Source organism: Pezoporus occidentalis, unplaced genomic scaffold (genome assembly GCF_034315485.1).
Source record: "Pezoporus occidentalis ecotype Australia unplaced genomic scaffold, CSIRO_AGI_Poc_V1 ctg196, whole genome shotgun sequence".
Taxonomy (NCBI): Eukaryota; Metazoa; Chordata; class Aves; order Psittaciformes; family Psittacidae; genus Pezoporus; species Pezoporus occidentalis.
The window spans coordinates 2355938-2644295 of NW_026913811.1; the positions used below are offsets into that span (position 1 = coordinate 2355938).

The 288358-nt window shown below is 38.3% G+C and overlaps 3 protein-coding genes across 4 annotated transcripts; all 3 read left to right on the top strand.

The window, feature by feature from the left end:
* The first annotated feature begins 22531 nt into the window (after nt 1-22531).
* Nucleotides 22532-175318, top strand: ADAMTS19 (ADAM metallopeptidase with thrombospondin type 1 motif 19). Of its 2 annotated transcripts, none has more exons than XM_062617455.1 (23): nt 22532-22747; nt 23666-24273; nt 54432-54597; nt 62174-62346; nt 63259-63342; nt 64912-65069; nt 76869-76912; nt 101658-101763; nt 111580-111720; nt 112900-113050; nt 118839-118940; nt 121773-121903; nt 123314-123483; nt 126573-126700; nt 128933-129053; nt 132415-132495; nt 138513-138670; nt 139473-139626; nt 142496-142631; nt 144776-144980; nt 146870-147022; nt 170758-170935; nt 174074-175318. In XM_062617455.1, exons 1-23 carry the CDS (start codon nt 22663-22665, stop codon nt 174223-174225), a joined length of 3585 nt encoding a protein of 1194 aa, XP_062473439.1. In that variant the 5' UTR covers nt 22532-22662; the 3' UTR covers nt 174226-175318. The 2 variants fall into 2 exon arrangements, with proteins under 2 accessions (XP_062473439.1, XP_062473440.1); XM_062617456.1 differs by having other exon boundaries at nt 121776-121903.
* Nucleotides 175319-181536: 6218 nt separating this feature from the next.
* On the top strand, nt 181537-191851 carry MINAR2 (membrane integral NOTCH2 associated receptor 2). Its single transcript, XM_062617411.1, has 3 exons — nt 181537-181701; nt 190296-190541; nt 191353-191851. The coding sequence occupies exons 1-3, from the start codon at nt 181537-181539 to the stop codon at nt 191530-191532; spliced, it is 591 nt and encodes a 196-aa protein (XP_062473395.1). The 3' UTR covers nt 191533-191851.
* Nucleotides 191852-213097: 21246 nt separating this feature from the next.
* Nucleotides 213098-216265, top strand: CHSY3 (chondroitin sulfate synthase 3). The gene is made up of 2 exons (XM_062617412.1): nt 213098-214247; nt 215949-216265. Exons 1-2 carry the CDS (start codon nt 213545-213547, stop codon nt 216263-216265), a joined length of 1020 nt encoding a protein of 339 aa, XP_062473396.1. The 5' UTR covers nt 213098-213544.
* Nucleotides 216266-288358: the final 72093 nt, after the last annotated feature.

Sequence of the window (288358 nt, forward strand, 5' to 3'; positions counted from 1 at the left end):
AAGGAGGATGTCAGTGGACTAGCAGCTGCAGAGCATAATTACTGTTAGACTCAATCTCAAATGAGGTCATAATAATAAACATCATAAACATTGTAAAGTGCATTTGATGTTCTCTTTTAACATCTGTAGTTTGCTTAGTATTTGTGGAAGCCATCACTTAAGGAACAGAAAATTATAAATATTTTTGCTAATAAAAAGTGCTCTAGGTTTTCTGTTTCCATCTTTTCCTTTCTCTACTCCTATACTCTTTTACTATTTTTGAAGTAATCTTCTATTCCGATCCTTTTTGCTAAGGCCCAGTTTCTTGCTAAGAAAATCTTACAGAGGGAATAAGAGACCACAATACAAGGCAGACACTGTTTTGCAGTAGAATTTCTAAGATTCTGGCATAATTATTTCTCTGCAGCAAATGTATGTTTTCCATCAGACTTTGCTCTACCATGTGGCTTAATCTTCTTGATATTTTGCCCAACATATTATGAGCTCAAGCTACTATTTCTTTCCTTTGTACAAGCCAGTAATATAAATGCTAGAGTGAATGGTATAAACCCCAATGGAAAACACATATCTATTTCATTGGGGTTATTAGTTGCCAATGGGAATAAACAGATTTTTGTCTTTGAAGAGATCATTGGCTTCTAAGAAAAAAATAGCAATACAAAAACCCTTTCTAACCTTGTAAATCTATTGGGACCCAAACCCAAAATTTCATTTAGTATTTTTGGGAGCGTCTGCTGACCTTGGCTTGGACAAAATCTGTGAGCTATACTTTAGCCCACACAGCTTTAGATTCTCACAGTTAACTTTGAAGATATCCATTACTGCTTGTGCCCAAACTGAAAAAGGGTGTTGGTTTAGAAAACAACTGCCTGAACCTCCATGATGAACTCCTCTATTAGATCATCTCTACTGCTTTCACTACTATTTGAATACTTACCTTTTTCCTCAAGTTTGGCCAAGACAGTATGTTTCTTGGACAGTGTAATGCACCTATCAATCTTAGCCTCAAACAGAAGTGCAGTGTGTGCAGGAAGTGCAAATCCCCACCTACCTGTCTTGCTCCCTGTTTCTATTAAAAAAGAAACCCAAACGCCTGTTATTCTTAATTGATCTGAATTTCTATCAACAGATTATTCAAGAAAATACCAGTCCCTCTGCAGATTTCTTGTAGGCCCCCTTTAGGTACTGGAATACTGCTGTAAGGTCTCCCTGAAGCCTTCTCTTCTCCAGGCTGAACAACCCAAACTCTCAGCCTCTCTTCATAGGAGAGGTGCTCCAGCCCTTTAATCATCTTCATGGCCCTACTCTAGACTTGATCTAACAGGTCCACACCCCTCTTGTGCTGGGGTCCCCAGAGCTGACTGTAGTACTCCAAGTAGGGTCTCACTCTCTCCACAGCAGAGTAAAGGAGGAGAATCACCTCCCTTGACCTACTGGTCACACTCCTCTTGATGCAGCCCAACATATGGTTAGCTTTATGGGCTGCAAGGGACACTGCTGTCTCATGTTGAAATTTTCATCAGCCAACACCTCCAAGTCCTTCTCCTCAGGACTGTTCCCAATTTTTCCTCAGGACTGCTCCCAGTTCGTTCTCCACCCAGCCAAAACCAGTATGGTCTGTCCATAATTTCTGTCACACTTGCAGCATTTATTACAAATATTTTCCTTTAAAGACATTGGTGTCGAAGTGTAAACAAAGACAAGTACTGCTGTTTTCGGTATGGAAACCCAGTTTGTGATGGTTTGCAGTGTAAAAAAAAATAATATATAGAAGTAGCAGATGCCTCAGCATTTCTCTGTTGCATTCTGAGGCTTCAGCCCTGCAGGCAGACATCATGGGCAATTCCTGTTGATGTCTGAAATAACTTTTATATAATCCATAGATGAATTGCTTAAAAATAAGCCTAGTCAACTTCTATAGTATGGTAAGAAATTCTCACCTTCTTTGTGGAGTAAAGAGTTCATTTCTTGAGCCCTATACATTTTCACAGCATTTATGTTAGTTTGACAACACGATCCAACAGAAGGTTGTAGACTTTGTATGTATTGTGTACGTTTTCTTATTATTGCACTATGGCGCCTTTTTTGCACAAGATAGAAATAATGCACCTCAGTTGTACTCTTACAACAAAGTTAACATTTGGACACATTAATGTCCAACTTGGTCTCTTTCTCCTGCTTATTAGGCTAACTGCATAAAGACTCATCAAACACAGGCTGTGTTAGAATCTCTGCCGCTTTTTGAGCTGCTGTTGCTACTTCTTTTCCTGCTGGGCTTCTCCAGCAATTCTAATGGCAAGCCCAAACTGCTAAGCCCAAAAGAGTCTATTAATTCTGGGTCCCCACCACACACACTGCGACACATTTAATGGTAGGGTGTTGGATTCACTGGATGTAGAGATCTTCAGTTTATTATAAGATTATAGTCTCAGGTACGGTTTTTTTTTAACACTAATATTCACTTTAATATTTTGACACAGACACCACTTGTTAACCACTGGTGCATTGCAAGTACACTAAATTCACTACCACAATGGTATAATTTACTTACACGATTAACCATGAGATATCCTCAGCCTTTCTGAATTATCATCAAATATTTATAGCATTTTGCTGTTAATTTATGGTGCCATTTTTAGAACCACTTACAATTGGTTGTATGGCATATACCATAGTTGAAATCCTCGCCAAAGGAAATCATGAACTTCCCTTGCTCCAATAGGCTACTAAATGCACTAATTTTAGATTTTTTCAATTTTCTATTTAAACCGACAATAATATTTTATTTTAAATTAAAGGTTTAAATAATTTCATTTAGCTGTATTCAAGTAGAAGTATTTTACTTCTACCTGAGTTGATCAAGTGTGAAGGAACTTATTGCCCTGGGCAAGGATAGTATCCTTATGAACATCAAATCCTCAGAACAACTTCAAAAATTCATCGTATCTGTAAGTAGAAAAGAAAGGAATAATTAAGTTTGTTAAGATCCCTACATATTTAGTGTGTCTTTCTTGGATCTCTATTTTGGAAATAGCAACAGTGCAGTTTGTAGAATCCATATTCTACATAAACTCTGACTAGAAATCCCCCTGAAAAATTATGATTGAGGATTGTCTGGACCTTTTTCTGATCCAGACTGGCTATAAATAGCTCTGAAGATCTGTTTTGCTGCTTATTAAGTCATTGTTAAACTGATGTGCTCACAGCTGTGGGTGCAATGCAGCCTAATAATACTTTTCAAGATTTAGCATAGCAATGTTTTACAGTATCACAGGAGATAACTAGAGTGTCAATGACAAAGACACTGATAAAGTCTGCATTTTATGCCACAACCATTCAAGAAAAAAGTACATGAGCTTTCTTTTCCATGACATCTGTAACATCTCAGTCAATGACTAGTTCCAAGTAATTGTCTACTCTTGGGGTTGGTTGAGTGTTTCATGATGAGGAAATTTTGTTATACTTGGATAAACTCACTAAAAATCAGACTTTGCTTTTGGCTTGCAAAGCAAAAGGCTGGCTTCAGAAAGGACAAATATTTTTTTGGCTTGAGTTTTGGTCAACAGTGTCTCTTGGTGCAACTTTAGGAACACTGGGGAAGTTTCAAACTGATGAATAAGCCAAACACTCAAGTTGCTTTTGATCAATGAAATTCCTGGGAGAAAGCAAGATACCAGTTCATTTGTAATTGAAATAGGTGAAAACTTGCTTTACTTCTCATTTCTTTCTGCAGTGACAAGCTCTCTAATTACTAATGTGCTATCAAACTTTCCTTCCATGACAGAACATACAGCCAGAAGAAAAAAAATAAATGAGTCTAAATCCTCATTTTTAAAGTGTTTTATGATTTGTGGCACAATACTGCCCTGATCTTTAATGTTTGCCACCTCACAATAAATGAGAATGAAGAGTGTAAAATCAAGCCATTGATGCTAACTGAACAAAACGGGTTTATGGGCTAAGAACAATCTTGTGGGTCTTCTCCTCCTGTTTTTGAGACAATTCGGGATTGTGTGATTAAAATAATAGTGGTTTTATCTATTACTTACCTTTATATTGTAATTTACTAGGTACAACTACCAGTAGTCATCTTCTCTTTTGTTCAGGGCATGTACACAGGTAAATTCACAGGGAAGGAAAATAAGCAGAATTAGCCTTGTGAAATTTCATCAGAAGAGCTAATGGCATATCCTACCCTATTTTAGGAGGGATTACAGCACTGTTAGCAAGAGTTTCTCTGAAAGCAAACTTCTGCAATATTCAGCTTTCACTTCATTTCTGGATGTAATATAAAGTTTGGGTTTGTATTTTGGTTTTGTGTTTAAACTTCTATCTCCTTAATTTCATTGGTTCTTATGTGACTCAGAGCTGCTCTCAGAACAGGGTTACCACAGCAGGTGAGAATGTCTTCAGTAGTTAAGCTAAAGTAACGTGTTTATTCATGAGAAACTGGATACAAAGTCTTTTTGAATGAAGGGTTTTTCATACTTAAAAACTCCTATATGGGATTATTATAGTCTTTTGTGGAGATGCTAATCAGTATATATGAAATCCTTAAGAAATTTCCAATTTTCACAACAGAAACTCCAGTTTGACTATGCTAAATTATAATCATTACTAGGATAATTCTGGCAGAACTGACAAAAGACATCTGATATATTTCTTGCCCTTTAATCCCTGATGTGCCTCTTGTTTGTTACAAATTATCTAAGACCTGTCTTTGTTGTGTCTATAGTGAGAGCAAAGGGCCTAGCCCATTGACAAAATTTTCAGGTATAATAGAATCTAATACTTTGGGATCCTCCCGTCCTTTCAGTATGGGATTAGACAGGGCTGCTGTATGCAGTCCTACTGCTGCATGAGTGGGTTTACCACTAAATATATTTCCCAGTGTATGTCTTCATTTTCATATGTATCCCCTTTTGGATGAAATCCTGTTATTCCAGTGCATTTTACTTGACTTTACTTGACATCTTCTAGCACTAGGTCTGGTTGCCTCAGTCATTACTATACTTTATCTTTCTATAATGACTCCATGTCACTCTTCTTCCTTACAGCCTTCTGTTTCTATTTCTCACTTGATATACTGCTAAGTTTTCCTCCCCGGGAACCTCAAGTCATCCTTATTAGTTTTAATGATTGAACATACTCATCAGCTGAGCAGTAGGGACCCAGATACTGTGTTCATGTTGCAGGTGTACCCTCATGCAGTATGGACACTCCTTTTACTGACAGGCTTGTGGGCTTGGCCATATGCCTCGACAGCATTTCCAGATTCCTGGGTGAAACACAGAGCAGGACTTTCTGGTAACCTCCCAGGGGCTGCATTTTAAGCCTATGACCTAGGTGTTCTTTGGTACCACTATCATGTCACGAATGCATGGATCCTCTCAACCTTGCAAATTTCCCTGAACACTCAACGATAAAGATACTATTTCTTCCTCATGACTGGATAGTAGGATGTTTTCCTTGTGCGTGTGTGTGTGTGTGTGTGTATCTGTCTGGTCCAGATGCCTTTCACAACCACTTACTAAAACCTACTGAAAGTATTATATTTGGGGGTGTGCCCAGAGGAAAATATTCATGATTTTAGTGCATTTTAAATTGTTCCTGGTATCCTTGTTTTTGTTGAACATCATCTAAGGCAAGCCTGAAATATATGCCCAGAACAAAACTAGACATTAAGTTCACTCTAACTTTCATGGAGCAAATTCAAAAACTTGTTATGACTGAAGGGACAAAATAGCAATTCACACAAGTATCTTTCTGTGCAATTAGTCTATACCTCTAAATTGCTCCTGGCACCCCACAGCTAGAATCCTCAGTTTGTACTCAGAAAAATATAAACTTCAGATGCTTCTTCTCAAACTGTGAACAAACACATTCTGTTCACTGCTGATTCTATATTGTTGTTGATTAAATAAAAACTGAATTTTTCTAACTAGTTTACCTAAAGTTGAAAAATGTCAGCATTTATCATCACCATACAAAAAGCAAAACGACTGCATAAAGCAAAAAAACTTTGGTATGAGAAATTGAGATAATAAATCTCCACGGTAAAATAACTTCATTTCTAAGAAACCATTTGAAACAATTGTTTTTTTTTTTAAAAAAAAAACTAAAACAAAACCAACAGCAATAAAAACCAAACAAAAAACCCTAAAATTAAAAAAACTAGCAAACAAACAAAAAAACCACCACAAACAAACAAACCCAAAGCCCAAACTCACATTTCTCCTACATAAATTGGCTTTGAAAAGACATCAGCAAGTGCCAGAATTTGAATACACATTAACATATAAAAGTGGCTGGTCTTGGATCAGCTATCCTAGTGACTTGCCATTGTAAAACTGAGAACTAAGATTTTAGTTTAAAAGACAACTGTGGTGAAATACAATGAAATATTAGCTCCCAGGTGGGAACAGTGAACAGAAAGAATGATACTCTCATGGGAAGGGATAAAGATCTTCCAGAACAATTGGTTACTGAGATAAAATATATAGTCTGTTTGACTGTATTTGACCCACTGCAAATAAATAAATAAGCAAACAGGTAAATAAATACATAAATAAATGGCTCAGAGACCACTGCATACCCTGGCAGTCTTACTAGTTGTCTAAGTATTTAGAAGTATGGAACTGTGATGCTGGCATAAAAATAATCCTGTTCATAGTCTCGATCTCAGCCTTTTTGTTTATTTTGTTTAGTAAAATAATTTTGTTTCTTTCCTTTAGTATTATTTCCCTAATTTTTGTCCCCTGTATTGCCTAAACTCTTGGATAGTGAAAATCAATGCTTGGTCCCACAGCTGTTGAAGCTAATGAAAAATTCTATCATCTGCATGACTATATTGAACCAGAACAATATTTACAGCTAGAGGGCTAGCAACAGTTTTCCATAGTGTTCATTGTGCTCACTTCCTCACCCTTACATTAGTTTAATGTTTGTGTGTTTTTTGCTTTAAATAATCCTTTAAAATTCCTCTAGACTTGATAGCTTCCTTAAATTCAGTCTTGCATTCTCCCTGACAGAACACATATTCGTTGTTTTTTCTTGACAGCTTTTTTAAGGATACCCTTTGGCTATTTTGTTTTTATGCTTAAGGTTATGCATACCCTCTCTGATATATTTAAGAAGCTCCCATGTTGAGCTGAGTGACTCTAACGACTGATTTTTTTCAATGTTATACTGTGTGGGGCTTTTCGCTCTGTCTTTAGTTCTATCCTTAGCAGAAAGATTTTGGGTTTTTTTTGTGTGTTATTTCTTTCTCCAGACTGTTCTTGTCTGTAGTGTGGACAGTAAGAGATAGTAATTGTGGTGTCACTGTGTTACCATTCAGTGCTATGATCCTATTCAACGAATTCAGACATACCTCTACCACAAAAAAAAAAAAAAAAGTGAATCCTCTCTGTCACATGCTCCAGCATTTTAGTTTTGCATACAATTGTAAGCTTGTATTTGCTTTCAGATTTTCACAAAGACCATGGACAATTTCTGTTTGCCATTGAATACATGCCCACATTGTATCCATGTGTGTTGTAGGGAGAAAGTGTATTTCTATCCATCATAAAGGCTACCAAAAAGCTTAAAGAATAGTACTATCACATTCCATATTAAATCCTTCCCTTAATCACTCTGGTGCTGGACACTGCAATGGACAGCAGGATGGTTGTTCTGACTAGCTTCAAAGGAGTGCAAAGGAGAAAGGGTGAAATGGCTCAGAAGCTTTACTAAGCCACGGCTGAGACACACAACTGCTCCTTATAGCAGGAGGGGAACACTTAGAACACAGAGTAAAACTTAAATGCCTAAGAGAACAAAAGGATGATGATGATGAGGAGAAGTTTTATAACTACCCTTACAGAGCCTGAGAACCTCACCTCTCCAGTAAATTTCTCACTTTTCCCCAGAGGGTGGCTGATGAAAATATAACTGCAGTGTGTCAGCACATTTATTCTGTGTTGTTCTTGATTGCATAACCCAGAGGTTGGGAAAACCAGAGTAAGACTTGCCAGTGGAATTCACTTTGGGTTCCTTTCACATGAGCATCATGTAGCATTTCCAAAAAAGGTAATGCTAGTAGTAACCATGGTGGTTTTGGAGGCAGACATTTGGTGAGATCATTTTATTTGCTTTTAGTTAGATTAGATTAGATTAGATTAGATTAGATTATGTGAGATCATTATGGAAACAGGTGATTTTGTAGTAAATTTTGTGCTCTCTGGGGAACTATTATACTCTTATTGTTTTATTTAAAAATTGTAGTCTACAGTCTCAAGTTTTTAGAAGTTCTTTCTGTTTGTTTGCTGGCTATTACATTGAGAGAGAGGTTTACTAGAAAGATCATACCCACCATTTCCATGAGCAATTGAAATTCAAGGCCATTAGGAAGAAGCAGGATTTATAGCTATCACACGTCAATAAAGCACCCATGTGGACAGGCATAGCTCTTTGGTTTATGATTAGAGAATCTGCTAAGGAGAACAACAAATCACCACAATGTTTCCTAATGCTGAACCTGAAAGATATGAGAAATTATAGGGAGGCAGAGAACACACTATCAAATATACATTGAGGAAGTTTCTATACAGTTTTTTTTCAGCTAATACCTGGAATGTACCTCACTCAGAGGTACCAGAAATCCCTGGTTATCATTATTAATTTCACTCTAAAAGCAAAATAGGGGAAATCAGAGAGTGCTAAATTTCTCTTCCCCTCTCTTTTTACTGGTCTTTCAAATATAGCAAAATCTATCATAATTCTGTGTGTCTTTGTTTTTGCATAACATTTATTCTAGAAGAAATGGTATATTGTCCTGGAATACAATGTACCAATACTGACTTATATCATTTAGCCATTTTAGAATGCATTGCCTATGAAATAACAAAAGTATGTTACATAGTTAGCTCTTATGCTTACAAAAGATTTAAAGTCATCAGAGTTTTCTTGTCTGGGATGAGGACCAAAGTCTATGTCAACAAATTTCCATAAGGGTTTCTGGATGCCTTCTTGTAATTCCTAAATAGTTTTGCTTTCTAAAAGCCAAGGAAACAAAATATTTTTAAGCACTTTTGCTTCAGATGTGCTGTTAATGAAGAAAAGAATGAAGAGACACTGAAAAGAAATGGAATTTTGGTGAAAGAGCCTTCTGTTGAACAGAATAGTTCATCTAGTCCAACAGCAGAAGAAAGTAAATGAAAACGTGACCTGAATCTGCAGCTGAAAAAAAGGGTAGAAGTTAAGCCCAATAGAAATGCTTCTGTCAGATTTCTGGCATAGTTTTGGCCTTATATTATATGTCTAAAATACTGTAGGTATGTTCTCAAAATAATAATAATAATACAACTGTAGTAGACATTACAGCAGTTCTTGAAGAAGCAATAGAAGTTTAATAGAAACCATCTGTTAAGATGCTTGGACTCAAGAGGCCATTGTTTTCACTGGTTATTTTGATCTTTTCTGTGATATTTTTAAAAATAAAAATCTTTGCAAAGATACCCTATTTAAATAATATCTACATTAGAATGTCTGTCTTTTTGTATTCTGGGGGCGGGGGGGGAACTCAATCACACTTTTATTTATAACTGCTTATATGATCTCTTATTCATGGCAATAAACTATGGAAAAAGCTGGAACCATTTGCTACCTTGTATTTAATGAAGTCTTACACTAAGCTTTCTTGTAAGCATAGCATAGGGAGTTGAAGCATGTCACTGGGATCTTGTAATGGTCAACTTTTCTTCCATGATTTTTGACACTGAGCTCAGTAAGATGTATCTGGGAGGGGAATACAGCCAAGGGTCTGTAATGAGATAAACTCTGTCTCTGCAATGATTAGTAAATAAGAAGTTTTCATTAAAGCAAAAGAAATAATAAAGTAACTCTTTTCCCTCACCACACACTTTGTAACTTTGTATGTTCCTTCCCTCAGAGGCCATCCCTGTGCACAGCACTGCAGAGTGATGCACTGTCCTCTGGAAAAGACCTTAACTAGTAGGTTTCAGTTCTGCTAGCAACAGAACTAAATTGGCTAAAACACTAGGACTGCTAAAATCTTGGAACCTTTTCTTGCTCCACATAGGTTTTGCATTGTGACCATTTTACACAAGGGATCTTTGTGCTGCCTTGATGACTAGCAATGCCAGGGCATGTTAATCCAAAGCAGACACTTAGAGGTCTTGGCAGCACAGCTGTATTGAGGGTGCAAATTGAACAGTGGGTAAGAAAGTAGACTTACCTACCTAGGGACGAGCAGATGAAGTGAACTGAGATAATCTGATTGTAATTAATGAACCTAATCAAGAAAAGGAGCTGGATTCTTAACTTAAAAGCACACGAGTAGAAACTGTAACTTTTTCAGAACTCATAATGCTTTTTCTGGTTGTACCCTAAAACCAATGGATGTTTTGTTTAATGCAAAGTCAGGCTTTACACTGCATCTTTACACTGTTCTTGCAAAACAGCATTTAGGCTTGAAAATAAGAAAAAAAATATTTATTCCTTATCATATAATATTATCCATACTCTGGTGTCTGTAACAGAACCATCATTTAAGTTACTGATGTTAAAAGCAGACTCAAATTTGATAACAAAAATAATGTTCAAAGCAGGAAAAATGTTTTACAGATCATCAGTAACCCAGATGTTGTGCTTGGGATGACATACAATACATATATGCCATTTCAAGTTCACATGAATCATAATTCCGTGTAGTTATGCATCGTAACAGGGTTCAACTGTTACTGATTCTGGTTGCCACTGAATCAGTAAACTGAAAAGAGATTAAAGTCCTTTTTATCAATAGTACTGCAGCTTGAGCCTCCAGAGAGGGTACCCAAACAAATAAATCCCTGGGCAACTATACCCGTACAATCTAAGTTCCCCGCACCTCATGACATAGTTCAGAGCAATAGTAATATTCAGGTCAAGGGTCTTCTTGCTATTTTATTGGTTTGAGTCATTTGCTCTTTCATAACTAAGTGGTTGTTAACTCGCCATCTTCTTATACAATATCACATTCTCTTAGATCAGTTTTGGCTGGTTTTTTTTAGTCAGCTATCTGGCATATTGTAATATGGTTGTTATTGTTCATACCCACACTCTATAGGCTTTGCCTATTCTAGCTATTAATGTTTAAGCTGCTACCGCCTTAGCTACCTGCTAACTAACTAGTTGTACTTCCGCAAATTCTTGTGAAGTTCGAGTGAATCTGTAGCTGCAGAGCTCCCTCTAGCAGAGTTCAGTTACTCTTAGTAATTTTATCCAGTGTGTCCTCTGAAGTGGTTCTACAACCACTTTTCTCTTTGTTTTCTTAAAATAAATGGCTTAATCTAGATGCTTTTTCAGAAGTCAAAGTTACATATTCTGGGAATCAAACTTATTTAAAATGAATTCTATGAAATGCAGAAATATTATTTTCATAATAATATTCATAATAACCTAAGAGACAAAAAACAAAACAAAACAACAAACAAAACCCCCCAAAAAACTTCTTTTGAAAAGATGTGAAAAGACACTTGGAAAAATCTTTGACATTTTTATTCACATGTACCCTTTTGTGAGTATGTAAAACATGTTTCAAAAAGATGACAACAAAACAAAATCTTCTGTTGAAGGTATAAGAAGAAATCAAACATAAATTAAAAGGGCAATAAAAGATATCATGACCACTTTCGATGAATGTCACCCTGTGGGTTTGAGAAACAATCAGTTTCATTAATATATGACTGTTTCCACTGAAGTATTAGTACACACAACTTATATTTGGTCAGTAAAACAGAAAGTGTGTTTTTTTTCAAGATCAAGCCCTAACAGCCTTAGAACTTTTAATATCTCCTGCTGATCTACTATGGTTGGCCTATTTATTTCTCTAAAACAAATCAGTGATTGTTTATTGTTTATTAAACTACTGATGGATACTAGGGGAACAAATGATGTAAGCTACTGACAGATGCCAGTGATTTTAAATTAATCATTTGAAACATGGAAGTGAGATTAGTTTTATCTGGAAGGGTGTTTCTCTTCTAACAGAGAATTTGCTAGAAAAGAGCGTGCAGAAGTTGGACATAATGTCTTAAATGCTTTAAAATAGTATGCTTTTTGTGAAACTCTGTAGGTTATTAAAGCAGGACCAAAACTTCAGCAGGCTTCATGCTGAGAGCTGGTATGTCAAAGAGCCACTGCAGAAACTTTACAGTATTCATAAACATTAAAGGGAAAAGGATGTTTTGGTTTGGGTTGTTGTTTTTTTTTCTAGTTGTCTTCTCATCGTTCATCGGTTTTGCTTGTATGAATCACACTTCTTTACAAAAGAGACACTTGATTTTGTGTACTGGTAAGAATTTAAGAATGGAAGAAATGCAAGTAGGGAAAAATTACGATGTGTTAATACGGGCAAGATGACACTTCACTGCCAGCCACATCTGAACCGCACATTTGTGCTGGTTCAATAAATGCAGCTGATCTCTTGTGTACAAAGGACTGAATAGTTTACTGTAGTATGTTTTGCAGTGCAAAGGGGTGAAAGATTTTGCCCTCTTAAGCGTGTTTTATTGAATGAGCAGTGGTCCTTCTCACTAGCTTTTTCACAGGCCAGCAGAGAGCAGGAACAACTTATTAATTTGGTGCATTTTCACTAGCAAGACAGCCATTTCATAAGTCAGGAGGGACAGTTAGAGGAAAAGTTTGCTTATTTGGTCAATTTTCACATAATTTTCCTGCAATCAAACAATATCCCTGTTTGCTTTTGCTATGCCTTCATCCTTTTTTTCTCTAGAAGTCATACTAAAGGACAATATAAACTATATGGACATCCTACAATGTAAAAACAGGTATGTTTCTTAAACGAGTTTAACCTTCATGACCTCAGGTCAAAAAGGAATCAAAATTGATGTACCTTTATATAAACATAAAGTGGAAAACATGTAATATCAATTATGCTTTTAGAGACTGTGAAATATTAGTGATAGTTACCATGGTACATATTTACATTCTTCACCAGCACTAAGCTAAGCCTGAATGTAGTTTCTGGTTTTAGGTTTCTTCTGAGTAATCAAATGGCTGAAAACTGACTTTAAGATTTTGGTCAAATGGTAAGAGTCCTACCTGTGTAAGAGGCCATTCATGCTGGAACACCTGGCTGCAAAGAAGGAATCTATTTAATCAGGCAAGGCACCCCACTCTTTCTTTTCATCTGCAATAACTTGAATTTGTTAACTTGCAGGTTGTGTTATAGAGCCTTCGTCTCCCTACACCCACCCAGGATTCTTCATTGCTTTGCAAAAATTCTTTCTTTGGCTCCTCTTAAGCATTTGAGAAACTTTTCCAGAAGAGATGCAATTACATCCAAAGATCAAAGGAAGTCTTTCTCCTAATGTCTGCAGACTGATGCATGAGGGGATAAGTAATGTACAAAGAAATCCTTCTGCGTTATGAAGGAAATCGGATGTGCTGATTTGGCACCAATCTGCAGATATCAAACACAGGTTTACTGTGGCAAAAAAAAACCAACTTTCTGTGATCTGTATTCTGCAAATACTTAACCTTTCTTAGGAAACTGCAAAGTATAAAAGTATATTTAATGTTTTAAAAAAAGGCACAGGCCAGATATGCATAATACTTACATTCAAAATATGATATTTTCCCTTTAAAGTCATCTTCTTACAAACATCTTAGTTTGTACAATAGGTTAAGCCAGTTTCAAGTGAAATTTCATTCACTCTTGCACAAAGGTCACTTATTCTGATCTCAGACACGAAGGAAAGTCCAAAACATGCTCTTACTGAGAGAAATGGTAAAGCTTCAAGAAGAACCTGTTTTGAGTTAACTCCATTTACAGAAACACATAGGCCAGTTTGAGAGTTCAGGGGAGAGCAACAGTGCCCATCAGAAGACAGGAAAAACATGAATCTAAAACATGACCAGTACGAAAACACTGTAAAAATGTGTTGAACCTAGAGCAAAAAGACTTTAAAAAGCAGTGATAAATGTTTAATAGGCTTCTGCTGAAAAGAGAAAAGAAAACCAATTTTATTCCTATCTATAGCTAGCAAAGTAACAGATTAAAAGTTGAACAAAAAAAATAATTAGATCAGACCTAAGGAAAAATAACCTTTCTAACAGTTATGAGAATTTAATGCTAGAGTTGGTATCAACTAGAGAACAGAGATTTTTCATCCCTGCAGTTTTAAATCTCCCAATAGATCCAAATCAATAATTTTAAGACAGGACACTGGCATTACAACTGTTTCTTGAGCAGGAAGGTGGCTGAACGGCCTGCCCAACCATATTTTGCAGAATTACATTATGTGGAGAAGTGAGCAAGAGGTAAAGTTTCTGCTATGATTACCCTCTCTCTCCCTACTACGATGATGAGTAGGTATGTAATTGGGAGTATTTAAGGTCAGCTTCCTTAGGAGAGAAAAAGGGAAACACATCTAAGCTTTTCTTTGAGCATCTTCCCACATTTGTACACTTCCTTGAAAGTGTGAGCTACTGGAAAACAAGCTCAATATAGTCAGAATTGACTGTATTGGTTACAATATTGGAGGTGTGTTCAAAAGCTGTGGCTGGTAGGAAGACTTATAGAAAGAAAACAGTGAGAAAACACTATAGAAACCAGGTCTCTCCAAGGCAGAAGTATGATTGCTATATGGCTGAGATTCTTTTCACTTCATAGATGCAATCCTTACAAAAAGTCTTCCACAGAGGAAGAGCTGAACATCCTCCTGGAGAGACATCCCTCATGAAGAGAAAGTGGGACTCTAAATTTTGGGATTTCACTGAAAGAATGTGCAACTGGATAGCTTAAAAATTTGTGGATGATATGCAACTGAGAATCAAAATCAAGGCCTAAATCAGAACTGATCACGATGAGCAACAGCAAAACGAACACCACAATCATATGGGAGTACTTTTTGTAGTTAGATGTCATCTCTGAAAAACTACCACATTGACACTGGCCCTGTTAAGTCAGCCACTTGTACTGATATGCCTCTAGAGCTTGGTCCTCTCCTTCACATTAAAACTAAGTAAAAGACGGGAAGGGAAAACTGCAGATAATCTTACTTGTTTAGGAAATGATTGAATATACAAGAACTTGGATTAACATTATCTTCTTTACACAACACAAATATAAAAATAACCGGGTCTGGTATCTAGGACACCAGCCTGGGAAGTGGTAGATCATAGAATCATAAAATCACAGAATCACAGATATGACTTTAAATTCAGATTTTACTACTTTTTCCTTTTGTAGTTTTCAACAGACCACTGGATTCTGTCTAGGTCCTTTGCTTCACCAAAAATTAAGATTAAAAATATACTTTTGTAACTTTCAGTCGTGTGAGTAGATTAAATACTGAAAACTGTAAAAGGTGATGATAGTAGGACCTTTAATAGGGTTAGGTACCATATGACTGGATTTGCAATAAGCCATTACTTTGATGTCTTATAGAAAATATTTCTATTGATAGGAAAATTCCCCTATGCACTAATATCAGAACGACTGCTAGCCTTTCTTCACAGGATATCAAATCCTTCTGTTTTTTACTTTTTATTTTACCAATATGCTTATGCTACCTGCCCCAGGTGTCATATACTTTGAATATTCAGACTGGCCATGAAATAGCTTTGACTATTAGCAGCATACAGCACTTTTAATCTTCAGGGTGATCTGCAAACAGGAACTAATGTCTCCTTTACAGCAGAGATCTTTGAGCTCTCTGTTGACTGACACTTCCAGGCTTTGGCTAGGAACATGATCACCATTGTGTGTCTTGTGAATTTATTTCTACTGCCTGATCTCACTTAAGTACACCGACCTTTGTGCTTTTATTCTTATCTGCCTCAGAGTAATGGGTGTGTGAGAGAGGCAGAGATTAAGAACTGAGGAGCAAAACTGAGAACATCTCATGTGACAGGAGTTCGCTGGGGTTTTTCTTCCCCACCTTAATTCAAGCAAAACAGTACTTACAGAGTAGCCTGGAACCCTTCAGCTGCGGGTCTTTGGCTTTTTGCCTGTTTAACAGAGGTCTTACACAACCTGTGGTTTATGTGCTGTCACCTTGATTTCTCTGCATTTTAGCTGGTCTCCTGGTGCCACTGTTTGCCATTGGCCTACCTTCAAAGTGAGTGCCTGTGGACAGTACTCATCTGGTATGCAACATACTGTATGCTTTGACAACTCATGTGGTCTTAATGGGTTTCCCAGTTACAGAGGCTAAAAGAGCAAGGCAGCCTGTTCTGCAGGTTACTATGCAGCAGGTCTTATGAATAAATCCTTTAGATAGGAAAAAGTAAATCATTCCTGCGATGTCTGTTTTTTTATCTGGTAGATATAATAAAGTCTTTCTCTTCTGCAGCAGGGGAAAGTGCAAATAGGATATCCGCAATGTCATTTAAATGAATAATGACTTGGGGGCTAGTTAACTTCATTTCTATAAGACTTCATGATATCTTCAGTGCTTGCAGCTAGGAGCCATGTTGAACAAGGATGTCTAGAAATCAGAGTTCTCTTTGTGTTATCTTTGCTCAGCTATCCTGTTGCCCTCTTTAAATTTATATGGAAAGAAATATGTGTATTTTAGAAAGCATAGTTATTTATAGGCCTCACCTTACAAAACAGGAAGGAAACAAAACCTGCTGCAAGGACCACTTCCTTTGATTTACTTACAGCTTTTGAAGTGGTATCTTATTATTTCCATTTCACCCCTAGTTTTTTCCTTGACTTTGTTATCTTGATCAGCTTTCAATCACCTCTACACTGGCTTATCCTGATTCTGGATTAATTGTCCTGCCTTGTCTTCTTTTTCTGCTTGTGAGTTAATAGTATAATACATATAGTGTTATATAATAAGAATAGTGATGCATCTATGCTGATAAACTGAAGATGATATAGGAATTTAACTGCCAGAACCTCTAAAAGTAATTACATTTTTAAAATCTTTCTTGGAGCCGTATTTCATGTTATACAACATTTATCTGCCTTGCTTTTTTTATTTCTCACTTACTTATCATTCCCATTCCTGTAGTCTTCATTTTTATCTTCAAGTTTATTTTGTTTTCAATATACTGATTTCTTGACCAAAACAAAAAAAAAAACAACCCCCAAAACAACAACATCACCCCTCACCCCCCAAAAAACCCAGCAGGTTTTGGGAGCTTTTTTTCTGAAGCTAAAATGGTGTAAATACATTCTGAAGATAATACCAATTAGCCATTTAAACTGTGTATGCATGTAATGGAAAGTTATTTTTAACTCATTGTATGATTCTTGACATAAGTGCTCCACTTCTCTGCACAAAATCAGAATAAATTCTGAAACAGTCTGGCTGCCTAGCAGGGTTGGGGGAACTATAGCTTATGGAATCTTTCAAACTTACTAGTTTACACATACAAGATATTTACTCAGCATTCACTAATAATCTAATTAGTTGTCAATTATTCTGGTTTGATAATAAATGCCATAGTTTTATACCTAGTCCCAGATGTCTGCAGCTCCTACCAAACACCTTCCTTTCTTGTACAGCTTGTATTTCTGCTTTCTGTCCCCAGTGAATTTTCATGTGGGGACATGCCAGTACGGAGAGGATGAAGCAGCCTAGTCAAGCTGCCTACATTAGAAGAGGTTAGAACTTTTTAAAAATAAAATGCTACAGTCACAAATGGATAGTTTTTCACCAGAAACCAGAACTCTAATTTTCCACCATTTCTGATGATACAACATTTCTCTGATTTCTAACCTTCTCTTACAGTTTGGCAGAGGAGTCAGTATCTTCATTTCAGAAAGAGACTTCCCTCCACTACGAGTATTCATGTCCATGAAGCTATTTTAAGGATATTTTCCATTACTGCTTTTTTTTCAGAATATCACTTGGTGAAATAATTCACAGGGTGAAAAAACTCACAAATGTGACCTTGAATAAATTTAACTGAATTAACTAAACTCAACAGGATCATAAGAATTGGTGGTGTAGCATAATAGCACATTGCTGCTATGAGTTTACATTTGGACTTTTAAAGGTTTTGCATTTATACCAGTGGAGGTATTAAGCTCACAGTAGTTTAATGCACGTCTTACTCCATAGGTCATCTGATTGGACTACTGAGTTTAGATGCAACTCTGAGATTTGGTCTGAAGAACTGCTGAAGAGAAATTGTTTGAAGTGGTCTTAAATACATACATTTTAAATAAACCCTTAATTTTGAGCATGTAAATAACAGTATAGAATTACAGACTAAACATTCAGACTCCTGTGAGCTAATAGGCAGTGGAAATTCACTTTTCAGTTCAAGGGACAGGGAACACAACATTTTCTGAAGTGGAAAAAATCTTATTTCATTCATGCTTAAATGGGAAAAAAAATGTATCAGTTCATGTGTAGCTTGCAGAAAAAAAAAATTAGTTCAATATGCTTTTAAACAAGTTTATTTATACTGAGATAACATTTGCAAAGCACCCTAGAAACAGGAAGATGTGAATTTCTGTTTCTAATCTCAATGGTCATATGATACATGGCCTTAAGGTAGTAAGAGCCATTCAAAACAGAATAGATTTTTTCCATCCATCTAGCATATTTTGTTAAGTTGTAAAAAATTTGAAATGAATGTACTCAAAGATTTAAAAAAAAAATCAATGATATCATCAGTCTCATATATATAAAGTATATGCATAAATAATTAACTATTTCCTTGCGAGAAGGATTAAAGGTTTGGGTTTTTTTTTGTAACAATCACTTCAGGCTATCTTGTATATATTGTAAAGCTGAGCTAATTTTAAATCATTTCTGTATGTAAAAAACTTGATAGCTTTTACAGTTAGATGATTAAGTAAAGAGAAGAAATAAACCAAGGAAAAGTCCTGACTGGGGACTGTGGCACCTGTATTACTAGAACCTGACATTTTGAATTCAACAGTATGATTTATTCATACTTATCTTAATCCCCAGAATTAAATCACTGAAACAGATTTCCTATAAGTTGGTGTGAAAAGTCTGCCCTTGCTCATGTAATGAAAAACAGTAACTGCAGCACTGATTTACCATAGTGGTGAAAGGTGTACAGGCTAAAGAACAATATCCACATTTTCAAAAGATGGCCTGAGAAGTCAGTCACCATTGATGAGGGCACTATCAGGAATGATTCTGGCACACTGAAGAAATAAGAAGTCAGTGGGTGGTGGGGCCTAAGGCAGCCCTTGCCCTGCCAGCCCCCTAAGGGACCAATGGCACAATTCTGTAAATTTAACATCAGGGAGGACTAAACAGAGAGGAAATTGCCAAATGTCTATTATTTCAACAAAATTAGGCTGCTTTATCTCAGTCAGGAAGGCCTGACAAGGACACATTCTCTACCTTATTTTCTTTAATATTTTTCTCATGTCAGTAAGATGATCTGGATTATTGTTATGCTTTACAAATCAACACATTCTTTACTTAATGCATTTGTGATTCTGCACAAGTCCCTCAGAATCCCAAGAGGCTTAGACCTTTCAGGTAGGAAGTGCAGTTTTAAAAAATTACTGGAATAAACTAACAGCTTCTTTTCATTTTGCTTGACATTGAGTTTGAAAATATTTCTTCCAATTTTACAAAGGCATTGTTAATACTAGCCCTCGTGCAATATGTTCTGTAAAATAAAAACTATTTTGCAAAGCATTTTGGTGGCTTTGTGATTAAGAAAGTCTTTTGTGCAGTACATGTGGATACAATATTATTCTCTCTGCAAAATAACTGCAGTATGAAAGCATTGTTTTGTTCTTTTAATTCTTATTCTTTTAGACATAAGACTTCTCTGCACTAGTTTCACAGTGACGACAGTTAGCATGTGGTGGTCTACAATACCGTCTACCAGTATTAACCTATGACCAGACTCTTTGTTAAGATTAATGAATACCAGTAGGGGCTCTATTTTATAGTGTACTTTCCCCAGAGTTAAACATACAGAAGTTCCCCATATATTTTTACTTTAACTATTGAAATGATAAAAAGAAAACATAAAATGAGCTACAGAAATTTGTTGCAGCTCCACACTGACTTTAGCTTACCTTGTATTCGTACATGGAGACTTACTTGAAATGTTCCTCCTTTTCTGGCTGGTGATAAAGTCAAACATATTAAAGTCTTTCTCGATTGGCTTCTTAGAGTCTCTTTACCTCCCACAGCTTGTGTTGAAAAGGCCAAATTCTGCTCACCTTACCAACAAGAGCAGCTCTTTTGTCTTTATAGTAAGAATATACATGTGGGTAAGAGAAGCAGAATTGGGTGGAAAGGGACTAACTCAACTTCAGCAGACTGAAAACAGTTACAGCAATTCAGTTTTAAAATAAGCAAACACGCATGCCATGCCTTTTCCCCTTCACAGCCCTGCAGGGCTGTTCCCACTGGCTGTTCATTTATATCTTTTGGGATGCAATTACATGCACTGTAAGTAAAGATTTTCTCTGTGTATTTTTGTGACTTGTCTCTATATTCTGATTTGGTTTAAAAAAAAATACAGTTGGAATTTGTATTCAGTATTGGCACAGGAGCTTATAAACCACATTTTACAGCATTTTCTAATCAGCTGTAAGAACAGTTTTGGCTGTGGAAAGGCTGCAGTATTGGGCCTATTAACTAATTCCACTGTAAAGTAGTATGTGTTATTTACTTGCGAAACAAAACTTCATTTTAAATGCATTTTTAAGGTAATCTAATTATTGGGAAAATATTAGTTTGCAGGCTCTGAAACCCCTGATACATGGATAGACTCCACAACTCATTAAAGTTGTAAAGTAGGTATGCTTTTTATTCAGCGCTGAGACGCACAGGGATAATTCCTCAAAGTCATGCGTACCTCAGTGTTGTTTCCCTCTACATTTATTCTCTAAAGTTATATATATTCATAAGGTTGCACAATACGCCTATACATATTCATGTCCTATCCCCGCTTCGTATTATAATGAGTTAGAAGGTCCTTTGTGCCTGGGCAGTTCCCCCTCTGGTCATGGGCAGGGCTCTCAAGATGAAGTAAATGAGTCTTCCTCTTCTTGAACTTTTCACCTTTCAGTCTTCACGTATGGCCTTAGGGTTTGGTCAGTGTCCCAGCCATAAGCCATCTGCATCTCCCCCTTCAGGTGTCTGCTTTTCCTTATTAATATCTGTTTATCAGTAGAATCAGTCTGCTTTTCCTTGTCAATAGAACCAGGTGTCTGCTTTTCCTTACCAATGGATAGTGCCTTTGTTCTGCTTAGTAGGCATGATAGGTACAGACAATACTTTTGTTTAAGCAAGCGAATTCCTTAACCCCCACCCCCCCCCGTACAACCCCCCTGTACAACCCCCCTGTACATTGGTTAACCCTGTATCACCCCCTTCCTACATTGGTACATGTAAGTCTGTCATCTTGTTTTTACCGAGCCCCTCTTATTTTGCTTAGTGCAAGTTTGGTCAGATGCCAAAAAAGCAAAAAAAAAAAAAAAAAAAAAAAAGCAAAAAAAAAAAAAGACCATTGCATGAATTTTTTTTTTTCCCTATAAAACCAAACAAGTAATCAAAAATACTGTTTGGAGGCAGCTGAAAATATGTACCCATGTAGCATAGGTTTCAAGCAGCTATTGAATGCAACAGACAGCAAACTCCAGCTGCCTTTGGCTTTTGTGGAGTCTAAACGTGCTTTTTATTTAGAGCCCTAACGTGATTTTTGTTTGTTTGTTTATTTTGCTTTTCATTTTATACAACTAACTTTTGGAAGGCATTCCTGCAGCGTTGTAGCTTACTCCTAACGGCACAGATGGCTTTCCTCTCCACCATGCATTGCTCTGCTTTACCCTAAGGCAGCATTGTCACCTTTGACACCACCAACAGCAGGTAAAGCAGCAGAAGTGACAAATTAGGCTTGTGAAGGGCGGGGTTTACTTGTTGCTTCTGCAGTTTATGCTAGCGTTAGACGTGCATTTAAAGCTTCTGCTCGACTCCTCATTTACTTGTTCCTCTGCTGACAGGGGTCGGGGTGGAAAGTAATGGTTTTCCATGCAGAGCAGCGTAACGGGGGCAAGAGAAGTTTAGAATCAGATTACACAAAACCAGGCAGACACGGGCAGCCTCTGCTGCTCCTTGACTCTGAGGCGCAGGCTTTGCAGAGGGCGCGGAGCCTTGCCTGCTGCCAGGAGGCCCGCCGCGGTGTGAAGCACGCAAGCTGGCCGCGTGGCGCTGCCCACATCAGCGGGCCGTGGAGCCACCCGGCACTTAACGCGGCGGGGCGACCGGGTCGGAGGCAGAGGAGGTGGGCCGCGCCGGGTGCCCGTCCGGGTGGGGCGGGGCGGGGCCGGCCGGGCCCGGGCCCGGCGCGTCCCGCCCCGTGGGGGCGAGTGGCGGGCGGGGGCAGCGCGGTCGCCGCCGCCGCCGCCGGGGCGCAGCTGCCCGCCCGCCGCCGGGCTCCTGCCTGTTTGCGCCCGTCCGAGCCCGCACACATCGGCAGCCAGACGCACTCGGCCCCGCCGTGCGCTGCACGTCCAGCGCAGCCGGTGCTTCCCGCCCGCCCGCCCCGCCGGGAAGCGCGCTTCGCGGTCGCCTGCAGTTTCTCGGCGGGCGCCCAGGTGGCTGTGCCCCGCGGCGCTCCCCGCCCGGCTCGGCTCTGCACAGCCGCCCCTGTCCCGCCTGCCCGTGTCTCGCGGGCTCGGAGCTGATGGGGGCGGGCGGGAGGATGCGCCTGAGCCGCGTCTGCTGCTTTTTTTATCAGCTGTGCGTGCTGTCCAGCGGGCTTGCTGCAGGTGAGTGCGCGCCTTTCGCGGGACGGGGCGACCTCCGTGCCCCGCTGGCGGCCAGTGGCCAGTACCTGCCTTAACAGCGGCGCCCGGCCCCTGCAGCCGATGGGCGATCAGATAATGAGCTGAGGGCGCGTTGCAATGCCCTGATCATACGCAGACCTGACACCTCTGCAAGGGCTGTGCCTAGCGTGAGTGGGATGAACGTGTAAATGAAACTGTCGTCTCAGGCTGGTGGAAGCTGTTTGTGTTTAGAAACGTAATACTGATATGCTGGGATTCTACGTAAATTGTAATATGGTTTGTGTGATATGCTGTCCTTACAAGTTAGTGATTTGAATTTAGTTTGATTATAGTGATAATCATGCGGCATGCACAGCTGACACTTGTACATGCACTCGCAAACGTGTGGCCATGGGGGTGTGTGTGTTAGGCAGCACTTTTGAAATCATTGTGGCTCTTGCAAAACTTGCTGAGAGCATGGTTGACATTTTCAAATTTTTTATTAAGGTTTTCCCTGCTAAATTAACAACTTATTTTAGCTGCATGAAAAAGTTGCCACTTCGTCTGAATGAGGAAAGGTTTGTGCAAATCTAATTGCATGGAGGTGGTGGTCATGGAGAATGCCTGCAGCTACTGTTACAACTTCTGCCCAGCTTGAGCTACAGCTCTCTCACAGTTTAGCAGAATCATGGTGTGTCCCAGACCCTTGCACAGGCACTGGGACTTCCAGTGTCTGGCCCATCTACCATGTGTAAGGACAGGATGACAGGAGCAAATGGAGTCCACTATGGGCTTGATGGGATGCTTGGTGGGCTGGGAGCCAGGAGGCGAGTGACATGGGAGATACAGGGTAGGTTTCTGGCAGGCTCTGGGTGCTGCTGGGCGCACCACTCATTAAAGCATCTTCTTGCCTTCCCACAGGTCTCCATGCTTCAGAAGAAACTGAGGAGTGGGAGATTGTCTTCCCCGCGCTGTGGAGCAGGGGCCAGCAGGAGCCGGCGGGTGGCAGCGGTGGTGGTGGGGGCTGCAGCGCCAACCCCTGTGGGAACCGCAGCAGCACCCTCAGCATCCCTGTCACGCCTAGCCCGGTGGCCGGCAGCTCCCGGGAGGTGCGTTCACTCTCCTCCTCGGTGGACGGGCAGGCACAGGCTGTGGGGGAGGCAGCAGAGGAAGAGGACACTGAAGATGAGTATGAGTCTCAGGAGTTTTACCACTGGTCCCCTGTGCCCCAGGGGTCTGGTGCTGCCTCTCAGTTGCCACCACCGCCATCCCCGCCACCATCCACTCCAGCAGAGGACGGAGATGAGGTGCTGCTGAGGATCCCGGCTTTTGCTCGGGAGCTCTACCTGCTGCTCAAGAGGGACAGCCGCTTCCTGGCCTCTGGCTTCGCTGTGGAGGAGCGGCTTGGCAGTGAGGGCAAAAGCCCATCTGGTGCTGCACAGTTGCCACCTGAGAGAGCTTGTTACTACAGTGGTGCTGTCCTCCGCTACCCAGGCTCCTTTGCTTCCTTCAGTACCTGTGGTGGATTGGTAAGATAACCTTGCATACGGGGTAGCACCAAGGTCTATCTGAGTGTCCACTTCATCTGCTGCTTTTCACTCCCATGCCTCTCCTGAGGTCTTCCTTCTTTCATATCCTCTTGGGTCCTACCTCGGTATTTACCCTTATTTTAACCATTTTGTCATTCATACTTTTATTACCTCACTTGCAGTTTTTCTCAGATCCTACTTCTGCCTTGGTCCAGTGAACTTTATGTGCTTTGTCCCATTTCTGGGCGTGTTTTTGTCTCTCAGTCCCACACCTTCCTTTTTTGGATATCTTTTTTATTCCTATGCCATTCTTTCTTCAACTTTTCTAATCTCTCTCTCTGATTTTATCTTGGTCTTCAGTCTGTGCATGTGGTTGGTTACCTCCATGCTCACTCTCCTTCCTTTTCCCTGGATCATCATCTCTCTTTCAGTCCATCTGTAATCTGTGGTTTTCTTCATTCCCACCCTGTATTTTAAAGTTATCTTTCTCATCTGTGTTATCTTCCTTATCTTTTACATCTCAGGTTTCACACTGTTTGTTCCTTCTTCAACTAATATTTTAGGATTGCTTTCTCATCTTTACTCCACTTCTTTCATTCCTCTGGTCCTTTTGGCCTTTTTCCTCCATCTCACAACTTCCCACATATAGTACGAGTAGTTACTTGGATTTGGGACTCCATACCCTTCTTTCCTTTCAGTTCCTCCATAGAAGTACACAGTGAGTATGTTCCCAGCAGAAATGTTAAAACAGACCTTTTGACTGGTTGTTACTTTCATGGCATACCTCCCCTACTTAAAACATATTTCGCCTGTTATAATTTCTGTTGGGTCAGTGATGATTTTTACAAGATAAAGACCTGAACTGGGGACGCTGACAACAGCAATGGTGATAGAGTGAGCTGCAATGCCAGGGCATTGGAAGTGGATAGAAAGAGTAGAAAGCAGCTGGGATGATGTAGAAAGCTGGCAAGATTTAAAATAAAACCAATTATTACTACTATTATTCTCACTTTGGGCCTTTATATAGCATCATAAATGTGCATGCCTGCAGCACTTAACAGAATATAGAATATAAAGGGTATGGTAGTGGCACTAGGGATAGTTACCATCGTCACGACCCTTGGGTTTTTGGGTGGCTAGATGAGTGTAAATCAGCCCAATCACATGATGGATATTTCCTTGTATTTCTTTCCGAATTTGAACATCTAACTTGTTCTATTGTTGATTCATGGAGATATGCATGCCTGGATTTATTTGCGTGGTCATGAAGTGAAACCAGGTAGAGTGTGGAAATTTTGACCGGCTGTTCATTTGCCTGTTTGGACTTACTCAAGAGTCAAAACCCAAACTGAAAGTGGTGGAGAGGGAACATACGTGGATTGACACCAAATAAAATATTTGCCTGCACTCCTGCAAAGCGAAACCGCCAAGTTTCACACAACTCCAAGTGGTTGGCATCTAATAATTGACATTTTGTCAGATTTTCCAAAGCATGGTGGCAGAATTAATTGTGGAGAAAAGTCAGCTGAAGGTGGTTTGAAAGCAATCAAGTGAAGGATTTTTATGTTCAAAAAAGCTTTTGACTCCTGTACTTGTTCTTGTTAGAATTTTACTTCTTTCTACATTTTGTATGGGTAAAATTAGGTTAGAGGATATCTTTGCAAAGGAATTGGAAGAGATCATTATCAGAAATGTCTGCTCAAAAATGATACATGTCATTGCATATTGGTAATTGCTTTAACTTGATTTTAAATTAAAATTCACTGTTTAAACAGGCCCCAGTTTCCTAGTACCCCCATTTGTAATTTATGCTTCAGTCAGACTTTTGCTGAGGGCACCAGCTTCCTCAGAGCCTGCTAGCTGTCTAAGCATGCATGGGCCCAGATCATGTGCCCCATTCAGAAAAGGGGAACATGATCTATAGTTGAAATATAAACTATTTTATCTATCTCAAATAAAACTGGGAACTGTTTTTGATGTTGACTGGTGGTGTCATGATTCTCAGCTGCATAGTCTTGTTTGCAGTGAAATAGTTAAGTAGCTGTTTTTCCTGAGAGCCTTACTGCGTAAGTCACATAGTAAAAAAAATTGCACAGTGCTGTTATGTCAGAGTTGTCATAACAAATCTTAAGTTGTTTGTCATTCTTTATTCAGTCATTGCTTGGGCTCCATTACATATGTAAGTTTCTCTATTTCCAAGTCTTGAAAAAACATCATACATACGTTGCATATTCCACCCTGTTTTGTTTCCTCTAGGCCTTGTTCTGTAAAAACAGCCAAGCAACATTTCAAAAAAAAACCTACATTTTTTCTTTTAAGATGTAAAAATACATTGAAACTTGAACTTACAAGTATTTAATTGTAGTTACATCAATTACAATGTATTTTTTAATGTTAAAGAAACTTTGGACAAAAATACGGTATGAATGTCTTTGATATACTGTCATTTCAAAGCCTTGCTGATTTGGGTTAGGATTACTAGGTTGCAAGCACTTCATAAAGCTAAACAAATCGGTTGTAAGTCCCTTACTGCGCAGTTTAGGTTCCACTCAGCAATTTTTCTTTTGAGTGTGAAACAGCATCTCAGTTAAAAACAAAGCTTCCACCGTTCCACTCCTTAAATAGTAATCTTTTAGTGAATCTCTTTATTCACCAAGGCAAGTAACTGTAGTCTGATAGGCAATAGTGATTTTGCCACAGAGGAGGAAGTGTAAAGGCCAGTAGAAAAGGTTTGGCTGTCATGTGCAGGGAAGGGTATACATGGCAGTACAGATATGTTGCTGATACCACAGGGCTAGTTTTGTGAAAAGATCTTTAATCTTTGATAAAATGAAAAAATGGCCTAACATGAAATTGTTTTGCCATCCACGTTAGGATGCTCGTGTCCCGACTTCTCAAGGCCAGTGATGTTCAGGAAATTGCAAAAATGTCTGTGTAGAACTGCTCCTTCTATAGGCAGAAAGACAGAAGAATATTATTACAGATGTTAGGCACTTTATCCCCTTAAAATGGGATTTAGATGCTTTTTGAATAGTTCACTGGTTGCAGCTGGCTCAACCAGCACAATATTAAAGCTTCCCTGTATTTCTTATTTCACAGTTCTTGAGAGCTTCAGTAGGGTGTTTTTTTTCTTGAGCTGTTCATTAAAAGCCAGTATGGAGGGGTGATAATAATGGGGTTCATAACATACCATGTTATGAAGATACCGTATTAATCAAGTGTAAAATGAGAGCTGTAGTCCCAGATAAGTACTAACCAAATTCTGACTGCCAGGATTGGCTTTGTTTGGCAACCTATCTTGACAAATGAAGGAAACGTAACTGAGTGGGTATTTTCTACTCAAACTAAAGACTGGGGATATGCATGGCCTGTCTAGAAGCTCCATCACCATGACCTTGGCATAATCTCAAAGCTCACATCATCAACGATGATGGCCCTATCCAAATCCCTGGTAAAACACTTGCGGACTCTTACATCCTTTTGCAGCTCACTGGGATTCTGCGCTGCTTTTGTGGGAAGACTAATGAGAGGTTTCCCAGTATTCTCCGTCTGTATGCTTACTGCCTGCTGCTTGTTCATCATTATCAAAATGCCAGGATGTAAGCAGTCGTGCTGATGCCAGTGAGACTGTTATTCTGAAAATGAAGAATTGCAAAGCTGGAGCATTAGTTATGAAATACTTGCTGCTTGCTTATCTTTTGCCATAATATTTGAAGTAAGGAAAAAAAAAGTTAAATGTTGTTGAACAGTTTTCTTTGTAACTGGTAATATATTTAACTTACAACTGGTAGTTCTTTCAGAGCATGCTCTAGGAGAAACTTACTGTGGACTTAGAATGAAGAAATCTGGTTCTTTATCAATGATCTGGTCTGCTACTAGCATGGAAGTTGAAGCAGTCTCACTGTGTTTCCCCAAAGAGAGCTCTAACAAAGGCAAATGTGTGCTTTATAGCCTATTCCTTTAATTTCAGAAAAAGAGGCCTTCAGTGTTGCTTTTTCTCAGCACTGAATTGCTTAGGTAGTGATCTATGGCTGTGTGGTGACAGGCAAGGCTTTTCCCAGTGTTTCTTTTTAACTAAATTGGTCAGCAATACATAAGGAATGACTAGGTAGAGAAAGGATTTGAATGTCTTCTTATACCTAAACCAATGGGTTATGCTTAAACTGTTAGGAAGTTCAAACAAGAGCAAATGTATACACAGAGGATGGACAGGAGAATGCAGCTTCATACAGCTATGCTGTTTCTTGAAGCACTTAGTAGGCTGTCTAACAGAACGTGTGGAGATCTAGGTAAACAAACAACATTGACAGCTGGGGTAATTTACTGGAGAGAAGCTTTGAAATGCGTCTGACTGGTTCTGTATTTTCACTGGATCTTAAGAATGTGAAATGGTCAATAGCATACTTATAGTTCTGTAAGTCCTTAGAGTCAGTGTCAGTAGTTTTTGCAATTAAAATTAATGTGCATTTTCCCAGTGATTTGGGTCCGAACTCTTCTCCAACCCAATATAGGGAAGAGCTCTCTCTAGAGAAATATATGGTGATTTTGGTAGGCCTCATTAAGAAGCAGGTATTTAAAAATCTGATCAATACTTTATAGACAAGCAGTCACAGATTTACTCCAGCTGTTATACATATATCTAAAGAGCACCATCCAAATTCCTGTAGCCAGCATCAACAAAAGAATGGATGTCAGTGATTTCTGTCATGCAGAGATGCGCCAAGTATCATGGGGCATTTTAAGAAATAGTTCTGATGGTAACCTCCTACTTTTTGTAAAACCATCAGGAGGTTTTAGAAAAAAAACTGTGTGTCTTCTTTGGCTAATGGAATGCTCCTATGATACTTCAGTAAGATTTGAAAAAAGCCCTTGAAGCAACTTTACAGGAAATGTATGATTTTTATTTTTTTTTATTTCTGACACAAACTGTGTTTTGAAGATTAGTGCAGTTGGCTGATAGTAAGGAAATTACAGATGATGGATTCAAAGTATTGTAGATTTTGTTTTTTTAGGGTATTGTAAATTCACGGGACCCTCAAATTCGGACACATAACAGGGCTCTTACAAAACTGGAGTTTCTTATTTTGTACGTATATATCAAGGACAGTCTGACTTTACATGTTGTCTCAGAACAAGCAGGATGAAATTGTAAAAGAGCAATAGTAATGAAATAAAAAAAGCCCCAACTTTCTGTAGTCCTGAAATTCTGCACACAGTCACTTTTGAGGATAGGACTGACATCTTTCCTCCTAGAAAAGGATTTTAACCACAGTTTTTCAAGATTTTTATGTGGGAAAACTCCCAAGGTATGTAGTTACACTACCTAATGATTCTTGCAATGAGAGTAGTGTCTGACATGGAGAATGTACATGAATTTTTTGGCAGCTTGGACAGTGTTGGAGAGCTGTATTGAATTAAGTTTTGGTTGACAGTTTGGTTGTGGAGTTTCTTTTGGTGGCACTGCAGTATTTAACCTGCTGCAACTCCTTTTCTGGCGTAGGGTTGCAGTGACTGGGAATGCATTGGGTGCAAATAATGAACCTGATATTTGCTTTGCAATGCACATACAATGTAAAACATCCCAGCTTTTGTGGGGTTCTTCGAGCAAGTGGTCAGGAGCAGCTCATGGGCTTCACAAATTGCTCTGGGAAGCTGTGCTGTTACAGGTTGTGAGCTCCTGGTGTAAGGCTGTGAGACTTAATAGGGTTCTTGCTTCTGTTGAGCTGGAGTACAACTACCACGTGACACATCCTGGACCATAGAGTACCAACATGCAAACCTGAAATGGGTTAAATACCAAGCCAATTGTCAACTAGATATAATGTCTCTGCCTCCCTACTTCCGAGATGCTGCAGTTACACATTGGTATTGAGTAACTTCCAAACCAGATGCTTTTCCAAAAGAAATTGGAGACAATTACAGCTTCTTTTGTTCTGAGGGTAAGCATTAGAATACAGAACTTGCTAACAATTTTTCATAAGGGGGGGGGGGGGGGAAGGGAAAGATTGCAAGCAGTATTTATGGTCCATTTGATACATACAGGTTAAAGTTTGAAATTACAGAAGGAGGATTATGAAATTACATAGGATGATACTTAAAGACTTAAAGCAAAGAACACCCTCCTTCTATACACCCAACTTCCTGGAATTCTCAAATGAAAGAGAGGAAAAATTCAAGCAGTAAAATATATGTTTCGATCCTGTCTCTTTAAAAAATAGGGCTAACACAAGACAGAAGGATTTGGGAAATCACAGGTGCTTTTTTCAGAGGCTTTTTCAGTTACCTGTTTAGAATGCTAAACTCTATTTCTTACTGCAGAGTCTGCCTACTGTTGTATTGTGAATTTGTTAAATGAATGAAACTTTGTGAGAGGAGTAGCATGAAGTGTGTGAATGAGTGTACTCTGCGAGTATCCCTTACTGAGAGCTCTCAGATTCACTAAGATTTGCTTTGTTGACCTTATGTCTTACTTGTGTTTTAGCCATCTTTAAACGGGCAGTATAAAATAGCTGGGCTAGGTAGGACATGGGTGGAAATGTTATTCCTTCTGGATTTACGTGCCAGTGGAAAGTGGGAAAGAGGAGGGCAACGAGGCTTCTAGGGAGTCTAGTCTGCAACAGAACAAACCAAGTTGTTTACTTCTGTGTGCTTAGGCACTACACACCTGCCTCCAACATAGTCTTACCTGCTTTTTTGTTAATCTCTCTGTAGTACTAAAATCTCATCATTAACATCAAGAGAGTGACTATGGCCAGCTGGAATAAACAGCATGTATGTGCAAGCAAAGCACTACTAACAAACATTGCTTTATCCTCCCTGAGCAGCAAGTTAATTACAAACAGACTACTGAATATGGCGGTTTGTTTTTTTGTGGTTTTTTTTTTGTGTGTGTGGTTTTTTTTTGCCTTGGTTTTTGTTTTTGTTTTTTTCATAAAGAAAAGGAATATGGAGATGGTGTTCTTTTAAATGTTTGATTAGTGTCACCAAGAATCATAAACCAAGGAAGATAAAGGACTGAAACCTTTGTGTTTCTATTTTCCTTCTTGAGCCCTGATGCTGCAGTGTGTTGCTATTCATCTTTGCCTTTCTGGATGAAACACTGGTTGGATTTTTGTTTTGTGTATCTGAGAACTCTTGCTAATTAATAAGAAGGAAAAGTGTTTTAAACATAGGAACAATAGCGTTAAAGTAAAGCTAAAATGTTTAGAAAATCAATTTAGATTTAGTCCGAGACTACTTCTGAGCTATAATGATCTCTGCTTCCTTTAATATTAAACACTGTGGCATGGTATGTGAGATGTTGGGCCAACATGCCTCAGACCATGTGGTAATGATTCCTTTCTTCTTCTAAGAGCTATCCTGTAATCATGTAATCACTCCATCCTGAGACAGGTTTGATTTGTGTTTCCAGTCTTGCTTATAATAGCCTGCTGTTCTCCTAAAGTGCTTAGTTTCAGTACAAATACTTCCTTTGCAATGTATTTCCAAGCCATAATTAGAGTTGAGAAATATGCTGTCGCAGAGTAGCTTTATTTTAGAAAACTGAGACTCTTGTGAATCACTTTAGATTGCTACCCCTTGTAATTATTAAGTATAAAATTATTAAGTATAAAATTGCAAAAAGTTGTTTTGCAAGAAACAGAAATGAAATAGTAAATCTCACTTTTTCACCCAGAAAAAACAGGTAAGTTCATTGAGTACAGTTTTTGCATTAATTAAATTAGTGAAGTTTTGACCCCTGATTTGAATGTAACTGTTTTAGAAAGAAAGGACAGAGCACAGGGACTCTCCCAGCTATATTTGTTGTGGCTAGTGAAATAGTGCAATTAGCATTTTTCCAAGTCTTGTATCCCTCACCATTCTTATATCATTATATGTGCTGATAGTTTCTTCTATAGCAGATGAACCAGAATTTTTAAAAGAAACATACTCCGTGTCTTGCAACCCTTGTGATTTTATTTAAAAGCACTGTTATTTCTCTTTATTTTTCAAACTATTTATTGAACGTTAAAGAATGGGGGTTCATTTTGGTAGTTAATGCAGATTGTGATAGGGAGAAAAATAAGATCCATGATTTCCAAGATGTAATACCATAAGAGCAGGGAATCTGGGAAATAGGGAAAAACAAGGCATCAGGTGTGAGAGTCATTGGGGGGTTGATGGTAGGTGAGGATATTCAAGGAGGAGTCTCTGAAAATAGATGGTCTCATAGAGTTAGCGTGCAAATGATGCACACCTCTCTTTGCTACGTGATAAAGAGATCTACCAGGATGTAAAGAGATGAGTCAAAGCCATTTGGATTTTTAGGAGAATGAGATGTTTGCAGAAATTCTGTAGAGCATTTGCCTTTCCTTCATTTACTCAGTGTCTTTGCTGTTGACTTTAGGGACATGACATGAGGGTTGATTGGTTGCTCCTTGTTAAGCAGAAGCAGCGATGTAATAGAAATAGTGTGAAATATGCTGAACATATATGCATGTGCATGTTATATTGCATATCCACATGGTAGTTGGCCAAACTTTTATAAAACCATAGACCAAAATATCTATATTAGATTCAAAATCAGTTGTACATCTGTTTTACATTAGCAGTTCAGTTAACCCTTCATTGTTAACCTGTCATTGCCTGAACAATATGGTCTTCTTGTTTATTTCTATTGCTTTTAATAATGGCATAAATAAGTAAAGGAAATGAATGAATAAAATTTCTAGTGTTAGTTGTGGAGCAATATATTTAGAATGATAAATTGGTATCATAACAGTTGCTAATAAACATGCATCTGCACATAAGTGAATAGAAGTAAAAATTTTTGGAAACCTGTGCTGTGTATGTTTTTCTTGGGTCTGCTGGTACTTCAGTCAGAATTACTTTCTGAAGGAGTTTTACCTCCAAAAATGTAGAAATTTGCCCAAAACTTACTTGTGATTTAGTTCCTGTGTGATTATCCTCCAGCAATTGTATATGCTTGTTTTATGATCTTAGCTGTGCTACCTTAAGTTCTTATTAGATGTCAGAAGTTTAACTGGGTCAGATCAGGTCAAGCTTATTTAGATAGCAGTATGTTAAGGAAAAACAGATATTTCTGCACATGATTCAGTTAATGGAGAAAACTTTTTATGATTCAGTACAGAGTAAATATCCTGTTATGTCCTTCTGGGCTTAAGGGGAATGCTGGCTGTCAGAAGTGCCCAATTAATGGCTACAGCCACTGTAGTAATACTATCTTTTATACAAAATGTTAAAGTATGATTCAGATGTGCTTAAAATTCTTGGCACTCTTTTTGTCAGTGGGAGCATTGATGAGCCTGGCAACTGGATTATAACTTTGAAAACTCAGGCGTAAGTCTGCTTCAAGGTTTCTGGTGTGAAGTGTTTCATGTTCCTTCTGGATATGGGAGACAGAAAAAAAAAAGGGCAAAACCAAGACAGAACAACGGATAAAAAAAGCTGAATGCCTTTTATGCTGGGATATAGGAGTGGGTGAAGGGTGAGTTTTTATTGCTGGTACGTGCAGTGAACGTGTAGCCAGGTTTGTAACCATATTCTTGGGACTTAATTGTGGTCTTGCTTAATTTGCTTTCTAAAAATACTCTCGTAAAACTGTCTGGATCCATGCTTCTGTTGTAAACTTTGGATTAAACTCTTCTAATTTAGGCAATTTTTAAATTCGTCTGAATTTACAAGCTTGGTGCAAGTTACGGAATGGAAGTGGCTTAGGTGATTTTATGCCTGGATAGCAGATCCCTGATCTCTTTTGTCTCTCTGGAACATAAATGGTCATTAAGTAACATATGAAGACGATGAGCAAGTTGGTGCTGTTCAGACTGGAGAAGAAAAGGCTGAATGGAGACCTCATAGCAGCCTTCCAGTATCTGAAGGAGGCTAGAGAATGCCGGAGACTCTTCATCAGGGACTCTAGCAATAGGACAAAGGGTAATGGGCTTAAACTAAAACAGGGGAAGTTCAGGTTATATGTAAGGAGGAAGTTTTTTACTGCGAGTGTAGTGAGATACTGGAACAGGTTGCCTAAAGAGCTGGTAAATTGCAGTGTTTAAAGCCAGGTTAGACAGAGCCTTGGGTGACATGGTTTAATGTGAGGTGTCCCTGCCCATGGCGGGGGGGGGTTGGAACTAGGTGATCTTAAGGTCCTTTCCAACCCAAATCATTCATATGATTCAACGATTCTATGATAAGAGGGGAGTGAGGGAGTTGAAACTAGAAGAGAGTTTATAGAATAAAATGGATGCAGTCAGTTGTACTATGTTTCCTTTTTTTTTTTTTTTTTGTTTGATCACCTGTTTCTCCTGTAGTAACCTATCTAAGGAAGCACAATAAAAAAGATTTATGTCCCTTTAGTTTGTTATTGTTGTTGTTTTCTTCTAATACTAAATCATTTGCATTGGAAATGGCAGAAAATAATTCTTTCTTATTTCATTTTGCTTGTTTCATGTGGACAAATTTGCTTAAAAGTGACAAGTCAGACTGATGCTACTTGGCTCAAGATAGTGCTACCAAATCACCATTCTGCTCACCATTTGTATTCTTACACACATAAAATCAAACTCTCTACTTTTATTTCTATTTATTTATTTCTCTTGAAGCCACCATTTCTGGATTGATGTAATTCTACATAGAGATACAAAAAACTTAATTATAAATTTATTTTATAAGTGGACTAATTCAATTTTTTAAATTATAGTTCTGTGTCCATAAATATAATTTGTTTTGCTTTCCTGAATTATGTTTTCCACAGTTAGTAGTTCTGGCAAGGCGCAGATTTTTACAAAACTGAGTTTCATGGAGTGTTGCCTTGAATTAAATGGTCTTTAAATGCAGTTCAGCTTCTCTCTCTGAAGAAAACCAAAATAATGGAGTTGTGGATAGGTATTTCTATGTGGATTAGCAGAGATTAGATTTTTCTATGGACAATCATGGGCGGGTTTTGGAGCTGTGCCGCATCTCTCTGTGGCTACTATGAGAGCACGAGTCTGAGCAATGGTAGCTCATTCGTATGCACTTATCTGAGTGTTTTACGTGGATGAAACAATTTAAACTTGGATCGTTTGTATTGGTCTTTTTGGTATAGCCTAGGTGTTTTGTCTAATGTAGGTTACATAGATAGTGGCTGATTATTTCCATTTAAATTTCCTTCATGTTGCTCAGTGTAGAAGGCCTTGTGCTCATCCTTTGTGTACTATTGCATTTTTGCTGCATAAAGTAGAATTTCAGATTCTGATGGGATTAAATCCAGGCTTGCAGTGAAGCAGTGAGGTTAATACAGTTTCATTAGCTAAAGGTACAGCAGATTCATTCATATTCCAAGAGTGGTTTTTAGTCTTACCACAAGAAATGTTGAGGTTACTCATTTTACATCAAAATGATCTAAAGAAACACATGTTTACAAGCCCTGAATCTTTAATTGCAAGGATTTTTTCCTTAGGTGATCTGTTTCCATAGATGTTTCTCTTTCTAGGACTAGTCATTTTTAGCAAAGGGGCTTTCTTATGCAGTATTAATAATTACAGGAACTTTGTTGAATACTAAGTGATCTAGAATGTCACTAAAACAGTTCATTGTCTAGTATTTTTAGCTTAAGTTTTATGGAAGAAAGTTTTTTAAACCCTGTCTTACTTTAGAGGAGCTGTTGTATTTATTTTGGAAAGGGGATATGGTTGAGGTTGTGGATTGTTTTGGGTTTTTTAGTAGTAAATCGGTGGTGTTCCATCTAATAAAGCATGTAATTGAGCAAAACCAAGTGATTGTTAACATTGTGCATCACTCAGTTATCACATGGTAGACGTAATTTACAGGTTATGTGGCTGCTTTAAAAATGGATTTTTCTGCCAGTTCAGCTTTGAATTGTTCAAATAAAGGGTTTTATCATGCTTGTTCAAGTATAATTGTATCTTGGTTTTCAGTTTGATTGTGCTTTATTTTATTGGTCTGTATTAGTCATCTGTGGTTGGTTGAAGATACTGCTTCAGCATACTTTATGAAGCAAAGTAAAATAAAGGGTTTTCAGAACGTTTCATAACAGGCAACAGTCACGAAACATTTTTATTCATTAGCCAGTTGGTGCATGCACCAAAAATGGAGTTTAGGTCATGCAGCCACATACAATCTCTGTTTAATGTATGATTAGCCAAGCAAAATGAAGATCTTTGTCTGTGGGACTCAAGTGTTTGCTATCTTCGAATTTTTTCCTTTGGTTTAGCAGCCTTGGTAGTTGTTTAATGTTGATTAATTCTTTTTGTAATGGTAGTTACTTCCTTTAGTTCATTTGGACGGTGTGCTTGAATCACAGTCAGCTCTGATCATTGTGGTTTTGGTGAACCAAACTGCAAGCATGGCTCTTGTCAGTTGCTGTACTGTTGCTGTGCCTTCCAGCTTCTTGAAACATAGGCCTACAGACAAATAAACCAGTTCTGTAGCCCACATAAGGACGGATCAAAATACAAAACCTGAAGGCCAAAATACTGGGAGACCACTAAACAACTTCTTTTAAAAGTAAAGGTTCTTGGTTGTAGTTGACCATTTAGAGTTGCATGTACAGAAAGTTTGTGCGTTTTCTTACTAGAATAATAAATTCCATTTTAATTAGATTTATTTCTGATTAATAGTATCTTTCATACAAGTGAAGAGGAATAAGCTAGGTGGCCAGTTCATCACTTTGGCACAGATGTTACTTTCTAGTTTACTTCTCGGTACTAGCCAGAGCTCCATTTATTAATTATTATTTTTTAAATAAATCAATTTTGTAACATCAGTATATAGGCAGTATATTTTTCTGTACACCAAAAAATCAGAACCTTAGTTATACAACATAACTTTATTATCACAGCACCACCACTGACCTGAACTGATATAAAATCAGATCTGGATCTCCTTAGGGTTTAGACAGAGAGAGTAGAATACCATATCTTGCTTTATTGAGCTTATATAGACCAAAGCAGATTGAGAGTTCATCAATTGTCTTCCCTTTTCACATTCTAAAATTGAGAAAGTCTCTTCTGATCTTAACTATAATGTGGTTACCTTTTTAATGTAGTATGAGGGCTTTATGGTAGCTGGCTTAAACACAATGGTTTTGAAAGTGTCATAGGATGGTCTTCAGTGTTGTGATTCTAAAAAATAGTAAGTACTTGATGTTAGGTAAGGTTTCTGAGCAACAGATACCGATTTTATTAGTTCCACTTATGTAGCTGGAATAAATGGACAACCTTTAAGGCTTTCTAGCCCTTCCACAGAGCCTCTGTTTCTTCTGTAATAGAAACAAAACTACTTGAAATATAAGGATAATTCCAGAATATAACTAGTTTTACTAATCAGTTCAACCTTCTAAGAGGAAGAGTAGGAACTACTGAGTGAAGGAAGAAATGATCAGAGACCAATAATTTATTGCATGGTGAGTTGGCAAAATAGGTGATGGTTATTGTTCTGACATAGTCATCGTTGCCATAAAATCTGTGTTGTTTTAGGCACCTAAGGTTGAAAATACCGTATTTGTTTTCTTAAGGGCTGCAGAGTGTGCCTTGTGAGCAGTTACAGACATTCTGCACATTTAATAGCTGCACATCTGATGGAAGTCTGGCTTGCCAATAGCTGTCTCTATTCTTAGTGGTATTAGTCAATCCTTGAATAGTCATTTGGAGCAAATGCATACAATACTATTCTATAATTTAAGTTAGTTTGAAAACTGAGTTTTTTCAGTGTGTCTTCAACCCAGTGTGTCTTAAAAATATGTTTTAAGTCATATGGCTGTCACATATATAATGTAAAATTTGACTTTCCATTTCAACAATGGCTTGCAGTACTTGGATCAGAAATGCTAATTTGATTTAAAAAATTTTATAAAATCACCTCTTCTAAGAGCTCTTAAACTTCCAGAGTGCTGCATAAGGAAAAGAAACAAAATGCCTGTGGCAAGTCTACATTTCTTAGTTTGTAGTTTCCAAGTATAAATCTTTAGTTGTTAATAATTTTGAATTTATGATTTCTAAGATATATTTATGGAATACTTTTCTTGAGTGAACATAAAACAGTGTATGTCAAAGAAAATGGAATTTTATGTACTGCAGACTCACCAAATCATGCCTATATCTCATAGTGGCTGTTGCCTTTTCCCCATTTTCTTTAAAGGATGTAGAACCTAAACACTTGGTAGATTAACAGATGTGTAGTTTTGGAGAATGTGTATTCAGAACCTGGGTAACTGCAATTTAGTAAGAAAATACATTTATTTACATAGTAATTTTAGCTGGTAACGGGAAAAAAAGGAGGCATTTAAAGCATGCTTCTGTCAGACATTTTTCATGTATGTATGTTTGCATGCAATTGCTTGTTTTGTAGATGTTGCAAATAAAAACTAGGCTTTAAATTGTGGTTTATGTCAACATTTTAAAATATAGCTACTAGTTTTGAATATCTCAGGTTATTAGTATTCAGCATATAAATACACACTCCCGAAACTGAATGCTAGTTAAGAATACATGAGCTTAAGTATCTTGGCCAAATTTATATTGCAGCTCGGCGACAAAACAAGATTAGAATGCAAAACTTAAAAAAAAAAACAAAGAAAAAGTCAATAATAGAGTTGGCATAGAATTTAGAGATCAGGACAGTATCAACTCAGTAAATCACAACCAAGTACATGTCCCCTCTGTGAGAGGTGATGATATTGATGTAGGCAGCAGCATAGATCAGCTGTTATTACCAGAAAAAAAAAAAATCCAGCAGAGCAGAGTTGCAGGGATCATTCATTCTAAATTGAGGAAGTACTGAATGAGCTGTGTTTTTTCTTTTAGAAATTTTTGTATACACAGAAATATTCCATTATTCTTGCAGGATTGCAGCACCATTGAGTTTTCTAATACCTTGGAAAAAGATATTTGAGTAAATTTTCTTTCTTTCTGAATGTATCTTACACTTCAGTAGGATTATGTAAATGTTCATTATGCTTTTTCTCTTTATTTACAATCATTCCTTGATTGTATTCCGTGGTCCACCTGTTGCCCACAGGGACCAGCAGGTCCATTTTAGATCTGCTTTCCATCCATCATCCATCCATCCATCCATCCATCCATCCATCCATCCATCCATCCATCCGGGCTGGACTTGGCAGTCATCCTTGCTGAATTTCATGAGGTTACTGCTGATAACTATTCATAAATATATATTTATACATATATTTTATATGTGTATGTGGGGTGGCACTAACATGAAGCCACATGAACGATTGGTCTTTCTGAGACCCACATTTCCATTGTTCTGTGACTTCAGTAAAGATGATGGGGCTCTTCTTGGCTCATAGATAATGTTCTTTGTCCTGTCATGACTCTTCAAACACACGCACACTTCTAAATTATCTGATGATTTAAATTATTTGAGGGTTACTAGTATCTATCATAAATCATTAGGTGATGGAATGATCTTCATGTGACACATTGGGTGTAAGTTATCTGCAGTTCTGCATAGTTGGTTTAGTTGACATCTATTTTTTAGAAAAACAGACTATACAACAGGAATGTTACATTTAACTTTAGAAGTTATTTATAACATTTCTGTTTGAAGTATTTGAACACAGCATTCAGAATTGCCTTATGGTAGTAGTTTTCAATGAATTAGAAGTACTTCAGTTGCCTCATACCAGAAAAGATTAGACTTGTCTCTGTGGAGATGAAGATCAGCATACACACATCTAGTTCCTTGGACACTCTGTGTAGGGTAGTGATTGTTCCAGAAGGAGTCATCTTAAGAACTATAGGGTTTCGCTCCACACCAGTGTCTTATTTACCTCCTTTTAACATTTAATATTTTGAAATTTGAGTTATGGTGTATTAGTGATTTTGCAGTTTTTTACTTATGTTTAAATTATGGGGTGCCTTGTCGGTGCAAGACTTAGAAGGGTTTGGGATGAGTTCTGGGTTTTAAAGTATTGAGCCTTTTCCAATGTTTTGACACAACTAATTTGACTAAAGCAAACTATAATTAAACTATACTTCTGGGTAACTGCTGCCAAAAAGAGAGTGTAGAGTGGAGTCCATTTTCAGTGTGCTGTTGAAGCAATAAATCTGTGAAAAGAATAACTTACATTTAATTTCAGTAAATTTTTTCTTGAAGTTTGTTTTTTGTTAGCAAAGGAGACTCTGTGAAAGCGTACGGATGGTGCAATGAACCTGCTGACATGTTACTTAGAAAAAACAATTTTCACCACTGTATTTGGCTCATAACATGTTGCATGCCTTACAATACAGAAAAGTAAGTAGCATCAAAGGCAGCAGAGAAAACTACTTAGATCTAGAAAATTTAGACAAAAAGAGATATTTTTGTAAAAACACAATGTCAGATATAATGATGACCTTAAAATAATGAATTGGAAATAACAAATGGTAGGAATCCTGTTTATCCCTAATGGTGTGATTATGTGTTTGATAGTTGTTCTGTGCTATCTCACTTCTGAAAGACTTTATTTTCCATGAGAGCTGGACACCTTTCAATGGAAGATACACCTTTGGTGTAACTGTGTATGATCTGAATTCCCACTCTCACAAATTTAGCTGGCAGAGTGAGAGACAGGTTCCAGTAAATTTTGCCTGTTTTTCAGTGTGACTTTTGGTCATATTAATATGGAGAAAAGGCAATGTTTTACATGATAGCATATTCATTTTGATGATTCTGTATATTTCAGGAAAAAACTCTCTTTCACTGGAAAGCTCCTGAACAGTTCTAGTCATGAAGAAGCTAGCTTGAATGCTTTATGAGGGCAGGAGGGGAGAGCAGAAACCTGTGGAACTGACTATTTTAGTGATAGATTCAGAGCTGGGAGGCACAGGGGAATTAAACAGACCAAAGGCTGGTGTAAGTGGCTTTTAGTGTGACTTACTGCTTCTATACTACATTTACAGATTTGCTTTAGAAACTGGTGATTTAGCTGACTGTGACAGGAGGAGGAAAAGATTGTGTATTTGCTGATCACAGCATCATTATGAGCCATCAGGCATGATGTAGGTGTGAAAGATGCATCTTACTGGTGAAAGACATTTAGTGGGGATACAAACTTGTCAGTTCTCATTTGACAAAGTTGCAGTGGAATGGTAGATGAAATATAGCTGGTAGTTCTGTTTGCTGGTATTTGGAGAGAGGAAATCAGTTGTGTCTGAAAGAATAATTACAGTAGTAAAGCCTGTTTCATCAAGCAACAGCTAAAGGCTGGTGTGTTTATCATCACACAGCAGAAACTAGGATACAATGTGATTACCTCTTACAAAAGCACTTGAGTGAATATTAAGGAGCCTGGAAAGCTGTCCAAGGAGGAAAACAACATAGAACCAGGATCAGCTGGATCTAAAGTACTAGCCATAAATAAGGTTAGAAAATTGGAAAGATTACCAACTATTAGAAAAGTCTGAAAATAATTTCAAATACATTTCAATTATTTGAATATATCAAATATTCATCATCAGATATATATATAATAATTGCAAATCAAAAAATAGAGCCGTTATATTGAAACTAATTAACAGTAACAGCAAGGAAATACTTTAAAAAGAAATCTAGGCTGATAAGGGATCTGTGTTACGAGGGTAAGAGTAAGAAAGCCTGTATTTATGAAGTCTTGAATGCATGGGGTGCTAGCCTTGATCTGTGGATCTAACATGTCTAAAATACAGAGGCAATATACATTGCCTGTTCTAGACTTTCTTGTTCTTTGTTAATTTATCACTCCTATAGGATTTAAGCAGTAAGAAGTGAGGCATTATAATGAGAATGAAATAATGCATGCTACACATCACATAAAGAGAAAATTTCATTAGATTTCGCAAGTTGCGTTTAGCTGAATCTGTTTTTAATATTCAAGTGAACCTTGTAAGCAAGCCTACAATTTCACGAGTGATGTATAATTATCTTTCTTTGATATCCTGTCTAGAGTAAAAAGATCAAATGTCTTCTTATGACTTCAAGACAGTAATAAAAAACCTGAAAATCCATTGTGCCATTCTTCACTAGAGGAATCAGCCCCTTGTCCTCTCGGCTGGTGCTTCTTTCAAGACAGTGTCATTTGTTTATGAAAAATATGCATGTCCTGTATTAATGCCAAGTGCTCTGATAAGCACTGGAGAAGTCCGAATGATTCACTTGGCAGCAGGTGGTCTTTTCTGCCAGAGTTTCTCTCTTTCACAGAATACACAGCTTTTTTGTGTATTGGGATGTGTTTTCCTTTGCGAAGTTTGGGGGTGGGGAAGGAGGATTGGTTCTTTAAGCCACAGCTTAATCAGGCAAAACCTGGGCAAGAGCTTCTTGGATGGGGGAAAGGAAAAGGAGCTTGAATATGTAATTTCAGCATTTGAAAATTGGTTTATCAGTTCTACTGGATTTTTTTGGAGATCAAAGCATAAGTGTACAGTAATTTAAAATGCGCTGACTTTTCTGGAACTCATGGCAGAAGCTGAAAAAGCGGACTCCATGAGTGATATGACAGTATTGTTGCAATAATCTATAGCCAGTTGATATTTGTATTAAGATGAACAGAGGAATTAGCATGTGAAGAGCTAGTCACTTGAACCTGACGACCAGTATGTTAGATTGCACAGAAAGTTGTGCAACGCACTTGAAGGAACTTGTGTCAGATTTGTGAGTTTCACTGCTAATGGCAGTGATGGAATGTTTCTGATTTTAGAACACCACTATGAGCTTAGGAAGCACATTTTGTGCTTTTGTCTAAATAAAGATACTTAAATGAGAGAGATTAGAATTGATAAATTTAATGTATTCTGCATTTTCGTTTTGTCTGTATTGAATGCTTGTTTACTAGTGAGTGGCATGGTGAGTGTTACTGAGTCTTTATCTTGAAGGTGTGACTGCTGATCGTTATAAGCTGTGAACTTCATAGCCAATGATGCAAATTATAATGAAGCATTTTTGTTTAGCTTGCAATAAAATCTAAGTCCGTCACCAAGAATAAAAGAGAACTGAGACATTTCTGCAGATGGCTTTTGCATATATTAAAAATACATCTCAAATGTGAATGTTAGCCATGTAATTTAGAATCAGTCTGAGTGCTTTGGGTTAGAAACGACCTGAAAGATCATCCTGTTCCAATGCCTCTGCCCTGGGCAGGGACATCTTCCACTAGATGAGGTTGCTCAAAGCCCATCCAACCAGGCCTTGAACACTGCCAGGGATGGGGCAGACACAGCTGCTCTGGAGAACCGGTTCCAGTGTCTCCAGAGTGAAGACCTGTTCCAGTATAACCCTTATAGTGAAGAATTTTTTTCCTAGTATCTAATCTAGATCTCCCCTCTGTCAGTTTAAAGCCATTCTGTTTTGATCTGTCACTACATGCCCTTTTAGAAAGTCCATCTCCAGATTTCTTGTAGACCCCTTTAGGTATTGGAATACTGCTGTAAGGTTTCCCTAGAGCCTTCTCTTCTCCAGGCTGAACAAGCCCAACTCTGTCAGCCACCTTCATAAGAGAAGTGCTCCAGACCTCTGATCATCTTCATGGCCTCCTCTAGACTCGATCTAACAGGTTCACACCCCTGTTGTGCTGGGGGCCCCAGAGCTGACTGTAGTACTCCAAGTAGGGTCTCACTCTCACCAGAGCAGAGGGGCAGGATCACCTCCCTCAACCTGCTGGTCACGCTTCTCTTGATGCAGGCCAACATCTTGGCTTTTGGGGCTGTAAGTGTGCACTGCCAGCTCATGTAGACCTTTTCATCAGCCAATACCTCCAGGTTCTTCTTAGGGCTGAGGAGTATTTATACTCTGTAAATGGCCAATGTGCAAATAAGCCTATGCATATCTTAGAAATGCAGACTACAGTTTAGAGTTACACATTCTAATCTTAGAGGTTTACCTCCTAATCTCAGGTTTTTTATCAAAGAAAAAGAAACATGAGCTTCTTGTTCACAGATTGGCACTATTTGGGATAATTTGTGTGAGTAGTTTTTTGCAGAGCTGTGGGATTCTTGCAGTGAATGGAGCCTGTCACCAACTTCCTAGTTTAAGCTCAAATACCTTTTGTTAGCTTAGCCCTATTTCATCAAAATGGGGTTGGAAGAACCCATGTCTTTGCACAAGATAGGTTGTATTGTCTCTCAGAACTGAGTAACTAAAATTCAGAACCTGAAACTGTCATGAGAATCTTGTTGACAGTGAGTTTGGACCATGACTATGAAACTGAATGCTGCTGGTGAGAACTTATCACCAAGTAAATTTGCTGCTTCTCCACCACTCTTCAATAAGTAGAAAACTGAATGTATAGAACCCTGTGCAGGCCAGATAAAAGATTTTCTTTTTTAGGTCTGGCAGGAAGAGTTTTCTCTACAATGAAATGCATTTTTGGTTTTACTTGAAAAAAGAACATTCTAAACAAAGGTTTTTTAAAAAAGTTAGTGTAGCATTCATGTTGCAGAGCTAAAAAAATAGAATGTCAGTTTGAGCAAAAGCTAATATTGCTGTTGGAACTTTATTTTGGCAATGCTGCAGTATTTGCTATCCTGGATTATTTTTTTCTTAAATTATTACTTAACTGCACATATAATTATATATACATTCTTTCTAATGGTTCTGATTTAACTTTGAGTTGGGACTTTATAGTTCAGAAAGAACAGGTGAAGTAGGATTACAGATTTCCAGAGAATTTTTATGAAAAAAGAAGAGGGGTTGAGGAATTAATCCTACCTGTACCTTATTTCAGTTCACCATATATAATGTGATATGTCTTAAAAATGCAGATAAAGGTTTGACTTGATGTTGTTAAAGGTCGTTAAAGGTCTTTTCCAACCTATTTGATTCTATGATTCTGTGATTCCATGAAAATGGTATTATTGAATGTTTCCTGATAATATTCAGAGTGTACAGTGATCCTAAATTGATTTTAAAATCAAGTGATAGTTCATGTGTTTCCACTTGGTTTTCATAAATATGAAATGTTTTATGTATAGGACCATTAATAAATATTCTTAAAGTATTAAAAAAAAATTATAAAGTTGCTACAAAATTGCTAACATGTTGCCATCTTAGAGAACGTCTGATAAAACTGCAAGTGATGTAATTTACATCCTCCAGACTAAAGTGTGCCTTGAATATCAGTTTTCTTATAATGGCAGTTGAAGCATTAGGAAATTCTACCTTACACAGAGGCAAGGTGCCAGCAAGTAGCTGAATGGCAGTGTCTTATGTAAAGGATTGATTTCTTGTGCTTTACATCACCTTCAAGTAATATGGGCAGTCCCGTTGGCTGTAAGGGGAGAGGCAGACTTTGACAGCGGAGGCAGGCAAGAATGAGTATTGCTGGTAAGAGTGGAGGAGGTTTTAGGGATGGAGGTTTTATTTTGAATAGGTCTGGCTGTGGTGCACAGTCATAAGGAAAGTGTGTAGAGTGGGATGCAAGAACTGAGACTCCTCCGGGAGCGGTGAAGGGGAGAGCCCTGGTGGGGGCCGGGGGTGGCCCTCGATTGTTGTCAGCCGGGCACCACTCACTGGGAGTGAGTGAACAAGTTGCCTGAGATCAGATGAGATCGGGGGTTTTCAGGGTGGTGTGGCCGTAGGCCCGAGCCTGACCCTGCTTAGCTTCCGAGATCAGACCAGACCTCGGAAGCTAAGCAGGGTCAGGCTCGGTTAGTACTTGTGGGAGAGCGATGGTGTATTGAAAATGTGGGATCTGAGCATGATGTGAATGGTATGGAATAAGGGGTGGATAATGTCTTGGGTTCAGCAGTAGCAGTCATGTTTCTAACAATGTTGGTGAAACCGATGTTTTCGGTTGCTGCTAAGTGATGTTTACCCTGACCAAGGACTTTGTGAGGCTCATGCTCTGCCAGGGAGGAGGGGAAGCTGTGAGGAAGCAGAGATGGGGCGCCTGACCCAGGCTAGCCAAGGAGGTATTCCATACCACAGCACATCATGCCCGGGGTGAGGGGTAACTGGGAGTTACCGGGAAGGACACGGGCTTCCGGGTGGGACTCGTTTCTTGGCCGGTGGTATCGTATTCTCTTCCCTTGTTATTTTCCCTTATCATTGTTGTCGTTGGTGGTAGCGGTGGTGATTTGTGTTGTACATTGGTTGCTGGACTGTTCTTGTCTCAACCCATGGGAGTTGCACTCTTTCGATCCTCCTCCCTGTTCCTCTGGGAGCGGGGAAGGGGAGAGCCCCAGTTTGGGGGGGGAGGGGGGGGCCACCAACACTGTTCCCAGGCTGGAAGTCAAAACACAGCACTGCACCAGCTAACACAAAGGAGAAACATGACTGCTACTGCTGAACCCAGGACATTATGTCATACCTCTAAAGTGATATTAAGGAGGCTTTAAACCTTTTATGGATTGTAAGATTACTAGCAAATATTTGATGACACTGAATAATTTCTAAAGCTACAAATCTATTGGCTTCTTCAAGTTCTGGTCTGCCAAAGGACAGCACTGCACTTAACGCTGTCTCTCAGCACCTACAATGCTGGAATCACAAGAACAGTTTTTATGTTATTCATTATAAAGTGGAAAAAAGAAGGATGCTTTTAAAAATAAATGTCAAAGAAAATGGAACCTGTAAGTTATGGATAGTTAAATAACCCCTTGTCTACCCTTCAGAATGTTAGGATCTTAATAGATCCTTTTCCGTATGTTTCTTATCATAATTCATATTAATAATCCTGATGTATTTGCGAGATCTCATTTCCCGAGTTTGGAAAAAGAAAGCTAATTAGTTTTAGTTTTGTATCTTCTCAGTCTTTTTCATCATGTAGAAATTCAACCTTTTCTGCATGGCAGATAACTCTTTAATAGTACTTTTTTTGACCTGTAATCTCGTAAACAAGCAAATGAGAAGGGGAGAAGTTATTCTGTTTATTTCCACTGCAGTTAAAGTTCATGTAAACTGTAAAGCTACTGATACCAGTTCCCTACTGGGGTTTACTGTAGACCGTAAGCATAGAAACTACATTTGCTCTGTCTTATGTTGTGTCTTGTCATCTTTTACACGCCATCAGTGAGAGGATACTGTGCAGGTTAGACCTTTGTTCTGACCCTGTCCAGTTGTGCATATATACTTAACATAGATGTGGTTGCATTCTTAATATTGTCAATCAGCAGTTTTAGAAGTGGTAGAAGTGGTCAGCAAGCCTGGCAAACCAGAATGAGGACAACTTTACTAGATGAAAAATTGATTTGAAAAGCAGGATATCAAGATTTGAAAAGCGATACTGAAACAATGATGCAGTTTACACATTTTTGTTGAAAGATTGCCCTGTAAAAAAAACCTCTTGAGAAATGAAAATATAGCAGAGGAGGTTTCTAAACAAAAGTCACAAACGTTAGAATTTATTTTAGGTGCTTGCATTCAGTAAAGCTAACATGAAATAACCAGTAACATCTTGAGGTAGATCTCAAACATGTATTACAAAATAATTTGTTGCACTCATAGCCTTATTAAAATATTTTTATTGTGGAGGTAGTCAATAATTGATTGTGGTCACTTCTCAAATAGACTACTTTGTTTAGATATCATCCTGCATTGTGAAGACAGTTTAAAAATCATAGCAAATATTAGAATATGGGCAATTTAAGCAGCACTTGTACCAAACACAGCAGTGATTTCTAATAATGTGTTTATAGAGGGCTAGTTAGGCCGACAAAAGAAAATATTTCTGGCTTGGAAACATGACATTTGGAATCTGGAGGAAATGCCAAACGTCTTCGGGTTTGGTTGGCTGTGAATTAATGGGCAAACGGAAGTTTGAGGGGTGACAAACACAGACCTTCTGTGTGGACTTGATGCCTGTAGTTTCTTTATCATTCGGTCTTCTTTACGTCATTTGGTCTTCTTTACTTCATTTTCTTGTCAACAAATTAGATTAATTTGGATTTGTGCCCTTTCCATGGTCACCTTACACTTCACTCTCCATTGTTACCTTGAGAGATTCTTGCTCAGTTGACTACGTTTATGTGAATAATAGTACCTGTTAAAATGCATCAGAATATGCAAACCCATCTCAGTTTTGCATGCTTCACTATTCTACTTCATTCTAGCATTCATCTAACAAAAACGAAATCCCTCTGCATGTGCAGCATCAGTTTTGATAAAAGTAATCTTCATCTTAAACATCATGAGAGCAGCATCCTGTAAAGAATAACTTTCCTAAAGATTCAGGGTATTTTGTATCTTAAACCATACTGAAAGCAGAGGAGTTTGGAAGAGTTTAAAAGCCGTGGAAAAATTGTTTCTACAGGTCTTAAATTTTGGGGCCAGTACCTGAACACATGCTTTTAACTCAGTAGTCTCTGCATAATGGTCTGTTTCTCCTCCGTCTGGGCTATACGGTATGGCCTGTACATACGGCACTGTGCATATCTGTATTTACGTAGAGTGCAGACCTACACAAAAGAAAGAAAAAAAAAAGAAAAAGAAAAATCACGGGAAGTACTGGATTGAATGCTATGTAGGCAGCTGAAAACCAGTCAACAGACATAATACTGACTCTCTTCCCACCATGACTTCTAACTATGCAACAGAGTGGAGTGAGCAGCTAGATAGGGAAAACCTCTAGAAGTACAATGTGTATGCTGTGCGAAGACCTAAATTGCAGTTAATTGAAGACAAAAGTTGCTGGTACGTATGTGCAGTTTCTTCAGCTTTCAGCAAGGAAGGTGCTTGCAGATGGAAAGCTGTCGTGTGTTTGAGTAATGTGAGCATGTGAACTTCTTACCCTGCTGCTTATGCAATTTGAAAAGTTGTTTGAGCTTTATTATAAAATTAGTAAGAGCTAGAGACTTTTTTTGTTGAGTTTAAGCGGAAGGTAGGTTCTGATGGCATTGTTAGAGTCATGATACTAAATTTAATCTGGGCTTTTAAAATCATGGAGGCAAATCTTCTTTAAAGTGGAATACCAATATTCAAATTAAAGATTTTACCTCTTTAGTCAAGAATAAATCTTCAGTTCTGGCACATTTTGCAAATAGTAAAGAGTCTGACATTACCCAAATGCGTTTCAAAACTAGTAAGTGTTGAAGTAGTAAACAAGAACTGCCTTTTGCACTGTACATTGAAGTGAACCTTTCATTTTTATACTGCAGATGACATTAATATTTTTGTGCTGATGGCTATAATAGGCTTATTAAGCTGTACGTACATTTTCTACATCTGATGATTTTTTTCTATGACAGTATTATTACTAGCTTACGGCGGTATGGTGGGAACCTGAAGAAGTAGTTCCGTACAGTCATTCCTAGCACACTGTGTGCATCTGCTTCAGATGAGACACAGCGGAGAGTACACTGCAGGGAAAATTTTACTGTGATCATGGCAACTCTATGTCCATTTATTACTAAAACCTAGTTTAAGGTGACTGTTAAATGCATGAGGAGGTAAAAGAGTAGTGAGAAAACAGGGAAGATGTAACACAGTGGTAGTTTACTTCAGATGAGAATTAGCAAATTTTAAATCTACCACTTGTTCAGAGGAACACACCGTTATTAGATAACACCTGTGTCTATGCAAACATGCAGCTGGTAGAAATAACCTGCAAGAAGGTCACAGGTATGAAACTCTGTACAGATTGCCTCCGTGGGATGGCACCTTGGACTGCCCTGTGCCAGGCACAGCTGATTCCACTGGGCTCCAGCAGACCTGCTGCACGGCACAGCTGAGCCACTCAGCCAAGATGGCAATGCCTCTGGAAGAAAGAAAAGGTAAAATGCTGTCCAGCAGTGTGAGGAGTGAGGAAATAAAATGAGAATAACATCCCTGCAGACACCAAGGCCAGAGGAAGAGTTGGTGCCCAGGCACTGGAGCGTATATCCTCACTGCAGGTTCCCCAGGGGTCCTCCCTATGGAGAGCCCCAGGCCAGAACAAGGAGGACCCTGCAGGCCATGGAAAGCCTACTCTGGAGTCAATTTATCCTGAAGGACTGCAGCCCATGGAAAGGAAGAAGTGGAAAGTGTGAGGAAGCAGCAGAAAAACTGTTGTGTGCTGACTCTGTCCCCCATTCCCCACCCACTCTGTGCTGCCCGGGGTGCAGGGCAAAGGTGTTGTTTTCATTTGGTTTTGTTTCTCACTATCCAAATATATTTTAATTGGTAAGAAATTAATTTTCTGCAAGTGAAGTTTTATTTGCCCATGATGGCAGTAACTGTCTGTCCCTATCTCCCTGTCCCTATCTCAATCCATGAGGTTTTCTTTTTAATCCTATTTTCTCTGCCTGCCCTATTGGGGAATAGGAATAGGAGAGCGGCAGGGTGCATGCTGGCCAAGGTCAACCCACCACAATAGTGAATTGTTTAGTAAATGAATTATTTTGCTTTGACATGTCAAGACACAGAATTAGAAACTACTGCATGAATGACTAATGAGAAATCGTAGACCACTGAGACTCATCCTTTGGAGCTGGCAAACTGTTTAAAAAAAGTAAAAAAAGCTTTAATATTCTGACATTTCTTAGAAGTCTGTGTATATAATCTGCATTTATTACTGCTTTTCAGTGAATACCTGTGATGAAAACCACATACTGGCAAAATGCTATTTTATTAGGCTATTACATGCCACTGTCTTGTGGCATGTAAGATCTCCTTTTTGACACAGTATTATCTGTGCCCCATATTTTCATAGGAAAACATACGCATTTTTCTTCCATTCCCTTGATGCCTCATTTGTATAAATACTGCAAGAAATAGTATTACGTTAAAAATCTGCATTGTTTTAACTTTGAATGGTAACAAGCTGCCACTCTGAATTGGTATGCAAGGAAAAGTATATAAGAGTTGAAAGAAACCTTTGCCAATCTCGACATTTCCTGGCTTATACCCAGTATCTGGTAAATATATGCATAGGTGGTCTTCACAAATTTGGTTCACTTTTATGTTTGTATAGCTTCTCATGGTAATATAACTTTATTAGAAACAGTAGACTTCAGGTTGTAGAATACATGACAGAATGTCAAATATATATGCTCCAAATAGGAAAAAAGAAATTGCTGTCCTTTTAGGTATGAAATACTGGGCAGAAAAGATTAACATGAGCATTCTAACATAGATGTTAGAAATGAGGTGGCATAACAGTTTATCCTATGATGTCTTCTATCAGATGCAATTGCCCAGAATATTGAAATATTTGTCATTCTTCATCTTTCATCTATGATATTTCTAATTGGATGTAAGCAAAAAGGTCCAGCTTTTGTATTTCAGAATTCTGATATGCTTTCTTTTCGTGATTATTGGCATATTTCAGGTGTGAACAATTTTTATTTTAGACAAGACAAAGGTTAATTTTCATTCAGGCCTGGCATTTCCACATGGCTTTTGTTTAAGAAAGTGAGTATGTTATGGAAAGCTTTCCTTTGTTAGGGAAAGTGTCTGTTCTTAGTCCTATGTAATGCTTTATCATGATCATTTGATGAAGTCTGCCTTGTACCTAAGTACTGCATAAAATAAATAAAGTGCAAAACAAATATCCAGTCATCCTGACTTAGGGGATCTGAGGAATTTTTTGTCAAATGAGGTTGTCCTGGGCTTTGAACTGTGCTGAGACGTATGCTTGCAACATTTAAGTTTTGTTTTATTTCAGGTAAGAAACTGAAAATGCAAGGATACATGAATGCAGGGGGGGAAATGGTTTATTGTGTTACCTCTGCATGAGATCTGTCCATCATCCTGGTAGCTTTTGCAATTGCAGCTGTGAGCAGTGTTAGTTTTTCAGATGAAACTACTGGGAGATGGATCAGTTCTTCAGACCACACAGTTCTAACCCAGATGCATTTTTTTTTTTTTTTTTTAAATTTTGATTTGCATTTTCATGACATGGAGGTTTTGCCATTTGAACTTTCTGAAGCCTGTGTTTTTCCCTTGCATCTAATATCTGAAAACGTGTTGAAACTGTGGTGGTTTTAATGCATGGCTTTGTCTTTCTCTGCTTTCTGTGTTTAGTTTTATGGTAGAAGATCTTCACTTCTAATGATTATGAAAAAATAAGGGCATGGTTGACAAGAATACAGCTTCATCTTCCCTTTTCTACCACAAAATTGTCCAAGGGATTGAGAAATAGTCACTTTTTTTTTTTCAAAGTAGCCCAAATGATTGTAGAGTTTATTTAATTGCCTAGATTTGCTTTAAAGTTAACTGCTTGAATATATATTACTATGTTCAGTTTTATTCAGTAGACTTTTTATCTGTTCAATTCTTCTGAGTCAAGAGACTGGCAATAATTTTCAGAGCTCCCTACCACTGGATTAACCTTCAGTTTGTACCAGGAGATGAAAGAAAACAGGGTGTCAGCGGTCTGAGCACAGCTTCTCTGTGTATCTAGTTGTCAATCTGAAGAACAGCATCTTAAAGCCCTGGTTTCGTTTTGCAGCAAAGAGAATGAAAGCAAAAGAAAGATGACAACTGTGCAATGATTTATCTTTGTTCAAGTGGACTAAGATCTTGTTTTTTCTAGGTGGACAGGGGGAAACTGCAGCACCTGCAGCAGGTGGTGGACAGCTATTCATGTTCTATATCCAGAGTTTATCAGCATCTTTCAGCCAAATAATGATTCAAATTAAAAATCTGAGTGAATTCAGTGCTATACGTAAAACTTGAGTGAAGAATTCTTTATGCATTTTATTAGTGTTTGAGAGCTATGTTTTACACTAAAATTTCATTCATCATCACTTAGTTTATACTAGAAAAGTTAATTGTTATTTAAAAGTAACAGTATTCAAGATACAGAAGTGGTATCTGGTAGGTTTATGGAAAGTACTTAGCAATTCAAAGTAGCTAATATTCTAAATGTATAATATTTAAAGTTTATGGTGAAGATAAACTGGCCTAAAAAGTAAGTGCAAGAAGGAAACAGAATAGCCAGAAAAACCCAAATACACTTATGTTTCTGTACAATATTAAGAGTGGCCGTTGAACCTGTTCAGTGTTCTATAGCTAGTGTAGCTGATTGATTGAAAAAATCAATTCATGTATTTACATTTATATAAATGTGCTTGTGCGGAGAGATAGTTTTGTTTTTTTTTTTATTTTAAAGTTATGCTGTCTTATGTGTGAAAGAGACTGTATTTTGTACCAGCTATAGAACTTAATACAATTTTCTTGCTTTGATCAGAATTTAATTTTGGTGATTTATTGATATATCAGGTGGGATAGGCAATGTGATAATGGCATCTACATAATGCCGGAAGAAACAAAATTCTTTTTTATTTCTCTCCATTCATACTATATTATAACATGTAGAAGAGCTCTTTGCTTCTCGTAGCCACATGTACAACGTTGTTTGCTTTTCATAGCAAAAGCGTTTAACAGGTTTTTAAGTTTAGGGAATGAGAAAATTAGCCATCAGTCTTGCTGATGAATTTTCTAGGAGTTAAAAAAAAAACAACCTACAAGACCTTGCTGTCCTTAGCTTTACTCTTGATAGGAACTACTGTCTGTTGGCAGCTTAACGATTTGAGCTGAGTTAGATTTTTATGGTATTTATATGAATATGTTTCATAGTTGTTTTTTTAACTTTGGCCACACTTTTCTAATATTGGATATACATCTGGTGTGTTAGCTTTTTATGTATTTTTGTATGTATAAATATGTTGGGATCGGGGAGAAGCTATCCAACTAGATGGCTGTATTAGGATGCTTTTCTGTTTTAGCTGCTGGCAAGCCAGGAGGGATTGCTGTCTTTTTTTTAATTCCTTTTTTTTTTTTTTTTTTTAATTGAAGAAGTGTAAAGGGAGTGTCAAAAGGTGTCTTTTCGAGCTTCGTATTTGTTCAGGATGTATTCATATGCCCTAGATTATTCCTGTTATTTCATTAAATATAGTTATCTAAAAATATGACACTACACTGAGTAATAAACCTAATGTATAAACTTCTCTATACATGCTGTACATATTTAAATGACCCCATGGGTCCCCCAGAGCAAACTTTTAACATTCCATATCTTTTACTGTGCGTCTGCTATGGGCATGTAGCCACCCACCCACCCAAATTAGTTGAAATAAATGAAATTTATTCCGGTTCACTTCAGTAGAACAGCTTGTAAAATATAAAGGTAGTCACCTTGCTGGTTAAGGTTACTAAAACAAAGGGTTTTCTTAAATAGAGTTTTGTGGGTATTTTTCTACTGCAAGACTGTGCACAATTTCATAACTTCTTTAATTCTTATGTGTTCCTTTTGTTTTCCTTTGCAGATGGGATTTATACAGATTAATGAGGACTTCATATTTATTGAGCCACTGAATCGCACTTTGGCTGTGACAGGTCATGCACACAGGGTGTACAGGCGAAAAAGATCTGTAGAGGAGAAACTGACTGAAAAGCCAGCTTCTCAGAATCAGTACTGTGGTGTTGTTACAGGTAATATACAAATCTTGCTGAAAAATCTAATGTAGCAGACGTATTTTTAAGATATGTAGAGAGTAGTTGAAAACACCCCCAGCAAAAGCATATCTGATTATTCATGTACCCGTAACTTATGATGGGCTTTGAGGTGACATGCTGTTTCACTCATCGGAAGAGAGTGTATATATATTCATATATATTTCAAAAATATATATAAATAGGTATTCATATATATGAATATATATTTATATATATTTTTGAAAGTAAAGGGTGACTATATATTCATATATATGTATATTTGAAAGTAGAACTCTTCAGGTCTTTTTTTGCTTTGACTTAATAATTACAACCTATTTCTTGTCCTTCTGTGTTTTCCTAGTTACTTAATTACTTACTATGTGCAGTGATTTTATTTGCTTTTCCATTTTAAGCGGTTGCATAGTTTTGGTTAGTAGTAAGTCTTGAACTCCCAAATGGGTCTGACACTGATATGAAATGATTTTTGTGTTCTTGCTCTGATTGACACTTACATTAGGATCGTTTCATACAGATGTATCTTCCTCAATGGCAGGTAGAAGAAGTTGTTGAAGTAGAAGGATTTCAACAAAATTTTTGTACATAAGGATGTCTTCATAGTTTTCAGTGGAGAGGGGAAAAATGGCTTGTGAAAGATGACATTCTGTTATTTCTGCTTCACTGGCAGCTGCTCTTCTTCAAAGGATAGAAGACATCTAAATCTTTTGAACTCAGCATGAGCTGAGGGTGTTTTAATGTTGTTGTGAGAAATTATTTTTTGTCCCAGGAAATAAAGCATAATGAATGTATATTTATAGGCATTTTTACCATGTCTCCTTAACACAGTAAAAGTGAGATACTGACGAAGTGGAAATAGCAAAGCTGTTTTCTACTTTGCTAGTAGAAATAGCGCAGCTAGCCTGATTGGGCTAGGGAGCTGGAGCATGTGACATTTGGGGTGAGGCAGAAGGAACTGGGTTATTCAAACTGATAAAGAACGGCAAAGGAAGGATGCAGGTGCAGTCTTCTGGTACCTAAGGGGCTTCAGAGAGAAGATGAAGCCATGCTTTCCTTAGAGATATGGTAAGACAGAATGAAAGAAAGTTGTAAGTTATATTCAAGGAAATTTCAGTTGGGCATAAGGAAAAAATAATCTCAGCAAGCACATTTTGCACTGGAGAAGCTGTAAAGTCAGCCTCCTCAGACTTTAGAAAATGTAGATGGAAATAGCTCTTAAGAGAGTTGATCTTACTTTGATGCTTGCCCTGACTAGAGCATGAGGTTGGCCTAGCTGACCACCAGACATCCCATCTAAGATAAACTTTTCTGTGGCTGTGTGGTTCTTCCTGAACATTTCTACTGCTCTGTCCATTTTATGTGGTTACAGAAAAATGTGTCAATTTTTTTTTCCATTATTGCTTTTATAATTAGGCATCCATCCATGGGTTGAAATCAAAGATGAAGCAGCAAAGCAAGGCTCTTTGTTTAGTTATAAAGATGAACTAAGTAAATGGCGTGTAACTTTGTCCAGCAGGCTGTATATTTCTCTTCTAGGTATTGTGTTTCATTACCACATCTTATCTAAAAGAAAAGTTTTCTTTATTAGCAAAAGTTGTTCACATAAACAGTACTGGTTATTCTTCCCCATTAGTAATAAGTAAGTTAGAGATACATGCCCACGCGTTTGGGAGTGAGAAGAGAAAATAAGAAGTATGCATGATGTTTGCACTGAGAAAGGGGAGAGAGGCATCTGATAAATAGCAACAATAGTATGAAATATGATAATGAGTAAAAATGCAGACTCTTCTCAAGGACATTATTTTTCCGTCGTGTTCATTGCCAGTCATCCTTTCACTTTCTCTTATGCTCTAAAATGGGAAAGCTATCTTACTCTTATGCTCAAGGCTCTGATTTGGTGCAAATAGTCTGTCAACAGAGATTCAAATATTTGCTTGAAATAGGTTTCATTATCTCTATTACAACCCTGAAAATTTGAAATAACACAAGCTGTGCATAACTGATTAGCATCTGCTGGCATAACCATGTTGCCAGGGGGGTTAATTGGCAATTTCTAACTGATGCTGTTGCTGTAGTAAGACCAGTCCCTCACCCTGCTGCTACAGGTTATTTTACTAAGAGGAGCTGCAGTAAGTTACATACGTAAAAAGTCTGTGTAGGAACATTTGCTGGTATGACATGCAGTTAAGTAAATATCACCTAAATATTCACAGTACAGGCACAACCTTAAAGCAACAAAAATAAACCTTTCAGAAATATTTCAAGTCAAATCCTAAATTAAGTAGCTCAGTGAAGCAACAATAAAACATGCGATTATATCGGCTCTGATGCTCTCAGGTAATGCACTTTGATAGTTGTAGCTGTATGACACAGAGGAACTATTTGTCTTGGCAGTAGGGCACGTTCTTACCAGTATGGACCTATCTTACAAGAGGATCTCTTGCTTCTATGGTACTCATGTCAGAATAGGTTCTCTGAGACAGGTTTTTAGGCTGCTGGTTTAGGGCCAGATTGATCTGAAAGACTGGCTACCTATCAAGCAGTTGTGTATTGCCAGTGACGAAATGTAATTATTAGAAGGGATGAATATCAGTGCTGGAGGTGTTGAAGGATCTCTGCTGGAAATAATAGCTTTTCATGAGATCTAGAAAAGGCAATCAAAAAAGGTATTGTTGTCTGTTACTGTTGTGGGCTGGATTGAAAGATGTTACACAGCCAAACATGTTTCCAGAGAATTAAGAACTTGTTTTTGTGAATGGGGTGGAGCTTTCTTATTAATTAGGGGTAGAAGAGAATCATACCAACAGAAGCAAATGCTTTTCAGATTTGTATGACTGTGCTTGTATATCCTTTTGTTGAATGTGTGAGTTATTTACATACGCAAGCCAGATGAACATATACAGATCTCACGCTTCACACCCTTCTTTAGCACATGGTCTTTGAAACCTTTAAAAGCAACCAGTTCACAAGTGTGTTATAGAGAAAATGTGAGAGAAGCAGTTGTAATTAGAGCAAAGGGCCGCATTGGAAAGCCAGGCTCTTTTCCTTCTACCTAATCTGAAGCACTTGCTCAAGGGTGAAGTTCTTTGTACAGTAAACCTAACTAATTGTAAAAGAATGGGGCACACACTGGGGGCAGGGAGAAATCTTCTCATATGGTCATTCCTTTTCACAAAGGCTAGCGAGCAAGAGCTGTTATCCAGGGTACAGTAGGTTTGAGTTTTGAATCACTTTTGTATCTGGGACACTGGAAGCCTCCTGTTTTACTTCTCAGTTCTGGCAATAAATGGTATACTGTTCTGAGTCATGAGTACATTGTGCTGCTTTTCTTAGAGTGATGCTGGTTTTCAGGAAAAAGCCTGCTAGTTTCACCTGATCAAAAGCAAAAGTTTGACTTTATGGAATGTAAACTGGGCAGTCAGCTGGGAGAGCTGTGTTGGCTCTTGCTCGACAGCCTGTTTCCATGTGATAATAATGAAATAAAATGCATAAACAATATTGGTCATAGGTCTGCATCTATGAGATTTCACTGGATGGAGACTGGTGCTATTTGAGGTATTGGTTCCCATTCCTTGGGCAAGAAAGAAGTTACCACTCTGCTTTAAGACATTCAAATACCTATCCAAACTATAGTGAACGTATAGCTTGTGGCTTCCTGAGCTCCTGAATATTCCTTACCTAGCCAGAATACTGCAATTTCTGTTTGGCTAGGGTACCCATTTTCGTTTTTTCTGAGAGAAGAAAGCCTGGAGAGTAATGGTGGTCACTCTGTTGTGTGAGCCTCCTGTGGACCTATTCAGGAAATGCTTTTGTGCCTAAGGACTTAAGTGTCCAGGAGTCCTGTAGTCAGAGCTCGTTCTGTGTTGTCTTGGATACTTTATGCAACCTGTGGTTATAGTAGCTGGATTTTCAGCTGTTTTAGTTTCAAGGGAGAGGAGGGGAGAGGGAGAGGAATTTTTATTGTTTTGTTAACACTTCTTGTTTTTTTCTCTTTTTTACCAATTGCCTACTGAATGTCAAATGCACTTGCTGCAGTATTTCTAGCCTTCTTGCTGGAGTACTGGGGTATTTATAGCTTTCTTTTCAATCAACTGTGTTACAGTAAGAAATTAATATGGAATCTCCATATTTTCTATAGTTGCACAAAACATGGAAGTCTTACTGCATAGAGCCCTCCTGTAACATTTATTGCTTTTATTTTGCCAGTGTAATTGCAGTTTTTAGACAAATTTATGTTTTTTTATTCTCAAGAGGCAGGGTTGGGTTCTTTTTTTTTCCAGTTAATCTGACTTGTTAGCACATGCTTTATTGATGTTGGTAGGATTTTTTGCAGGAGGTATTACCTCTTACATACTGTACCTTCAGTAATGAGCAATTTGTTGTAATGTTTACTTATGAGTATGTAAAAAACCAAGTGTTTTTGTTAAAGCCTATTTTGCATGTTATCTGGCAGTAATCGTGGCAGTTTTTTGATTAGTGCTGAACCAAAATTACTAATTCCATTAATTAAGGCTCATAGAGATGAGCTAAAATTTTCAGATAAATGAGATCTCACATGATGGGGATTTCTGCCAGCAATTTGGAAAGGGTTGGCTGGCCAAGAACAGATTGTCCTTTGGTTTGTTAACCCAGCAGATATCTGATGCAAATGATGGGCACTGCCCCTTGCAGCCATGTTGTCTGTAGAGCTGTGCAGTCTTCTTATCCACTACAATCCCAAAAGACAGAGGTTTCAACAGTTTATGGGACTGCTGTGATCTTAGTGTTTAGCACAGTGGTGTATTTTATTGTGGGCTGCTTATTCTCAATTATGAATAAAAATGCAGCACTAGCTAAAACTTTCGGAGGGGTGTGTTAGCAGAATTCTCTGAACAGCCATGCTAATATTAAAGTTTTCACCCATTAGCTGCTACTTTTTACAAATAAGTGAACAATTATCAAACTGTATTGCTGGAAACTGCACTGGAATCAATTGCTGCTCGCAGAAGGAAGGCAGATTGACCAGATGGCTCATGAGAAATCTTTTTTAACACAAATGAGTTTACAGTTTGAACTTATATCTGTAGGCTACTCTTGGAACATTAGATGCTTCTATGGTAAGTCATAGTTGTGTAGCTTATAGGGTGTGTTTTTTTGGCACAAATCCTGACACTGAAGTTGTTTTAAAAATCATCCTCAAAAGTGTGACAACAATACATGTAATGTTTTATATACTAGGTTGTAGATCCACAGCTAGCAAACACAAACAAAGCTACAGGCTAGCTGCTGTACATTTAAGGCTAAGCAAGTATCTGAAGGATCAAAATGAGAAAGGTTAAAATTAATTTTAGGTAGCTTATGAATTTCTAAGTTGTTTCTAATTCTATGCAATCAAGCAGCAATTGTTTATTTCTGGAGAATATATGCTTTTTTGTCTTTTAGAAAATTTGTTTGCTTAGCAGTGTTAGCATGTCTTACGTTATCACCAGTTGTACAGGAATTGGTAAGCCCTTCTAAAGTATAACAGGCTGAACTCAACCACTTACATATGTAATCTTCAAGAAATGACTGAAGAAGATAAATGAGGTTTTTTTTTTAATTTATTTATATTAAATCTATATTAGGCATAATTTAATGTAAATATATTAAATTATGGATATTTTTTCCACTGGTATCTTATATTTTAGAAGTAATTCGTGAGTTCAGTGTCTTTAAGGTACATTTTTAGCACTTTCCTGAAGAGTAACTTATTTTTTGGAGAGTAGTCATGTGTTATAAAATGAGCTGCAGGAACTTTCCTATTAGAGATGAGACTGATTAATTACAAAAGATTTCCTCAAAATTTCTGAATATTTGATTGTTTCCAGAGCATGTGTTTATAATTGTCATCTCAAGCATCACATTTTGTTGTAAATAGAGAGCCCAATATTCCATTGTGGAAGCTGGAAAAAATTTCACTCCATCTCAGTGTCTTCAGTGAGATCAGTCCCAGAAGTTTTATATCCTCTCAAGGGCATCTAACAGAATTTAGTTATTACAACAGGGAGTTTCATTTTATATTTTGTTTTAAATTAAATTATTTTAAATATCATTGCTAACTGCTGTATGCATATCTGACCACTTTCTGGCTTTACTGCTTCTGTATATATTTTTTTTTTCTTTTTCCGTATGTACTGTAGCAGCAATGGGGCTTTTGTTGTGTTTTTTGATGGGAAAGTTAAAATTAACATGAACGGTAACCTCTAGGTTACCATAAATGTAATGTATTTTCAATATGGACCTTTCTTTGAGAAGCCTGTTTTCAGGGTTTTGTTTTGGTGTTTTACTTTAGCTGCTTATAATGACAGCAGCACTGACTTTGAAGTCACTTTTTTGTTTCCAACAAACCTGTACCCTACGTACATTTCTCTGTCATTCATCTAAAATATTCTTTCCTCTTTCCAAATCACTAAAATGTCTTTTCTTCGTATTGAATTTGTGGCAGATCTATATTTGTTGCTTTTTATGCTGACACAGTTACATCAAGATGTTTTCTCTGTAATTTATGTACATGTGTCGTGGTTTAAACCCAGTCAGGCAACTCATTCACTCACTCCCCCCCTTCTTTCCCTCCCCCTACTCCCGGAGGGACAGAGGGGAGAATCGAAAAGAATGCAAATCCAATGGGTTGAGATAAGACCAGTTTAGTAACTAAGGTATAACACAAATCACTACTGCTACCACCAATAATAATAATGATAAAGGAAATAACAAGGGAAGAGAATACAACACCTCACCACCAGCCAACCGGTAACTCGCCCCCCCCCCAGCCTGACCAAGCACCGACCCATACCTCCTCCAACCCTGCAGACACCCAGCCCTTCCAGCTAACTCCCAGTTACATCCTGGGCATGACGTGCTGTGGTATGGAATACCTCTTTGGTCAGTTTGGGTCAGGTGTCCTGTCTCTGCCTCCTCCCGGCTTCCCCTCCTCCCTGGCAGAGCATGAGGCTCACAAAGTCCTTGGCCAAACCAAAACATCCTTGTTATCAGCTCTGTTCCCAGGCCAAAAGTCAAAACACAGCACTGCACCAGCTACCAAGAAGGAGAAAAATGACTGCTACTGCTGAACCCCGGACAACATGGGCAGATACCAGTTCTGCATTCTCAGTGAGACTATTTTTCTGTCAACTCTAACATGGTTTTACAAACCAAACTAGGCAGAATGTATGCTTTTATAAAAGTGTTAGGTGAAAGGATGCAATGAATCTGAGTTTATTTGAGCAGCTGGATAAGACTCCTGATTTCTTGGTGTGAGCTATAATTTATATGTAGTACATGCCTTCAGTCTGAGCTTCAGAATTGCCGTGCTAAATAAGTATGTATTAGAGTAATATAATAGCTGTTAACTATATTATAATTAATCTAGTTAATTATATATTAGCGTAATATATAATTAACAAATAAATAATATAGAGTAATAAATGATAGCTATTGCATTGCACATAATCAGTTATACCATAATCACAGATAGCAAATCCTAGGTGTACTATATGGGTGGTTTGAAGGATGAGTTTTTCAAGGTTTTTTTATGTTACAGATAAAAGAAAATCCAAGAATCAAAAAGTATCAGAAAATGGAAGAGGAAAACGATACTCTTACAAGTTACCTCAGGAGTACAATATAGAAACCATTGTGGTGGCAGATCCAGCTATGGTTTCGTATCATGGAACAGATGCTGCCAGAAGATTTATTCTAACCATCTTAAACATGGTAGGAAATTTAAAATCGATTTTGGTGCTTTGCCAGCCACACATGCATGATTTAATTGCTCCTTTTAATTATCCTGACTCAGCACCTGTAAGGGACATTCAGTACATGACCATTATCAAACTGTAAAGACTTACTCTGTATGTTTTGCAGCATAGAACCATGGTGCTGCAGACTTACATCTTTGGTCTTACAACTTCAGGGTAGCCAGAAAGTGAGAGCTGAACAACATGATTTTTTGTTAGAAGCTCATTATGTTGTTGGGAAGGTTGGGGCATTGGGTGGTTTCTGATGATCTGTGCTTGTTATGAAGATACATTGTTGAGAAATTATTGAGATTGTTGTTGAGAAAGTTTGTGTGATCATTAGTGGCTGAAAATAACAAGGGGTAATGCACTCGCACAATTATATCCCCTCCCATTTGTGTCTGGAGCTGTAGTGTGCTCATTTGGTGCATAAAACAGTGAAAATTAGCATCTGCATTGTACAAGGAAAGATTCTTCTAAGGACAGAGCATAAACAGTACAATAAATACAGACTTTAACTATTCTGAATGGTAGTTATTGCCATGTCCTGGCTCAGACCATTCGGGACACAATCCTGGATTTAACTGAATAGAAATTTTCATGTGAATAGTGTTATATGCATGTGTAAATATTTTGCGATACAGCCTACAATTCATAAAGTGGTCATGGCCATTGAGGGGAAAAGGTTTATTTTGTGCTCCCAGAATGAATGCTGCCTAAACTGTTTTCCCTTCAAAAGACTAACACAATACATTAGCTTAACATTCTGCTCAAATTATGGAGAATTAAAGCAGTTGCAGTAAAATACCAGGTTCTGTTGTTTTTAGTCTACAGTGTGTTGTGTGCAATACAAGCACAACATATTTTTATTTACTGTTTTTTATCTTAGGTTTTTAACCTTTTCCAGCACAAGAGTCTTGGACTACAAGTAAATCTTCGGGTGACTAAGCTTGTCCTCCTTCATGAGACTCCGGTAAGTATATATTACCTTTCTCTTAGCCTGTAGAGGGTAATGCTAATTACTTTGTTGCATCACAAAGGCTTTCAGTAGTGAGTGACTGGTGGTTGACAAATTTTCTCAGCTTTTGAGCATTATTGTGCTGGTTTCAGCTGGAAAAGAGGATTTTCTTGCTAGTAACTGGTACAGTGCTGTGTTTTGCCTTTAGTATGAGAACAATGCTGATAACATACCAGTGTTTTAGTTGCTTCTCAGTAGCACTTACTCTGATCAAGGACTTTTCAGTCTCTTATGCTGTGCCAGTGAGGAGGGACACAAGAAACTGGGAGAGGGCAGAGACAGGACACCTGACCCAAACTAGCCAAAGGGGTATTCCATACCACAGCACCTCATGCCCAGTATATAAACTGGGGGGAGTTACCTGGAAGGCCCAGATCATTGCATAGAGATGGGATGGGTATTGGTCAGTGGATGGTGAGCAGTTGTATTGTGCAGCAATTGTGTCTGGGTTTGTTTTTTTTTCTTAACTCTTTAACTGTTGTTTTTAACTCTGTTTAACTCTTTGTTGTTAAACAGTATTTTTGTTATTTCCATTATTATTGGTAGTATTATTACTTATTTTAATTATTAAACTGTTCTTATCTTAACCTATGGGGTTTACCCTTTTTTTTCTAATTATTCTCCCAATTCCATGAGGGCTGGGGGGGAGTGGGCAAGCAGCTGCATGGTACTTAGTTGCCAGCTGGGGTTAAACTATGACAACTATTAGTTATTTACACTGCTGGGCAGCCCCAATAAAGATTAAGCTTCTCCTAATTAATGTGCTGCACATATTGATATTTTTCTGTGATTGCAGTTGCAAGTCAGTCAAGCAAATTTTCTGTGTGGAAATCAGCTAGTTCTTAATAAAGTCTGGTTATGCCCTGCTTTTTAGTGTATCTCTCTTAAACCTAGTGAACAGTAGGAGGAGAACTAGTCAGCCAACCCCTAGACAAACAGTATTGCACCTTTCAGGCATCGTATCAAATCCTGTTCTTCATTCTGAAGAAAGACAAGTCAGCTGATACCTGATTGTGACTTTGTTAACCTATGGTTTGTACATCATATTTCAGGACAACGTCAACTTGATGTCTTGTTTCTTTTCTACAAAATATTATATTCCTTTAGTACTTTAGTTAGTTCATAAGAAAAATAAATTCTCTTATCCATTTTTCTAATTTTAAAATATTTTACTTTTCCAGTGAATAAGAAAGTATTTCTTTATTCAGTATCCTCTCAGCAGGTGGAGAAGTCTGATTTCCTGTTCAGATTCTGGACCTTCACATCATTAATATTTCTTCACTATGGGTAGTAAAAATCAGCAAATACTGAGATGAGAGTTCAGTGAACAGATCCACTGTATGCCACTCAGTGCACTGTCTTCGCTTTTATCTTTAACGTGAGAAAACTGTGGTCTCTTCTGCTGAAATTCAAATCGTTCTGCTGAATGCCATGCCACAAAAAGAGGAATGTTTTTGATAGTCAAAAAGTGTTCTTAGTTCTATTTACAGAATCTTAATAAAGTTAATTGTTTTTTATTTCCAGGCAGATATGTATATTGGACATCATGGGGAAAAAATGCTGGAAAGCTTTTGCAAATGGCAACATGAAGAATTTGGCAAGAAGAATGATGTGCACTTAGAAATGTCAACAAGCTGGGGAGAAGACATGTCTTCAGTTGATGCAGCCATACTGATCACAAGGTAAAATACTGAAAGATGAGCACTGAAAAATAAGCAGTGACCTAATACATACATACATAAAAGAAACTAATAGATTACCAATAGAATTAAGATGAGGAAGAATACAACTTAAATCTTCTTTGCAGAGCTCCAAGATTATGGTAAAGTCGTTGTAAAGACTGTTCAAAAAGCAGTAGTTCCAAGCTGGTAAATATCTGAAATGACAAACAGGTCACTCTTGTTTCTTCTTTGGCTATATAGCTAAGGCCGTAGGTTTGATGCCTCTTTCCATGTGCCTTCATTTACCAGTGGCAGCACACACAGACCTGTAGATACTTTCATTCAGAACACAAAGTCATATTCAGATCATTCAGAGCTGGACTGGCATGACATTACACGCATTATTGAGTTTTGCTTCCTTCTAATGGATCTAGAACTGGTATGTTTCATTGTGTACTAATGGTGTATCATGTACACAGTATGTACTCTGCAGCCGTAGGGATGTGATCCCAGATCTGCTGTTTCTTGTAACTCTGAATTATCAGGCATTTAACAGATTTAGAAGGAAATATATCTCCAGCTCACCTCTTCCCTCCCTAGCAGATGCTGTCATGGTTTAGGCTGTAAGTGGTGCACAGGGGGATGCATCTTGATGTTTAGGCAGCATACCCCCCATTATCCAAAGAAAAGGACAGAACGATAAGCCTAGGGTTGGGCTTAGTGATATTTTTTGAGGCTGACCTTGGACTGGAAGACTTTCAGAGTCCCCTTCCAAAGAAAATTCCTGTGATTGGATATATTGGAATACAATTGTTCTGTCCAGTGATTCCCTAAATTTCCATTTTGGAGAGCCTGTCACATAGTAGAAAGAAATAAAGAAGTCCAAAATGTCTGGTGACAGTTTTGTTGCTACTTTTGCTGTTTAATCCCATGTCTTTTGTTAGAAAAATGCACACCCATCCCTTCTTACTCTGTGCCATCCTCTTCTGTTTGTTGTCTTTGTTTTATGGATTGCTGGGGCTTTGAGGGGGCTGATTAGTTTTTGTGAAACATCTGTATGTTAGCTAAGCAGTAGTCCTTCACACAGGCTGCTCTGAACTACTGTGGAAGACATAAGTAATGTTCTCTGTAACAGATTTCCATTAGGTCATCAGAAAACATACTTGGGATGACAGACTGGAAAAAAAATTTTCAGATTAAGGCTTCTAACTGATTTTAATAGCAGTGAGTGTGTTGGTAGGTGAAGAGTCTAGATGAAGAAGGAAAGATGTGAGTGAGCAAGGGCCAAGGCATAAAGGGTGAATGAGTACAATACCTGGCATTGAGTTGATAAGCATAGCTAATAGTACCAAATTGTACTTTGTGACTGTTGAAGAGTAATTGAGCAATTGCATACTGCTTGGTTACTAGAAATGTGAGACTGTTGAGTGACTTCTTTCCTATGTCTGGCTCTCCTATTCGGGACACCGGAGGCAGTCGGAAACAGCAGCAGCTTGACGGAGTATTGGGTGCTTCAAGCCTGCGTCTGCCAGGAGAGTAAGTCTAGGGCTGCATTTTTTAGACGGAAGGTGTATCTTAAAAATAGTAATGTATTATGTAACACATTTTTTCTCTCATTTTTTCATCTTCACCTTAACTAGCCTTTATGGGAAGGTGCAGAAAAATTCTGAACTGATGCGAGTGAGGTGTTTGTTAAGCAGTTGGGAGACAGTGGTCTGGAGATGTCTTTAGCAGCCAGTCCATTTGAACACAGGCATTTTTGAATTTCACAAAGCATTTCTAAATGGTAAAAAAGCTTTAGAAAGCATATGTTAAGACACGCTTTTCTGGTGTGCTTTGTAATAATGATGTTCTGATTTCACAGAATCATAGAATGGTTAGGATTGGAAAGAACCTTAAAGATCATTTGATTCCAACCCGCCTGCTATGGTCAGGGACACCTTGACTAGATCAGGTTGTCCAAAGTTGCGTCCAGCCTGGCTTTCAACACTACCAGGGGTGGGGCAGCCACAGCTTCTCTGGGTAACCTGTTCCAGTGCTTCACCACTCTCACAGTAAATAATTTCTTCCTAATATCTGATCTAAATCTGCCCTCTTTCAATTTAAAGACATTCACTTATTCTTTCACTATATGTCTTTGTACAAAGTCCCTCTCCAGCTTTCTTATAGGCCCTCCTTTAGTACTGCAAGGCTGCTATCATGTCTCCAGATTTCTTGTAGGGCCCCTTTAGGTATTGGAAGATCGTTACAAGGTCTCCCCTAAGCCTTCTATTCTCAGGCTGAACAAGGCCAACTCTCTCAGCCTGTCTTCATAGGAGAGGTGCTCCAGTCCTCTGATCATGGGCCTCCTGTGGACTTGCTCCAGAGCTGCCTGCAATTTTTTACCTGTCAGTTTCAATACATTTTTTTGGAGTAGATCTCTGATCAGTGTTAAGGAAATTGAAGTAGAGAGCAGGGAAGTGATTGGTTGGATGTCAGATAGCGAGGCAGTGGTGGAGCCAGAAATTAGAGGTCTGTTGACATTTTTACTTTTTCAGTGGTATTACTCTCCAAACTGTACTGCCTCCCATCTCAGAGCTGCTTTAGCTGTTAATAAATCATACCAGTGCAGTTTGCTGACTCTGGGAATGTTTTGCTAATCCAGGCTCCCTCTGCACATCATCAGGTTTATGGTATAGCTGACCCCATGTGTGGCTCCACTTATGTGTTTTGTTAATTCAGAGCCTCATTCTGTTTTGCAAACACAGAGCAAGCTTCCTTGTCAGAACTTTCAAACAGCTTTGGACAGCAGACCTGCTTTACTGAGAGAAATAATTTTGTTTAGACGGATGAACACCAACTGCTTGTTATTGCTCAAGTAAAAATGTAAAGTTTTGATTATCTAACACATTCTGTGGCAAGCCTCCTAAACCTTACCCATACCTCCATTTTTGTCTCGCACTATAACAGAACAGCAAGAGTGCTTTGAAAAAGCTTTCCTGTGCTTTCACATGCCAGTTGTGTGTAGTAACCAGAAGAGTTAGAAATGAAGGAGTGAGTGTTCCACAGTGATAATTTGTAATGCTTAACTACAGAGCAAAATATGTTTGTAACAGACTGTTACTTAACAAAGAGTTGTCATAACCTGGTCATGAGAAAGGTACTTTTCAAGACTTACTCTTGCATTTGTTATATAAAGCAGAAGGCAAAACCATCTTTTCCCCACGACCTTCTTTGCTGTCCAGATAGTCTCTAATGAACCTGCTACCAATTTGTTTGTTTCACTTTACTGAGTTCCTATTTCAGCCTGTGAAGTTTTGTTTGCTTTCCTTTTAAATTGGCTTGTTCCGATGCAGTAATGTCCTGTTTAAAATATGGTGCCATAAGGAAGGAAGGAAGACAGAAAGAAAAAGTTTGGATGATGTATTTAGAAAAGATCCCTAGGAAGGTTAGTGTTGGGTTAAAAGGTAAGACAGTTTAGCAGAAAATAAACCCCTTGTGTTCCATCTGGTCCTCAGATATTAGAGGGGCTGGGTGCAGCTAGGTTAAGATTCTGAGTGATGCCCAATTTTCCACTAACACTCCGGTAGTGTTCAATATATTGAACAATCATGATTCCAGATGAAGTAATAATGCACTTCACGTTCAGTCTAATAATGCTCATGAACTCGTGTGGCCCCACTGAAGGATTTGGTCACGTTTAATGGGAAAACGATTATGATTAGCTACTTAAACAGTGCAGTTTATTGAAGCAACAGATACAAGTTCTTATGGATTGCTGGTGATAAATACACTGTCTACAAAAGCACATGCAAATAATAGGTTATACAAGCGTGTGATAAAGTTATTAATAACACAGCCTGGCTTTAAAATGTAAAAGTGAAAAGTAACTCTTTATATAGATTCCTAATTTTCCCGGGGAAACACTTGGTACAGTGCAAGTCTTACCCAAAGACATCCCTATGAGGGGGAAGAAAGGTCGAGCCCATCGACCGGTCCCAGGAGTCAAGGGTAATCTGCTGATTGAATCTTCCTAGACTCGGCCACAATGATGTCTTCCCTAATATTCCCCCTTCCTTGGCCCATTTTATACTATTTTTCACCTTCAAGGTGGAGCTTGAGTGACTCTAGTCATGCATACCTTTATTATTATTGGTGTAAAATTCTCTCTCTTAGCTTTTAAAGGTGTATACTGTAAAGAATTCAAAGAGCATGCTCAAAGAGGGGTGGTCTCACTTTGGAGGTGGGTAGCATTGGAGATGGAGGTGTGGTTTTTGTATTAAAATGCATTATAATGAAGCAAAGTTTGCACAAAGGGCAACACTTTGTCAAAAGATGACAGGCTCTTGGCTCAGGGTAGCAATTATGCAGCTTACTGGTTTTTAGTACCACCTAGTTCCCATCTCTGCTGGTGTTATGACAGAGCGCGGCTGCAGAGTCTCCACTCCACTCCACCCTCTGTCAATGTTACCATGGGAACTGCTGTGGAGTGAATTTCTGGTATACCACATGTAGCCTGAAAGTCCATTTTTCCATTATGTGTGAACAATGTTATATTTTTAATATAAGTTTAATTTCTAATTACTCCACAGCTAGGTATAAAGATAATGTGAGAATTAAGACGTAAATGTTTTAAGGACTCCTGTTAGAACTATCATAAATAAGCATTATTACTTTAGAGATATATATATCAGGAAGTACTTTTCTCTGAGGAAAAAATATACCATGATTCATCAACATCCTCCTTGTCTTTTAAGTTACAAAGTGTGAGGGCACAGAGATAAGCCTTGCATTTGATGGCCACTGAGATGGTATTACTAGTTGCTATCTGCATAGACTGTCAAACCTGAATCAGATTACTGAAAGTAAGCAGGAAAAGGCCCATGGCATCCATAGTTGCTCTATGATGATGCTTAAGTTCTTATATTGCTCTTGCTGCAAACAAGGTAATGAAACCTTTGAAGTGTAACACCTTCCCCCCCCCCCCAAAAAAAAAAACCCTAATACAAGAATGAGGCAGAATCTACCTTCACTTAAAAATTATGTATTGTGCTGTTTTTCCAGTGTGTAGGTCAATGTGTGTCACAATGGTTTTTAGACAAATGTGTAAATAAGAAAATAATTTTTAAAAAATCAAGTTCTGTATTCTTCTCAGAATTGCCATTTTCACATGTGCTTGTGTTAGAAAGGAGACCTCTGATTTTCCTAGCATCAGATATGAAATGATATTCCATGTTCACAGTGTACATCTGCTGTTCATTCTTATTGATCTGCAGTATCTGAAATTTCTTTGTTCTGGGTGATATTTAATTGAAATAGTGCTGCAAGGCATTTTCACTGTAAGAAACTGCTTCAAATAGATAAAAGTATAAACAACACTTAGATTTGCTAAATATTGTTTCTTTTCCAGTCGTTCAAACCCTCCAGAACTCTCCCCAAAGTTTGGACAAGAATTTCTTAAGCTTTGCTATTATGCATGCCTTCCAATGCACAGAAGTAGAACAGTTCTTTTTCTGGCTTTTCCTGGTACTACCTTTCTGATTATTAAGTTTTAAACCAAACCAAACCAAAGATACGTCCTTAAGAAAATCAGAGGTAGAGGACTGTGAATGACCCCTGCATAGAAACTTAACATTACAGAGCCCAAAAAGGCTGCAGTCTTTGGCAGTCCAAAATTGTTGAAATGTAATGGGATAGAGATTGAGTTATTAAGCTGCTACTGCTGTCCTTGAACTTTTAATGAAGTTCAGCTCTTGCAAGTGCATGATGAGAGAGAAAGTTTTTCTTTATTTTGTTTTCAGAGTTATATTTTTCTCATCACTGTAATTTCAGTACTGCCCACTGTGTAGTTTTGCAAAGCTTTACGATGTTTACTGCTTGGGGATTTTTTCACATCAGCTGCAAACATTAAGGGAGTTTATGAGAATCTTAAATGCCCTTAATATTAGTTATTTACTGAGAGGATTGTAGATACATCAGGAAGCATGGAAATGTGAAAAGAGCATACTTTAGAATGAACAGTGTCTTTTTTAAAAACCTCACAATCTCCTATGTTTATCACTTTAATCTTAAAACATGTATTTTTATCTTGTGTATCTTAAAAGTTGCATTAATTTTAAATCATCGCATGCTGTTTGTTTTAGTTGTGTTTTTTTTTTCTTCTTCTCTAAGTTCAGGTTGTCTGAAGTGGTAGTGCTTGTAATAATACACGTGAGAAAAATCTGCAAGAATTTACCTGTTTCTGTCAGTTTTATGTTTTGAACATAAGTATTCGTAAGTATTTATGTTTTGAACAGAAGTATTCAGGCTACTTATGTTCTGTTCATTTGTACAGACAACATTACAGAACACATTTTTTTTTTTTCTATGAACAAGGGTTTTTTTATTCTAGTTAGCATCCCATGAATAAGTTTATGGACAACAGTGCGGTTGGCAAATTCTGTTTAAAATATGAATTCCTAGTAGTTAGAAAATAGTTTAATCCTAGTGACTGTTAATAATTCCACCAGTTCTCATCTGAGATATTGCTGAAGGATACAACTTGGAAAAATTATAAATCACTATCACCGTGTCTTTTGCTGTCAGTTTTGTTTTATTTGCGGTTGGTTGGTTGGTTGGATTTTTTTCCTGCATATAGTCTTTGCTTTTCATTTAAAATGCAGCATGATTTAGTTTTAGGTGGTCCTGTGAGGAACAGGGAATTGGACTCCATGAACCTTATGGGTCCCTTCCAACTTGAAATATTCTATGGTTCTGTGATGACACAGACCTGAACTGAATTTTGACTCTCTGATTTAGTGCAAGTCCCTAACATTAAATTCAATTGGTTATTTTTACTTTTTTTTTTTCTGAATAACAAACCTAGACAGTCTCAAGACAAAGATTTCAAAGAAAGGAAGATTAACTGTGTCCTGAAGTATACCATGGCCACCGTTATGTACTTTCAGAATGGACAGTTGTGTCCTATGTCTAATTTTTGTTACATCAGCTTTCAGCCATGGATCTCTTTGTACCCTCAGCTGCTGTTAGAAAGCTCCTCCCTGTTTAAATACTTGTAGATTCTGCTCAAATCACAACTCATCTTTCTCTTAGATTAATTTAGAGAGGTTTCTAAGCCTGTTTCTCCATGTGTAATCATTCTTTTAGCTCTTTCCAAACCTTTTCCTGTTAGCCAGATTGTTTTTTTGAAGCGTAAGTGTAAAAATTGGACACAGTATTGTGTGAACCGTTGTACTGGTGCCATGTCTGATATTTTCCTGCATCTTTATCCAAGGATACTGTTCACTCCTACTGCCTGATTTCATATGTTCTTTTCTGTTTTATTGTTATTCTCATGGTGGTGTTGTATCTGGAGAAGTTTGGGGGCCCAGTTTTGGGTACATTAAAATAAAAGTTACTCAGCTGACTCATCTTTTAATTTTATTTGTCTTCATTTCTATTTGTAGTCTACCAGAAATAATTTAATTTTTGAACTTTACCAATAGTGCTCTCTTAACTGTCTTTCAGGTCATTGATTAATGCTAATGCTGCCTAGATTTTGTTGGACTCCAGTCAAAAACACCTTCCTTGGCTTTCTAACATTTCTGTATCTGTTTTGAGATGTTAGCTATAAATTCAATTCAGTTATTTGTTCATTTATCACACTTCTGATACTTATCACACACCTGTTATTTTTTAGTTTGGCTAATATTTATATTATTGTTTTTTGTCACAGTTTTATTTTAAAAAGCCTAAGTGATATGTTAAGTGTTTAAAATATTTGAATATAGTATTTCATGATTTGCTAAAATGCACTGCCCTGTGCATACTGATGCATTTGAATTTACACTCAAAATACTAAACAGTTTCTGAAATAGATGTTATGGTAGTAATATTGTGCATTTGTTTAAATTCCCAACTGAACAGTAAATATGTAATTTTTTTTTAGCCAAATAACTCCAAAATTGATTTTTATTTATTTTTTAAGTGCATTTAGTAGTGACTATACTGTGCTTTGTTTATATGTGGGAATCATTTCAAAATGACCTTTTACATGAAGAGCCGAGAACATCTGCTGTTGTCATTATTCACTTAGCATGGTGCAAACAAAGGCATTTGCAATGTGATGATGAAGTTATTTACACAAGGACTATTAGTTGCAACCATTCTTTAAAAAAAAAAACATGGTTTGAGAAAACTTGTTGCTTGCTAAATAAGCCTCAAATATATCTTAAAAAATTGTAAGTGCTAGAATCAATGACAACAGCAGGAGTTAGACTGCAGCTTCAAGCCTACACTACTACTTTTATTGCAGAATCATAGAATACTTAGGGTTGGAGAGGACCTTAAGATCATTTAGTTCCAACCCTCCAGCCAAGGGAAGGGACACCCCCCACTAAACCATGTCACCCAAGCCTCTGTCCAGCCTGGCCTTGAACACTGCCAGGGATGGAGCATTCACAGCTTCCCTGGGCAACCCATTCCAGTGCCTCACCACCCTCACAGGAAAGAGCTTCCTTCTTATACCCAATCTAAACTTCCCCTGTTACAGTTTTAACCTGTTACCCCTTGTCCTATCACTGCAGTCCCTAATGAATAATCCCTCCCCAGCATCCCTATAGGCCCCCTTCAGATACTGGAAGGCTGCTATGAGGTCTCCACGCAGCCTTCTCTTCTCCAGGCTGAACAGCCACACCTTTCAAAGTTGTAAAGATCAGAGAAATTAAGAAATTGAAAGTAGGGTGAAAGCCATAATGAAGATTTGGCAGACTGGTATAATTTGTTATCAGAATTATCTTCTATTTCTTCTTTCCTCCAATCTACTGTATGAAAACAAAATTAATTGGACAATAAAACCAATAAATAAAAAAACTTTGACTAGTATGCCAAAAACAAGTGTTAAATTTATATAAAATTACAAATTAATGCAAAAGCCTTGGTTCTTCTTTAGTCTTCTTCTGCTCTTTTTGATGTCTTCTGTTGTATATCCCATCTACACTTCAGAATTTATTTTAACAAAGAGAATGTAAAGAGTTACTTTATATATAGAAATTGAATAGTTAATCTTTGTTTACTGTGAAGGCCCTACATAATGCTATATTATTTGATTAAAAATGTGCTAATGAAATACAATTTTCTGAAACAATGAATTAGTCGTTCTTGCTTCTAGTTCTTTTCTAGGCTTAGTCAGCTTGTTCAAGCTTGGAAATCAGTCCCGATATCTCATAAAAGTTCCTCTTTTCTCTCACTTGAATAAGGACCACTTTTCCCTTCCGTATGCATTTAGAATAATGAGCAATGTTTGCTGGATATTGGTTAGAAAGGGGGACTTTAGTATTCTTTAAGCAGTTTCTTGCTGTCAGTGTTAGACTCAGTTACTAACTTGCACCATGAATTCTTCTATTTACATTAATGGTAATGCTCATATCTTTGCTGTATTTTGCTAAGAGAGGGAGGAAAAGAACAAAGACTCTCAGTGGCTTTCCTGAGGTCTTTGTGATGTGCTTTATTGCTCTATTTTATATCTCCTCTTACTTGGAAGGCTCCATATCCTGTCTTTTGTGTAGTTTCAGTATGCCCGTTCCATATATATGTATATATATAAAAAAACATTTCATATGTGTATACATATGTATATGTTATATATACACACAAGAGCATTGTTATGATGGAATATTCAAGTTACCATGTGGGAATTAGAGAGTGGTTTCTGTGAGAGTCATTGGCAGATCTAGCTAGAGCTGTAAATCTGTACTAAGGAACCTAGTCTCAAATGTATGTAATGCATTCATATTCTTGGAAGTTAAAGGAGGTATTACATTATTTCAATGTAAATCAGGAACTAAGAATGTTTTATTGTACATTCCTCTTGCCAAATCATAGCAGTACTGTTTCCCCCAAGCCCCATAATGAAACTCTGGATGCATAGCATGGCCATAGTCACAGTCAGCCAAGAAAGAAAAACAAAACAAAATCAACTCAGTAATGTATGAGAACAAAGCTGTTACATAAGCAGAAACCTCATGGGTATAGGCAATTTTTAAATGTCAGATGGTATTCTTTTACATTTGCCTTTTTTTTTTTGTTTTACATCAGTTAATATTTATGGTAGTTGTATGAGTGTGTGTGGAAGACAGTCTCTGTCTTTAGATTGCCTTTACGCATGTTCTCTTGCTTCACCACAAGTCCCATATTTCTAATGGTTTTGTCGTATTGCTTAACAAGACAATAAGTCCCTTGTGTCACATAGCACAAAACAAAGAATTGTGTTACAACCCAGTGCATTAATGCAATTTTTGTAGGTTTGAAAAAAATAGAAAAACTTCCTTCTGTATCTGATTATAGTTTCTTGTTCACCACCTTTGGTTCTATTTCCAGGGCTCTTCTAAGAGGATTCCCAGAGTTTATCAGTTTATTCACAAAATTTGTTTCTAGTGCTGTTGGTTTGCTTTTCTACTCTGTAATTATCTGGCAGTAGTTACTCAAGATCAAAAGCTATATATCCCCATGTCTCTGGCTATGTGGCCTTTAACAAGTGTCAGAAATTTGCCAGCCTCTAAAGGTTGCTTTGGGGTCTACATTACTCTGTGGGACTAGTCTGTGGGAAACAAACAAGCCAAATCACAAAAAGCTGTTGGAGTAGTTACATTTATAAAAATTATAAGTATCACTAGTCCACTCTCCCATCTCAAGCACCAAACCATTCCTGCATTTAAGTTCCTGGAAAATGAGTGGTTCTATATGTGTGTATGTTTATCATTATCAATCTTTGTGTATGTATCTATGTATCTCTGTAGACAGAATATAAAAATGAACTCTATCTGGCCCATATGGTCTCTTTCTAAAAATAGAGATCACTGCTCTTTGGTACAGTTAGAAACCAGAAACTTCTTGAGTACATGTTGGAATGAAATTCAAGTAACTAGTTAGTATTTTGCTTAGATGCTATATGTGGTATGGAGGGTTGCTGTTTGTTCCCTATTGGTTCCCTCGTCCCCTCCCAAGTTTTTGCATACCTCAGCAGCCCTATTTTTACTTAAATTAAAAAAGAAAAAAAAAAAAAAGCATGAGTTATAAACACTCCAGTAAAAAGCAGCTTTTCCTTTGCTCTTTTGGTAACTTTATTACGTGTCTCTGAGAACAGGTAAAATAGGTGTTAAATTAAAATGAATCCCAAGGAGATGTTGTTTAACACAGAGGTTAAGTATTAATTCCACTTCATGCAACTGAGCAGTCTTATTTATAGAGCTGTGGCTGGACTAAAATCTGTGTTGGCGATAGGATAGTCTTCTCCAAGTGAATTAATTTGTAAGTTTCCACTGCTAGAATAAGATGCCCTAGCATTAACATTTCTCCAGAATGTACTCCTATTAGTAATTTTAACCACTGACTATTTTTTGTGGGTTTTTTTTGACTTTCTGACTCTTATTTCTGATTTAAATGCTGGATTGCAATGCTGCATTTAGATCTCGTATTAAACACTAAAGATATTTCCTGTTCGAATGCAAGGAAAGACTAACTTTAGACTTGTTACATTTCAGGGTACCTTATGGGGAAAACCAAACCAAACCAAACCAAGCCACCTCCCCACTGAAAAAAAAACAAAACCCCAGAAATTAGGTACAATTCAATATATATGTATGGTACATATTTTGTCACCTGAGTACTCCTAAATCAGTTCTGAGAACTGGAGTTTAAGTGTTCTGGGTAATCCTGGCCTTCGCTTCCTCATGCTCATTGTTGAGATAATGGTGTTTTGTCTTTATCCATTGAGCCATACAAAATATTTGTAAATAGGTTACACAGTCATTACCAGCCTGACAGCTTGGCTTGCTTAACTTTTTTCTTTTCCCCCCATTCTAGGAAGGATTTCTGTGTACATAAAGATGAACCATGTGATACTGTTGGTAAGTAAATAAATGTAAGACACTCTGTGTATAAACCACTTCAAACAGTAAGTGTTACATGAATAAAGATGTAAAACTAAAAGATGGTGCAGCATTGGTGAAAGGTAGCAGCATTGGTGATGGATAACTGGCTAAAATTCAAAGTGCATTTGAGATGTACATCTCAAATGCCAATAATACTTTGTTAAGTTTTTGTATGTTTCTAGCAAAATGATATGTTTAAGTATAGTATTTCCATCTCACTCATAGAGCAAACTTTTAAATATTTTTAATTTCACTGACAGTTTAATACAAAGTTATTTAAACATTATTAATTCAGAATATGAAGCTAAACAAGTTTATTTATGATTCATTTTTTATGAATTGGATTTATTTTGGTGCAGCCATGTCTATGATGTTTAAAAAAAGTTTCTGTAATATAGAAGGGTGATACAGTGTCAGTGTAACTTCAGAATAATACAGGATGTGAGAACTATTGTGCAAGTCTTCAACTAAACTGAGTGCTAGCTGCACTGAGTTTTTCTGTCAACTGTCAATAATTTAGTTCACACCCTTTAGGGAATACAGTTTTTCAGTGTAAAGATCTGGTGGAAAAGGTAGCAAAAGTTAACAATTCTTCTTTTCAGTTGTAATTCTGGATGAAAATGTGCCATGGCACTAAATGTAGGATGTCATAGCATGTTTTTACCCTAGAGTTTCATTCAGCTAATAATAGAAGTTTTTACCAGTTCTGTGTATGTAAATAGAAGTATTCAGAACCTAAATTGTTTCAGTAAGATTATAATAACAGTAACAGACTATTAACTATTATCATGTTTGTACTCCCTCTTAGGCAGAGGAAAATCAGACTTATTTTCTCCCCGTTTAATTTCAGTGGCAAAGGTTTGAGGAGAATTCTTATGTAAACTGTATTATGTCACTATTTGCTTGTCTTTTTTCTTTTACTGCTGTATCATCCCCAGTCAATGTGAGCATGTCTGAAGCGTAGATATGAATGAGAATCCTTATAAATGAAGGAGGGAATGTTTCTCACAGTGGTTAGTGGTTAAGAATTCATAGTATTCTTCCACTATTTGGTATCTTGATCATAGGTGAATTTCATATGACTGGTTGGTGCGCAGAGGCATTTGTTTTTGTCTTGTTAAGTGGAAAATGGTTCCTTCCAGCTGACAGACAAAGCAATGTGACAAGGAATCTTCAGCAGCTTATGCTGACCTACGTTGAAGATCAAATCTGGAGTACTTCCAGTATATCTAAATCAGGATAGGCTGATGTCTAGATTTCACAGATAAAGTGAATGTATTCAAGGATTTTGCCTAATAAATGTTTCCTCTTTGGTTGATCCTTGGAAATAATAGAATGGCTGTTTATCTCTGAATTTATCAGTGGAATTTTAAATGAGATAAGTTTGAACTGATTCAAGTATGTAATTCAGAATTCTATGATGAAGAAGCTTAGATGAAATTTGAAAATAAGGCAGTGCATTAATTGTAAGTGCACAAAAAGTAAAGAGTTTGCAGTCTCAATATAGTGATAAGCAAAATGAAGTAGAGACCTTGGTTGTCCAATTTGGCATTTTGTGGAATGGCTCTTGTGGACTTTCCCTCTCTGCCTATTGTTTAGAATTTCTTCAGGAATTGAAAAATAGTTCATACATGTCATTCTTTCCATATAGCTACAATTGTGCAGCAAAACCCAAGGTAATTAATTTCCTGTTGCTCCATCATTTATCGTAGGAATTTAATAATTAATTTTCTAGATGAATGTAGCACCTTTCTGTAAAATGTGTATCATTTCTTCCATGCACATTGACAGTACTGTAAGTCTATGCTCACTTTTAAGAGATAATGTCTTTCTTTGTAAGCTCTTGTCCACCATCATCCATGAGCTAATCTAAGAAAGAACGTTCAAAAACTAGGGAGAACTTTGTGCATTTCTCTTGAAGAGAATTTTTAAATTGTCTTACTGGCATGGATGTATTACATCGATATGTTAAGGATTCCAGAAATGAAAGTCATGAGAAAGGAATATTTACAGGACAGACCTCATTATTGGAAGGGATTGTCTTGTTAGATCACAGCACTTTTCAGTGATGGACACTAAACAGACAAATAACTGGATTTATTTTTTATTCATTAAATGCCAAGACTCACCGTTTTCAGGCTGGTTATGAGTACCCACTTAAGCCTGATGGAGTAAGTGCCAATATTCTGTTATATAGATAAAGTTTTCATGTATTTAGGTGACAAGTAATACATGGTTTAGTGCGAGGTGTCCCTGCCCACGGCAGGGGGGTTGGAACTTAAAGATCTTAAGGACTTTTCCTACCCTAACTATTCTGTGATTCTATACTGTACTTCCTGTCTTGTTGTACTTGAATTACAGAGCTTATGCAGTCTTCAGTTAGTACTTTTTAATTTTTTCTTAAAATGAGAGTGAATTACGTGAAGATTTAGTGGTTTAAAGGTAACATTAACCAAGACCTCTGTTAACCAGAAAAAAGTGTTTACTCAAAATCAAAAATATGTCAAAACTCCCTAGAAATACATAATTTCATTCTTCACTTTGAAACAAAGTACATTGTGCCAATCTTCCAAATACTCTTTCACAAAAGCATTTAAGGTGGACAAATATTGACATTTTTTCCATAATGATGGGAAACACATTTTAGAATGTTTGTCAAATTTTTACATTCTTAATAATGAGAAAAACTTCTGGCTCTCTTGATGATTAAACACAAAACGTATGAATATTTCATATTTGATAGTTTTGAAAAGTAGGCATAAATAGAAGAATTAATTCTGGAATTTTATTCTGTTTCCCAAAGTGTGTTGAAATTTAGTAATATGTTTTTATTTTATGCTTTTCAGATAGATATTAAGTATTATAGTAATGCTAGAAGTGTTTGAAAATCTGCACTGTAGCAGAAAAGTTGGGGGGCTACTTTATTGCTTCACAGTGTAAATCCAGAATAACTCAAATTAATGCCTTCTTTCACTAATCTTATGTTTCTGTAAAACAATAAGCTACATTCTCATGTGGTGTCAGTCAACCCAGGTCAACTGATTCCAGCTAAGCTATTCTGATTTCAGCATTGTCAGCTGTCACACCCCCAGTCAAATTCTTTTTGGGTGGAGAACCACAAGAGAATTGTTTTAGGCTAAAAGTTGATCACACCCAAGTGTTCTTGAGCTTCCTCTGGTTGGTTGGCTGCAGCACTCTTTGATTTTTATTTTTTTACTTTCCTGTTCTGCTTATGTGTGTGCTCCCTGCCTCCTATTCCAGCACAGAAGTGAGATCCTGTTACTCTGCCACTGAGTCTCACAGCTCTTCTATAGCTTAAAGATAGGCTTTGGCCCTTGCTTTACTCTATGATAACTACAGACATACTATGATTAAAACAGAGAGCTCATCTGGGGGTGGAAGAATATGTAGATGTTCTTCAAATTAAATTTACTTCAGCTAATTTAAAAATTGGTTTATACCTGTAACTGTCTAAGATTCTCTTCCCCCAGAAGGTAGCTGGGTTTTGGGAACGTGGCATTTCTGTCCTCCAAACAGATTTTGTTAGCGTAGTCAGAGGGAACTATGTTTTAAATGTGTGGTGAATTGGAGTTTTGTTCTTTTTCTTGTGCTGTAGACAGGTAAAATTATGAGTCTAGATGTCTTAACAAATTTCTGAAAAGTCTAGAAATAATTCAGTTGTTGATTTCCAGAAAATTAAGTCTTTACTAAAAGAATCGGCATGAAACATAAACTGGAGTCTAGTGCACGCTGCATTGTTCTCATGTATGCATCTTCTGGTGTTATATTGGAGTAACTGAAAGGTGCAGTGATTCATGGGGCAACTTGTTAGTGGGTTATTGCACAAACCTCAGTACTAGCAGATGGAAATCAAAAAAGGTATTTTCTCACTTCCTTCAGGAGTTGTTAGGCTAACAATTACAGCAAGGCTATCTCCTGAAGCATTTGAATTTCCCTTCCTTTGTCTACCTCTCCTCAGCAGTTAAGATTTTGAGTCTCTGAGGCATACCTCTTTGGTATTACATTTGTTGTTTGCTGCTAGGTACTGTCTTCTGTGAAAAACCGTAACAGAGAATTCTTACTGTGAATTGTTACAGGCATGGGCAGATTGCAAAATGATGCTCATCTTCTGGTGGCGTCAGTTTGGAGCCTCATTAATCTGCAGGAGTAGAGGGAATGAATGTTTCTAAGGGAGTCTGTGTCCTTTCTGGGACTGCCCCACTTGGAGGCTGCTCAGCCTTGGCTTAGCATCCTTCCGCCTCCTTTTCCAGTGTTTCCTTGTGCCAGCAAAATAACTCAGCTAATCAACACAAACATGCTGTTGTATTTAGTGCAAACTGTGGTTGTTTACTTAACTTGCTGTCGTGGTTTAAACCCAGTCAGGTAACTTGTTCACTCACTCCCCCTCTTCTTTCCCTCCCCCTACTCCCAGAGGGACGGAGAGGAGAATCGAAAAGAATGCAACTCCCACGGGTTGAGATAAGAACAGTTTAGTAACTAAGGTATAACACAAATCACTACTGCTACCACCAATGATAACAATGATAAAGGAAATAACAAGGGAAGAGAATACATCACCTCACCACCAGCCGACCGATAACTCGCCCCCCCCCCCCAGCCCGACCAAGCACTGACCCATACCTCCTCCAACCCTGAAGTCCCAGCCTTTCCAGCTAACTCCCAGTTACATCCTGGGCATGACGTGCTGTGGTATGGAATACCTCTTTGGCTAGCTTGGGTCAGGTGTCCTGTCTCTGCTTCCTCCCGGCTTCCCCTCCTCCCTGGCAGAGCATGAGGCTCACAAAGTCCTTGGCCAAACCAAAACATCCTTGTTATCAGCTCTGTTCCCAAACCAAAAGTCAAAACACTGCACTGCACCAGCTACCAAGAAGGAGAAAAATGACTGCTACTGCTGAACCCAGGACACTTGCTATACAATTTTGTTTGTAGCTTCCATGCAGCTCACTATTTGCACCAAAACTGTAGGTTAGGTTGATGGACAGGTCCTAGCAGGATGCATGAGAGTTTCTTATGCTCTGGATCCATGTGTTCAGGGATGCACAAAGTCATTCTTGCAGCACTATCATCTTAAAATGCTTTTCAAAAGGCACAGGCATGAGCATAATTGCTATAGGTGGAAATACTGGCAGGCAGAATGACCCACACAAGATAAGTGAGTTGGCAAATGAGAGAATCAGGAAGGGAACAAAGCATATTCTTTCTCTCCGTTCAGCCTATTACATTGTCTGCATTTCTATTGCCTCTGATGTGCCTTCTAAGAAGATCTAAAATGTTGGTATGCTGTCATATCACTGTAAGTTGTAAAGCTGTAAGTAAATATGTCCTTAAAGAACATGTGGAATTTGAAAATAATTTACAATAATCTGAAAAAGAAATCTTCTATTTTACTATGTGTAAGCTGTTGCTTTAGTAATACTGTCTTATACTGAGTATTAATTGCAGCTCCTATTGGTAGCTGTTGTTTTCCCAAGTGAACTAAATGATCAGAGGGATGGAACACCTCTGTGAGGACAGGCTGAGAGAGTTGGGATTATTCAGCCTAGAGAAGAGAAGACTCTAGGGAAACTTTATTGTGGCCTTTCAGTACTTAAAAGGGGCCTATAAGCAAAATGGGAAGAGACTTTTTAGCAGTGCCTGTTGCAATAGAATGAGGGGTGATGGTTTTAAACTAAAAAAGGAGAGATTCAGGCTGGATGAGGGGAAGAAATGATTACTGCCTACAACAAGGGTGATAAAATATTGGCACAAGTTGCCCAGAGAGATGGTAGATGAACCATACCTGGAGACATTCAAGGCCAGGCTGGATGTGGTTCTGGGCAACCTGTTCTAGTTGAAGATGTCCCTCCTCATTGTAGGGGGGTTGGACTAGATGATCTCTGAAAGTTCCTTCCAACCCAAATTGTTTTGTGCTTCTGTGATTCTGTAAGTCTATATTGAATGTAGACCAAATATCAGACAATAAGCACCTGAACCCTTGTCTTGTCCCTTCTCATGTGCTTTCTGATTTTTTAGGTAATATCTTCTCTCATCGCTTGTCAAAAGTCCACAGGTGTATAACACATACTCTATAAAATGTTGGGACCATAGTTCATGTTTCAAAAGATTCATCATAACTAGAAAAATGTCCTAGTTACTCTGATTGTAACTAAATGGAAAACAAAAAAAGGTAGTATTTCCAGATTCAGTTATTGTAAGCCTTTTACTGCACTCAGTTTAAAAAATATGCCTCTGTCAAATGAAGGTGAGGATTTTTCTCTGCATGTATAAATTGAATTTCATTTGACCTAATATGTCAAAATTATGACTAATTTTGAAAATAGCTTTTGCCTTAAATAGAGTGACCTCAGCTGATTGTTTTGATGCTATCTTCTTACTGCAGGAGGGAGATGCTTCTTTTTTTTTAAATACATCTCCAGCTGACAGACCTATACTATTCTGCACAATCACCTTTCCTTTAAAGCTGATGCCATTTGAGTATACTCTTAGTGCTGGTTGAAATTCGCAAATACGACATTTCAGAAACAGTAAATGGAGCTTTTCTGATTATTTAAGAAATACATGGTTTCCAGCATTTCACTGATCTTAGAGACGTGTAAGTGCAATGTTTTCATTATGGTCTCCTAGAGAGAAGATAATTAATTGTTGTTTTCAAGTAATACTTTTGAATTTATGGTCTCACAAATGAGCAGGCTTTGCTTAAAAAAAAAAAAAAAAAGAAAATTTGAACCTGATACTGCATCATTTGGTCCTTTATTTCCAGATACGATTAGGTACCATTTTCAGTTAAAACATCAGCTGTAAGAACATTTGTTACCATAAATGTGCTTCCATATAAGCTGTTTACTAGAAAGCAGTTTCCAGTAAAATCCTGACATTGCAACCTCTAAACAAAACTCCCTTAAAACCTCTTGTCAGATTGTTTTAGGGGGATGGTACAAATATGGGATATTACAAATTTCTAACTTGGGTTATAGTGTTGCAGAGATAAAAACAATAGCAGAAAATTCAGGTGCCATGAGGTCTTCATTGTGTTGCAAAGGACCTAAACAGCATGGATGCAAATAATAACCAGTAGGGAATCAGGCAGACTTCTACACAATAAAGACCACAAAACAAAAAGAAAGAACATGTCTTCCGTCCGACTTAGCAAAATGCCAGACATAGATTTATTTGCTTTTCTAATGTGAAAGCTGTAGATCCTTAATACAAAGGACTTGGCCTTTTCCTCCAAAACTTGCCTCCAGGGGCAAAGGCTTAGTCCAGCTCTATCCATTAAGATATACCACAGATACAGGAAATAGGCAGGCTATCACTGTCAGTGGAGGTTAATGCTAGAAATACTGGACCTGAATGCTTAGGGCCTATTACCAATGAACAAGAAGACAAAGAAGTTGCACAGAACATGGGCAGCACAGCTGCAGAAGTAAACTTCAGAAGTTTAAAGCTAGTTCAGTTAGATATGTACTGCAGAACAGGAGCCCTTGCAGTGTTAGCAGTATAGGCAGGGTTAGTCTTTCTTCCTCCCTAAAGCTTCTTGTGGCTAGACAAGATAGGTTTACTGGATTCTCCACTGTTTCTCTAGAGGAAGGGAAGGGAGGGAAGAGTTGCTGCTACTGTGTTTTCAGTGGGCATATTTGGTTTAACAAGGATACAGAAGCAAGGGAAGTCTGTTCCCTGTCTTCCATCCCTGGTGGTGTTCAAGGGCAGATTGGACAGAGCTTTGGGTGACTTGGTTTAGTGGGAGGTGTCCCTGCCCATGGCAGGGGGGTTGGAACTGAATGATCTTAAGGCCCTTTCCAACCCTAAATATTCTATGATTCTATGATTCCAAGCCCTACACGCTGTCAGAACTGGATCCTGCAGCATGTATCCTTTTCTGGAAGATGCTGACAGCGGCTTATGTTGTTTAGAAAGTGGGTTTTGTTTGTTTCTTCTCTTCCGCTGAGGCACAGTTGTGGAAGAACTGCACTTAAGGCCGTTACAAATCAATACTGTAGGTTGTTCAGTTGCTGACACTTCAAGGGGTGCAAGGGAGATTTCTGATTAGTCAAAGAAAACATGAATCCATAAGCACTGAGGCCTGTCATTTACAGTATGTACTAACTTTGACATGCATTTTTGGTAACAGGTTTCTCCGAAAGAGAAGTAGGCTGAAAGTAGGTGGTAGGCTAGAACTACCTCTACAAAGGATGGAGTATAGAACCTATGTATAGCTCCTGCCCTTGACAGGTGCAAGATGTGGGCTTGTGAGAACTTCCTGAAGTTCAACAAGGCCAAATGCAAGGTCCTGCACCTGGGTTGGGACAATCCCAAGCACAGATACAGTCTGGGCAGAGAAGGGGTTGAGAGCAGCCCTGAAGAGAAGGATATGGGGGTGTTGGTCGATCAGAAACTGAACATGACCTGTCAATGTGTGCTTGCAGCCCAGAAAGCCAACTGTATCCTGGGCTGCATCAAGAGGAGCATGACCAGCAGGTCGAGGAAGGTGATTCTGCCCCTCTACTCTGCTCTTGTGGGACCCCACCTACAGTACTGCATCCAGCTCTGGGGCATCCAACATATGAAAGATGTGGACAAGCTGCGACCTGTGATTTTCAGCCTGGAAAAGAGAAAGCTCCAGGGAGACATTATAGCAGCCTTCCAGTACCTTAAGGGGGCCTACAAGAAATGTGAAGATGGACTTTTTTATGAGGGCATGTAATGAAAGGATAAGGGGGAATGCCTTTAAACTGAAATGAGGGAGATTTAGATTAGATATGAGGAAAAAATTGTTTTCTAAGAGTGTGGTGAAGCACTGGAACAGGTTTCCCAGAGAAGCTGTGGCTGCCCCATCCCTGACAGTGTTCAAGTCCAGGGTAGACGGGGCTTTGAGCAACCTGGTATGGTGGAAGGTGTCCCTGCGCACAGCAGGGGGTTTGGAACTAGATGGGCTTTAAGGTCGCTTCCTACCCAAACCATCCTATGATTCTGTGTTACAGCAGAGGAGGTGGGGTTTTGGTAGTCCTGGCTTGCAGAGGGAAATGTAGGAGGCATGCTTAAAGAATGAAGCAAGTGGAGGCTAGCAAGGTGATTTTTTTAATGTGTGTTTATTCATCTGTTTTGGGGAGCTTTTTAGCATAGTACACACTCAGGTTAAATATTGGTGAAAAGTGTTACATTTTAAGTAAAGAAATACTGTTTGAGATTGCCACTTTAAAATTCTGTTGACTAAAGTCACCCATACCTTGAGATGTACACCTGGCCTTCCACTGAACATTGTGACCAGCATTTGTTTCTGATAGTCATTACTAGTGTAATTAAATTTGTTTCTTTTGTTGTAAATGTTGTTGTCTTGAATGCCTTGAGGAATTCAGAGTGGGAGCATAAGCAGCAGGACAGACAGACTGGATGACAGTTTCTTCCACAGGTTTCTTCCAGTGAAGGAATAGCTGAAGTCTCTTAAACTTTCCGTATCAGAAATGTTCTCTGACAGATCCCCAATCTTGCTGCCACACAAAATTTACAAAAATGGCAAGAGCATTGAAATCTTTAATTTTTTGCCCTGTGAGTTGATTTACCCCAAAATACAAAAAATGTCCTGAACAGAATATACTCTGAACATATCCTGTGTGAAAGAAATACAATTTTTGTCAGTAAGGTTGCTGACATTCAGAGAGCTGGGTTCACTACTTAATCTGCAAAATATTTCCTATTGAGATTTCCAGTGTAACCTAATCTAAGCCATTCATGTAGCTACAATTTTCCGTTCATACGACATGCTCTTTCGCAGCAAGATCATGATAATAATGACCTGTATGTAAAGGAACTCTTCATACCCTGAGGGCAGCGCATTATTTAGAGTGCTTTTGTGGAAAAGCTAGCCTTATAAACTTTTAATTTTGTTAAAAGTTCTGTAGCTCAGATGTGTATTCAGTAGCTGCAAATGCCTCAATAACTACAGTGTTCACATGTGGCTTCTGAACATTGATTTTTCTTGTGACATTGCTAGGATTTTTTTATTTAGTTTAATCCAAACTATGTAGAAATGTGGAAAAGCAGAAGTTCCATAGTAGGTAACATCCATATGATAGTACAGTGTGCCTGGTACACAAATAGCTTTAATACACAAGATTTCCTTAAATCACCAGGGAAATAAAATCTGCTTTTGTCAGTGAGTTAACGTGTCCACAAGTACAGCAAAACAGAACGTAATTAGATGTGAATTTCAATAAATAAACAAGCAAGCAAACAAACAAACAAAAATCCCAAACCCCAAAGAAATGAATAGAATTTTAGTCTATGTCATGTCATAAAATGTCAAATGAGTTATTCATGCTTGGTGCAGTTTTTCAGGAAAGCAGAATTTGGGACTACAATATGTGTGGTCAGTTATCAAATCCAGGTTTTTGCTATTGCAAGCCTTAACTTCATTCCTCTTCTAGATATCTTAAACTCAATTTAAAAAATTATTAAGATTCTTGATTCCAGCAAAGCTTGTGTAGAATCTCATGTTTGCCTTTTATTTTATTGAGTTGGACTAATTGGCAAGACGCCAGCGAGACCAGGGTGCTAGGTTTTTACACCAAGACAGCTGAACCTTTGTTTTCAGGCTGTGTTGTCAGACACAAAACAACTGTGTTACAACACATGAGATTGTTTTATTTTCCAGTATTTTATTTAAACTGTTTAAAGTTTAATTAATCTCAACGAATAACACAGAATAAATCTCTCTGAATGGACTCTTGATGGCAATTTCATAATCACTGAGTTTACTTTTAATTACTAATCACTTATCATACTTAAACCCCAAGTATATTCTTCCTTAAACAATTCATCAAGGACTTACTCCTTCAGGCAATTTATTTTATTTATTTTATTTTATTTTATTTTATTTTACTTTATTTTATTTTACTTTGAAGTGCTTAGACAATGCACATAGGGAGCTGAAAGTGAAGGAAGACCCCAAAACTTTTCTGTTTTGTTTTTCAGATTTACACTACAGAAGTCACTTACTGCTTTCTTACTTAGTATGTGCTAACAATCTGTTTTAGGAAACAGTAGAGCCTTTTAATGTGTTTAGGAAGACTGAAGGTTAATTTTTATGCTTACATCCAGTTTCAGAAATTTTCAAAGAAATCTATAAGTAAATTTTAGATAGAGCTAAGAAAATCTGAGATAACCTGTATTAAGCTTCTGTTAGACTCTGAATGTTCTGCTGCAAGGAATAATAATTTTTTCAGAATTAAAGTGTAACACATTACCTGTTTGATGTGCAGGATGATTTTCTGGCTTTGTTGGTAGTATTTCTGATTATCTTTTGTAGTGTTTATTTGTATAAGAGTTATAAATTAAAAATAAATGCAGGATAATTAAGATAGTATTAAAGGTGATGTTATTCCTTAGTTACTAAAGAAATCAGCATTTTCAGATATTGTGGTTATTTTGAAATACCTCTTTTTACACTATGATAATAACTGTTACATCTCTTCAGACCCGTGTCTAATTCTTGTTGCACATTCCAGTTCAGATACATTCAGTTATGCTTTTTCTCATTTAGGTGACATGCTGTGATTGTTCTTAACATGTTTAAGTCCCAGCAGAGTCAACTCCATGCTCAGTTGCCGAATTTGGTCTTGACAGCAGTTAAGTGGTTTTGTAATATGCTGCAGTATCATTCACAGTTCTTAATTTCATGTATAACCATATCTCTTCTGTGAAAATGTAATATAGCATTGTAATTTTCTACAAATTATACTAATTCACCTCTAGGTAAATTTTTTGTATTTATTTTGTATTGTTTTCGGTGTTTAGTCTCAACTTATCTGAGGTATTTAAAATTTTGTCTTAAAAGGATTTAAAATAAATATAGGGAGTCTTACTATATGTAAATAATTTTAACATTACACTGAATAGCATTTGGAAGATTGGTGCTTGGAGCTGTAACTTCAGTTTCCTTCACAGGCAAAACTCCCGTGTCCATTAGAAAAAGGTATTCCCAAGCAAGGACAAAAGAATCTGTAATGTTATACAGTGTGTATTTGCTTTGTGTTAAAGCAAAGTGCAGGAAATTAGAAGCTAATTATCGCAATAATTTGTGTTTGTCTTGTGAGTAGTGTATACTTTCTAACATAATGTATGAATCTTTCAGCTATGCATGCCAGATTCAAAAGCGGAATATGAATGAAACAGCAGAGTAATACTGCTGTGGTACGCAAGAGGTGAGCATATTTAGGCTAGAGAAGAGTGGTGGGATACAAAGCATAGGATAGAACTGGGCATAGCTTAAGTAAGCTTAGGTCTCTGCTGACAAATATTTTTTCACCATGAGAAAATCTACAGTTTTAGCTAAACAGACTGCAAGAGATAAATGAATGAGTGACTTAGTGACCCTCTCACTGCATTGAATAGTTAATTACATGCTTAGTAATTTTATTAATCCAAAGTGTTGAAAAACTGAATCAGACCCATTGCCTCCTGGATCTTACAACTTCAGTACTCATCTTGTATAGCTTGTTTTTCTGTGAAAAGCATTTAGATGAAATCTTGCATACATTCATAATAAAGTAGTGTGGGTTGGCAACTGTAAATAATTGCTCATCAATGAGCAGTTTTTCTATATGCTGCAATACTGATATATACCCTGTATTAGTTTATATAAAGAATTGCTCTTCGAGTCATGTATCGTGTGCATACAGTTACGTTTTAAAAATGAAAAATTTAATTTGGTGTCAAACATTACAAATTAAAAGAAATCCAAAATAAGGTATACCAGGCATTTCTCCATTAGTCTTAGGTTTAGCTCTTGGTAGGTATCCTTGTGTCTAGTTGCATCACTTAAAAAGAAATGTTTGCAATGTTATATTCAGATACTCAACCTTGTATAGCATTTTGCACTGAAAAATTACACTGTTTTTTATTGGAAGTTGTTTGCAAAATGAGACCCGGTAGCTACTTGTGACTAATGCATCGGTTTCTGTGTCCCATAGCTATATGATGGGAAAAAAACATCAGCATAATGGAATTAGATAGACCATGTAATGAATGTGTATTTTTCTCTGGATTTTGAAGAATGGGATCGGTAGCCATTGATACGTGAGTCCTTTAACTGAGGAGGAAACAAAAGGAGCTCCATATAGGTGGAGGGATCTGTGGATGATCCATGCAACTGAATCTAACAGTTGTTAAAATATAAGGAAAAGTGCCTCAGAAATAAAATCAGAAAGGAGCAGAGGAACATGGCCAAGGCTCAGCTCTTCATTTAAATACCTTTGGGTGGATTTTCTCTTTGAATCAATGTCATAGCTCCCTTTTGTGATACTGAAACGGCAACAGGTTCTTTTGTATTTCTCGCCTGAGTCTGTATTGAATGTTTTATGTTCTCAGAATGATTGTACCCTACCTTGAATAAAACGTGAGTTTCTTATCAAGTTAAGTCATCCTTTACTCAGCTTGCTGAAACAGGGACTTGTCAGGTGACATGTGAGATACAGGAGCCTCTCAGTTATCTTACATCTTGCAGACTTTGCAAAGGTAGTTTGGATAATGGTTGAAGAAGAAAGACCTGGTACTCTCAACTTTTTCAGCTTGCTTTCATGGGGTTCAAACTTCCTCATGGCCATTGCAAGAAACACAAAGAATTTCTGAGCTGCAAACAATTTGAAAGAGGAGATATGGTCTTGAATTAACTCATCAGGTGCAGGTACAAGTTGAACCACTGATCAGTTAACACTGACTCTTACTTAGGCAGCATAAGGTCTTCCATCATGTGTGCTAATACAGCACAAAGCAGTATATGCTTAGTTACACTAATGAAGATGGAATACGGGATGGATATCTGGAGATAACAGTAATAATTTTAAATAATTTTAGCTGAAAAGAGGTGTGATAGAAGACTCTTCTCAAGATAGCTTTGCCTTTGTTCTCATTTATCGAAGAGATAATAGTTAAGCTAGCCATCCACATCTAGACAATGTTTTCTGTATAAATAAAGTTAGCTATTTAATTCACTTTTCCTAGAAGGTGTGCTAGGATCTCCCAAGATCAGTCATTTTTTTATAGTGCATGTCTCTCATAGCGAAACAGAGCTGTAATTTCCTCACATAAAAAACTTTAAGGTCAAAAAAACTTCAAAAAAACTTCAAAACTTTGGCCATAGAGTAATAGATTAGTCTAAGGAATCAAAACCCCCCCAAAGCGAATGGATTTTTCCATCCCCTTAGTGGACCCTTGTCTCACACACAAGAGAACACAGATTATGTCATACTTGAAGGGAAGAAAAAAGTATCCTAAATATTTCTTAAGGGGGTCCAAACAACAGCAAAATAATCATTTTCATATCAGTTTTAGCTTGATTATCTCATAAAAGCATTGAGAAATGTTTTACAGGGATCACCTCAATTTCAGAAAGTGAGGCAATGTATAACTGTGCTGAAGCACTGTTTGTCAAGGAGCAATTTTATATTTCTACCAAACAGTGTCATTTCCATAGCATGGGTATAACAACTAATCGGACCATCTTATGTTGCAGGGTAGCAATTATTCATTGCATTTCTTACAGGGAAAGTCAGATATTCCCAGAAGCAGAACCAGAGATGAAGACAGTTTTAAAAATACAGTATTTGCATTAAAAGTAGGAGTGCAGTAAGTATTTTCTGGTTGTGTTGGTTTTTTTTACAAATTACAGAAAACATTTAATCATCTTGAAATGACATACACACTTAAGTTTTAAGTTCAGGATGATTTTTTAAGGTTACAGAAGTTATGTAAAATTTCCATTTAGAAAATGGAGACTGTCTCAAAACTGATCTCTAAAACTAAGGGGACTTTTTAAGTACCTATAAGGTATGTAGCTCCCCTGGAAGTCTAAAGCTTATCCTTGCACCAGTACTTTAATAAACATGCTGTTATGTACACCGTGCTTTCTATTTCCTTGGGCCAGGGCCCTTAAGTGATGAGGCTTTTTTAAAATATGCTTTAAAATAAAAAGTTGGACTTTTGTAATGTGTTCCAGACATTTAAAATATTTTAAAATCAACCAGGCTTTTCTGTACATTGTTTTGATAAAAGTATGTTTAAAAGAGTGCTTACATTACATAAAAAAAAAAGCTATTTATTGGCAGTGGCAAGAAAGTATACAATAGCAAAGCTGTAATGAATTATTAGAAAAGGTCATCCTATAAAATTAGGTCAGTTTGTGTTTCTTAATGCTAGCAAGTATTCAAATTGCAATTTCTTGTAGTACTTTGATATTCTTGGCAAAGTACAATTTCACTTGCCTTTTGGCAAGGGTACCTCTCTTTGAAGTAAGTCTAGAGTCTGTGATTCCTACTTTTCCTTCTAAAGCCATACTGTAGCAGAAGCCTCAGTTTGCAAGCCTCTAAAAGCTTTTGCACAAAGTGTTTCTATAGGGCTAGAAAATTAACTTGGTCTTCTTTTTCTGTGAAAGATAACTGGTTTAAATACTTGTCACAGTAAACCTATGTCACCTATTTCTTACAGATTTTTGAATGGGTAAATGCCAGGTATGAGTCATCCAATGTTAATCAGGCTGCTTAATCATCTATGATATTTGTTCACCAGGAGTTTTGCTTCTCAAAAAATGTTCTAGAATTAAATACTTAGACCTGATAATAATTTTTCCATGTTAACCGTTTTGACAATGCAACATTTATTTTTAAATGCATCTGAAGAATAATTGCTCTCTTTGAAGAACTTCACAGGGAATTTTCCACTTTCAAGAATGCCTTCATTTCTCAGACTTTTCTGTGGCACTGTTCAACACTTAATATCACAGATATTCATAGTGGTCCTACATGCTTTCTGACTGGTTCAAGAGCTACTGTATGCTCTGACACAGGGTTAGTTTCCATCACCTGAACAGAACTTGACTCAAACTGAAAACAAGAAGAATGAAAAATGTATTTTAGAATGGGCTCTATTAGATATTCCACATGAGGAGAGTTTAATGTTTAAAACAAAAATGACTTATCTGAAGATATTTGATGTTACATGGGATTTTAATTTAGCAGAATAAATTACAGCAGAGTACTGAAATCACAGTGCAAACACAGTACAGCCATTGCAGTACAAATCTGATTCCTTTTACTGGCATTTACATGCTCACCATCACAGTGCTTGGTGTCCCCAGGAGCCAGGAAGAAATATACGAGTTAAAGGCAGCTCAGGTCCATCTCTGCTCAAAGTTCATTCTGCTAGTTTTTCAGTTTTTATATGCTGTTAGGCTGAGCCACGTACGTACTTACCCCTTGCTGGGCAGGCTAACTTAAGAAGCCATTCACACTCTTTTGATCAACTCAGGGAAAAACATTTACACAAGCGTTTAATCCGCTAAACTGATACAGGCACTTATATGAAACAAATGCTCCAGTCCCTTTTCTGTTGAGCTCAGTTCAGCTTTCTTTGCAACAGCTGTGGTCAGTCACTCCCTACATTATTCCTTCAGCTTTATAAGCACATAGCCCTTGCCTGTCTCATCTGACGCTTCATCTGTTTTAGGGATATACTGACCAAACACAAAAAAGTGAGGGTTTTTTTTTTTTTTTTAGTTGGTTTATGGAAGTAAGGCAGGTGTGGAAAAGAAACATGAAATGTGGGCTCAGTAAGGATCAAAAGAGTAGAAAAAATGTGTAATACCTGTACATAGAAACAGAAAGATAATCAGTCAAAGGAATAGATACAGTTTCCATACCATGTGCACCACCTTGTTAACACTTTATACAACTGTAGGTGCAAATCTGGAGTAGTGGTGTATCTGGTTGCAAAGGTAAATAAGTTAAAGGAAAATGTATGTCTGGGTTTACCAGATTTTCTAGTAATTGTTACGATCCATTAATAGCAGTCTTTCCTTAGCTTTTAAGTTAGGTTTCATTGTATCAAACAAAAGCATGATTCAAACTCTGCTTTTTTCCATCTGGCCTAATGTTTTAAAAGATGTTTCTTCTGAATGGTCTTTCTAGCTCTATGTAAGAAAGTAACGGGCAATAATAAAAGCTTTTATTTGTAAAGAGTAAATTCTCATTTCTGTTTCGCTACAGCTAGTCCCAAGGTGAAAAGTGTCATATGATTAGAAATGATGAGAACTGGAAATGGCTAGCTCACACAAATACCTTTTCCTCTTCCTTTTTGCCCCAAGAACAACCGTGGTCCCCAGAAGGTGTTGATAGAGAAAGGTATGAAAACAGCCTGAAAGACTGCAAGACAACATTGTCATATTTCCCTGCTGTAAAGCAAATGTAAATGTAAAACAAGTTTGAAGACACAGAAAGCAAGTTTGAGTTGTTAAAGATACTTCCTGTGGTGTACTGCAGTTTCCATTGTTGTCATCTCCCCATCTTGTCTGTAGAGTAACAAGGGTTTTGTCAGCATAAGGAAACAGAGTTCTATGGTAGGAAACGGGCGCCAACTCTTAATCTGAAGCATGTGATACTAACTTGAAGTAAGCTGCATATCTGTTAAGACTGTCAAATGCATCAGTGAAAAGCATATCCTCAAGATGAATTTATTCATGTATTTGGTGAGAGCTGTTCTGAAATGGCTGGCACTCAGCTTGAAACCTGTTTCTGGATTCTAAGTAACATGCTTCCACTGTGCTTTGGAAAGCCTCATTCAGTTTTGTTGCCAAAGAAGTGAGTTGTCTCCTTTTCAAAGTCAGGTCCTATTTGATTGTATACAGCAGACTTCCATGAAGCTTTTATAAGGCACTTTGATAATTTATCTATGTAATTTAAGGACTGAAAGCCTTTATTGTGTAAGCCCTAAAAATAGACTTTTCTACTTCTGTTCAAAAGCTAAACTTATAAATGTAGATTAAGGTTATTAATTTTCTATGACATGTAAAACAAACATCTAGAAAATGTTTTTTGCAAATCATGCCAATAGGAAGTTCATGGATCAAATTAGTTCAATTTCTTGTAAGACTGACTTATACTGCTTAGAAAGATGAAGTTTGATTTTTATTTCATATTAATAGCATGAGAAAATATTAGGCAAAGCAAGCGTTTAGAACATACTACTCCATGTGCTGTGATTTTTCACATTTTGTTATTGAAAGAATGACTTAGGAGCTCTTCAACATCAATATACACAATCTAACCAAGGTTTTTTTTTCTGTTTCTAGATTCCAGGTGCAAAAGTCAAATGGGGAGGGAAGGGAGTTGTTGACTTTTCTTTTTCAATTTATGGCTTTTTTTTTCGTTTTCATTTTCCAGGATGCAGTTTTCTTTTACATCTTTGTCTTTTTCTGTTTATGCGTATTTTTATGGATAAATTTTCATTAGATGATGTTGCCTTTACTTAAGAAAAAAGCCACTTAAAAGATTTAAAACTGTAAGAGCACTGCAGAGTGGCCATTTTACAGTGTATTGTTGCTTTAAAGTTTTTCCTTTACATTTTACAGATTTCTTTTTCATGTATTGCTTTAAAGTTAAAAAAAAAAAAAAAGAAAAAAGAAAAAAAACAATGGGAATATGTCGTCGTATTCATCTTGAGAGAATTGTTTTCCATGTGGGCTGCATTTTAAAAGAAGATTATTATCAGTATATTCTTACATCCCATCCCTATAATAAGACATTAAAAACATCTGTGGACTGTTCATAAGGTGCAAGAACTAAGGACCTAAAGCTGCATAATCACATATTCAGAAGTTGTTCATGGGTATATGGCATACATTGTATGGCCTCCCCATTTTTACCTTTTGTCTTCACTCTAAGGATTAAGGTGCAGCAGTTTGTTTAGTAATCTATTCTGAAACATAAAAATCACATACTTAGGTATTGGTAACATTTTTCTGGAAGCATTAGTTTTTCTGAGGTGTACATAAACTAACAAAACTGGTGAATATAATTTGAGTTACATTTTGTAAAATGCAGCAATAGTTGATTTCTTTTTATCTCATTATTTTTTCCTAAATTCTTGCAGTTCTGTGCGTGCATTTGCATATATATACACGCGCATGCAGGTATAGTTAAAACCTAACTCTTAAAAGAAAAAAACAGATATTTGTAGGCTTTTGTCTTTTCATTTGAGATTCCTGTTTGTTGTGAACTGTGTTGTTTTGATTGCTTCCATGTTTAAGGGCTGCTGATTCACTGTTGGCTGACAAGATTTGTTTTTCATAGAAATCATCAGTGTCTGGGATGCAGTTCAGAGGAGCTTGTGTTAATTAGACACTTAAGTGACAGCTCTGTGGAAAGTTCTTTTTCTCTTGTTTCTTAAGAAAAGCACCTGGGCTGCTAAAAATATTAATTTCTTTAGATTAGCAATCAAGTTCAGTTAAGTACTACCATTTATGCTCACAGGCCCATTTTTTTGCCAGTTCAAATTTAAAACACTTGTGTTTGAATTCCAACCCAGATATACTTGGGCATTGTGTGTTTCTCTTGGTTTGCTCAGTTTGTGCCTCATCAATAATTCAAACTAAGGTCAAGCTCTCAGAAGTGTATTGCTGCATGTCACCTTTGAAGGTGATTGTGATTCAAATCATCATAAGTTTTTCTGAATGTTTTCTATGCATTTATGGCTTACGTGTATTTCATCAGTGTCATAAACTATTGTTTGTGAAACTTCTATACACAAATATTACTGTTATTCATGGTCTATGCTTAAGAAATTTCAGTTGTATGTGTACTAATTTAGTAAAAAGAGATCCATCATTCATGAAGTTCATGAGCGGTTTCAATGTTCCTAAAGTTATATCTAATATGTGGATTTATGTTATATCTAATGGGCATTCAACAGTAATAGGGCGCTTCATTATTTTACCTAGATGATAGGGAATGCAGTAGGCACTGGAAATCTGTTCGATTCTACTGTTTTCGATTTTGTTCCAATTTGACATGTTTTACTGCTGGATAGATATCGTAACAAAGAACATACTATCCATAGATTCCTGAGAATACAACATACTCCTTCAGTAAAAAATGTTTTAAAACAGAATTATTTTTTTTGTATGTTTGTTTGTTTGTTTGTTCCTGAGCTGTGCTATAGGAACATATGCTCTCTTCAGTTCTTTCAGTTTCTTTTTTCAAGTGTTCGGAACCAGACATATGTATTTGGATTTCATGGAAATTTTTATTTCATCTGCACTGGAAATTCCGCTAGTCTGTGCTCTTCATCAATAGTAGAAGGAAGGTCTGGGTGATCCCCTATCCCTCTTCATCAAAGACTATGTTACAGGAAATTTGTTCTGTATTTTTTTATGGTCATTATTGTCTTATAATCTAGAAAAAAAAAAGTTCTGCCCAACAGAACATTACTGTTCCCAAAAGAGAGAGCTGCAACATAGCTCATGAATGCATAGAGGTGATATCCAGGTAATATCAGTGGACTAAACTGGTGGTACGTAGAAGCGTCTCTTTCTCTTTTGAAATCCTCTAAAATTAGAAAGTAGATTTTGAAGTAAGTGAGGGAGGGGATTCAGAATAAGCACATGGTGTGACAAACCAAGTTTGAAGGTGTTGTGAAACCCAGGAAGGTCAGAGAAAAAGAAATTAAAATGTGCTAAGTAAGTAATTTGTTTAATTAAGACTTTCAGAATATTAGCTGTATTTTATTGGATCGCTATAAAGGGAGAAATAATAACCATTCTCTGGCCTTTTAGAATGCAGTTTTACAAATGCAGACATACTATGGTGATTAGATGATCATATACTTAGATGATCAGAGGGCAGGAGCACCTCTGCTATGAAGACGGATTGAGAGAAAGAACTGGGGCTGTTCAGCCTGGAGGGGAGAAGGCTCTAGGGAGATCTTTCAGCAGTCTTTCAGTACCTAAAGGGGGCTTACAAGAAGTATGGAGATGGACTTTTTACAAGGGCATGTAGTGGAAAGATAAGGGGGAATGCCTTATACTGAAAGAGGAGATTTAGATTAGATATTAGGAAAAAATTCTTCACTGTGAGGGTGGGGATACACTGGAGCAGGTTGCCCAGAGAAGTTGTGTCTGCCTCATCCCTGGCAGTGTTCAAGACCAGGTTGGACAGGACTTTGAGCAAACTGGTCTAGTGGAAGATGTCCCTGTCCATGGCAGGGGGTTGGGGACCAGATGATCTCTCAGGTCCCTTCCTACCCAAACCATTCTATGATTCTATATTTGAATTGTACTTACATGTTGTCACTATAAGAAAAAGCCATGATTGTATATCTGGCTGAGTATTTCTTCATGTGATTTTGTTGGTTTGGTTGGGGTTTTTTTACTGTGGATTTTTCATTACTGCAGGCAATGCTGACAGTAGCCTTTCAATGTGCGTATTGGATTTATGTTGTGTGCAGAAGGCCATGAACGAGTAACAAAGCTGACAAATTTGTTTGGATATCTGAGTTGGTAACTTGGTTTTGTATATCTCTGTGAGCCGAAGCACAGCTTTTCAATGCAAAAAAAATGTGTGCCTAATTTGAAACAGTTAATAGTTTGATGATTTGTAGAAGATGTTCATTAAGTTACCAGAAAGGTTTAAAGAAAATTTATCATATTAAATAGAATGAAATGCTCATCTCTGTGGATAGTAATAATGGTAATAGTAATAAACTACTGCTGTGACTTTGCAAAAGTTCTACCTTTTCTTAAGGAGCATGTATTTCTTTGGATATATGCATCTTTGCTAAGAAAAAACTGTCGTGGTTTAAGCCCAGCCATGCAGCTCGCTCTCTCACTCTCCCCCCCCCCGCCTTCCCCCTTCCTCACCTCCCACTCCTGGAGGGATGAGGAGGAGAATTGAAAGAATGTAACTCCCAGGGGTTGAGATAAGAGCAGTCCAGTAACTAAGGTATGACACAAACCACTGCTGCTACCAGCAATAATAATGATATGAGAAATAGCAAAGGAAGAGAATACAACCGCTTACCACCTGCCGACTGATACCCAACATGACTGAGCAGTGATCTAGCTCTTCCGGGTTACTGCCCCCAGTTTATATAGTGGGCATGACATTCTGTGGTATCGAATACCTCTTTGGTTAGTTTGGGTCAGGTGTCCTGTCTCTGCTTCCTCCTGGCTTCCCCTCCTCCCTGGCAGAGCATGAGACTCGCAAAGTCTTTGGTCAGACTAAACATCACTTAGCAGCAACTGAAACCATCGGTGTTATCAGCGCTGTTCCCAGGCCAAAATTCAAAAACACAGCACTGCACCAGCTACTAAGAAGGAGAAAAATGACTGCTGCTGCTGAGCCCAGGACAGTATGAAACCTGCTATGTGCATAGTTCTTTGGGATCAAACGGGGGGCCAGGCAAATACTGGATAGCAACTAATAGTACGTATGTTGTTGTATGAAAGGACATTGCTAATATACTTGAATCTGCCATTTTAGAGGCCAAAAGAAGGTTAGGGGACTTATTTTCCCTGCAGAAAACTAGAGAGCACCAAACAGTTTTCTGTTAGCACTCATCAACAGTCAGAGGGAGGCTGGGGGATTTATCTTTCTGTAGATCCCAGCAAGTATGTTTTATCCAACTTGGGATACCTATCATCAGTAGGTGTCCTGGTTTAACCCCAGCTGGTGACTTAAGCACCACACAGCTGCTTGCTCCCTCTCCCCCCAGAAGAATGGGGGAGAGAACTGGGAGGGTAAAAGTGAGAAAACTCATGCATTGAGATAAAAACTTATTGGAATATTATTATGATCATTAAATTATAATGAAAAGGAAAATAGCAAAGAGGGGAAAAAAAAAACAACCCTCCAAAAACCCAAACTAAGAAAGAAAAGTCTGATCGATACTCAGCCACTCCTTGAGCTGTAGCCCCCCCCCCCTTTGTTTTAACATCGAGCATGATGCCATAATGTATGGGATATGTATGGAATATCCCTCTGGTGAGCTGGTGTCAGCTGTCCTGGCTCTGTTCTCTCCTAACTTCTTGTTCAGCCCCAGCCAACTTGCTGGTGGGGTGAGAAGCAGAAAAGGCCTTGAGTCTTTGTAAGCACTGCTTAGCAACTACTAATACATCCCTGTGTCATCAGCACTGCTTCCAGAACAAATCCAAAATATAGCTCCAAGAAAATTGACTCTACCCCAGCAAAACACGGCACAATAAGGAAAGTATTTCTGAATTTTGATGACAGTAATAGGAATGCCGACAAGACTTGGATTTTTTTCTATACCAAGAGTAAGTTTTCCATTTTGGTTTAGCGGTTTGTAAATTAATTGCTTCAGCTGAATCCAGGGCCCTGATGTCTGCTTCTTCTGGTATCAGTTCCAGCTCTACTACTTAGAGCTACAGCATTAACAGCAGCTCTCTCTCTTCTAGTTTGGTCATCAAAACTTGTGAGAAAATATATGTAAGTCTGGAACTACATGGCACAAAGTAGTTTTGAAATATTTTTATTTCAGCCACTGGCATGTAGCATTAAAAACAAAACATTACATTTCAGAACATTTCTTATTTCTCTTATTTTCAATGGAGTTAATATAAATGATACCTGTATTTAGCATGAGGTGTCATTTGAAGGACTTCACTTTTTTGTTTTCAACATGTTTTGCCTTTTTTTGTAACCCAAATTATTTTTACTCCTGCTTCATTTTTTCTCCCATCTTTGGAAAGAAATAATAGAAGTCAGAATATTCTGCCTTATTCACATCTAGTCTGTGATTTTTTTTTGTTCAGTCTTGAACAACATTTTTTGTCACGAGTTCTGTGTCAAAAAACCTTCAGCCAGCTTGGTTAAGAGCAGCATTGCCAGACTAGCAATGGGCTTACTACTTGAATTTTGTGTTGTGGATGAGACATTGTGCTTACAGGCTGACAAATAGTTCGATTCTAAGAAGAATGACTTTTATCTTGTTATGTTATCTTATTATGACTAAATTTCAAACACTGTCAAACATTTCAAACTTGACCTTTACATGCAAACATCCAGCAAACATTTTGGTCCAGAGGACACCATTCATTTGAAAGGATGTTCCTTGGAAGAAGGCCAAAAATTTGAAAGAGCGTTTTGATTGCTTACTTTGAAATTTCAAACAACGAGTGACAGTAGGTCCCTCTAAATATATTTGTGGTCTGGAAAAAGTCACTTTTACTCAAATTAAGCTACATATTCCTCAAGCTTTTACAATTACAGACATTTTACTTTTTAGAAGCTGAACTTGAACTCAGAAGCCTACCATTCAGGCTTCTATTTTTTTGAAAACTTAGGTATCACATAGTAGAGGCAATGACCTCACCTCTACAATGAATGTGTTTGTTCGGCTGCAGTCTCCTGTGGATTCTTCTCTGACTCTCTTACACATTTTTTAAATCATCAACATGCTGAACGTTATATCACTACTTAACAATGATAATGTGGGGGTATGGCTTTGTGCTTTGTGTTCTGTTCTTCTGTCAGAGGAAATACCTATTCTGATTTCTGTCCTATTGCTGTAGACATCTCTTTTCGTTTACGGTAGTATCAAGACTCATATGTATGTTCTATCACATTCATTAAGGTACCTAGCAATGCTTTTAAAGCATACAGTTTCTGCACATTGCAGTCTTTATAATCACATTGTTGTGATTTGTTCGCTGGTTGTGATTTGTTTGCCATCTTTTATCCAGTTCTGTGCTAAAATCAGTTTTCTGCCTTACAAGTTAAGTAAACCTTTCTCAGATGTCTATATATTTGGATGGCACTTACCACAATAAGGTTTCAGATTTGTTTGGACTCAATAATGCCATAACACGTACAGATAGTAATAACAAAAAATAATTTATTGTGGTGGTTGTGTTTCCTAGGTATAGCATATCTAAGTGGAATGTGCAGTGAAAAACGAAAGTGTATAATTGCGGAGGACAATGGCTTGAATCTTGCTTTTACTATTGCCCATGAAATGGGTCACAAGTAAGTATGTGGATAAGAAGCCCTAGTATTTGTTTGCATGTAATATTACTATGATTTGATTCATTTGAATGTGTATTTTAGTTTTCCCTTCCTCTTTCAGAAATGCTTTTTAAATTTGATGGAAAATTTGGAAAACAGTGTTTTTGTTAATAATAATAGTGACATCTGTTGATACATAGTATGTAAATTAAGAAAATGTTTACAACTTGGAGTAATACAGATGTCTTTATGGCTACACAATAACCAGGTTAGCTGGGAGGGCTGACATCGTCTAGAGGAAAAACAGGTGCCCCAAGATGTTTTTTCTTTTGAGACTCTGGTATTGTGTATCAGATCCACCTCTGACTATTGTTGCCAACAAACATTTTAATGAGATCATGAGTTGGAAGAGCCTTCATTTAATTTGGCTTTCTCAGGATAGATACGATTAAAGTGTATAATGGTCACTGGTCATCGTGACATTAATATTGTTTCTTCCTCCTCTTAATAGAAAAGAATGACAAAGTGCAGGTGAAGATAACTTTCCTTTAAAATTGGATTGGGTGTTTTTACTCATGCCAAGAGGAATGCTTTGAAGCAAAATGGAAAATTTCTCAAGTTGCAGTATTCAAATTTAAAGTTGGTAAAAGTTGGTTAGATTCTTGTCTTCAGTACTTGTTGAAGAAATATAAATAGGAGAGGTCTTATTTTTAAATAAAATAAAATAAAAGGGAGGTGTGTATTAATCTGTCATTTTTACCTGTAATGTCTGTTCCAGGTATCTGTGTATACATTTTTAGAATAGCAGCTTCAAAGTGTCAACAGAGAGGGATGTTTTCTTAAATCCTTTGAACCTCTGTGCATTGAAGTTAGGTATCTTAGGACAAACACTTTGAATTAAAAGTGATTTGGTTTAAATTTGGTCAGAGCTGAGAATGGATGTCATAGCATCTAATGTTGAAACATGAGTGGATTACAAGAAAGAATTGAAACTTAAAATATTTCTATTTAAAATTTGTTCTGTATGCAAAATAAGCAGATTCAGAACAATTTTGTAACTTGTTAGATGCTGTATGAAATCAGTATTTTCTGGTTTTTCTCTTTTTGGATTTTCCTAACTGCAGAAAGCAACTCCAGGTTAATATGACCCAGCCTGTTAGAGTGATAGTTATGATAAAGGAAAGACTTCAAAAGAAAAATCTGTTATTTTTTTTATGTTTTGTACCCATATGCTCTGCTTTTACCTTTTTTTTTTTTTTTACTGTAGTAGTGTTTGCTAATATTGAAAGAGAGGAATAGCTAGAGGAAGACACATTTCTGTATCCTTCTTCCTATTACAGTAAACCAAGGATAAGGGGAAAGAAACAGTAATTGAATATGATCTGAAGATAAGTTCACTGGTGAAGTAAATTAGAAAATTTATTGAGTCAAGTATGATAATATCAGATGTTTTAGAGAAATATAAGTACTGCTTTATGCTGCACAATAAAAATATGTTTAAGGAATAAAATTTGAAGGTGCAATTTCTGGATTTGAAAAAAAGAGGTATCATGATCATGAAGACGTGTAGTACCTTATGCTTCCTGAGAAATGGTGATGTACAAAATCCTAGATGCAGAAAATGGGAGGTAGGTATAAAATTCTTGCAAAGTTATGGGTGATGTGTTGGTTCTGCATAAGCAATTTTGAGAACGTGGTATACCGATTTTATAAAGAAGTTTATGTCTTGCAGCAGAGAAATCAGATCTTTGACATTCCGAGGGCTGCTGTATGAGAAACAGTATCTGTAACAAATTGGACAGGGAAGCTCACTGTTGCTCCGCAGCAGATCTTCCAAGACTGCTGCTCAGGCCAGGCTCTATAACCCTTGTTGTATTCAGAAGCAGCCTGACTGTCAAAGATGTTGAGCTTTAACTGTTTTGACTGTTTTTCATCATTATTGAGTTTTTTGTTCCAAATAAAATTATTGTTGACTGTCAACTGAAGTGCAGACACAGGAACCTAACTTTGAAAAGCACTCTTGCAATTTGCAAAATTAAGCTTTAGAATTATTTTTAAATAATTCTAAAGAGAGAAATGGCTTTGCTTCTCTGCAGTTTGTGCATAGCTGCTGAAAAATAGATGTATTTTTATATTATTTTTTGTATTTTTTTAATACCTGTGGTAACATTTTCTATCCTGTTTATTCAAAAATATTCACTTTACAGGAAATTTTATTCATAAAGTATAGTACTTGTTTAATAAGAAACTATTTTTATTAAATTTACTCTTTAACAAGAAAGATACAATGCTTCCCCTTTTGTTTGTTACTTACTTTATTGTTTTTATAAAAGGCAATAGGGGGGTTTCAGTTTATATTGCATTTCAGCATTATATATTCTTTATTTCAAATATGATTTTTATGTGAATAATCCCACCAATTTAATCACAAATGCTGCCTTTTTTTTTTTAATGGAAAAGGGTCCATAAGATAGCTGTTCAGAACTACTGCAATAGAAAACCCACAGTGCACTGCCTTTTAAAAATAGATATTTTTTTTTTTAAATATTTTAATGCATTTCAAAGCATCTATTAGATGTTCAACCATACAGACATGACAACTCAATACCCCTCCAATGACAGTAAATGCAGGTCAGTGGCAAAAAAATAGTGTTATCCCAATAAAGAGTCACAAGGTTCTTGACAGCACCTTTGATTCTGTCATTCAATTTTTGTGCTTTATTAGGTAAGTTCTTTAAAAATCGATAGTCTTCAATCGTCCTGCATGCGTATCAAAGCAGGCATCTGTGTTCTGAACTCATGAAGTTATGCTGATTTAAATCAGCCTAGGATCTTACTGGGCAGATAGATATGTCTTATCAAACTTTCCAGTGGCCTGGAAATTGCCCAACAAAATACATTTGCAATTAGAGATGACAGAAAATGCAGTTTACTACGTATCATGCATGTCCATTTACTCAAACTCTCAAAATCTATATGGTGATTCAAAACCATGAAGAAAATAGTTTTGCTTAGTCCAATTCTAAGAACAGAGGCTCAGTAAAGATCTTCTTACTTTCTGCAAGCACATCACAACAATACCTACCAGAAATCAAGCTGGACTAGCCTTTTGGCTAGACAGCTAAGAAACAGTTTAGGAAGAAATGAATCACTGAGGCAGTGAAGTAAGCCTACATCAGCGTTTTTTGTAAGTTAAGTTTAGATTAATCAACTTTCTCTCTAGCAAGATATCAGGCTCCCATTTCTCCTAGACTGGAGTATGCCAGCATGGATTTGGAGTTCACTCTTCTTAGAACAGCATTTGTAAACTGAGCTGCTAGTGACTGAACATCCTACAGGATGCATAGGCTTAATTGATAGTCTAATACATTTAAATACATTAAAAAGTTGGCAAGAGATCATCACAATGTCAAAGTTTTATGGCTTTTGTTAACAGGGAAACCTTTTTTTTTGTCTATTCATTGAGTACATGGTAGCCTGAAGTCTTTTTTCCTGATTACATATTTTCTTCAATTTGGAGAAGTGTCATATGTCAGTGTTTTTCATTGGCATACGATTAAAGGCATAAACTGCAGACATAATTGTTTATCTGGAAGTACTGCCGTTTGCGGGATGTGGCATGGGTATCGTATTTACCAGAAATGAATACTTTTCCTGTATTGCGTACTATCTGTAAAAAAAAAAAAACAAAAACCTTCAGTCACAAGTAGTATCTGTCTGCATATTATGATGCTAAATACATCTGTCACATCAAAAGCTTTAAATTATTTATATACTTAAGTCAAAAGACCATGGCAAGGTGCTATGTCTGGATCCAACTTCCTAGAGAATGATCAATGGTTCACAAAACAAAAATATTCATTGCATAAACATTATTTTTTTTCCTCTAATCAAATTATTAACAAGAAGATTGAGGTTTCCTTGTCTAGTAGACTTTTCCTTAGAAGACAGTGTTTTTCCAAAAGAAATAATCTTCTTTTAACATCATAGTTTTTCTGCAGCTGAGTTACTTGTGTTGCAATTCATTTCAGCCTAAATAATTCATTTACAAGTACTAATGATGTGTCTTATCACATTTATGCAATGACCTGTGAAGCCCTTATGTATTTTAAAACACTTGTGAAAAAATCATAAAGGTTTACTTCACCAGCTGGGCTAAACAAAACCAAACCACATATTTTAATTCATATTTGTACATTAATTCTGTAAAATGGCTGATAGAAACCTGCTGCTAGTCCATTTGTTTACTTAATTTTCCATATAAAGACAGCAGTGTGATACAAGTTTTTTTGTTTAAAAACTGCAATCCAAGCACTAACAAAGTAGTCCAGCTTCCGTTTTCCTGTCAGTAATAGTCAATGAGTGGTGCTATTTTCACTTACCAAATACATCTGTGTGATACAGTGATATGCAAGATTTCATATTACCCAAATTCTTGTGACAATCTTTGTACTATTAAATGCCGTATACAGATCTAAACCTTGACATTTCCAAATGCATACCTTAAGAAGTTTTGATCATTCTAACATAATATTGTGTGTAATTATGACAAAAAAGAAAACAGTGGAAATAATAGGGAGGATAATACTTTGTAATTAATAATAATTTTTAATTATTCTTATTTTTTAAAATTAATACAATCCATTCTAGGTTTGTGATTTATTTGCTAGAATTGAAGAAAATCTATAGGTTAATAATAGCAATAAATTTACAAATGCTATGTAGCAATCATTTATTAAAAAAAAAACTGGAAGAAATCAGGTGGCAGCCAGATCCCATCACACATCACAGGCATGAACTGGCACCAGCGGTCAGAGATTTACTGTCTCCTTCACAAGGGGAACATTTTTTTCAATAATTTTCATTCTAACTTGAGTTTAAACTAGTACTGTTACACTGAATCTGCAGTTTATAGTCATCACTCCTCTGCTGCTTACCTCATGGGCTGAACTCTTATCTTTTAGGATTTGTGAATCTACTATACTATACTATACTGAATATTCAGCAACCTACCCCTGGTTCCTTTGGTACTTGCTCTCGTGCTTTTCCTAATCCATCTCTTATTTCCTAACCTCTTTCACTGTTAGTGACTGCCTGAATGGTAGTAATTCTCTTTAATCTTTTTAATTCTAGCTGCTTTCTTTTATTCACAGATAGACCTAAAGTAATTCTCCACATTCATCTGAATTCATCTTATTACTTGCTCATGTATGAAGTTTTTGATACTACTTAGTCTTTGTGGCTGCTAGTTTAATAGCAGCATTCTTGTTCAGCTCCACTACCATGCTTTTAAGTGGAATAAGATGGTGATCTCTTGCCATTTGAAAAGCACAAAGAAAATAATGAATAAATAATAAAAAGCTTTTCACCTGAAAGAGTGTTGGGTCACTGAGCAAATGATGACATGAATGTAGGACATGTAGGAGACTTTTGGAGTCATATAGTGAGAATACAAAATAGCACTTTACAATGCTGACCTAATTCTTTCCAAAAGTTGTGGGCATAGCCCACATATTAAATATAATATAATGACCGAGGACCCTTTGTTGAGCCTTAAAAGAGCTTTTATTTCTTAATACTCAACTATAATTAAATCAAATCAAAGTGTGGTACTTTGTATTTTTTTTGGTGTGTGGGTTGACACTGGAAGGCATTTTGTGCCTGTAAGCCTATAACCTATTCCCTTGGTGGCAGGAGAGGTGCTGTCATCTATCTTGAATCCAGCTGTATGCATATAATTGCAGCAGGAGTGAATTGTAAAAGAATTATTTTTTAACTGAAAAAATGCACTAATATTTGTCTCCTGCTTTCGGTCAGCTAAATTGTTAGCTCTGACTTTCAAGCAGAGAGAAATTAAGGGTTTTCCTTTGTGCTGTTCCTACTGCACGTTAAACATCAATAGGGATCATCTTCAAAATTTAGTAGAGATTGCTCCAACTTTCTGCATGATATCAGAAAAAAATCTGGCAGTGTTTTTTAAACAAGTTTTAGAAGTTTTATTAGATAAAAATATTTTTTCAGTTGACTTGACAACCATGTATAATGTTAGTGAGGTTTATTTGACCAAGGCTCCTTGTCAAAATACTTTTAAACTGAGATTATTAAAATACAGTTTAATTTCATAGTGTGAGTTGAAATATCGCTAATATTTGAGTTAGGGAATGCATTCCATAGGATGTTTCCTACTTTCATATTTCATCTGCCATATATAGTCTTTTACCAGAATGGGTGGAGTAATTTTTATGTATCATTGAAAAAAATAACACTCCTGTTCTTCTAAAAGGATTTTTATCTCTACAGATACCATCAACTACTTTGAAGTACAGCACTGTTGTCTTTGTTAATTATGTTTTTTCAGACTGTGGCAAAGTTTTCCTCTTACTCCAAACTCACTATCTTCCTCCCACATGCATATGGTGGTGGTTCACATGAGTTTGAATGATAACAGCTGTAGCTGAAAAGAACTTATAGACAGAAACAGCAATGTGCCCAATACTAGCATAATGAATTCTATAGGAAGAGCACAGAACAGCACCTTAGACAGTTTCTGCTGTGCCTTTGATTTAGTGAAAGCATGTAGTTGTCTCCTTCCTGTAGACAGTGCAGCAAGGAAGGCTAGAAAATGCCATGACCACAACATGAGCATCGAATATTGTTATACCATTGACTGTTAACAAGAAGCTGATACACATGCTTCCTTTACATACTCTCTTGCTGGAGAAGGTCACAATGACGTTTCACGTTCTTTCTTTTACCACACACATTATGTGGTGTAATGAAAGAAATCAGGAATCAGTACTACTCCATATATACTTTTATGTGGTCTTGGAATTGAAACTAGGTCATATAAAAATACCCAGTCGTTACCATACTATAGGAGGCATCAACAGTACACATTGAGGAAAAGATTTCTAAGAATTTTTAAGAGCGGGTTCTGTTGCTACTTTAGCATATTTCTTGTATATTGTTTTGCAATTTAGTTAGTTCATGTTGGCATAATGACCTGTAATTCATTTTTGAAGTAGCTATTCATTCAGCTAGTCAAAGGCTTTGATACTGGTCTCCGATATTTGTTGGTTATTTTGTAATGTGTACTTAGTTTGGAGGTGGAAGCATATTGAAGAATAAACTCTATTGGATTAGTGCAGATACGTTGAACTGCATTTGAATGTCAAAGCAGATTAGAAATGCTATAAAAGAACAGCATCTGAAGTATTGGAAGACAATTTTGTCCTCAGGATTCATGTACTGATAGACTACACAGAACACTTACTTGGTAGCAGATTGGAAAAAAGGATTACACTGGTGTTTGTATGTAATGTTGGCTAGTAAAACTGTTTTTTGAAACAGGAAAGGTCTTGGTTAAGCTCAGCAAACATTTTTCTGGGTGATTTTAAAGACTAGTTTATGACAAAGTCTGACTTTAAGAATTGTTCCTTAGAATATACAGTGGATGGAAAATAATATGAAATTATGTTTTGGTTGTTATTTTTAATTTTAAAAATATTTTAAGTAATATATATATATGTGTTAATTTCCACTTAGTGTAAATGGAGACATCAATTCTGTAGTAAGACGTATCATAACATTATATGTGCTTATGTCATGGTTTAAACCTAGCCACGCAGCTGGCGCTCTCACTCCTCCCCCCCCACCCCCTTCCTCCCCTCCAGCTCCCAGAGGGATGGGGAGGAGAATTGAAAGAATGTAACTCCCATGGGTTGAGATAAGAACAGTCCAGTAACTAAGGTATAACACAAATCACTACTGCTACCACCAATAATAATGATTATTAGGGAAACAACAAGGGAAGAGAATACAACCCCTCACCACCTGCCGACTGATACCCAGCCCGACCGAGCAGTGATCTCACCCTTCCAGGTAACTGCCCCCATTTTATATAGTGGGCATGACGTGCTGTGGTATGGAATACCTCTTTGGTTGGTTTGGGTAATGCGTCCTGTCTCTGCTTCCTCCCGGCTTCCCTTCCTCCCTAGCAGAGCATGAGGCTCACAAAGTCCTTGGTCAGACTAAACATTACTTAGCACCAACTAAAACCATCGGTGTTGTCAGTGCTGTTCCCAGGCCGAAAGTCAAAAACACAGCACTTCACCAGCTACTAAGAAGGAGAAAAATGACTGCTGCTGCTGAACCCAGGACAACTTATATGTTATAAATGCTTTATTTCAAATCATAGTGTATATGATACTGATAACTGAGTACGTTTGCAGTAAGGAAGTATAGAACTTGAAGCGCTGTAAGCAAACTATTTCTTGTGCAGTCAGCAAAGTAAAATCTCATTAGATTTTCTGTGTTCTTCCATAATTCTTATGGATATTGCTCTTCAGATAGGGATGTCTCATTCTGTATGTCAGGCATGTAAATAGAATGTAAGGAGAGTGAAAAGGCACTTTTGTGTAGTTGTTTTGTCCCATTCAGGTCATTCAGGAAAAGATAGAAACTGGGATGAGAGCTGGGATGAGAGTCAGTTGGATTTGTTTACCACAGTTAAACAGTTTACGGCTGATAAAATTACCCTCTTCATGCAGAAGCAGTTGTTCCAGTGCTTCAGATTGTGGAGTGTACACATCACTGTAAGAGGCTGAGCACTCTGATAAGCAAGATAAAGCTCTACATGGTGTTTAAATTCGTGTCATTAGTAAACCCAAGGTCATGCAGGCTTGCAAGATAATATAAAATTTGATGTAATCATGAGGGGGGGTTGGGATAGAGTGGGGAAAAAAGTGAACTGGTGTTTTCAGTGATGGGTGGCAAGGTTTTTTGCCCTTTGGCACTGCAGTCTGGTGAAATATAGAGAAGGAATTATGTACTCTAGTTTAAAACAGCAAACTTCTCACATCTTTGCAGTCTCTAAGCAGTTTGATTGCTCTTTGGCTGAAGGAAACAGTAAGAGGTATAAAGCTTTATTTATCCTAAAGTTTTGCTTTTCTGCAGTGCAGAGTAGGGCTGCAAAATTTCAGCACCGCTTTGAGTCCAGTGCTCTGGACAGTAGTCCCATGCTCGCTCAAAAATCTTCAAAATTAGCCTAGAGTATTTCGTTTATTTATCTTAATGCCAGTCAAGCATGTATCCACTTTGCTAATTTTGAAAACTTCATTTTGATTGAAGTCTGTCTTCTTCTTCTTTGTTTACTTTTTGTGAATGATGGTCACAATGAGTCTTCAGTTAATGTAGCATCTTCAAGCTAATTTTTAGTAGAATTTTTAGTTGCTCTGAGAACTCACTGGGATGCATATGGATGCTGAGTCTTAAAGTCAAAATCCATTGACTCGCTTCAAGAGTGGTAATTCTAGCAGTAGTCGTTGAAAGCACATTTAGGTGATTTTTCTGTAGATACAATAATTATACATTAATAAGCATTTTACTATTCTATAAAATGTTAACGAACAGAATCTTTGGAATTAAGATAGAATCACTGCCAAAGTATGGAACAATTCACTGATGTAAAAAAGTAAATTTCCAGTATTTCTGTTGCCATTCAGTGAGAGAAGTACATTTCATTAAACCTGAAGTAGTTGTGCAGTTCTGAACATTCAAAAAGTTGCCCAAAGTATATGTTGAACAGCTCATTAGAAAGTATCTTTACCATCAAATGGACGAGGCTTCAGTCTCACCTTATAGTATAGAACTGCCCTCCACACACAGTTCCATGAACTTCTGTGAAAAGTATCATGGAAAAATACCAGAAGAGAATTCTTACATGTAATATGCATGAGTTTTTCATAACCCTTGCAAGAGTTTTAACTTATAAACATTTTGAAAACAACTTGTTATTTTGTTGTGCTTTGGTTTATTTTTAATAACTCCAAAATTCAGCATGGGGATAAACCACGACAATGACCACCCATCCTGTGCAGATGGTCTTCATATCATGTCTGGGGAGTGGATTAAAGGACAGAATCTTGGGGATGTTTCATGGTCTCGGTGCAGCAGGGAAGATCTGGAAAGATTTCTCAGGTATATCATTCAAGAAAAAGAACTCTTACTGTTTGACATTTACAGATGGTGGCAACAAGTATAATGAAATAACAAGTTTTCAGTATTTCTACCACTTCTGTGGGAGATATCTCTTTGTATAAACCATTAAAATAATTTTAATTGTCATGAACTATATTTGACAGATTGATTAAAATCTGATTTCAACAATTAATTGTATTTTTATATATGCATGTGTTACGGTACATCATTATACTTATATATATTATATACATTTATATATATGTAAATATATTTATATTAGTATCATATGTATTGAAGAATGTTGGACAGTCAATGGCCTATGAACATTATGTTGATTCTCTGATCTATGTTGTACTGTTTAATATCAAACCATGCAGTATAATTACATTATTTCAATTTTTAATAGAAATTTACTGTGAAATATTTATTACAGAATAGTATACCCAGAAACCAATTTCAAACATTTAGTTTCATCTGTATGGGTCTGCTTCCTAAAGCTCTGTTCCTTTATTAAGTTTAAACAGTTAAGCAGTTCTCAAAGGTCTGCTTCATGACACTGGAATAGGTAGTATAAGTTAGATGTATCAGTCTGACACATCTGTAGTGAATCTAGACAGAAATCAAAACTATGATTTGGTGCTTTAACAAACAGGTTTAAGTATTTTCCTTTTTTTTTCTTTAGTTTTTGAGAAACGTTAAATTTGGCTACCAACTCAGAAATGTATTTTTTAAAACATATACATATGTAATTTGAAATTATTAATTTGAGGTCCTCAATTCATATTTCAGGTACTTTGAGATGTGAAAACTAAGCTACACACCTGCCTATGCATTATCAATTGTCTGTTTTTCGTAGCTGTTTAAATCTCTAGCCAAGCCTTAATCAGTTCCTTAAATTTTGCACTAAAATGTTGTCCAGCACTTTCCTGAAATTCCTACTGTAGCAGATAAATTATATTGTCTTTCTGCAAATGTGCAACATCAGAACAGACCGTTAACTTTTATCAAGTAATCCATATTAATTTATACAAAATCATTTCTCTGAATGACAGCAAAGTGCTGCAAATGAAAAATCTCAAGAGTCTATATTTTTCTAATGTCAAATGCATGTTTAAGTCAGTGTGACAATCAGACATTTTAGGATTGCTCAGCATATAAATCTTTGCATATTGCCAGGTCAAAGGCCAGTAACTGTCTGCTACAGACAAATCCTCAGAGCCTCAATTCTGTGATTATTCCCTCCAAGCTCCCAGGAATGACCTACACTGCAGATGAACAGTGTCAGATTCTTTTTGGACCAACAGCTTCCTTCTGCCAAGAAATGCAGGTAAGGATGAGTGTATACTTCAGAAAATGCACCTACGAACTCATTTTTTCTGTGAGGGATATTTGTGTGTATGTGTTTGTGAGAAAGGGAACATAGTATCTTTCAAAAGAGAAGTTTATACTTTGCTTTCCCAAGTTAATATGAGTATTTTAATTTTTTTATCTTTTAAGTCTTGATTTGGATCTCCAAACATCCTGAGTCATGTTCTATCATACCATACCACTGGTATCTTCTTCGTACTTTGGAAGAAAATGTCATAGTGTGAAGACACCTTGTGGCAATGAATGGAGTATTTGCAATGTATTCCACTTGGGACCGGGTTTCATTTGCAGGTTCAGTTTCATCACATTTTGGGTATTGAATTTCCATATCTGACCTGTATGTATACCTGCATACAGCAGTAGAGTATACCTCTGAACATATGCTGCCACCCAGCAGTCCCTTATGAGCCCAAGTGGAGCTCTGCAGTACCATGGCAGTAGGAGTTCTGGTACTTAAATGAGTTTGCTGACATAGCTTCATGTCATTGCATGAAACAGTGCCACTGTTTGTTAATATTGAAAAGACAGATTGCTAAAACTGAATAGGTCCTGATGAATTTAAGGCCTAATTCTAGCAGACTTCATATCGAAGAAGCATTTAAGCACTTCGAGAATGGTTTTAACAGAGAAAAATCATCCTTCTTTAATGTCAAAAGAATAGGTACTAAATATGCTGAATTCCTCAAGACAAGATGGATAGATTACAAAAATGGATAAAGAATATGGAGTATGAACATGTATGATAATATAGCGACTAGAAGGTACTGTGAAATAAAATTTCGTCAAAGCAGTCAGCCTGGAAATGTCAGGAGTATTTAATATGAAAGCATAATTCCTTACTCCAGTTCTTCAGTTCTCTTTGTCTTTCCCACTTGGGCATATTACTCTTTTTGGCAAGTTTCAGTGAAAGTAATAACTATCCTAAAGATTCTCAAATGAAACATTTCAATACACATATGACTAGTGCATGCATAATGAAAAGCACAAAACAAAAAGTGAACAGGAGCTGTAGGATACTACATAGTCATTATTCAAAATAATACTGTCTTATTGAAAACATTTTGACTCTGAAAGATGAGCAATAGAACTCAGTGCAGCGGTTATACGGATGCTCCTAATTACTTCCAAGTGCTTTTTTCATGAATTGCAATCTGTTTCTTGTTTTTCAGTACTTTGTTTTCAATTACAATATGTTATTTTGGTTTCTCATTCTCTAGAAAGCTATTTGGAACAAGAAAATGGTACAATGTTAGCCCGTTATTTCTTACAGGTCTTCTTTACCTGGTAGAAAGAAGAGTTTGAAAAGTAATTGAAGAAGAAGAAATACTCAGACCTGGAGACTTGCTGTTATATAATACCTTTACTTGTTTTTCATTTCTCTGGACACTTCTCCTTTAATACCATTGTGCTTAGCTCTTATTCAGTCATTTAAATTCAGATAGCCAAGTGCTCCTTGTTATGTTTCATTCACAGATTCTTCTCTTCAGGTCCTGACTCCCAGATTTTTATTTTATAAATGTTACAAAGTTAAATTCAGTTAAGGCTACCCTGATAGTGTTCAGTTATTTGCACTGAGAGTAATTGTTCATGTCTAATAATCTTCAATCGTTTTCTCATTTTGGGGGGATTTTTTTTATGTAAGAAGACTCATTTTGGCTAAAACACTTATCCTTCCTTTTTTCTGCACTTCCTGGATCATTACTTTAGTAGTTAGTTTAAGAAAAGTAGTAAATATTAGTGTTAAGATACCATTGTAACTTAAATGCAAAGATAGGTATGTGAGCTTGCTTTGAAGAAAGAACCTGGTAATGATGCAAGACAATACAAAAGGCCAGTGGTCTTTTCAACTAAAATCCTGCAATTTTTTTTTTGGTTTTCTTCATAAAACAAGTTTATTGCTTGATAGCCTTATTGTCTTAACTGTAAGAAAAAGAAAACTTTGTAACAGTTCCTGAGAAAAGAGCAAAGGGAAGAGCCTTTTGCCGTTTCACAAAAATCCTCTGCAAAACTGGTAACCCTGAGCCGGAAATCATATAAACAAATACTGAACCACAAAATTATTGTAATGCATCTTGTTGTCCACAAGCCAGGAAATGAGAAAGAAACATACTCCTTGAAGGTTCATTTAAACTTCAGTAAATCCAACAATTTATAGCCCAGAAATCCTTGGATACATTCTACTTGCTGAACAGTTCGTGCACTTCAGTGTAACTGTGAGAAGATTATGAAATATGTCAGAGTTTTAGGGTTTTTGTGACTGGAAGATAATTTGATGAGTGGACTTCAATGCAGTCTTTTACATTAAGCAAGTATGTAACAGCTTTTCAAGAAAGAAAATGAGTAGCAATGGAAAATAATTTTCTTAATGATCTAAAAATAATCTACAAATAATGTTACTGAGCAGCACTTTACTATCATTTACGGTCAAATTACGTGGCAACCTCTCAGAAACAGTTCAGATGCCAATGATTTTCCCTAGTTATCAAGAATTCTCTTTATAATTTAATAGTCCTTTTGCTAAAGCAAAGGATTGAAGGGACCATTGAGGGTCTACTCCCATATATTCCTGAGTAAGCCCCTCCCACTTCTGTTTTATGAAAAATGCTCAGACTTTTTTTTCCTTTTCATCCTTATTTTAAAGACTTTTCTTTCATGCCCTAAGCAAAATTTATAGAGCCTGAGAAAGTGTGAGTGGATCTCAGAATGTAAGATTTACACCATGTTGCCATGCTTATCTTGTAAGGGAGCCAAGTTTGCTTTTATGCCCATGATGTCTCACACAAGAATCAATTAGACCCTAACATTGTTTCACATAACAGATAGTGAGATCATGGCCCAGAAGTTGTTCTCTATGATTAAATGTGATTGTAGAACTTGACAACTTAATATAATTGTTGAACTATTCGATGCTGGCTTTTAAGATTAAAGTCCAGGATGCGAACGCTATCTAGTCAGTTCCACTAAAACAATTCTTGTCATAACACAGCTGTGATCTTTGCACAGAAGTGGAAGACTGGTTAGATTTCATGATGATTTTTAAGGCATTTCAGGGAAAGATCACAATGAAAAGATCAAAAGTCATGAAATATTACAGCCCTGGTGAAATATCTGTCCTCATCTCCACCAGCACACTTTAAACAATCTTGACTTCGCACAAATACATTTCTGAAATGTTCTTTTTGTCTGTGGTCTTTCCTCTCAACTGGACCATCTTTCCAAATACTTATATGGTTGGAAATGCATCCTTCTGGTGCACACAGACCTGCCTTACTTTTTACATTAATTAAAAAAAAAAACCAAAACCCTACCCAAAAGCTGGAACGACTTTTGCTCTTTCTGTAGTAGACTTTCATGTTGTATCTTACAAGATTTTGCTGTTAAAAATTCATTCTTTCAGGAAAAACAAAACAAAATAAAATACTTTGTGTGTGCTTGGCAATATTATGTTTTCCAGTGTACACACAATGAATTATTTTACAGGTTGTGAATATCTAATATCACATATATAAGTTTATCATCTCCAATAACTCTTACTTCTCTGGCTAGTCTAGAAGACTTTAATGGCTGTTAAACTATGTTTGTGATAGATAACTGGCAAACCTCTGTGAATGTTAATAGCTATTTTGATTTTGAATGAATCAAACTTTGTTCCCAGAGGGGTAAATTTCTTGTTTAGAAGTTTATGCTCAGATTTTGAAGTGATTGTAATATTGGCACTGGCCTCCAGATTTTCTGTTAGTTTTCATATGTGCATTATATTTGTTCCCCAGACATATGCAGAAATCCCCCAAATGTCAAAAGTTAAATGCTAACAGTAGTTCTCATTTCTCTCCCTAGTGCAGTAGCAATGCAATTTTGAAGAATAAAGAGTAAGGAGTGATTTGTGATTTGTAAAGAGCCTATTTGTGATTTGACTGAAATGTAAAGCCCAAAAAAAACTTACAAGTCATCCTTCATTTCTTTGGATTGGGGAATCACAAAGTCTAGGATGAAACATTATAGTAATATTGAATGCTTATTTTAAAAATTGTTGAAGAGAAGCAAGTGGTTTTAGAATACAGTTCACTTAAGGCTCAAAGATGTTTCTGGCTGGGGAAGTTATGTTCTTGGTTCATAAGGAGGTGGTACACAAGTATTTGCAGAAACATGCAGATATATACAAAACACATTAGCAAGTCAAGTGTCTTTACTTGATTTACTTTACACAGCTCGAATGCATTTATGTGGTCAGGTACCCAAATCCTTGTGAATCCGACCTCGTTTTCCTGAGTTCAGAAGAGTTGTTTCCAGATTTGTAAGGAACTGTAAGTTTGTTGTCAGCCATTTTACAATGATATAAGATTTAGGGATATTTAAAAAAAAAAATATCTTAATTAGAAATGTTCAATTAGCGTATATTTTCGTGGAGTTGTTCCAACAGTATAGTTTGTCATTGCAAGGCTGGTATGGAAACACTTTGTCATGAACATCTGATACTTTGTCTCATTGACATTGTCTCCCAAAACTGGCCCAGAAATTTTGCTAAGTTTAGTTTTCAGCTTTGAAAGTGTATCTTTCAGTGCGTGTTAAAAATAAAACAAAAAAACTCAAAACAATTCTCCCATGAACAAGAGCATAAATTAGAGCTTGATGTTTTAAAAATGCTTGTTAAAATAATCCAGGAACGGGATGAGACTTCTGTAGCTATATTGTAGGATATGCATAGGCTATCAACTGTCTTACTAGTTCAGACCACTACAATCTTTGACTTTTTCTGAAAGTTTATGCTACAGACATTTTTACATGCAAGACTCTCACTGGAACTGTGCTGTTCCCTGTTTAGACACAATCTTTTGTTGAATTATGTTTCCTATGCTGTAAGGCTTTTTTCAAGTTAGCATAAGGTTTATTGCACATTTTCATGCATGGTGTAAAAGGCGGAGACTCGTACTGGATTTACCAATGCAACAAATTTCCGTTAGAAAAAGTTCTGGCAAGGATTTCAGAAAAACAATCGATCTTTATGTTATCCTGCCTGCAACCTGTCTCTTGATCCTTCTTGCTCCTCTTTGGAAATACTGTACATATTTGTAGGGAATCAGTCTGCACAAGCAATAACATTCACGCCACAACTGAGCTTCATATTCCCTGTGTACTCTTCCACCCAGTTTACTGTAAAGACAGCAAGGAGAATGAAGTCATGACTGAAAATCACGGGAGAAAGAGGACTTTTTAGAGGAAAATAGGGAAAGCTGCCAAGGAAATTGGGGGTAATGTAAGCCAGCATTCTTCAAGGCTCAACTTTCTTTTGAGGAACATGAAACTATGATGTTCTGATGCTGATGAAGAGGGACAGAATAAACAACTTTTCTTTCCACCTCTGAAATTCACCATTAACAACTACTGCAGTCATCTGCCTTCTCTTTTTCCCAGCAAAAATATCTCACCCTGATTTTTCAGTTTACTTTGTGTCTTCATTGTGGATATCAGACTTGGTAGCTGTCTTGAGGTATTTCTACAGGAATGAAGTAAGATAGCAGTCATTGGAATGATATGAGCAATGGGGACTTGGAAGCCCTAGAGCAGTATGATTAGTAAAAGCCTTAAGCAAAATTTGTGGACTTTGGGATTTGTGCATGTTGGACCTGTCTTTAAACATATTTCAGTACCATCAAACTGTTAACTTCATGACAACTTTAGTAGATTGCATGCAGAAAGCCTTGCATAACATAGGTTTTGTGGTTATCTGTGTGTTATTTGGTTTTCAGCATGTCATTTGCACTGGGTTGTGGTGTAAGGTGGAAAGTGAGAAGGAGTGCAAAACTAAACTGGATCCACCAATGGATGGAACAGACTGTGATACTGGAAAGGTATGTTTCTGGTGGAAAAGCAATATAAATTATATTGAACACCTAGCAGTTAAGGTAACAAGCTGAATAGGTCTTTGTTTAAAGTTCTTGCTGCTTACCTCAGTTATAAGAAAAATCATACATATATAGTTGATTATATGTATGATATGTGATACATTATATATTACATATTGTATGATACAGATATGATTTAGAAGTACCTTTCTCTAACAGTGAATTAAAAAAAGCCAAAGCCACAGATGTTTTGATGCTTACATGGTTTTATTTCAAATTTGTTCTGGTTTTGTATCCTATTTATGAATGGAATGCCATTACCGTAAACAGAAACATAAGCTGTCAAAGATAGATACAAAGTTCTCAGCTATGATTTAAGATTTAGAAATCATATCACCAGAGGGATTGATACAGAGTGTGTTTATCACAAGTGATAAACTTTGTAAATCAACATTTGTAGTGTCAGCGCATGTAAAAGATTGATGTCATTACAAGTATGCCATGAAAGACAAAGTAAATGGTCACCTAAAGTCAGACTTACATGAAATGTCCTTCAAGAGCCTTCTTGTTTGAATAATCTCTGTCATCTGTTTATTTAACTGCAAATAAAGATAAATAACCACAAACAGATAATAGAGAGGAGCATGGATATATATTGGGATTTCATAATATTGTCCTGACAGCTGTTTCTCACAGGAGTGATTTGCTCTTTGAATCGTATTACATTCACCAGAACTGTCATCATCACCCTACAAAAGTAAACAAATCTATAAATTGACAGATAAAATGATCGGATAACACCATTTTCCATACTAAGGGAAATACAGGGCTTATTCTTTTTCATATCTTTAATGATATTTGCTGCAAATATTTGATTTTGATAAATGTGTGTAGTTGATATTCTGTCTTGATATTTCTTTCCAATATCTGGAAAGTCAGGGACACGCCTTTTGTTTGATGTTGCAGTCTTTACATTGAGACTAACATCCATGGTATGGAATGAGAAAGCAGTACCTCTTATTAAGAGTACTCAAAATTTTCCCTGTGAAACCATTGCCGTCGTGAACTGGGCACCCAAGATTAGTATGCGTCTTGCACATTAATGTCTGATTTGTGAATGGAGGTAATAGCAACTTATTGCAGGGGACCCATTCTAACTGTGGGAATATTATGGGTAATGACATGGGTCATAGGAAAGTCCATCGATGAAGTTAACACTGTTCTCTTTATTGTAGAGCTTAGTTAGCAGGGAGTAAATAATTACGGCTAAGACAAAGTACTGATTCTCATTCGAACAGGTCATTGAGCCTTTTGCCAGGCTCAGAGATCTCTGATTTATGTCTACCAGTAAAAAGCTAAGCAGACATCACTGAAACAGCTCAGAGGATTGGAAGGGATTATTCTTCTGTTTTACTGTATTAACTGTCCAAGATGAGCTGCAGATTACACAGATCACTGGATTTGTTTTGGTTTAGTGATACTGTAGAGATGGAGTATTGTTGCCTTGTGCTCCTCTTAGGACCTTCTGAAGAGAGGGAAATTTCAGTTGCACAGCCTGTCCAGCATGGCTGATTTTAAGTCAAGGATTTATAAGCATCCCTCAGAGTCTACATTATGCAGATGCCACCTCTAGAAAAAAAACGTGTTGCCTATTACATTGGAAGGAATATCTTTAAATAAATCTGAACATTTTTGGTCTCAAACATACAAGAGTATAAAAAAATCTGTGGTATAATTATGTCATCATTGAAATGCCATGATTTAAGGAAAAAAAAATTGAGATTAATTGATCAATAAAGACCAGTTTGAAACTGCAAATGAAGTACGAAATATCCATATAAGGATTTAGCACAGACAATGTGACGGCAATTCTAAAAATTAAAAAAGCCTTTACTGACTGCATTGGTGGCATGTTTTCGTTTCCTTGAAATATGAGACTTCTTCATGAACTTTATCCATTGATAACAGTAATTCACAAATAATTCAGAGTGCAAAGAGAAATGGGTTAAATTACTGATGTTAATGGCATTAAGTGTTCATTGTTTACTTGTAGCCTTACTGTTTTGCAATAGCTGAATTTTTTTAATACGTGGGATGGGTATTCAGCTGGTATAAGTTGTTAAAGTACTAGTTTCTGCAGAGTTATGATTCCTTACACTAGATATAGACATGGTTTACAGAGCATAATAATATTGATTGGATAATTTTTCAGTGACAAATTGCAGTTGTCCTAGAAAATGATACATGCTAACAAGATTATTGAGGTAATTATTATGATATAAATAAATACCAGAAATTCTCATCTTTCTCAACACTAGCTTATTAAGGCTTCTATTCTCTCTTTGAATGCAAGTTATGAATAAAATATAATTTTCTCTATTACTTGTAATATCTCTTTCAATTGAAATTGTCACTGGATGATCAGTGACAATGCAGTTGCTGATAGTTACATGGGAGCTGTAATTGTAGTTCGCTGCAACAGTGAACCAAACATGTCCTGAGGTCAGCCCTGTACACTGTGCTGTGATCTTTTTTACAACTCAGCTAGAGGATGATCTCTGCAGTGGGTTTGGGCTAGATCCAGCAGCGCTTTCCTAAGAAGTGCCCAGTCTCAAATAAAGCGGCCACCATGGTCTGGGGACCAGAGAAAGGTCTCTGGCTTTCTTATTTACTAAGATAGAAAAAAAGGTTTTGGGCAACAATAGGAAAAAAAGCATACCTGGCTCAAACCATATATTGAACAAAATGTTTATTTTATGCTTCCTGTGTGCTTGTGGATCAGTGAATTGTTTTGCATATGACTTGATTTATTTACTTAAGAGCTGAATTTTCACCTAGCAGTGTAAGGCTGGAGAATGTATCAATCGGACCTCTTTTGTGGAGCATATGGAGGGGGAGTGGAGTGCCTGGAGCCCTTGTAGCCGTACTTGCAACACTGGAATCACCAGTCGACAACGCAAATGCCCTGGGTAAAAACAAGTTCATGTTTCCATTGCTGTTCATCAGAACTTCTAAACAGAATTTAAATCTTATGAATACAGAAGCCCGTCAAGATAAAGTTCTCCTGTACATTGGGGGTTGGAACTAAATGATCTTAAGGTCCTTTCCAACCCTAACGATTCTATGATTCTATAAGCAATTTTTTAGCAATACTGAAAAACACTCTAGGAGAATAGGTATTTATTGTTGGTTGTTTTTTTTTTATTGCATGGTAACACTTTTTATCCTCTTTTCTGCTTCTGTCAAAAGCTTAGATAATATTAATGGGAAAATGCAGCTTTCTTTTTAAATTTCACCTGAAAAAACAACGGAAAATTAAATTCATAATTTTTGAATTGCAGAGCTAAGTAATGAAGACAAGTAGAGAAGAAAGGAGAGGGGAGAGGAGGAAAGGGAAGAATAGAGGAACAGGAGGAAAGGGAAGAAGAATAGAGGGAAGGGCAAAAAAAGGAAAGGGAGGGGAAGAAAATAGAGGACAGAGAAGGGAAGGGGAGAAGAGAAGAGGAAAAGGGATAGCAGGAGGAGAGTGGAACAGTGCAGGGCAAGCCAGGGGAGAGTAGATGATTTAAGAAAATAATAGAACAAAGGGAAAAATGAAGAAAGCATAACAGATTTTGGGAAAAAATGATGACAGGAAAGACAGAGGGATTAAAAAAGAGAAATTTGCGTAATGAAATGTGAGGAAAACTTGGATATGGTAATACAAAAGCATGGTAGTCTAACAGAAGCCTTAGATGTGCAGAATGCTTTCATATTTACTGACATCTAAGCGCCACTTCCAGCTGTATGCCTAAAAGCTACTTCTAGAATTTCTGATGTCTCAATTTTGCTTTTATTTATTCATTTTTTCCAGGCAAGGTTACAAATAATTAGCACCAGTTTCTGCAGTTCTCAGTTCTTTTGAATTTGTTCATTAGGACCCGAAAGCACAACTGGAGAGACCGAAAAGAAACAAGATTATGTTGTCTGAACTTTGCAACACCACACTTTTTAAAAAGCATGGGTAGCAAACCAGCAAGTCTTACTTCCTTTCAGTGGCACCTTTGCCTCTGTCCAGCTAGAGAAAAGTCACCTGAACTATATCAAAACTGCAGTTGAGATTCTCTTTCCTGAATGCTCCTACTAGTACTAGTGCTTCTTTTGGGCCAAATGTACATTATGGTTTAGCACCCATGACTCTTTATATGTAATGAAACCAGTACAAACTGAAGGCAAATATGCTTTGTTCTGTGACTTTGATTATTTTGTGGGTGATTTTTTAATGTTGTTTGTCAACAAAAAATATTTGTTATTTAAATTTGTGTCTAGCATAAACTGTGCTGTAAGTTTGACAAAACATTTCAAACAATAAAGCATTATATTTATGCCATCTTTTCTAGTTCAGGCCTTGAAGGAGAGTGTCATGGTCCAATGATGCAGTATAGAGTATGTGAAAATCCTTCTTGTCCTGCTGGCATGCCTGCCTTCAGGGACTGGCAGTGTCAGGCTTTCAGTGCCAGATCTTCCTATCAGAAGCACGTGCACCAGTGGCATGCTGTCATTGATGATGGTAAGTATAAACCATCACCACATCCTTATCATCTGCTCATAAGGCTTATATATTGTTGCTGTTATTGTTGATCAAGTCAGATAAAATAAAAACTAAAGCAAGCAAACAAATTAACCCCAATCCAAAGGGTTTTGGCAATTTTCATTTCATAGACAAGATCTGGTGTAATTTTTACATGTCCTGAATATTTTGTCTTATATTCCTGTTGAATCTGTCCTTGATGTGTAATGACTACCTTTGAACTGAAATTCAGTATCAGTTTGGTCCTGTTTAATCAGAAATGAAGTATGAAGTGACTCGGAAATATAGCTTTCTAGAGGAATGCTAAATCATCAAGCTTGCATAAATCAGTTTTACTTCTACCTACAAAGCTAAAAAGACAATATGGATATTGTAAGCTTCTATTTTTAAGGAAGGAGACACTACATTTAGCATAACACTTGAGTATTTCACATACTGGTGTTTGATTTTGGCGTAAGTCCATATGTTATGCATACTGCATACTTAGATAAGTTTTCTGTAATTCCTAACAGCTGCTGCATGCAAAGTCCAGGCATACTGCATGCATGCTTCAGTGTAACAAACTTGCTTAGATACCATACCATTAGGAGTGTGCTCAAGTAGAAGTACAGTGATGTTGAACTTACAGTATCTGCAAAGATAATGTTGGTGTAGAAAATCAGCAACTACAAAGCAAAACGTTATACCCAAATTCTTGCTAGGAATGTGAACAATAGCTGCCATTCCACCAAATTTTCTCTAAATCTTTATGTGACTTACTTACTCTAAAACCAAAACCAAGAACAGCAGCAACAACAAAAAAAACAACAAAAAAACCCAACCAAACAAGAAAACATCAGAAAAACCTCAGTTATAAAAACAGTTAATTTGAGAAATTAGCAAAAGCACAGCAAGTGGAGAGCCTGGAACGACACAGGAGTACTGTAGGTGTGTATTGTTACGCGTTATTGCCATTTATATTTAACTCTTACAACAAACTATAAGAAACCATTAGAAAGCACAGTTTTTAAGAGAACTATTTTCAGAATCCTGAAAAATGTGAATTTCTTATCAAGAACTTAATATATGTCTAGCTAAACAAGGATTGATTATTTTATTTTAAGCCTTTTCTCAAGGTGCCAAGTGAAAACTTTTGAGACTATTTTCATCAGGCTTCTATATTAGCTCATTTCATAGTAAGGAGAACTCCATTTTTTTATAGGTGCTTATCTAGTGAATTAGTTTTTGTTCCTTTTACTAAATTTTATGTTAGCACAGGAACACGTGATTTATATCCTAGAGGTGTCAAAAATTTTCAGCCCAACTTTGAGAGCTTCAGTCATCTGATGAAAAATCTTGACACTCTCCTGACCCATGTTAAGGACTATGGATGGTTGCTTTCATCTAACTTTGCTCTGAGAGATACTATTGTCCTGAGTTTGTCCTTCAGGAGACATAAAAGTGGACATCAGCTAAAAAGTTCCCGTAATACAAAAATGCGTTGTTCCCAAATCCTTAATTATTTGCATTTAGTCTTTAGCAGACACCACTTGTGCACCGTGTCCAGAATAGGTGCTGTACTTGAATGAGGTCTCCTGTAGTCTAAAGTTGTCCTGTGTTGTTGAGTTACTGTCTTTTGGGGTTTAGTGTCCTTAAAATAATGTTTACAGTTTTAATTTTGTATTACTTCCAAAAATGCTGAAACATCCTTAAAGGTTCCAGGGAACTTTGGGATTACTATTTAAGGAGTATAACAGGAATGCAGAGGGCACAAAATCAGGCAGAGACTTAGGCCTCTCAGCTGGAGATGGTTTGTGTCTGACTGGCTTCACATATTGGCAAAAGAAATCATGTCTGTTTGCACCAAAGGTTGTGTCAAATTTAGTAAATTAAATGTGCCCAGAACACTCTGATGTGTAAGTCAGCTGGCACACAAGTCCAGTGTCTGTACATTTCAACTTTTTTTTTTTTTTTCTCTAAAAAGGATGGTGACATCCAAACTACTTTTTGGAAATGGTCCTTTGCAGATGGCAATTTCCAGTCTAGACCAAGCTAGTGCTAGTTAGCACATGCAAAAAAATGTGGCATAGACTGTTTTACAGTTCAGCTGTATAGACAGTAGAATTCCAGTGCCCATGAATATTTCCTGGAACTGTTTAATTCACTAATAAAAATGTACTCCAGGAATCTGGAAGTCAGTATGAAGTCAGAGTGGCATAGATTTTGTCCAAGTGAAATCAGTTTCAAGTTCAGGATTGACTCTATCCTTTCAGAAATCTGCAAGAGATTTAGGAATAACTTCTGAGTTTTACACTTGTGAATAAAGATATGAAAAAATCATGTCATTCTGTACTCAGTTAACCACTGAAAGGAGACAGTTCATTTTATTTGGTATTACTTTGGCAGTGTTGAAGCAAACTTCATTATTTATAAGTGATGACCGTTAGGAATACATGGATACATAGGATAGTGTTACTTTTTTATTCCCTTTCAAAATTAAAAATTAGCAGAATGTTTTAGAAATGTTGCAGAAAATTGCCTGACCTTGGTAAAGATGTTAGAAAGAATGCAGTTTAGTTTTCTATCTTTTTTTTCTTCAGTGAGGACTTTTTAAATCAGTGTATTTTTCTTCCTATGGTGTCTCAGCTACTTAATTTTTTTATCTCTTTGACCTGCATATTTAGCAAATCTGGAAAGTGTTGAGTTTCTTTGTTAACAAATATTCGTGATCTTCCAAATATATAGTAGAATTAAACTATAGATTACAACCAAAATATTCCACACCTGTAATGTGCATATTCTTAATTGCGACAATGAACATGACAGGAGTACTGTGTAGGCAAGTTTATAGTGCCAGTAAGCTCTAGAAGGAAAAAGGGTTTTTCAAACAGCTGAGAAAAGAATCACAATCTTTTTGTTTTCACTGTATCTAAGATAACTTGTTATACTAACCTAGATTTATGGCGCACAGATAAGCAAATACCAGTTTTAACAATAATGTTGATAATAATGTTGATAAGAGTAATTCTGTATTTTTTTAAGTGACCTTTTACCAGTTTGGTGGTTTTTTCTATTAATTGCTACCACAGAAAATCCGTGTGCCTTATTCTGTTCACCAGCTGGAAAGGATCAACCCGTTCTTCTAACAGAAAAAGTGATGGATGGGACTTCTTGTGGCCAGCATGGGTTAGATATCTGTGCAGATGGTAGATGCCAGGTACGTATTACTTGTTTCAAACCTAGGTACACAGTCTCACGTATGCTAGCAGATGAGTTTGTTACGTGTGATAGCATGTTTCACTATGTGTGACCAAATTTGAATGTCTCTTTTTATGGCATACTGAAATATTTTAAGCTAATTTCACTCACTGCAGCGCAGTATGTGAAGCAGCTGATGGGTTAGCTTGGGAAATGTGTATCTGTGATGATAAGGATACTTAAACTGCTCCAGAGTGGAAAATAAGTATAACGGATTTAATCTTTTAAGGTAAACCTTAGCTTTCAACAGGTTTGGAAATTTTGCCATGGAGTCTAGGTATGTATATCTAATTCTGCCCTTTTCAAGAGTTCAAAATTTTACATTTAAATAAAAGACCAAAGATGCAGAGTAACAGATAATGGTAATAACAGAGTAGCAGATAATTAAAGCTGAGAACTTATGCTGTTTCTCACACTCAGAATTCATTTGGTTCACAGTTCTTTTATTGCTTTTGTAGTCTATCATATGGAAACTCTTCTATATAAAAATCCACACGGCTTTTATTTTCTTTGTCTGCTTCTCACTGCACACATTAAATTCAGTAAAAAAAACTTCTAACACAGATACAGCATTGCTAGATACTGTAATAAGTTCAACAAATCACTTTATAGATGCATGCATGCATAAACACATGCAAATATATACATGTAGGTGTAGTTATCCTTTCTTGAGTGACTTAAGTGCGTGCAAAAAGAATACTTTTGAATACTTGTTGACTGGGGGCTTAAGCTCACCATGTAACAATTGTAGGTATAATCGAAAAAGTGATATATAGGCCATTTTTACCAGAGGAAAAAAAAAAAATTGTTTTTTGAATGTTTACGCTGTAATCAGTATTTTGAAATCTTTATTGCTTTTTATTGATTCTTTATCAAACAGCCTTGAAGTTTAATTGGTTTCATCAGATGCATTTATACAGTGCACAAGATTGCTCTGTGATGACTTCTCCAGACTTTGATAGGCTTTTACTTCATATCAGGCCAGCATATACTAGCTGTATTCCTACTGTCAACCTACCATTCACATTTATTGATAGAAATGTGTCTAATACAATGATGTAGAGGTGCTTGATCAAACTCAATTTGTTTTGAACTGAATGCTTTTTAACAGAACACAATTTACAATACATACTCCAGAGATGTTTACATTCTATTCGAAATTTAGGTTCAAAAACATTAGGTTGACCTTAGACAACACGTTACCACTGTAACCCAGCAATGTGCACTTGCAGCCTAGAAGGCCAGTCACATTTTGGTTTGCATTCAAAGGAGTGAGGCCAGAAAGTCAAGAGAGGTGATTCCCCCCTCTACTCTGCTCTTGTGAGACCCCATCTGGAGTACTGCATCCAGCTCTGGAATCCTCAGCATAGGAAATATATGGACCTGCTGGAGAGGGTCCAGAAAAGGGCCACAAAAATGATCAGAAGCATGGAGTGCCACTGCTATCGTGTCAGGCTGAGAGAGTTGGGGTTGTTGAAGCTTGGAGAAGAGGAGGCTCTGGGGAGACCTTATTGTGGCTTTTGAATGTTTAAAAGGGGCCTTTAAGAAAAATGAGGAGAGACTTTTCAGCAGGGCCTGTTGTGATAGGACAAGGAGTAATGGTTTTAAACTGAAAGAGGGGAGATTCAGGCTGGATTTGAGGAAGAAATTTTTTACAAGGGTGGTGAAATATGGGATGTGCCACCCCTGGAGACATTCACGGCCATGCTGGATGTGGTTGTGGGCAACTTGATCAACTGGAACTAGTGATCTCAGCAATCTGATCTGCTCATTGCAGGGGGATTGGCTACATGGCCTGTGAAGGTCCCTTCCAACCCTAACTATTCTATGCACCTCCCATATTTTGAGTAGAAAGCAGTAGAGTTGCACATGTTGCAGGTGCTGAGCAGGAGGGCCTGTGAGGTGTGTGCTGCCCAGGGTGAAGTGGGAACGCAGTTGTCTTCCTCTTGGAGAGCAGCTGATAGAGTTAGGCAACCATATAGGGAGACTGAATGCAACAATCTACATAAAATCACAGAAAAAATTACTATGGAAGTGATCTCTCTACATGAACTACTGAAACTCTCATTCCATTCATAGCTAGATCATACTAGGTAGGGTGTCTTGCAAAAGGGTGAGATGCCTGCTACTAAAGGCAGCTTTATGAAAAACATGGCCTTTGTCACAATAGCTTTATTTTCTTCTCCCACAGAAATTTGGCTGTGATGGTATATTAGGATCCTTGGCTCGTGAAGATCATTGCGGTGTATGCAATGGTAATGGAAAGTCATGCAAAGTTATTAAAGGTGATTTTAACCATACCAGAGGAGCAGGTAAGTCTGTTATCTCAAATAATCAGAGAACCAGTAGCTGTTTGATTACTGTGAGGATTGGGAACTATAAAAGGTGCACTTACTAATCTAAACGTGCACTTTAGATTATGTCATTCCTCACAAGGACTTCTGATCCACTTTCATTAAGATAACATGACATTTAAGATAAGAATGCATGAGTATTTTTAATTAATTGCAAATTGTTTCAATTATAATATAAGGAATTATCTAATTTGTCTGCTCTTACAGCATATTAGTTCATAGAAGAGTCTGATTTTTAAAAAATCTGTGAAACAAATATACCATAAATTCTTATAGTTTAGATTGGGAACTACAGACCCGTCAATTTCACCTCTGTTCCTGGCAAAATCTTGGAGCAGATTCTCCTGGAAGGCATGCTAAGGCACATGAAAATCAACAAGGTGCTTGGCGACAGCCAGCATGGCTTCACTAAGGGGAAATCCTGCCTGACCAATTTGGTGGCCTTCTATGATGGGGCTACAGAACTGATGGACAGGGGTAGAGCAGTTGACGTCATCTACCTGGACTTGTGCAAAGCGTTCAACACTGTCCCACACGACATCCTTGTCTCTAAATTAGAGAGACATCAATTTGATGGATGGACCACTCGGTGGATGAAGAACTGTCTGAATGGCCGCACACAAAGAGTTGTGATCAATGTCTCAATGTCCGGCTGGAGACCAGTGGTGGTGTCTCTCAGGGATCAATGTTGGGACCGGTCTTGTTCAACATCTTTGTCAGTGACATGGACAGTGGGATTGAGTGCGCCCTCAGCAAGTTTGCCGATGACACCAAGCTGTGTGGTTCGGTTGATACGCTGGAGGGAAGGAATGGCATCCAGAGGGACCTTGACACGCTTGTGAGGTGGCCTGATGCCAACCTCATGAAGTTCAACAAAACTAAGTGCAAGGTTCTACACCTGGGTCGGAGCAATCCCAGGCACAGCTACAGGTTGGGCAGAGAAGAGATTGAGAGCAGCCCTGTGGAGAAGGACTTGGGGGTGTTGGTTGATGAGAAAATGAACATGAGCCGGCTTCAGTGTGCGCTCACAGCCCAAAAAGTCCACCATATCCTGGGCTGCATGAAAAGGATCGTGACCAGCAGGTCGAAGGAGGTGATCCTGCCCCTCTGCTCTGCTCTCGTGAGACCTCACTTGGAGTATTGTGTGCAGTTCTGGTGTCCTCAGCATAAAAAGGACATGGAAGTGTTGGAATAAGTTCAGAGAAGGGCCACGAGGATGATCAGGGGACTGGAGCACCTCCTGTATGAAGACAGGCTGAGAAAGTTGGGGCTGTTGAGCCTGGAGAAGAGAAAGCTGCGTGGAGACCTCATAGCAGCCTTCCAGTATCTGAAGGGGGCCTATAGGGATGCTGGGGAGGGACTCTTCATTAGGGACTGTAGTGAAAGTCAAGGGGTAACGGGTTCAAACTTGAACAGGGGAAGTTTAGATTGGATATAAGGAAGAAGTTCTTAACGGTGAGGGTGGTGAGACACTGGAATGGGCAGCTGCCCAGGGGAGTTGTGAATGCTCCATCCCTGGTGGTGTTCAGGGCCAGGTTGGACAGAGCCCTGGGTTGCATGGTTTTGTGTGAGGTGTCCCTGCCCATGGCAGGGGGGTTGGAACTAGATGATCTTAAGGTCCTTTCTAACCCTAACTATTCTATGATTCTATAATTTAGTTTTCTACAGAATAAATGTCTGAACTGTGATCTGTTACCTCGAGTAAAGCCACTAAAGCAAGCTAGGCAATGGGAGAAGATAAAGCCCAATATGTTGAGTTCTTTCATATTTTCATTATTTATTGTTTTTTACTTATCATTTCGTATCATAAAAATCAAATAGATTTTCTGATGCACAATGAACATGAGTTTTTCAAATACTGCTGTGACCTGTTCTTGGAATGAGCACAATTGACTGGCACACTACTATTGACAGAGTAGAGGATTAAAATCCTAATAATATGGGCCATGCACCATGTATACCTTCTCTCCAAAAAAAGTCTTTTCTTTGAAACAGCATTTGCCCAACTCTTTTCAGCATTTGTTTGCCATTACGCTTTCAGTTTCTTGAGTAGAAAATGTGCAGAATTTCAAGACACTAAATAAATCACATTAAAAAATACTGAGATTAGAGCAGACAGTATAGCTTTAAAAATCAAGAACTTCACTGCATTATAGACTGAAATGTAGTACTTTTTAAAAAAAAAAAAAGTTAGGCATAGTCTTCAGACATTCATCTCTGCCCGTCTCTTAAGCTGAAGGTAATGCAGAAGCAGGGATCTGAAATCATGGAGGACAAGACCAAAAACTATAAAGAAGGTGACTATTAATTGAAATTAAAATGTGTCAGCTTTCTTTTGTAGCTGATGTGAATATCCACACGCTTTCAAGTTTATTCGGGGTTTTGTGTATTTTCCTTCTTAGGAAGCTGGACTGTCAGCAATATTTAGAAAGCTTTACTAGTGCTTGAAGAAACTGAAGTAAAAAATGCGTCTTTGCAGCAACTTAATTTTCGTGTTTCAGATAGGTGTTGTAAATGCTCAGTACTTTGATATAGAACTTACATAGCTTCACAGAATAAAAATTTGGTTTACTTTACAATTTCTTAAGTTCTTAAGGGACAAGCTAAAATAGATTTTTATTTATAACATTCTTGCTTCCACAGTGTTTTTCATCTGCATTGCCTTTTCACCTCTTTTTCTTAAAGCAAACTGCTCAACACCATATTTTAGTCCAACACTTTCAGAAAGCCATTGTAATGTAAAGCAAATAACTAATAAGGAGACTTAAACATTAAACCATTCGTATCAGGATTTGAATGTGTAGAAAACACAAGAGAGAGATGGAGCAAAAATATAAAACAAACAAACAAACTAAAACAAAGCAAAACAAAAAAAAACAAACAAAAAAAACCAAAACAAAATAAAAAACAAACCCACACAACAGTGGAAGGGTGCTTAGGTTTTAGTGCCGTATCATTTCCCTCCACACTCGGTGAAGTTGGAATCCCTTTATGGTCATCCAGAGGTGATGGTGACACTGAACTGAATGTCCAGAGACAACTTAGCTCCAGCCCCAGCCTGCCCAGCCTCACTAATTCTTGTTACATTTTACTTTCATATACTCTTTTAATTTTATATTATGGTGTATATACTACACATAGTGCACAGTTTCATAGCTTGCTTCAGTATTTTAGGAGAACCCTCAAACCATTACAACATATATATATAGTAACTCGTTACACTTAAAAAAATAATTAGGGGAGAAGAAATGAAAAAATGTACAATATTAATTTTTCTACACTTCTTTATTTAACTTGGGACATCTGGTCTCATGTTTAGGTTATGTGGAAGCTTTGGTGATACCTGCAGGAGCAAGGAGAATCAAAGTTGTGGAAGAAAAACCAGCTCGCAGCTATTTAGGTAAATGTCATCTATATCATGTATTTCAGGTATTCATGTCCTGTTTTGGACAACACTGAAGAGTGTTAGCTAAAGATGCTTATATGATTTAAAAAGAAAAAAAAAACAGAAAAAAAAAAAACTGAGTGGAAAAAAAAATCTGTGAAATATATGCCTAAAGAAATTTTGTAGAAATAACAAAGTAAAAAATTTGTAATCGTTATAGCACCATTCTTCATTGAGCTTTCGTCTCGTCATTTTGTTTAGAGAAACATTTCAAAGAATGTATCAGATGATTTAAGAAAAATTCTGCATACATCAACATTTCAATTTTCTGTATTGAAAGCACTAAAGAAAATATTTCACATTAAAAATAGCGAAAGGAGTTTTATGCTGAAACATGTAATGATTTGTGCTCAGACAACAAAAAAAAACCACATTGTCCAACATATAGCAAACCACCAACAAAGTTAAACAAAATTTGTAAAATCAGATTGAAAAAGCAGAAAAGTATTTCTTTGCATTATTTTGAATTGTCTGACTGTTTTAATGAACAAATTTAATCACAATGAATTTTTATTTTTGGAGGAGGGGTCATTTGGGGTTTTTTTGTTGTAGTTGTTTTGGGTTTGATTTTTTTGGTTTGTTTTTTGGGTTTGTGGTTTTGCGGGTTTTTTTTTTTAGTTATATACTTATATGAAATTCTTTTTAATCAAAGCTTTTTTTTCTCTCCTTTAATGAGTTCTGAAGCTGTTGTGTAGGAAACTATACTTTCTTAGTATTATTATTAACAGTGTGTGAGTATCTGAAGTACCATAACTGGTGCTATTCCATGCCCTCCTTAAGTTTAAATTGGGAGAGACTTAGTATGAGAAATAGAATAATGAAGTGAAGAATTCTCTAGTTTAATCACTGTTCAAAGTTCTGCTCAAAAGTAAGATCTACATTTAAAGAAACTTTTTCTCTGAGTGTTCTCAATTGAGAACATTCAATGGAGAGAATTCAGAAGATGTTCAATCTTAATTATGATAGGCTAGGTTATCAGTGGGTGACTCTTGGTTTATCATGGGGTCTGCATCTGTTGTGTTAAGATATAAGAGGAGATTTAGAGATCTCAGTTATTTCAGTGTTCACCAGTGGACCACAGATGTGGATATATGAATGTCCAATCAAGTTGGGGTTTTTTTGTTGTTTTTTTGTTTGTTTGTTTGTTTGTTTCTCCTCTATGTCTACCATGTTAACATACATGGACAACAGAAATACTATTGTACTATTGGTTTTAGTTGTTTTGTTGTGGTTTTTTTTAATAATGCAAAAATCAATAACTGTTGGAATTGTATTTAGGGAAATTATGAGTAGGAAACTGATTCATCCCTTACCTTAAAAAAGGGAAAAATTATGTAATGCTTTTTGCACTCGTGAAATAATGTCAGTCCTGCTGCTTATTTTTGAAAGCTGCTAATTAGCTTTTAATTGCTTGTTACTTCAGTTTTACTTTTCTTAATTTCACTGTCAGTCTGAATGAAGATCAGACAGTATTTCTCTGAAACATTTTTTTGTTAAGCCTTTCTGGAGAACCAGGAACAGGTCTGTTACAGTATTTCAAATTAAAACCTGTGTTGTTGCATTTTTTTGGTTTCTTTACTAGCAGAAGGTATTTAAACTTCTTCATTTACAGGAGATGTATTCTGAAAGTGTAACAGTCTGAACTGAAAAGGAGTAACATTTTAAATGGGTATATTTTTTGATAAGATGAAAGTTTTGGGGAGAAAGCATATATATTTCCTTTTAGAAACAATATTCTTCAAAATACTGTGATGAAAAATGTGAAATGTAATACAGATTAACTTCGTGATTCTGATTTGTTTTCTCTTACAGTTCTCTATGCTAACTTTGTGTTGCATAGTACTTTACATTTCTGTACCCCATTTCTCTGAACACATTTTAGCATTATGGTTTTTCAAATAATATAGCTCATTATACAATCAGTAATTGTATAATTAGAGATACAGCTGTAAACACAGTTTAATCCAGTATACGCTGAGAGCTGTGGTTTACAAAGTAGTAGCTCATTTAAACTGAGGGAATATTTGATCTCTGTTGTATAGCGCAGGTCAAATACAGAGGGAGTCAAAATGAAATACCCTTCTCTGTATTTAGCTGGTGGTCAGGAACCAGAGTCACTATCATCTGAAAGTTGCGATGATGTTGCTAAAGTGATAACTAAACCTACAGCGCACATCAGTAGCATCACTGTGTGATTGTGCTGTTGAAGCAAATCTTCAGAGGAGTTGTACCTGACCACCTCAAATATCTTCTTTATCTGAGGTATATCAGCATATACCACAGTAGCAGGATCTGTGGCATCCTAGGAGAAAAGATAAGGTGTAGGATGCAGCTGCTTTTTCTGAATTGATTGATCTGTTGTAGTCTGTCCCATATGTTCTCCCCTGTGGGGAGGAATGAGCAGTGATACAGCCAAACATTGGGTATTTGTTCTCTACTGAAGTTATATGAGAAAATGCATGAGAAACTCTGATTGTTCTTTCATCAATATTCAGCCACAGAAATTACTTGTAGCAAGAGTGTTTATTTAATTTGAGAATATTTCCTAAAGATTATACCTATTAATTTTGAAATTTATTTTAAAGAAGAAACTAGCAGTAATAACCCTGGCTGTTTATAACAGTGTTGACATAAAACTTGGCTCATATTCAGTTACTTTAAAAAAACTTATTGTAAGAACAGCTATAAAAAAAGTTGTTTCAATCATTATCTAGATTCCTGTGGGCTAAGATAATGCCTTTTGTGTTGCTAAATTTTCATTTATATTTGGCAGGTGTAAAAATTTTTTCAAAAAAGTTTCTTAATGCAGGATACAAAAAGGAAGAGTACAGTAAGGGCCTTCTGGTCAAACTAAAGTGCAAGAAAATGCATAGGCATGGAACTGGGGACATGTGTCTTGGGAAATATATAAGGATGCTACTCAGATATGTACAAATGGGATTAGGAGAGCTAGAGCACAGTTGGAGCTGAGTTTGGCAAGGAATGCAAAGAATAATTGGAGCTTCTGCAGGTATGTTAGAAAAGGAAGGTTAAAGAAAATGTACACACACACATGGACACACGTACTGATAAATAAGAGGAGAATTAATAACAACAAACATAGAGAAGAGCAAGGTACTCAATCATTTTTGTGCCTCAGTTTTAATGCTAAAGGCTCTTCCTACATCTTTCAGCTCCCTGAACTTAAACACAGTGGAATGAAGTTCTTTCTATCGCAGGTCAGATTCAAGAACACCTGAGGAACCTGAACATACAGCAGTATATGGGACTCAATGAATGCATCCCAAGGCCCTGATGGAACTGGTTTATGTAGTTGCCAAGCAACTCTCAAGCATATTTAAAAAGTCATGACAGTCAGGTGAAAGCCCCAGTGACTGCAGAAAAGGGAATGTTTCACCCTTTTAAAAACTGTAATAAGGAAGATCCTGGGAGCTACTGACCTGTAAGATTTAATTCATTGAAATTTTCAAAAAGGTTACTCAAATCTCAAGACTTACGGTTTTTAAGATGGCTTTGAAGGGAACACAAGATAACCTGAATGGAAACAGGTTGAACAGGTGAAACAATGATGCCCTTGACAAGAGATACCAGTGAAAGTACTCTTATTTATGATTAAATATCAGATATTTTTTGTATTTTCTGGAAAAAAAATAAGGGTCAGGCAAAATGACATTCTCTTGGTACTTTTCTTGGAAAGCATAACTAAATTTTGCACAGAACAAAAAGTAAAATTCACAATTCAGAAAGATGTCAACTTTCCTCTTAATTTGGAACAATTACCTTTTTTCTTAACCTCCCTGTAAAGTGTGGAAATTTCAACTTAAGCGAAAATTTCTAAGTTAGTACAGTGGTGTAGTATTTCACATTTTCCCATAGAAAAAAATTAAAGGATTAACAGAAACAGATTTAGCAAGTGGATCACCAGGACCAGGGCACTGTTGCTCCTCACTGAGCACTGGGAGATGCAATAGCTGAACTGTGAAATGTTGCATCTCTATGGCTGCATAGCATATTGCACCTCATGAAAATAGAAGTGTATATCCCTTGTGCAGTAATTAAAAATATGTTGCACTCACCACCACCACTTAACTGTGACTGTGATGATGGCTGTTTTATGCTCTGCAGAGACAGACTTGTAATTAGCAGCCTTATTCTAGCACTGAAATTTTGGTCTTGGTTACAGATGAATTAAGTTTTCACAGGCTGAAGTTTTTTTGTCTTTTTTAGTTGTAGATGTATTGCTGGATTTGTTTTATAACCTGAGAGAGGATACATTTGTGCGATGAATTTTCTTCCTGTATGTCATTACTTTGTACAAAAAATCCTCCTCTATCAAAAGCTAAGTAGATTGGGAATATGTGTGTTATTTGGAGTAAAGCTCAATGAACTTGCTTACAATATGGGGTGTGACAGAGTCAAGAGCGAAGTTGGATTGCCTGAATTAAATCCTAAATTTTAGGCTTGAGGATACCCTTTCTTACTTTGTTTAACTCCAGTGGCTCAAGTGAGGAATTTGAAAGCAGAAAATGCAAGATCTGACATACTCCTTGAATTCCACTGCCCTGCCCAAGTTACTGTGCTGTGGCACGCATGTTCTTTTTAAAGACAAGAGAAAATGATGCAAAGTCAGCTGCTCGCTAGAGAGAGAATGCTGCTCCATCTGAGCAGCATGACCCAACTGGACCTTGGCGCTTTCAAGTACGTTTGTTTTGGGAAGAGGTTTGGCCCTACAGTTTAAACACTAAATGGAACTTAATTACCATTAATAACAGAATGACTAAATCTAAAATACCAATTTTAAAATCTTGTAAAATCACTAGTTGTTTTTAGTACAGAGCTGTTCTACAGCATTAATGGATTTTATAGTCTTAATATTTCTAACACAGTGCTGCAGTGGTACACAGAAGTGGTGTCTTATGCAATTGGATTTCTGCCAGTCCATAGACCTGTTGCCGTTGTTTGCCATAGAAACAAAACATAACAGTATAAATATGAATAGGAGAGAAGATGATTATAGGAGTGACTCACATTAACTTAGAACTTTGAAAAAGACATTTTGGGCAAGCCTTAAACCGTCAAGGTTCTCTTACAAAGGTCTGATGCCAAACATGCAATTTCAGTGAAGAGGAATGTATGAAATATCTTGTCCAGAGGGTGACTTCAAGTATGTTCTACTTCACGTAACTATTCAGACCTGATCTGAACATAAAAAATTAAAATAAATTAAATATGATTACAAGTCCTTTACAGAAGAATCTATTTCATTTACTATAGAAAACTAATGTAAAAGCCTATTCTCAATGTGTGAATTAGATTTTACCTGACTTGATGCTTTTGAGTATAAATTTGGCCAACAGGAGGAATCATCAGCCAAAATGAACAAGCTTTTTCTGTTTGTTAGAAGCATCAAATTATATGGTGAAAGTGTTTAAATAAGTGTAGATGACAGCAGTATTGTCACATTTGAAGGTGGAGAAATAGGCACTAATGTAAATAATGTAAAATAACTAATGTAATTATTAGAGGGGAAAGAATTCTCAAGGAGTTTTTTTTTAAGATTTAGCCTAATTCCACAGATTTTGAATGTTGTCGTGAAAATTTTGTTTCCCATGACTTTATGATTATAGAAATTACCACCTTGGGAATGGGTAATTGTTACCTTTGCCTTAAATAAATTCTGTGATCAAATTATGAAATGTGCTGGAGCCTGTCAGTCTCTTCAGGCATTAAAGCACTGATGTTAACTTCAAGTAATGTTAAACACACATAGTTTTGCCAAGCATTCCTTCCAGAAAGTGTTTCTAAAGCATATTCCAGTTGAAGTTCATGTATAGCAGGATCCATAAATATCTTTGCTAACAGTTAGGTGATTTCATCTACTTTTCAAATTATCCAAACAGGAAGTGAAAGGAGGTCCGAATCACTACAGAAGAGACACATTTTATATTGGTTTTTTTTCATGTATTTTGCAGCTCTTCGAGACGCTGGAAAACAGTCAATCAACAGCGACTGGAAGATAGAGCATTCGGGAACATTCAATATTGCTGGGACCACTGTCCATTATGTTCGGAGAGGTCTCTGGGAGAAAATATCAGCCAAAGGTCCCACAACGTCACCTTTACATTTACTGGTATGACAATATGGATTCGGGTTTTTACCCAATTCCTATTATATAGCATGATAACTAATTTTTTTTCCAGTCTCCTGAAGATAGTGACATCTGTGTATGTTTATATACGTATATACACCTGCTTATATATATATATATATATAGACCTGTTAACCTACTTCCTAAAAAATGCATTTAAGTCTAAGAATAATCCTTGCATTGTTGAGGCAGGATGGAAGGTCTCACCCTTCCTACAAATGTCATAAAAAGCTGATGTGCTTAAGGAGAGAGATTCAAATTAATATCAAATGGTTTTCATTCTGGCTCATTATTGCACAGCATTGCCATTTCTCTATTGCAATCACCAAGTTCTCCATGAAAAAGTAGGGGTTTGATGTGTTTCAGTGTAGAGGATGAAGAGGGAAAGAAAGAGGGAGACATGATGAGGAAGTATTTCACAATTCAAAATCCATCAAATGGAGTAAATTGACTGGTATATCCGAAAGAGTTTTAAATCTCTGATGCGTCTAAGAAAGGTCTCCTCCATTTAAGAGCACTGAATTCACAGGACATAACTGTCCTCCAGATATCTGGTGAATTTTGTTTGCTTGTTTATTTTCTGACCTTTATGTTAAGTTAAATAATTTTTCCCATTGTCTTGCTTTGGATACTCTCTTTAATTTCTTCTATGAAATCCATTAGGAGATTGAAAGGCATTAAGTCAGTATATCATTATATCACATTTTTCAGGATTATCTCCTCAGAGTTTGTCTTCCACAGTGTCTGTGTACATAGGTAGGTTTTCCTTCTCTGTATCTTGCAGGTGCTGCTCTTCCATGACCAGAGCTATGGTCTACACTATGAGTACACAATTCCACTGGATCCTCTTCCTGAGAATCAGAGCTCTAAAGTACCGGAGCCTCTTTTCATGTGGACTCATTCTGGCTGGGAGGACTGTGATGCTGTATGTGGAGGAGGTAAAATAAAAGAAAAAATGTGCAAACGCGCACACATATGTATAAAAAATAAATTAAAAAAATAAATATATAAACAATGTGCATGTATATACAGAATACGTATATATGTGTGTATACAATATGCATATGTAAATATATGTGTATTCATGTGTCTCTCAAACACATGGCATATTAACACTTACGGCTCTGATGGTCAGTGCTGTATATTTCATAGTAATATCTTTATTGTGGCTTGCATGATTCCATACAGTGGTGGACATACTTCAGTCTCATGCTTCAGGATTATATTTAAAGAATAATGATAACCTTAGGAAAAGAGTCAAACTAAATAAAGTAAGTAGAAAGAGATGCTACTGAAGGAGCAAAATCTAGATCAGCAAAGCAAATTCAGGACACAGTTTCCAAAAATACAAGTGCAAGAGCTAGAACAAGAATAGAAAGTTCATATGTATTCCACTCTGTATTTGGAACTTTTGAAGATAAATGATCTGTAAAAGACATTTCAAACTACAGAAAAGCTCAACCCAGTCTCAGATCAAATATGTACAGTTAGTAACATGAGTTGAAGATGATCCAGAAACATATGGAACAAGTATTACAACAGCAGATATTAGTATGCTGATGTGATATTTTTCCTATGTTTATGTTTATAACCATAAAAAATGTGAATTTGGAAGAACAGAATATGGTTATAAAAACAAATATTGGAACATGAACAGTACTGCTGTAACAAAATCCTTTAAAAGTGCTGTTTCTAAAATGGTTATTCAGAAAGATAATTGCACTGAAAAAAACACTTCAGAGTTTTTTAAATTAGTGCATCCTATAGAGATCTCTTCATATCTTGTGCAGTCAGTCACACTTACACCGTGAATACGGTATTGACTTTTGATACCTGTCATTCCTGCTTATGACCTTGACAGTCATGGTTGCTCTGACCAGACATTCTGAACACTGCTGTGCGCCTTGTGATTGAATAAGAGGGCCTGGAAACGCTTTACTTTCTCATAACAGCAGCTTAAAGAACACAGTGTTCTAGCTTCTTTGACTCTGTGAACAATCCTAGTGTCATGACAGATTACCGTAGTTTCCATAAACATGCTTTTTGTGGTTTGGTAAGAAAGCTTCTTCCCTGAAGGTATTTTGTACGTGGTGCTAGTAGCATCCTCTGTTTCTTAATAGTGCATTCCTATTCACTTGGAATATTCATGCTTTTTACAGTTTCCTGAAGTATTTTTAGAGTAATTTTAATGCTACCACAGTCTTTCATTATTGCCCTAAATATTTCTGAAGTTACCTATCATCTGGAGAAGTCTTAAAATTCAGCATGTTGGTAATTTATTCTACATTAATGCTTAAATAAATATCTAAGTGTTTACTGTAATGTTTATTATATTTTTCTGTTGTAACTGGCCATTTTATGTTAATGTCTAAAATAGCTGCGTTAATACAATGTTCCATAAAAGGAATTTTTACTGCAAATATTATGAAATAGACACGAAAATTTTTTCTTACTTTAAACCAAAGCATTTTAACTGTTCTTTTAGCTCTTAGCTTAAATATGAAGCAATAATAAAATTTAAATACTTCAGCTTGTACCCTGTGCAAATATTTGCGATTCAATTTTTAACATCGGTATTTTGATGAATCTAATTAAATAATATTACTAATATTAGTTCTGCTTAAATGCTTAATGTGTATGTCAGGATGAAACTACTGATGAAACCATGAAACCATGATGAAACCATGCATGTGGTTTCATGCATGTTTATGAATGTAGATAGCCTGCAACCTCCTGTGTTGCAGAAAAGGTTTTTGTGGGGGAGAGAATAGGAATACATAGCTGTATTATGTAAATGCAGAAAGAATTGTCGAACATTTCAAATGCTGCATATGATAGATTAGTTGCATGTGCTGTCAAATACACAAGTGCTGCGTAAAATGTCAGCTCTGGTCACGCACATAATGCACATTTGTAACCGCTGGTGAACACTGCGTGCTGGAGTCTGCCCTGCTCCTGCACGCACCCTCTCTGTTGGTAAACTTCCAGATAGAAACAGAGTGTCAAAACGTAACTGAAGGAACAACTAATTGAAGTCTTTAATACAAAGATTGCTAGTTTTCTAAAAATTATGCTGCAGTCTGATTGCAAGTTATTGCTTGAGGTAGTAGTACTGCTTACATTAAACTCGGGTTTATGACACTCAGGAGACACTGGGCTCCAACCCATGCATCAGGGCAAGGTTTCTGTACCGAACATGCTCTAGGTCTCTGCAGGCAGCACCTAACTTCCTAAATGATTACCCTACATGTCAGGTCAGTTGTGCGGCCTCTTTGGTTCGTGGGGAATAGTGCAGACTCCTTACTGAAGGCTGCATGTGCTGAATTCCTTCAGCTGAGTACCAGCCAGCCTGCCAGTGTGCTGCTAAACCAGGCAGTACTACTAAGCTCAGCAAGAAGGAGCATCAGGACCTGCCATTCCTTTCCTCATTTTATATATTAATTAAGCACCATACTTTTCTATGTAATTTTTCTGCAAGCTTTTCTCAGTGCTGGGGTCTCAGTGATTAAGAAAGAAACAATTATTCCAGTAAGACTGAGGGTTCGGCCTATGACTAGTTACATGAATAAAGTAGGAAAACTGTTGACTGTAGTGTGCAAAGACTGGATTAGAGAATCACCTCGTTCACTACAAACTTTAATATGTCTCTTAGCCTCCCTACTAGCTTTCTTTTTCTTGTACAGGTTTTACAATTCTTTCAGCCAAACTGTACATAAAATAGCTTTAACTGATAAAGATACCTTTGTCCTTTTTTAATGAAGTTGCATGTTCCTGGTTTCCCCACATATGTGCTTCATTTTAAACTAGGTGAAAGAAAGACAACAGTCTCTTGCACAAAGATTATGAACAAGAATATCAGCCTTGTGGACAATAAGAAGTGCAAATATTTAACAAAGCCTGAACCGCAGATCCGCAGGTGCAATGAGCAGCCATGCCAGACCAGGTAATACTGTTTTGGTTAAATTAAACGGTAATATCTAGATGTAAAAATCTTAGGAGCTAAGAGACATGACTGACTCTGGCAATTAATATGTATATGCATGCATCTAAAAGGTTATAATGCAAACTGTAGGGAAAACAGAAACATTGGCTACTGTTTGCCCTGAGTTTTAATGGAAGAGATCCCTTAAGTACCATGCTTACATAAATTCTGATTCAATAAAGCAACTCATTACTTTCTTGAGGAAATGTTCTCACACACAGATGTGTACTATGAAATTGAAATTTAAATGCTGTTTATATAAAGGTGGATTTAATCCCTTGCTTTTAATTAATGATATATTTTAGGGTTTTTTTCAGTCAAGGCTTCTGTCCTTTAAATGGTCTCAGTAAGCTTTTGGTGCACCAAGTAGTAAATAAATAAATAAATACCTGTTAATCGGCTATTCTGCACTGATGCAACTTGAAGTCTAGAGCAACTTCCGCTCAGTTTTCGCCTCCTTCCCCTTCTGTATATGAATTAATAGGTAGAACTAGACTCTGATGGTGGATTAGTGGAAGAAGCAGAAGGAGCTTGCTTTCTCTGAATTTATCTCCAGGAGGCAACTCCAGCATGTAGCCTTTGCCCTGCAAAGCCCACCTCATTTGGTCTCCCTGCAGCAAAGCTAGCAGCCTGCTCCATGCACTGGGTGGCCAGGCTAAAACAGTGACCCATTTCAGAGTTTGCCGTCCTGTTTCCATATGGCAGCTAACAATTATGGCTAAGGAAGTCCCCAAGAATTCTGTGGTCTTTGTTAAAGTATCTACCACCTTTCAGCGTGGGGGGGGTCACCAAGCAGTAGATGGCTAGCATCCCCAGGAATAAGCACTGGGATAGGTCTACTGCAGTCATCTGAAGGAGTTGTACATGGCATTTTTAAAGAAAACAATGCAAACTAAATAAAATGCAAATATTGTTGAAGAAGTTATGGAAAATGAACCAGAAGACAGCTTTCTTGGAAAAGGAAAAATACTGAAATTGCTAAAATGCAAGGTATGATACATTTTAAGTAAGACCAAACCACTGAGGTTTGGACTTCCTCAGACTTGGGCACTACACTTTGGAGAGATTATTTGTATTTCATTATATACATACTTCTTAAGGAGATCTTTATTTTATTTTATTTTATTTTATTTTATTTTATTTTATTTATCTTATTTTCTCTTATTTCATTTTATTTTATTTTTATTTTATTTATTTAACATCACTGTGCACTTAATGGATAGAAATGGAATAGTCTAGATATTTTTCTGAGGCATTGTCAACTATAAATTTTCAGTGTTCTGTACTCTTTCCCTCTTATTAAATGAAACATTTAGATGTTGCTAATTGCTTTGCTAAGAAATGTAAAATGGTATCATAATCCTTAAAATATGTCCAGTTTTAATACAGTGTTAATGATTAATACAAAACAAAATATTATTAGTTTTCAGTAGAAATTAACTAAAGCATATGCTTGCATAACTAGTTGTTTGTTATTTGCACTTCAACAAGTATCTTAAACTCTGTTGAATTATCTTGACAGGCTATGATTTGTAAATTATGTCTCTGGATTAATAATAAAAATAATCTTAGTTAAATGTTTTATTTTCTTACAACAAATGTATGACAGAAGGTTGAATCAGGTTAATGAAATCTCAGTTTCCTAAAAAACTTCTCCTTGCCATCAATGTCTCCTGGGATACACTTGTGTACTGCATCGGTGGCAGAGCTGTTTGATTTTTAAGGGCACGTGGACATAGTCTGGAGATTCAGAACATTTGGGGAAAATTATATTCTGGCACGACTGCTCTCCAGGTACGTAGGCTCTGCCAAGTGTCATCAGCCTTCTTTGCTGCTGTGATTTAAACCACAGAATCTGAGTTAGGCCTGACCCTGAAGAACATAAAGAAATCTGAGCTTTTATACTTCCTCCAGAAATATAAAATGAGCAATGAGCCTTTCACACAGGATTGATTCTGTCTTGCAACTGAGTATCTTCAAAGAATGTTGGACTTTACATGGATAGCATGTAACAGTCAGGCCGATAAGTGATCTGTCATCTTTAAAATGTACGTTGTGGTACTTCTCTGATTTCTTGTTACTGCATTGTCTCTATTTCTTTGCAGGTGGATGATGACAGAATGGACTCCATGTTCAAGGACCTGTGGAAAAGGGACCCAGAACAGACAAGTAGCCTGCACACAGCAACTCAGAAATGGGACCCTGATCAGAGCTAGGGAGAGGGATTGCCTTGGACCAAAGCCCGCTTCTGCGCAGCGCTGTGAAGGCCAGGACTGTATGACTGTGTGGGAGGCAGGAGTGTGGTCTGAGGTGCTGCATTTATTTATACAAATAGTCCATAATGATTATTTATGCCTTACTGGTTTTTGGGAAAATGATTTTTTCAGTGACAAGTGGCACAGGTCAGCCTGATGATTTTCATGGTCCACATGCAGTGATGTGGCAAAGGGATTAGGGACTAGGAAAGCCAGCCATGTGGAACTACTACATTTTACCTAGTTAATGTCCTGGAAGGGTTTCTTTTGGCCAGTTTTCAAGCACATATCATCATATCTCCTGATTGTATTAGTGGGTAGCTAAGGGTAAATGGAATTAACGCCATCACATACAGCTACCAGACCCTGGGTTCAGAGTAGAAACATCGCTTGACATACTTTTGTGCCAACGGATGTTGATCAGCAGATGGTTGCTGCCATTCTGCTTCAGAGAGGCTATGAGGGGAGCCTTCCTCTCTCTTCTCACCTCTTTTTCCAAGAACACCACAAACAGTGGGCAAAAGGGCTTGCAAATGACACAATTTTGCATACATTGCATCTGAAGCCCTGCTTTAGAACGTAATTGTTATTCAAAAGGCTTCATTTATTTAAGATTTTTTAATGTGCATCTTCATTTGGCTTTCTTCCTCTTCTTAAAAGCTATACTACTTCTAAAAGTAATTGACTGTGGAGAAAGAAAGGTGTTGTTATCACTTCCATCTGGGCAAGCTGAATGGGTTATTTGAAGCTTCTCTCTCCATTTGAAGAGCAAAGGCAATTCTGAATGCCTCCGATACCAGAAGCTGAGCTATGGATCCCTTCAGGTTGAAAATACAAACAGCAGCTTCTGAATGTGGATGCAGGCCCTTCTTTGAGGTCCCCTACTCACCAGCATCCCTTAATCCTCAAACAAGAAAGAACGAAGACACAGGAGTGTTTCCAAAGACAAAAAGCAGATGCTAAGTTAGAGATAAGAGAAGTATATAGCAACAGTTCCTGGTTTGGTATGCAGATGACTGTAATGCAAGGACTGTTTGTGAGAAGAATGGTATTCACTTTCAGAGGTGTGAGAAAGAAACCCAGTTTGTTTAGTTGGTTTGTTTTACTTAAGAGATGAGAAATAAGTGAGCATGTTTCCATTGGAAGCAATAAATATATTTTGAAGAGTGAGGTGTTTCCCATGGCCATTCCTAGTATCACTGTTATATTGGAAGCTGGCCATTACTGCTTCCTGCAGTTATAATCAGCTTGGCAAAGGAGAGTTTTAATCTGCAAGCAGTGGTATGATCAAAAGCAGTGATAATGTTTTGAGAAGGAAATGGCATAATTTTTGGCAGAGTAAATGGGAATGGTGGAAAAAACATAGATTATGATCTCTGCAACTCAAAAGAGTTTTCACATGCTGCATATGCAGCTTTGAATTTTCAAATTCAGTCTGGATTCTTGCATAGTTTTAGAATATTTACTTTTCTGGTTTAATGTTTTTCCCTCCCCAAAAAGGTCTCTTAGACCCTACCAGAATTTTTCTGAAGTTGCTTCGTATCTTATTCATGTGAATATTATGTAGATTTTTTCATTACACTTCCTTTCATTTCTAGAACAAAGATTGCCTAATGTTTTCAGTATAATAGTTTGCATTCACTTCATCATAACTTTTCAGATGTTTTCTTATCCAAAAGCCTAGGTTTTCCTCAGGCAAATAATTTTTGATCTAATTATGTAGTTTTAGCTGAAAATGCAACTATTATCTTTCTGACCCATAATGAATTTTTGTTCATTTGTTAATTTCTAATAAATCCAGTGTCTATGCAATTGAATATTGGAAGGCAGGAAATCACTGAAGTCTTGAAATATTTCTGTTAGCCTGGCAGAGGTCACTAGAAGGGAATAAAATGTGGTAACTATGACTTTTGTGGAAATCTGAAAACCATCTTTTTCCCACAGTGCTCTGTAAAGTGTGGTAAGGGAGTACGGCATCGGACTGTGAGGTGCACCAATCCCCGCAAGAAATGTGTTTTGTCCACAAGACCTAAAGAAGCAGAGGACTGTGAAGACTATTCCAAATGCTTTATCTGGAGAATGGGAGACTGGTCTAAGGTGAGGCATTCTTGATAGTAGTGCCCCAAGGCATAATATGCTTTTCAAGCCAAATTCTGTGTAAGAATTGCTTTTATCAGATGTGTAGGAGTCTCCAGCTGAGAGAACAGTAAGGCTAAAAAAAAAACAAAACACCAAAGAATAACCCAAACTACCTAAAACAGGTGGTCACACCAAGACCATAGTATAAATCAAAACCAGAAATAGGAAGAAAGCATGAGATGAATCTTCAGTATCACAAAAGTCTGGTAAAAATTAACTGTTGTCAGTAGGCAGGTAAGCAGCTTCAGAAACTGTAGCTCACTTCAACATCACAGTTTGCACATTTCATTAATTTGTGTTTGCAAAATTTATTTCTCTTTCCAATAAGTTACACACTCCGGCCTTATAAAGAAGCGCCTTTAGCCTATTAAATTTCGACACAGACCATTTAATATCTAGGAAGCATCTGTTACTGTCTGTTCTGAGCACTTGATGTAGCTGTCAGTACGTTATTTCTTTGGAATACGGATTTTCATTTCAGTGAAGTATATAAGCACAGGCCAAACTGTAACAGAAAACAGTGGTTAGATCTGTAATTGAGCGTGTTGTAGGTTGAAGATCTGGTGCAGTTTTGAATATCCAAAACATGCTGTAATACTGAAATTGAACCTTGTCAAGGTTTTCTCTTGCCATATCACAGACCACACTTTAGCAGAGAGACTGTAATCTTCTTTTTTCTTTCCTTGCTTCTCTTCATGACTTTGCACACAACTACTTTCAGGGCATAACATCATTGCAGCAGTTTTTAACTTGCTTGTATGGAGAAGTATTTAATGTATTTTTAGTTGTCTTTCATGTGAGGTAACAGCTGGAAACAAGGACTAAAGCCAGCAGTGTATGGCTAGCCAGCCTTCCAAGAACTAGCTGCAAGTACTTTGTGGGCAAGTAGTGGTTCATAGAATTCTGCTTGGGAGCTCCCATTTTATGATGATAGGGTACAAATTGTCACTATCACATTACTATTTATTCCATTCCTTTTTTCAATTTTAAAGGATAAAGGATAATGTAGCATGATTTGGATTTTTTTCTTATAATGGTGATAGTTTAAAATATTTGAAAATATTTTGAAACAGCTTCACAAAAAACTAGAAGATAATCCCCATACCTTAGTTACTTCAAAAGCACAAAATAGTATAATTGTTATTTTTTAAAGCAAAAGAAGCAACTAACCTTCAGTAACAGGGTTAATTTTACAAGAAGATGTGTTTGGCAATAAGGTTTTTGTATACCACAGAACTGCAGTAAAAAACTTCCATCATTTAACACTAGTAGCAACAGGGAGTAGACTGGAGAAATGACTATCTGCTTTCTCAGTTGAAGCCGTTAAATTCGGGGTGCTGAGCCTATGTGGGGATGCTTAGACAGTTACACTGTGCTCCCAGTGCCCTCTGGAGAAAAGATCTTTATCCTCTAGCTCATATATTTTTCACAAACATCCATGTCATAGATGAATGTACAAGGACTTACATCTTTCTGTTTAAAATTTACTGACATCTTGTTAGTTCTGCTTTCTTCCCACAGTTAAAGCTGTAACTCTGTCACCAAAATTGTACTTTAAACTTCAAAATTAGAAGATGAGGAAATAATTTCATATGGAACTGGCAAAATCTGCTGAACAGTTAACATGCAGCCTGACTGTGAGTTGTGCAGCTGAGATTTTCCAAGATTTATACCAAAAAATATATACTTTAGTTTCTCTACAGAGACATAAGTTCAATTTAAAATGTAGGGTTTTGTTTGTTTTTTTTTTTCCTGTTGCTATTCTGTTCCATTGCTAGAGTACCTAGCAACATGAAGTCATGGCATACATGTTAATATGTCTGCAATGGGGGAAACAAATGGAAAACTCAGATAAATATTAATCTTTGCTCGATGTTTGTTTTTAACTCAGAAGTTCAGTGCAGCCTTCTGTGTTCACTGTTTTTACTCTTTAGGATTGTTCTTGACATTGACAGAAGGCTGTTCCTTTGAGGAGAGCCAAGTTCACCCAAGCTAATGCCAAGACTTGGCTTGAAGAAATTAGATGACATCTTTCACACATTGAATCAAGAGCCGTAATGTGATCCTTTATTGGCTTTGCTGCTCCCCTTGAACTCCTAAGGCATAATTTTAAATGAAGCTTAAATAGCACTATTACTGAAAAATAACATTATTAATAATCATAGTAGTGCTTTAATGGAGTTAATTTTTTTAGAGGTACAGTCACATAGATATCAAATAATTCTTATGCTCAATGTTTTAACATTAATACCAAGATCAAATAAAATTTGACCAAAATTGCACCTCCAATAGTCAATAAATGCATCAATCTATTTAAAACCCTGATTATGCTGTATAAGCTGGCCTGTATGCAGCATTAAACTCCATAATAGCTCTTAAGTCAGCAAGGTGGGTCAATATACTGAACATTGCTGTTCTTAACATCAGTTGGCCTCTGTCCCTGCCTTCATGAAGAGAATTAGTATGATGAGAGAGTAAAGAATAAAGGCTCAATCTGAGCTTCTGAAGCCAGCACCTAGCACCATTACCAATTACATTATCTTTTCCCAGTGAATGCTATCCTTGGAATACCAAACTTAGCAATGCACAGGTTATATTCAGATGAAGAAAGCTCATAGCTACTGTAGCGCTGGTTAGGTGAGGTGTAGCTCAGTCTTACTAGCAGCAGTGTCCTTTACTAAGCTGCCCATTGCCATTCATTTCGAGGCTACGCCAGGATAGGGTCACACTCAAAGGAATTAATTATCTAAAGGTAAACAAGTAGGCAGGGGAGAAGTGAAATTAAATGAATATGAACTTTGTGTTTACACATCTGCTGGCTTACTAGAGAAGTTCACACCATTGTAGTAGTCACTGTCCAAAAAAGGCTTTAAATGTCAACAGCACAGAGTGGTTGAAAAACAGGACTAAGGTACTATGCTTCATGTAGGAATTTTTTCATGGTTGTTTTTATTGCTACTATGTAGAATCTTCAGAACATCAGTGGAATAAATGAAATATGAGAGGAAGGATGAATTTTGGGAAGGGAGAATAATTTGGAAAGTGTGTTTTTAAGATATTAATTAAAAGCTTAAGTTTGATATGGTATTGTACAAGAAACTTTTTGGAAAGATTCATCAGGGGACAATAGGATCAAAACACTGTACAACAGAGTAGAATTTAGGAGCAGCCATTTGTAAGATGAAGAAGTATAAAGTATGTGTATAGGAGCCCAGAAAAGATTTGGCTATGGAAGCTGGAAAGGGAATGCATTCAGTAGAAACTGAAGAATCAGCAGCAGTAAACCTTCTAAAAATAGTGTCTATGTACTAGACCAAAGGTACAGAGTAGTCAAATACAATATCTAGTATAATGGTCCCAATGGTTCAGAAGATGTTCTCTTTGTATATAGCCTGAAGAAGTGAAAATGGGGAGCAAAGGTTAATCTGTTGATTTTTTTCCAGTAAGTCTGAAAGGACATCTGAAGCTACTTTCCAACTTATTTATATAAGACAGTACATGCAAATGCCCACTAGTAAACACATGTGTCTATTGTTTGGGAAGTCAAACCTCCAGCTGTTGGGGGGAGACAGAATGAACCCAACAGGTCACAGAGAGATGTCCCAGTTGATGGTACAAAAAGCAGCTCTCAGTGATGAGGACTGTTCCTCTTCTGTCCCAACCAAAGAACATGTCAAAATTGACAGATTAAAAGAAAAAAAAAAAAAAAAAATTCTTTTTTGCCAGCAATTCAACAATGTGGAACATTCAATCTTTAAACTGTGTTCTTAAATATTTAAACCACCCCTAAATTCCCACAGAAAATTGACTTAACTGCTTGCTGCTCCTCAATTAAAAAAAAAGTAGAATTTGGTTAATATTAGTGTTACTGACAAGGTAATTAGCCTTGGTTTTATTCTTTGGATTCCCATTCAAAATTGTTGGCTTTTTCAGAATCCAGGAACAGAACAGTGCTGGCCATAAGTCAAAATATGACACTATTAGTGAGTAGATTTATGGACAAAGAAACTGTGTTATTTTTGTGAAATAACAGAAGTCAAAATAATACTGCCATCATGTTAATAACTTTTATATTGACTTAATTATACAGTTAGTTTCCAGCAAATGAGGTATGTCTTTGTTTCAGAATTAAAGTATGAGCAAATTATATGGAAGATGTCAATATAATGAAATGAGAGTGGGTAGGATTTTGTACATTTCTAACCAATCCGGTAATATTAACATAATTTGTTTCAGATAAAGGTGGGGTTTTTTTAGATCAATGTACTGTAGTATTTTGCCTGGAATAAATTAATTTCATGTTAGTTTCTAGAAAGACAGAACAAGACCACCCTTAATACTAGGTAAAAACACTAATAAGACTGGAAAGGATTTCAAAAATATCCATTTTTTACACACACATTGTTGCACAGAAATGGGAAATTCTGGTATCTGTACCACACTTAGATATACTGGGACATCTTTGCTGTTTTTTTTGCTACAAGCCTCTTTAAGATAAGCAAAGTTTTTGTAAATGCCAAACTGGAAAGCTGTACTTAAAAGCAGGTCTGTACAACCACAGTCTTGTTGCATCATGTGCAGTATGCTGCAGGGTGCCATCTAAAAGACTGGTATGGGGAAAGAGGAGATTCACTTACCCAGCCTGTCTGAAAAAGAAATGGGTAATATCAAATTCAGCAACTGCATAAAATTGCTTTGGATTGTGCTGATTTTAAAGAGGTTTCCGGGGAGATGCATGCTAGTGTCACAGATCAGTAGTTAAAAGGTTAACTGATTAACAGTTAAAGGAAGTCTAGGAAATTCTAAAAGAAAAGGAGAGCTGAAATATACTGGAACAAGCTAGGGTTTTCTTACTGCCTGGAAGTCGAATTAAAATGATAAAAATGCTGCTAAAATAGGTAATTGAGAACTTTATAAATAAATTATGCTTTCCAACAGTATCTCAGAACTAAATATTGTTAGTATGCAGTCATAGACTTTGATCTTTTGGGCAGCTTTACAAATTTTATGGGTGTTCCCTCCAGCCATAGCCTCTGTGGTTCTACCTACAGCCTGAAACCATAGCTGTAAGTGAAGCAGTCTGGATGCTGTTTGCCTTAACAGTGTCTGCCACTCCTTAAAATTGACAGGTATGATTGACTCTGTTCTGGCTTACTGGTGTGAGAAACCAGACTTCTCTTTCTAGTGAAGCAGACATTGCTGTGTGAGTTGGTGTGAATTTTGAAAACTTTTCACTATGCCATGTAGCCCATTTTATCTGAAGTTGAATGGACTGTAAGTATCCATGCTGTACACATGATTGCTATTTTGCTGTTTTCTGTTGTTGACATCTAACTGTCCCTTTACCTTTTGTAATTACCTTCCTACTGGCAGTTTGTCCAGCTGTTTATTGAATTGGCAGATTTGGCACTCTGGCATTGCCCCAGAAAGATAGGTAGCTGTGATAGTTATTTTAGTAGTATTCTGGATTCAGAGATCCAGGGCACCCACTTTGCTTTTTGGTATGACACCTTTCTTTCCAGACAAATTACTCTTCCTACAGCCTTATGAAAAGTGGTAGAGTGGGTGTTTGGTCTGAAAAGTGCTGGTACTGTCTGAATGACCCTTTTCAACTGTGATGAACAGAGTCATAATCGAGAGTCCAAAAACTGCATAAAGTGGACTTCCAAAATGCTAATTTGCAACTTTGGTTTTTTTTGTCAGTTTAAAAATAGTCTCTGACTATACACAGTGACATAAAAAAATTGAATGTGTAGGATGGTCACAATATTTTTCAAGCATGGCTTCAGCTCCCAAATATTAGGCTGACCTATTTTCATGAAAAGTGAAATAATGCATAATTCACAGGTAGATAAATAGTGCTTTACCAGTGAAATCTTTATTTTAACACCTACCACACAGCCATTACAATGCAGAACTTTATAGCCCAAGTAGCAGGATTTGTATCCTAGAGTACTCTTCTGAATGAGGAGTAGTAACACGGAGCATCCATTAAGTGTCCTTGTGGCAACACTAATTCTTGCTCAGTCAGGATTGATCTAAAAAGATAATTCTCAACAAAATTTTATAATATAGGGACTGTACTCATCATCAGAATTCCAGTGTCTCAAGTAGCTATGCTAAATTTATGTGTAAAAAATACCATTGCATAACACCACAAGTCCCCTGATACTTTGAACCAAATACTTCTTTTATCTTTTGAGTGTAGGCTTTTGCTGCATGTTCATTATTCTAATTTCTGTCTTAATGTTTTGCCTTAACTCAGTGATACACACCAGGCAAATAATTCCATTGGTCTGTTCGTGAAACGCCTAGATTTTTTCCCTGATAACTGAAAAGTCATTCCAAAGCTGTTAGTGTGTTCAGGAAAACATCCAGTGCTGAAACCTAATCCAATAAACATTTTTTTGCCTGGTGTATCTCCATCTCTAAGATCATCTCCCTCTCTTTCCAAATATTTTCCTCAGCATCTCTGATTGTATCATCTGCCAACGTGTAACTCATTTAGCTGGTTCACTTGGGTTCTGTTAGAATTTATGTAATCCTTCTGCTTTATGGGATCCGATTTTTGTGTGTTGGAAAACTTTTTTTCTTTCATGCATTTTTTTATTGTACCTTTCATGCAGTTAATACAGATAATACTGCTTCAGGTGTTCATTCTTGTGATAAACTTGATCTTCTATGAAGTCCTCATTTTCTCACAAATGTATTGGGTTTTTTTGTTATTTTGTTTTAATTTATGTAATTCTCACTTTTTACTATTTTTAATAGCTTGTAACTAGTTACGAGCTGAAAATTGTATTTAAAAATACAATTAATAGCTAATTCTTGAAGACTTTTTCAAAATAATTGTTTCAAATTAAAGACAGAATCATAATAACTACTTAACATTATTCGTTTACCAGTTTTAAGGACTTACTAGCAGTATTCTGTATTTTTAAATACTCAGAGAAAGACTTTCTTTTCCACTTTATCTGTGCTGTTTCAGGCTGTTGTTCATAGATCTGCATTTAATCTCCAGAGTTCCCTCATCTAACCTTGCCACAAATACTTCCAATAGTGTTGACATCAAACAGAGTTCACATAAAAGCAACGAACATTCTTTGGGAAGTTTATCACAGGATCACATCAACTGAGCTCAACATTATCTGTCTCCTGGCCCTTTGACAGCTCTTTCAGGACAGTCATGCTTTTGGATGATCTCATCATTCATAATGAAAGTGTTACACTTCAGTTTTTCTACTAATAAAGCAGTTAGAGTCATTATCTGGAAATCCATTTTCTTCCACTGAATAATGTATTTAGACATTTTGAAGAAATAATTACCTGGTGAAGTTTTATAGATAGTTATAAGTTTGGGTTTGGCTTTTGTTTTTTTTTTTTTACTTAATTTTTTCTGTTTTGCTTTTAAGGTTCAAAACCAGTGACTTGTTATGTGGGATCACATGGGATACACTGATCTCAAAGTGGGGGAAAGGATCTTTGCACAGGAGATAGCAAGGCTCATTCATAGAGCTTTAAACCAGATTTGAAAGGAAAAAGGGATAAAACCAGGCTCACTAGAGATAAGCCTGAGGGAAGCATGTCAATATTTGAGGGATGGTGAAGGACAAGGTCCTTCGGCCTGCCACCTCAGAACAGGTAGGGGATGGAGATCTATACGGCAGCAAAGACATAAGGGTTATTGATGTGTTAGAAACTGTGGAAGCACCTGAGAATGGTCATGTAGGAATTAGAGCTTCTTCCCCCCAAAAATGGAAGGATCAACAGCCCAGGTGAAGTTCATCTATACCAATGCATGCCACGTAGGTAACAAACAAGAGGAGCTGGAAGGCATTGTGTCCAGGAGGTTCCTGATGTGTGTGGAAAATAACTTCCTGACACAGTTGGTGAGTGAGCCAGCTAGGGAAGGCATCCTGCTTCCCTGTTGTTTGTGAGCAGAGAAAGACTTATGGATGATGTGATTGTTGGGGGCTGACTTGGGCATAGCAGTCATAAAATCATGGTTTTCACTTCTTGGAGAAGAAAGGAGGGGGTCAGCAGAACTGCAGCCTTGGACTTGCAGAGGGCAGACTTTGGCCTCTTCAGGAGCCTGTTTGACAGGCTCCCTTAGGAGGCAGTCCTGAAGGGCAAAAGAGTCCAGGAAATCTGGATATTCTTCAAAAACAAAATCTTAAAGACACAGGAGCAGGCTGTCCCCATGTGCTGAAAGATGAACCAACTGGCCGAGCTGAACAGAGAGATTTGGCTGGAATTCAGGGGAAAAAATGAGAGTTTATGACCTTTGGAAGCAGGGGCAGGCAGTTCAGGAGGACTACAGGGATGTAAGGTTATTCAGGGAGAAAATCAGAAGGGCCAAAGACCAACTAGACCAACTAGAACTGCCATGAAAGACAATAAAAATGTTTCTTTAAATACAATAACAACAAAAGGAGGGCTAAGGAGAATCTCCATCTTTTATTGCATGTGGGGGGAAACAGTGAGAAAGATGACGAAAAGGCTTAAGTATTTGATGCCTTCTTTGCCTCATTCTTTAGTAGTAAGACCAGATGTCCTTGGGACAGCCAGGCCCCTGAGCCAGAAGACAGGGACAGGAGGCAGAATTAAACCCCTATAGTCCAAGGAGAAATGGTCAGCAAACCTGATACACCACTTAGACACACACAGGTCTATGAGGCCAAATGAGATCCACCCAAGGGTGTAGAGAGAGTGGTGGAAGTGGACACTGAGCCATTTCCAGTCACTTAGCAGCAGTCCTGGCTAACCAGGGAGCTCCCATCTGACTGGAGTTAGCAAATGTGATGCCCATGTACCAGGGCCAGAAGGATGATCCAGGGAGCTAAAGGCCAGTCAGTCTGACCTTGGTGCTGGGGAAGATTACGGAGCAGATTATCTTGAGTGCTGTCACACACATGTACAGGACAACCAGGTGATCAAGCCAAGTCAGCACAGGGCACAGGCTTATGAAAGAAGCTTGACTAACCTGATCTTCTATGACAAGGTAACCTTATGCTTGACTAACCTGATCTTCTATGACAAGGTAACCCACTTAGTAGATGATGTAAAGAGTGTGGATGTTGTCTACCTAGACAACAGTAAAGCTTCAGTAAGCTTTTGACCCTCTTTACCACAGCATTCTCCTGGAGAAACTGTCTGCTTGTGGCTTCATGTACAGGTGTAAAAAAACTGACTGGATGGCCAAGACCAAAGACTGGTAGTGAATGGAATAAAATCCAACTGGTAGCCAGTCACAAGCTCAGTACTGGGCCAGTTCTGTTTAATATCTTTATCAGTTACCTGATTGAGGAGATCAAGGGCACCCTCAGTGAGTTTGTGGATGACACCAAGTTGGGTAGGAGTGTTGAACTGCTGGAGGACAGGAAGGCTCTGCAGAGGAATCTGTACAGGCTGCATCGATGGGCAGTGGCCGATGGTATGAGGTTCAACAAGGCAAAGTGCAGGGTTCTGCACTTGAGCCACAACAACCCCATGCAATGCTACAGGCTTGGGGAAGAGTGACTGGAAAGCTGGTCAGTGGAAAAGGACCTAGGAGTGCTGATTAATGGAGCTGAAAATGATCCAGCTTGTGCCCAGTCAGCCAAGAAGTCCAATGACATCTTGGCCTGTATCAGCAATAGTGTGGCCAGCAGGGTTCATCCCTGCTGTGCTGGGCACTGGTGAGGCCGCATCTCAAATCTTGTGTTCAGTTCTGGGCCCCTTGCTACAAGAAGGTGAAAGAGGTAAGATTAAGCTGAAAGAGGTAAGATTAAGCTGAATTTTAATTAGAAGGCTTTAAGCAACCTAGTTTAGTGGAATGTGCCCATGCCTATGGCAGGGGGATTGTAACTAGATGGTCTATAAGGTCTCTTCCAACCTATGCCATTCTATCATTTCCCGTTGTCCTGTATCTTGTTACTTGGGAGAAGAGACCAATACTCACCTTACTACAACCTCTTTTCAGGGAGTTGTAGAGAATGATAAGTTCTCCCATAAGCCGCCTTTGTTCTATGCTAAACAGCCCTATTTCCCGTAGCCCTTTACCAGATTTGTTACTGTTCATTGAACATGCTCCAGCACCTCAATGTCTTTCTTCATTATAGAATCATCATGAAATGGTTTGGGTTGGAAGGATCATCTAGTTCCAAGGAGGGACACCTACCACTAGACCAGGTTGCTCCAAGGCCCATTCAGCCTGGCCTTGAACGCTTCCAGGGATGGGGCAGCCACAGCTTCTCTGGGCAACCTGTGCCAGTGTCTCACCACCCTCACAGTGAAGGCTTTTTTCCTAATATCTCATATACATCTCCTCTCTTTCAGTTTAAAGTCATTTCCCCTTCTGTCACTACATCCTCTTGTAAAAAGTCCTTCTCCAGATTTCTTGTGTGCCCCGCTTAAGTACTGGAAGGCTGCTTTAAGGTCTCCCCTGAGCCTTCTCCAGGCTGAACAAGCCCAACACTTGATCCTGTCTTCATCTTCATGGCCTCAAGTTGCACTAGGGGAGGTTTAGATTGGATATTAGGAGGAGTTTCTTTACCAAAAGGGCTGTCAAGCATTGGAACAGGCTGCCCAGGGAAATGATGGGAGTCACCATCTGTGAAGGTATTTAAAAGATGTGTAGATGTGGCATTTAGGGGCATGGTTTAATGGTGGACATGGCATTGCTAGGTTAATGTTTGGGGTTGATGATCTTAAACGTCTTCCCCAACCTGAATTAATTCTATGACTCTATCATGGTATTTCATTTAAAAAAAAAAAGAAAAAAAAATGTCCTTGGGGTTCAGTTTCTTCATAAACTCTCAACTTGTTGTTTGGGCCTTTTTAATATCTTTCATATCCATTTAGCTGACTTACCGGCTATCACTTCAGATCTTAATGATTTAAAATTTGGTAGATATAGTGAAGGGAAGTAAATTCATTGTTAGGGATGAGCTCTATTATTTAAGAGCTCATCTTAAATCACTTATAAGAGTACTGGAAAAACTTGAGAGTGCATGGTGTTCTTTGAAGGCAAACTATTTTATGTGGTAGAAAAAAAGCTTTTTGACATATGTTTGTTTGATTTCTGGAAGGCAAATAGATAAACTAGTAGAAATTTTCAAGAGGAAAGGAAGGGGGTTCTTGTAGGGCTTTCCGCCCCCCCCTCCTATGACATTTGCCTTATGTCCTTAAGGGTTTTTTCAAATTGCCTTTTCATTAGAAATGCCATAATCCCTTAATTTTGTTTTTGTGATGATGAACTGTGCTTTTCCCTGGAAGGTTTTCTACAGAACAGCAGGTCAGCATTGTGATACATGCTAACGTTAAATTATTAATGAGCTAAGAGTTCGTTTTCATCAGTCCAGAATGACATACTCAACTAATTTCATTGAAAAGATAAAGGTAATTTTGAGGTTGTCAAATCTAACCGCTTCCAGATTCCTGTCTGTTTGATCAATGGAATCATAATGGAATCCATAATCAATGGAAAGTCATCTGCCAAAATACCATGCAGTGGTATCTCGGATATGAAAGTGTGAGATATAATAATCACTAAACACTAATGGCAGCAATATATACAGTATGACATACAAAGTTTGGGCAGTATTGAGTTTAATCCACTGTGTATCCTCTTACAGATTTACAAGTTCCATCTGTACAACCAATTTTATCACATGGCTCTAACAAGTAATTTTTTTCTTCACGTTTCTTTGCTGACATACTTTGAAAGTAACATACATCCTTAGTAAAACCCTTAGTATCTTCAGAATTGATAAAATATCCATAACAACATTGAAAACAAGACATAGTTCTGTAAAACTGCTGTTGGGTGGAGTTGTTTCTTTCCTTGGCGGGAGGGTAAAGATCCTAAAGAAATGGTGCTTGGTTTGCTTTCACTTCTTAGAGTATCACAACTGTCACAGATCTGTATTATTTAACAACAACAGAAAAACAAAAAGTTGAATATTTGATTTCAGCTTTTTTTTTATTTCCTTTAGAAACCATGAAGGAGAAACACAGTTCACAGAACTGGGAAAATACAAGCTAGGGCTTCACATCATTGAGGAGCATTGGAAGAATTTTATGATTGCCCTATAGATCTATAAATTGTAATGGTCTTCAGTTAATTTAGAGTATATCACATTTAAGCTTAAGCAAGGATACATATTTTGCTGGGCATCTTTACCTGAGAAAAAGAGGTAGCACTGTAGTGGTGAAACTTTGACTTGAGTTTTGGAAGAATTGCCTAACTCTTCTTTTTTTTCAGTTTTGTTTTTTTTTAAATAGAAAAGCCAAGCTTGCCTGCCATTTAAGAAATGTTCTTTGGGGATCTATTTGTATATAATCAATAAGCCTGAAAATCTCCACTTTTTACTGTAGAATACTACAGCGGTGTAGAATGCTGATGGGTAAATGATCATTTGATCATTCACCAGCTTATTTTTGTAAAATCCACCCATGTTCTGATGTCAAATACTACATAACAAAGTGCTAAGGTCCTAAATAAGAATAAAGAACCGATTGTTTTCAGATGGAGGCATGCTTAAAATGGTCTTAAAACTTGAGTGTATTTGTGTATTAAATATAGATTCTTAGAAATTATAAATACAAAATGGAAAATCATATGAAATTAAAGTACATCTGGAGCATATAGAGAAACATGGTTTCCTACGTCTATTACAGTACTACAGTTTTTGTCCATGCTTTGACATAGTTCATTAATGATAGAAGAAAAATGCAGATATCTGCCTTGATCTGGGGGTTTGGCAATTAGAGGCTTTAATATAGTCCATTATTTTTGTGGATCAGTATTCCAGGTTGTCATAAATGGCGTCTTTGCAGCTTAATGCTGAAGTTTTCAGGAACTTTTATCTTAGTAATTTTTTTTTAATAATACGGTGATAATCAGATTTCTGTTTGTAGAGGAAAAGAAAATATTAATCATAAAGGTTTTTAAGTCAGTATAAGGCTAGTGGCAGAATCCACCAGAAAAAAATGCCTTTACTATTTGCTAATTTTCTGGTTCCAGAGGGATCCAAATCTATTCTGTGGGCCCCCTTACAAAACTCTTTAGTCTTGCAAGAAATTTTCCCTTCAAAATTCAAGGGTATTCTACCTGTTCCTTACATAGTCCAGTAAGAAGTAGATGCTGTGTCAGCCTTCCCTGAGCTTGAGGACGCTCTTGTCCCACCAGTAGTTCTCCAAACAGGCTTCCTAAGTGCACTTAAAAGTCCACTTGTCCTAACAAAATAATTTCACAGGGACATCAAGATTTTTAAATCATTATGTGGGACACAACATTTCATCAGTTCATCCAAGAAGGAAATTGGGGAACTGAACCTGGGTTTCAAATACAAAGAGTTTGCTATTTCTGAGCTGAGACCAGTGAGTCTGCTGAGATTGAAGCCTTTCAAACCCCAGTATTGACTCAGAGTAAATGAGTAATGACACTCTCAAGTACGGATTTTTATATACTGTCCTAGAAAGAAAATATTTTTTGTTTTTGTCTCATTAATAATCATATTTCACCGAATTCTACATGTCTTTCCTCAACCAAATTTTACTTGTAAACTTTCAATTGCTTCTTGTCTTGTTACCAAAGGCAGTTTCACATCATCCACCAAAGAACTGAATTGTTCTGCATGGGAAGCTAACTAGGATTTCCCTTTCTTTTTTTTTTAAAAAAAAAAAAAAAAGGAAGAGAAAACAAAGGTCTAGATTCCTGATATAAGGTGATGAGAGTTTCCTTCACAGGATCCTTATCTCTAGACCAACTTGCCTAAGGTGAGCTGTGGCTCTGTCTGTCTCACTTTAAAGTCTTATGTTTTTGAACAGTTATTCAGTAGCAATTCTTGTAGAAAGAAGATCTAGAAGTAAAAAGGGGGGGAGAGTGAAAGAAATAAGGACAACACAAACTTGCTAAACTTAGGAGACCTACAGCAGAATTTTTTCAGCTAAGCTTAGGACAAGTTCTGAACTTTAAATTTGGCATACTGAGGTGTTGGGTGTGTCAGAATTGAGAGAGGCAGAAACACCTTCCTGGAAATGATGCATGGGAGAACTCGGACTCCAGCTTAGGTTTGGATCCATTAGACCCTCTTTTTTTATTACTTATGCTATTCATAAATGCTTTTATTAAAAAAAAAAAAGTGCTGAAATAAACTGCAGATTATTTGCTTTATTTAGGTAACCTTTAAGAATATTGCTAAACCCAGTACAAAATCTTCGTTGAAAACAGATGCACCTCTTTATATACTACCTGCCTTCAGAAGTAAAACTCATAAAAATACAAGTTGCAGAAAAAAGATTGCAAGCATGTCAGCAAATATGCATCCTGTCACTCAATTCTGATTGCTTGCTATCCTTGTTTCACACTCACTTTATGAGAAGGTTGAAACTGCTTAAATGCTGGAACTGATGAACCTATACATAAATGATTAGGAATGCTTTACTAATAATTTCCAGTAGGACTCATCACTGAGTTTCGTTACGAGTACATCACTCTCCACTTTGAATGCTACTTAGACTTGTAAAACCTTTTTATTGAACAATCCCATTTATTCTTGAAAATAAATTGTCCAGGTCAATTCTGTTAATATTGTCACAGATTAGGTTTTTCACTGGGGATTGTATCAGCCTCAGCAGTGATTGCCTATTGTCTTGGCAGAAAGATGCATTTTGACCATTACTGTCTGCCAGTGACAATTTTTCCCTTAATTTAGGAATTCCTACTTCTTATGAAGGCCAGCTGGAAGCAGCTAATGCATTACAGCAACTTCCTCAGCTGTTGGCCCTGGGAATATGTATTCTCTCCAAAATATATATCTTTGGCAGGGGATAGAAAGAAGGAATCTTGGGTAACGGGTGTGCATGCCAAGTATAGGGATTGTTATATTTAACGCCTAGGTTTCTGTCCTTGAAATTATGTCTAGAAGAAGTTCAGAAGTAGGACAAAATTCAAACAGGGTGGATAGATTTTATTTGAAAGAAAGAAAAAATTTCAAAAAACATAGCTGTTAACTATATTTATCCAGGAATTTTTTGCAGTCTTTAACAGGACTGTTTTACATGTCTTGCTGCTTGAACTGTTTTACAGTACCTTTAGGACTGTGTCCAAAATGCACAGATTAACAGCCTCATAAAAAAACCTCTGGCTGCGTATTAGAACATTTAGTCTAAACCTACAAACACAGTTGTCCTATGGGAATTTTTACTAATCATCTATATGGCCTGAAAGTGTAGGTCATCTGAACAGTCAGGAGTAAAATGTAATTAACCATCAAACAGAAAGTATAGTTTATGCAAGAGTGACATCTGGGAGGTGGAGGGGGTAAGAATAATCATAGAATCATAGAATAGTTTGGGTTGGAAGGGATACTAAGGGTCACCTGGTTCCAGCTCCCTGCCACGGGAGGAGACACCTTCCCTTAGACCAGGTTGCTCAAAGCCCTGTCCAACCTAGCCTTGAACACTGCCAAGTATGGGGCAGCTACAGCTTCTCTGATCTGCTGAATTGATGCAAGTTGCTACAGATTGGAGTAGGCACTTTCTGTAAATTTTCTGTATGTAAACTTTATGTTTATATATAAAATCATGGAAAATACAAGCAGTTTTGACAGGCTGCTTTCTGATTAAATTCACTGCTTAATATGTAAAAATAAAAGTATTTTTTGTTTCCCGTAAGTTGAAAGCTTTGTTACAGTTCTGAACTTGAAAACTCCATAAGTGTACAGCAACTGTGCAGCTTTAGCTTCATACCACAAGTGCTACCTAAAATGTGACAGCTATACATCCAGTGAGAGGTATTTGCCTCAGGCTGAGTATTTTCAGTGAGAGAAAACCAAAAGTGAGGCAGCCTTAGGAGACAGTTTTGAAAGAATCTGCTTCAGCTAGAATGTACAGATGTATATGGAGTAAAATGACCATCAAAATGAGGGTTACTCTGAGTTGCATCTAGCTGGTTTGCAGAGTTGAGGTGTTTCCTAGTGAAACTGGACCAAGTCTATAGTGCTGCAGAGTGAAATAGAAAAATATGATGACTTTTATCCTCCAATATTCAGTGACTGCTCTCAGTTATACCAGCAGTTGGCTGATGTGCATGCAGCACAAATTCAGGTTTAAGACCACTTCATGAAGACAAAGATATATCTCACTGTTTGTAGCTAGCAAATGCACTACTAAATGCCATACCTGAAGTGTCTTTTCCCTATTTCATACTACCTTGAATGTGAGATAATATAGATGTGGGTTTGTTTTTTTTTTTCTGTCTTCCAATCAATAGCCTTCTCAATTCTGAAGTCAGACACTGCTGCTGATGATGATGTGCGAACTGGAAAGAACACAGCTTGACTGTCAGATTCCCGGTTAATTTTAAAACACTAGTGGTTTGCAAAAACCTCTTTATTTGTAAACTGAGCAGGCTGGCTTTGACAGTTTTTATTGTAAATCACAGTGCAGTAGCCCTGCCTCTTCGCCGCACCAGCCCTGACTGGTTAAAAACCTGCCCCAGGGAGCGCGAGCGACCAGGAGCACGGCGAACAGAATAGGCAAACAGAGCGGGTCGAGGCAGTTTGCGTGGCAGTTCGAGCGGGCAGGCGAGCGGGATGGTGAACACTCATCGTGTGAGCAGGGCCCGGTCCGGGAGCTCTGCTCTGGCTGCCCCGGCGGTGGCCAGGGTAGGCACCCAGAGAGGGCCGATGAGAGGGGAGGCTGCAGTGCAGGGCTCGGGGTGCAGAGAGTGCCTGCACTGGTCTGGTGAGGGGAGGGTGCACAACGGGCAGGGCTGCACTCGGTGCTCCCTGGTGGAGGTGCTCCTGCAGCAGGGGCTGAGCTGCGGGATGCTGTTAATAGGCTGCGAGATGTCAGGGAAGCTGAGAGGAAGCAGGAATGCTTGCTCCTGGCCCGAACTGTGCAGGGGCCTCGAGCTTCACCTCTACCTCATGAAGGAAAGAAGGAGGCCGTTAACCTGGGAAGCTGGGAATTAGCGACAAAAAAAAAAAAAACAACAACAAAAAAAGGAAGGAAAAGGACAACCAAAAGCAAGGAGCTTCCCCCTAAATCCGCTGTCCCCATGCAGAACCGCTTTGCTGTCCTGCAGGGGGCTAATGAGGAAACGCACTCGAGCCAGAAACAGCCGGCTGATGCACTGCTAAAGATCTCTACAGGCGCTGCTAGGAAAAATCGGCGGGTCGTAGTAGTAGGGGACTCTACACTGAAAGGGACAGAAGCACTCGTCTGTCTGACTGACCCCGTCTCAAGGGAGATGTGTTGCCTACCAGGGGCACGGATCAGGGATGTGGCAGAGAGGCTGCCTGCTCTAGTAAGTCCCACGGACTATTACCCACTCCTGGTGATACATGTGGGTGCTAGGGATATAGATAGTAGTAGCCTGGGGAATATAAAGAAGGACTACAGAGCCCTGGGAGAGGTGGTTAGGGGCTCTGGAGCTCAGGTGGTCTTTTCATCAATTCTCCAGGGTACAGGGGAGGACCTAAAAAAAGCTAGGAGGATTGGCCAAGTTAATAACTGGTTAAAAGGGTGGTGTCACAGTCAGGGGTTTGGGTGCCTAGAACACGGGACCCAAGTTTGTAGGCCAGGTTTATTGGGGGCTGGTGGAGCTGGTCTGATAAAGAAGGGAAAGAGCAGTTTTGGTAGGAGGCTTGCCAGGCTGGTCAAGGAGGCTTTAAACTAGATGTGTTGGGGGAGGGGAGCATCATTCCATCCTAACACACCCAGTCAGTTGCCAGCACCTATAATGAATGCTCGGAGCAATGGAGAGATATCCCAGCTGCTCCAGCCAATGAGCCGGCTTCAGTTGGATCTCGGCTCAGATGCCTCTATACAAATGCCCGTAGCATGGGGAGCAAACAAGAGGAATTAGAGATGTGTGCACGTCTATGGGGGTATGATATAACAGGCATCACAGAAACACAGTGGGATGGCTCCTACGACTGGAGTGTTGGAATGGAAGGTTACAGGCTTTTAAGAAAAGACAGGCCTGGCAGGCGGGGAGCGGGAGTTGCCCTTTATGTTAGGGATAGGCTGGAGAGTATGGAACTCTGTCTGGGGACAGGTGAGCAGTCCACAGAGAGTCTGTGGGTCAAGGTTAAAGGGAATATAGCTATGGGAGACATTACTGTGGGGATCTGTTACAGACCGCCTGATCAGGAGAACCTGCGGATGAAGCATTCTATAGACAGGTAGGAAAAGCCTCACTCTCACAGGCCCTTGTTCTCATGGGTGACTTCAACCACCCTGACATCTGTTGGAAGGACGGTTCGGGCCGGCACAAGCAACCCAGGAGGTTCCTCGATTGTGTAGAAGACAACTTCCTTCTGCAAGTAATAGAGGAGCCAACAAGGAGAGGTGCCATGCTTGACCTTGTGCTCACCAACAGGGATGGGCTCGTTGGAAATGTGACTCTCCAGGGCAGCCTTGGATGCAGCGATCATGAGATGGTCGAATTTGAGATCCTCAGGACAGTGAGAAGAGCGTGCAGCAAGCTCACTGCCCTGGACTTCAAAAGAGCAGACTTTGGCCTCTTCAGGAACCTGCTTAGGAAGGTTCCATGGGATACAGCCCTAGAGGGCAGGGGGGCCCAAGACTGTCGGTTGATATTCAAGGATCACCTGCTACAAGCTCAGGAGTGTTGCATCCCAACCAGAGGGAAGTGCAGCAGGAGGGCCAGGAGACCTGCTTGGATGGATAAGGAGCTCCTGAGGAAAATTCAAACAAAAAGAGAGGCTTCTAATAAGTGGAAGCAAGGACAGGTGGCATGGGAAGAGTACAGGGATGTTGTCCGGGAAGCTAGGGACCAGGTTAGGAAAGCTAAGACCCAGTTAGAATTAAACTTAGCTAGAGGTATTAAAGATAACAGGAAGGGATTCTACAGGTACATAGCAAATAAAAAACAGACTAGGGAGAACGTAGGCCCCCTCAGGAAGCTCTCAGGAGAACTGGCTACACAGGATTTGGAGAAGGCTGAGGTTCTAAATGACTTCTTTGCCTCAGTCTTCACTGGCAAAGGCTCTGACCAAACCACCCAAGTCTTGGAAGGCAGATGCAGGGACTGTGAGAATGAAGACCTTGCGCCCACTGTAGGAGATGAGCTGGTTCAAGACCATCTTAAAAATCTGAACGTGCACGAGTCCATGGGTCCTGATGAGATCCATCCGCGGGTCCTGAAGGAGCTGGCAAATGCAGTTGCTAAGCCGCTGTCCATCATATTTGAGAAATCATGGCAGTCAGGTGAAGTTCCTGACAACTGGAAAAAGGGAAATATAACCCCCATTTTCAAGAAGGAGAAAATGGATGACCCGAGGAATTACAGACCAGTCAGTCTCACCTCTGTGCCTGGCAAAATCTTGGAGCAGATTCTCCTGGAAGGCATGCTAAGGCACATGAAAAACAACAAGGTGCTTGGTGACAGCCAGCATGGCTTCACTAAGGGGAAATCCTGCCTGACCAATTTGGTGGCCTTCTATGATGGGGCTACAGAACTGATGGACAGGGGTAGAGCAGTTGATGTCATCTACCTGGACTTGTGTAAAGCATTTGACACTGTCCCACATGACATCCTTGTCTCTAAATTAGAGAGACATCAATTTGATGGATGGACCACTCAGTGGATAAAGAACTGGCTGGATGGCCGCACTCAAAGAGTTGTGGTCAATGGCTCAATGTCCAGCTGGAGACCAGTAACGAGTGGTGTCCCTCAGGGATCGGTGTTGGGACCGGTCTTGTTCAACATCTTCGTTGCTGACATGGACAGTGGGATTGAGTGCACCCTCAGCAAGTTTGCTGATGACACCAAGCTGTGTGGTTCAGTTGATACACTGGAGGGAAGGAATGCCATCCAGAGGGACCCTGACACGCTTGTGAGGTGGGCTGATGCCAACCTCATGAGGTTTAACCATGCCAAGTGCAAGGTCCTACACCTGGGTCAGAGCAATCCCAGGCACAGCTACAGGTTGGGCAGAGAAGAGATTGAGAGCAGCCCTATGGAGAAGGACTTGGGGGTGTTGGTTGATGAGAAAATGAACATGGGCCGGCAGTGTGCACTTGCAGCCCAGAAAGCCAACCGTATCCTGGGCTTCATCAAAAGGAGCGTGACCAGCAGGTCGAAGGAGGTGTTTCTGCCCCTCTACTCTGCTCTTGTGAGACCTCATCTGGAGTATTGTGTGCAGTTCTGGTGTCCTCAACATAAAAAGGACATGGAACTGTTGGAACAAGTCCAGAGGAGGGCCACGAGGATGATCAGGGGACTGGAGCACCTCCCGTATGAAGACAGGTTGAGAAAGTTGAGACTGTTCGGCCTGGAGAAGAGAAGGCTGCGTGGGGACCTCATAGCAGCCTTCCAGTATCTGAAGGGGGCCTGTAGGGATGCTGGGGAGGGACTCTTCATTAGAGACTGTAGTGATAGGACAAGGGGTAACAGGTTAAAACTTAAACAGGGGAAGTTTAGATTGGATATAAGGAGGAAATTCTTTCCTGTTAGGGTGGTGAGGCACTGGAATAGGTTGCCCAGGGAGGTTGTGAATGCTCCATCCCTGGCAGTGTTCAAGACCAGGTTGGACGAGGCCTTGGGTGATATGATTTAGCATAAGGGGGGGCTGGGGGGGGCTGGAACTGAATGATCTTAAGGTCCTTTCCAACCCTAATTATTCTATGATTCTATGACTTAATAAATGTTCTCAGTTTTCTAATATTAGAATAAATACAAAGTTAAAAATCAGTACATTTCTGTAAAAAAATCATGAAACAGGAGGTGAATTTCTTTATTCGCTGCCTTGCCACATATTTGCTATATGAACTAAGACGTTTTATTTTGTCATCATTTGGTGTCATTTTCTTCGTCTAAAGTTGGGATGTTAATAAGCAGATCATGCAAGACTAATATTAGTTGTTCGCAAGATGTATACATCGTGGAAAAGAAAACTTATAATGCTTCACAGTGCTCTTTGAAATATCTCAAAAAGGACAGTAGCAGCTCAGTCATTCAAGGAATGTTAATTCACCAATTACAATTTTAATACCAAAATCTTGCCAAATCCTGCACAGAAACTCAGGGGCTAATCACTGATTAGCTGAGAGACAGTCTGTTGCATACTGTCTCCGTTGCAGTCATGAGCAGCTTTCGGAGCAGAGTTTATTTTATAGAAGATGTGCCTGTTAGTATAGTGCTCTCCACAAAGGCATCTGCAAGCATAAATTGTCATGCATTATGAATTAGCAGATAAACCAGTGGAGCCTGTTTTGTCAGTAGAGGTCTAGCATTTTTAAATCCCATTTTCCCCTCCAGTACTCCTAATGGTGAGGTCACACCTGTTCATTTTAGGATAACCAAAGGTTAAGGACAAATAAATTATTTTCAGGAAATCTGATGTACCAGATCCACCTGCCTGTCCTATTCTCTTTCTCTGTAACTGATAAAATATATGTACATACTCCAAGCTCACACATGCTCTGACTTTGGTTAATAAACATGCAAGACTTTTACTGAATGGAAAAAAAAAAAAAAACACAGCACAATACTTTGTACAAAATCACTCTAAGTGAAGATCCTTATGATAATCTTTAAAAATTATCTTTGTCGCATTGCTTTAAACATATTATCTTCAGCATATTACTTTCATATTTCCTTCATTCTCAGGTGTTGGATTTTTTAGGTTGCTTTGTTGGGGTTTTTTTGTTCTTCTTTTGTTTTGGGGGGGAGGTTATTTATTTATTTTTCTATTCCATTGTCTCACTTGCTATTACATTAAAATATTCCAAAGAGAAGCCTCTCTGAAATTATGGAGAGAGGAACCCAAGAAGTGGCTGCAATTTTGGCAAGATTATAGTCAATGTTCTGGCTGCTACTTGTCATTAAATTTAAGTATACATATTTGTGATTATACATATTTACCATTTGCATAATCTTGATCATTATAGGAAGTCAGATTATTTTTAACTGTACCAGAAAAAGGCAGACAATTCAGAAAAAGAAGTTTCGTTCAGAGGCTTTTTCTCATGCCATTTAAGAGCAGTATACTAAATTCAAATTTGATGACAGACTTCTACTGTGAAAAGACTTCAGCTGGATTTCTCCTGTAAACAGCATATTTATTCATATGTTAAACTGTGGTTGCTATTGAATACAGAATTATGTATTCATAATTAAATATCTTTGCATGCCTTGGCTCATGCAGGCTGTATCTGATTAACTTTGCAAGCTCTTTCTTGACTTTATGGAGTTATTACTGATATACATCACTGCAAAATCAAGTCTACTTGTTGTCTGTGTAGAATGCCACTGTTTGATTTCATGTGGTTACAAGTTGAACTATGCTTTGGGCCTTATTCAGTCCCTTGTGAAAACATCATTCAAGTGTATATCCCAGTGTCTTATACCTTCCTTGGAGTGTCATGAGTCCAGAACACGTAAGTCTCACTTCTTTTGATGTATATATTTGGGTACAAGACATCTATTTACCATTTGGCATGTGTCCATGTAACAGTGTTTAAAATATCACTCCAAAGCACATAAATAAACAAAGCTAAAGGGTAAAAACCCCTTTAGTGTTTCCTACACTCAAAATTTATTCTTTCTTTGCAGAAAACTATACTTTTCCATCCCCACCTTGGGACACGATGGTTAGCAAACCTCTTTTGTTATAACACCCCCTCCTTGTTTTTCTCATTTCAATATCTTTTCAGGTGTTACTTGAAGCCTCCAGAGGAAATGTATCTGAATATTTATGTAATTAAGATTTTTTAGATAAAAATATTTTCAGGATTATGTGGATGGTACCAGCATAAATGTTCAGACAGTGTTCATATCATTCATCGCAAGCAATTTATTACTATTTGAAGATGTCCCCTGTAGTAAATTTCTCCAAAACTTAATGAAATTTGTGAGTACTTGAGTCAAAATCATTAGCAGGTAGCAATTTGTAGTTAAAGTAATAGAACATATCAATGGACACAAAAGTATTCAGGTCCTGTGAGATTTTGATCACAAAAGAACAGTGAAGGACAGTGATCACAAAATACAGTATGTATTTTGTTGGTTTGGAATAGGTTTTGTATGCATCTGTACAGCACTGTCCAAGTTTTCATTTTATATATTAAGTTCCTGTGATAGAATTTGAATGTTACCCCCATTACAGTGCTCAGCTGATACATTTTCTCATCTCATTCTCTGTGGCATCAAGATGAGAAGATTATTAAAGGCCAGTCAGTATGTGTCACGTATGTTTCATTTGTGGGATACACATGAAAATGTGAAGATGTGACATGAAGAGAGGAGGCATACACTGTTCAGTAGAAGGAGCACTTCTGCACTGGCAGGAGTAATGGCTTAATTAAAAATGCTTCTCTCCACCAGTGTCACTGAGCATTATATTTTTTTCAGTCTCTTTCACCTCTAATAGTAAATTGGGATATAGCAGAACCGGACCTGCTCCTTTCAGGCACATTGCTATGTTTCGGTTTCATCATAGGTTCCACAGAATGGACTTTTACAGCTAAGGATGCTGGAATCAGTCCTTCAGTTAACATTTCCAAATTATTTCTGCTTTTTTACTTGATTTTCATTTAGGTAATAGAATGGAAGCATAAATCTTGGAAAGCTGATAACGGAAGGAGCAGCTGTTGATTGCACCCAGTCTGGCATTTCACCTTTATGTTTACAGGCAATAACTTTCCAATGAATGTATGTCTTCTGTGTGTTCCAGTGCTCCATTACCTGTGGCAAAGGGATGCAGTCCCGAGTCATCCAGTGTATGCACAAGATCACAGGAAAGCATGGCAATGAATGCTTTTCCTCAGAAAAGCCTGCAGCCTACAGACCCTGTCAACTCCACCCCTGCAATGAGAAAATTAATGTTAACACAATAACATCACCCAGGTTAGGTAAGCAGTCAAAATGATTCATTCCCTCTGGAAATCTGTTTTTAGCTCTTTCTCTCCACACAGTAAAGATTATCCCAGTTTAGAAACAGAGGGCTAGGACTCGGGAGATACAAATTCTATGCAGAAACTTGTCTCTCTGCTTCAGTTTTCCAGTGTGTACATCAGAGACTGTACCTCAGAATGATGAAGGGTTTTGTTATCCAGGGAAGAACCATGTTATGGATAAAAACATCATAAATGAAAATATGTTTATATTAGATTATAAACATTATATATGTTTATATATATAGGATTTAAATTTTATATGTAATTTATATATATTTATATATAATATATATATTACATACATTATAAATTATATGTTATAAGCATATTATATTTGGTTCTTTTTATATATATATATATATATTTGCCCACTTAATTTTATCAAACCCATCTAAAGTAAGAAATTATTTTGTTATCTCTTTTAAGATGGGCAAACTATGCTCTCGTGATATCTGTGAGATCAAGGAGGCCATTATTCGTTCCTTAAATACAAATAGCTCTTTCCACTTTAGTTCAAATGCCTTCAATGTATGCCTGATGGATCAGAATATGTGAAGGAAAATTAGTAACATCAAGGCATTTGCTGTTCCTGGAGGAACTCAGGTTGCTGTTGGTTTTAAAGAAATTATATTACTGCATGACTACAGAACTGTTAATTCTGTTGGGTTGTTGATGATGGTCTTACTATTAGCTCCCCATGCTGTTCATCTGCTCCTTAGTCATGACTTAGGGAATATTCAAAGGCTTGCTGTAAGACAGCATGCCCCTTCCAGCTGATTTTCCAGAGCCCTTGTTAAGAGAAACCCTCCTGTCAAATAAATTACTCCTGGAAGGAAAGCAAGTCTTGCATTTCAGGCTGTGTGTAATACTTCTTTTAAGTTAAGTCAGTGAACCCTATTTTCTTTGAATTTTTTAACCTTTAAACATTTCTGTGTAGTAGTTATTGTTTCAGCTTGTTGGATGAGATCGCAGCTGTTGCTTATGGCCCTCTCCTTTGCTATTTCACTGTTGGTTTAATGTCACCCTTTGTAATTTACCTTTCTTGGTTCAACCATCTCTTAGAATCAAGAGCCATTGCTCTATCACTGATGCTTTCTCTATGGTGAGCTATAAGCATCTTTGTGTTACAGTCTAAAGAGAATCACAGGGTTTCACAGAAAAAAAAAAATGCAGCTTCAGATTCATTAAGATTTGACATAATGTGAAGTGCACAAAAAAAAAATGCTGCCCTTGTAGAATGGATTATGAAGTATTGCTGTCAGTAATCTACAGGTCAGCCTCACCCAGCAGGAGTCAGATTCCAATCCAGTAGAAACATTAACATCTCCAAAATACATAGTGCAGTGCCTGTCTTGAATATGATTATTTTGGCCTCCAGTTACATTACTATTATTCAGAATAGATCCTCTGGATTGGGGCATAGAGCTAGCAAAACCTGATGTGGATTACTCCATCTCTATTCTTTCATAAGTACACTCAGATTTTTCTCTTTCCCTTCTATTAAAAAAGGGGGAGTAACTCAGATCTTCTGTGAGATAGATAAACTTTTTTTCAGTTCGGTGTTTATGATGATTTTTGGATGATGTCTGTTTCTTATGCCCTATTTTTCACTGTTTTCCTATGTTAATTCCATGTATGCACTACAGTTTAAGTAACAGAATGTGCAAAATATCCAAATTTGGTACCAGGGTCCTTCTATAATAACCACTGTAAGAGGCTTTTGTAAGCACAACAGAAGACAACACAATGAAAATACACCTGTTTTGTACAACAGGCATAAAACAGAAGTCAGGCTTCTGAATCTGAATGTTTATCACTGATAGAGAGAACTGAATAGTTATAACAACCATGGGAGGAGGTAGGCTAAACCAAGTGGTGGCTTTTCAGGCTAGTGTGATATCCTTGTCATTTTAGAAGTTTTCTGAAGAACAGTTCAGTAGCCAGGATACCCAGTTAGAAAGTAGCAACAGTCTACTCATAGAGCAACCTGAATAACTGGGTGAAGACATGAAAGGTCTGAAAGTAAGAATTAATAGCCTGGCTTTGACATGGAGGTGGGAAGATCTAAGAGTGATTAAAAAGAGAATGATACAATCAGACTGATGTAGCAGAAGACAATTAAAAAAACCCACCAACAACATTTTGAATGTACTTTGAGAGAACAGAAAAAGGCAAGGAATGCACAGTTAGGCCTGGACAAGGATATTTGCCAACATATCAACTGGTAATTGACTCCACACTAAGTTCTGTTATTGTAGATAAAATGGATTTGCATTAGAAATGTACAATGGGACTTGCTGTCTTCAAACCTTATAAAAGTGCCTCCTACTGTGGCATCTGTAGTGTTCAAAATAGCAAGACAGTATGTTTCTGGTCCTTTGATCAAAAAAGCCAGACAAAACTAAAGGTCTAGTAGGTTATTTCATTTACAAAGAAAGATGATGTAAGACATCATGTAGTTTTGTTCAGTTTCCATTTATGACAACATGACACAAGGACTTGATTTCTTGAGTAAAAGCTGATCAGAAAACCAACAGCAATCTCCATGCCTTAATTCCTGCTTTTCCCTACCTGCTTCTGATTTAAAAGGAACTATCCCCCTTGTAGGAGTCATTGAGAGCCCCATTTTGGTATTATTCAGGCTGAGGCTTCCTATTTTTCCAGTGGCAACTTCTGTCTCAGGCTGAGGGCAGTTTCAGTTGGAGATACTGCTCCACGTATTTTGTTGGACCTGGCTCTGCGGCTGCCATGTAGCCCTGGTCTCAACCCCTACCTGCCTCTCTATAGGGCAGGAGGATGGACTTCATCCTCGCAAGAGGAGACAGCTGCATGACATTAAACCAATTAGCTTCAATGTAACTAAATCCAATTTAGAAATTAAGCTGGCTTTAAAAATAATTAATGTTGAAAATATTTACAGCCAGAGTAATTTTTTTTTTTTTTTTGTCTTTCTTTTGTGGAATATGTATATCTGTCCTCCTTTCCATTTCCCAGGTTCAATTCTGGTGACCTTGTCACCTTTGCTACCTGATTCTTCAGTGATAAACGTACCTGTAACATGTATTTTACTTTGCTGTTATTGTTCTTTTGCAGCTGCTTTAACGTTCAAGTGCTTGGGAGACCAGTGGCCTGTGTACTGCAGGGTGATAAGAGAGAAGAACCTCTGTCAAGACATGAGGTGGTATCAGCGGTGCTGTGAGACGTGCAGGGACTTTTATGCACAAAAAATGCAACAAAAGAGTTGACCTCTGTCAGGCTGGCTGACTCTCAGCTCTTTGCAATCTTATTATTTATAAACACACACACACGTACACACCCCACGCTTCTTCAGACCAAATATTATCAGATTACATATAATTTAATCAAATTAATTTATTTTTGCCTGCCAGACATCCTTAATTGTTTTGGTTAGACAACAACCTTGTTTTAACCTCTGACATTTTTGTACTTAATTTTTATATGAACAATTTTGGATACATTTATCAGAATTTTTAAAAAATAGTAACTAGTATTTTAAATGTTTGTTTTCAGTAGGGTCTTCTGTCTGTTGCCAAAACAAAGTCATGTTATCTTGAATTTATTTTAATTTAGCTGAATAGTTTTGTTGTATATGGAAATAAAGCCCTTTTTAATTTTATTCTATTTTTGGCATTCAGAGTCAGAATGATCTTTTTATTTTGCAACAGATGTTGAGGTGAGTAAGCTAACATTATTGAACAGGTTATTACAGAATGTATTGTGAAATCATTTCATTTGATTTTTAAACATTGAAGGGGATAATCTACTGTAATTTATAGCATATTATAAACAAGAAAGTTAAAATTGCTAAGTGGAGATTTTGATCATTCTCATGGACACATACTTGAACACAAGTATTGAATCAATGAAACACTGTAGAGATTTACACTGAATCACTGTTGCACTGTTTGAGGTAGCGTAGAAGAATGCAATCCTAGAACTCGTACCATCCTATGAATCCACATCTGTACTGTTCTTAACTTGTCACTTGATTTAAACATTTGGGAAAAAAAAAAAAAACAACCCCATGCCCCTCTATACCTTTATGTGTCCTTTTGCAGATTTACAAATGGAAGAGTCCTTCCTCCTGCCACTTCTAGGAATTAATCTGTTAAAACATTTTCAGTTCTCTGTTGACAATTTAGAAAATAGCTTTGTAATACTACTTTAGTTTTATCTTTGTTTTATGAAAAAGTCTTTATAAAAATGAAATGTTTTACAGTTTTGTGAAACGTTATGAAACAGCTAAAATTTTCCTTATGAGAAAATATTGTACATGATTCACATGATTTTTACGTTTTCAATAAAAAGTAAAGTGTCTTTTCTTGTTTGCATTTTTCTTTTGAGCATCTGTGCCTGGGAGCCCAGTCCTTCAAGCTCTGCACTGCAGCAGGTACAGCTACTGCAGGCCCTACAAGAAGTGCCTTCTACCTCCTGATTTAGCCCCCCCTCTGTAGCTGCAGGTGGATATGCCAGTGTGAGTTTTGACAGAGGAAAAGTTGTGTATAACAGGGCAATATTCAGTGGGGGAGAAGTTACTTCTCTCAGGTGAGTTCTGTAACCTCAAGCAAGAGGAGAGGGGTATGTCCTCTGCCTCCATTTTGTCATGCAAGCCTTTAAGCACACTCTGAAAATACGTGGGTGATGAAATCCTGAAGGCAAGACAGCCAGAGAATGAGTCTGAAAGGCATCATATTTTCTACACAAAGCAAAAAGGGAACGCATCTTTATTTGAGTGATTGTTCCTCTTAATTCTTTACAAAGAGCCTACTGTATAGATGTGCTGTAGATATCTACACAATTTAATAAACTGAGGCCCCCAGTAAAGACTACGGTCCTGTCCAGAAACAATACCTAGCTGCAGTCTTAAACCCCATTGAAATCAATGTATGAGCTTTACTGTGAAAATGTTTGGTTTGGCATCTTATTGCTGTGTATCCAAAAACTGCAGCTTTAATGATGTGCTAATATATAATTTTAAATTAAGTATCTCTTGGTTTTGAAAAGGAAAGAAGGAAAGAAAAATAACATTGAGGTCATGGAATGTGCTATTTTATATAACTAAAAAGCTTCAATGCACAGAAAATTCGGTAGCTCTGGGGCATAACTCCTCAATGTCACAGACACATGTTTGAAAGTGTAATAGAATTATTCTAGTTGGCAGGCAAAAAACAATAATTATTTTAAATTTTCTTCATACTTATTTAGTACCCAGTCCTGCTAATACTTCTGCTCTCACATAAATCACAAGTAAAAATCAACCAAAAACATGTCTCTGAACTAGGGGCCAGAGGACAGTCTTTTGTCAGCTAGTGATACCATCTGCACAATTCTGAATGCTTATACTCTCTTGTTTCTGAATATTCTACTAGCAAGAACAAGTGATTTATCTCAAAATGGAAAAGTACATTTTAGCTCTTCTTGTATCTGTTGAAAAACGGAAACAGTGACTTGTGCTGAAATCATCCTTCCATCACCCTTATACAGCATCATAAAGAATGGGAGCCAGGGATGGAAATTTGCACAGTAACAGTAAAACTACCTTCTTTTCAAATGTAATGAGTGGAATCAGGATGTTATAATGCTGATAGCTCTGGCTGCAATTCCTTCAGCATTCATAGTACAAAACTATTAATTAAATGTGTGTGAATCATTCTGCAGCAGTTTTCTGTCCACATAGCTTTTTTGGAGCACCTCCTGTATAAAGATAGGCTGAGAAAGTTGGGGCTGTTCAGCCTGGAGAAGAGAAGGCTGCGTGGAGACCCCATAGCAGCCCTCCAGTTTCTGAAGGGAGCCTAGAAGGATGCTGGGAGGGACTCTTCATTAGAGACTGTAGTGATAGGACAAGGAGTAATGGGTTAAAACTTAAACAGGGGAAGTTCAGATTGGATATAAGGAAGAAGTTCTTTATTGTAAGGGTGGTGAGGCACTGGAATGGGTTGCCCAAGGAAGCTGCGAATGCTCCATCCCTGGCAGTGTTCAAGGCCAGGTTGGACAGAGCCTTGGGTGGCATGGTTTGGTGGGAGGTGTCCCTGCCTATGGCAGGGGGTTGGAACTAGATGATCTTAAGGTCCTTTCTGACCCTAACTGTTCTATGATTCTATAGCAAAAATGTCTCTTCCTTCTCTGCATGAATTTGGAAGCAAGTTATCTTACTGCTCTGATAAAACTCTTACCATCTTTCAGAGAAACAGCACAGATCAAAATACCATCTTTATCAGAAAATTATAAGAACATACAAGAAATCTGTGGAGGGACTTGTTACAAGGGCATGTAGTGATAGGACAAGGGGGAATGGCTTTAAACTGAAAAGGGAGACTTTAGATTAGACATTAGGAAGAAATTCTTTACTATGAGAGTGGTGAGGCACTGGCACAGGTTTCCCAGAGAAGTTGTGGCTGCTCCATCCCTGGCAGTGTTCAAGGTCAAGCTTGAAGGGGCTTTGAGCAGCCTGGTCTAGTGGAAGGTGTCCCTGCCCATGACAGGGGGTTGGAACTGGATAAGCTTTAAGGTCCCTTCCATGGTCCCAAACCGTTCTGTGGCTCTCTGATTCTGAGGACATGCCCAGCCTGTGGCATGCTGCAGGATGTGCTTGCACATGCCTGTTCTGCCACAGCCTGGGGAGACAGCAGGCAGCCCTTTCCAGTTCAGCAGTAGCCTTCTGCACTCATAGACATTCCTACTGGAGTTTACTCACTTTCTGGATTTGATCTTTCTTTTCAGCAACAATCCCTTTGCATTAATACATTTTCCTTCCAGCCTGATGTATATGTAAAAATTTCAACTCATAAATGTCAAATCAGTCAAGATCAGCTGACAAGTAAAGGTGAAATTCACTCCAGCTCAGAAGGGCTAAAATAGACTTCTCTGCTAATTAAATCCCACTTAGACTTTATTTCTTTTTTCTTTTTTTATTAAATGTTTGCCCATGGTCTGTGCTAGGCTCATGTGCAATGGGATTACTACTTCCCACATACACATTGGCGATCTAGAGCAGTGACCAAAGTTACAATAGTACCACTTCTCATATCTTTCTTAAAGAAAAGTTATACCTAAGTTTTAATTGCATTGTCATTTATTCTAGAGGGAATTTTCTGCTTTGCTCTGCAGGGTGTGGTTTAGGATTGGGTTGTTTGGTGGGGTTTTTCATTCAGTTTTTTATTATTTTTTTTTTTTTATTAAAGAAAGCTTGCCTGAATAAGGAGACCAATGGGAGCCCTTAAGCCTAGCAGGTCAGTTGTAAACAGAAAATTAAAAGCACTCAGAAATAATTTGAAAAGCTCTGTAGAAAAGATGCTCAAACCATTAGTAAGAAAAAATAAGAAGCAGGAAGCCAGCCCAACAAAGTGTTGGCCTTTCCAGCTGAAACATTGAAGAGGTTCTTGCATCTTGCACCTTCCTTGTAGCAGAGATGTCAGAGAAACTGAACTAAGTTGAAGGAAATTTAGAAGAATATGAGACGACATAGGAATGATGCTAACAGGCATCTAGGGTGGCACTCGTGAGATTCCTGGAAGAATGCAATTAGGAAATGGCAGAACTGCTTCGCATCGTGCATAAGCTGTTTTCAAAGAGCTACTCTGTCAGGGGACTGGCATCCTTTAAACTGCAGACTGAGGAGTCTTGAGTTCTTTTTCTGGTGCCAAAATAGCTGATAAAAAGGTCCCTGAGCACATGGATAAGTATGGGCTGTGGGAGAGAGTTAGCATAGCTTCAGTTGTGTCCTGAACAAACTGGATCTAGTGGACACAGAAGTCTTCAGCAAGGTTCCACATTACAGGATATTCAAGAAACTACATTTACACAGAGATGCAGGAGCAATCTTTGTGGCCTGAAAACTGATTAAAGGATTGGAAGCAAAATGGTCACCCTCCAGGATGGTGAGGAGTCAGCAGTATGGTTCCCCAAGGTATGATGCTGGGTTTAGTTTTCAACATTTTCATCAGTGGCTTGAGGGATAGAGTAAAAACTGAGATCTCCACCTCTGCACATGACATTAAGCTCTTCTGGTTAACCAACTGTTGATTCATTTGGTAAGAAACAACACTGACTGACTAGGCAAGATGTTAGCCAATACACTTTTATGTGGGTAAATGTAACATTGTATTGCTATGAAAAACAGCCTAAACTACTACTACAAGTTACTGAACTTGTAGCTAGCAGTCACAGAGGTGGAGAAAAATCAGTGTCATTGGTTACTGTAGTCTGAAGTTATTAGCTCTATGAGAATAGCAGGAAAAAAAAGCCAAAACCTGATGGATGTTGTCAGAAGAGAGGGCGTAACTTTTCCCATTTTTTGAGCTGTGGTGTACCCTCGGTTTGATCATTGCATTCATATATGATTGCTGTGTTCTCATGAACAATGAAATGGAATTACACTGTAACACGTTAAAAAAGGGCAAATAAATGAGCAAGGGGACAGACCAGGTGGCTTATGAGATGATACTGAAAAATCTGATACTTCATATTGGAGATAAAGAGCATGAGCACAGTTAAGGTTTAAAAACCCCTGAAGGTGATGGATAAGCCACACGTGGAGCTTTTATTCTTAAAATCCTGCAGTACAACAGAGGGCATCTTCAATAAAACTAGTATGGAAATTAATTTAAAATACATAAAAGTAAGTCCTTTAGACAGATGGCCATAAAATTCTGAAGCTTGCATCCACAGGAGGTAGTATCAGAAGATTTGAAAAGCAATTAGACAAATTCATGGACAACAAGTCCATAAATAGACAATGAAAAGGCCTGGGAAGAGACACTCTAGCACAAAAAATTGTGTGGCTTCTGGGGGAATAAAAAGAGAATGAACAGCAGAAAGTAGACAGGTGTATAGAGTCTCCCTAAACAGCATCTCTTATTGCCTTTCTCAGACAGTTATAGATCCTGTGCTTGGGGGGGTCTGACCTGGTGAGGTGGGTTTTTATGTTCCTATGTCATGGCTAATGAACCAAAGCAGTGTTGTAAATAAATTCACATATATGCACACCATCATATGTGACGCACCAACATCATATGTTACAGTAGCACAGAAGAATCCTGTATTCAGAAAGATGCTGGAAATGGTGAGAAAGAAGGCACGGCTGGTTGCATATACTCAGCTATTTTAGAACACAAATTATTAGTGTCCAAGCTCTGCACATGGAAAATTGAAGACTACATGTTATGGTAAGTCTAAATCAGCAGCTTCGTGGTAGTTCCTTACCGATTCAGAGCTTCGTTACTCTGGGGAGAAAGAATACCAAATGAGGCAGCAGGTTCCCCAGAAGCATGCAAGCCTACCTAGAAACATGTTCACTACTGCCTCTTTTGAGGCTGTTCACAAATACTCTGAGTATATGCTTGAAAGTGAACAGATTAATAATTCTTAACAAATATGCTGTAAAATATTTGCCAACCAATACATGCAGAGAAAAATCATGAGCTTTCTAAGACAAGGTTTTAACTTACATGTATATGAAAGTATTCATTTAGTACATTAGGATCTCACATGAACAAAATTTTAAAAAATAGTTTCCTGGTTTTACTTTCTTTTTAAATTTCAGCAATCTTCTGTAAGGAAAGTAGGTTGGTCTGATTCTCTAAGTACAAAGTTAAAATTTTTGTGTCGCCCTAATTCTCAGCACTAATTGGATCCAAGATAGATTTTCCTGGGCTTTAAACAATGAACTTTCAAAAACCTATTCTCTGTGGTAGTGTAATCAAAAATGAAATTGTATCTTAAAAAAAAACAGAAAGTTTTGAAAAAAAGGTTAAAATAAATATGGGGACACTGTTTTTGCTGGTTTAAGCAATGGTCATGATGAGAAGGAGAATTTCATTAGATGAAAGCCAAAAGACCTTCAGACTTGCAAAATCATGATGAAAATATCAAATCTCAACATAAAATAATAAAAGTACAGGGTCTCAGACTATACCATTCAAGTCAGCAAAATCAATTCCCTGAAAACTTCTGTAATCAATTGCTTGAAACAATCTAATATTTCCCAGGGTCAAGAAGAATTTACTGTGAAAGAAATCCCTGAACCTAAGGAAATGCCTGTCATAGCTGTCATGGTAAACGGTACCAACCCAGACAGCACAATGGAGCCTCTTAGCGCTGCACAGAACAGGAGGACTTGCTTTGGACTGGGAGCTGCTCCTAATTTTCTGGGGAAAAAGCTTACTTTGAAGTATTGTAAGCTTGACATTTTTGGCAGGTCACTTGAGGAACTGCTGGTATGCATTTAAGTGTCTCATGCATCTACTCACTGGTACTCTGTTAGCTTTAATGAACACATACGTGTCCATCAAAAATGGACCTTGAACTTGAAAACTTACCCTAGGCACTTACAGAAACATGTCCTGCCTGCTCTGCTGCTTCTAAACAATCTTTTATCTTTGGTAGATGATATAAGTGAGCCTGACACCAAACAGGGGTCAGATACAGTTTCAGGAAACTGTCGTATCCTTCTTCACATCATTAATAATAGAAGGAGTGTGCACAGCCAGGAAGCAGAAGCTGGGGCTGTTTTCGTTATTACTCTACAGGGCAGAAATATGGATTTCTCTGTTTTGCCAAACAACAATCATCCCGATAAATTCCTGCAACTGGAGGTGAAGTCTTTGGCAAAAAACTCTGCCTTTCTACAAGCCAGCCTGGCAAAATTCCCAGAAGCAGCTTTACCTGGAGTGCAGCAGTGGCACAACAGGGTCTATTTACAGGTAAGGTCTAAAAAAAGCTAACATTTTTCCTGATTTTTCTACCTCTTTTCTTGGGATCAGGAGATAAATGAGTTTGAGACTTCAGCTGCGGATTCAGGTTCCTGCATCTCTGAATCTGCATCACTAATATATCAGCAAGTTTTCCCATTGACTTCAGTGAGGATCAGGCTCCAAGAGAGGAGTTATTCTCTTCAGGGCAGTGTGCTGGCTTTATTTCAGTATGTTAGGCTTTCTACAGCTCATTGTAATGTTTTCAAAGCATTTCCCAGAAAGTCTACCAATGTCAAATACTGATTAATTGTCCTAAAGGGGCAAATGGCACACTTTCTCTGAAGAAAGAAAAAAAAAAAAACAACAACAAACCAACTTAAATCTGAAATTCAGGTCATATCCTTCAAACTCAACGAAAAGGCACATTAGAGAGAGTATTACAGATTCTTGCAAGTGTATCTATGTCTACAGAGTTCACCATAGCTTCCTCTTTTTTTTGCCTTGTTTTTCCCATTCTACTTTGACCTTCCTGTCCTGACAGACAGCTGTTGAAAGTGTGAAACACACTGACTGTATTAATCCAGGTTATTATGCAGACATAGCAGCTGTTTCGTGGTAAAAAAGTAAATGTGCGCTGCCTAGTGGAGGCCCTGCAGCCAGCGGAGAAGTTCATGTCTGGATCAGCAGCAGTTCAGCTGCATCAGCTCACACCCCTCTGGGCCCCACTTGCTGCTCCACAGTGCTCCTTTCCTGCTGCCCGGGGAGCCCCTCTCCTTTCCCCACCCCTAGAATGAGTAAAAGCTCCTAGGTCTGGTTCTTGTCAACAGATGGAGAAGTACATAAGCAGTTGGGGAAGGGGGGGGTGAAGGATGGAGAAGGGCCTGCATCCTCAGTATCCTTATGGTTGGGGTCCACTTCTCCAGGAGAAGTGGAGACTAAGAAACACAGACCTGCGGGGGGGAGGGGAGAGAGAGAAAGACCCTTAAGGTCTTCCTCCCCCCACCCCCCCCCCCGCCCACCCCAGCTACTTCCATTTGCACTTCTCCCCTCAGACATTTCTCCACATCCCCAAATCCCTTTGCTCCCTCTCAGAGTCTGTTCCAGCCCTCATCCACATGCAAAGCCCTCTGCCTCCTGACACCCGCTTCCATTATCCACCCCGCACCCCAGCCCCTCCCGCTTACCTTCCCTAGCCCCTTCCCCAACCCAGAAACCCCTCTGCCTGCCCCAGTGCCTCCAGCTGCCTCTGCTGGTATTGTATAATCTTTTCTGGCAATTCCCCAAGGAGAGCTGGGAGGGGGGGACACATGGTCACCCGTTGTCTCCTATGCACAGCGCCCTAACCAAGGGAAGGAGCCTGCGGGATCCAAACAATGGGGTATGGTGCAATGCTGGCCTCGCTCCCCACCCCACCTAAGCCCCTCTTTTGTGCAGGAGAGAGGCAGCCACACACAGAGCCTCCTTCGCAGTAGGGATCCTTCTCCCCATTGTTAAACAGGACTCACTGTCACCGAGCCAGGGCTGCAAAACTGCAGGAGGATTAAAAATGTGTGGGGAGCCCTGCGCTTTTTCGGCTTTTGCTCTGCCTTTCACCACTAGCAAGAGGGTTTTCCTGGAATTCTGTTCCCAGCCCTGGGATGGCCTTTTCAAAAGAGATGTCTGTGCCCGCCATGTCTCCAGAAATGCAGTTTGCAATGCAGTATGTTTTATAAATGTTAAACCGAGGGCACAACCTATACTTTTGAGTGCAGTCACTGGTGAATTTAAGCTGTCCAGATAAAATTCATTGTGCCTTATTCTCTCTCCCTTATGTGCTTGCCTCCTTTTTTCCTTTTTGCTGACAATCAAATAAAGGAAAAAGAACTGATGAGTTCCAGACATTAGAATAAACACAATGCACAGTGAAGAACTAATGGCACAGGAATAATATGTTTTGCTTTAAGATGAGAGAGCTAATGGGGTTAAGGGTTAGTTAATTCAGAAACGGAAACGGGGGGGGGGGGAGGGAAGGACAAGGGAGGAGAATTCATTTCAGAACATATGTGCGTGACCTACAGACTCCCATAGTCATTAAACGCTGAGAGCAGCCTAAATTCCCTCTTCAGAAATCGATTTTATTTTTAAGAAACTATTGCTACTCAGGACTCCCCATGTAAAGTGACTTCTCAGTGGCGTGTTTGGGGTCTCTTCCAGACTTTTGTTATGAGATCACTTAAATGCATGTGCACTTAAGTGCTTATATGTTTTCTTCACCTATAAGATTTTAAATTTATTTCCATTATGAAAAGCCACTGGACATAACAACAATTCTTATTGCTGACCAACAAGTTGCTGCTTTTCCCACTTACTTTCCTCTTCGGTATTAGGCAAACTGAACAGCTTCCTTCTTAATGTATATTTTCATCGTCTACTTTGAATAAAACAAACAATAGAGCAGTATAGGAATCTTAGTCCTTCCTTGTGAAAGGCAGCATAAAAAGCACAGACTGTTTCTCCTGCAGATGGCTAGCTAATGACCATTTTCTGATTGCCCTGAAAATGTCTGGTCCTACTGGACTCTCTGCCCCACAATATGTTTTGACGCTCAGCATAAACCAGATGATTAATCCCCTACATCCACTTCTGATAGCCAGGGTGCATGACTCCCCTGTAGTCTACCTTGTCATTTTCTGCAATTCTCAGAATTCTATTTCCTGTTTATGTTTACCCTTTTTTCCCCTATTTCTGGAAGATGGCAGGAAGCATTTGGTTTTTGAACACCATGCTGTTCCTTGTCATGCTGCTCTTACTCTGGAATTCATAACTGTGAACAAACTGTGGCCTGCAGGTGTTACAGTTATCACATTAATTACTCCTAACCTCTCTTGGTTTCTCGTCTGAGCTAATACCTGTGTCCTGCCTTGTTCCTCACTGTACTAGGACAAGAGGTAACTGAGCACAAAGTAGGTGCTCAGTTACAGTCACTTTTTTTAGCCCCTGGCTCATGGGTGCATTACATACTTCCACTCTTTCCCTTATTCTTGCCTAGACATCTGCAACTGGCCTCAATCAGACCCAGCTACAAGGCTGGCCGGAGCTTTTGTCTGACACCATGCAGAAGATTTTGTATATTGCACTCACAACCCTGCAGAATTCCATTACCAATGACAGATAAAACAGCTTTCTTTGGGTAAACAACTCGGTATGAGGACAGAAGTACTCTCAGTGCTGCACAGAGTCCATATGAATGCCTATTTTAAATACCCTTGTCAATTTAGCTTAAGTGTTTATAGCCATCTAGTGATCTTCCTCCTATTCATGTCAGGTGGCTCCCTGACAGGTTGCTTTGATGCTGCCTTAGGTCTTTGCAAGCAATTCTGATCCCCTTCAGTTCAGTTATGCATTCATAAAATCACAGAATCCTAGAATGGTTTGATTTCGAAGGGACCTTAAAGACCATCCAGTTCCAACCCCTCTGCCATGAGCAGGGTCATATCACATTAGACCAAGTTGCTCAAAACCCCACCCAACCTGGCCATTAACACTGCCAGGGATGGGGTAGCCACAGCTTCTCTGGACAACCTGTACCAGTGTCTCACCACCCTCACAGTAAAGAATTTCTTCTGAATATCTGAATATCTAATCTACATCTTCCCTCTGTCAGTTTAAAGCCATTCCCCCTTGTCCTGTCACTACATGCCTCTGTAAATAGTCACTCTCCAGATTTCTTGTAGACCCCCTTTAGGCACTGGCAGGCTGCTCTAAGGTCTCGCCTGACCCTTCTCTTCTACAGGCTGAAAAAGCCCAACTCTCTCAGCCTATCTTCATAGAAGAGGTGCTTTAGTCCTCTGACCGTCTTTCTGGGCTCCTCTGGACTCACTGTGGATTCCCAGGAATCCCTGATGTGAGGTGTATGCCCTGCTGCCTTTCAGATCCACTTATGTATCTTCAGCTATTCCTTGCCTTTCTGACTGCTATTCACATGAGATTGGATTTGTTTAGGAAATTCTAAAGAGCTAATAATTATTTATCCTGATAAATGACCTTTTTTTTATTGACCAGATGCCTAGCAATACCTATACAGGGTATACTATTACAGTGATTCTTGGGTTACTACTTGGCAGCCTTTTGTCTGCCAGACCTTTTTTCTGTCTTAGAAACAGGCCTCTATCAGAAAAATGCCCTTCCAAGTGCTGGGAGAACTCTCCAGGGTGCATTACAAGGCTTTTACACAACAGAGGGTTATAGTCTTAAGCAATTTACATGCAGATATAATAATCAGTCTGCTATTCACTTTCATTAGTATTGATGAAATTGTTACAAAACAAATCCTGCAGCATCTGATGGCCCTAAATTTCCTTAAGACTCCCTTCATTAAAATGTTAAGGCATAGCTGCCCACGGCCAGCATTTGTTACTTTCACTGAGTACCTCCCTCTGCAGCAGCTCAAGACCATGGCTGGCCATGGGACACATGAATCTAACTCTTCCTGGGAGGCAGTGAAGACAAATCTTACTTCCAGGAAGTAAATTCCCTTAATTGTTTAGGTGTCTCTTTGATTTCTTCTTGCAGGTAAATAGGCTTGAGACCAAGGCCTAACCTTAACTGCAGATGTCCTAATTTTGGTGGGTAATTAGCTTGATGTCTCTATCACAGACTGAGGAGAGAACAGTTAGACAACCAGGTTATTTCAGTGTTAGCAACAACAGCAACTGAACAACAGGGAACAAAAGGATAAAGTCAAGAAAAATGAGATAAAAATGTTTCCTAGCAATATAGATTATTTTATAATTTTAATTTTTTTAATTTATATATATTGTAATGTACTTGTATGCATTATGTGTATTATGAAATAATCAGCAAGAAAAACGTGGAGTAAGCACATCTTCACCCAGGGATGGAACTGGAACTAACATTGACTGTCTATAGATCTTCAGGCTTTTTACAGAATCCTTTTTCTGTACATGCCGGCTCTCTGGGTCTGTTGAAGAGGGACAAACTGTTCTCAGTGAAACATGAGTTCATAGAATCATAGAATGGTTTGGGTTGAAAGGGACCTTAAAGATCATCTAGTTCCATACCATAACAGCTTTCACGTTCATGAAGCTGTATGTACATTAAACGCAACTATGTTTGCAGAGTTGAGCATTTTTTGTCTTGTTAAATGAGTATTTCATCAACACATTTCATCTACAGTTTCTCATAGTTGCTGCTATGAGTATTTGCTTTTCCCTTCTTCATTCAGCAAATAGTAGCATAAATTGCCTCTGATTTGATGTGTTCCAACCTTATTCACCCTGCCTTCTTAGACACAGTGTATACCATATAAATTCTGTAATGCATATGGATACCTAGGTTTACAATACTTCCCTCTTTCTTTGAATATTTGTTTCATGAATCAGAATCAAAACATAGAAGTATGTAACAATTGTTGGGAGATGTGTTAAATCTTAAAAGAAGTACAATTTCTTTTAGAACTACTACTAGGTACATTTTTATTATCTAACCTTCTGTTTCTCTGCTTCTTTAAGTGCATATGTTTCATGCAGTTTTCCTCATCTTTCTCTGTACAATTCATTGGACCTAAACCTTTGGGGGTTTTTGTTTGGTTTTTGTTTTGTTTTGGGGTTTTTTTTTTGTATGTGCTTCAGGCTTCTGTGCTTCCTTTTCCCTAACTAGTGTCTAGGACATCTGTCCTGTGAAATGCAGAAGTTTCATAACTAACCATTTGCCTGCACTCAAGTGTATTCTCCCTATTAGCTTGGCACTTCAGTGTCTGTTTTCTAAAACTTCTGCAAACTATCTCCTACCCAAAATTCAAGTCCAGTTTTCATGTTAAAACCCTGTTTTTCCCCCCATTGTCCCCCTCCCCACTCCCCATATTCTACTATTTTTGTGTCTGTGAAAAGGAAGGTACTACAGGCAGAAGGGGGAAAAAATTTGCCACAAAGCACTCTCTTTATGAACAAATTTTGCATCACGCCATCTATTCCAAGATTTGGAGCATTTTATTTAAAACAGCTTTAGAAATTACTGTCAAGCTGCGTTCTTTTCACAACATTTTAGCCTAGGGAGACCAAGCATCCCCTGGTGAGACAGTTCACGTTCTTCAACAAAATGTTCTCCAAGTTCAACTATCTAGCAAGCCTGAGGGAAGCATCATTGAGGTCAATGACAAATTTTAAATAATAAAATAAAATTAAAAAAAGAAAAAAATAAAATAAATAAAATAAAATGCAGCCAGAAAGAAATGACATAAAAACACCAGCTCAGCTGAAATCTGGCCAGTACAACCCAGAGGGCTTCAGTGCCAGCTGTAACTGCAATGCAAAGAGTAATATTGTCAGGGGATATGTCAAGGCTAAGGAATGACTTATGGAAATTATGAACTGACAGACTGGGAGAGCACTGTGGATCCACCCACCTACTAATGATAATTATTGATGGGAAACATGCTTAGTCACTTGTGCACAATTTCACAGAATCATAAGGGTTGGAAAGGACCTTAGGTCATCTAGTTCCAACCCCCCTGCCATGGACAGGGACATCTTACGCTAAATCATATCACCCAAGGCCTTGTCCAACCTGGTCTTGAACACTGCCAGGGATGGAGCATTCACTATCTCCCTGGGCAACCCATTCCAGTGCCTCACCACCCTAACAGAAAAGAATTTCCTCCTTATATCCAATCTAAACTTCCCCTGTTTAAGTTCGAACCCATTACCCCTTGTCCTATCACTACAGTCTCTAATGAAGAGTCCCTCCCCAGCACCCTTACAGGCCCCCTTCAGATACTGGAAGGCTGCTATGAGATCTCCATGCAGCCTTCTCTTCTCCACGCTGAACAGCCCCAACTTTCTCAGCCTATCTTCATACGAGAGGTACTCCAGTCCCCTGATCATCCTCGTGGCCCTTCTCTGGACTTCTTCCAACAGTTCCATGTCCTTAGCAACAAGAATGCCAGCATGATGCTTACTCCTAATGTTTCTTAGACAAAGGCTGTTGTTTTAAGTTCTTCACCTTTCCTTTCTGAAGGAAACCAGTCCTCTCACTTCCTTCTACACCTGCCTCACCCAGACCAACTCACACATCTGTGTGTGATCACAGGCACTGAGGCATAAAGTAGGTGATGACATGTAGCAGCTGGCTTCCACAGAAAGTGGCTTCACCAGCCCATGAAGAGGGCAAAAATTACTCAAGCAGAAGAAGACAACAGTTTGCTATCAGCTTAGGGACCTGCACTGGGCGATGTGAAATACAAGCTGCTCTCAGAGCCCATGGGTGGGAGGAGGTGGGATCCCAAGGGCTGGAAGGACAAGCAGAATGTGCCTGTAGCAGCAACAAGCCCTTTGTCTGCTGAAGTCCATCCAGCCCATGGCACCTTAACAGTTGGAGTTCTTGACGTAAATGAAATATCCTCAGAAAGACATCCTTTCATAGAAGTAAGTTTCTCAGGTGCCAGCCTCTTAATTGGCTTTTCATTATGTGCACTCACTTTATGTGTGATTAGCAATTTCTAAGGGTGGGAGAGGGCTGGGGATGTTCAGGGCCACCAAGTGAAGCAAAGGCTTTCCTTTTCTCAAATATAAAATTCCTAAGGACAAAGTTGAGAATGGGAAAGCAGGATTTGCTAATGAAGAAAACTGAGTTTACACTGTGATGGCTCTGTAGAAACCGTCCTGAAACACAGGAGAGGTGTTAGTGCAAGGCAAGGGCTCTGCCAGAAGCAGGTCTCTCTGGAATGTGGGACACCACCAGAACACCAGAGACAGGTTAATTTAAAGTCTCAGGGACAGAAGGTTGTGGTGAACCAAAATGTTGAACAGCTTGAACTGGAAAGTCTGCTTGTATTCCTCTGTGCAATGACAGATCAAAAAATAGGGTAACTAATGTCTTACTGGCTTCTGAAGAGGCTCTTAGTGCTGTGTTAAGCAGCAGCTTGCGAGTTCTCAAAAAAAAGTGATTCCACTAGGGTTGTTCATCCTCCTCCCTTGACAACCTCCCGTTCTAAATTGTCCAATTTAACAATTGTTGTCTCTGGGAGACTGCTCAGATATTTAATTACCTTTGAGTTCTGAAAGTGCCCAAATTAAGAATTCTTCCTCAGTTGAATGAAGGTCCTCTGACATCCTGACACAGGTCTAGCATTCAATGGCATGAACAGAACTGCAATCACACCCCTGCTGTCAAAGGCGCAGATCCAGCCAAGGCAGTCACTTGCACACTATGACCCCTGTGCTTCATTCTGCTTTGTCCTTACAGCCCTCCTTCTGCACCATATACCCATGGCTTTCAACAGAACTACATCTTCTACCTCAGTGCTCCATAGCACTGTTTTGCTAAAGCAGAGGCTTTCTTTCAGCAGGCATTATAACGTCAGTTTGCATTTGGAAAAGAGCTTAATGTTCAGACTGTACCCATGTGCTTTCCCCAGAAGGAAGAAATCTGCCCAGGGTGAACAGTGAGGCTCCCTTACTGCACTGCAGATGTTTGCCAGAATGAGAAAAATTCTTGCATGTGTAATTTTGATTCTGTTGTATTACAAATGATAATTCTGGAAGGGGGACTGTGTTGTAATTAAATGAAGATGAAAGCCAACTTCTGGTCAAAATTGTGCCTTACAGAAAGAAAAAAGAAATGTCACTAAGTTGCCGGGCTTAGACTCAAACAGGGTCAGTAAAGAAATGATAGACAAAGCCCTCGGGAAACACATTACCCCCATCACCCTGAAATCCACTATCAAAAGCAACCCTTTGTATAGCGATATCCAGGTGGATGATGAATTGGAGGAGAAGAAAAAGACCCCTTCCTGGACTGTGCAAGACTATGACAGACACTCACTGCACTCTAACTTGGCCAGCCAAATAAAGGTAACTCACTGTTGCACTCTGTTTAAACAAAGTGAATTGCTATGTGGGGTGTGCATGAACCTACTGTGAAACCCACTTGGCTCTTTTTGTGAGATTCCAGAAGTAAATATGGATGTATTTTCTGCTACAAACATGACACTAACATGAGTCTGATCAAGAAAAGATGTCAACATATCTGGCTAGACTCCAGAAATTTCAGTTCTGCAGAACCTGACCTCTGTGACCAGAGAAAATCTTAAACTGCAACACCCCACAACTCAGCTTCTCTGTTAATATAGGGAAGGGCTGTAAATGAGAGACTTAAACACTATATAGTCACTTCAACAACTGTTCATAACATCATTCTGTTATCAAATAAGGTGCATTTTCCAAGCCTTATCCACACTATGCAGGATCCTATCTGCCTGTGGGTAGGCACAAATCCCTTTTAAGGTTACTATAGTAAGCATTTTTTCTACTGTTCCCTTTTTTTTGGAAAGGGACTCAGATCTGTGTTTATAGATCAACGTCTCTTCTTGTGAAGACTACATGGTTTCTTTGGTTTTTTTTTAATCACATTTCAAAGGCTGGTGTCCTACATTTGGTTCCTGGTTGAAAAGTGTGGTTTTTATTCTTGCCGGTGGAAAATTTGCAGCATCTGGCAATGTACATTCATAGCACAACCTATGTTAGTGAAAGTTTTTTGCATTTGTGTTGTGATGCCTTAAATTCATTAATCATTATCTGATGATAGCCAAAATACTTCTGGCTATGTCCTAATGACTTTATATGCAAGACAGGAACTGAGTTAATTTTCTGGTTTTTCTTTTAGGAAAATCCTAACGATCTACAATTCTGGATGGGGGATATTTATACTCCTGGATATGATACCTTGTTAAAAAAGAAAGAGAGAGAAAAAAAGCATTCGAAATGTTGCCGAATCATCCTGCTCATGATACTAGCTGTTTGCATCCTAATTGCCACAATCACACTCAGCATTTTACTTACTTAGTACAGCCAAATAACGTTGATGGGAATGTTTTCAATAAATATTTTTTATTAAGGTATTCTCCCCCCTTGTTATATTTGAATTCTTTCTTCTTTTCTTTTTTTTTTTTTTTTTTAATCACAATTGCTATTTGTTTGAGATCACTAGTTTACAATGTTCCTATGCAGCATAAGGAATTGATCCTGGAAAGAGACAAATACTCTGAGCACAGCAGCATGGCTTCTCATGGGTATAATTAAAAAAGAAAACTATCAATATGCTACTTTCCTTACTGCATTCTTTGGACTAGTGATCTGCATCAGCATGTATGGTATGGTATTTACTGTATGTACAGACAAACAGCTAAGTAATCATTCTAATAAACACCTACCATCCTGTTCATCTTTTTATGATAGCTAATATTGCAGCTATTATCACAGAATCATAGAATGGTTAGGGTTGGAAAGGACCTTAAGATCATCTAGTTCCAACCCCACTGCCCTGGGCAGGGACACCACAGGCTAAACCATGTCCAACCTGGCCTTGAACACTGCCATGGATGGAGCATTCACAACTTATTTGGACAACCTGTTCCAGGACCTCACCACCCTGACAGTAAAAAACTTATTATTGGAATAGAGAAAAGTATTATAAAGCAGCATTCAAGATGTTCCAAAGAATTCTAAAGCAACAAATTATACATTACTTAGAGACAGAGTGCATTGCTGCAATGATGCAGCACTTCTTAGTAAAAAGTCAGCCTAAATGCATAAATGCTTTCTTAAACTTTTTCAGAGAAAAAACCCAAAAGATAGACCAGTGAGCTTCTATCAAAATAATTGCCTGAGACCTGAGATAGTGTTTCTTCATGCCTGTGTCGTGGTTTTTGAACACATAGAATCTCTGTCAATCCAAAAAACAGAGTGTCAATATTTTTTTAATCTGACATATCAAAAGCTCAAGCAAAATTGATGGAGTAGTAGAGTATAAACTGGGATTGGGATACACCTTAAAAGGGTAAAAATTACATAACTGTTCTGTGAAAAAGGGTCTTTCTTTGTAAATGAAAGGACAAAGGGAAATGTTCAGAGCACTCAGACAATTAAGTTCATAAATTCAGCATAATTTAGGAGAATGAAAACGTGAGAAAAATGACAAAATAAAAAGTGAGTGAACAGAGAACTTAAATTTGATTTAGTTTCTGAAAAAATGAGTGTTGCAAACCCTTTATACCCTCTACATAAGGGTAAGGAGCTATGAACACTGTTGAGATGTGGATCTCCTTCACTGACACAAGAGAATCTCACAGATGCACAAAAGCTGGGAAGTTGGGGTTATAACAGATCTACCTGTCTTCACAAAAATCTGCTTTGGAGTAGGTCAGGAGTAGGACCAAGGTAGAAGCTATGCATTGTCACATCTGAATTCTAGCATGCGTCCTACTTACAGCAGCTTTGCAGTGCTTTAAGTCAGATCAGGATGGATTCAACATCAAGTACAGCGTGACAGTAAGATAAGTGTTTTTAATTCCTTCCTTCGTCACCTGGTCCATGTCTGAATCTCATTTGTGCCATAACCACTTGGACGCTAGCCTAGCTTGGACCGGTTCAAACACCCAGGCTAAAACAGCTTACTGCTTTAATCCGGCAAGAAGCCAACAGCAGAACTGTAGCAGCATTTTAATGCATTGGCATAAAATTAGTATCCTTGTTACAAAACAACATTGCTGTAAATGTTCACTGGAACTCAGTCTCCTGGCTTGCCACAGTTCCAGTATAGAGGGGTGTTTGCTCTGAAAAATCAGGTCCATTCAGCTTATGAAAGTAAGAACTTGGGAACATTTTACAAAACTAATAGCTGACATTATGAAGTAATTATTCACATTGAAACAATACCTAACTGCTTTTTCCACCCTAAGTACATTTGCTTTAAATGCATCGCATACAATGAAGAGTTGTATTTTTGTAAATTACTGAGGCCTGCAGGCGGGAAGCCTGAAAGTAAAGGGCTCTGTAATTTCCAGGAAAACAGCCAATAACGCAAGTTTCTTAATTGCATTGCCCTCTGAGGGCCTAGCAGTAGGGATAAAACCGTTTTCTCCACAAGCTCATTACTGGCCGTGTCAGCCTGGTTTCACCGCTGTCATCTAGCGGAGAGTCAGAAAGGAGGAAAAACGCCTCAGGCACGGAGGTGCCGGTTTGAAGTCATTTGAAATTTTTATTTTTTTTTTCTTTTGGGGGTGGTTCTTGGTTTTTTTATTTCCCGCTCGCGCCCTTACGATGCAGGTTCCTTTGCTGACACCTCGTGGCAGAGAGCGATGGGCGGGCGGGCACGGAAGCGCCGCGCCGCGTGCGCAGACTGCCCTGTGCGGACGCTAGTGTGGGAGACGGAGGGAGGTAAAGGTGGTTCAACGATCTCTGCGGGAGCGTCTGCAAGACCTGGAAGAGGCCCGGGCAGGGGCCTGCTGCTGCCGGCTTCAGAGGGCCTTCGTGGGGGTGGCCCTTGCGTGCCTAAACGCGAGCTGCGCACTACGGTTTGAGAAAATAAATAACAATTGAATGCTTTGAGGGGGATAAAAACCAAACCAAACCACCACCACCACAACAAAAAACAATGCAAAAACCCCCCACACTAAACAAACAAAATTAAAAATTAAAACTGTCAGACTGAGAAACAAAGACCTCTCTTCAAGGGGGAGTGTGAAGCCTTGGGATCTTTCATACCATGTGCTTAGTCTAAAAACAATTGATCAGGCATTGGAACAGGCTTCCGGGGGAAGTGGTGGAATCACTGTCACTGAAGTATTCAAAAACCGTGCAGACAAGGCCCTCAGTGACATGGTCTAGTGATGGGCTTTGCAGGCCTGGGGTAATGGTGGGACTTGATGGTCTAAAGGCCTTTTCCAACCTAGTTGATTCTATGATTCTAATTAAGGAGACGCCCTTTCTTTAACTACTTGGTGAAGGAGTTCACATGTGTTGTACAAGAGCAACTGAAATTTTGGATTCGTAAGACTGCTTTGTGTTGCCCCTTTTACATTGAGGATTTTGATTTTTTTTTTTTTTTTTTTTCCTGTGGGTTGTTTGGGGGGGTGGGGGGGGAGTGTTTTGATTTTTGTTTGTTTGTTTGCTTGTTTGTTTGTTTTAAAAAATTATTAGTGACAGGAAATTGATGAAACTTGACATGGTGATGATGGTATCCTGGGCTGCATCAAAACGATCATGACCTCAAAGGGTCAAAGGAGGTGACTCTTCCCCTCTACTCTTCCCTTGTGAGACCCCACTTGGAGTACTGTGTGCGGTTCTGGTGTCACCAGCACCAGAGCTGTTGAAGCAAGTCCAGAGGAGGCTATGAGGATGATCAGGCGGCTGGAGCACCTGAGAAATTGGGGTTGTTCAGCCTGGAAAAGAGAAAACTGTGTGGAGACCTCATAGCAGCCTTCTAGTATCTGAAGGGGCCCTACAAGGATGCTGGAGGGGGATTCTTTTATCAGGGACTGTAGTGACATGACAAGGAGCAATGGGTTCAAACTTAAACAGAGGAGATTTAGGTTAGATATAAGGAAGAATTTTTTTACTGTGAGGGTGGTGAGGCACTGGAACAGACTGCCCAAGAAAGTTACAGCTACCTCATCACTTGGTAGTGTCCAAGTCCAGGGTGAACAGGGCCGTGAGCAACCTGGTCTAGTGGAAGGTGTCCCTGGCCAAGGCAGTGGGGTTGGAACTACATCGTTTTAAGGTCCCTTCCAACCCAAATTGTTCTATGATTCTATGATTGTATAAGTGTCTGGACTGATTAACACTATCACTTAGAGAAACAAGACTAGATCTGGGACAACAGACTGAAGAAGAAAAGTCATCACAGAACGTTTATGAACTAGGATAAGTGTGAGAGTTTGGAGAACAGAATCTTTAGTGTATGCAAAAAGTGCCTTTACAACTGCAAGAATACAACAACTGTACTAGGTAATGCCATTAAAATGGGACATAGGCATTTCCCACCCACCCGTTTTTCCCCTCCCGAGTAAGTAATCTCAGAGATCCACATTCATTGGTCTCTTCCTGGCCTGAGATAATGTGTATACATACAGTTGACCTCAGTAGGATTTAAGCTTATATATACACACACTAGAAGCTTTATCTCATGGACAAAGGATACAGATCCAGAGCATGTATATGGATTCACAGTTCTGCTGTGACCTTACCTGTACAGCTGTAACCTGATTACTTGCATTGCATGGGAATGCATTAATAAATACAGGAGAGGCTCTTGTGCCTGTAAGCTTCTGTTTATATTGAAGGGCTTTCTCAGTTCCAACTCCATCTCCTATGACATTGGTTAAGACTCAGGCCACTGCTACATGCTCTCAGGGTATCTAGATGACATGTCATGGTTTGTTTTTCTGCAGCCTGCCAGTGCTGTAAACCCAGAATTGTAAGACAAGTTTCATGGGTGTGTGCCCATTTCCAGTCTGTTGGCTGGAAGAACAATAGAACAATAGTTTAGAGAAAAATACATCTCTTTGTGGAATACTTGTGTGTAAGTCTATGAATCTAAATCTGCAAAAGATTTAACTTGCAATATTCAGGGTTTGTGAAGCATTCTTCCCTCTTCCTCTCCATCTTCCTCTTTTCCTTTTCCCTTTCCCTTTCCTCCCCTCCTTCTTTTATTTAAGTTCCCTAGGGCTGGGATTTATGTTTCTTACATGTCCAACTGCAAACAGCAATGGGTGATGGTGGCAGCTGTCCACATAACTTCCCAAACACAAACACATTCCAGGCAGATCTTTACTGGAGTACAGATGTAGTTCGTGTTTGAACTGAGGTGGAGTATGACGGCACATGTTGTTTAGGTAAAAAGCTTTTGACCAGATCCTCCGGATCAGTGTGACACTAACTTCTTTCTTCTGTAGCTGCTTTCAGTGGACTTCTCCCTGGGATCAGTCAGTCTGGTCAGCACTGGTGGTGCATCCTGACAGGCAACCCCCTTCCAGACAGAGGGACTTGTCAGGATTTTCTTGTTGTGGAGGCTGACTTTGTGAATCTCTGTAGCTGGAGATGCTTTGCAATGATCCTGATGCTGCTTGGATGCTGGCCCCAACACACTGAGAGTCAGACCAGACCTAACATAAGTCATCTGATTGTGGAAAATAAACACTGGACATTCTATCCTCTGATACGTGACATTCTGTTAAGGCAATCCAGCAACAGAACTCCTGCACAGAGTTATATTTTCAATGTATTATTGAAGCAAGCTGACATGCAGTTCTTGTGTTACATTCAGAGAGTAGAATAGTTAATTCATAGCAGTACAACATGCTGTATTTTCAGGAGAACATGCAGATCCTCAGCTGATGTGCATTAGTTTTTCCACCCACATATTTAGCTTCACAGACAACCCAGCACACTTCAGACAACACAGACAAACAGCCTTCCCAAAGAGGGCTTGCTTCCCTCTGGGGTTTCCTCTGTGCTGATTGTGTTCTTCTTGGAAATACTCCAAAAGGCTACTTTCAGCTCAGAAATCAATTTGCTGCAGCTGCTGCAGTAAATTGAAACTCTTGTAGCTGTAAGTGGGTTCATCTGTGGGTATTCTTATTGCTTGTGGTAAGGTTAGTCTCGTTGGAGGAAGCAGTGTGCAGGTAAGGTGGAAGGCAGGGTGTTCTGACAGTACACAGGTGTACCACACACAGAACAAACATACTGGATGTCGTGTTTATTTGCTTCAAATTTGGTGTACTTCTGTTTATTAATACCCGTGGGTGTGTGGTATATGCAGTGAGTGTTCAACCTTTGAAGCTGCTTTCTAGGCACAACTGAAGACACATACATATACAGGTGTGTGCTAAAGAAGTATTTTGTTCTCAGCTGTTTGGGTCTCCCTCTTCTAAATTGCTCAGTGCTTCCTCAGAAAGGGAAGTTATAATGATCCTTAGTGAAGATGTGAAAGGATGGCTTTGTTGTGGAAGATGCTTGCTTTTTTAATAAAACTGATTTCTCTTTTTCAACCCTCCCCTGCTTGTTTGTTTGTTTGCTTGTTTTGTTTTGTTTTCTGACCTGCAAGCATAGTAACTTTCTGAAAGTGCTTGGGATATAAGACAATCAGGAGTTACAGATATAGAAGTGAATAATGTTCTATGTGTGGCTAGCACTGTTAGTGGTAAATTGCTAAGAGAAAGAATGTGTGCCTTAGGAAAGTAGCTGTTAAGGTAAAATAAGCACAGAGCCTTCAATTTTTAAATTTCCATTAGTTCTCTTTCTTTTTAATGAACAATGTCATAAGCGCTACCTTAGATGTATGAGAAGCTGAACCAAGTATATTAGTAAGTTGGCATGTGAGTAGTCTACGTAATTGGGAGTGCTCTTTCCTTTTTTATTTACTTCCTTTTTAATTTTCCTTTTATACATGACATTCAGAGTGCATGCCAGGATGCCCAGGAAGTTGTTTTCATAACTTCAGCAAAGCTGTTGTTGGATAAATCATCCTTCTACAGTATACTTACAGCATTCTTCTCAAACTTCATTTCGGACACAAAGTTAGCATCACCCTTACTGATGCATCGTGGCTGTATCTGAATATGACAACAGTGTGTTTTGTTGGTTGCCAAGATTCAAGGTTATGGAGCCAGCTTGCTTCTAGCACAAGTCAGTTTGTGTTCATGCTGCACATTGGCAGTATGCAAGCTTGGCAAGCACACAAGCTTCAAAAGAATTCAGTGTATTTTTGCAGCTCCTTCTGACACATCTTTTCAGTGCACTGTATGTGATCACAGGTGATTCAATATTCTCTAGAGAAGACTGGCTTGCTACCTTGAACTACCTCAGCCAGTTTCTTCCCAGATACAGGTAAAGTACACCAGCAGCTACAACAGAGAGCCAATTGAAAGTTATCTACAGCTTTGTTTAAGGGCCAAAGTGGTGATTATGCCTTTAAGTAGACTCCAAAATAAATTAGATTCTGAAACATAATGCTCTCAGAGGAAGGATACAGGTGACCAGGTGCTGCTCAGCAATGGTCCAGAGCCTCTTTGAGGAGTGAGGAGCTGTGACTCCTCAGGAGTCAGTGTCTCTCTGGCTGTTGCTAAACTCTCACCCAGCTCCTGGGTGAGTGAATCTCACTACTGGGCAATTATAGGAATGCAGCATGAGCTGAGAGCTGCCTGTCATAGAGACACTGTTTTAAGTACTGGCAAAGGAAGCAGTAGGTGTTTGTGCATTTATTTATATATTTATTTATTTTCCTTACATTCTGTAAAGAGGTGAATAATTTTGACTGTTTTTGCACATCTCACCTCTCATATGCATAGTGCTAAAGCAATAAAATGTCATAATACCAATTCCAAGAAAAGAAAATTAAGGAGCTCTGAGTAATTCAACATGGTGCTCGTAGCTTTTGTTCTGCTTTAATTATGCTGGCAGAATATGCCCAAAACCTTAATACTCCCCCCCATTTTTATTTTTCCCCAGCAAGCAGGAGATTGTTCCTCCTTACAGGCTGGTTTGGCATTGTGAGGCTCCGTCTTTGGGGTTCCAAAATAAAACAAATTAAAAAAAAAAATAAAATCTGAAGAACGTACAAGTGCTTTATAAAGCTATAAATGCATACCTGTAGCTGCTATGCGTTATCTTGAAGGAATGGGTTCTAATTTACATCCACCTTCTTCCAGAAAAATCCTAACATACCAAATGAGGCAATAAGCCCTATTACATTAGAAATTACTTTTTTTGATGAAATAGCATGAATTTGTTTTCCACTTAGAATAACCTCTCCAACTATAGCTAGAATCCTCAGGTGATAATTTATGTTAAAATAAAAGTGAAGTCTTAAGAAAACAGCTATTCTCTAGATAAAAGGAAACCAGGGAACATACGTGTGATTACTGTTGCGTTATATACTTTCTGTAAGTTCCTTAAATCCTTAAACTTTTCTTCAAAGCTTAATTTGATGGTTTGTTTGGTTCGTTGTTTTTTCTTTATGTTGAAATAACAGAACCAGGGAGAAGAATGCTAATCCTTAATTTTAGAGTACTGATATTTGCTTTTATCCTTCCATTCTTTATATTAAAAAGAAAAAATCAACAAAATATTTTATTGTGGTTATTGTGATTTAAACCTTTTTCTTCATATGAAATGCACCCTGAGAAAACTTACTGCTAACAAAATCTGCAAATATAAACCCCATTGTTATAAACCCCGTTAGTTTCCCCTAAGGTATCATGACATTGCACACCTCAAATAAAAATTTCAAACCCCTGAAACTTGTTAGTGGCTTTCCTTTTGAAGACTGCTGTTAAAGTATATAATCACAGGCACTGTGCTTATGGCCTAGATAGGGAAATGACAGGCAAGGAAAGTAGCTTTTTGGAAGGAATTCACTGCTGTCAGTGTACCAGCAAATGCTTGCCAGAAATGAACACAAGCACGTTTTATTGCATGGGCTCACATTGCAGTGTGTACAGCAGAAAATCACTTGCTCTGGCAGGGCTTTAGGGCCTCCATATAGAAGCCTCAACAGAAATATCTGGAAAAAATTGTCTGAGTTCAGAAGCTTATAGAAGTGCTGTAGAGCCCTGCGGAAAGAGAAGGTGAGGCCCCTTGAGCTTGGACAGACAGTAGGTGGGACATGCTGAGCAGAACTAAGGTGGAGGGCATTTAAAATAAAAATATCGGTGCAGACTCCTTGTTTTCAGTGCCAGTTTTGATAGAGAACCTGAAAAATCTGAATGGAGTCAAAGATTTGGTAGTAAGAATAGGATCTTGAATTCCTCTAGGTCTAATGGGATTTTTGAGTGACTGAATCCAAGTCCTTTTTGAGAAATGCTCATCTGATTATATGACGCTCCTCAGCGTTTCAGGACTTGTTTTTGTTGTTGTCAGCACCAAGCAGAGCTAGGCCAAGCACTGCCTCCTGTGCTCAGGAGAGGCCCCTGCTCAGGAGAGCTTTCCACTCTCAGCTCTTACTATGTTTTTGCATAAGAAGAAATCTGCGGGTTTGCTTCAGGTTATACTCTCCAGGATACATTGTGTGGCAAATTGTTATTTTATAAGCACCAGAGTTATACTGGTCCTGTTCTGTTTTCCTACCATGTTACTAAACTTGCTATTTTGAGATAATTTCTAGTTTTGCAGCTGCTTTCCAGCTCCCCAGACACCCCAAGATGAAGTTTTACAGCTTCAGCTGACCTTAGCAACACCTAGATTTTCTAAGGACTGTCTCTAATATCTTCCTTCCTTATTCTAAACTGAATTCTTATGTCTTTGATGCTGTTACATTCTGTGTTATCCAGCAGTTCATAAATAGCCTCTTCAGTGAAAATTAATGAAAAAGATAAATACGATGGCATTTAAAGGGAAAGAAAAATATGATTGAGTGCTCACATGCATGTCCTTTTGGCCTGCGCGGCATCATTGCTTTCCTGACACATACTTTCTTTATGCCTAAAGGATAAGTTCTTGTTACCTGATACCTGCTCTTGCATCGTTTTGGTCCCTGGATGCTCGATGACATTTTCATCCTCGTCTTTTGTAATTTGGCTTATTTTTCACTTTTTGCATGCTTTCTTCTTTTATTTAGAGCAATAAAGAGTGAAAAAGTAAGTGAGCTTGGTGTGTTATTCCACATAACAGTGGGTACACTGGAAATGCAAACAGCAGGAATTTCTTTCTCTTAGCCCTGGCAGTGTTGCTTCAAGGAACTGCTTCTTCACTTCCTTTATGTCCCAAAGGATTTTTGCTGGTGGTGCTCTGAGCTTATTCAAGCCTGACAATTCTATAACATATTACTCTGCTGAAAACAGGTGTCAGTGGTGGGCTCTCTTTTAACAAACAAACAAAACAAAAAAGGACCAAAAACCACCCCCCACACTTAATTGGAGGGGAAGCTGTTTTCCCTATGTTGGATCCATCAGCTGGTGTTTAAGCATAAGGCAGCACACGGAGCACTCTTCAGTGTGAAGAGGCTTTCGAACATAACTCTAAAAACAGAAGAGCTGAATCACTAAGAGTGATGATATGACTTTTCCCCCTGCCACAGAATTGAAAGAATAAAGCTAAATAAATGAAAGAGAATGGCAAATCTTAAATCTTCAATAGAATCTATAATTTCCTGTCTGACATTGCAAAAGACAGATAAGGAATCCTCTGCCTTCCCTCTGCTCAGGAAATTGCACTTTGGGAAACAAAACAGTATGAGAAGGCTTGAGGTAACTACCTTATGTCAGAATAGTGAGGTCAACCTCTAGAAAATGCTCTTCTCCAGAAAATAAACTGTTCAGACTTATGTTGTTTGGAGAATGCTATTCTCAAGACAGTAGCAGAGATCTTGATATATACTCAGTTGGGCAAAGGAAAAAAACTTATAAGCCATACTTACTGATTTCAGTATCAATTGTTTTAGGACATTAATCACTTTTCTTACTCTGGCAGCAATTTAAGGCTACAAATGACAGAGCATGGTTCATTTGATGTGATTTTAGATTGTACTAGCTGCTGAATAGCTAAAATCTGTTTAAAATATTGTTGAAAGAAAAAAGTTATTAGCTCTATCCTTGAAATTTCTAGTGGTGACTTGCTGAATGAAAGAAGCCAGAAATAAGATTAGTTATATAGACACAGCAAAGGCAAAGGAATCTTGAAAATATCTTTAGGTTATTTTATATATATATGTGTGTGTATATATATATATATATATATAATTAGTGTTGTTTACTGTCTGTGTCCCAGGTAAAGGCAGGAAAGGGTTGTCTCCTCTCCTCAAATGTTTTCCTGTTGTACTGCACAGCTATGCCTTCAGGTGTGTCAGGTGTGTCTCCAGCCTTACAAGTTTAATTTGGTTGGTTGTTGGCTTTCCTCTTTCCCTCCCCTCTACCTCCCCGCCCCTTTGCTTCTTTGACAGCCATCGAAGTCAGTCTTATCAGTCCACTCAAAATAAATGGTGCATTCCCTCTTGCAGGACTCCATGTGTCTGTTTCCTTTGCGTGGCCAGATAATACCCCTATATATCGCTTCTGAAGTGCCCAGGCCCCAATCATTTGGAAAGAACTTTACATAATAGAAAAGATGGAATAGATTATTTAAGGAATGATTTTAAAGTCGCTGGTGTGTTAATGGAGGTGAATCAGCAATTTAACTTTCTTGCCTGTGGGGAACTTTCCTGCCTTTGTTCACAGAGCACGAAGCAGATTTTCACAGCCCCCTTCTGCCATGGCTGCTGCATATGCGATAGCAGCTTGGAGGCATAAGACACCACGTGGCATTTAAAGTTGTTTGGGTTGTGAGTGTTTTTTTAATAATAGTTCAGTGTGGTCATTAGTTAATCATCTCAGCCAAAGGCTGCAGTTTTGCTTAGGATCAAACGAACAGAAGGATTAGGAACCATGTGAATTGTCTAGCTTACATGAAAAGTCGGGAGACTTACAGCAAAAAAAACCTAGAAAGTATACTTACCGCCTTCTCTGTGGACTATGAACGCTGTCTGTTTCACCTAAAATAACATACCAGCATTCTGCCTGAGGCAGAGCACTTCAGATTTGTTTGCTCTGAGCCAAGTTAGTGTCCCAGTCAGAACTGCACAGAGAGCGATTGGAGTGTTATTTAATGCTATTTAGCTGGAGCACTGAAGGCTCTGTCACCAAATGGGGCAGAGCAAAGCCAAATGTTTTAATGGGACAGGATACCCAGGGGAACAGTGGACTTCCTTAGTAGAAATGATACGAAAATTCATCAGGATCAGCCTACTGTCATGAAACTTGCATCTTCCAGCGTGAATGGAGTGGTTCCCATGTGCAACAGGCGCCTGACTAACTAGACTGCCTTTGAAATCCAAAGCCTTTTTGCTTTAACCTGGGTTTTGCATTGCCATGGTTCTTGGAGACAGCTGTAGTCAAGACAATCCAAAATAACTTAGGCACACAGGCTTATTTTATCATCAGAGGAATTTATTCATGTTTGTCTTGTGATCTTCTGAAATTTTAGTATTTGCCCATGTGGAGATATTTCTTGAAAACTGTGGCATGAGACTGTAAATCTGTAAATTGTCTACACTCTCCCCAAGGCCACAAGTTAAACTGATGAACTATTCTGAGGTCCGATAGTCTCTACAGTTTGTTACACGATGATTGATGTTTATCCTTGGTGTAAATGGCAATTTCCCAATAAGCAAACATTTGCGTTACAAATTTTGCATAAAATACAAGTAGCTATGTAAGCTAAGCAAATTTGCCAGACCTCACACTTGATGCCGTTGCTCTAAGAATGTTAGTTGCTAAATGCGTATGAGTCACAAACTGTGAATTTCATATTTTCTCTATTCAATCTAGCCACTTCCTCATAAGTATAAAGATATATTCAATTGATAAACTCTATTTTGAGCTATGTTTAAAAGTGTTAGGCTTAAGAAAACTATGAACTTTCTTATTAAAAAAAGGTCACAATAGGCATAATTTCAAACACATAATTTCCGTAATCTGTAGAAGTTAATACCCATATCAGTGATTTGCAACTGCTACTTCTAAATGTAAACTAGTACAATTACTTTGTAGCACCTCTGACATTTTCAAATTATATAGCCATTATAAAGCAAAATTTTGTGGCATCTTCTTAATTTTATGCACAAAATGAACCTTCTGCAATTTTTCATTTGAGATCTCTACAAGCTAATGTCCTAGTTCCATTAGGATTGCTTCTATGCTGAATTTTGGCCACCATGTGCTGGCTAACTGAGTAGCCAAAATACACCACAGATTACTTATTAATCAAATGAAAGGGTGGAAAGGAAATATGGGATGATTTTTTTCTGTAACTGTTCGGTTCTCTGCAGCCAAATGCATGTTTCAAACATTACCAATCCAACCTTGTAGTCCTACTATAAGTAAACAATGATGGTAAAAATCATGATGTATTTTATATGATGTACGTTTAAAACAGGGCAACTGTTTCCTTGTAGAAGTTTGCTGAACCACTTTCATGATTGATATTTCATGCACATACTTTTTACTGGCACAAACATAGAATCATAGAATAGTTTGGGTTGGAAGGGACCTTCAAAAGTCATCTAGTCCAAACCCTCTGCAATGACCAGGGAACATCTTGAACTAGATCAGATTGCCCAGCACCACATCCTTCCTGGCCTTGAATGTCTACAGGGATGGTGCATCTACCACTTCTCTTGGCAACATGTTCCAGTATTTTACTACATCATATCTTTTAAATCAAAAAAGTTTTCTTCAAATTGCTTTGATATTTTTTTCTTCTTGAATGCAATTATAAAATGCTAAAACACACAATCTAACTTTTCCCTTAAAAACTCCCTATGCATCTTAGAATGGTTGGTTGGTTGTTTATTTCCCTCAAAATTCTAGATCCTCTGGTTAAAGACATTTTATAGAATTGGTTAATATTTTCGCAAAAGATACAATTCTTTTAGGCAAACTTCTGCTATCAAGAGCAGAATTGCTCTTTGCACAATTTATTCCGCAGGTGAAAGATACTGTTTTCAAAACTGTCATGGAATTTTCAGCAAATAATTCAGAAAGCAAGTAGGGAAGCAGCTTCTTCTAAAATATTTTCTAATAAAATAGAATAAGATGATGTAATAATAACTTGGTCCTGAAGGCACTGTGTGATGGCTTGAATTATGATGAAATGCTGCCAGAAACCATCAGACTGCAGCCACAGCATTGTTTCACAAGGTGGCATAGTTACTCTTCGTATTGTGCATGTATGTTTTTCCTCACCCACCAATGAAGTAGTTAACATCTAATCAGCCTCGCACTGTAGCTGTAAAGGAGCCTACCTGTATTAAAATGGAGAAAGCATGAGGAAGGTCTTAAGCATAAGCAACACTTCAGACCTAGTTGAAGGCTTGCAGAAATCAATAAGCAGCTTTCCAGTGTCTTTGACAGGTATTGAATAGTTTATCCACAGTGCATTTAAACTCTCTACCAGGCTTTCTATGCCTGTGTGTGATTAGGTGCAGTAGACAATATATTAAACTTTTCAGGAAAAATAAGCTCATAATGGTTAGCTTTTATGTGGCTTTTTAGAAATCTTAGTATGATTACTAATAAACTCAGCTAGTAATAAGAACTAGAAGCTGAACTGATCATAACATCCATAATCCTACCAAATTCAATGAGACTGCTTCTAAGTAAGCTCAAAACACTTAGATACTACAGAAGTGTTTTCCTTTGCTCCCATGTGTGACCTTTGCTTTTGCTTTATTAAACTGCCTTTATCTTGACCCACAAGGGTTTTTTTCCATCTTATTTTCTCCCCTGATCCTGCAGAGAAGAGGGGTGATAGAGCAGCCTGTGGGCACCTGGTGTCCAGCCAAAGTCAACCCACCACAGTTCTTTTTGGTACCCAGTGTGAGGCATGAGACAATGACAGTTCTGTATTAAGCATGCTATAATTACAGTAGTTATTAAGTGGCAAGCTCCTGAGCAGGTCATGGTGATTTTTTGCTGCATTTCCTATCTCTTCATTTTGCTGAGCTTGGAAATGTTAATACAGATGATGGCAATATGCTTTGCCCTGGCATTGATGACCTTACTCTGCTGGGGTAGAGTTCTTGTAAAGAAGATGAGAAAATACATGTCCCTCTCCTTACCCAAGACTGATGTGGATGGTTTTATTGTGCAAGCTCCTGAAGTCCTTGTTCACCCTTATGTGAGTTTTTTAATACTACTAATTAATATTGTTTGCATATTACGGATTTTGTGGGATGTGGTCTTGTCCTGGTATAAGGGAAGACAACTTTTGAGAAAGGCAATAGTGAAATCTGTCCTGAGGCAGCTGGTGCCTGGAAGTCAGGGTGTGTGGCAAGCTTTCTAGAAATCTTCTCTCCTAGTAACCTGCCCACAGATTTCTAGGAAATTATCACCTCCTATATATAACCTGGGACTTTATGCTTGAACAGGCAAGCAACCCTCCCAAACTGATTTGCTACCTGATTAAAGGGTTCCTTGCCTAACACAATGAAAACCAAAAGCTTATTGTGCTGTGCTGGTGCCTGGCCTATGTCTATTGAGCCATAGTTCAGAAGTCTCAGATGACTTGGGTTGAGGCAGGGACACAAACTGGACCTGAAGATACCACGGTTGAGAAAGGGACTGAAAAAACAACTGCAGTAACTGCACCATTACTGAAAAGGAAGCAGTGGACAAGGATAACAGTAAGTCCATATCTTTGATGGAAGAGGAAGAAGAGCAAAGGTTTGATCAAGAAGCCAGTCCTTAAACAAGACATTGGAGGAAAGAGTGAGAAAATTCACACAGGAAACTGCCTGGTCCCTGACTGCATCAGAATTTTGAGACAGGCAGAAAGATTAGAGATACCAGCCAGGTGAACAGATTGCTGCCTCACTGCTCCAATACTGGGATAACAGGGCCAACAGTCAACAGCGGGAAGGCAATGAAGCCCAATAGCTGGTATTCCTTGCTGGAAACCAGGGAATTGAGAGAGTAATTGGAGAAGAGGCTCTTCTCAAGTATGAGAGCAGGATATCCATTCAAGGAAGATCTTGTGAATTCCCTAGGAAAGTAGAAAAGTGGACTACCGGAGATGAAGGCATCCAGTACCTCAAAGAACTAGCAGTTCTGGAAGTCATCTACAATGATCTAGATGATGATGAGGTCTCCAGAAATCCAGAGGATGTCAGGTGCTTAGGGACTCTGTGGAGGAAGGTGATTCAAAGTGCTCCAGTGTCATATTCTAACAGCTTGGCAATGATGTATTGCCTAGATAAGGATACATGAATTGTGGAGAAAATGTCTTCTTGACTCCAAAATTTTGAAGAAAATCTCTGTACCTCCTCATCCCTATAGGCCAGTGCTTTGCTTGCCAGGGGCGTTCCAAGAAATCAGTCCTCTCCTGCCCCAGTCAGGGAAGAGGAGACCCAGACAAATACTGCATGGTGCACTCTGTTTTTTCCTGCATGACCGCGGCAGGACATGAGCAAGTGGGATACTGAACCCACCAGCTAACAAGAAGGAAACCCCTAGTAGTGGGGTCTGAAGAATGCATATTTCAGGTTATAGCCTGTGCTATGGTAGATGTTAAAAGGAAACATTCCCTCTACATATCACACAACGAGCACTATGTGGAGTAAGTGGGTAGCATTGATAACACAACTGGAGAAACCCAGCTGCCCAGGAGTCCTGGACGAGATCATGGACTAGCCAGAAAGCAGAGATGCTGGAGCATTGCCTGAGGAGGTGGCCCAAGAGGCACCATTTATAATGAGTTATCAGAAGGTGAAAGGTGTTATGCTTTGTTTACTGATAGATCCTGTCATGTGTTAGGAAATCATTGGAAGTGGAAAGCTGCTGTGTGGATCCTAGCCTATCATGCATATTGTTTCAATTTGGCTTTAATACAAAATTGAAAATTACAAATTGAAATTATTGGAGTATGACGTTCCACGTATATGCTCACAAATGGATGGGTTTGGTAATAGCTGATGTTTCAAACTCATCTTGAATCTAAAATTCAAGTTACTGCTGGATTTTCAGAACTGCATTTAATTCTGGAAGATACAAAGGTTTTGCTTTCAGTAATGCCTGTTGTACTTCACCGATCTTGTCTGGAGCAGGACTTGGCACATGAGCTTCAGAAATGGCTCTGCAGACAGCAGTGAAGGAACAAGATGCTGCAGTTGAATTCCTGCTCCAGTAGCTGTCAGTACTCTGCCAGGAAACAGTGGTAAAACTGTAAGTGTGTGGATGGGATTGAATATAAACAAGGAGCTGATCTGTCTTGAAAGAAAGTGCTATATTCATCCAAGATCTGGCTGTGTCCAGTGCCCAGTAAGATAAATAGAAAAGGCTGTAATCAACTTCGTCTGGATAGATATGGTGATTAATAGACTGAACATATAATTACTTTCCAAAATCAAACTGTTTGTAGAAATACAAATGACTACAGAGGGAGATGCTGCAATAACACAGGCACCACATAACAATACCAAGTTCAGGATAAACACCCTGAAGTTTTAGAACATAAGAATAAAAATAAAGACAATAAAACTATTTCTTAGTTAATATTTCATTAATGCATATGATTGCCAGATGTATCAATGAATAAGTTTGCTTATAAAAATGTTGGAGGATAGTTGGTGGCTACAACTACTATTTTATAAGTGATGTGTATATGCCTGCACAATAATATTGAATGCCCAAGGGGAATTCCAAGCTTAATGTTTTTAAAAATTTGTCCTACAAGACAATTGAAATTTCTTCTGCATTTGCAGATGGCTGTACTAGCTCTGCCAAGAGCTGTTTGTGTGGCGTGGGCACATTACAGTCTATCACTTAGGGACAAGTGCTATAAATTTTCTGTAACCTTAAACACTTCAAAGGAAGCTTCCTGGTGATATTTTAAAGAATGAAAGGCAGTGAAAAGTTTTGTTTTGGCTTCAAAGACTGATGCCCTACTGCAAAATTTTCAGACCTAATTAGTGATACTAGCAGCTCCAGTCGTTTCAATAATGAACACTTCAGTCTTTAGTTTCTTTCATGTATCAAGCAGATCCATTTGTCACCATTTTTTTAAGGCTTTTTTGTTTCATTTTGAAAATGGCATTTGTCATCATTACTTTTCCTTAACTTCCTAAGAGAGTTCAAGTTAACTGTAATGGCTGCTACAACATAAATTGAAGCCACCCCTGCTTTTTGAATTCATACAGTATGTTACCAACAGCGTCTTAAAAGAACACAAAGTAAGTATCTGAAACTGTTTTCCATGTCTGAAATTAAATAAACCTGTCCTTAATACCTCAAAAATTTTTTTTAAAAAAAACCTACTTATATGTTAAAATTGATTCTGGTCTGCCTTTCGGGAATACAACACCATATGACTTCCATACCAACATACATATAAATAAAACTTATATGGAGAGCTGAGACACTCATCATATTGACAATCCAAAGTAAATAGTCTCTTAGCTGGAATGGCAATGAGCTGTTTTATCAACAGTATCAAATACTGTATCAAATACTGTAGATGTGTCTATATTTATGTATGTATTTAAACTTATGATTCCATTTGCTCTCTGTGGAGCAAAACTTAGCATAATTAAGTGTCAGGAGTTCTAGCTGAAGTAACAGCTCTAATACAACTGTAGCAACTAACTTCTCCTCACAATTGTGTTTCTTTTTTTTTTTTTTTTACAGCTAATATTGCATGTTTTAGTGACTGGTTACAAATGCAGAAGATAAATTCTGCTGGTTTAAACAGACCTATTTATGTAGGATACCTGTGGTTGAGCAAAATAAAACTGGAGCAGAATTCAGTTCAATGAGCTCCTTACTGATGGTAGAATTGAATCAGGTGCTTTCTCTTCCCTCTTCAGCTCCATTCTGCTCCTGTGCTATGCCTGTTTCAGCTAATCAACCTACACTGTTAATGTGTCATTTCTTGAGATGACTGACACAGGACATGGGACCAGCAGGATAAAAGACTGTCCAAAGACAGTTTCAAAACTTAACCTTCAGCCTCACTTAAAGTGCATGTAGCTTTAGTCAGAGCTTTCCAATTATGGCTGCTGCAAAGAAATTGTGTGCAATCTTGTTTTAGATGCCCTTTACATGATAAGAACAATCTATAAACTGCAACTCAAATGCCTACATCATATTCAGACATCTCAAGGAAGCTAGTAGACAGAAAACATCCAAGAATGCACCTGAGATTTATCTCCTTTTATTTTCTGGCCAGGTTGAATTAGGAGCCTAGCAGTAATTCCTAGCAATCTATCACTGATGGCTTTGGTCTTGCACCTGAGAAGAGAAAGTAGTAAGACTACTACTAAGGCAAAGGATAAAAAGTTTGGGGAAAACCAGCTGTGTTCATCTCTGACACTACAGATGTCTCGATAACCCTTCAGCCTGGGGCTTTGTGCCTGCTGAAGACAAAATGACTGGGTTCTGTGTGGCCAGAATGACTTCAAAAAAGTAGTGAAAGTGGGAAGTTGATACCCACCCATCTGAGCTCTGGCTTCTACTGCTATCGTTGTGTAACAAAGATTGGCCACTTCTTCTAGGGTTAAAATCCCCTATTATTTTAGTTTAAAAGCATTACTAAGAACAAGGATACCCCTATGTTTCTGCAGTTCTTTCATCGAAGGACATGTGTAAAATCTGTTCAGAGGATGTAATAGTACAGGGATGAAATGTGAGATTGCATTTTTCACTTTTTTTTTTTTACAGGAGAAAAAAAAAAGAAAAAAAAAAAGAGCCTCCTCTGAGCTTATAATTAAAAACACATGGTACAGTGGTCAGAAGCAGATGTTTTAGTTTCCAATAAATTTTTTTATTACAAAATTATCTTTCAAGTTTTCAAAGCTATTACCTGTCCCTGGTCTCTCCCCTCAAAACGCATTCAGTGTGACATTGGTGTAATATTTTTATCCAATACTTTATAAAATGTAAGAAGCCATGTAGATGTGAACTCACGATACCCAGCTTAGCAAGTTATTATATCAAGTATATATTTCAATTGGAAAGGCAAAACAATTTTAATTGGAAAAGCATTCAGCATCCTTTAGTGAACACAGCTGCAGGACTGGTAGTATTGACCACTAGATGCCACCGTTGCTCCTATAAAAGTGCTCTAGTCTGTGTTTTGGTTTGTCCATAAAACCCACAAAATTTCAAGATTTCCCTACAGTGTATCAGAATTCTGGTATAGCATTGAACTAAGAAAATACACAGCCGTAACACTTCTGCTCTAAATATCCTTATATGCAATTCTGTTATAAATTATTTTGATAATACACAACACTTTAAAGTCCATTTTCTTCTTGGAAGTATGTAAAGGGCTTTATAGTCACCTCTCACAGGTCCTCCATATCTTTTTGTGACAAAAACAAGCACTATCAGACCTGAGCAGCAGACACAGCCAACGGTGACTGGAGACATTTCAGTGTGTGCATAAGCAATTGGAAGTAGCTTAGGGGCATACATCGTACCTCTGCAACCCTACAGCAGTTAAGTCATCTGAAAATTTAGGAGACTTAGGTCTAAAGGAGTCTTTACTACTGGAGGTTGTAACGTGCATGTTTCACTGGGACCCATAAACCCCCAACTGTTTGCAAGGAGTGAGGCAGGGAGAGTTGGAGATTGATAGTATTTTAAAGTGGAAGACTCATGAAAAGTTGAAACAGTCATAATGCTGATGCGGTAAAGGCTTTCTGAAGGCCAGCCCTCCCGCTTAGCTTGTTGCCTGTTACTAGCTTGGTGAAAGACCCAGGATCTGCCACATTGTTGCTCTGGCATTTATCTACCAGGACACAGTCAGACTGAATACGTATGTGTGCCTGGTACCTAGTGCCTTGCTGCTTGGCATTACAAATGCTGAAGCCTGAATGCACATAGAGAGGAAATTAATGATGGGCTGCTTTGGAAAGGGTGCTCAGCCCTGAGGAAGCTAGAGGGTATGTTTCCTGAACCTGATGCTTGTGCATCTTAAAACTACCAAGTGCACACTGCATGTGGCAGAGGCATAAGGAAAAAACAAAAGTTACTTCAATAAGTGACTTCTTCATAGCTAAAGACTATGCAGAATATGTTTTATTTCTGTGTTAGGTAGGCAAAGTAATTTCTGTCTTTTTGGAAAAAGGCTTGAAATTCTTCTCTCAGTATTCACTTACTTTTGTTAGCATCATAAAATACCAGCTTCTATACTCCTCCTCTCACCTTGACATATGTGTCTGACAATTGGTAGAGATACAAGAAGTGCTAGACAATCCCACAGACTTAGCTACAAAAACAGTTGGCTTTGCTGACAACTAAACATACACTACTGGATCTTCAGCAACTTGGATGTATTTCAGTGAAATGACAAATGGGTGTCAGGAACAATTTGGGGCTTTTGCGGGAGATGAACATCTTGCATAATTAAATTAGGGATGCAAATAAATATGGAGGATATGAGGGAGATCTTAAATTTTGGAAATAAAGCTGCTACTATAGGCAGAAGACTGGAAGTTTAATTCCTGCTGTCAGTCATCCTGGGCTGTGGACGGCGTAGTCACCCTGCCATCAGGAAGATGAGGAGGCAATCCTCCAGCGTCTTGGAGCTTGTAATGATGATGATTATGACAACGACGACAATAATAATAACAACGATAATGATAGTAATTATGATAATAATGAGGCTGATTAACAGTAACAATAACAGTATCATCCTCAGGCTGTGAGAATCCATGCCACAGGAAAAGACATGGTCAGGAAGAGCTACAGTTGTCTGGAAAGTTGTCAACTGTTCAGGCTGGAGAGCAGAGGGTAGAGCAGGGGCCGAGCAGGCGGCTGCCCTCCTGAAACTACATCCCCGACCTGTCTTTATCTGACCACCCTTCGGCTGAGAAACCAAGGCAGGACTGTTCTACCCAGCGTTCTGTGGCCGCCCTCTGGCGATGTGAAGCTGCGGCCGCAGACGCGTTCCCCGCTTCGCGAAGCTCCCAAAGGGATCAGGGCGCACGGGTGCGCGCCCGGATCTGAGCGGCGCGGCTGGGCATACGTTCGCCTCACAGACCAGCGGGCGCCCGGCCCCGGTCGATGGAGGGGGAGCCGGAGGCCGCCGGGGCCGGGCTGTGTGGCGAGGCTGTGGCGTGGGGGAATCTCGATCAGCACCTAAAAAAATCGTTTCCTTCCGGAGCGACGGCAGCGGCCGCCGCTTCCCCGGCGCAGATCGGTTGCCGGCGGCTGTGCCCTCCGGGGTGAGGCGCTCGGCAGCCACGGAGGAAGCCAGCGGAGCAGCGAGAGCGAAGCGGTGGCCGCCGCTGCCGTGTAGAGGAGGCTGAGCGGTGGGAGGGGCGAGGAGGGACCAGCCGCCGCGGTGACAAGGTATCAGCGGAGCGGAGGGGTCGCCGCTAGAGTCGGGCGTCCTCGCCGCCGCCCTGCCGTCCGCAGAAGTTTGACTCGGGCGCCGCGCAGCCCCCGGGCCGCCGAGGCGGGGCAGGGAGCAGCGCCGGGAGCCGCCGCGGGACGGGGGTCGCCTCCAGCGGGAGGCAGCGGCTCTCCGGGAACCGCCCCGTCCGCGCCATGGCAGCGCGGTCGCGGAGACCCTGGCTGAGCGTGGTGCTGGGGCTGGTGCTGGGCTTCACCGCCGCCTCCTGGCTCATCGCCCCCAAAGTGGCCGAGCTGACCGAGAAGAAGAGGCGCGGTTCCAGCCTCTGCTCTTACTACGGCCGCTCGGCGGGTCCAGGGACGGGCGGGGGGCCGGCGGGCGGGCAGCAGGCGCCACCGGAGGCAGCGGCTGTGCAGGGCGGCACGAGTTTCAGGAGCCCCTGGGAGCTGCCGCCGGCGGCGCACGGAGCGGTCTCCACCCCCGCCGCTGGCGGGGAAGGAGAGCTGGAGGAGGAGGAGGAAGGCGGTGAGAAGCGGGGTAGCCGGCCCGGCGGCAGCCACAACGGGAGCGGGGACTGGGGGGGCTCCCCTGGCTGTGCCAAGCCCCGCAACTTCCTCTACGTGGGGGTCATGACGGCCCAGAAGTACCTGGGCAGCCGAGCAGTGGCCGCGCAGCGGACGTGGGCGCGCTCCGTGCCGGGGCGCGTGGAGTTCTTCTCCAGCCAGGGCTCCGCCGCGCCCCCGGAGCTGCCGCAGCTGCCCGTAGTCGCCCTGCCTGGAGTGGACGACTCCTACCCGCCGCAGAAGAAGTCCTTCATGATGATCAAGTACATGCACGATCACTATCTGGACAAGTACGAGTGGTTCATGCGGGCGGACGACGACGTCTACATTAAAGGTGACCGGGGCGCGCCCCGCCGGTGGGCGGGAGGGAACCGGAGGCTTGGGTGCCTGGCAGGGTCTGACGGAAGGGTGTGGACAGTCGTTCCCGCCCGGTGTCGAAGGGCCGCACGCAAGGGATACTTCGTCTCACCGCTGCCCCGGCGGCTTTTGCCTCCAGCTCCCATGCGCGGGGCTTGTAGTGCCGTCCAGGCGCTGTGGGCCCAGTGGGAACCCCGAGGTGACCGCGCGGGGCCAAGCGCGTTGTAGAACAGAGGCAGCTGGCTGGACCGCGGCGAGCACACTGAGCGGTCCCGGTCTGGGAGCTGACTTTTGCGGCTGCGGCCGCCGCGTTCGCTACCGGCGCGGCCCCTCCAGGTGCGGCGCTCCCGGGGCCGGAGGACAGGGACCGGCACTCCCCGGCGGTGCCGGGCACGGGTAGGGAGCGGCGGGTGATGGCGGCCCTGCTCGCCTCCGCTGTCGGCAATCCCGCCTCGCACCGCCGTCCGGGCGCGTCCCGCGCCGGCAGGGCAGCCCCCTCCACGGTTCGGTTCGGTGCTGCTTGGAAATGATGTTTTCAGCACTATTTAGAGTTCGCTGCGGGATCTCTAGCACTGAGCAAACTGTGAACGCTACTTGTAAAGCTGCTGTTCTCCTTTGAATTTTGTGGCTCTGGAAAAGCACTGGCCCTATTTCCGCGCGAGTTTTAATAGCACCATTAGGATGCACCATTAGGATGCACCATGTTTTGCAAACAGCCTGCTTTTGATCTATGCTTGCTGCTGCTGTTGCTAGTGCAATGTGCTGCTCTAGGAAGGAATGAAGCTAAAGTTGTAAGCACAAGCCTAGGCTGTGAGCGGGCTTGCGTTGTTGAAAGCACTGTTGAAAGTTAACCTGAGGCAGCTGTATACTTCCGTACTTGTCACTTAATTGTGTTTCAGTTGTTTAATGGGCTGTTCGCTTGTCAGCTGCCATTCATCTGTGAAAGACTTGCACATGCACATGTGTATATATGTGTGAATACTCGGTTGCAGACATAAAAGTTGTCAGTGGTTTCTTTCGTCTCATTTCGGATTTGTAATGGTCTGTCTTTAATTGGTTCCAAGGTTCCAAGTTAAACCTATCTGGAAACTTTCAAGTAAATCTGAAATCACAATTTCTTAAATAGGTAAGGGGTTTTCAGGAAAGGTATGTAGACATTGTAGCGCTGGAAATACATTGGAAAGAGCTTGTTCTGACAATTACTCTGTAATCAAACACATTTATCTCAGTTAATTTAGATTTGGTCTGGTCTTTTAAAAAAATAATCCTATTAAAATAATAACTGTCACTTTCCCTTCCCTCCGCTTCCTCCCAGCCTGGAACTATATTGGCAAATTGTCCTACTTTAGAGGATGAGAGAGAGTTCTAAAATAGCAAGGGAGTGCTTTCCATCAGTAGCGGTTGAACAGAACACTGTTTACTGACAAAATTAAGGGCAGATCATATTCTGGCCTTTGACTGGTTGAAAACGTCACTGTAATATTAATTAATTAAAAAAAAAAAATCTGTTAAGGGTAAACTTGTCCAGGATATTTTTTGTTAGGTGCAGGTTACTGCTCTGAAAGCCATTTCCTGTAACAGTCCCAGGTGCCTGCTACATTTCTAAAAAAGCTTGAGGCTGAGGAAAAGAGTCTGCAAACTAAGCAGAGAAATATTAGTCATTTTGTCTCTTTTTCAGGTGAGAAATTGGAGGAGTTTCTTCGCTCACTGAACAGCAGTAAACCTCTGTATTTGGGACAGACTGGGCTGGGTAACATCGAAGAACTTGGAAAACTCGGGTTGGAGCCTGGAGAGAATTTCTGCATGGGAGGGCCGGGAATGATCTTCAGCCGTGAGGTTCTCAGGAGGATGGTGCCTCATATAGGTGAATGCCTTCGAGAAATGTACACCACTCATGAAGACGTGGAGGTGGGCAGGTGTGTCAGAAGGTTTGGAGGAACTCAGTGTGTTTGGTCCTATGAGGTAAGTCATTGTAAGTTGCAATGTGCTGTTTAGTTATCTTGCAGCATAAGTAGGTAATGTACAATCTCTTTCCACAATAATTGTGTTTTAATGCCTTAAACTGCAGACTGTAAGGAAAAAAGAGAGGAAAGCATTCACAACATGTTGCTGTAAGCACATTTATTTCTACTTGTCTTTCTTGTCGTTGGTGACAATTGCTGCGGCCATAAGTAAGTGTAATCATGTAAATGTTGTCATGTCATGCTGAAAGTTTCTAAAGCACTACCTTGAAGGTTTCTACATACAATCCTTGACAGGATGCTGCTTCATTTCACTTATGCTGTTCAGGTTGGATCTGTTTAAAAACTTGGTTTTGGATAAGCATGCAGCATATCTGTTTATCACAGGTTGTTAAACTGTTTTATGGTATTTGAAGAAGAATTGTATTTTTTTAATTACCCAGACATATTTTAATGGCATTCATTACTGGCAAAAGCAGAAGTAGGGGTTGTGGGTTTTTTAATCCTTTACAAAAATTAAATTTGTTGCACTGTATGAGTCTGTAATACGTTTTAACACTGTTCTGCACTAAGAAAAACACTGTTAGAGGTATATCATAGACACAAGCAGCATACCAGCTCTCCCTATGCTGAATTTTAGGAACGAATAACTTCATTCGGTAATAGAATTTTCTAAAGTAGTAAGGGTATGTTGCAGAAAACCCAGAAAAGTTTTTTCAATTCCAGAACTAAAATTCAGGCCTTTTTCTCTGAAAGTGTTGTGGCTACTGGCATATAGCTAAAAACAGACCAATCATGCAACTGCCAGAAAGGGTAATGGGTGATAGCTAATATGATGCATATGATTTCAGTTATTTTAACCTGTTCTTTAATATTAATATGTGCTTGCCCTTGTGGCACCCCCTTGTTAAGAAGGAAAAGCCATTTCAATGGGCCACTGAAAGAGGTTATGTGCTATTAATGACGAAAATACAGGAAAAATGATTAATTTGGTGGATTAGTGTTTCTGTGAATGGCCTGGGTAAAGGTGGTCATTTTAAAAATGGGTTTGGTAGGTGACAGTGCATGTAAACAGGGGAAAGAAAGTAAATATTTAATAGCTGGTACTAACTGGGTGGAAAGCTTAAAGGAGGGAATCTTATCCCATACTTGACAATACAAAGGTGCTTTCAGAAACTGTTTCAATAAATGTTGTAAATCTCAGTATAAAGTAATATACCTGTTGCATTGGTAGAGCAGGGAAGGCATTTGTTGTGCAGATGGCTATCAGTGTAGGACTAGTGGTTCTTAATCAGACTTCCAAACCACATGCTACATTGGCAGCTTAATCTTGTCCTCTGATGTGTTTGGACTATGTCTGTACAAGGCATTTTTCAAATCCTTATGGGCATATGATGACTGCTGATCTGTATCAGATAGCAGAATTATGATTATTCCTTGACAGTTGTATCTTGGAGGAGGTTTTTGGTTTGTTTTTCTTATTTGTCTTCTTGGGAAAACATCTGCAGAAGAAAAGAAAACTGATAATAGGTAACATTATCACCATGGTTATAATTGATGTTAAATGTCAGTAAAATTTTGGCTTCAGACACTGAACGTGAGATAGAGTGAAAAAATATGTTTACTTCAATTTCAGAGACTTGAGTTATATGACTGCCCAGAAGCTCAGCTTTTTGTGGTAGGATTAGGGCCTGAAACCATGAACTTTTTGAAAAAAGCGTGTTTTTAAGGGATCTGTAATAGAAAGACACCAGTCTTGACTGTCAGTTGCTCTTGAAGGCCCTAGTTCTATATAATAAAGAATAAAAAAAAGAAAAACGTGTTGATCGTTGCAATGGCAGCTCCTGCGTTTCCGACTAGCATTTGCCTCTGTCAGAAGAATCTTCAACTCTGTTGCTGTTACAGGAGATGATCCACAAGATGCAGATGATTAAGAAACATCTGCTTAGGATGTTATCCCGGCATTAAAGCTGTGTGAGAGGGAAGGAGCAAAATAGGGTGTCCCAAGAGAAGGAGAAGGTGCATTCATGCTATGGCACAGTTTGTGCTGTTCAGCTGATAGTTGCAAGCAGTCTGATACTGCACGTGAACAGAATAGGCTGTTGCAGACTCGTAAATTACTGGGTGACAAAGGTGACTTTCCCTAGGGCACTGGAACTGTTGCAGTTCCATTCCTGCCGTAGATCAGCAACACTCTGTGTGTGCCAAGAGGTGAGTTGTTCCCTCAGAGATGTGTGCAAAACCTGGGGCTGGGACTTTCTGCATAGCCAGTTCTACTTTTGTCCTGAAGTCGTCTTGTGTGTATTAAATCAAGTCCTGTTGAGCTGCAAGATTTTTATGAACTTTGTTGCTTTTGGGAAAATGCATAAATTGTGTTTAACCTGTGTTGCTGAAGACTAATAAAAACTGTAAACAGCTCCATTAAAATTCATAGAAGTGGAAAAGCCCTAGAGGAGTTGAATTACAGTTGCATTGTTTTTTACTTGATTTCTAAGAACTGCATTGGAAGGTCTCTTTTTGGGAAGAATGAGAAATCAGAGCTCAAGAGAAAACCAGAAATGCTTGATCATTGCTGGGTGGCTTAACTGGTGTAGGTAAGACTGGCTGCCTTTCCAGGTTTATTCTGCAGCCTTAAGGTAGCTTAATGCATAATATGCTTGCTGGCAAGGAGAGGGTTACAACTTTGACTTTTTTTTTTTGTGAGAATGAATAAAAACAGAAGAGGGGTACAAGCCTGCCATGAGCTGCTCTTGTATTTTGGGACTTCTAGAGTTAATTCTTGTTCTGTCAGATTTGAAGCCAGGGCTAAAGGCTGGTTCTCTCACATACCAGATGGTTTACGGCTGAGGTGATGAGTCTTCTGGCTCTGCTGATGGAGCTCCTCTACTTTAGATAAAGAATTAGTCATTGAATTGCAAACAGAATGAATCTAATAACAGGGAGTTTAGTGCATTTATGTGGAATGGAGGAGACAAAAACCTGCCCTCAGTCTGGAATTTAACAGTTCCTCTAAGCTGACACAAACGTGGGCTTTTACTGGGGTGGCTGCTCCTTTCAGTTGCTGTCCTTTTCTGCAGGACACGTGCAGCCCTGCGGTGAGCTGGAGCAGGTGTGGGATCCACTTGAAACCTCACCCGGAACAAAAGTCTTTGTTTCAATTGAATCAGTACTCATAGCAGAGCATGAACATCAGGAGAAAGAAGAGGTGGTCGTGTTCAGCGAGGAATGAAGGGGTAGGACAGTGTCAAACTGCCCTTCTTGGCAACATCTTACTTCCATACTGGCTGGAAGCAACAGCAGCCTGTATCTAGTACATTTCCTTGCTACATGAATGCCATCCAGAGGAGCTTTGACAGGCTTGAGAGGCGTGCCAGTGTGAACCTCACAAAATTTAACAAGGCCAAGTGCAAGGTCTTGCACCTGGTTTGGGGCAATCCCAAGCACAAATACATGATGGACAGAGTCTGGATTGAGAACAGCCCTGCGGAGAAGGACTTCAGGGTATTGTCTGACAAGAAGCTGAACATGAGCTGGCTTCAGTGTACTCTCGCAGCCCAGAAAGCCAATCATACCCTGGGCTGCATCCAAAGCAGCATGACCAGCAGATTGAGGGAGGTGATTGAGCCCCTCTTACTCTGCTATAGTGAGACGCCACCTGCAGTGCTGTGTTCAGGTCTAGGGCATCAACACAAGAGGGATGTGGACCTGGTCAAGTGAGTCCTGAGGAGGCCACAAAGGAGATCAGAGGGCTGGAGCACCTCTCCTATAAAGGCAGGCTGAAAGACTTGGGCTTTTTTGGCCTGGAGAAGAGAAGGCTTCAGAGAAACCTTAGAGCAGCTCCAGTGCCTAAAGGAGCCCTGCAAGAAATGCGGAGAGGGGCTTCTTTCAAGTGCATGTAGTGACAGGACAAGGAGGAATGGCTTTAAGCTGAAAGAGGGTAGATTTAGATTAGATATTAGGAAGAAGTTCTTTACTGTGAGGGTGTTGAAGCACTGGCACAGGTTGCCCAGGGAATTAGTGGCTTCCCCATCCCTGGCAGTATTCAAGGACAAGTTGAACGGGGCTTTGAGCAACCAGGTGTAATGGAAGTTCTCCCTGCCTATGGCAGGGGGGCTGGAAGTAGATGATCTTTAAGGTCACTTCCAATCCAAACCTTTTAATGATTCTAGTATTCTGTTTTGAAATATTTGCTAGAAGCGTAGTTTTGTTTGATCATTTTCTGTCTACAGAAGATCTGTCCTTGCTCTGGTTTATTTTTCAACTATATGTTAATTTATCCTTCAGTTCTGATGATTCTGTAATAATTAAGTGTAATAAACCTGCCAAATTTGTCTAAAATATCTCTGTAAAAAGCTTTTTTGGTTTCGTTAGGTGTTAACAACTTCTGCTTCCCCAGATTCGTAAAAGTGGAGATTAAAAAGGGCCTTTTGCTTTTGCACTCTCAGAATCCATATTTCAAGCTAGCACTGTCTCTTCCACTAATTTTGAAGCCTTGATTTGTTTTTTTCTTTAAATGAATGAAGAGATTAGCTTGATTTTATTGGCTCATGTGTGTTTTATTCTTTGGAAAGAAAAACAGTAAATAAGAAAATGAAATGCTGTGTGGTTCCTCACTTAGCTGTTTAGGAGGGACTTGACTAGAGAGGACAGTTTGGAAAAAAAGGCTGATTGCTTTATTCCCTGCCCCAATCCTTCCCTTTATTTTTTTATTGTGCTTCTGGTTTCTGAAGACCATTTTGTAATTTGTAACATAAGTTTATAAGAAATCAAATAGTGTATTTCCACAGGAGGACAAAATAAAATGCAGTGCATGAATTAAGTGGCGATAACAATTCAAGCAGAAACCAAACATTGTCAGGGTATAAACACTGACTATCAAAGAAGGTTTTTCTTCAGAAAATGAAAACCAGCTGTATTGAGGGATTTAAAGAGCAGTCATCAGTGTATTTGGGACATTTATTCTAATGGTAAGTTTGTAAAGCATTTCTTTTTGTAGCCTTTTTTGCCTCTCTGCAGGAAAAAATGTCATAAAAATCATAAAATATCTCAAGTTAGATAGGAACCATAAAGATCAAGTCCAATGCCAACTATGTTTATATTAAACTTAAAAAACTACGTTAGTGCAAAGCACTCTATATACTTTTGAACTTTTGGTAATGTGTATGTTGATATTGAAAGAACATACTATACTTTATACATACAAGAAATCCACATTAATGATTGTATTTTATTTCTCTTTGGTTTTTTCTTTTTTTTTCTCTTATAAAGTTTTATGACAACCATAGAATACAGTCTCATTACTATAACATTTTTTTAATAATACAGCTGTCTCCTCTCTTTTGTTAATATCCTATTAAGGATATTAACCTTAGTTCCAACCCCCATGCCATGGGCAGGGCCACGTTCCAGTAGACCAGTTGCTCAATTATTATTGCAGTAAATATTACAGGAAATATATTGGAAAAATGCCTATGTGGATCAAAATGCATGCTCAGGAAGGTTCCCTTTGCAGTGTGCTGGTGTTGTGACCATCTCTGGAGGTGCTAGAACCTGTGCAAGCCATCTTCTGGCTTCCTCTAGAAAAACTTTATAATTTCCTTTTTAATTTTAGTTGTCCTTACAGACGCATTTTAATTTTTCATTTGGGGCTTTGTCTTTCCCTCTTTGGTGAAGATGTTCATGGATCGCAGCTCAACTTTGAGTTGAACACTACACCAGACAGAAGCATTAAAGGTGTATTGCTTTTGATAATGATAAGATGGTATTTTGCTCATTTGGGTACTGGAATGATCAGTCTTGAAACAGCAGTACCCACCCCCACTTAGGCTTTGGTTTTGGGCAACTTCATGAGGTAGTTATATAAATAGAATAGAAATCCATGTAGGAGTTGGAGATATCTTTCTGGGGGTCTTTGTTGTGAAGGATGGAAATGATATTTCCACAGCTACCATAGAGGAGCGTGCGAGCACACACAAGCCCGCAGCTGTGGTCCACTGTATGATGCCATTTTAGCTGTGGAGCCAAAGGGGCTGTTTCTCATCCTGGTTGAGCGTTAGCTTCTCTTGGGTTTCTGTCTTTGCAGGTTAGATGTTCTGTCTTTCTTGCTGTGCCACAAGAGGAAATCCTACTTAACGCCTTTTTGGAGTTTTAACAGCTGTATAATTCTGACTTATGGTGCTGAAGTGCTTGAGGACTCTGGGAGTGTGTTTTAATGTCTGTGATGTGAAGAAAGTGTGGATACACCTTTCTTTTAATGTGTTTTCTTCTAAGATGCCAGCAGCTATTTATGTGCAGAACTATGTGGGCTAGCTAACGGTTTTCTAGTCTGTTTTGAATGTTTGTACATTCTTAACACAAGTATTTCAAAGGTTTTCCTCTTTAAGAATAAACTTGTTTGAATTACCAGGGCATCCCACAGACAAGCAAAAGAAAATCATTAGGATAAGTTCTTAATTGATTAAAATTGTACCCTTAGTTTTGCCTGTGGGTATCCTGAACCATACCTCAGTGTCTATGGAAATTCAAGCCTAAGCTAAGTTCAACTTTTTTCTCATGTTTGCTGTCGTTTATTGGAAATGTTTTCTTAAGACTTCTGTGTAACTGGTATTTTAGAGGTGGTATTTCCATAGAAGTCTAGTGCAGACGACCATCTGTTCAACTGTGTTTAAAAGTAGCATTCAACATGAAACAATGAAATTGTTGCACAACTATTGTAACAGTAATCTCATTTAAAACCATCACATCATCACTCTTGACCGTGCCTGTCACGTTATACAAGGAATGAGCTTGATACTAAGAAAGATCTACAGATGAGGAACTTGCCTCTTTAGGGCCAACAGTGGATTCAGTGTTTTAAGTGAATCCTTGAAGCACAGCACAATGAAATCCTGATGTTTTTACTTTTTACCCTAAAACAGTTTTCTGTACTTTACCTTAAAATCAAGTAAACCAAACAGCATGGGAAGCATTAGTTTCTATAGTTTATTATCTTTATTTGCAAAATTTTGTCTTTCCTAGGTATTCTGAAATTAATTTTTCTTTCATGTGTACAGATCTGATTGTGGGTATTTTTTATTTAGTGCTTTCAAGACACATTTTCCACAGTCATTTTCCAAATTGGTTGAAGTTCTACCTTTAGTAAACTAATTTTTCTGAACACTTAAACAAAAGTAGTGCCTAAAATAAGTGTCTTCTGGAATGTGCTGGTTTAACCAGGCAATTAGAATACTGAAGTTAAAAACCTGAGATACTGACTGGACAGATTGTTTTTTCTTTTTTCTTTTTCATTTTTAGTTTGTGACAAAATATTTTATTTAGAAACTTGAGTATGCCTTTTAATAATTTAAATGTAGGATTGTCATTTTGTGCCTTGTTTTTTTGTACATTTGGTAGTTTGAATGATTTTGTATTCTTAAGATTGCTCTAAAGTGCATCTGAGTGCCTACATTTGTTGCTTGTTGTTTCTTTCTTTATTTTTCTTTGTACAACCATTCAAGGGTAAATTAATATCTGAAGGATGATAATTTAATCATCGGGGATTATGCTCCATTTGTTTCTGCATTTGTTGGTATCAGGCAGGTGTTTGTTCATGAGGCCTTTTCTGAGTGCAGTGTATGTGAATGAGCTCCTCATGGTGTGGAAGTAGATGCAGTAAAGAAATGCAGCATTTCTTTACTTGCATACGTGGCCGCAATGCAGTGGAAGTATCAGTGGCATTAACGACTACATGAGGTATACAGTGTAAATCTCTGTGCCTAGAAATGTGCATTTGTATGTACGTATGCATATATTTAAAAGTTGTGCCTAGTTGATAACAAAATTCCCAGGAGCATAAGTGAAGGTACTTTGGAGCTTTTAAGCTTTGCTTCTAGGAATTTATTGTACTCTGTCTACTGTAAAGCTTGTCTGCTGTAAAGACTAAGATTTTAGATTTCAGCTTATTCTTCATTTCTCTTTATAGTTATATCTGTATCCTTCTCTTCTGTATATATGTGTATTTGGGCTTCCAGCTTCTATTTAACATAGCTTTTTGAGTTTCCTTGAAAGCTTTTTTTTTCTAGCTACTGACTGTAGCTGCAGCTATTACTATAATAATTTTCCATCACCAAACAGGTCTATATTACAGACTAGCTCTTATCATGGCAGGATTGCACAGCTTCCCGTTGTTGATCATGATGAATCACAGTGACTTTTTCTGTCACTTCTTATCACTTCGGGGCAAAATTTTTTGAGTCTCAATGCAAGAGTCTCGGTTCCAGAAGTCAGGGAGTTTGACTAGAACAGAGGTCGCTTTTAGAAAAAAAAAGGCTTCTAGAAAAGTGCTTAACTCAGCAAATGAAACCATTTTGTTATGTGCTATCGGTACTTTTAACTTTTGTTTTAAAATAAATTGCTAGGTATCAATCTGATTTCCTGGAACGAGTGAAAGCAGGTGTTAGTATTTTGGATTCTTCTTTCCTTCTACTCTGATTTTTTGTCATTGAATATATTTTTCTTCATGTGTTATGGGGAAATAATTGCACCTAAATGAGGGTAGCTAACTAATAGAAAATATTGTCAAACAGTAAGAACTGTCTTAATACTTGGCTGTAGTAATATTGGGAAATACGGTATTACTGTACCCAACATGGTCGTGTAAGTATGTATTTTTCTTTTGTGGCATTTGATGCTTGAGATTTGTTTAGAGTTGTAGAACGTGTCTGTTACATCTTTGCAAAAAAAAGTTATTTTTGTTTGTACCTTAAAGAAAGAATTCTGTACTGAAACTATGCATTGAGCATTTTTTCATCCTGGCCATGGTAAGTTGGTGCTCGCTTCCCTCTTCCAAATGTTAGCCTTAGTTTTTACTGTACTAAATCCAAGAATAAACCTGCCTTCAGGCTGTGTTCTTAAATTCCTATCCACATTGTGCTGTTGGAATGTATACTTGAAGGTGACAACTCTGTCATGAGAGAGAGATGTTAGAGACATGCGGTCTTCATAGGGCAGAGAGCTTTGAATGAGTAAGGGCTGCTCTTTTTTCTTCAGTATGCTTATTAACTAGCCCAGTCCAGCCTGGGCTAGTTAATTTCCTAATTCTTCATCAGAAAAATGTTCTGAACAGCAGCAGGTTTATTGTTTTAGCTGCACATAATGCTAGAATCAGGAGAGGGAAATACTGGAAGAAGGTAGGTTGGAGTAGCAGACTAAGATACCTTTGTTGAGTTTGGTGTGTTAGAAGGCAAATACTACCAGTCAGCTGCTCATGACTGGGAGTTGCCTCCTCACAAGTAAAACCTCTTTCATGACTTTTTGCCTTGTAATAGGATGTGGTGCTTACCTCTGTGTGTGCACATAGATGTGTATATATGTATGTGTATATATATTTTTAAGAATAATGCAATGTATTGCCATTTGTCTTTTTGACTCACTTTGAGCAAATAATCATGAATAATCATGATGACTGTTAAACTTACATTTCTTAGCTTGTTCCCAGCTGTTTCTAGAGACTGATGATCATTATCACAATTGCTGTGCCTAGACCTATCTGGGATTGTAGGACCCTCACCTGTGTGTGAGTATCCAGTGTTACAATGTTGTTTGCTTTCTATTAAGACATGCCAGATATCTTCTACGCTATTCACCTACTGACTGTGTTGTGCTAGTGCATTGAATGATGTGAAAGCACTTGGACTCCCACACCGGTCTGAATAAGATTTGCCTTAGCTGTGTATGCTGTAGATAAAATACTGATAAAAGTTCATTAATTCAGAAGGGAAGAAAATCTAAATGAGCCCCTTGGAACAACCATGTTATAATATGTTCCTGAGTGTAGGTTAGTTATTGACTTGATTAGAGATCAGTTCTCACATTTTTCATATTTTCAACATTGGTGGTGCCTATTCTGGTGTCTGAAAATATGCTTCAGCAGTAGCATTCCTTCAGGTGAGTCCAGAAACGCAGGAGCTTCCTGCTCATCTTAGTTTAAAAGAACTTTGGTGTCACTAATAGAAACATTTAGTTTAGTGCTAGGCACATAATTTTGGTAAATAGTATTTAATTTTCCATTGCTAAGCATCATTTGGAGACCTAGTGGTTTTCATGGAAATGGTAATTGAAAAGATTTGTTTGGAGTATCTGCCATAAATCTGTGGAGTGGCCAGTGAAAACAAAATAGCTGGTGATTTTACCAGTTTTAATACCCATGTTGCCTTCAACGTAGGTACACTTTGTGTTCTTTCAAACTTGAAAGAAACTAAAATGTGATGCCCTGAGTTTGGGGAGGAAGGTATTTGTACTTTTCTTGTTGATTTTTATTTAATTATTTCTGTTTAGCCATAATTCTGTTAATCAGCTTGGTCAAAGTCTTTCTCTGCACACTAGATGCTACCTTGTACTAATGAAGGAATTTTTCATTCATATCACATTCGTTAGGATGGTGTACATAGGTAACAAAAAGGGTTGCTGGTTAAGTACTTACATGCGAAGAGGAGCTTTAATGACTAGTACAAGGGTAGAATCATACAGTGTCACTCTTATTTTTTTAACAGTTTAAGAAAAAAATTGTGTGTTTTATAGTATAATTATTATTCTTTATTCTGTGAGGATAAATACATAGTAATGAGAGATGTCCAGCAGAGGTTTTGGGCTCTGTTCATCTGTACAGATCATAAACCAATAACACTATTGTATTTAACAGGTTGATTTTTCCATTCACATACTCTAAGAAGATATTTAAGATATCTTCCACACTTTATAAGTGTATTGGGCTTCATCTAAAGTATTGGGGTTTTCCACTTACCTGTAAGTAACACTGGAATACTCTTACAAAAATGCAGTTGCCATTGCACTTACTTATGCTTTTAACTTGTGATTTTAACTTACTTGAGGCAAATACGCAGCCATTTGTTCTACTACAAGTGTTTTGTTGGTTTTTTGTTACTATTTACTTTAGAAAGCTCTTGTTTCATCTCTTTCATCCATATTGGTAAGCTCTAAGAGCTTAAATTGGCGAGGTACAAGAATCCATGCTTTCTATTGCTCTTGTTCTCTTAATCATCCTTCCTTTCATTTGCCTCAGCCTTGTTTTTTTTTTTTGTTTTGTGTTTTTTTTGTGTTTTTTTTTTGTTTGTTTTGTGGTTTTTTTTTTTTTGTGGTTTTTTTTTGTTTGTTTTGTTGTTTTTTTGTTTTTTTTCTTTTAATGTGTGATCTGAATTAGGTATGGTACTATCTATGGGAACTGATCTGTAACTTCTACAGGGCTGCTCAATGTTCAGATTCACTACTGCAACTCAGGATTACATTTACCATTTTTTGAGGCTTTGTCACAATGTAAATTCCTCACCAGATTGCAGTTGGTTACTACCACTAGGTCAGTGTAATCTTTGACTGTTTTCACCTGTTAAGCTTCTGACTGGCATATGTAATCCTGTTGCTCTTGGAAAACGAAATATGATGTTGCAGTATAAAAATTGCCTTTTCCTGTGTGAAGGGACTGTTCCTGGTTAGTGCAGGGACTTCCACAGCAAGGGCAGATGCTGTGGTAGTAGAAGAGAGAATGTGCTATATTGCTTGTGCACATCATGTGGAAAATGCTAGCCATTGTTCCAAGTCTGCTTGTACCTCCTAGCAGGCAAATGATCAGTGAATAAGAAACATTTCATCTTGTAAAGAACTTAATCAGAGTTTATGTTAATTGTTGAGAGCTTTCATTCCAACTCAGTGCATCTTAGAGGAAAGTTGCCTTTTGGTCTTTCAACTTTATAGTCTCTGATTTGCCATTTTGGTTTTTTTTTGACATTCATTGGGAAAATATTGCAAATAAACATGCAGATTATCAGAAATCCTCAAAGGAGCTCAAGGGACTATCTTTGAACGCTGGACTTTCTTTTTCAAGTCAGTTCTTTGACTCCAAAGCTGAATAGGTGTGGAAGATAAACATGCAGTAGTTTCCACTTTTGGTCTACAGTCATTGTAGCCAGGACAAATACTAAATGGACACTGGAGTATGCTGGTAGAGTTGATGTTTCTGGTTGAAGTATGTTGACCATGTAGTGCAGATCTTTTCATGCTATGACTTCATACCTAATTTGGAAAAAAAAACCCAACCCCTGTGTGTACTGTTTATTAATGCTTTAATTCATGAAGAATTGAAGTGGGAGACTCCAATTAATTGTTTCAGGAACTAAAGCTTGATGACATGTGCATGTGTACACACACAGAGGTATCTACATATATAGGTATATATATATACAAAAATGCTAGGACAGCATGCCAGTACTTTTTAATGTGACAGCTTGAGGCAATTTCTTTGAAATATCTATGGTAAAATACAGACTTATAGAAGGGTTTCTTTGATAGGCTGGAAAATATGTTCCCATGAAAACAAGGCTTGCATAAATGCAAGGATTATTTCCACTGTTAATGCTTCTTCAGAGCTTTTCAATTTCAGTAAGAAGTAGTAAATATATGTCTGTTAAATCTCATGTGTACCTATATTCCTTAGGCAGCTTAGATCATGCCTGTGTCTTGAAGCTGGCACCAGTCCTGCAACTAATACGAAACAAACAGCTCATTCTCCACAGCATACAAGCAGCCTGCTTCTGCCAGCTCCGTGAGCTTTCTTGGAAGAGATGTCAACTTTTGCAGAGCTCAGCTTTTGCTAACTAAATGAATTAATGCAGATTGCAAATCTGAAACTGCCTCTGGATTCTCCTTGCAGTGACCTGTGTTATGTGTTACTACATCTGCAGGTATGAAAAAAATCTGTTTCCAGTGCCCATTTGACATTTGAATGATGAGAAGAGCCATAAAACTCTTGCAGAAGCTCCAGGAGCCATAGCACATGCAGGCATTAAAAGTTACTGTCCATAACAGGTAGTGTGAGCTGAGGTGGAAGCAGTCCACCTTCTGTCTTTGCTTTGATCAAAATCTGCATCTCTATATGCTTTTCTTATATCTGTAACAAAAACCTGTGGCATGTAGGAGAGATGCAGCCTTGAGTTTGGCATAGGTGATGGTGGCTTTATTATGTTTTGCTTTTGTCTAACACCAAAACTGTGTGGTACCAGGAACGTTCACCAAAGTGCTTGGTTAAGAAAGCAGAGAGTATGGAAAATAATGTGGTTATCTAGGAAGGGGTAAAACCAAGTATGTCTAGGGTGGCAAGTATAGCTTTGAGGCAAGGCTTTAAAGTTGAGGACTGCTCACTAAAACAAACGCTGTTACAGTTGGAAACAAAGGGAGGCTTTCTGTGACTCTGAATGACTGGTTTATAGCAAAGCAGATACATTTGGAACTCTTGTAAGTAGGTGAAGAAAGAATAAATTGAAAGAACTACTAAATGCTCATAAAGTAAAAAAGCAGCCAGTTTAAAACATGGTGATGGGACGTTCTGAGTTAAAGTTTCACTAGTTAAGATGTGATACATGTTTGGCAGAAGCAGTTAATGTAGTCGTATTATTTAAAAGAGCTAGTTTATTAAGTGTTTATACCTAACATAAATGAAACTTGAATGAAGGGTTTAGTTGACTGTGGTTTTAATAACAAAAATCCTCTCCCTGAGTCCCTTTAACAGGTTGGAAATGACTTTACAGCTCTCCAGGTTAGTTTAGTTTTTTAGTTCTTTTTACAGGAGAGGTAGTAGGCACCCAAATCAACAGAAGGTGGATAAAACTGTACAAAAAAGCAATGATCCATGAATGAAGGTAAAGTATGGGAGTAGGTTTAAATGGATGAAGGTATGTTTTATAGTGGTTTGCCAGTATTGCTCTTTTCTTTGTCTTTTTTTTTTTTTTTTTAATGAATTAGTGTTGTCACTCAGGCATTCTTGGTCTGTAATTTGTTAGGACTATGAGTTCACATCCTTTCACTATTAAAAACAATAAGTCACGTAGAGTCTGTGCAGTAGGATGATAATGTTCATTTTCTTTCAGAACGCACGTGTGTATCTTGTTTACTTGTTGTGTGCGGCATTGAAACGTGCAATTGTAGTACCTGGTTGCTTCACCAGTTAGGTCAGACAGGACTGAGGGTGTCCATCCTACTAGGTCTGTTGCTGGTTAGGAACCAGACTTCTGTAAAAATTTGTGGTGTAGATCCAGTCTAAATGAGCATCAGAGGGAAAAAAACAAGTATAAAGTTTCAGCATTAGTGACTCCTAATCAACTTATGGAAACCATTTCTAGGTAGAAATTCTTCCATGTAGCCCCCACTTAATACCTGATAGGCCCATGTTTTCCTTGTTGCTTTTCAGGTACTGGATAAAAGCAAAAATTGCTACTCTTTTCCAGTAGTTCTAATGTGCAAGCCCAAGTCCATCTCTCTGTCCAAAGGCTATGGTTCTTGCTATTTCAACCAGGCAATTATTCGGTCAATTGTAAAATGAACACTTTTCATGATTACAGTATCAAGACTGTTAACATTTAAGGTTTTATTTGCACCTTTTATTTAAAGTCTATACTAACTGTAACCATGTTAGTATCGTATTTCAGATTCCTCTGGCAAGTAAGCCAATGCCTTTCACAAAATGCAGGATTTTGATACCAAGGAATGGTAATTATTTTGTTTTGTGCAGGTGCAGGAGCCATATATACACACGCACATATGTTTTTTTCTGTTTATGGAAAAGTACTTCTGTGACTGCATGTGTAACTACCTATTCTGTTATTTCTTCATTTAAACTTGTGGAACAAAATTCCTTTCCCCAGATTTTGTCTTGAGCAAGTAAGTGTCATGAGATTTCAGATTGTTTTTCTCGACAAGTCACAGTTCAACACTACTGAAGGGTTTGTCATCACACGCGTAGTGTCTTGATTTCAGCAGCTTTGCTGGTAGATTAAACTTACTCTGTGGTTGTCTGCTACTTTTAGAAAGAGTAGTTACTAAACCTTTTATTAAAAACTAAACCACTATACTTTGCTCAAAGACAACGAAGTATGTGTTCAAGCTTATAGCAACAGCATTCATGAGTTGACTACAGTGGAATGACAGCATTGCTCCTGCTTCATACATTTTTTCTTTGTTGCATCTGTCAATCCTTGGGATAAAGTGTTGAAACTTTTCCCTTCTGATAATGGAAGTGTTCCTTTTGGTTCTTAAGTTCTGCCACTATGCTTATCCAAAAACTTCCTAGCATTTTTAAATGTTTGATTTAGAATCCACTTTATAACAATTTAAGCAAGAATGAGATTTATCAGGTTTCCCTTTTAAGCAAGTATTCTCAGGATCTATCAAGATTTTATTTTGCTAGATGCTGATTCTTTTAACTTGGTCAAAAATAAGTGATAAAATCTGTGGTTAAAATAAAAACAAATATTGTTTGACAGTATGTAAAAAAGTAAGTAGTTAACAAGTGTTTAAAAGCAGTATTTAACTAATACAGTAATTGAAGGATGCATTGATTCGCCTTTTTCACTTTGCTGAAGAGTGAACACCTAATCTTAAGTATTCATCTTTTAGGTTAATAAACCTAGTCTTTTGGCTAGCATGTAGGGCATGAACTGACAGTAAACTTTGTTGGGTGCTTGGCAGATTTAGATAGACCTTTTCTGTGATGATACATCTTCAGTGAAAGTATCTCCTGGCTTCTAATAGACTTTAGTAAATAATCAGATTGATTCACTGGCAGTGGTTTAGCTATTGCAATTAGATTGGTTTGTTTCTGGTTCGCTCAGTTTAGAATCAGTAAGTACTATGTGCCTTTTTTCCTCTGCCTTCTCTGAAATAGTTGACATTATGATGGTGTTCTATTCTCATACTATTTTGACTTACACAATCAAATTCAGTTGAATAAGAATGATTAAAAGTAAAAACCTATTTAAGAAACCTGTTGTATATCATTCTGTCTCCTCTCAGCTTCTTCTCATTATGCTCTCATGTTTCAAAACATCATGTTCTGTGTAGATTCTTATGTTTTGTGTGTAAGCCCTTATGTTGTGTGAACACTGCTTCCTTTTATTAGTTATGTTACAGCTGTGCAAATAAACACACTTTTTAATGAGTATTTTTTTAAGTAAAGGAATACTTAAACACATGCACTTTTGATACGTTTTTTGGTTTGTTTACACTATTACTGGAATAGATAGAAATACTATATGACAGTTTCAAAAGTGTTAAACAAAATTTGGAAAGATCTCTAATACATACTTGAAGTGTCCTTTATATCAATATTCTCTGTGTTCATCAAGTAATTACAAGTGAAAATAATTGGCTTTCTCTGCATGAGGAAAAAAAAAAGATATCAGTATTTGAGAGAAGCCCTCTCTCTTACCAAAAGGCCATTAATGTTTAAATTGGTTTCAAACCGTGTTATTTATAATGTCTTCTAAGCTCTCAGCTGTAGCAATTATATCTTTGTTGCATTTGTGTATGCAATGTGAGTTTTATTTGTCCATTAGTATGGTACAAGAGCAGGATATGTCAGAAAAAGACAAGGGGGATAGTTCTTACTTATTACAGGAAATAAAGTAAAACCACATGACAAAAGCAATAGCAAGGACAATCTTTGCATTCTATGTGGTGAAATAGTTTCAGGTGATCCTAATACAGGCTGCAAAAACTGCTTTTCCAATTTGGCTTCTGAAAAAATGTAATTTTTAACAAAAATGGTTTTATAATTCTATCGATTTGTCCCTTTTGCAAAATTAGTTTTATCAATAGTTTGGTTTTCTTGGTCTATTTATTTTTTAATTGCTCATGCCTCATCTAGATGCCTACCTCAGGTATTTGCTAAAGGAAATGCCACTGTAATGAACACAGACTAGGAAGTTGTCACCACCATTCTAGTAAGAATCTTTCATTTTTATTCTCTGTATTTTATACACAAATCATTAAATAGGCTTTTTGAAAGTCAGCCTGAAATGCTTTCCCTGGAGTAGTTAATCTTCCTTCCTTTTAGCCTTAAATAGTTTCATTTGACTTGGAGTAGTCTTTTTACTTATATACTAGGTTTAGATATGCTAAATATAAATGGTACAAAAAGAGGGAGATGACTGAATTTACCAAGGTGTGCACAGCAGGAAGGAGTTTTTCAGTTGTGTTGGGATGAGCAGGTGTTGCACACTACTCAGGCACACAGTGGTCTGAGCCAATTCTGCTTGTGTAGTGTCTAAAGTAGTCAGCCTCCCAAGGAAAGGGTGACTCTGAAGTGAGTTAAAAATTGCAGGCTTGCTTTTGTACTTGCTGCTTCTAATATAAAAGCAATACAATTATACATCTGCAAATTATACATTTGAAAAATTGAAGGAGAACCTAGTCCAAACACCTAATAGAGTCTTAGCACATCACTACAATGAGATGGTTTCTTTTTCTTTGGAACTGTGAGTGTTAGGAAAATGCTAACCTAATTTTAATAAAACCTTCATAATCTTTAGTAAAACCTTTAATAAGAACTTCATGCTGCAGTTCTCTCTACTATTTGTTACAGTTTTAAAGTAAGCTTCAAGCCTAAAAACAGGTGTGGAAATATGACCACAGAATGGAAACAGGCCACGATACTTAACTCTTAGTTTCCAAGATTTTTTTAATATTTCAAGCATCTGTCAAAGATGACTTTTTTTTGTCAATGCTTAACAAAATTTACCTTCTTGAGGTCTTTAACTGACTAATTAATTGCAGTTATTTTTAGAATATGTTTTTGTGTTGCTAATGTACTGGGCTTGTACTTCATAAAACTCTCAAGCTAAAGTAGATTATATAGTTCATATGGAAGCATGATAACAATTTATAGTTTACATTCTTTGAATAAGAATTGTAATGTTTGTATTTCATGAGGATAATGTAGTTTCTCTGCATTTCTGGGAAGCAGATTTTTTCTGAAATCTTTGCTAAAAAAAGTTTTTGATAGCATAATATCAATTTCCAGTCTCTGACAAATACCTAAAGGAAGATGGATTTATTTTACCAGTGGATTTTAACATGCCAATTTAGGTCTGTATGCAAAAGGCAACTAATCCAATGCACTCTCCATTAGTTTTTTTGACCACAAAATTGCAGTAAAATACTGCTCCAGTTAGGCAAGGGATCAAAGAAGACTCTGCAGGTCTGCTTGGTCTACAAAGGCAAAATGTTGAAAGTGGAAAAAAATGTGTTGTGGTTATCAGCTTGTATCCTGAGTAATGGTATGGCTGTAAGGAGTAAATGAATCTGGTAAAAAGTGATTTAGGCTGTATGTGAGAGTGGGTAGAACAACAAAATAGTAAGAAAAAAACTGAAAGATGCTTGTATTGTAATCCTGTTTGAATGGAAGTGCTTTAGGTTAAGCAATATGCAGAAAAGGTGGGCAAAAATACATATGCTTTCCCCTCCTCTCCTCCTCTCCCCCCGCCCCAGATTGAAAATACTAGGTAGATGGAAAAGGTCTATTCTAAGGGTTGCGAATGCAGGCTTGGTATTTACTATTTAACGAGGAAAAAGTAGAAACTAAGTATGGTAGGTCACTGATGCTTGTTTTTACAGTCTCTGGGTACCAGCTCTTTTTATTCCCTGACAAAGGAAAGACATGTGCTCTGTTTGATTACTTATTGGCCTGATAATGTATATTTCTGTTTTATTTACTGTGACCAGACCTTTAAGGAAGGCAAATTAAATATTTTAGATTTGTAATTTGAACAATTTGATACTAATCCTATTTAGTAATTTTAATTCTTTAATAATAAAAAGAATGCAACATCTTAATTCCTATTCTGTCAAATATTACTAGCAGTAGTAACGTTAAGTCTGTACATCTCAGCTGAATATTGCCATTTTTACAATGTGTCCATTTCTTCCTTAAATGCATAAGATTTGTCATTTGACAAATGAGAAATGACGTGACATTTGATGTCATGTCAGTAACCAGTTTTAGAATTTGTGAGATTATCTTGACTGGACAAGAGGTGGTGTGTAAGAGCTCATTTGATTTGTATCGAAAGGACGCTAAAATGCTGACCCATGTCAGTAATTAATCTACAGTGCTATGCAGTCCTAGGGAGATCTGTCCAAGTCATGAATTGTTTGAGTGAAGTGTCATCACAGCACTTTTATCTTTTACGAGTTTTAATCATTCTGTTTTACAAATACAGCATGCTATACAAATATCAGTATAGTAGGCACGTTTCTTAAGTACATTTACTCATTACAAAAAAATTAACTATGAACCAAGACAGGAATTTACTTGAAGAGAAAAATGGTAGGAAAAAAATGTTTTTTTTTCGTAATTTAATAATCTTGAACTTCATAACAGTAAAGTTATGGCACTAGAATTTCCCAAGTTATTTAGAAAAGTGGAATTTTGAGCATTCATATGCCAAAAGTAGAGGAAAAAAATAAATGCGACTTAAGTTTGAGAAAGGCAGAATGATGTAAGTCCTTAGCTTAAATACTGTTTTTAATCAGAATGGAGCCTTTAAAAAAAAACACATGAAAATGTTTAACTGTCTATTACAATTTTAAGTGGAATACATTGGTTGGTTATATTAATTGGCCATTAAATTTTATTTTTCATTAACTTGGTTCAGGCATAGAACAGGATTATAGTATCTTTCCAGTGCTCGTGCACAGCATTGAGACTCCTTGTTTCACACTGGTATCCAAATTTTACTAATTTTCACTGATGAAAAAGTAGTGTAAATCATATAAACTCTTTGACTTGCACATTTGATAATACCAAATTGCAGTAATACCGTCTCCAGAAGCTGAAAAAAGGGTTTTTCTTTGTCAGATTGGTCTGAAGTCATAGAGACTTCCGGTCAGTTTTCTGACCCTTTTCTAGCCTTTTTTTTTTCCTCACAGTGTTGAGAAGAAAAGTATTTAATTCATGAGATTATTAAGACAGAATGTGCTGTATAATAATGTACAATTAACAAACCAATATATGCAGCAAACCTGAATGTTTTAAAATATTGAAATGCATAGCTGTCATCGGAATTAAATTCCTTCTGTAGTGACAGTTGGTATTAACATGTAATGAGAATTAAGTTTTGTGGTCTCATGCTGTTGATGATCACAAATTAGACTAATGGCTGTTCTCTCTTTCTTAAAGACATATGAGCTTTCTTTCCTGCTGCTTGCACCACAGTTGAGGTTAGATGAAGAAAGTGGGCCAGAAGACTTGGCTGCATTTCAACAAGGGAAAAACCAAACACAGAATTCTGCTATAGAATAGTTATTTTTCCTTTCTTTCCTTTGCTTTTATAGGAAGGATAACTCTTTATTAAGTATAAAAAAACCCTGGTAAATGTCATGTTACCTTACGAGAGAATTATAATCTACTTTTACAGCTGATCTCATCATGGTTTTGGGTAGTATCTGTCTGCCCTGCTAGGCTGCAATCTTAAATCCTATTGACGTGATCCCAAGTGCGTGATTTCTGTATGAATATTTCCTTGGCTTCTGTCACAAGGGAAGTGCCTATAACATGTCCCTTTGTTAAAGCCTGCATCTACTACTCAGAGAAATAATAATGTTGCTTATGTAAGTGAAAGATTCAAGAAAGATGCCTGCATACTTATAATTGCGTCTAGTACATAATATGAACAAACAAAAATGCATGAATGGGACTGTTTAATAGAAAAATATTTTTCTTGTTACAGGAGGAAAACCTTGAAACATTAATGTGCATGCTTTGTTTTATATGTGAAAAAAACCCTCATTTCTTGCCTATTCTGGTTCTCCAAAAGTAGTTATTCCTGTCTGAAGAAGAGGGGAAGAAAAACCCTAAATAACCAGGAAACCAATTTTCAGACAGAATTTACAGCAATAATGTATAAGTTGAAATCTGTTACAGCTTGATTTCAGACACTTAGAAGCCTTGTGAGGGGTGAGTGAGCAAGAAAGCTGACTGTGTAGATGAGTCAGATTGCCTCTTTATGGAAATTTGTGTTAAATTTATTTATGCCTTTTACAAATTAGGCTGAGGAAGCAAAGACTGAGAAGTGCTTTAAATACAGAAAACAGTAATTTTGCTGAAAATGATAGTTGTGTGTATTTTGTATGTTGCTAGAAAATATTGATTAGTTAGAAATGCATTACTGCAAAAACTTTTACTTGAAGCTCTTTCAAGGAGCGCATCAGATCAGGTTTATCTTTTTCAGAGCTGAACCCCTCTTAGGTTGTTTGACAGATGTCAATATATGTTTGTAAATTGATACCGTATTTTGGTTGATAATGTAAATTCCATGTGTTGCTTTTTTAAGTACAGGTGGGTGATCCAACTTCTTCACCATAGGAAATACTTCAAAGTTACTGAATGGTTTGAATAATACATTTTCTGTCTTAAATTCTGCAGTATTTTATGCACCTTTACATCATCCTCTGTTGTCCTTTGGTGACTGGTTAGCTGTCTGGGACTTGTATGGACCAAATGTAAAAATGTTTCAAAACTTGCTGTAGCTTATTTTTGCATTTGTATATTACATGATGAAATCTGAACCTTTTTAGGAGAGATGTATATGCAAGTATTCTGTTTAAGAAAAAGCACTGACATTTGCCATTAAGCAAGCCATTTTTATGTCGCTTTATGGGTATAGAAGTGTGATAGAGTGATGTGACTTGAAGAGTCGCAAAGAGACTGTGTAATATATTACTCTAGGAATTCATAATTAAATTTGTGATAAATCTTACACCATGATCCCGTTTAGAGCTAGGCTGTTCCGTTACCTGCTAATGAAAGTCTAGAGACGACTTCCACAATGGTGTTTTGCTCCCTGGTAGCAATGTTAGGTCTATGCCAACTCTTGGGATAAATCTGTGTGGCTTGTGTTGTGTTTTGTTTTGTGCTGGGTTTTTGTAAGCTTCACACTAAATTCAGGTATCATGGCACATTTTTAAATTACTGTCAATACAGTGAAAGGAAACAACTGAGTGTACTTAATTGAACATCCCTCTGAAATTGCTCTGTGAAATTTGATTCTGTAAGCTGCTGTATTAGTTCTCTTTCTCAAGATTTTCCATTTGCAGTGAATTAAAAGCATATATGGAAAGGTAATAAAACCCATCTATTTTAAACCAACCAGGTGGCTTTGTCAAACACTTAAAGCTTGAAGCACCAGGATGCAATTTAAATTTGTCTTGCTTGTCTTAAAATAGAATTTCTAATTATAGACTTGTACGAAGGTGTTCGTTCAGTGGATAAATGTGAAAATTTGCTGTAAAAGGTTGTACCAAAATTCTAAACAGGTGGAGCATTCATTACTGTACAGTAGCATATTGTGACCTTGATAAGGTAGCAGAACATGAATTCTCTTGTCTCTAATACACATCTTTCCACACAGGCCGACAAGCCTCTAAATGGGTTAGTATGATAAATAATGAATTCTTCTAATGCATATTCCTAATCATTATGAATGTGTTTTATAGCCTATAAAGACAGGCTTTAATAGCATAACTGTATACTGTGGTTTATTTTTATACACCAGAGAGCAAATAATGGGTACGGTAGCCTTGTACTCTGTTTCAACATGTGTCTGAAGTCAGAGGTCCGTCCTGATTTGACAGCGTATTTGACAGTTCCATGCTTTTTTAATTAAATGATTGAGTGCATTTCTTCCCGCTCCCCTGCATGCTGAGACATAAACTTTCTTGTGAGATTTTTTTTTTTTTAAATCCTTTAATTACTTTGATTGAAACCTTAATAAAAGGAAAGGAGGAGTAGAAGGAGAAGCAAAATGTGGCATGGGACATTTTAGTGAAACCATTTGCCATAATGGAGTTTGATGCTGCATGATTTCAAAACTTACTGTTGATACAAAACTGTATACTAGTACTGCAGGACAAAGGGCTATATTTAGGCTGAGAAAGTTGGGGCTGTTCAGCCTGGAGAAGAAAAGGCTGTGTGGAGACCTGATAGCAGCCTTCCAGTATCTGAAGGGAGGCTATAGGGATGCTGGGGAGGGACTGTTCATTAGGGACTGTAGTGACAGACAAGGGGTAATGGGTTAAAACTTAAACAGGGGAAGTTTAGATTGGATCTAAGGAGGAAATTCTTTACGGTTAGGGTGATGAGGCACTGGAATGGGTTGCCCAGGGAGGTTGTGAATGCTCCATCCTTGGTGGTGTTAAAATCCAGGTTGGACGAAGCCTTGGGTGACATGGTTTAGTGTGAGGTGTCCCTGCCCGTGGCAGGGGGCTTGGAGCTAGATGATCTTAAGGTCCTTTCCAACCCTAACTATTCTATGATTCTGTGATTTTTATTTTTTTTTTTTGACAATTGTATGGACTTGGAAGAAGACTTTATAATGAGAAAACAAAATACTCTAAATGTAATCTTTACAGGTTGCCTACAATCAGCAGGGTTGTCTCCCAGGAATTTCTGGGGGTGTGGGCCCACTGGACGGTGACATTGGAATGCCCTGAGCTGCATGCTGCTGCTGTGCAGAGCAGGTACCTGTGGCTGTGTGCAGTTAGTCCCTGCAGGTCCACCTCTGCCAGCCAAGGGGTGGTTGAAGGTAGGCCATCTGCACATGCTATAGCGCTGCAGTGGGAGCTGGCTGTGGGCCCTCTCCATGCCCATCCGCTTGCACAGGTGGGTGGGGGAGCTGTGCACATACTCCTTGTAGTCATCATCCCCTGGCACTGAGTGCAGTAGCAGCTCGAAGGGCTGCCTGCAGATTGGGCAGTAATTTTTTATGTTGGCATAAGCACAATCGTGTGTATTTTCAAGTCTTCATACTATAAAAGTACCCATCATTTCTTGAATGCTGCTGATAATAAATAACTGAATTAGATGCAGACTCTCTCCTGGAAGATTTCTTCTTGAATTTATTAACTGATGCTATTTTACAATGTTTACTTTCTTCCACCATTGATATTTTTCAGCAGACATAAAAGCCTTCTGTTTATTAGGACAAACCAAACGTGTTTGGAGTTCCTTAGCAAAAGGATTTTGACTGACATTAAGACAGAATTATAGTAGAGACCTTTAAGCCTTTATCTGTATCTCATTAACTGGTTTATGATTTTCTAGAATGGCTATTAGTTATCCACAAGACACTGGGTAAATATAAGGGATGATTCAAAAAACAAGCTGTCTGGACTAAACAGACTGGTTTTGTCTGTCAGAAACAGCTGTCAAAACCAGCTGGTTTTGTCCTTGGACATTGCACCTTTTTGCTGACAGGTTTTAATTAAACTGAATATTTTTTCTGTGGTAAAGGCCTAAGGGGTCACACCCAAAATTGTAATTTGCGTTTGGAATCTTTTTAATTTAGTCTGTCGTTGTCGTGTGTCCTAAAATCTTTGTTGGAGGCTTCTGATAGCTAGAAAGCAGCAAATAATGTTAAGGAGGAATAAAATCTGACAAAAAGAGATATCCTTCTTGATATGAAATCCTACCCAAGCTGTAAATGATACTGACAGGCTGATAAAAATTGCCACTGTGAGTTATGCTGTAATAAATTACTGTGTTGTAAATGCATACAGTTCAGGATATAATTATACGTTTTATGAAGATGTGTCAATGAGCATGCTGTGCCTTGTTAACCACATCATTTATATGAAATTTTCTGGTTTGTACTTGCCATAGTTATATAGTTAAACTTGTTTATGACTGCATGCTTTAAAAATAAAACAAGATATATTTTCAACAACCTAATAATAAAATGAGTGAAAAATTAAATGGTGTTTGACTGAAATTTAGAGGAACCGTGTGTTAAAAGCAGTTTTAGTTTGAGTGCAAAGTACTGAATGATGGGATCAACACACTCTACAGATCTCTTGGAAGGCTCAAAACTTTAGGTGTGACAGTATAAGGAGAGATAAGTGAAAGATTTAAAGCAAAGATAGCATATTACTAATTGGAAGCGCTAGCAGAAAATATGCTTGCTTAAGGCCTCAATGAGCTAATGCTGTTGCATTCCATGCGTTTGAGGAGAGACTGGAGGAGATGCGATACAAAGCCGGCTGCAATACAAAAGAATGAATTACTTTAAATTGTAGGCAAATGAGATCTGTTGAGAAGACAAATGAGATGGCAATGAGGTCTACTAAAAAGCAGTAAAAACCCAATTAGTTATGACAAAAGAAGTTAGGGAACTCACAAAATAATGGATTATATGCTACCTCTAAGTTTGAAAGAACATTTGCTAATGGTCTTGTTAAAATTTCTATTGTACTAGGGAGGAAAATGGGAAAAGTAAAAGAACATAAAAAATAGTAGCGCAAGGTAGGACTCTCCCTTCAGTCTTTTAGCTTTTAAAGTGAAATGAGGGGTGGATGGAGGAACTCTTGATCCTTCTTCATTTCCATATCGTAAATCACTAGTAAAAATGTAATAGTTTCTATTTAACTATGTCTATTTAAACCAGGGGGGATTCATATTTTGAAAGAAAAGTAATAATAAGAATTTAATTAACATTCCTTAATTAAAATTCTCTTTAAAAAAACATTTTGTATTTTAACCTATGGAGGATCCTTGCTGTTTGCGTGTGATCAGACATGTAACTTGTATTTGGTTGTGATTTTAACACTGGGTAGGGCAAATGTCAGTCAAAACTTGCAGTTGCACCCAGACTCTTGGTTATTTCTGATGAATACTTCTGTGACTGGGTGTTATTTTTGGGTTGCACAGGGCACTGCCAGGATTGCCATTTTTGAGCTTTGAATCAGGACAGAATCTCAAAGGCATTGGGAGCTGAGAGCTGAATCCACTAACGACAGTTCTCTCTATAATACAGGAGCTGCATCTGCCTGAAAGAGCAGAGGATACCATGTGGCCTGAGAAGCTAGTGGAAAACTTTGGAAGCAGTGTTAAAATGGAGAAATGGGGCGTGGATTTCAAGGGCCTTCTCTTTGCTGGGAGAAATAAGTTTCTGACCCAACAGTCTTGAGTGTGTTTTGTGTTTCTGAGTGGGTAACAGGTCTTATTATTTGTCTTAATTCCCAAGACAGAAAGTATTTGTCTTGGCTCTGAGCCTAGTCTAAATTTACAGTATTTCCAGTTAGGAAAGGTTTTTGTCTGCCACCTGAACAAATTTTATATGGAATCTGTGAAACAAGGTAAATGGTGAACACCTAGATGCTTTTCCAAATGGACCTGAGTAACACTTTTTTTATTATTATTTTTCTGAGGCATGTGTCTTTTAGAGGATTGCACGTTAAATTCATGTTTTCTGTATAATCGTTATAATCATTATAATCCTGATGCATATGGCCTTCAGTTGGAAAATCCAGTATTTGGGAATAAGGCTGAATTTGCTTTTGGTATTGCAGAGGTTGTTTCAGTGGGCGGAATTACGTGATTTCTGTAGTTTCAGTTCATTTGTATATCTCAGACCCATGAATAGAAAGAAAAAAAAAAAAGAAAAAAAATCAAATTGTCTCTTTGCAGTTGATGAATACCTACATGGGAAGTGTAGCTGATGAAAAGTTAGTGAAACACACTATTGAATAACTGCCACAATCTAAAAAAAAAAACAGCTGTATGAACTCAGATTCAAAATAAGATCTTAAGTCATGCCTAGAAAGAGGAAAACCGAAGCATTTTGACCACTTGCCTAGGCAGCCGATGTATTTTTTAACTTTGTCTTTGTATTAGATAATACCTATACACATACATGACTATAAACAGCAACAGAAATTAAGGTTCCAGTAGTTTTTCTACCTGACATTATACAAAAGATCAGTTTACTGTAATACTTCTGATGCTATTACAATTGTGATAGTGTCAGTCTTAATATTGCATTAGGGAGTTCAAATAATAGCACTTGTTTGTGAAGATTAGACGTATTTCCCTTCACTGAGGCTGTGTCCTTCCAAAGCACAAGCATTTTATAATTCCTGCTGCTGCTAGGATGTTTGGGATCTTGCTTGGAGCTTCTGTGTTTTGTAGGGTGCATTACTGCAGATTTAGAGAGCAACAGGGGAGTAGTAGTGTAAAGCTATACAGAGAAATGAAACACACAGAGTAAAGGGTGCACATAGAATAAAAGAGGAGTAGTGGGCTAATGCAATGCAAAGAAATCACACACGCACACACACGCACACACACAGAGTGAATGAGTACTCTGTCCTGTGGTTAGCTGGCAGCTGATGGTTTGTTTTGGCTTTTTAATTAGGTACTTAAGGGCAGGCTATTATCCTTTCTTGTTTGCAGGATAGTCAGACTTGTGGCCAAAATCCCTGATTCCAGCTGCTTTGTGTCACATGAGGAAAATCCCAAGCCATATGGATGCCATGATCTGCAGTTTCTAGGGTGCATTTATGTCAGATGATTCATGAGCATAGCATGAATGTTTGTATGATCTATAAACAAAGAATTTCTCAGGCCCTATAGTATGGGCAGCTCTGAGCCCTGAAATTGCCATTTTTGTCTGTTCAGGAGAAATAGGATGGAAAATCCAAAGTAGAACATTGTATCAGTATATAGCTGCAACACTTGGTAGGTTTAGAAAGTACCTCTCAGCTGTAACTTGCAAAAGAAATGGTAGCTGAACAGTGAAGAAAGACTTAAAAAAGCCCGTTTATGAAGTAAAAAATTCCTATTAAGACTTTTTTTCTCTAAGACTTGGGGAAAAAAAAAGATTACCACTGACCACTCAGCAGTCAGTAGTACTCAATATGGAGATAGGTATATCATAGAACCATAGAATGGTTTGGGTTGGAGACCTTAAAGATCATTTAGTTCCAACCCCTTTGCCATGGGCAGGAACACCTCCCACTAGACCAGATTGTTCAAAGCTCCATTCATCCTGGCGCTGGAACAGTTCCGAGGATGGGGCAGCCACAAGTTCTGTGATCAGCCTGTTCCAGTGTCTCACCGCCTCACAGTGAAGAATTTCTTCTGAATATCTAATTTAAATCTCCCCTCTTTCAGTTCCTCGCCAGCTTTCTTGTGGGCTCCCTTTATGTTTTGGAAGGATGCTATACGTATATGTATATGTATCCATGTATTTTCATGCTTTGTCTATAATATCCCATATGTTCCACTGATCACTATGTAACATCTTTGCAATGTGCTTTCCAAAAATTTTATTTGCAGTAACAGGAAATATTCTCCTCTAAGTAAGTAGGAGACATGTTGATTTTCTCTATCAAAAATCTTGTGTTTTTTCACTGCATATGTCTGAATGAGTACTCAGACTGTGGCTGTTGTTAAATAAGCAGATGTACTTCGTAGTGTAATTGACCAGAGAATTGTACAGTGTAATTTTGTAAATGACAGACCCTATTAGTTATGTTTCTCAGAAGGAGAGTTGCAGAGAATGATTTTTTTTTTTTTTGAGGTCTGTTGAAGACCAACAAAATCCATTAGCATAAAACCCAGAATGGTATTGTCATGCTCCAATGCTCTAATCCAGCTCTCATTTGACAGTGAATTTAAACATGCTGGCAGAGTTTTAGAAGTTATCCTGTTCAAGCTTCAATAGAAGTGAGTAAAGATTTTGTTTGACCTTCATAAAATCATAAAATTAGCATTGGAACAGCTCAAATTTACTAGAAAAAGCCAAGGCAACAGAAATAGGCACTGATTTATAGTATAGTTGCAAGTAAAATAGCTGCCTCTCTAAACATCAGTGATTGCACTGCTTATAGTCACCTCCATGTGATGTTTGCAAGTCCTGGAGAAATTTAAATGCAAATTCTGGATTTTGATCCTTCCTTGTCAATTTTAAGTTAGTTAGGTATACAAAAAGAAGTTTTAATGAAAATACTTCAGAAAGGGGAAGTGCAAATATTCTTTGAAGCCCTGAAAAGCTGCTCCCTCCAGTGAGAACACATGCTTGTTTTCCTTTTTTTCCTATATTCTTTTTCTTCACACTCCTGTGTGAATGCTTAGTGCTTTGTTTAGGTGCTAATAAACGGGTGAAGGCTTTTAATCTGCTATGTGGTACTAATGATAGTCATGTTAACTTGCTGGTGTTTGCAGCGTATGAAAATGTGCTCCGTCAAAGCTTCTACAAAATGATAAAAAGCTTTGTAGAGCCATATTCCATAAATCAAGTTAATTTAAAGTAGTGAAAGATGAAAAATAAAAACACAAGTCAAAAAAAAAAAACAAACAACCCCAAAGCCAACTAAAGTGGAATATGTGTTTTATTTCCCAAATAAGTACATGAACTGAACAGTGACATCCTGGAGAAAAATACTGAAAGGCTGATATTTATGGTCGGTGTTTTGCAGGCTTCATCTATATATGAAGTCCTATATTGCACTGACATATAAAGCTCCCTATTGACAATAATGATCATATTCCCTTTTCTTCGTTACCACTGAAGAAAACCACTGCTAGTCTGTGATCTGATTGTATTAATGTAAGTAGACTACAGAAGTACAGGGTGAATGGTGGTGCATCTTCTACAGCACGTGCCTAAGATGTTTACTCTGACTCATGGTAGCCTACACAATTGTTTACAAAAAGGATGCAGGGTTGTATTTGTTGACAGAGGGGTTGATTAATGCTTCAGGCTTCTGAAGTAAATCCGAACATTCCCATGGTGAAAAGCAGAGTATATTTTATCATTAATATGATTTGGTGGATCTAGTAGTTTCTTTCAGCAATATCATGTCAAAAAACAGATGATATCTAGGTAACACAAAACAGTCTATGGAGATAATTGTTCACCTACCCCAAAACTGGCAAAGCAGTAGGCACTACATTTCTAGCAGTGCTAACATCATCAGGCTGAGTAGGACATAACATTTTGCCGTGGGAAAATCAGATGTAACTGTGACAAGTATGCAGTGGTCATAGAAGGCAAGTATATAAGATCTGGGATTTTGCTGAACTGCATACCTGTAGGAGAGGATGGGGTTTAGGTCTTCATGGGATTAAATTTGTCTTCAGAAAACTTCAGAAACCAAAAAAACAGTTAGCAAGCTCATTGTTGGTACTGCATGCAGAGAATTTATTTCACACTATTGATGTTTTAGTCAGAGGGCCAGTAACTCCACGCTTAGAGCAGTTAATTGATATGTTAAACTACAAGATGAAACTAAGGCATTTTATTTGCAAGCACTGGCTTTAGTTACAGAAGGGATGCCTATTCTGCATTATCCCTGACTGGAAATATACTTGTAGATATTGACTGTAGAGGAAAGTTAACCTCTGTAAGTATCTATAGCTTGTGCCCATTCTGAGAAGGGCAGCTTGCCATTTAGTTGAATTAATGTGTCTCAGCAGATCTATTGAGTATATGTGGTTGTGTCCAGTGTCTGGGTTTTAGCAAGAGGATCAAGATAAGACTAAAATGTTTAAAGAAAAAAAACAAGAGAAAACAAATGGGTACACTTCTGTTGTTTTATTGCTGAGCTGTAAGGTGTAGTCATTGCCCTGTTATCTGTAGAAAAATTTAAGTAAACCAGTAACTGGTAAGAGAAACTGGTAAACTGGGAAGAGAAACTGGTAAACTGGCAAGAGGCAGTTTCCTGGGGAGGAAGGGAATGAGCATGTTTCTTACTGGTTTTGATTAGTAGGGATTTATTCAAAAATACTGCTCTGTTTTAACTGGTAAAAATTACAACAGTAAGTTACTATTTGCTAACCATAACTGATAACTGACTAGAGAGGAAGTAACAATGGCATCTTTCAAGAGGGTGTAACAGTGTTGGATGCCAGTGGATATGGGTACTCTGATTGAGATGGCAGGAAAAGGTTCCATTTTTGTGCATGAAAATAAGCTATGCAGATTGGAACAGTTATGCTATTATCAAGATAATTTTATGTAGACATATCTAAAATTTTATAAATTTTCTTTAATCTCTTCTCACTTTAATGAGTAGATATACAATATGGAAGTAATAATACTAAAAAAAAACCCAGCTACCATAACGTACTTTAAAAATACTGCAGGTGCTTATGACACTAGCATTCTGTTCTGGCAACCTTGAAGTGATGCTTAAACCCCCAAATAATTACAGGAAAACTGAATATCTGCCTGTGCTTTCAAGTAGTGACTAACTTTACTCTGTGAAGTAAATGTTTTGATTTTAGAAAAGCACTTCTGAATTTACTTTTGCTGTTACTTCTATGAAGCATCTCTGATTTCTGGTGGTTGAGTCTTTAATATAACAGGAAGAGAAGAAGCAATTGCCATGCATAGGATTTGTAAAATCTCAGGATTATACAGAGACGGAAGCAGGTACACTGTTGAAATTTTAGATTGATTCCAGTAGTACTAAATACCAATTTTATGTTCTGCTTTTAAAAGTTTGTGGGCTTTCCCTCTCAAATGCTGATCAACCACAGTGTGTCTTGCTCGAAGATGGAATGATCTATGCTCACCAGCCTGTAAATCAATTGTAAATCCATTGTAATCTGGGAAATAGAATTATCTAATCCCTTACATAATTTGGGTATATTCAGGAAAGACATCAACTGAAGATCTTTCAACCTTCAGGAATCACTGAGCATGGTGCTAATTGTATGAATCATACATGCGGCACTTGTTTTAGAAGTGCAAATGTACTGTGACAGCCACTTAGGCTGTCAAAGTCATCTTTATAAGTTACTGCTTTACCATCAGCCTTTTGGGAACCACGTAATAGTCTGGTTTTCTGTCGGCTTTTATGAAGTTATGCAGTAGCTTCCAGACAATATGCACCTTAAACCACAGGCTATATGAAAAATTGGAAGTCACTGTACCTTAATCCAAAAATTTCAGTTAGCATGTGCTGTTTCCTCCTGCTCAAGCTGTGTCAGAGGTTAGTTTACTGAACGTGGGATGAAGTAATCAGAACCCAGCTTGACTTTTTGAAGTGTGATATTTAGCTTTGACATCATGATGTTGAATAGTAAGAGGTCAATATTTTGAAACATTTAGTCCTGCATTAAGCAAATGTATGAGCTAGAGTAGGGCAACTGGTCATATAATTCTTGGTAATCTTGTCAAACTACAATTGTTTTTCAAGTGTTAATTTCAGAATATTCATATTTCTTTATTTTTTAGTTGTGAATTTCATGCTTGTCTTGCCTGTATGCAGTATAAAACTGTTGTATTCTTCTTTGTTACAACACAGGTTTTTATAGAAACAAGCAGAATCCTTACACATGTTGCAGAGATTTTATGGAGATTTCTGTCCCAGACAAACAAAACAGTGTTTTTCTTTTAAAGTCCTTAGCCTTTACAACTACTCAAGGCTTGTCTGACAACAGATATTTCACAGCTGTTGGTTTCTTTAGAGACCTAAACACTAAACACTGACTCTGACTTTCAGCAAATAAAATTAACTTCCAAATTCTGTGTGGGATGACCTTAGATGCTGGAGGCTGAGATGTGTATTCTCACCTATTCTCTTAGGTTGTTAGAACATAAGCACCCAATGTTCATGGCTTTATTGTTATTCATGCCAAGAAGCATTTATTTTGGCAGCCTTAGCAGATGTTTGTTCATGTCTGAGGCTTTTTGAATTTAATGGTGTGTTTTAATATTGCAAATTACGTTAGTTTTAATGCCCAACCCATCAGAAAAGCACAGGTAAAGCTAACATCTCTATTTAAGTAGGTATCTCCATCACAGCCACAGAGCTGTGATCTTTCTTTGTGCTCATCAGTTTTCTATTTGATGTTAGCACTAACACCTCACTTGCAACCCAAAGTCCTGAGAAACAGGCATATCCCTCTCAGGCATTTAATTTGGCTGACTTAATCGGTGTACTCATACGGGGAGATGGCAAGGATATTTTAGATGTTGCAAGGTTTATTTTACATTTTTTTTAAGCTCTATGCCCTTTTCATGAATTTTGCAGGGAACTTTACAGGGGAATTTGGGAAAACTTGTACTGTATGATGACAGAAGTCCAGGATTTAGGCACTCCTAGCCTCAATATCATTGTGTGTTAATATTCTTTTTTGTATCTGATTCAGAAAATGTATTTTGGGAAACCTGCTGATTAACCTGGTGGGAAAACAGTTCCCCCAAATACACACCTTGTTCTTCTTGTGTACATTATTAGTTGGCACAGACCTCTGTACAGCTATCACTGAGATTGGAGGTGACAGCTTCTGGTATTGAAATGTGTGTCCTAAGGCCCAGAAAAGTGGAGGGAAGAGAGGAGATGAAAAGTAGGAAACTGTGTAACAGCCTTCTGAAAGGTATGAGGCAGAAGACTCTTGGGTATTTTTTTTTTTCCCAGAAGGGTAAAATATGGAAGGAGCTATTTAAAACAACAAGATAACTGTGCGAATTCAGACTGACATGAGCTTTAAACCTGGCCCTTGATGCTGCTTATCAAGACTTGCAGAAGTCACATTTGTGTGTGACATACTTGGTTTTCCTCCAGAGCTTTGTGTCTTTTCTAGCAAGAGTGTTTTAGTCTGTTGCCTGCTATCTAGATTGTAGTTATTTTAAATGCTCTTTCAAACTGAAACTTTCCTGAAGATGGTAGAACACATGGTTTTTGGTTTTCTGCATGCTTCTGTTAATGCTTACACAGTTGGTCTTATGTTTTGTTAGGAAGACTTATATTTGTTATCTGAACCTCATCCAGGATGCATTTTGTGAAGTTCTTAATATCTGAATGTATCAACCAGATAAGTATGTTCCAAAGCAATGACTTTTTAAGTCACAGTCTTTCATCTATGTCTTGTGAGAAGTGCATGGCTTGTGTGATGGTAAAAAGCAGTATGTGTATATCTGAAGGACAGGAAGAAGTGGCAGGGGGAAGGGAAGACACAACATTAAAGTTGATTCATGATGCTTGAAGGCAACTATTGAGTAGTAATGCATGAAAAGTAACAAGTTTTAGTTGTTCCTAAATTGCAAGTATAGAAACGCTGACACAGGAGAGAGGAGGATCAAATGAGAGGAGTTTCTTCTGTGTTGATGGCTACTTCCTGGATGTGGTTTACTGATTTTGCCCTGAAATGTTAACCAAAAATAATTATTAAATGAGGAAAAAAAACAACCCAGAAAACAACCCCTCATTGAGTTTTGAACTGCCGTGTGATTTTTTCCCCCTTAAAGCCTTGTTTTTCACAGCATGAATTTCTTGTAATGCATGTCTTGTGCTCTCACTCTCTGGAGGACATTGGATACCCCTAAATAGAGCAGAACTTCTGCCGGGAGAAGATTATGAAGTTTGGCCAGAAAACACAGATCCAGAGCAGACTATTTTCCAGAAATCTATGGCATTTTTGGATAAAGGATAGAGGAAATTCACACAAGCAAAAATTATTTTCATCTCGAAAAATGGAGACACCTTGAGCTAGAGGAGATACTTTGAACTGAAAATAAAATATTTTGTCTTTTACTTTAATAGCATTTGCCTTGATGTTGGAAGAGAATTATTTCCAGTGTGATTTCATAATCACAGTAGTGCAGTACTGTCTAACTACTACTATGAGTTCTATTTAATTAGATTTTAAAACTAACAATAATTTCATCATGGAAAGATACTTAGAATGTGGATTTTCTATCACCTTTAATTTTAGTCCATGCTTGAGAGTGAGCACACAAATTTTAAGTCCAGCTGAAAACTTCGGCAAATTAGATTAGTATACAGTAATGGTAGATGAATTTTTCCTTCAGCTAAAGAAAATAAAATTCCAAACCTTAAGTTGTGCTCTGGCTGTATTAGCTTAGTGTTGGTTGAACAGAACAAAATTCCTTAGATTTGTTATATTAGAAAAAAAGTAGAGTGATTCAGCCTCAAGGGGAGAAAGCGTGACTCTCACTATCTCTCCTCTCAAATAGTAATTCAATGTATTATAGACTAAATTACATCTCCTGAAGGATAGGAAAGGTATCAAATCTAATTCTGTAAGCAACACTTTCCCATAAGAAGCACCATCATATATTTCACACTTTCCCTATCATATAAACGTATGATGTATAGGTTTTCACACAGTGAATTACAGAAGCACAGAAGTACCCTTCCTTCACAGTTGACAAGAGCCGCCTACAGAGGCTGAGGATTCATTTCTGTTTTGCAATTGCTTTGTTGATTCCCCTTTCCCTAGCAAGTGATCCTAGCTGTTTGGCTTCCCTACCCTCTAGTTTGTGACTGTTGGCCCCATTGTCCCAGCATCGGAGCATCCAGGTGATGATGTGCTCCCCTGGAAGATGGTCAAAATCTTTTTGCATATTTCTCAGCTCACTCAAGGACAGGGATTGGGAAATTACCTGTTGTTCTCCCTCTTTCTCTGTTTCTTGTACTAATTCTTCTCATTCCTCTTGTTCAGGTGTTGCTCCCCTCTAATTCTGGCATTGAGTCTTCATCTTCCATTACTACACAAGCTGCTTTTCATACTTTTCGTTTGCTTTTCCTCTTGCTTACAGGGGCAACTGATGATGGCATGGTCCTTTGGTTTCACTGCAGTGCCCGCTACTAGGGTTGGAGTGGCTGCAGTGTCTTTCACTGGTGTTGGAGTAGCTGCTGTGCTTGGAGTAGCTGCATTGTCTGTTGCTTGGCCATCAGATCCAGAGACATCTTTTTCCCCTTGAGAGTACTGGATAACGTTGAACAGAGCTCTGTTGGCACAGGCCAAGCCCAAGCTAGTTGCAGTTATTCGTACCTCTCTGGTATTGCCAGGACGACAGCACACCTTTTCCATCAGTTTTATAGTTTTCCTGGATTTCACACTTGTTCAGCGGTGAAGTTCCAAAGCACTGGAGGAGCCCACTGGCCTAGTTATTTGCCTATACTATCTCACACACCCTGCCACTCACAGCTGTCCAGCCTCAGGGAAGATCTCTTGATGGTGTTCTTAGATCGCTGTTTAACCTTAGACAAGACCTGAATTATATTCAACAAAATGATGGTTCCCAGCAAAAGGAGCGTGCTGGTTTCAAGAGTACTTAAAGGATATTAAAAATCTTTCAAACTTTCAAATGCCATTGAAAATAGCCTGGTAGGGGAGGGGAAGGCGCAGGAGGATGTCTCTTCCATAGGCTGGCCCTCCAAGGGGACAAAAAAACAGGTGTAATCGTTAGCAATTCCCATTACATGCCTTCAAAAGTATAGAGGTGATGGCAATGCTGAGAACGCATACCAGATCAGTTTCATGGTCAATAATTCTATTGTATCACAAGCCATTATCATAAAGCGCAACAAGACAATAACCTTAGCCCAGGCCCCAGAGCTGATAAACACTAAAACAGCAAATACTGGCTGCAAGTAAGGTGTGACATAACAAAACTCTAAGACCAAGAACGACAACTCCAAGAGCAAATAAATCAACACTGTAATGAGTGACTATTAATTCAAAACAATGAATGCTTACCACAAATTCATTTTGGTGCAGTCTAGTCAGATCTGTCATTATCTCAACCCTTTGTGTCCCTCGTTGGACATCAAAAAGGACTGTCATGGTTTAAGCCCAGCCGGTAAGTCAGAACCATGCAGTCATTCTCTCGGTCCCCGCTTTCCTCCCCTGTGGGCAGGACGGGGAGCAGAATCAAAAGAAAGTAAACCTCACAGGTTGAGATAAGTACAGTCCAGTAAGTAAGGTACCATACAAAAACACTTCTACTACTACTAACACTAATACCAACAATAATAATAAGGCAAATAACAAGGGAAGAGAATATAAAACTAAAAAGGAAAGGGATATAAAGCCAATAAACACAAGTGATGCACAATACAATTGCTCACCACTTGCCAACCAATACCCCGCCCAACCCAAGTAGCAGTCTGCCCTTCTGGGTGACTCCCCCCTGTTTATATACTGGGCATGACGTGCTGATGTATGGAATATCCCTTTGGCTAGTTTGGGTCAGGTGTCCTGTCCCTGCTCCCTCACAGATTCTTATGCCCCTCCTCACTGGCAGGCGGTAAGTCCTCAATCAGGGAAAGCATTGCTTAGCAACAACTAAAACATCCATGTGTTTTCAGCATTGTTGTCAAACTAAAGCTGAAACACAGCACTGCATCAGCTATTAAGAAAGAGAAAAATAACTGTTGCAGCTGTACCCAGGACAACTACAAATCAAGGGACTACCTATTTTATTCTGAGTGTAATAAACTTCCAAATCCATTTGAAGTATATTTAACCTACAAGGTCCGTATGATTTTGATTCAAGAGGGAAAAGTAATGTTACCATGGGTTTTTTTCCTTTCTTAGTGCAACACATTTGGAATAAATATTGGCAACTTAAGTGATCAGCAGAGAAATATACTACAAAAAAAAAAAATAATTTATGTGAAGACCATGAAGGAGAGGCTGAATCTTCCAGTCATGTTTAATGGTATATTCTTTATACAATAATCACTAAGGCTCCAAGAGGTAATTGTTAGAGAATCTAAGCAGAAAATACTGTTGGGCTGTGCTGATGGCATTTGAAAGGATTGCATGCTAGGCAGTCAGTAAAAAGGCACTAAAGAAGACACTGATAGCCTGCAGTTTTAAACTTCACCTTCTAGAAGCAATTACAGAACTGGTGAATTAGAGAATCGGTTTCAGATGCAGAAACTCCAATCTATGATACACATTTTTTAGAGGAAGCAGAAATAGATCAGACTGTCAGTTCTTAACAATAAGGCTTCTCTGAACTCTTCTGTTTCCAAAAACATTATGTTGAACTGTAGCTTTAGAAAGTGACAGATGTGTTCACTGAGGGAAAAAAACTTGAAGAAAAAGAAACATACAAAGTGCTACTGAGAAATGCCTCACTTTAACCAATCTTAATGGAACAGAAAATGCTTGTAGTATGCGATACCCCATTTCCAACATGATCCTACTGAGAATAAATTTAGCAGTTTTTACAGGCTACACGAATCAGAAGCTTCTTGAGGACAAAAGGACTTCAGCGATGATGACTTCTATTTTTAATGCTGAACTTAAAAAACACCTGACCAAACATCATGCTGAACAATAAAATTACATCTCAAGAACTTGTTACCAAGATTAAAGCTTCTCGCTACTTCTAGTAAGTTAATTAAGTCTAATCTTGCCCTGGTTCTAACATAGTTTTGGAGACAAATCATCATTATGCATTTCTGTGCAACTGCAACCACATGCCCACATTTAAGAGGATCCCTTGTCAGTGACTTGTCCACAAGAATTACCAGGACTCTTTTTAAATCAGGTGCAAACATGATGAGTTTTATGCCTTCACTGTAGCTGGACAAGTATCATTACAGACATAACTGCTTGTAAATCATGGTTTACTATATATTTCACTTCTGCTGGGAACAAACAGGAAAGAAGAAATCTCAATTCCTTATCTTCCCTATCCTGAATATGGCTGTGAAAGATGGTGATAGCAGTGGAGTAAAATATGAAGCATTATGAAAATAAATAATAGAAAAACAGCTATATTTTTTTTTCTCAAGGGCTCATATTCTTATGTCATTTTACTATAAATCTACTTTTACATTGTGTCAACCTGAAACATGACAGGCTTTCTGAGGCTCAGAGCTTCACAGTTACACAGCATGCTATGCTACCCTTCAATAATTGACTGAAACCCACGAGATACAGGCTATATTACTGCATGCTGACTCCATGCTGCTGTGCTTCCTGCTTATCTAAGTTACTTCATGTAACTCTTTCTTACCCTGAAGTACTGAAAAATACATATACCACTGTATTTGACTGGAATAGGAATGTCATTACTGTAATTTTGCAGTATATATTGTATTGCTCCACAAGAAATATAATTTCGCAATGATGTAAATCCTCAGACGCTAAAAAAATGGCAATTCTACAGTTGTGTCAGAAGGGAATTCTTCCTCACATTTAACCTGCAATAATATTAAGTAAGAGGATTACTTAGTTATATTTAACAGTGTTTTCAAGTATTTTTCTGTTAAGTTTTTTCCTTACTGATGAGTTACCCAAATAAGAATCAAGACATTAATATCCAAGAAGCAGTATTTCAAAATAATGAAACATCTTAAATTGTTTTCTGTTTGCCTAAAATAACCAGATTATTTAACCTGTTCAATGGAAAATAACATAAATAAATAATAAAAAAAGGAAACCCCCAAGCCAACAGAGAAGTAACATGTAATAGTTACTATACTACTACCAGTCAAAATGTGCAACATCTATATCCTTACTAATTTGGAAAATCAGTAGAGACCCCAGGTTCCCTTTATGTAATTCAAAGCAAGACTGGAAGATACAAGGACTGCACATAACAATCACAGAGGAATCTGTAGAGGACCATTAAAGGGAAAGAAGAATACCATTCTTGTAGTAAAAAAAAGATGCTCACATGTACATTTAAGCTCAGATGTGCTTAAAATTCTGAAGAAAAAAAGACAAAGGAAATAAGGGCAGCCAAAAGACAGAAACTTGAAAAGGGGAAGGAGGCATCTCTTATTGCTCTTTAAGGAAAGATTCCTTACCTACAGATTCATTTAATCCATGAGACAACTGAAAATGGAAACCCAGTGAACAACTGGTAACATTAATAGGCTGGAAAGGTCTTAATTCCTTTCAAGAACCTGCAGTAGCAACTTACTAAAAATAAATACATAAATATCCAGACAATGATCACTTGTTCTCCACCCTAAGTACAACACCCAAGGCTCATGAAGATAAAAGCAACAGATTAATTACTACATATGGGAACAGAAGAAATTAAGAGGAAGTAGTGTACTCACCAAAAGATATATTGTATTCTCCTGAACACAGGTGAGCAGTGCTACACAATAAGCTACCCACTACAGCTACCCACAGGCCAGAAGAGAGATGAAGTTCTCTGTTTAAAGAGTTGTATTTATGACTAAGATACAGCACACCGGAGAAAGCAAAGGACCTCCTTTTAACCTGATTCTCTCGTGAAAGAAAATGAAAGAGAAAAAGATATGCAGAGTCAGCAGCCTGGAAAAGAGGGAGCACAAGATCAGAGTTAAGTCTAGGTGGTGGAGACAACAACTTCTTTTCTCAGGTTGCCTTCCAGCTAACAAAGACAAAAGACAAGAATCCACCTCTTTAGTGCCTGATTTTAAGCACTGCCTAGGGGTTCAGTGTATTTTTGTTCAAATGACATTTAAGTGTTTGGAAGTTTAAGTCCTTGCCGAATCGAATAGATTTTAGAGACAGTAAGATAATCTTCTATTTGCAGACTTTCCATGAAAAGTAGTTCATAAAAGGTACGTAAAGATACCTTTTTTAGCAGTCCTTTACAGACTCTTCAGTAGCCAGTGTAATCTCCTGGGAGAGGAAGAATAGTTTTTTGATGGACGTACTGGAGAAACATTTGAAGGGGAGAGACCACATCACTGTAACAAATGTGCAGCCCTTCAGTGTTCTTGTATTGAACATGGATGTTTGGCATTTAAGACCTTGGGTTTTGTTTTTCAGCATACCATTGTGGCACAAGCTTTGTTCTGTGAAAGGGTAATGAAATGTAAATGTGTTTTAAAGCTGCTCTTCTTCACTGAAAATACTAAAGAACCATAAATTTTACTCATTTTTTACTAATGTGTTACTAAAAAGAATCAAGAATTCATTGTACAGAAATTGCTGCCAAAGTTAAGAAAGAAATGCATCTGAGTACCTATGGCATGATACAAAATCTTCAGAGTACTATTGCTGTGGCACCTAGTCATCTAATATACATAGATGTCTGAATTATTGACCAGCCTGCGTGTGTCAGACAGGATTATGTGACCCTGTTATGTAAACCAAAAGCTTCTGCACTGTACTGCCATAAAAGTAAGGTTCTCTGAAGAAAGATTTTTTTTTTTCTCACCTTGAGCCAGAATTATTCTTTCTGGGTTGTTTGTCTTTTTGTTTGTTTGTTTGTTTGATTGATTGATTGATTTTTTTTGTTTTTTTTTTTGTCTGATATAACAAGTCTAAGGAATTTTGTTGTGTTCAGTGTATTACTTCAGTGTATTTTTGTTCAAATTACTTTTAATTATTTGGAAGTTTATGTGCTTCTTGTATCAATGTCCACATCCGCTAAGGTCTGGGAGAAGAGTCAGATATTCTGAATGGAACAGAAACTGTGAAGGTTATGTGAAGCTTAGCCCTTTTTAATTGAAAAATAATTTCCAAGGATGTTTACATTTTTTGCTCTTGCTGTGATAAGGCAGAAAGCTGTACAAGGTTTCTAACGAGGTAAATAACCCTCTGCTCAAATTCATTATTTGTGGCCAAAATGATAAGCTAGACATTTGCTTGAGCTACTAGAGAATGTTACATGTTTTTGTAAAAATACTGATAACTGAAGGAAATGTAAGTGAAACAGGAGAACTCATTCTTAGTTATTGTGAATTTGGCTTTTCCCCAGCCTGCCAGTTCTTATAGTTTCTGTTTTCTCAAGTAATGTTGCTGAACTGTACAATATGTACAATACAGAGTGTTGTCAGCATCTGCTTCAGCATTAGTTGTGCTGTGATGTGGAGTGCCATGCGTACAAGCTTAAGCAACACTATGAGGATTGTAGTAATTATCAACCCAGCTTTATTAGATTGGGTGCTGTGGACAGAGAGATGTTATGTTTCACCTCCCTTGGGAAAGTAGATGAGAGAAGCAGTAAAGTGGAGTACAGCCTTGAATAAGTTAATTTGTGCTGTATATTCTGTGGAAGAGTGTGTGGCTGGAGTTTTTGGGCTGAACCTTTTGTAATAGCTGAGCAATACAAAAAATTCTAGACAGAAATGGTTTTGATTCTGATTTCAATTCAATTTTAATTGCTTTTAAATTAAATCTAGATGTCTCAAACTCGAAAAGCAGAGCTACTGCATACTTAGGATCTTAACCTGTTTCTATCTCTCCATTTGTTAAAGTGAAAAGACCTTATTGGTCTGTTGTGAGAGGGAGGAAGGTATTAGTGTTTCCGAGACATGTTCACTGTAGCTATGATTACTGCAGAAAAGCCTTCAAAAAAAACTAGTGTTACTTCAGAGCGTAATTTAAGTGATACACAATAGGACCTAAGGAGAAAAAAAAGGGTAGTGAGTAGTCTTTCATTAACAACTGCAGTACTTTTTGCACTCTCATGGAAGTATCAGCCCGTTTGGAGAGATGTATGCCCAAGGTTGTTTTCTATGAATACATCTGATCCAAATTATGGCTGCATTAGGAACCTACATACTGGCATTTCTGAGCATTTGGAATGTTAGAGTTCGCAACTGCAGTCCTTTAAATGTTACATGAAATGTTTTGGCTTTTAAGAGGACTGTTTTGCATGACGATTTTTCCAAAAGGATGGCAGAAAGCAGCATCCCTTTCCCTTGGTTTCTGTTAGATTTCAAGTATCTGTTTTCTGCTTACAACTTTGCCATAAGAGTTCTCGAAAAATTTGATATGTTCAGCATTTTGTTTAGTTGGCATGATCTTTCCCTTGTCTGACATTGTGAGCACCTCTCCCAGTTGCCATGATTGTTTAAAGACTATTGACAGCACTTGCACAGAGTGACATCATCTCTCAGCACCTGTGGTTGCATCCCCTCTGGGCCCATGAATTTACGTATGTCTGGTTTGCTCAAGTAGTCTCTGAGCCAATCTTCTTCCACCAAGGGTGCATCTTCCATTCTCTGGACTTTTCCCCTTGTCTCTGGGAGGTGGGATTTCTTATGGCCAGTCTTGCTCATAAAGACTAAGAAAAAGAAGACATTCAGTATCACAGCCTTTTCCATGTGCTGTGCCATCAGGTCTCCTGTTTTACTCAGCAGAGGGCTCACAGTCTCCCTAGTATTCTCTTTGCCACTGGATTTAGGAAATCCCTTCTTGTTGTCTTTGGCTTCCCTTGCTGGATTCAGCGCCAGGTGGTCTTGCAAGCCTCTCTGGCAAGAACACTGTGCCAGGGACCTTGCAGGGCACTTGCAAGGTCGCTGCCTCGAGTGCTGGAGGAGCTGTGGCAGGGTACAGGGCAAAAGTTTTTTATCTGTGCCCAACCTTGAGTGTGAAGTTCATGGGCTTGTGGAAACATGTGAGGCTTATCCCAGGGTGTCACTTGGAAGATCCAGGGTTGGAGAAGAGGATGGGTCCAGCAGGAGGCATGTAACAAGAGATGGAAAGTGGTCTCCTAGAAAACTTCAAGTTGGAAAGGACATCAGTTCCTTAAAAAGAGGCATTTCAACAATATCCTTCATGTTGCATTTTAAACTTTGATCAGCCCTGAAATGATCAGGCACTAGGGTGGACTAGACGATCGCCTCCCTCAGCCTGTAGGGAAAACTTTTCTAATTCAGTCCAGCATACCAGGAGCCACCTTTGCCACATTGATATGATTCTAACTCATATTCAAGTTGGAGTCCACCAGGGTCCCTATGTCCTTTAGTGCAGAGCTGTTTTTCAGCCTGTCAGCCCTCGGCATGTATTGGTGCATGAGGTTCCTTCACGAGTTTCCCATCAGCCCATTTCTCCAGCCTGTTGAGGTCACTCTGGATGGCACAACCACACTTCATTCTACTACCACTCCTATCAATATTATATTCTTGGCAAACTTGCTATGAGCGCACTTCGCTTGTCATCAAGTTCATTAATGAACAGAACTGGACTCAGTACTGTGTTCCCTGGGGCATACTGCTAGTTACTGGCCTCCAACTCAATGTTGTGTCACTAATTGCTATCCTCTGAGCTCAGATATTCAGCTGGTTTTCAGTCTTCCTGAAGGTCTGCTCATTCAGGCCATCCTTCTTCAGCTTGTCTAGGGAGACCTCTGTAGGGAAACAGTCTCAATAGTCTTTCTGAAGTCCAGGTTCACAATATCCACTACTCTCCCCTTGTCTCCAGACTTTTTATTTTAGGAATTTGATCAAACATGACTTCCCCTTAGTGAATCCATGCTGACTATTTCTGATCACCTCTTTGTCCTTCATGTGCCTGGAAATGGTTCACAGGATTAGCTGTTCCATCAAAATCTCAAGTTCCCTTGGTCCTCCTTCTTGCCCATCTTGAAGGTCAGAGTAACATTTGCTTTCCTTGAGTTCTGAAGTACCTCTCTGAATTATTGATATCCCCCATGATTATTTGAAGATCTTTCATGAGTGGGCTCACAATGACATTACCATCTGCTGGGGTGTTTTATATCCTTATATAGCCTTATATATCCTTGTATAGCCATATATATCCTTAAAGGTATGCTACTGTTACTTAAAGAGATTAAGTTTGTTTTGCCTTAATACATGCAGGAAAACCATATTCTTTTCTATTTTGAACTAGAGTTAGGTTGAAGCCACTAAAAAATGGTCTTGTGCTTTATACCATTACAGACTTAAGTGTATGGTTACACATTTGCACAGCTTGTGTTGAATGCTCAACTCAACTCAACTTATGTCACCATAAGAGGATAGCAGTCCCACCCCTTCCTGGTCCAGTTTATGTTCCCCTGAGTCAGAAGCTGCATCTGTTCACTGAAGCAGAAGTGTAATGACCCCAGAAACAGTAATATTTTGAAATGGCTTAATGGAGTTCAGTTGGCTTACCTTGTGCTTGGAAGGACATCAGAATTAGGCCAAAGTAAGCAGTAGGTACACACAGTCAAGAGGTGAGAGTGAGTTGTTGAAGGGGAAAGGAGAGAAAGAGCACTTATGTTTGATGGCAGAAAAGCGTTACTTCACTCCAGGAGTCCAGAGAAACTGTTGTCTAATAAATGAGACTTAACAGTGACAGGACCAAAGCAGTTAAATTTAGGAAGGAAGAAGTATATGTAATGATGCAGAGAAGAAACACAAGTTTTAAAATCAGTATGCTAATTACAATGGCAGTTCACTGTCTTTCTTTTAAGTTATTTGTGTCAATAAATATAAGGCATTTACGTGAATATTTGAGCATAGTAGTAGTAGTGGTTTCAGGTACATTGCAGTTAATTTTGCTGTTAAGTCTATACTAAATTTTATTTTGACAATGTTAAAATATTGCTGAGATACATTACAATGGTATAATTTACTATTTAATAAATATTAAATAAGTACATTTTTTGTTTAATATTAATCCAATTTTAAGGATTGCTGTTTTCAAAGCGTTTTGTTCGTCATAAGCACATTGCAACATATATTATTGACACATTCTGGGTACACAGATGTTCATGGCTGTGCTTGGATTTGCGTCAGAATTTGAAGTAGCAGCTCTCTTGCAAGCATTCTGTTTTTTTTTTTTAATGAGGTACTGGTTTACTTTGTTGTAGTTCAGTTTTACAGAGCATTGCTTTGTTCATTCAGCAGCTTAAGTCTCTTGCCTGCCAAGAAGATCCTGATGAGCTCCAGTTTTCCTTTTGAAGAACAGAAGCACTTGAATACTGCAAAACAAATGTGCTTTCAAAATGATTACTACTAACTGCTGTCAGGGTGTTTGTCTTCCTTTGTCCATTTCACTGCAAAATAGAGTGTTTATACAATAAACACTTCTTAGGGTAACTTTGTTAATACAAAAGATGCAGGTAATATTTAATAAATGGCTTCTCCATTTTGCCACACCTGTGAACCTCTGTTTTGAATAGAAGACTGGTTATTTCTATCAGAGCACTGTCACCTTCGACAGTATTTCAGGCAAATTCTGCATCTACAAAGGACATACATGGTTCTGAAGATTCTCAGTTCTAACAATCCAAAAACATTGTATTGCTTGGCACTCACAAAGATTTTATACTCTTTGTGTTGTAGTGTTGCTGGAGAGGACTTTTGTAAAACACTAGATTACATTACAAGATAAATCTACCGTGAAACGTGAGACTTTGGCAATTGTAAGACAATGCAGCATTTGTGTTACTGATTTACTACATGTTGAGGTTTTCTGTAAACAAGCAGTAAACACATAACTCGGATTTCTTAAAGATGATTCAGGCAGTGCAAGCATTGGTCAAATATAGGTAAAGGTCGGTGCAATTGTAGTTTAAATGAACCTTATTTTTCAGTCCTTTACGTTACTTGAGCAAGCACACTTACTTCCTTAATTATGTGTTATGTGATAGCATTTGAATTGTGAAAGATTTTAATGTTTTGATTATATTATGCACACTGGGATTCTCTGGTGTATAAACTGTCAAAAGGAGCTGGCACTAGATTAAAAAAAGAACAAACTAAAATTATATAAAAGATGTTGTTGGTTTGCGGTTTTTTTAATTTCTTCAAACTAAAACTGTAGGGAGTATTTAGCGTCAAGTTGCCATGGCTTTCTTGATCAGTGCTTCCAACTGTTGCTTTAAAAAGGAGTGTGTGAACCACTTCAGTCTCACGGTACATTAATCACTAGCACAGGGAGCTCTTTCTCCATGATATCACAAACAGAAATATGGCTCTATTCCCAGAGGCAACACTGTATTTTGAAAACAACAGGATATTTGTGCATTCCCTTGGAAAAAAATGGAGTTGTGTATGAAATAATTATGGCAATTACAGTGCAGTTTGATTTCAGTGTTGAGTTTACTAGTAGTGCTGCTTTCTATATCATCTGCAGAAGTATATATTATGCCTTTAATTTCATCACCATGGTATGTCACATGCCATGAGGGGAAAAAAAAAAAGCAAACTTTTTAGTTTATCTAAGTAATTTCTATTCTGTTCTGTTCTTACAAATGGTTTTTAAAAATTGACATTCTTAGACACAGAATTATGATGGTTTTGCAGGTTTTTTTTTTTATTATTTTGAGATTATAGGTGCCTGCTATTTATTTGAAATGGTAGGTGATATAATTCAAATTATGCTTGCTTTATTGAAGCTATGCTCACATTCTTTTTTTTTTGTGCATTATATTTATTTCAATCTGTTAGTTTATTAATATTTCTGCCCAAGAGAAAGGCCATCACTTGTGTTTCTATAGCATATGTGCCCCCTTCAAGCATTCTGTCACTTAAGCTAAGTGTGTTTCTCTTACCTAATAGCAATTTCTGTTTCTTTCTTGTCTGTGTTCCCTTGCAGTATAATTACTGTGTCCATGCTGATTTCTGATACTGTTACTCTCTGTTTTAACATAGGTGGTCTTTTTAGGTCCTCCATGTATCCTCCTTTACATTCTAGTTCTCTGGTTTGCATTGTGACTATTTACTCCTCCCTGTTTAAACTCTCAGTGTTGCTCATCAAGTCATGCTTCATATCTGTCTCTAAATTATCTTTATTGTTTACATCATCGTTTTACAATAATGGATTGGTTTTATCTATCACTGCTTTTTCCTATGTGAAAACATAAGCTTGTTTTTCGTTAAAAGAATCCTTTTCCTAGACCTTTTTTTTTGGAGTTGATTCTTTACTGCAATCTCAAGTGTATTTGTCAAGCTGTAATGTTTTTATCAGAGACATCTGGAAAGAGGTGTTCAAAGTAATTTTTTAGGTGTTCTTTCGCCAGTCACTTTCATACTGTATTAGTCCTGTATTACTTTTATTACTCTGTGTTCATTCTTTCTTTTCACTATTATTTTTTCTATAATTTTTTCTTGCTATTTCATATTTCTCTCATTCTTTGGTAAAACCTTGTCGGTATTCACTGGTTTCTGATTTCTTGTCATGGTTTGGTTGGTTTTGGGGGGGGGGGTTGAGTTAAAAAAAAATATTTTGTATTATGCTACTTACTGGTTTTGGTGGTCTGCATCAGTACACATTCTGTTCAGTTCACATTCAAGAAGGTGTCAGTCTTCTGTGATGGTGTCCATATATACACCCTCAGTTCTGAGCTGGGGAGCAAAATGAAAATAAAGATCTGTTCAGTCTGTGATTTTTTTTCTTTTCTTTGCCCCCTGTTTCATAAAAGGGGAAGAAGATTTTCTATAGCTATTTAACATGTTTCTTACTCTGTATACTGACTGAGACTACCTATATTCTTAGCCTATTTTTTCTTCCATGTTTTCCTAAAATCCTGTGTTCCTTTCGATAGTCTTCTTTTGAGTTAATTTTACATTATTTTCTAACATCTATGCTAATTCTGTTTTTTTTTTTTTTCATCCTTCTCTCAAGGGCCTTATTGCTAACTATGATTCCTCTCGATGAAGTCATCTAAGTACTTTCTGGAATCAGAGGGTATTTTCTCTTCTATCTGTTACATCCTGCAAAATATGTGTTTCTTTTCAACAGCTGCTTTTAATATATGCATTTAAGTCCTTTGTTAGTTACTACCTCTAGGAAGACATCTCTCATTTTCTTTTTTTTTTTTTTTCTTTTTTTTTCTGGGAGAGTTAACATTTCAGCTAAGTCTGCTTTTGTGTTTTGTCCACTCTAGTAATGTTCCTTCCATAAAGTTAATGGGATCAGGAAGTGATTGTAGATTTTTCATACCTCTCCTGTGAATCTTTAGTACTTTATGTATTGTATAACAGAGGCTGAGATTTAATAAGTTTAAAACTAAATTCTAACTACTGGTTGGTTGTTCATGTGCTTATTCCAACAGGAACTGGAATTTCAGTGAAGGCTCTGTAGTAGGTTGTTGCAGAGCTGCTTCTTTGGTACTTTTGTTTTTGTTTTGTTTCTGTTTCTTTTTTTTCAGCTGTGCTTCATACATAATAGTAATTCCAAGTCTTCAGTATTTTTATTTTTGCTGCCTCCCTTGGGATTGTCAGTGTTGGTCGCAAACGGTATTTTACCATCTGTAAAATGTTTGTTTGCACAAACACATAAATCACAATGAAATTATATTTTTGCCCAAAATGTATTTTGATTAAAAAAACACAAAACCCTACAGCTCATGCTGTAGCTATTTAGGTGTTTTGGGTTGGTGTGTTTTGGGGTTTTTTAATCATAGCTCTGACTCATCAGAAAAATACCATCTGGCTGGCTGTTCTTTGAAAATGTAGCAATGAGACTATTCATAGTGCTGCGGATATGCGAGAGACAGAGAAAGTGATTTACTTTTTGGCCGGCCTCATTAAGCATTCCATTCCATCCGTTCTTCTTAGCTGTCCCTTTAACCAACTCCAGAAAACTGCTACTTATGGGAACTGAATCTCAAAAGTGTTGGCAGTTTTAATTCCAGTGGCTTAATCAGGGTCATGTTCTTCCCAACTAGCTGACATCAGAGCAACCAGATGAGGAATTTAAGAAAGCTCAGGCTCAGAGGCGGTTGCCCAGATGATTCTCGTTTGAGAGACCATTCCTCAGGATTTTAAAGGAGCTCTGAAGATTTGCATCAGTCTGAGCAACACACAAGAAAGTCATGTTTTCTTAAGAGCGCTTTATAAATATTCAAATAAGCTGTTGACAATGATTCTACAACTTCTTAGCAGACTTCTATCATACATGATCTGGTTTATTACCCTGTGCTAGATAATGCAATTTTTAAAAAGAATTCTGTGTCTAGTCATAAGGAAAGAATTAAATATTTAAGTATAAAAGTTAAATACATTACTAAGAATATGTGGCTAATTGAGAACTTTAGAAATCAGAATTGCTTAAAGCTTTGTGGATGAGAGCAAAAAGCACAAGTTTTCCACTGTATCCTCTCCCTGTTCTCTCCAGCAAGTTTGGATTGTTGAAGTATTTTGACAGTACAGTGCACAATATAGTTTTATACTGCTCAGGTATATTGCTTAAGTAAAAAAAAGAAAAAAAGCATCAAAATTATAAAGATATACTTGAAATACCTAATTAGAAACTTGCACCTTCCACTGAAATGTTCTGAATTTGTTTTAATAGAGTCTAGCAAAAGCTATATTATAAAATGTTTCTTAAACAGTTTTTTTAAGTTTTTTTAACAGCCTTTTTTTTTTTTAACTTTTTTTTCTAAATGCCAGTAGCCTCAAGTTTTATCATCAAACTGCTTTATATTGAGACTTCTATTGAATGGAAAAAAATCTCATAGATTGTATTTCAGGGAAGAATCTTTTTAAAGCTTGTTTTAATGTGTTTTCCACAAATGTAAACTTGAATGTTGTGCCGAGTGGAGGTCCAATTTTTACTTCATTTTCATTGCTGGATATTAAAGAACAGCTACCTTTATTTTTTTCTTCTCACTGTATTTGGTCATTTGGTTATTTTGTATGATCATTATAGAGTGGCTTAGTTGGCAGCTGTGAGGTGTAAGATGGCAGGAATGAGGTTCAGTACTAAAACAAGCACCACATTGTTCAGGTAGGTAAACACCATCAAGGGAGATGCCTACTCCGAATTTAACGACGTTGAGGTCTGGGCTGTATTCCATACCTCCTTTTGACTATTCTGTTGCTTTAGTCAGATCATCTAATTTCTTCTAATTAAGGTACTTCCTCTCTGTATAATTATGTTCCATTGTAAAGGGTTTCAGAGTTTCACTGTATATAAAGCATTTGAAATAAGGCTATTTTTAACATTTACTCTTTCTGCCCTGTACTTGATTTGTCTATATTTTTGCAGAGGGAAGATTTATCTATCCTTTTTCTCCTCACTACCATGTTTGCTACAAGATATGGCAACTAGTTTTGCAGCTATCTCTTTTACATTCTTCAAGTGTTTTTATTTTTAAACCTGGAACTTAATGCAGTGGGTTTCATTCATTATTTATTTATTCTGAAAGGCAGTCTGTAGGTTGAGTAATTTCTTAAATACATGTTAAACCCCCATCTAATTTAAAGGAAAGCTTCCTGTGGCTTAGTTTGGCATTTGGTGAATATATTAAAAAATATTAATAAAAACTCTTCAGATTTTTACATTTAAGAGGGTATTAACAGACAGAAAGCACACCTGAGATTTTATGGCAGCAATAGGCAAAATTACTTTCTTGGTAGAAAGAATAAGCAAGCAGCAGAGTTAAATGAGCTGGCTGGAGAAAGTATTAAGAAAGTAATGTTTTAGTTTTGAGGCTTTTTCAATCTAACTTCAGCTTTTCTAAATGAATGTCCTTAGTGTATCCAAAGAACACGGAAAGAGAAGGCTCTTGGGGGACCTGATATCAGCCTTTCTGTAGGAGGCCCTACAGGAAATGTGGAGATTGACTTTCTACAAGGGAATATAGTGACAGTACAACGGGAATGGCTTTAAGCTGGCAGAGGGGAGAATAAGATTAGGCATTAGGAAAAAATTCTTCACTGTGAGGGTAGTGAGACCCTGGAACAGGTTTCCAAGTGAAACTGTGGCTGCCCTATCCCAAGGCCAGGTGGGATGGGGCTTTAAGCAGCCTGGTCTAATGGGAGATGTCCCTGCCCATGTTGGGGGGGGGGGGGGGTGAGTGGTGGGGTTGGAACTAGATGATATTTAAGTTCATTTCCAACCCAATCCATTTTATGATTCTAAGCCAGAGCCTATGTTGTTGCCAGCATAAAAAGGTGTATATAAAAACCTGTTGATCATATCTCTTATAACACAAAGCTCCTATTCAGTGTTACTTGTAGCTTAATTTTGTTTTGGGTTATGGTAGCTTAGTCCTTTATGTTAATTGTGTAGAAGGCACAGTAAAGTAAAAAATTTGCACTTTCGTTTTCTCAGAAGAAAATGGATAAATTTCATAGTACAGAGCTGGAACTCTGGATGCTCTTTGGGAAGGAGCAGGGTGTGCAGCCTCAGGCTTTAAGAGCTAATTTATCCTGATTGTCTCCAAATAATATGTCAGGAAAAATATACCAGAAGTTTATATAGATGTTATAGTTTCTTCACTTGCCTGGATTTTTTTTTTTTTTCCCTGAGAATTGTAGTTGACCTCTTAAGTTCTTCCTCTGGAGATCAGTCCATATCAGTTTGGCAGACTCTTTATATTGACAGAGTTGCATAAGCTGCATAGTTGCAGTTACTGAATTACACCTTCCAAATGTTTCAATGTTTTTTTTGGGGGGGCTGGAGTTTGTTAAGTTTGGGTTTGGTTTGGGTTTTTTTTTTAGAGTTGGGGGAATTCCAGAACATTACCTCTGAAATAGTTTCTTTTATTCAGTTTCATTAGGAGTTGGACTGCAGATTTGGCATTTGAATTGTGCTTAAACTCTTTACTTTGAAGAATATTGAGCATGAATTTAAACAATTCGTATGCATCATACTCTTTGGTGATTTTTCCAGTTTAATTTGGAAACAAAGATATGACTCCTAATTGACAGCCTGTATAAAAACCTTGATGATGGATGATAGTGTAGCTGCTAATGAAATCTTAGAAAAGCAATGCGGTAAGAAATGAACATAATCAGATATTAAGGACAGTGGTAGTACTAGAGTAAGTCTACAGAAATATACTGTATATTAACCCACCTTGAACCTCACTTGCTATTCATACTCCATCCTGCTTCCAGTTCTGGAAAAATATATTATCTCATTAAAAAATAGTTGGAAATTAGAATTGGGCATGGCCAGGCCAATGACAATATTTTCTACTGAACTTTCCCTGACCACACCAATGGCAATATTTCCTTCTGAACTTTCAATAAATAGAAAACTAAGTCTGAACAATTAAGTTCAGTTTACTTTTTTATTTTTTTTTTTCCTGGTAAAGTACTAGATTAGAAAATTAGCTGATGCGTATTTAGTGATTCCTCAGTCCAATGGCTGCTAAACTTTAGAAGTCATAATTCTGACTTGGATTTAACAGAGTTCCTGATAAATGCAAATCAACAATTTTACTTTTAGCACAGGAAAAGAAGCTCCTCTTCTCTGACTCATATTTCTAAAACTAAATACCAGTTTTTCATATATATTTCTGACCTTGTTCAAAATTTCAGAGCTGGTCTTCATCCTGCTTATCAAGAATATGTGTGGAAGTATGGTGGGTGAGGTGATGCTGATTTTATCAGGCTGACTTTGGGAAAACAACATGGATATACATTATTTGTGAATATGGCAAGTGAACTGAGGAGAGGAGGACCCAGGGATGGGGGCAACTAAATTCAGTTTCTGAAGGTATGGTTGACATCTCTTGTCCTGACAAGTGCTATATACCACCCTTCTTTTTTTCTTTTTGTCCTTTTGTTCTTGGTGTGCATGGAGTTCTTGACTGCTGAGACTTGAAGCAACACATTATCTCTGAAACTGTTAAAACTGTTTAAACCTCCTATACACAACACACCCTCTTGCTGTCACAAGGGCAAGCCCCAGCACAGTGAGCAGGATAGATGAACCATCAGATGTCCTGACTGAGCTGAGCCCTGGTTTCCTCCTTCTTCTGCCTTGCAGAAAAGCCCAGGATACCAGCAGTACACTACAGTTCTGGTGGATGCTATTGAGATCTTAAGAGAATACAATTTGAAAGCCCAATTAATTAATGTTAACACTTATTACCCAGAAAAGGAAAAAAAAAAGTAGTCCTTGCGATAAGAAAGTGGAAAGAAATGGGTGAGCCAGAAAATACTATATAACTTTGTTTATGACTCATAGCCCTTTTGAAGTACGCAGATTCAACCCTTCCCCTTCCCCACATACATAGTATTGCCCCATACACAAAATAACATTAAAAAGTTAAATTATTTCTTCGTAGACCAAATGAGAAAAGAAAAAAGTTCTCTGTGTTAAATATTGCCTAGGTGCCTTTGTAGATGCATAAAGGGCACGGAGGTATATTGGTTCATAGTTCTAGCAGTGTCTACATTGTGTACTGTTTAAGGCATAAGGTGTTTTTTTTAAATCATCTCTTTTCAGGAGTGAAAGTGTCTTCCTGTTCCAAACAGGAAAAAAAAAAACACATTTCCGTTCCTATTTCTAGTTTAATTGATTTTTTTTTTAATATTAATGTCAGTGGTTTTTATTCAAACCGTGTTTTATTTATAAGAGTGGGTTGTATTTATTCAATAATTTGGTCTGGTCACACTTTTGTTTCTCACAGTTGAATGTGGAGACTGAATGGAATTGTCTTAAATATTCATACCTCTGTGGAAACGAGTTGAAAAATCAAAAAGGAAAGTGAAAATTAAAATAAAAAAACAACCTCAGTATTCAACTGAGGAGAATAAAATTATTTTTATGATCAAATTTGATGGTAAAATCCAAAATAATGCTAAAGAAAAAAAGAGGAATTCACAGTATTTTTTTCTAAATTACATATTATTAATTTGGATCTTTCTAACAATTGTCGTACTCAAATGTACAGGAAATATTTTTGATAGTAACACATCAGGTAAAGAAATTAGCATCACAGGCTTTGTTCATAATAACTTTGATAGTGACTAGTGTGTATTTTTCTTAGTGTGTAGGAGAAAAATACTGTTTTAAAAAAAATACTTTTCAGTTTGATTGACTGGAATAACTTATCTACCTCAGGATAACTGAAAATCTGAAAGAAAGTTTATTCTGTGAAGGAGGCTTTAGGAATCAGCAAGAAGCTGAAGCATGGCTTTGGTTTTCTCAAATAATCTGGAGGATGTTGCTGTGGACTACTTTCGTGAAGGAGTTCGGATCCAGGATTTGACAGGGAAAAATAAAAATCTTGACAATAAAACCCCTTTAAATGTTACTCCTACAGAGAAAGAAATTTTTCATTTTGTATCTTGAGCTTACATCTTTTGCAGGAAGTGTGTTTTGCAGTTTCTGTCTAAGGTTACTGGCCAACATGCATAGAATCAAAAGATACAGCAGATACTTTCTGCTTCATTCTGTCACTGTAGCTGTCACTGACAAAGAAGTTCTCACTTCTACAGAACTATAACGGCTTTAAAATATTTGTGTAGGAGTATGTCATAAATAGGATGTTTAAATAGCTTTTACAAATGTAACAGAATAAGGGATTTTTAAAAAGGCTTTCCGAGTCTTAACATTATCTTGTTTTAGAACAGCTCAACTATAAGAGAATGTGTGAAAAAAAGAGAATCAAAACCTCCATTTTCAGTCGAATAAATAACGTTTAGAAATACTTTTCTTGTTTTATCTTTCTAACAGCTGATGGTCATTGCCAGTCACTGTGTTGAGACCTATTAGAAAAATGGATTTTTATTTCCAAATTTACACTTTTATTAATAATGTTTTGTTCTGTGGTTTCTAATTGGAGGAGCCTTAAGAAACTCAATTATAATAGTCAGACAGAGGGGGTTTTGTTATGTTTGTAACCATGGATTTTTAAAGACATTTAGCAGATATTTCTGATTTAATGCTTGCTAGAATAAATAATCGTGTTCTGTGTTTCCTATTGCTAACAACAATCCTACATGAAAGGTCTTGTAATATGGAGCAGAATCACAAGTATAGCAGCACAGTAGAAGTGTATGCACACTATTCTGATCAGTGATATCTTTAAATTTTAACCTACCTCTCTTTAAAAGTTAGATTTGGCAATCAGCTAGCTTTTGCAGTTTTGACAGATCTCCTTTTATTTTCCATTTCAATACCACGAAATTTTATTTTGAACTCTGTAAAAAACTGTCTTTGAAAGGCTCTACAATGCCAGCTTCTAGGATTTATTCAGTTCCTAGACTGATTCATTCTGTAATACTATAAACTGGAAGCAAGCTTGTGAAAATTTTCAAGATATGCTTACTTTTCATCTGATGACCTGGTTATAGTAATTCAGAGGTATGAAATTCATTACTGTCTTGTTTTTGCATCTACATGATTTTTACTTTTTTTCTTGATTTTAAAGCATCCAGCTGCATAATTTTCAATAAAGGTGCATTTTTTTCTAAGAGACTAAACAATAACTGTGAAAAAAAAAATCATGATTTCCAGTGTGTTTGGACACTGCCCAGTTCAGTGGGTTTCCAATCTTGAAGGAGTTCTCTAGGTGTTACCAAAAAATGATACAGTCACAGGTCTAGCTTCAGAGTATATGGGGATGCTTTGCAGAACTGCTGGATCCAGATGCATTTCAGTTAGTGTGTGTGGTAATAAAAAGGGAGGAGGGCTGCATGTTTTAGCTTGCATACTTTAGAAGGTACAATGCCTCAGTAGGAGTAAGAAGACCCAAAGAGTAGGTATTTTAAAACTTTATTCTGGAAATTCTATTTACCTGCAAAATTAACAAAATTCCTTTGTTCTATCAACAGCTAGGCTAAGAAATGGAGCTTTCAGTTGTACTCTTTGTTGAGAGATTGCTGAAAGTAAGACTGTAAGGATGCTGGTAGAAGGAGAATTGTAAGAGTTGTATATGAAAGAAACCAAGGCACTTCTAAAGGTCCAAGAAGAAAGGTTTGTCAGGCAAGGGCAGAATCCACAATTAGATGTGCCAGTAAATCAGAATAATAAAAGTTACAGAAACCAACAGTCAAACCTGGAAGTTTTTATCATGCCATGTTGTATTATCAATGTTCATTATGCAGACTATGAATTTCAGTTTTCCGGGATACAGAATCATAAAGTATTTCCCATCCTAATTTATTTGCTTGACTATTCAAATATGTGCATTATATTGACCTCAGCCATTCATATAATCAGTATGCAATACTTAATCTGTCTTCTGTTATGCTTTAATCTCACAAAGTTGTCCCCAGAAGTTAATATTTTGTGTTTCTTATTTTCAGGAATGCTATTTTTAATTAATATTTTAAAATCTTAATTTTCTGATTTGTGATAAAACTTTTAGGTTTTGGCTCCAGACTGATTCAGTGAACAAATCTTAAGGAATGTATTCATATACGTATTATGCGTAAACATATATGTGTATAAGTGTCTACCAGCTTCTAGAATGAAGGTGTTTGTTAGTGTACCAATATTTAGGACAGGAAATAAAAAAACAGCTTTTCAGTTAAAAGGGAAAGGCTGACTGATGCTGCAGCATGTGTTGATTCAACTTGAAGTTCGGATTGGAGTAACAAATTTGGCAGATTTAAAAGGGGAAGGGCATGAAAGGAGAGAATCTGCCTTTTAATTAAATCTGCTGTGTAGTTGGATTAGACACACTGTAGATATACAGACATACACAATGTAGAAATTGAATGTCATGATCAATGATGGTTACTGCTGATACAGTGCTTGCATACTTAATCCTTAATTCCTGATTTAGACATTTGTTTATAGAAGATATGTGATTTCAATCCCTTTTCAGTTGTAGCCAGTTTTTGCCACATGAGTATTAACTGAAGGAGGCTTGAAGGTGAGAAGGAATTCTTACATTGTAGATACATGCATGTCCTTATCCTCTTACTAAAAAGTAAGGAAGTTTACTAAAATTGCTTCCTTCAGAGAAAGTAAGATTTTCAAGATACAGATTCAGGTGCACAGTAATGCAATAAAAGAAACAGCAAAGTAGGATTCTAAAGAGCAATTAATAATATTGTGTGTACATCTGTGTGTGTATACCTGTATATATCATTAATTAGAACATGCAACAATTTTTTATAACATGTCCAAGCCAACTCATGGATCTTAAAAAAATATTCTTGGATTCGTTGCATACTCGCTGACTGTTTTAAAAGACATAATTAACCAAGTATTCATTTTTTCCCCTTTAAATACCATTTGTAGGTGAATATATGATGCTTAGATGCAAAATATGTAGCACAGAAATGGCAAACGTTTGCTGGTGTGGAAGGAGCATAGCAGCCATTTATTATCAAAGCAAGAAGCTATGTTCAGTGAAGCTAAATCTCAGCTTTCAGCATTTTGAAGAGGACCCCCCAAAGTAATTCTTTCTCTTTCAAACATGTACCCAATGTATGTCAGGATCATTAACACAGAAAATTCAACAATTAGAATGTTGTTTGTAAAGGTAGTTTTTAAGATTCTTGGAGGCATACCTGTTAACAGAGCTCCACAGAGCTGACTGTGAAACTGACCTTGCAGCTCAGGCAAACAGGATACCAGGCAATTTCTGTGAAGCTCAGATTCCTCAGGGAACACAACAGTAGCATTCTTTTCCACAACTTCTGTTGAACCATTCTGTAGAAATTCATGCAAGGTGTAGATGCTTTTAGTGAGCAAGATGGATGTTTACAGAACTTTGTGGAAACATTGCAGTTTCCTTTTAAATTGAATATGAATATTCTGTAAGGAAAAGCAGTTTGCATAAACTGTAGGCTGGAGTTAAATGTGCATCTTAGAGAATAATCTGCCAGATCTTTCCTCTGAGGGATGGTACACAGGGCTGTGAGTGTGAAAAATCAGCGCTGGTTATATGTTGGCTTGTGGCAAAAATAGCTGGCAGTGTGCTGTACAATACAAAAGCTTTTGCAGCTTTTCTGGTCTTCTGAAGAGCTGTGTTTGGCCTCTGCTGCTTTTCCAGAAAAGGAAGTGCCTGCCAGTGCCCCTCATTGTAGTTAATGCCCTGTGAGTTGTCCCCTATGAGCTGCAGACCTATGTCCCTCCACAGTGCAACGGGGTTAATGAAGCCCTCTGCTACACCAAGTGAGGATTGCAGCCCTGGTATCAGCCTTCTCTGCCTCTAGTTTCAAGAAGTGGAACCAAAGTAAGCAAGAAACCACCTCCTTCAGATAAGAGGTAGCATTTCTTCTATGTATCAGCTGTATCCTTTTAAAAAAAAAAAAAATTAGATAGGACCCGTTTCAGCAACCCCGCTGGTCTCAGAGATGACAGGATAATCTGTCTGCTATCCCATGCACCATAGAGAAATAGCTGCCACAGGAGTATTTTTTCCAGGTCATCCTTGAAATGCTAAAATGCTTGTGTCTATGTTCCTAACACATTGGCTGAGAAATTTCAAAGGGAAGTGATAGAAAATTCCTGGCTATTTTCTGTGTAGAGTGTGTAATGATAGTATGTGTCTGTGTTTTAAATCTGAAGAAACCATTGTTAGTCAAATGTCGGTCAAGAATCAGTTCCAGAGTTTGTGTTAATCCCATAATTGGTGATTAAATCAAACTGAATTGCTCATTTCAGTTGTTCATTATTTTTTCTGAATCACTTCTTACAAATGCACTTCATGAAATTTTATGACTGCAATTTATGAATTACATTTTTTTTTTTTAATAGCCTGCATGTTCTCAATAGAAATGAGTGTATTTGATGGAATGTCAGGAGGATTAGAATTCATTTCATGATGCTGTCAAGCCTTTGAAGTTCAGTTTTGTTCTGCAGATAGAGGCAACTATCTAAGAATGTCTCAGTGAGATAGAATTCTTTGGTGGTTTGACTGTGTCTGTATTACACCAAGTAAGTACGGACTATTTTGTTGCCTGGTAATCTGTCATCTTTATCCACTACTGTCTATAAATGTCTGTGGAGGTAGGACTGATGAAACATTCGTGTGGGGGCATCCCCACTCATGGGCAAGCACGCAACAGAGTAGAAGAGAGGGAATGTAAAATCCCTGTTAATTGTGGGCAGTAATTTAAACTAAGCATCCATATCAGTTTGTGAGGTTAGTTCTGTCTTTAGATTATTTTTTTTTTAATTACTTTGCATTTATGTAATGATGACTTATTATTTTGGGCAGATTGCCAAGTGAATCTGAAAATGCCTCCTGTGTGTGTACTTGGTCTCCTCCTGCAGAATCTTATTTAAGGCATGAAGACAGTCTGGGCAGTGAGATTATTAGTGAGTAGGTAGTGGAGAAGTACATCTTTATACTTGATTTGTAGTTAAGTTAACCTGAGCATGGAGATGTGTTTCCTCCTTATTATTTCCCACTTACCATTACCTTAAGACACAGGGGATAGCTTTTGTCTGCTTTTGAAAAGCATCATCTCTGTATTTTTCAGTTTCCAGTTATGATGGAAGTAGGTCTGGATTATTAAAGGCATAATGACAAAAACAATTCTTTAAATAAGGTCAAGAGTAGCCTTGCAGACTGAGGCATCTTCATTTTGAGGAAATAGTTTGCTAACATTGTATGTACCCCTTGGTTATTGCTTAAGATAACTGTCCCAAAACAGTGGACAAAAGAGATGTATGCTATATGCTGTCCAGAGTCTGGGCCACTGTCCTGGGTTCCGCAGTAGCAGTCATGTTTTTCCCTTGTGTTAACTGGTACAGTGCTGTGTTTTGACTTCCAGTTTGAGAACAGTGTTGGTGAAGCCGATGTTCTCGGTTGTTGCTAAGTGATGTTTACCCTGACCAAGGACTCTGTGAGGCTCATGCTCTGCCAGGGAGGAGGGGAGGCTGTGAGGAAGCAGAGACGGGGCGCCTGACCCGGGCTAGCCGGGGAGGTATTCCATACCACAGCACGTCATGCCCGGGGTGAGGGGTAACTGGGAGTGACCCGGAAGGACAGGGGTTTCCGGGTGGAGCTCGTTTCTCTTGGCCGGTGGTATCGTATTCTCTTCCCTTGTTATTTTCCCTTATCATTGTTGTAGCTGATAGTAGCGGTGGTGATTTGTTGCTGGACTGTTTTTGTCTCAACCCGTAGGAGTTGCACTCTCTCGATCCTCCTCCCCGTTCCTCCGGGAGCGGGGAAGGGGAGAGCCCCGGTGCGGGGAGGCAGGGGGGGAGACGGACACGGACCTCGATTGTTGTCAGCTCGGCACCACTCACTGGGAGTGAGTGAACAAGCTACCTGACTGGGTTTAAACCACGACAGTTCTTTTTTGGCGCCCAACGTGGGGCACGAAGGGTTGAGATAAGAACAGATCTGACTGGATTGATAGTCACTCGTCACAATGCTGATTTATTGGCTCTCAAGGTTGTTCCTCTTGATCTCACAGTTTCAGTATATGATATCTTACGTCCATCCGGTACTTGCTGTATTAGTGTTTTTCAAGTATGGGGCTTGGGCTAAGGTTTTTATCCCATTGTACTTTATGGTAATGACTTGTAATACAATAGAATCATTGATCATGAAATTGATCTGGCTTATGTTCCCAGTGTGGTCACCACCTTTATACTTTGGGAGGTATATGATGGAGGTGCTTAGCAATTACACATCTTTTTTCTCCTTCTCAGGTGCTCAACCTGGGAAGGAGACATCCTTTTACCCTCCTAGTCGTCCCCCCAGACCATTTACATTTGAGAGTTTTGAATTTTTTGAATGGCCTTTTAATGCTGTTGAGACTTGTTTGCTGATGGTGATGGGAATCACCATGCTAACACGCATACAGAGTGTGTTTTACCCACTACTGATTTCAAGAGTTAAGCAGATTCAGGTTTGGGTCTTGTCTGGGGTCAAACGACGATGTAGGAGGACCGAGAGATTTTCCCTGAGGCTGGACAGCCATGAGTGGCAGGGTGTGTGGGATAGTATGGGCAAGTATCTAGGTCAGTGGGCCCCTCCAGTACTTTGGAATTTCACTACTGAACAACTGCAAAATCCAGAAGAATTAGTAAAACACTTAAATGAGGTGTGTGGTCATTCTGGCCATACCAGAGATGGACAAATCATGGCAACGTGCTGGGGCTTGGCCTATGCTTACAGGGCCTTGTTCAACACTATCCAGCACCTTCAAAAGGAAAAGAATGTCGGCGGATCTGAGGGCAAAGCAACAGTCGCTACTCAAACTTTGGCTGCAATGAACAGCACAGCTGTCCCAGTGGCAAGTACAGCAGCTGCTCAAACTTCAACTGCAACAGACAGCGCGGTTACCCCAGCTCCAAGCACAGCAGCTACACCACCCCCAGTAACAAGTACAGTTGCTACTCAAACCACAGTGATAATCACTGCAGCCAAACCAGAGGACCAATTCGTACCAATATCAGTTGCCCCTGTACGCAAGAGAACAAGCAAAAAGGAGGCAAAAAGGGTGAAGCGAGATGAAGAACCAATGAATTCACCACCCGGTCCAGAATCTGATCAGGAGTCATCATCACATGACGAAGAAGAAGAAGAAGAGGTAACTTCTCGACCTCGGACCTCAACCGAGCTGCGGAATATGCGAAAAGATTTTACCCGTCAACCAGGGGAGCACATCATCACCTGGTTACTCCGATGCTGGGACAATGGGGCTGATGGTCACGAACTAGAAGGTACAGAAGCCAAGCAGCTGGGATCACTTGCTAGAGAAGGGGGAATTGACAAAGCAATTGCAAGAGAGAAAAAGTCCCTCAGCCTTTGGAGGAGGCTCTTGGCAGCTGTGAAAGAAAGGTTTCCGTACAAGGACGATATTACGAGTCGTTCGGCCAAGTGGAATACTATAGACAAAGGCATCCAGTCTCTGAGGGAATCGGCCATCGTAGAGATGATCTATCACATCAAGCCGAATAACGGGGATACACCTATAGATCCAGATGAAGTTGAATGTACACGACCCATGTGGCGAAAACTTACACGGAATGCACCGTCATCATATGCCCATTCATTGGCAACAGTAACCTGGAATGACATAGTACCACTGACAGTGGATGAAATGGTTCATAAACTCCGAGAGTTCGAAGACAATCTCACCCCTTCCATCATCTCAGCTGTGAAAAAACTGTCCCAGGACATCGAACAATTGAAGGACAATCTATCTGATTTATCCGGCTCCTCACGTGTACCAACACACGTCTCAGCTATTAACAAAAGGCGTCCTATTGTTCAAGAGAGGAGATACAGGAGGTATACGCCACGGGGTACCCTATGGTTTTACCTGCTGGATCACGGAGAAGACATGACAAAGTGGGATGGAAAACCTACTTCAGCTTTGGAGGAACGGGTGAGTGAACTGAAGAGGGGAGCAAGGGCCAAGACTGATCGTCCCATGAGAGCTACGGCTTCAGTCTCTGGTGATCAGTTTCCCAGATGGAGTGGAAGAGCTGATTTTACTCCAGCTCCTGTGATAAAGAAGAATAATCCCTTTCAACACGACTTAAGTGTCCAATGCTGTGACGACTGTTAGAGGGGCCCTGCCTCCAGCCAGGTGGAGGTAGGGGACAATCGGATTTACTGGACTGTGTGGATCAGATGGCCTGGCACATCAGTCCCACAGAAGTATAAGGCTCTAGTAGATACCGGTGCACAGTGTACCCTGATGCCATCAAGCTGTCAAGGGGTGGAACCCATCTATATTTCTGGAGTAACAGGAGGATCCCAAGAGTTGACTGTGCTGGAGGCTGAAATCAGCCTGACTGGGAGGGAATGGCAAAAGCACCCTATTGTGACTGGTCCAGAGGCTCCATGCATTCTCGGCATAGACTACCTCAAGAGAGGGTACTTCAAAGACCCAAAAGGGTACCGGTGGGCTTTTGGTATTGCTGCTTTGGAGACTGAGGAAATTGAGCAGCTGTCCACCTTGCCTGGTCTCTCAGAAGATCCCTCTGCTGTGGGGTTGCTGAAAGTTGAAGAACAACAAGTGCCAATTGCGACCACAACAGTGCACCGGCGGCAATATCGCACCAACCGAGACTCCCTGATTCCCATCCATCAGCTGATCCGTAGACTGGAGAGTCAGGGGGTGATCAGCAGGACCCGCTCACCCTTCAATAGCCCCATATGGCCAGTGCGAAAGTCTAATGGAGAATGGAGACTAACAGTAGACTATCGTGGCCTGAATGAAGTCACACCACCATTGAGTGCTGCCGTACCGGACATGCTAGAACTTCAGTATGAACTAGAGTCAAAGGCAGCCAAGTGGTATGCCACGATTGATATTGCCAATGCATTTTTCTCAATCCCTTTGGCAGCAGAGTGCAGGCCACAGTTTGCTTTTACTTGGAGGGGTGTCCAGTTCACTTGGAACCGACTGCCCCAGGGGTGGAAACACAGCCCTACCATCTGCCATGGACTGATCCAGACTGCACTGGAACAGGGGCAAGCTCCAGAACACCTGCAATACATTGATGACATTATTGTGTGGGGCGATACAGCGGAAGAAGTCTTTGAGAAAGGGAGGAAAATAATCCAAATCCTGCTGAAAGCCGGTTTTGCCATAAAACGGAGTAAGGTCAAGGGACCTGCACAGGAGATTCAATTTTTGGGAATAAAATGGCAAGATGGACGTAGACAGATCCCCACAGATGTGATCAACAAGATAACAGCAATGTCTCCGCCAACTAATAAGAAAGAAACGCAAGCTTTTTTGGGTGCAGTGGGGTTCTGGAGAATGCACATCCCAAATTACAGTTCGATTGTAAGCCCTCTCTATCATGTGACCCGGAAGAAGAATGATTTTAAATGGGGCCCTGAGCAGCAACAAGCCTTTGAGCAAATTAAACGCGAGATAGTTCATGCAGTAGCCCTTGGACCAGTCCGGACCGGACCAGATGTAAAAAATGTACTGTACACTGCAGCTGGGGAGAACGGTCCTACCTGGAGCCTCTGGCAGAAAGCTCCAGGGGAGACTCGAGGTCGACCCCTCGGCTTTTGGAGTCGGGGATATAAAGGATCTGAGGCCAGCTATACCCCAACTGAGAAAGAAATACTGGCAGCCTATGAAGGGGTTCGAGCTGCTTCGGAAGTGATTGGCACTGAAGCACAGCTCCTTCTGGCACCCCGGCTGCCCGTGCTGGGCTGGATGTTCAAAGGCAGGGTCTCCTCTACACATCATGCAACCGATGCTACATGGAGTAAATGGGCTGCACTAATTACACAACGAACTCGAATAGGAAATCCCAGTCGTCCAGGCATTCTAGAAGTCATCATGGACTGGCCAGAGGGCAAAGATTTCGGAATGTCACCAGAGGAGGAGGTGATGCGCGCTGAAGAGGCCCCACCATATAATAAACTGTCAGAAAGTGAAAAGCAGTATGCCTTGTTTACTGATGGCTCTTGCCGTATTGTGGGAAAACATCGGAGATGGAAGGCAGCTGTATGGAGTCCTGGACGACAAGTTGCAGAAACTGCTGACGGAGAGGGTGAATCGAGTCAGTTTGCCGAGGTGAAAGCCATCCAGCTGGCCCTGGACATTGCTGAACGAGAAAAGTGGCCAGTACTTTATCTCTATACTGACTCATGGATGGTGGCAAATGCCCTGTGGGGGTGGTTGAAGCAGTGGAAGCAGAGCAACTGGCAACGCAGAGGTAAACCCATCTGGGCTGCTGCACTGTGGAAAGATATTGCTGCCAGGGTGCAGAACCTGGTGGTGAAGGTACGTCATGTAGATGCCCATGTACCCAAGAGTCGGGCCACTGAGGAACACCAGAACAACCAACAAGTGGATAAAGCGGCTAAGATTGAAGTGGCTCAGATGGACTTAGATTGGCAACGTAAAGGTGAATTATTTTTGGCCCGGTGGGCCCATGACACTTCAGGCCATCAGGGCAGAGATGCAACATATAGATGGGCCCGTGACCGAGGGGTGGACTTAACAATGGACACTATTGCCCAGGTTATTCATGAGTGTGAAACATGTGCTGCAATTAAACAAGCCAAGCGGTTAAAGCCTCTTTGGTATGGAGGACGATGGTTGAAGTATAAATATGGGGAGGCCTGGCAGATTGACTATATCACACTGCCACCAACCCGCCAAGGCAAGCGCCATGTGCTTACCATGGTGGAAGCAACCACCGGGTGGCTGGAAACATACGCCGTGCCCCATGCCGCTGCCCGGAACACTATCCTGGGCCTTGAGAAACAAATTTTGTGGCGACACGGCACCCCAGAGAGAATTGAGTCAGACAATGGGACTCATTTCCGGAATAACCTTATAGATATTTGGGCCAAAGAGCATGGCATTGAGTGGGTATATCACATCCCCTACCATGCACCAGCCTCTGGGAAAATCGAACGGTACAATGGACTGTTAAAAACTACACTGAGAGCAATGGGTGGGGGAACTTTCAAGCATTGGGATACACATTTACCAAAGGCCACCTGGTTGGTCAACACCAGAGGATCTGCCAACAGGGCTGGCCCAGCCCAGTCAGAACTGTTACATATTGTAGAGGGGGACAAAGTTCCCGTGGTGCATATGAAGAATTTGCTGGGAAAGACAGTCTGGGTAATTCCTGCTTCAGGTAAAGGCAAACCCACTCGTGGGATTGCTTTTGCTCAGGGACCTGGATATACTTGGTGGGTAATGCGGGAAGATGGGGAAGTCCGATGTATACCTCAAGGGGATTTGATTTTAGGGGAAAACAGCCAGTGAACTCAATTGTATGCTGTTGCCTGCTGTGTAATGCTTTTATAGCCCATCAACTAGATGTCTCCAGGTCACCAGCGACTGGCCCTGACTTCCCTCCAGCCATCATCCCAACAGAGAATGAACTTTGAACATCATGGACCTAATGGACTCGGCAGCATTATAGGGATTGGTCCATGCACTAAGAAAATGATTTTTCCTCTTGGTCTGTATGTATATGGATGTATATATGTGGGAGAGCGATGGTGTATTGAAAAATGTGGGATCTGAGCACGACGTGAATGGTATGGAATAAGGGGTGGATAATGTCCTGGGTTCCGCAGTAGCAGTCATGTTTTTCCTTTGTGTTAACTGGTACAGTGCTGTGTTTTGACTTCCAGTTTGAGAACAGTGTTGGTGAAGCCGATGTTCTCGGTTGTTGCTAAGTGATGTTTACCCTGACCAAGGACTCTGTGAGGCTCATGCTCTGCCAGGGAGGAGGGGAGGCTGTGAGGAAGCAGAGACGGGGCGCCTGACCCGGGCTAGCCGGGGAGGTATTCCATACCACAGCACGTCATGCCCGGGGTGAGGGGTAACTGGGAGTGACCCGGAAGGACAGGGGTTTCCGGGTGGAGCTCGTTTCTCTTGGCCGGTGGTATCGTATTCTCTTCCCTTGTTATTTTCCCTTATCATTGTTGTAGCTGATAGTAGCGGTGGTGATTTGTTGCTGGACTGTTTTTGTCTCAACCCGTAGGAGTTGCACTCTTTCGATCCTCCTCCCCGTTCCTCCGGGAGCGGGGAAGGGGAGAGCCCCGGTGCGGGGAGGCAGGGGGGGGAGACGGACACGGACCTCGATTGTTGTCAGCTCGGCACCACTCACTGGGAGTGAGTGAACAAGCTACCTGACTGGGTTTAAACCACGACAGCCACATGCCAGGAATTTTTATTATAGCATTAAGAAAGTTATTTGGTTTTTTACAAAGTTGCATTTTTTCATTAAAGAGAATTGAAATATCACTTGTTCTGTATCTGCAGGGAAACCGAACACTATGTGTTCAGCTGGACACTATGTGTTCAGTTCACTATGTGAACCTCTTTCAGGGAGAAAACAAATCATATATACTTATTTAGCAACTTGACTGGTATCAAAGAGATAAAAATTGTCTCCCATGTAATTTACTTTATTTAATTTGTAACTTTAAAATCAAAGAAGTGCACAACTAGCTTTCAATGTAGGCACGGAAACTGAATGTGCATTGTGGTTCAATAGTAAATGTATACCACCTTCTGCTCAGAGTAGGGGAAGCCTCTGAGTGGTTTGGGGCTGCCAGAGGAGGAGTAACTTGCACTGCTGCTGATGGAAGGGGGAAATGGACACGTGGGCAGGCTAAAGTAGACTCAAGTCAGACTAAAATGCAGCAGTGCTGCAACCTGCAATGTGCTGCAGCCCATGCAGAATGCATTTGCACAGGCTCCTTGACAGTTTCACCAGTTTCATCAGTCTGCACTACACACTTCTCATTTTTCTGAACTATCATATGGATTTACACTGTAGCAAATTACCTATGAACAGGTGGTTAGGAGGAGTTTTGTTTTGGTTTTGATACAGATGATACAGATTTTATTGTTAAATTAGACCTAAATAAGGAAATAATTTATTCAGGTCAGTCCTGTCGATTAAGCTAAACTCTGACTCCGTGGGTGTTGCATGCTTAGGCCTTTGAAATTCAAATTTAAATTCACGCCTGAAACATTTTTCCTAATGTGCATAAGCTATACTGATTAATTGAATTAGTAGCTTCCTTTAACAGATCTTCCTGGACTGTCAGATTTTTCAATACTTTAAATGCACTTCCTTTTTCATGATACAAGGATACTTTCATCCTTTTCACTGTTGTCAGTTGTAAGGGATGCAACCTTAGTATGAACCTGTGGGTTACTTATGAACTGTGATGCCTATTCACATACTGAATTCTGAAAGTGTCACATAATTTCGTCTCCCTCAAACTGCTGCACACACCCGTTACAGAAAATAAAAAGCTGGACTTTTAGGTGGATTTAATCAAGAATCTTGTAGAATACCTTAAAGACAATAAAAGTAAATCAACTAAAGTTCCAAGTAAAATCAATCTAAAATAAAAGAATGAAAGTATCCAGGGTTTTGCTAAGTGTTCATGTATCTCTAGTCGTGTAGAGAAAATGTTCTTAAAAGTAAAATGGAAATACTACCTTGCATGAGATCATGCCCAGTAATTGTAAAATTATAAGTGATCTGGTTCTTATTCTGTTCGTTTATTCCGGTTTCTACAATTCTGAAAGGCACAGGCTGAACTGAGAATAAATGATACATTTCTTCCTGTTTTATTTCTGCTTTTTCAATCTGCATCTGAGTTACATGAGTGATTTCTGTTCCACTCAGTTAAAATGCTGCTCTCCAGAAAGAATTTTGGTGATGGATAAGTAACAGGGGTTTTTGTTAGCTGAGAAGAGTTTCACTTGAAACATGGCTGAAATTCATACAGAGGGACTACTATGTTGCATCATAATTTCATACTCTATTAAAATGATTTGTGAGCTTCATGCACTTGCTACTTTAAAATTGTATTTTAAAATCTGTAATTGCAAAACAGTGCAAAACTCATTAAATGCACCATGAATAGGTGTCTTAATTCAGCACATTTCTGTATGCTGTTATAGAACATCTTTAAAAATTATGAATGTATGTTTTCTCAAGACAAATGAAGTTTGTTTTGAGTTTCTTACAAAGACTTGCAATAAATGTAATAGATTTCAGGTTGGTTGCTTTTGCAGTTTTCCTCGAATTGCATAAGCCTTTGCTTTCTAAATTTATAAATGCCAAAAACCAGTCTCACAGATTGTATTGAATTTTATTTTTAAGAATCAGATACGGGAAGATGCTTTATTGCAAGAGTTCTAATTTTCAAAGTCACATTTTCACAGATCTAAGAAAAACAGTACACAGATTCTATATGGTGTACATTTTAGTCTGTCGTTAGCAAACTGATTTATGTGGCATTTAATTACCATTTCTTTTTCTCAGACCTGCAAGCCAATTCTTTATGTTTTTTTCAGAGGTATTCTTTTGCATCTGTAGAATGATAAAAATCAGAGGAAATTAGGGTAAGAGAAAGGTCATTTTGATTGAAGCACATTAGATGAAATTCAAAAATGTCTTTTGAATCATCCATTTACAAAGCCACTAACTGCACCTGTTCAGTTCATTGCTTAATATATGCTTTTATTATCAATCTGTCTTTAATCAGATTTAAGATTTATATGGTGCTCCCTCTGATGGAGATTACAAGGAGCAGTTCTACAATTACAGAAACTGCTAATGAGATACTTGCTACACTACATATAACGTACTTAATATATTTAATGAAACGTCTAGCATTTCAACTATTACATGATATTTCTTTCTTTTGAGGGAATACCAGTCTTTTTCAGTAGTTGCCTTTACCAGCATTCAGTGATAGATCAAAACTAATCAACTGGTGTTTCTGTAAGTTTCTCCCTACAGTGTCCAAATCATTGCAGAGATACGTCTGGTGATCTCTTGTTTGGCTGGTTTTCATTTATTACGTATTGTCCATAAGAAAGTTGTACATGAAAAAAAAGTGCCTGTAAAAGAAGAAAACATGCAACATTGCAGTGAGTTTTTAAGCATTTATAACACCCTTTTGTTCTTGTAGAATTTGTCTTACCATCTTTATATACATGTTACCTAAATAATATTTATCACAACTCTGTGCCCTACATGATAAAAAAAAAGGGAAGATGAGTTTAGAAACTTCGTGGAAGAAATATGTGTACATTCAGTATTCATATGGTAATGTTTGCTATTTAAAGCTTTTCTATTGCAGTTAACTAATAGAGCTCAGTATCATGTAGTTTTGCAAATGTACATCATAGAATCATAGAGTCAGTTAGGTTGGAAAAGACCTTTAAGATCATCAAGTCCAACCATTACCCCAGGACTGCCAACGCTACCACTAAAGCGTGTCACTGAGGGTCTCCTAGGTCCCTTCTGGGTGGCAAGAAGGTAGGCGATCCTGAAGTTCTTTTGTTTTGGGTGGCTGGCTTGCTTCTTTTAGGGGTGGTAGAAAATGGGTCCACCAGTCAGTCTCCTCCTCAGATTCTTTAATGCTCCATAACCATTCCACCTTCTCCTGTAGCTCTGTCACCAAGCAGAGTAAATCATCAACCTGCTGACATCTTACATAACCACCATCTAACGTCACCAACAGACTCGGGCACTCACTACAGCCAGATGCCAGGACATTTTATGAAGGACTTCAGTCTGTGTAGCCGTGTCCTTCCTGGCCAGCAAAGAGGATTCAGTTTTCTTTGCTTTCTTCTGAGAGGATGCCATTCTAGAGTACTGTGTCGATGAACACTGGCTGAGCTCACCTCTGCAGCCTACCCAAGGGCAGTGTTTACCCTCTCAGGGTGGTGCTGTCCCTCCAGGCCTCATGAGGGTCTGAGGCTCCCTTGGTGGCTCTGGCCAGTCAGGAGCCAGGCTTCTGGATGCTGCAATTCCCCATGCTCCAGTGCAAAATCCGCACTAATAGTTTGAATGGTCAGCTTCCTGTCATGTCTAAAACTCTACATTGTTTTAATGCAGAGTGTAGGGTTGTTTTATTATTTTTTTTTAGCGTAATCAGAGCATATGCCTAAAATCCTTACCTGGGATTGTAGGAGTGGAATTCCGGTCCAGCTGTGGAACTGAGAGCAAAACTTCAACTCATTCCAAGGCAGAATTTAATTATAAATGCCAAATACATGTGCTCATCAGGTTTTTAAAATACTCTTAGGTGTTACTGCATGAACACTGCTAGCAGGTCTGCTTGAAGATGGACATTGTAATTATTTGAAGGCTTTGATGTTTTTTAGAAGGACAGTAAAAATACTAAAAAGATTTAATGTTTTAAATGTATTTTGGTGTCAAACAGCATTGTGTGTCCAATGCTAATCAATGATATTAAGTACAGTGATACAGGTTGCATCTTTTTCTGTTTTTTTCTTCAGTGTATGTTAACATTTTCTTCATTAAAATGCACCAAATTATTTAATAACTTCCCCTAAAACTTAACCATAGTCACATATTTGTGAGATATCATCACTGTAGGTCAGGCTAATAAAGAAGAGAAGCAGGTCCTTTGGCATTACTTACTCTAGAATTGGTCTTGCAGTATTTCTCCATTTTCCATCCATTCTTAAATAAGAACCAGTCTAAGCATCAAATATTGGAGAATTAAGCTACAAGTTCTCGTTATGATTAATCTTTTTTGTCTTACCCAGAAACAAAGTATGATCTGATTGATGTTAAATCATTTTAAGCAGTGTGGAAGTGCACAAGGCAATGAAATGTAATTAGTGTATTGTAGCCTACACTACACTTTGAATTTGAGTGATGCTGTATAAAACTGTTCAATTTAATTTTTCAGTTGTTCCTTTTCAGCCTAATTAATCAATGTCTGATTAATAGAGAGCATGTGAGATTCAGTATTCTTCAGTATAGTACCTTTTAGTTGTTTTCTTTACATGCTAATCAATGCATGAAAGGAACTTTGTCCAAGTGGCTTGGCAATTTTGCAGACCAGGGTATCAGCATCCCTAATTATCCAATTAAAAGCACATTTGTTTTTTCGAGGTTCTGATTCCAGCAAGGTGTGTTTTGAGAAGATGAGGAGGCTATGATATTTAGGTAACTGCCTTAGGGGAACAGTTCTCTTATTTATGAGCCATCAAAAAGGAGGTGAACTGCATATGTCAGCACCACATCTACATAAAGTCTAGAAGAACCAAGCAATAATTTAGTTCATGGTTATCTCTCATTAGGTCAAAAGTTGCCCTTTGAAAACTTTATTTCAGGCTTTTCAAGGCTTTACTGCACTGTTACCTTTGTGCTGAGATGTCTTGCTCTCTTGAAGATCCTGTGCTATTGTTTTGTTTCTTTGCACATCCTAACTTCACCTCAGTGAATACAATTCATTGACCCAGAAAGCCTTTGATGGCAGCTACGGGGCACTTGAAGCAAACTGTCTGGCTCCACTGGTTAAAGCTGTGCCCCATCAAAGGTGAAAGAGAAAAGACTGATAGTACCTAGTGTTCATGCAAAGATAAAGGATAAAAGATAGCAATGTGTTGCTTTCAGTGTTAAAGACTTCTTTCTTGCCTCTTTTTTTCCACAGCTGTTTTTACTAATGTGTTTGGCTTAGGCTGTTAATATAAGAAAAAAATTAAATGCTTTTGAATATAAGAAACTACTTGATATATGTGAATGTTTGGGTGATGGCAAACAATGGTGCTTTTAAAGCCACACACACTGATAATGTATCTGTGTACCTGTGCTTAATAATTTGCTAGATTATTTAAATTGCTACTACATAGCAACAAAATAATAGTATTAATCATCACAGAAAAGCACCTCTGATGTCTTTTTGCTTGTGGAAATTAATCTTACCATATCAGTATTGGAAGCTCTGAGCTCTCCTTTCTTGGAAACACCATCTCTCAGACATCTGGAGTTATATTTTGTATATTAATTATAAATTCGTAAGTGCTTGATTACACCACTGTGTAGTACTCTGGAAAACAGTATGCTCACCAATAATTTCAACTGAAATAAACACAAGTTTGTGGAGTGCACTTCTACTTTGCTCTTAGATTTCAGTTTCTCTGTTTACCAGTTTCTTCAGTTTACCTTATTTAC

Coding starts and splice junctions, on each gene's coding strand:
- ADAMTS19 (XM_062617455.1), top strand. CDS start 22,663: ATGGGGGCGGGCGGGAGGATGCGCCTGAGCCGCGTCTGCTGCTTTTTT. Junction 65,070..76,868: donor GCAGCCATACTGATCACAAG/GTAAAATACTGA, acceptor CCCCCATTCTAG/GAAGGATTTCTGTGTACATA. Junction 118,941..121,772: donor CAGACTGTGATACTGGAAAG/GTATGTTTCTGG, acceptor ATTTTCACCTAG/CAGTGTAAGGCTGGAGAATG.
- MINAR2 (XM_062617411.1), top strand. CDS start 181,537: ATGGATTTCTCTGTTTTGCCAAACAACAATCATCCCGATAAATTCCTG. Junction 181,702..190,295: donor ACAACAGGGTCTATTTACAG/GTAAGGTCTAAA, acceptor TGTGCCTTACAG/AAAGAAAAAAGAAATGTCAC. Junction 190,542..191,352: donor ACTTGGCCAGCCAAATAAAG/GTAACTCACTGT, acceptor TTTTTCTTTTAG/GAAAATCCTAACGATCTACA.
- CHSY3 (XM_062617412.1), top strand. CDS start 213,545: ATGGCAGCGCGGTCGCGGAGACCCTGGCTGAGCGTGGTGCTGGGGCTG. Junction 214,248..215,948: donor CGACGACGTCTACATTAAAG/GTGACCGGGGCG, acceptor TCTCTTTTTCAG/GTGAGAAATTGGAGGAGTTT.